Source organism: Sminthopsis crassicaudata, chromosome 3 (assembly GCF_048593235.1).
Source record: "Sminthopsis crassicaudata isolate SCR6 chromosome 3, ASM4859323v1, whole genome shotgun sequence".
Classification (NCBI taxonomy): domain Eukaryota; kingdom Metazoa; phylum Chordata; class Mammalia; order Dasyuromorphia; family Dasyuridae; genus Sminthopsis; species Sminthopsis crassicaudata.
This window is the reverse complement of record NC_133619.1, coordinates 567443244-567731601: the sequence shown is the minus strand read 5'-3', so window position 1 is coordinate 567731601 and position 288358 is coordinate 567443244. Positions and strand designations below refer to the sequence as shown.

The 288358-nt window shown below is 34.8% G+C and overlaps 1 long non-coding RNA gene across 1 annotated transcript; it reads right to left on the bottom strand.

The window, feature by feature from the left end:
• Positions 1-62997: 62997 nt before the first annotated feature.
• LOC141559823 (uncharacterized) lies at positions 62998-213302 on the bottom strand. Its single transcript, XR_012487575.1, has 5 exons — positions 213211-213302; positions 212027-212120; positions 102081-102244; positions 96332-96439; positions 62998-63121 (listed from the first exon to the last, which is right to left on the bottom strand). It is a non-coding gene; the product is annotated as an uncharacterized LOC141559823 (long non-coding RNA).
• Between the last annotated feature and the right edge of the window lie 75056 nt (positions 213303-288358).

Below are 288358 nucleotides of genomic sequence, written 5' to 3'. Positions count from 1 at the left end.
AGTCTTCTTGGCTGATCTCCTTGCTTTATTGCCAGAATTTCTATAAATTTGGGAGCCAGTGATTTCTTACAGTTCTGCTTACCATTGTCAAAAGGCATCTATCAATAGGTCATCTGAGCCTGCCGTTGAGCTACACGTAAGTCTAATAGACCCCATTCCTGCCCTTTTACAATCTAGTACATTGGCCTGCAAGAAAATACCACCATTACAAAAGAATCAACAAATAGGGAGAGGGTGTGGCTATTTTCCCTACTGAACTTCCAAAAAACAGAATGTGAAATCTCTGTAACCAGTTTCCTAGATAAATGTTTCATTTCTAAGACAGATAAGAAATTGATTCAAATTTATAAGCATAAGAAGTATTATTTAATTGATAAAATGGTCAAAGGGTATGAATAGACATTTTTCTAAGGAAGAAACCCAATCTATGAAAAATTTCTCCAAATCACTAATAATAAGAGAATTGTGAATTAAAGCAATTCATGTTTTACCTCACACTATCAAATTCCTTAAAAAAAAAAAAATGATGAATGTTGGAGCAATAGTTGGAGCACATTAATGTACTCTCTGTAGAATTCATCACAGCCATTACAGAGAAAAATTTGGAAAAACCTCTTTAAAGTTATTAATCTTTTTGATCTAGTGATAAGATTACTAGGTTGGTTCAATTCAATGCAATAAAAATTTGTTATACTACATGCCGGTTATTAGATGAAACATTCCACTGCCCTGATCTACCACCTTTCTGCCAAGGTGTGGAAGGTATACCTCATTATCAATCTTAAGTTGTCAGGGGTTGCTAACTGCTTTGATCAGAGTTATGAAGTATTTCTATGTAATTCTGTGCTATCATGTTCATCTTATGAAATGTGGTCCTGATTCTTCTTATGTTGTAGTAATGGTTGCAACTCCTGAAGTGTCAAGTGGGCAGATAGGGCTGTCAATCACTTTTATGTCTCCTGACATTTTTGTGGCCCAGGTGAACCATTCCTACAAGGGTGTGGCCATTCCTTTGGCCCTTCCTCTCTGAAAATATTTTTTCCCCTTGAATCAGACCCAAAAATAAATGGCAGCTACCAGTTTCAATGCCAGGCCATCTTGTTATCTGGCTGTAAACTCACCCAGGAGAAAAGGAGAAGAAAGCAAACATTTATTAAGTGCCTGCTATGTGCCAGGCACTGTGCTAAGCCATTTACAAATATTATCTCATTTTTATCCTCACAATAACCCTGTGAGGTAAGTGCTATTTTTATCTCCATTTTACAATTGAGGAAGCTGAGGCAGAAATAGCCCGGGGTCACAGCTAGCAAGTGACTGAGGCCAAATCTAAACTCAGATCCTTCTAATCCCAAACCCAGTGCTACTTACTTCACAACCTAATTGCCTAGAGAAATACTGGTAAAAATAATACTCTCTGCCCTGAGAAGTTGCAAATTTGAATGAATAGCCTCATTCTTTAGCTGCTCTGAGCACCAAGTCAGAGATCACACTTTGGCAAAATAAAGTTTCAAATTTTTCTCTCTTCCTTCCTGTCCATTCCCACTTATTTCTCTCTGCTGTGTTTGAATATTATTAACACACACAGTTTAGCAATGAGAGTGGTTTACAGTTTTCTCACATTTTGCTGACTCGGTAAACAAAGTAGATATTCAAACAAAGAACAGTAAGATTATTTTTAAGGAAAGAAAATAAAGCCTCCTATGACCCAGGGAAACATCAAATTCACAAATATGGAGTGTCAGGAGAAAAAGAGAAATGGTGAAGACACTGGATTTACCCACAAACCTTATCAGATTTCATCTCTGAAAAATCCACTCCACATGCTCCTTGCCTGATCTGTTCACATGGCTCATGTTCAGGAGTTTGGTAGATGATCTCATGATCAAATGCTTTCTACTTCTGCATCCTCCTTTATTTCTCTTCTTCCCACAGGAGCAAAAGTGGGAGAGGTGGTCCTAAGAGCCACATCAGTCCCATGGACCCAAGATTATGTCAAAATTTCCTGGTCATCAAGGAGAATGCCATGAGATTATTGTTTGAAATCACCAAGTATCCTGATCTGAGGTTCTAATCTCCTTGGTGACACCTGGAGGAGAGATGGTCAAAGCTTCACTACCCATGTTTCATTTATACAAATTTTTTTGAGTTTCTCTAGCTTCTTCATCTTTATCATTTTTTAGAGCGTAATAATATTCCCTCAAATTGATACATAATCATTTGTAGGGTTATTCTTCAACTGATGAATGAGAATTGGTATCTGATTCTATGTTACTATTTTTAAAAGTGCTACTAAAAATATGTTTGCACACAGGGTGTCCCAAAAGTCTTTGTTCAGTTTTAAGTGTTAAAACTTTTAGGATACTGTTTTTGTGCTCCTTGGAGACTCTACCTCAATTGTATCCTTTGGCTATATAATTTCACAGCTTTGGGGGTATAATTTAAATTTGTTTTCTAAAAGAGTTGGACCACTCACAGGACTTCCTATCTTTCTTCCCATAATTCCTCAAACAATCATTGTTCCATCTTTTTTTTTTCATTTTTGCCAATTTGATGAGTCTGAGGTTGAAACAATAAGAGTTGTTCTCATTTCATTCCTTTTTCCCATTACAATTTCCCAAGCTTCTAGTTTCCACTCAGCCCAAAACATGACATATGGCAGCCTTCAAAATATTTTCTTCCTTTTTAATATTCTTAAAAGCTAAACATTTCAATATACCAAGAAGACAAATATTGCGTATGAAACTGGGTATTTCTTCAAAATATTTATCATATTTGCCACTTTTCTTTTGTTGTTTTTCTATCTATTCTCACCCTCCAAACCAATAATCATCACTCTCCCAATCAGTCATTGATTGTACCTTGTGCCTTCCAAGGATGTAATCATTTTCCTCATTCCATCTCCTATATCACCTAAATGTCTTCTCCTAAATCACCTCTTCAATCTCACCTATATTAGGAAACTATTTCCAATTATTCCCACTTGACCTTTGCCTCTCATCAGCAGAATCCCTTCTCTCCTCTTGGTTTCAACAATTTCTGTACAAATCTGTACGTATTTATATTAATGATAAGCTTATTTATTTTGTTTCTTTTGTTAGACTATACTTCTTGGGAATACAGAAATTTATGATCTTTCATACTTATCTAATTTCAAACATAGAATAATGCACTCTAGGTGTTTACCTTCACTTGATTCATTGTGTTATTTGATTCTGTTTTTTAATATTAGCAGTGTTTGAATTGATACAATTCTCACTCATTTAAAAATATTTTTTAAAGATTAAATTAAACCTCACTTTTACTATCTATACAATGAGAGGTTGGACAAGATGGCCTCTAGGAGTCCTCACAATTCTACATCTTAATGACTATTGAAAGTAAAAAAAGATTTCAGTCCTAGTTAGCTATAGTCTCCACCTGGAACTTCATCTAGTGTGAAGTTCCTTACTTATCCTTATCATTCCTCCTCTGCTTGGGACTAGTGACATCAGGAGGGTCAAGTCTGCAAAATTATTAATTAATAATATAATTGTTGTTATTATTAACAACAAAAAGTCATGCTTACGTGGGGTGGAACCTTCTCACCTTGGTGGTCTTAGCTATGGTCCCAGCCTTTTTTCCATTGATGAATTTCTCCTAGAATCACCATTTTGGGAAGGGGCTCAGGCTGGCTAAATTCCATTCTCCTCTTGCCTCTGCTTCTGAATTTCTGAATTCCATCACCGTTCCCTGTGTACTTTGCCACCCTCATCCCTCCACCTTGTTACATTTTGTATATTGTCCTCTCCAGCTAGAACCTAAGTTCCTCGAAGGTAGGGAGACGACCTTTCTTTTTTATTGTGTCCATGTCCCAGGCCAGGACCAATGCCTGATACTGGAAGAGGCAACATCCCCAAGACTGACACAGACTGAGGACCACCAGTGCCTTCTGATTGTCAACCGCTAATGGCCCGTTAGGACTTGTGGCTGAAACTCTGATGCTGCTCTCACTGAATAGCAAATAGAATAGTTTTGTGGCTCCCAGCTGGTCTCAATGTGTTTGATAGACATATTGTCTCTGTCAGGCTCTGACTAGCCTCTCGCTTACTTTTCCAAGCTACATGCTGGCCATCTCAGGTTGAATCTGCTAGGACATAGTGACCAGAGAATCTCCCTGACGAAGGCACTTTGATATATCTAGCGATACAAACAAAGCTTGGAAGAGAGGGCTGGCCTAGGATGGTAACTTTTCTTTTGACCCTTATCTTTGGACTTAGATTAACACCTCCTAAATATCTCACTTAAGGTTAGACATTTCCAAGATCCTCTCTGACAACATGCAAGTGAATTTGGATAAGAAAAAAACAGGAGACATTCTCTGTTAATTCTCATACTACCTCTGTTCCCCACATTCCTGACTTTATTATGCCTACATGTCAGCAGGTAAGCCTGGCTCCTCATAGAAGTACAAAATGAATACTAGAAGAGCAGTAAAGGGTGATTTGGTCTGTTTCCCTCAGTTTGTAAGTCCTGGAGAGAAAAAGGAATTTCCCTAGGGTCACATGACAACAAGTGGCAGGTGTTGGGATTTTGAAGCCAGGCCCTCTCTCCAAAATGGTCTTTCCACTGCATCACAACTGCTTTGATGTTCAATTTGGGCTAGAGATAGACCCATGCTACCCTCATCAAGGACCACCTCTCAGGTAGAACTATTCCTATCTAATTCCTAAAGGTGAGCATCCTCCATGTTTCTAGCAAAGAATACATCATGACACGATGTGCCAATTTTCTTCCTTCCTTTCTTCCTTCCTCCCTTCCTTCCTTCCTGTCTTTCCTTCCTTCCTTCTTTCCTTCCTTCCTTCCTTCCTTCCTTCCTTCCTTCCTTCCTTCCTTCCTTCCTTCCTTTCTTTTCTTCCTTCCTTTCTTTTCTTCCTTCCTTCCTTCCTTCCTTCATTTCTTTCTTTCTTTCTTTTCTTCTTTCTTTCTTTCTTTTCTTCTTCTTTCTTTCTTTCTTCTTTCTTTCTCCCTCCCTCCCTCCCTCCCTTTCTTTCTTTCTTTCTTTCTTTCTTTCTTTCTTTCTTTCTTTCTTTCTTTCTTTCTTTCTTTCTTTCTTTCTTTCCTTCCTTCCTTCCTTCCTTCCTTCCTTCCTTCCTTCCTTCCTTCCTTCCTTCCTTCCTTCCTTTCTTTCTTTCTTTCTTTCTTTCTTTCTTTCTTTCTTTCTTTTCTTTCTTTCTTTCTTTCTTTCTTTCTTTCTTTCTTTCTTTCTTTCTTGTTTTTTTATTTCAAATCAACACTTGTAATTAATAAAAATGCTAATAGAAGAAGAGCTAAGCTGTCACTTTTTACTTTACAAGTTTATCTAAATAGCAGCAAAACTTTTTTTGTGTGTGTGTGAAGTTTCAACAGTTTCCCAAATGTACTCACTGCAGAAATTTCATTGCTTTTTTTTTTTTTTCCAGCAGCAGTTTTTTGGGACTGATTTTTATTTTCTTTTCACAGGAAAAAAGTGTGTGTGTGTGTGTGTGTGTGTGTGTGTGTGTGTGTGTGTGTGTGTGTGTAACATAAGAAGAGAGAGGGAGTGAAAGAGACAGATAGGCAGAGGAACAAAAGTGAGAGACAGAGAGAAAGGAAAACAGAAAAAGAAAGATAAAGTGACCCACAGATACAGAGACAGGTAAAAAGACACAGGGCAAACAGAGAGAGAGAGAGAGAGAGAGAGAGAGAGAGAGAGAGAGAGAGAGAGAGAGAGAGAGAGAGAGAGAGAGAGAGAGAGAGAGAGTATCTTTAGGGACTTGGATGGTGGCAGATGACATAAAGCCAGCATTTTTTTTCCAGAGAAATTTAGACATTTTCTCAATAAAGGTCATATTGGGCCTTGGTTTTCATGAAAAATAGAGAAATGATATAAAACTCCATAATGTTTCCTTTCCTTTCCTTTCTTTCTTTTCTCTTCCTTTCTCTTTCTTCCCTTTCTCTTTCCTTTATTCTTCCTCCCTTTCCCTTTCTTTTTCTTCTTCCTTCCTTCCTTCCTTCCTTCCTCCTCCCTCCCTTCTTCCCTCCCTTTCTCCCGCATCTCTCTTTCTTTCTTTTCTTCTCTTTCTTAAAAGAAAACATTCTCTTTGCCAGCAGTGCAAATGTTTTTGCACTGTACAGCTCCCAAACGCCCTTTGATGGCTGCCAGTTTTTGTTTCTTCCTTTTTTTTTTTTTTTTTTTTTTTTTTTCATAATTAAAAGATACCTTTTAAAATGAACTAGCTGGTTTTCAGTTGGGCAGCAGTTTCAATATCCTCCCTACATCTGGAAGTTTTCCTATGCTTTAGCAAGGCAGTAATTCCTTCAGGAACTTCATTTTAGTCCTGAAACTTTGAAAAGCCACTCTCTACAAGGACTGTTTTGTATCTTTATTTCAGTTCTATTATTCTCCAAAATTCTAATGGAATACTGATTGGCAATATGCCTGGTCATCGTCAGACAATCAGTCCACATCTGAGAGCTTTATTGGACTCATGTTAATGAAATTAAATCTCACCTTCATAATGAAAAGTATGTAGACCAGCTAAACTGAACAAGCTACAAATAAATAGAATAAAGCAAACACTGGTCTATGGTACAACTATTGTTTTTGTAGCAGAGAAATCTGCAGGAAGACACAAAAATTTCATTGTTTTCACATGTTTTCATTTGCACTCCATCAAGATTTTTAATAAAAGTGCTCTGCCTTACATACATTTATTACATTACATACATTTATTTAACTGGACGATTTTTTTTGTATGACCCAGCAGGATACTAGCATTTGAATCCACTAATCTTTTGACTTGGAAATTCAATTTTAAACTTTTATTTAAAAAACTTCAAAAGCATCTATCACTTTAGACAAAAGGAAGCTAATACTACTACTACTCTGAAGCTTTATGAATTATTACTTTCTAATCAAGGGTATCAGTCTTCTTTACAGGAATGGGATAATCCTTTTCACAAATGATACATCATCATCCAAGTTCAGCTTATTTAATATTGGCAAAGGAAAAGGGGGAGGGGGGAAGAATAGGGAGAAAAAAAGGAAAAAAATACAGGCAAAACATGGAAATTCAGAAGGAAAAAAAAGACAAGAAGGCAGAAAGAAAAGGAAAGAAGGAAGGAAAAAAATTAACTGAAATTCACTTAAATAAAATCCGATCAAAACTTTATGCTTGAGAAATTCTGAACTTTCGGTGTCTGGAAAAGAAAGGTTATAGTATCTTTATATTGTTAATGAACTTTTTCTCTTCTTACACAAGTTTGTCACCAATAAACTTGGCTTAAAAACTTTAATTTGGCCCTTATGAATGCTGAAGATCTCATCCCAATTCACACTCACACAGATGACTCAGACTAGAGCAAGACAAGCTAAACTTCCCTCTCAGAGTTCTGGGGAACCCCTGAGGGGTTGGAGGTGCTTTCTGTAATTTTTTTGGCTCTGAATCCTGTTCCATTGTGTTTTCCCTACTACATTAATCATCAGTGACCAATTAATACTAATTATCTTTTGAAAAGGATATCTAATGCAAAAATGGAGCAAGAGCAGACAAATAGTTCTCACAGATATATGCAAACATGCGTATGTTCACATTATTCCCTCTACTTTTTTGGTTCCTTGACCTAGACACTCCAGGCATTTTTTCAGGCTGTTCCCTGACCTAAAATGTTCTCCTCCTCCACTCTGACCACTGACTTCCTTTATGTTCCAGTTAAAATACCACCTTTTACAGGAAGCTTTCCCTAACCCCACTTAATTCCAGTGTTAATTCCCTCTGTTAATTATCTCCTATTTATCCAGTAGGTAACTTGCTTATCATGTATTTTTTTGCATGTTGTTTCTTCATTCAATTATAAGCTCCATGAGGCAGGGATTGCCTTTTTGTCTCTTGTTGTATGCCCAATGCCTAGCAGAGTGCCTGGTACATAGTAGGTGCTTGATAAATATTGATTGATTGAACTTCATTTTTAAAGATGCTGTAGCTTTCTCTTGGCTATCTTTGATCTGTTCTGGATCAAACATGATGTGTCCCCAAATGATGGTAAGCACCAAAAGTTGGGGTTCAGTCTGTGAAGAATTCACAATAGCCATTCTCTTTGGCAAAAGGTAGATTTAGTTAAGGAATAAATAGATTACAATAATCACCAGGAATGGTAAATATGAAATAGAATGGGAGAGCATATGAAAGACAAGTTCCTCAGTGGAACTCATAATTTCCCAGTAAAAAAGGAGATGTTGGGGCAGGCTTAATACTGAAAGGGACTCAGCACCTTAAAAGAGTTAGTTGTGAGGAAGAAAAGTGGGATTGGGAAACATAGTGTAGTTAGGGGGAAGGGAGAGGGAAAAGACCCCCCCCCCCAAGGTAGAAGACTGACCCAAAGGAAGGCAGCCACCATGGGATGGCCCATAAGTAGATTTTATAGGGAAAATTTAACCTCAGGGACATGACTGGGATTTCTGCCAGGGCCTAGCAAGGTAAGACTGCTGGAGAGCTCTACAGAGGGTGGGTCTCAGGAGTGTGACATAACTTGAATTTCAGTCTGGACCACCTCCCCAAAGAGTGGGACCCTGGAGCTAAAAGTAATCTCTCTCCGAACCTTTTGCCTGCTTGCCTCAGGGATCAGTTCTTTAGTTTCTCATCAAGCAGATCATTTAGGATTTCACTTCTCACTCTCTAAGCTGACCACAAAAGCCAGGGTGGATTCTAGTTCCCAGAACTCCAGCGGTTTTTGGTTCTGACCTTTGGAAACTCACGAGGTCATTAGTTTTTCTAAGATTCCTTTGCTTAAAAGCAAGAAAGAACAAACAGAAAGCCAGAGGCCCGTGTTAATGGGCCACATGTTAGGGCCTCTCCCCTTCCAGCATTGTCTCCCTCCCTGGAACAGCAGCCAGCAGGAAAGACCCAGAAACCTGTTTTGGCTCTTAAGACCTTTAGAACTTCCCTAATTCCATCTCAGCGGTCATCAAACAACCCATCTCTCCACCATGTGCTTAGCTGACCACAACCAGCTCTAGCATTCGGCCCATGCTCCAAATGAGGGAGTAGGGCCCTTCCATTGCATGTCAACATGCATCTTGGAAGCAGCCTCTTCCACATGGGGATTGCATCAGCTGAGCACACTGCTCCCCTTCCCCCACTGTGTTACACAAAAAATGCTGAAACAGCTGTAAAACAGTAAGTGAGTCACTGAGACTGGGAGAGATGACATGGGGTTGTTTCCTGAACTTTCGACTTTTTTTTTGTTTGTTTGTTTTGTTTTGTTTTGTTTTGTTTTTTATCCTTTTCATTTCAATTTCCATACATAGAACTAGTAGTATCTACTAATCTTATAATTAAACTCTAAGCTGTTGAAAACTTGGGGAAGCATGCAAAGCTGAACAGCAAAGCAGGTGTTTAAAAAAGAAGAAAAAAATCCTTGAATTTTTATTCCCTTCTCATTTTTAATGAAGCAAGATTGTAAGAATTACTGAGTAGAAACAAAAGACAATCCCCGTTTTTCAGAACGAAAGGCTTTTATTCTTCTAACTGTCGAATTTTGAGGAAGGATGAATCTTAGAATAACACATAAGATAAATTTTAGTCAAAGACCAAAATCAACAGCTGGATAAAAGATGAATTTCTAATAAGAAATCGATAGAATATGAGTGTTGGCTAACAGTATATTAATTCAGACCCTAACTAATTTGTAATTTGCATTACAGGCCCTGGTCTAAGAAATACTAAACAATTCAGATGCTAATTGGGCAAACTGCTCTGTCAGCACAGCAGAAGGTATTGTATGTATTTGAATTCAATTCACTTCAATTAAAAAAAAAAAAACATTTCTTAAGCTGCAAGTCACTCTACTAGATGCTGGGGATTCAAGGGTAAATGGCTGTAAAGCAGGCTTGTATTCTAGGAGTTTACAATCTCCTGCCAGGCATAAAACATTTACACAAATAAATGTAATGCAAGGCAACATATGCTAAGTGAAAATGCAGCTCTGAGACAAGCATTGGGAGACTTTTGAAGAGAAAAAAATCACTTTCATTAAGAAAAAAAAGTCAGTTAAAAAATTAAATATATATACTTTATAATTCAGCTTGTTAATTAATTCAGATTGCCTTGCTTTTGTATGAATTAGTGAGATTTTATTCAATTTTGGGAGATAGGATTTGGGGCTAGTAGAGATCTTTGAGGTTATCTAATTCAAATCCCTCATTTGACAGATGAGAGAAACTGAGATCCAGAGAATGGTGCTTTCCAAGATCTTACAGCTAGTAAGTAGCAGAGCTGACATTCAAAACCAGTTGTTCTCACTACAAAACCAGGTCTCATGCCCAATAATTATAGCTTTCCCTTCTACATAGCGATTGCCACAAGTTAGCATAAGAAATTAAATGAGAATTTGAGGGGGAGTTTTGTGGAAACTGCAGATGACACACAAAAGTAAGCAGATCACAAAGAAAAAGTTTAGAAACTCCGAAATGTAGGAAATATATGTATAGTATTGTATAATACCAACCCACATTTTAGAATAAGTTATTATAAACATCCCACAAAAGTAAAAGAAAAAATTCAGACTTCTCTAGTACAAAGAAAGGGCCAAAATTTTTTCATGTGGATTTTTTTGGGGCAGACAACTTGTCCCTAATTATAACTGATTAATCACTGTGCTGAAGTTAGAAGATCTCTTTGGGATTGACTGTAGAGTTACAGGGTTAGAAGAGATCACCTCCTGGTGAGGAAGTTGTGAGGGCTCCCAGAGATTACAATGAATGACTCCAGGAAAGACAGTCTAACTATTTTAGTTTGAAATCTATCTAAAATATATTGCCATATGCCTGCCTTCTTAGAATGGATCAAATTTAATTTACTATTTTCTAAGCAACTTAGGATCACCATTATCAATTTTTATTATCACTTATTAATTATTGCATTTAACTGAAATACAGTGTTGCTCTCAAGGGCTGTCAGAGTTTCTCCCTTTAGTAAATGGTCCCAGACATGTTTGATGTGTAAATACTTATTTTATTTTAATATATATTTTTTCACTCCTCACTTCAATGTTAGTTTTTCACCAGTCACTTTTTACTCATATAACAATGTCTACTTATAGTAGCCCCTTTTTCTGATTCCCTCCCCCATCTTTCCTAATTTGTTCATTCTTATCTGCTATGGACTAGGAAACCAGTTTTGTTAGAATTGTGTCTAAAGTAAGAGTAAGTCAGCTCTCAGGGAGGGTCTAATGCTCTCCTAGAGTAAATTCATGAGCTTTAGTCTATATACTTAATGTTATTTATTGTAACTGCTCAGAGGTCTTTGCTCACTTCCTGGTTCTTGGCTGTGTTTCAAGACATTGAGGTTACCCTATAATTATACAATTTTAAAGTTAGAAGGAGCCTTCTAAATCTTCTCATTTTTGTAGATGTAGAAACTGAGATCCTGGGAAGTTATACAATTTTCCTAAGGTGAGACAGACAATATAAATAACGTGGCAACTAGATGGTATAGTAGATAAGAGTATTGGGCCTGGAGTCAGAAAATCTGAGTTTAAATTTGACTTCTGATACTTAGGAGCTGGGTATACCTCTTAACTTTTGTTTTTCTCAGTTTTCTCATCTGTAAAATGGGAATAACACAATTTCAGGATCACATGGAATTCTAATTGTAAAGTGCTTAACACATACTATATAAATGTCAACTATTATTCTCATTATTACATGACTGAGGGAGAAGTCCTCCTCTGGTTCTCTAATTCCAGAGCTAAGGATCTTGCCACTACATCATACTGTCACTACTTAAACACAAGAGACCTCCTCCAGTCATCCCCCATCCTCACACCGGGGCTACTGAGATTTCTTCCTTCTGTTCTGATTTTATTGTATTTATCTACTCAAAACCAAAACAAAACAAAATGGAAAAAAAACCTTTAAATAATTGCTATCCAGCTTTAATCACTGAATGAATGATGCTTCAGTCAAACTGAGACCTTCAAAAGGCCAAGGTCTCCCATTGCATCCAGGGCCATCTCCAGTCATCCTGATCTATACACTGGGCCCAGATGGCTCTGGAGGGGAAAGTGAGGCCCTCCCTCACCTAAATCTGCCTCACTTGCATGTCAGGGTACCACCTCCCTGATGTCCTGGTCCTCTTCCAGAATGAAGGACAAAGAATCACACCTCATATTTAACTAAATATTTACACATATTCTGTCCCTCTAGAACTGAATCACATAATAAAAAGTTTGTTGATTGATTTATATATTAATATATTAGAAAATCTCTTAGGTATACCAACATACTCCTTAAATTCTCTAAAAAATGCAATATTTTATATGCATATTTTATATTTAACATGTATTGGACTTCCTGACTTCTGGAGGAGGAGGTAGGGGGAAGGAGGGGAAAATATGGAACAGAAGGTTTTGCAAGGGTCAGTGTTGAAAAATTACCCATGCATATGTTTTCTAAATAAAAAACTATAATAATAAAAAAGGAAAAAAAAAGAATGCAATATTTAAGGGACAGAGTTCTAAATTTGTATTGTTATTGGGTAGTTGTGTCTGACTCCTTATAATGCCATTTGGGTTTTATTGGCAGAGATACTAGAGTGGTTTGCCATTTCCTTTTACAATCCATTTTACAGATGAGGAAACTGAGGTAAACAGGTTTAAGTGACTTGCCCAGGATCATAAAACTACTACGTGTCTGAGGCTAGATTTGAATTCAGCTCTTCCTGTCTCTAGGCCTGGCTACTAGTGCTATCCAGTTGCCAGACATCTGAAAACAAATAGAGAAGGGAGGCAGAATACCATGTGTAGAGAACAAATAGATCAATTTAAGAGTTCATAAGTCAGAAAAAATGTGTAATCAGCCAGGTTATAAAAGGATTTATATCCCAAAGATAGTAGTTTTTGTTTTATCCTGTATGTAATGGGAGCCATTGAAACTTCTGGAGCAAGGAAATGAATATGATCAGACTTGCATCTAAAAATACCATAGCTCATTCTTGGATGATAAATACAAAACCTTTTGTCAAATCTATTCAACTGATCTTTTTAACTTGATAGGAATTAGAAAACTTTCAAAATCCAGGTTTATCTCCATGACATTATGAGACATTTGAGGAAGACATTAGTGGCTTATTTGTACGTGCAAACAGAGATTAGAGGTGATGGCAGTGCTCATAGAGGTAGCTATCAACTAACATTTTCATTAATTAGGAATCAGCAAATTATTTGATTTAATTAATAAAATGGCAAGACTAAGCAATGGATCTATAGAAAATTTAAACATTCATATCAGCCAAAGGCTCACAAGCTTTAGAAAAATGTTCTCTGGCTCAATTGCTAGATTTTTTTTTTAAAATGGAATATGTTGATTATGGTGTTGTTTGAAAAGTCTAAAATGGGCAACTAAAAGGATTCCTGAGACATTCTCTAGACATAGCCCCAACCCTGACACAGGTGATAACTCATCTATAATTTAGAAAATGACCAGTTTCAGACATTTACCTAAATAAATCTTCTGTTAGCCTCAGTTTCCTCAACTGTAAAATGGGAATAGATAATAAGCACCTACCTCCCAGGGTTATTGTGAGGATCAAGCAAGAATTTATAAAATGCTTAGAGTCCTGCTCTAAGCTTAGTTCTCTCGGCTGAAAAATTAATCACCCTGTTGCCAACTAGATGACCATACTTTCTAAATGTAGCCATCTTAATTCTAGAACAATAATGATTTTATTCAGTGCTGAACCTATACTTTTTTGAGTTTATTAGGATTTTCTAAAGCTTATCCAGTGCTATCACTTTGGAAAGCACAAGATTATCAGGACAGCATCCAAACAGAACTTTGTAATTTCTTTATGGATAACATTTTATTTTGTTGTTAAAAATTTGGACTTTGATGGTTTATGAAAAACACACAAAAGTCTGTTGTGATCAGAGTAGAAATAGATATCCACTAGCCTGTGGAATTTTGAAGGATGTTAGGAAACTGGAAAGACCTCAACTCATGATTTATAGAAAAGGTGACCTGGTCCAACTTATATGTGATTTGCTAGTCACACAGCAGGGGGAGCCCATGTTTATATCAAGCATGGAAGATGTGACAAATTCCAAATTGTCTCTAACTTAACAAATTTAGAGACTCAAACCCAGCCCAAACCTTCCGTTGCTACAGTTCACTTATTATGGTATAAACATAACTTCCTGTCTTAAAAGAAAAAAAAAAAAAAAGAATATAAAAATGACCAAGAGCTTTCTTTTGCATCAAATAATTCTTTTTTAAAACATTTTAATTGATTAAGTGTAAATGAATCTGAAGTACACAGACACAAATTCTTATTCTCTGGGTTAATTTAATTTTAGTTTATTTATTTTTAATACACATTGCTTTATGAATCATGTTGGGAAAGAAAAATCAGAGCAAAAGGGAAAAACTGTGTGAGAGAGAGAAAAAAAAGAAGTGAACATAGCACATGTTGGTCTCTGGGTCAAATTTAAAATAAAAGCAAAGAATTTAGATAAAAGTTCCTTTTGCATTTCATTAAAGTCAAGATGTTTGAAAAGGAGAAAGCATTTGATGAATTGAAATACATTTTGGATCCGAATCAACGTCCAGTATAGTACAATATTCTCACTTTTGAACACTTCCAAGCTAAAGTCATAATTCTGTTTGGTTGGAAACCATCTTTGCTTTGTCCACAACTGGCAGATAACTATTGACTTTACCGACTCCCAGCCCCTTTGCTAATCTAGTTCCAGTAGCTTCCTCCGCAGGATTACGCCTTGTATTTGGCCCAACTACAAGTTGCAATGACAAGTCCAGACAAGCAAGAAAGGGATAATGAACAGGCAGTTGGGGGCAGGCAAAGGAAGAAGGCTCTTTGTTAAAATAAGCAAAAGTTTCATAACTTCTCCATTCTGCTTCAGGGTATAATAGAAAGCCTGGTTTTCTGATGTTCATCATCTTTGTATGCATTTGTAACATTTATGATGACTGCAGTAAAGGGCTCGCTAAACTAGCAAATTTTGAAAAATTATCATTTCTCTCTGCCCATTTGATTGGTACCCAGAATGAGAACTCAGTCTAGCACTTAGTAACAAAAATGTCTAGGGATGAGTAGCTACTAAAAATCAAAATCGGGACTCAAAATCTTTGGAGAAGGGAACAGATTGCTGAAAATCATAAACTGCCCAAGAAGAATTTGGGTATAGTCCTTTGGGTTGGAGTTGTAGGGAAAAGTTTTTTATTTTCTTTTTTTTGTCCTTTAAGATAATGTTTGCCTACTTTCTTTTCCTGATACTGTTTTCTCTAGTTCTGCATACATAGTTTAGGTTCCTTTACTATTCTGTTTAAATACTGGTGTAAATAAATCTATCTGAGGTTTAATGTTACCCTGCTGGACTGTTGCCTGTAAATATAGGGCATGAAAAGGGATAAGTTGCTTAACTCTATCCCCCCCTTGAGATGAGCTACATTAAAAAGATACACCCTGGAACTCTGGTCTGCCCTGAGGTTGTTCAAAAATGGGGAGTGAGTAGTATTGTAGTGTTGGAGAGAAACTCCCCATTTTCATTCGAGGTAGATAATATCCAGATTTATTAATGTTCACAGCCTATAATTCATATTTGTCAAGGGTTCCCTATTCACTTGCTTAACAATCATTCTTTGTACAAAAAAAAAAAAAAAAAAAAAAAAAAAAAAGGAGCGCTGGATTAGTTTGGTACTTAACAAATAGACATGGACTTTTAATTAAAGTTGCCAGAAGTCTGAACTGAGTCCACATCAAGAAAATTACCAACCCTGGAAAAAACCTTTTCCTGATTGTGGATCTCAGTTTCTTACACCTCCTCCTCTCGAACAGAAAAGATCCACTCTTTTCCTTAAACTTTGGTCTTGATTCAAATGTCTCAGAATGCCAAGAATTGGAATCAGAGAAATTGGGTACAAATTGTAGGTATATAAATATGGACGCATATACACATGCATGTGCATGTATGTTTGCTATATGTATATGTGCATGCTATATACATATACCTATTCCATATAATATACATATATAAAATTAATAAGTAAAGATATTCCTATTTGTCTCCTATTCTTGCATGTGCGTTATATTGTATGTATGTATATAATATGTGTATATGTTGTATACATATATGCACAAATATTCCAATTATTCTAGTTTTCTTGATGTGTGTGTACTTATATAATTTTGGGCAAGTTTCTTCAGTTTCTTCTGTAAAATTTTAGTTGATCATTAGATCCCTTACAATCTTAAGTCCCCTGTGTCTCTTAATCTAAATTCCCATGATGGAGCTCTTATCCTTTTTTTGTTTGCTATGGACCTTTTTTGCAGCCTACTTACTGAAGCCTGTGGATCTCTTCTCAAAATAATGTTTTTCAAATGCATACAGTCAATTATATAGGATTATAAAGAAAATCAATTACATTGAAATACAATTGTCAAAATATATATTTTTTTAAATTCATGGGTTCTAGATTAAGAATTCCTGTTTATGACTGATGGTCCCAAATAGTCTTGTTACATTTCCTGATTCCTAGATTGAATTTATTCTAGGATAATTTATCCCTGTAGAGCTGAATTTTTAGAATTGTATTAACAGCTTTTTCATCCTAATAAGGTTGTGCTTCCTATTTTTACAAAAATAGGATCACCTCTTCTCCGTGAAATATACAAACACGCATGCACATACGTATAGTCTCTATCTAGCCCTCAATTTATTTAATTCTCATTTCTCTTTGAAGTGAACAGCTGAATCTAATTATTCAAAGGCACTTTTTCCTCTTCACACAAGTAAAGAGCAACCCATCCTCCAGTTTGTTGCTGTCCGTTCAGTTGGTCGTGTTTATGTCTGATTCTTTGTGACCCCTTTTGGGTTTTCTTGGCAGAGATATTGGGAGTGCTTTGTCATTTCTTTCTTCAGCTCATTATACAGCTGAGGAAATTGAGGCATACAGGAGGAAGTGATTTACCCAGAGTCATACACTTAGTAAGTGACTGAGGTTAAATTTGAGTTCAGATCTTGACCTCTATCCACTGTATCAACCATCCTTTAATTCATTTTGTCTTTCAGTCATTTCAGATATTTTTATGACCCACGGTGAGGGTTTTCTTGCCAAAGATAATGGAGGAGTTTGCCATTTCCTTTCCTGGCTCATTTTGCAGGTGAATAACAAACGGGGTTAAGTGACTTGTCCAGGATCACACTGCTAGTATCTGAGACTGGATTTGAACTCAGCAGAATAGGCCCAGTGCTCTATCTATTGCTCCACTTAGCTTTCCAGATCCCTCTTATGCTAGTCTATTATTTGCTTCAATAACACTTTTAAAAAATTGTATTGGTATCATTTATTCTTACCTACCCTTCATTTCCCAACATATTCCTAAGGCGGTGGTCCTATAGTTAAGATTCAGACTTGGTTGAATTTCTAATCCTTCCTCATGCTCTTATCAACTAGTTATATGAATATGAGCAAATTTCCTAACTTTTCTGAAGCTTAGTTACCTTATTTGTAGGGAAAAAAATCCTAATAGCACCCATCTAATTGGGTGCTCTTAAAGATCAAAGAAACGAATCATTTATGTGAACCTTAAATCATCATGTACCTGATAGTATCACCAAAGAATAAAACCTTTATAATTAAGAATAAAAAAAATAGCAAAACTTATCAAAAATTGGCCAGGTCTAAAATTCTATGCAATGTTCAATACCCATAATTTCCCACTTCAGTAGACAAGGGAAAAATTCATATCTCTTTTCACTGAGGACAATATAAGTCATTAAATTCCATAGCATTCATTTTTTGTAGCATTCAATTTTGATTTCATGTTTTCTGCTTGCTATGATGTTCCCTTGGAGGGGAAAGGTCATTAAGTCTCTCCCCTCTATTCCAATATTTTCCCCTTTAGAATATTGATGAGTAAACAGAATTAGTAGCCAGAAGACAAGAATTTAGGGTTCCCACTGAATCAGTAACTCTTTTATTAAGTTGCTTTTTAGGAGCAGCTAGGTAGTACAGTGGATAGAGCACTAGCCCTGAAGTCAGGAGGACCTGAATTCAAATCTAATCTCAGATGCTTAATACTTCCTAGCTGTGTAACCCTCTATTGCCTCAGAAAAATAAATAATTGCTTTTTATTTTCAAAATCCATCAAAAATAGTTTTCAATATTCACCTTTGTAAAATCTTGTGTTCCAAAATAGTTTCCCTTCCTTCCCCCAAACTTCCCTCCTCTATACAAAAAGCAATATAGGTTCAACATGTGCAATTCTTCTAAACATATTTCCACATTTATCATGCTGCACCAAAAAAAAAAAAAAATCCAGATCAAAAAGAGAAAAAAATGAGAGAAAAAAGCAAGTAAGCAAACAACAACAATAAAAAAGGTGAAAATATTATTTTGTGATCCACATTTAGTCCCCACAGTTCTCTTTCTGGATGCAGATGGCTCTCTCCATCAAAAGCCTATTGGAAATTGCTTGAATCACTTCATTGCTGAATAGAGCCAAATCCATCACAGATGACCATCATATATTCTTGTTGTTACCGTGTACAATGTTCTCTTGGTTACTTCACTTAGCATCAGTTCCAGGCCTCTCTGAAATCATCCTGCTGATCATTTCTTATAGAATAATTATACTCCATAACATTCATATATTATAATTTTTTCAGCCATTCTCCAATTGATGAGCATCCACTTACTTTCCAGTTCCTTGTCACTACAAAAAGGGCTGCTACAAGAATTTTTGCACATGTGGGTCCCTTTCCTTCCTTTAAGATCTCTTTGGGATACAGGCCCAGTAGAAACACTGCTTGATCAGAGGATGCATATTTTGATAGCCCTTTGGCCATAGTTCCAAATTGCTCCCCTTTGACACCGCTACCCATTGATAAGAACTTCATCACTTCACACCTGGACTATTTGCAATATCCTGGTTGTTCCTCCTTCTGCCTGAAGCTTCTCCCCACTCCAGACCATCTCCCACTTAGCTGTCAATTTATCTTCCTAACATTCATATCTAATCCTATCACCCCTCTATTAGACAAACTCCATTGGTTCCCTACAACCTCCAGGATCAAATATAAAATCGTCTGGCATTGAAAGCTCTTCATAACCTTCCCTCAGACTCACCTTTCCAGTCAGTCTTCCAATACCTCACTCTCTTGCTCTTTATCATACAGAAAATTCCATCTCCTGACTCCTTCTGACTCTCCCAGGACTGGATTGTTCTGTCTCCTATTTCTATCTCTTAGTTGCCCTGGCTTCCTTCAAGTCCAGGCTAAATTCTCTTCTTTTGCCAGGAGCCTTTCCAGTCCTCCTTAATCTAGATCTTCCCTCTGAGATGACGCCCTATAGTCTGTACCTATCTTATTCATACATAGTTGTTTGCATGTAGAATCCTCCATTAAACTGTGAATTCTTGGACGAACTGTCCTATGCCTTTCTTACTATCCCCATTGCTTTACTCAGTATCTGGCACATAATAGGGGCTTAATAAATATTAGTTGACTGACTAATTGACAATGATGGAAGTATTTTATCATTCAAAATTCAAGAATTCTTCAGGGTTGAGTACCCAAGTACACATGCTCCACTGAGATCAGGAAGGAAAATTTATTATTGAAAATACCATTTTCTGGTTTTGCCTATTAAGTGATATTTCTTGATGTCACAGTGAATCAGCTCTGTTGTTTTCTAGGTGCTCTGCTTTCCTTCAATTCAGTCTGCTTGGTCTTCCTGGACCTTACTGAATGATGGGAGGCACAGACAATGGGGCATGCTAAACAAAATGCAACTGTGAGGACGAGAGAGAAAGAATGAAAATAGAGAGAATAAAATAACAACCACCAGAGTCATCATAAGGGTTTTTAGGTAAATCTTTCCCATTCTTATGCCAGTGTTTTGTTTTGTTTTTTTCAATCAAAATTTGAGGAGATATTCAGAAGGAGAGATTTCCTACCATATACTCAAATGGAGTCATGAGTCTCAATCACCTTTTTCCCCACTTCTCCTCCAGTATCTGCCACCCTGTGACTAGGTTGGTTAATAGCATTTTTGGGTAAATACTATACATTACAGGAAAATTGGTAAATGAATGAAAAGATCTAGTAGTGTCCTTTAGCAAGTTTCTAATCCCAGGAAAGGGACAATAAAAATGCACAGCTTTTTTCTCCTTTCTCACTCAGCTCCAACTTGCCTTGTCACTTCAGAATTTAGAGGTAGGTTCTCTGTAGGTGGCCATGGTGACAATGAAATCAGAAACCACCATTGGCACTGCTTGATCTTGAGGCAAATGGGCTTTGAGGGCTGGGCACATTCCCAATAAGAACAGGGGTGAAACAAGGACACCCACTATTATTCAACATTGTACTAGAAATGTTGTCTTTAGCAATAAGAAAAGAAAAAGAAATTAAAAGGATTAGAAGAGGCAATAAGAAAATAAAACTATCACTCTTTGCCGATAATATAATGATATGCTTAGAGAAAAATCATCCAAAAACCTACTGAAACAACAGTTTTAGCAAAGTTGCAGGATATAAAATAAACTCACAAATTCTATATATTATTGAGAAGGTCCATCAGCAGGAGATAGAAAGAGAAATTCCATTTAAAGTTACTGTAGACAAAATAAAATATTTGGGGGTCTACCTGCCAAGACAAACCCAAGAATTATATGAACACAATTATAATACACTTCTCACACAAATAAAGTCGGATCTTAACAATTGGAGAAATATCAATTGCTTATGGGTAGGCTGAGCTAATATAATAAAAATGACAATTCTGCCTAAATTGGGTCTACTTGTTCAGTGCCATAACAATCAAAATTATTCCAGAAAATTATTTTATAGAGCTAGAAAAAATAATAACAAAATTCATCTGGGAGAACAAATGATGGAGAATATCAAGGATATTAATGAAAAAAAATACAAAGGATGGTGGCTTAGCAGTACCAGACCTAAAAATATATTATAAACCAGCAATCATCAAAAACATTTGGTACCAGCAAAGAAATAGAGTGGTGGATCAGGAGAATAGATTAGATATACAATATCTACATAATAATCAAGGCTTATTGTAATCAAAGCCCAAACGACAGCTTCTGGAATAAGAACTCACTATTTGACAAAGATAGCTGGGAAAACTGGAAAATAATATGTGAGAAACTAGGTATAGACCTATATCTCACACCCCATACCAAAATCAGGTCAAAATAGATATATGATTTGGGCATAAAGGATGATGCCAAATTTGGAGAGCAAGGGATAATTTATCTATCGGATCTTTGGAGAAGGGAGGAATTTATGACCAAAGAAAAGCTAGAAAACATTATGAAAGGCATATTATGAAATGGACAACTTTGATTACATTAAATTAAAAAAATTTTATACAAACAAAACAAAGAAACAAGATGAAAAAGGAAATAGAAAACTGGGAAAAAATCTTTACAGCCAGTGTTTTGATAAAGGTCTCATTTCTACCATATATAAAGAACTATGTCAAATTTATTTTTATTTTTTATTATTTTTTTCTTTCTTTTTTATTTTTTATTAATTTTATAATTATAACATTTTTTTGACCATACATATGCATAGGTAATTTTTTACAACATTATCCCTTGTACTCCCTTCTGTTCTGAATTTTTCCCCTCCTTCCCTCCACCCCCTTCCCTAGATGGTAGGCATTCCCATACATATTAAATATGTTATAGTATATCCTAGGTACAATATATATGTGCAGAACCGAATTTTGTTGTTGTTGTTGTTGCAAAGGAAGAATTGGATTCGGAAGGTAAAAATAACCTGGAGAAAAACAAAGAATGCTAACAGTTTACACTCATTTCCCAATGTTCCTTCTCTGGGTGTAGCTGATTCTGTCCATCAATGATCAATTGAAATTGGATTTGCTCTTCTCTATGTTGAAGATATCCACTTCCATCAGAATACATCCTCATATAGTATCATTGTTGAAGTGTATAGTGATCTCCTAGTTCTGCTCATTTCACTCAGCATCAGTTGATGTAAGTCTCTCCAAGCCTCTCTGTATTCCTCCTGTTGGTCATTTCTTACAGAACAACAATATTCCATAACATTCATATACCATAATTTATCCAACCATTCTCCAAATGATGGGCATCCATTCATTTTCCAGTTTCTAGCCACTACTATGTCAAATTTATAAGAATACAAGTCATTCTCCAATTGATAAATGGTCAAAGGATATGAACAGATAATTTTCAGATGACAGAATTAAAGTCATCTATACTTATATGAAAAAAACACTCTAAATCACTATTGATTAGAGAAATTCAAAAGAACAACTCTGAGGTACCATCTTACACCTTTCATATTGGCTACAATGACAGGAAAAGATCATGATAAATGTTGGGATGTGGGAAAACTGGGACACTAATGCATTGTTGATGGAGTTATGAAATTATCCAATCATTCTGGAGAGCAATCTAAAACTATGACAAAGTACTACAAAACTGTGTATATCCTTTGACCCAGCAGCACTATTACTTAATCTCAAGGAAATTAAGAAGAAGGGAAAAGGACCCACATGTGCAAAAATATTTGTAGCAGTTCTTTTTGTGGTAGCAAAGAAATGGAAAATAAATAGATGCCCATCAAATGAGGAATGGCTGAACAAGTTTTGATATATGAAAGTAATGGAATATTATTGTTCTTATAAAAATTTTTGAACAAACTGAGTTTAGAAAGGCCTAGAAATATTTAGACAAACTAACGATGAGTGAAACAAGTAGACCCAGGAATACATTGTACACAAAACCAGCAAGAATGTGCAATAATCAGCTGTGAAAGACTTGGTTCTTCTTAGGGGTTCAGTGATCCAAAGTAAAACCAACAGACTTTGGATACAAAATGCCATCTGCATCCAGAAAAAGGAGACTGAATGTAAATCAGCACATGCTATGTACACTTATTTTTTTTCTGTTTTTCTATCTCTCCCATGGTTTTTCTTTTTTGCTCTGATTTTTCTTTCCCAACATGATTCATAAAGCAATGTATATTAAAACAAACCAACAAATGAATGAATGAATGAACAAATAAAAGGATGAATGAATAAATAAATAAATGGGCTTTGGTGATAATAAGTAAGGAGTGTAATTTTGTGGCTTCTCTACTGGCATTCCCACAAGATTGCAGACATGGTGCAGTCATTTGCCACCTGGCTTTTCCATGAACAAAACTATCTCTCAGCTCCAGGCATTTTCTCTAATTGTCCCGTCATGTCTGAAATGATCTTCTTCTTCAATTCTGTCTTCTGACTTTCCTGAAGTTTATAAGTTTCAACTAAAATCTCATCTTTTACAAGAAGCCTTTCCCAATCCTCTTAATTCCTTTTTAATTATTTATAAATTTATCTGGTATATAGTTTGCTTTCTATGTATTTTCATGTTTTCTTCCTACTTTAGATTGTAAGCTCCTTGAAGTCAGGGACTGAGTTTTTGACATTTTGTGTATCCCTAGTGCTTAACACAGTGCCTGGCATATAGTAGTCACTTAATAAAATTTTATTGATTGATATGATCTCATCAGAAATCATCCCTGCTAAAGACATTCTTTGACAAATCCTGTCTAATGAAAGAATAGAAAAGAATTCCATTGCTGATTTTTTGTAAAATGTATGGAAGAAACCTGAGTGAGATGCTAATCCCAGGCCACCCAGTGAAAAGTAGAGATCAACGACTTTGGAAGACAGGGGACGATGGGAATTTATCATTTTTATGCATTTAATTACATGAAACAGCGCGAGCATTTTGGATCAACCAAAACACTTACCTGGAATGGACGCTGAGTGAGGGAGGATAGGGGTCAGTGCTATAACATAAAGCTGAGCTGGAATAGTGAACTCTTCTGTATTCCTGTGGCTAGCCCATGGTGTGCTGGGACCCTTTCTACTTTCATTTGTTTTTGTAAGCACAGGAAAGGCAGGCAATGCATAGTCATTTGAAAGCATGCAATCAACAGGGCAGTACATCATCTGATGACAGAAACAAAGAAGAATAAATCCACTCCAAGCCAACAGAAGCAGAGAAAGTTGTGCATCAGGTGGGTTTCAAGCAGATCTCCCAGCATAGAAGGGAAGAGAAAGGTTGATTATTAGGGAGCAGGATGATGAAGGCTGTTTGAAAAGCTTTTCACAGAAATAGAAACCAGAGAAAGGTGGCTTTTGGCCAGTTTAATGAAACAGATGCTCTCTGCCAGCTGCAATTTTCATAAGCTTTTTGAACCAAGTTTGTTCCATAAAAGAAACATTTGCAATCATTGTAGGATCTAAAACTGTAATCTATGTTTCTGCAAATAGGTGGTAAATTAGAGCAAGCTATATTCATGGTCAACATATGCCATATTTTTTAAAAAAGTTTTGTTCTGTTCCCAAAGCTTACTGCAGCCAATGATACTCTCACTGACAAATGACATTTCCAGCACTGAGGACACTGCAGAAATTCCCTATCTCCTTTTGCTCCCTTTTTGGTCCTTCTCACTAATCTTTCTCCCTCTTTTCTTTTTCTTCCTTCCTCTCTCCTGTTTTCCTCTTCCTTTTCTCCCGCCTCTCTCCTGTTATCTCCCTCTTTTTTTCTCTTTCTTTGTTTCTTCTTCTCTTCCTCCTTTCTTCCTTTTCTTTATATCTTTTCCACCTCTTTCTCCCTTCTTATTTTTCCCCACTCCCTTCTCTTCTTTTTGCTTTTACTCCTCTCTTTGCCCATTCTTCCTCCTCTACTCTCCTCCCTCCAAATGTATACATCATTCTCTTTCTTCCTCTTTATTTTTCCCAGTCTCTTCTTCCTCCTCTCTTCTCTGTCTCTCTCTGTCTGTCTTTCTCTCTGCCTCTCTCTCCTTTTCCAATTCTCTCTGTCTCTTTCTCTATCTCTATCTCTGTTTCTCTCTCTTTCCCTCTCTCTCCTCTATCAGTCACACGCACACACACACACACACACACACACACACACACACACACACACACAGAGTACTTGCATACACACCAGCTGTCTGTCATTATAGTACTGGATAACTTTAACCTGACCTCCAGAACTTTTTTGGAGATAATGTCTAATTTTACTACTAAGTCTGGCTAATTCTCTAGAGAGCTATGCCAGAGGGAAAAAATGGGTTATCAGTAGCAGAACCCTATTCTACAGTTACCACTGCACATTACTGAGAGGTTAGGACATATTTCTGTAAATATAGTAATTGCTAAATCTAATGGTGTGTTACTGCACAGACTTTCTTACCAGCTGTAACTTTCTATTTGTATGACCATGTTATTACTGGCTTCTACTTTATTTTAGGGACATTAACCTGCTGCTGGTGCCTTACTAGTAACCTTTTGTACTATGCCCAGTATAAAAACTCCACAGTAAAAGAGTCTTTTGTTAGTCTTCATTTTTAATACTTAAAAAAAAAAAATTCTCTCTTTTTTCTTCCCTTGTCCTCCCCTCTCCTCTCTTCTTCCCTGTTAGGGCTAACCAAAAGTTTTAGCTTTCCCTTAAGAGCTCTATTACCACAGGGACTCACTGAGAATATGGCAAGGTCATATTATCTTAAAACATTTTGCTGTGAGAAAAAGCCTCCTGCGGCTTAGTTCTAGCTCCACCAAGTCACAGATTCGGGTCTGTGGAAACAGCCACTAAGACAAGAGGCTGCTCTTAAATTGTGAACTAGGGTTCCAACAACCAGCCTCAAATTTTACTAGATCCTTGTGGGTTGGAAAGAGTATGAAGCACTAAGCACGCCACCTAATCCCACCAAGAGCAAGGACATGGAGCATCCCATCAGGAGGCAATGGAAAGAGATCCTAGATTTGGGATATCAACTTCCTCTCACTCACATCAGCCTTTTTAGTTTTTTTTTTTTTTTGCTTAAGAAAACAAAACATCCTCCAAACTACCAATAATTTTGAACACAACTTTACCCTATTTTTGATTATTTGTCTATATAAAAGAAAGGGAGGGCAGAACACTTCCAGGTCCAATATACATATTTGGTTCTGGGTCCTCTGCCCAATACCAACAGTCTCTACCACACTTAGTTGGTTCAGTCCCTGAATGAACTTGTTGTCAGCTTTGAGTGGAATACATTCAATCAGATATGTATATGGGTTGTTGTGGTAGTTGGTGGTGTCTTTGTGCATTTTCATTTATCCCTTCACTCAGAAATGTTAAAAAGAAGGGCCTAAGGGGAAGCAAAAGATGGTTTTGTGAAGTTCTATGAGATTATTTCTTTGGAATTTGTGGGTTCTCTAACATTAGAGACCATTAAAAGTAGACCAGTTGTGTAAATGAGTCCAGGAATGTAGAGAAAGAGCTGCTATTCAAACACAGTCCAAATTTTATATCCCCTGACATCTTTCAGCTCTAAAGTTTTGTAGTCTCTCAGTTTCCAGAAAAAGCTTCTTCTTTTTTTTTTTTTTATTTTGGATACTTGCACTGAGCTGCGTTTGAGGAGAAAAACAAAGAAAGATATTATCATCTTTCTTTATCATATTAAACAAAGAAACCACTGCACAAAGCAAAAAAGTAATAGAACCTAAATCATCTAGCCCCTCAAATGAAGAGCTAAAAACAGAACTTTGACCTTTTCATATCTGTCCAGGGGAATAGGTACAATGGGATCTCTTATTGTTCAGGTCTCAGCTAAAATCTCACCTTTGGCAAAAAATCTTAACCTTAACTGTCTCTCAACCTTAACCTCAACCTCCCTTAATGCTAATGTGTTCCCTTTATTATTATTTCTCATTTATCCTGTAGGTATAGAATACTTTTACATCTGCTCCCTTATTTGATTCTCAGCTTTTTGAGAGCAAGAACTATCTTTGTCTTTCTTTGTATCCTGTTTTTAGCACAGTGTCTAGTATTTAGTAGGGAATTAATAAGTATTGTTCAATTAACTTTTTTTAAAAGGTAACAATTACTTTTGGAAGTAGCAAAAGCAGTAACAAGAGTGACAACAGCATTTCTTCCAGGGATGAAATAAGCAATTTAGCTCGTAGAATTGATTTGAACTGAATTCAATACAAACCATTTATATTTGTCTTCATTGTTATTATTGAGATTAAAATTATTTGGATATCTTCTTCCCAAATTGTTTATCTTTACATAACTTCTACAGAATTAGAGAGATTAGCTTTCACTGGTAGCAAAACAAAGGTTCCTTTGACAAAAAAAAAAAAAAAAAAAAAAAAAAAAAATGTTTTCATCTGGGAAGGTGACTCAATGCTGGAAGGAACTTTGGGGGAAAGATTACTAAAAGAAATAGTAGAATATTCCTCCTCCCATTAAGATATTTTAAAATAATATAAAATTCTGTACACAAGGATTATATCATTCTTTATATTTGTATCTCCAACACCTACCAGAGTAACTCAATGACATACCGCACATCCTTAAAAATGTTGGCTGATTTATGGATTGATTTCCTTTTTTTCATACAGGCTGAATAAACAAGAAATAGTTTAGTGAGTAGAGCACTTGACTTGGAATGAGGGAAAAACTGGGTTTATAATCCACCTCAGACACTTCCTAACTGGATGTTCAGGGGCAAATCACCTAATCTACCTAGTTCCCAATATTCTCATTTTCTAGATTCTCTAGATTTTCTATTCTCATCTAGAAAATGAGGAGATTGGGCTCAAAAATCTCTCAAGTCACCTCTGGTTCTTCATGTGATCCTGTAGGAGAAATACCTCAGGTTTATATTCTGAGCGTCTCTCTTAGGTTTTTGTTAGGCTGTGAAGCAATAAGCCAAATTGATTTGGTTCAATTCACTACTTGTATGGAAGGCATTGTACAAGATGCTGGGGTTACCAAGGCAAAAATGAAACCTTCCCTGCCCTCCAGGTGTTTCTATTCTATTCTATTTAACTACAATATGCACATATGAATATGTACAAAGTAATTTCTGGAGAAAACGCTAATAATTAGAAAGAAAGGGATGAAAAAAGTAAATGTTTCTGAGCTGAGCTTTGAAGGAAGCCAGATTCTAAGAAATTGAGGTGAGGAGGCTTCATTCCAGATGCCAGGAACAGCTTGGACTAAGATACTGAGATGAGAACGCTCAGTTCAGAGAACAGCTCAGAGGCCAGTTTGAATGGAATGCAGAATATATGAAAGGGAGTATTATGAAATAAACCTGGAATGATAGATAAGATCCAGGTTTCATAGAGCTTGAAATATCAATCTAAGAAATTTGAATTATAAGTTTAGGGCAGTAGAGCATCAGGGAGGAACTATTAGTATTGGAAATCCCATTTTACAGAGGAAAAAACTGAGGATGATATAGTTAATGAGTGTCAAAATCAGGATTTAGACCCAGATTTTATGATTCTAAGGCCATGGCTTTTATTAAAAGAGAACAAAAAGTACAGTCTATAATCCCCTTTGCCTGTATCTAATCTTTCTGATTTTGAAAAAAAGCCTATAAATTCCATCTTTTGGGTTAAAAACCATATATTAAGAGAAGTATACTTTCTATAAAAGATAAAAAGAAAAGAAAAGAAATACAGTGTGGCTATAACCTATGATGTTCTCCTGGGCATTAAAGGGTATCATCTCATTTTTTATTTACCTTTCTCAAAGGGCACCAGATATTCAAAACTGTGTACCTGAAAAAAGTGTCCCTTGCTCTTCCCATTATCTCACAGAATTATAATAAGGTTTCTATGGGAAGCTGTAGTTTCCAAACAAATTAGGTCCATCTCCTGAAGTGATTGCTGAACCTGCAAGGCCTTTCTGTTGTTAGTTCCAGAATAATTGATGCCTGATTTGTAATAGGAGCTTCATGTTGAATTGGATTGGTACTAGAGGCAAATGCCTCTTCTAACCATTTTGTAATAGTGTCAAATTCAAATAGAAATAGGATTAATCAACTGTCCTACTGGTGAACATTGACTTAGAAAGCCACATATTAACATTATCTATGTTCTAGTTAATTTTTGAATTTGGTAAAAATCTTTGAACAGTATTATTTAATGACCAAAAAGGGCTTTCAATGATTTTACTCCTAAGGTTGTCCAAAGAATGACATTCTGGTACACATATGAGACTTTATATGTGATCTCACAAGAAAAGTTTAATAGAAACAGATGATTATGGTGACCCAAGGTGGCTAAATAAAAAGGCATCCTATATTAATCCATTTATCTGAGAAAAAGCCATCTAGAAAGTATCAATTCAACTTGTTAAAATTAAATTTTTTTAAATTTAAAAAAGATCAGAAATTTGTAAAAAATAAATTGCAATATGTAAAATTAGAAATGCTATCTTTATAAGGTTGTAGTATTTATAATTTTAAAGTTATTAAATCTTAAAACTCCACTAAGTTTAAAACTTAAAACTTGAGATACACAGAATTTGTAATACTTTAAAAGTTAGGGGAAGGTTTAAAAGGCAGTCAGGAGGTGCCTAGATTTGAATTCTTACTCAGGCATTTACCAGCTATGACCAAGTTATTTAATCTCTCTGAGGCTCAGTCTTTTCATTTGTAAAATGGAGGATGATAATACTATCCTACCTTACAAAGTTTTTATTAAGGAAAATCTTTTGTAAGTCTTAAAAATATGAGGTATGTCAAGGAGTATCCAGAATACATTATACATAGAGAATTGATCTTGGAGTTAGCAAAACCTGCATATAAGTCCTACCTTTGACATCTTTGTTGTGGGATCTTGGGCAAATCCCTTAACCTCTCCATGTCTCAGCCATCATTTCAAAACTGTAAGTTACAGAAGATGATCCATATTCATTGATGAATTTAGGTATTCTCAAGGATGATGATTTCACCCCTGATCTCAGCAGAAAACAAACCAAGAAAAAATAATATTATCTATCCAATTTAATATTAACAAGTCGACATGCATTTATTAAGTGCTTACTATTTACCAGGTACTTTGATAAGCACTAAGAATAAAAAGAAAGGCAATAAATAGCAGTCCCTGCCCTCAAAGAGTTTACAATCTAATGGGAAAGACAACATACACTAACAAATAAGATACATGTAGGAAAAATTATGATCCTTAAAGCTAAGTGGGGAAAAAAAAACACTTTAGCTTTTATTATACATTTAGTTTTTTTTTTTTTTTAATAAGAACAGAAAACTATATATCTTTTTTTGTTTGCCTGCTTTTTCCTTTTTTAAATTTATTTATTTATTTATTGGGTTTTTTTCTTTTCTTTTTTTTTTTTGGTAGGGCAATAAGGATTAAGTGATTTACTGAGGGTCACTCAGCTAGTAAGTGTCAAGTGAATGAGGCTGAATTTGAACTCAGATCCTCCTCACTCTAGGATCTGTGTTCTATCCACTGCACCTTACCTAGCATGGTCAAGCTGCCTCTATGTATTGTTTGTTATTGTCTTTTATTTTTGTTTCAGAAACTCTGCATAATGTAGAGTCAGACATGTAAAATTCCCAGTCCTACATGTCACTAGCTATATGATAAAGTTATAAATCACTTAACCTCAGCTTCAGTTTCACTCTCTATACAGTGGTGATTATAATAGCACTTTTTTCCCAAAGTCATTGAGATAATTAAATGAGAGAAGATAAAGTATCCCAAAAGTCTTAGGTTGGTTAAAATGCCCTAAGACTCTTGGAACATCTTGTATAGAGTATACCATTTACAAATCTTATAGCACTATTTAAATGTTAGCTATTCTTTAAAAATCAAAAGTTGAGCTAGACTAGGTAATATTTTTTGAGTTTGCATGGGAGAAGGTAAACAGGCATAAGAGAAATAAAAATCTGTTGAGATATAAGCTTCCATAATTATTCTTCTAAATTCATTCTTTAGCCCATGGCACAGAAAGGGAATAATATAGCTACACATTATGAAATGATGGTCAACATGTCTCTAATGCACCATATACTGATTACTATCTGCTAACAATGAAGTGTTAATGTAAAAGGAGTAATTCTGTAAATGTTTTATGCCTTATTAAGGAAATGATTCAAGCCCAGGAAATGTGTGGGTTAAATGCCTTGCTTTTGTAAACATGGGTTACTGTGGAGGAAAAAAAAAGAAAAAGAAAAAAAAAAAAAAAGATTTTAGACATTATGTGGAAAAAATGCAGTAAAAAGCGCTGAATTAGCCCATTCCATCCCATTGAATTGTTCAGTAATTATGGTCATCCCTAGGCCTAAAAAACTAAAGCATATGATGAAAACCCAATCTAAAGATATCAACTTAGATGTCACTGAATAAAACTGCATATCAGATTTTAAAAGCATTTATAAGATTGAGAACCAAAAAGAAAAAGATATGGCAAGGAGGAAGACAGTAAGGTTTTTGCTATTATCTAGTACATTTAGGCTTCCACTGAATATTACAAAGCTAAACCTATTTCATTTGCAACACTGGGATTTAGCACACACCCCCTCTCATTTGGGGTTTACCCCCTTCACCCATGCCCAAAGAATGAGTCACATTCCAAATTTATTGACATTTGCTCCTACAGAGCAGCAACTTTAACCCCCCTGGCAATGACTCTACCCTACTTTCCTTATCTCTCCTCTCCCCTTTACTACCTGCCTTCTTCATTTCTTTTTCTTTTTTTTCTCCTTATCTTTTTCCTCCTCTTCTTCCCTCTCCTTCTCCTTCCCAGTTTGTCTCGCTGTGTCTCTCTCTCTTTCTGTCTCTCTCTTGGTCTCTCTTTGTCCCTGTCTCTCTCTCATTCTCTCTCTTTCTCTGTGTCTCTGTCTCTTTTTTTTCTGCCTCTTCTCCCTCTTCATTCTTTTTTCCTCTGCCTCCTTTTCTCTCTTTCCCTTTCCTCTCTTTTCTTTCTTCTTTCTGCTTTTCCCTCTCTGACACTTTAGTTGAGTTTTTGTTATTTTTCAAGCAGAAGTTGTAGAGTTTTTGTCATTCTCCCAGACCAAGCTTAGAAAACTTGGACATACATGCTAGCTCACACGTGCGCACACAGCAGACATACGCAACACAAATGTCCCCTTCTCTGTAGTTTTTAAAGCAGCTACTTTAGCCAAGTTTTTTTTTTTCTAAATTTAAAAATAATAACATGGTTTCTAACTATAAAATGCTTCCCTCTTCCCCCCTCCCCCTCCCCTAGTCCCCCTGGGGCTGTTACAGGCCTGGTCTGTAAATTAAGTGGAGTCATTTGGAGCCCTCAGTTAGCTTTTAGTCAAACATTAGTGGCAATGTTTACCCTTGAGTAATCTTCAGTTGTGCCTTAATTTAATGCTGGTCAGCATTTTTTTTTTTTTTTTAACAGATTCAGCCAATGTTTGGTACGTGCCCCTCTTTGTTCCATTTCCTCCTTTTTCCCCCCACTCTATCCTAAACCAAGTTTTGATATTTAACCAAATTAATCAGAATGCAGTCCTTTTAATATTTTTATGCTCTCCTAATTCACTTTGATCTTTTCTCAAGGAAAAAAGTTTGCTTCATGTGGTAATCTAGCTACAAGGACTCAGTCTTTCATTTCCCCGACTGCCCCTGGCCCTCCAACCCCCATCCTTACTTCAAAGGGTTCTGGCTACAATTTGTTTTCATTTTTGTTTGCTGCTGAGATCCCAGTTGTCTGTGAACACTGGAAGATGGATCCTATCTTCCAATTCACATTTGAAGAAGCCTCCTGGGCCTTCTTTTCTCCACACTACACCCCAAGAAAATCTATGGAAGACCAATTTGAAAGGGGTGGCTAGTCAAAAGCTAAAAGCAAGGATACATCACATTACAATCCATAGGCAGCCTTATGTCCTTTGGATCTCCCTTCTCAGCTCTCTCTAAAGAGAAATAAATAGAAATCTGGCTATTTAATTGTGCTCTGGGGTGACTTGGCTTGCCACCTTCCCATGTTAGATCTTCCTTTCCTATAGAGCCCATCCCCTAAATCTTACTTTCAGCCAACAAATTCCAAATGGAGAAGGGATCATAAGATTTAGAAGTAGAAAGGACTTTTGAGAAATTCTAGTCCAACTAGATTCATATTTTTCAGAAGAGAAACTAGGGCTCTGAAAAACGATTAACCATAATTTGCCCATGTCCATGCTGGTATATGTGGAAGTGGGGGAATTTAATCTCAAAATAAAAATAAAAGGCCTTCCTCCTTCTAGGCTTTGGGGTTTCAAAAAGACACCTAAAATGCAGAAGTGGGGGCATTTGCACACAAGTCAAGCCTGGACTGGAAAGAATAACAGAATGCCTGCAGTTAAGAAATAATCACGTTAGAAGATGAGTTTTTGAATATTTCAAAGTAAAAGTCCCTCCTCCTCCTGGGCTTTGGGGTTTCAAAAAGACCTCTAAGATTCTTGACAAGAAGACACCTTTAACATATTTTGGGGCACTATTCATGCAAAAGAGGGGAAGGTTACAGCAATCTCACACCTGTTCTGATAGACCCCATTATGAGAAAATATTCTTGGGCAATATGCATGATGTTCCCCAACTTTCCCTTTCTCTCTTTTTAAATCAACATTTCTCGGACTGAACAGTTTTGTTTCGCTGTCTAGTGTAGTTCAGTTTCAAAGGGAAAAAAAAAAGGTCTAGGAATTCTCTTTGAGCAATAAATAAATAAATAAATAAATATAACTAAGAATTTGAAGTTGTCCCCTACCATGCAACCCAAAGAACATTGAGAAATGATTTATTAACAACGAATTGGAGAGATTCAGAGATTCCTCTTTTTTTTTTTTTTTTTGTAAAGTTCTCATTTCCAAAGCTCAATCTCTGAAAGTTGAGCTGACTTTATCCTCTTTTAGAGATCACCTAATCTTAACAAGGAATTTCTAATCTAAGGTGAATTCCACTCAATCAAGCTTGAGTGGAGGTAGATCCTTTGCCCTAAATTGCTCAAGACTGAGGGTGGTCTGGGTATAGGAGATAGTCACTCTGTCCAAGAGTGGCATGATATCTCTCTTAGTACCTCATTGTATTATTCATTCGCTCCTTAATTATTAACCAATCAGAGTTGGTTGCCACTCTCAGGAACACCCCTCTTCAGAGAATGTATAAACCACAAGCCCACTACTATAATTGTCTTTGTTATTCAAGAATGCCCCTTCCCTCTTTTTATTAAAATGCTGCCATTATCAATAAAATGACTAATTATCCAGAAATTATATCTTTTGAACTTTTTAAACATGGCAACATTATAATGTGACCAATGTGAATAAACAGCAAGAGAAAAATAATAAAGCCGGAAGCTCTGATGATTTAGGTTTCAGTCAAACTAAAACCAAAATATCACTTCTCATTGTACACTACAGAAGTTCTTGTATCAGAAAGAATATATTCTGTTATTGAGTTTTTGTTGTTGTTGTTTGTTTTGGGGCTGGTTCTCCCTATCTCTCCCAGGCTGGAAGTGCAATGGTCATTCTAAGATTTGATCCCTTTATTGATAGGCAAGGAAACTGACAAGATTCGTTTCAAATTTGAATCAGTTCACTTTTTAGCAAGGTGAGCCCCTTGATCCTCAGAGGTAAGTATGGAGACCCATTCATGTTGGCTTTCCTGCAGCTCAGAACTTAGAAGATCAATGGACCCACTAGCTTCAGCCTTCTCAGCATCAGACTGCAGTCTTCATCCACCTCTCCCAAACTACCATCGGGTTTTTATTTTAAGCAGGGTTAAGTGAGTAAGGAACTTTTAGTTACTAATTCAACCTAAGGGAACCTAGTGGACAATCAGCTCTCAGGAAACAAAGCACAAGCTTTTTCTTTTGGGGGGTCAGGACAGAATTCCCTAAAAAGAAGCTTATATTTTGAGGATGTGACTAGAAAGGTGTATTTTTTGTGCCTCAGGAAGAATCACAAAACAGCAGACACAGAAAGGATGGTGGACTATGTGGTTCTGGAACCCACAGATGTCTTTCACTGAATCAAAATAAAAGAAGACTCTGAGGCTCTCAGCTTGGTGACCCAGAAACCAGAGACCCAGAAATGACAGAGCCAGCTGCATGTTTGAGGACGAGATTTTGCTGGCCTTTACTCCTGGATGTACACAGCTTATTTAAGCTCTTTCAAAGGTAAACAAGACCTACAACTTTCCGGGCAGATAAAGCTTAATTATGTTCATTATTGGATAAGGGTTTTCCTCACTGGCAAAGAAAGCAGCCTGGGTCCCTCCCTCCTGAGGAGGGGGGGCTTCTAAACCAATTCTTTTGTAAAAAATTCTGCTCCAGGATTTACTGCGTCACTTATTATTTTCTTGTCTACTCTTACCAGGGTCTGGTAAGAATAATTAAGACCTGTATGCAGTACATTGACTTTTCAAATAATATTGGAGAGAGAGAGAGAGAAAGAGAGAGAGTGGTGTGTGTGTGTGTGTGTGTGTGTGTGTGTGTGTGTGTGTGTGTGTGTGTGTGTATGAATGAACTGAAGAGAAAGATCTTCTCTTTACTGTACTGGCTATAAAAGCCTTGTTCCAGTCCTAAAGATATAAAGCAGGGAGCAGGGGATCCCTTAGAAACAAAAAGCTATCTATTCATCTGAGGGCAATAGTCTAATTCTTTCATTAACTTCTTTTCTTCCAACTTCCCTCCCCAGACTTTACTCGTTCTTTAGTTTTTCAATTATTTTTCATGCAATTGCCTTAGATCTCTGTTCCCTGAATATTCATTGTTAAGTTGTTCAGCTGTGTGTGTGTTTGTGTGTGTGTGTGTGTGTGTGTGTGTGTGTGTGTGTGTTGAGCATCCAGAGATCTGAAAGGGAGAGCACAAAATGAATATATAATAGAAACTTTTCTTTATAAAAAAATCTGTCATTGGTTTGTGGCTTCATGTATCATTATCAACTAACGGTTCTCTCTTCAGGAGAGAGTCTGCTCAAATGCTGTGACAATTGCTCAAGATTCTCAGAGGATAATTCTAAAAAAGAAAAAGAAACCAAATATAAGAAAATACACACAGACCCATTTCTTTTCTATTAGGTAATTCTTTCCAATTTGTAGACACATTTTCTTCCTTTCTCTCTGCTACGACTTAGTACATTTGTGCCTGTGTTTTGGAGTGGGAAATGACAGAAGTGTTCTCCTGGGCAGTATTCTGCTTCTAACCACCCCTAAGCCCAGGGCCATCTTTAGCTCCTGATGCCTGTCTGAGACCCTGCACAAGTCACCCTAAAATAAAACACCCCTGGATCCAGCAGTCATTCACACCAATTCACAAAGGAGGAACTTTGGAAGCATTTCCAAAAAATACAGGCATACGAAGTTAAGGCTGCAAGGCAGCCCAGCTCAGAAATTTTCCCCATAATCAGGGTTTACCTCAGCCCTGTTTATTCTGTAAACTCTGGCTTCTCAGCAGAAACAGCTCATCACACTACACCCATATTATACAGGCACCCAGAAAACCTCCCCCACCACCACAAAAAAAAAAAAAAAAAAAAAGAAAAAGGAAAAGGGAAAAAATGCATATAGTGCAGCCCCAATAATTTGGTGAGTAAGCCATTTGCAAGAAGAATTGTAAGATTTTTTCCATCACTTTCCAGGATCTAGAGATTTGAAAGTGCTTGCTACTCAACTCTCTATATATACATCTATACATATATACATTCATATATGCAAATGTGTATATAATTAGAAAATAAAGACTTCTCTAAAAAAATTGTGATCCAGAGATAGGTAATTGAACCCCTTTGAAATACAGCATGCAATACTTCATGCCCAATTAACATGCAAGGGACATTCACTAACAGTGACCATGGTTCATAGGGTTTCCTTGGCAGAATTACCCACCTATCAGTGACTGTTTCAAAAATATGTACCATCAAGAATTACATGACAAAGCATATTAAAAAAACAGACTAGTAATCTTTAAAAGAATTGAGAAAAGTAGGCCTAAGAATAAGAGTTATTTTTAAAGCTGAAGTGGCTAAAACTATGAAACTCATATTAAAGATGACATCTTGGGATATGCATTATAGGTCATACATAAGCTAATTAGTGAAATAATTCTGTGAAAATATTTGTTATAATATAAAAGAGATCTAGAATGAAAAAAAGTAACTTGCCACCCATGTGGCTGTGGGAAAATCATTTCACCTTGTCTAGCCTCAGTTTCCTTGTTTGTAAAATGAGAGGATTGGACGAGATGGTCACTAAAATCCCTTCTGGTTCGGGACCTAGATTCCTGTGAGCATATGAATTCCATGGAAGATCAATCTCCAAAAAGGAATGAATAAGTAAATGAAATCAAAGCAGAGTATCAGTAAGGAGGTTTTTGGTTTTCAGCAACATTTCTCAGTGGAAGCTAAGAAAATATAGACAACTAGAAAAAAATAGACCATGTAGAACATGAGTGAATTGTTTACGTTAGAATTGTTTCAATATAATTGAACATTTTTAAGCATCTACTATGTACAAAGCACTCACTGTGGCAATAGCAGGGAGAGATATGAAGTTGAATTAGATAGAATCCCTGTAATATGAAGCTAATGATTGCATGGGGTCAAAAATTATATAAAATAGCTATAATTATGAATGTATACATATATATATATACATATGAACACACACATATGTGTGTATATATCTATATATCCTCTGACAGTTCTTCCCTAGACATGGAGCCAAAAAAAAAAAAAAAAAAAGACAATAGTGATTTTTTTTGGGGGGGAGGGAGAATGAGTCCATTTTTTTTTTTTTGTGGGACTAAGAAATCCTTGATATATTAAAAACTTCAGGATGAGTATTTGCCTATTACAAAATATGCTTTTTATCAATGAGTCATTTCAGTTGTATCCAACTCTCTGTGATCCAATTTGGGATTTTCTTGGTAAAAGTACTGGAGTGGTTTCTCCATTTTCTTCTCCAACTCATTTTGCAAATGAGGAGTCTGAGGGAAACAAGTTTAAGTGACTTGCCCAGAGTCTCATAGCTAGTAAGTATCTGAGGCTGAATTTGAATTTAAGTCCTCCAAAAAATAAAATCAGAGACGATCTATTGTGCCAGCTAGCTGCCCACAAAATATCCAGTTCTCTCTCAAATCAACTCACCCTTCAACTGCCTTTCCCCCAAAAAGGGCTATCAGAATATCTGTGCCTATCTTGAAAGAAAAAATGGATTTATCTGTGCTCTAATCCTAATATGTTCTTTATTGCTTTTTACACTTTCCCTATGCATATCAGAACCACCAAGGCATGAATTCTCAGTAATTTGGATTATTTACCTTTAGCACTTTCCTCCAAATTTAGAGGAATTATGTAAATATAGTGTTTTATTGAAATTTAGCTGTCTCTGCTAATAATCTGTAAATATTCTTCCTGGAAGCTGTAGAACCAAACTTGCTAAAAGTCCAATTACTATAACTTTGAAACATTTCCTTGAGACCTCCTCAGTCTGTGGGGTCTAAACAACACATAACTATCTTCTAATGGAGAGAAGAAAATATGTCATTGTTATTTTATTATTTATCTAATTATCAGCATACTTGATAGTTGAGTACCATTGAAATCTTCATACCTTACTTACCAAAAGTGATATCATTATTGTGACCCTTCTTAGATAGTTGGATTTAGAAATCCAATCGTTTATACTCAACAAGAAAAATGAGTGTTTATTTCTTACCCCAACCTTATTATGTTTCATTATTGGCACGGGGTTTTCCAAAAGATAATCAAAACAATGGGATAGAATTCTAAATATTAATGGGGAAAAGATAACCACATGAACCCTCCTTATGGCCTTAAAAGTATAGAATTCAAATCACTAGCACTGATGTACATACAAAGGATGGAAGAAATCCCATGAAAGTTAGATCAAAAAATATTATTTTTAATTAAGACAGCTTGCTCTCTCACCATGCTGAGAGTTGGGTTCTATTTTGACTTCCAATATGTCCCAAATGTAATGACTCCGAAGGTCCTAACCCAGACTGTAATGGACATCTGTCCATAGCACAGAAACCACAAGACAATTTAGCAGACTTGGCTGACTTGTTGAAAAGGGGCCCACTCCTATAAAAAATCAGCAGGAGTGCAGGGATGAGGTGCATTGGCAAGAACTCTGTGTGAAAGATTTCACAGCTCACCAGGGCTATCTGCCCTTTGTTTTTATAAGTACTTGGATGCTGTTTCCCTTTTCTTTCTGTTCCCCTTTTGCCTCTCAAACAACTAAGAGGTGAAACAGAGATTTGATACCAGTTTTCCCAATGGCTGTATTTGTATCTCTTATCTAGATTTCTTTTGAATAATGATTTCAGACACTGGACTCAAGATACCATTGGGTATCTTTTAGGAAGCATACAGCAATAAACAATTGTTAATAATAATAATAATAATAATAATAGCTAACATTTACATAATGCTTACTGTGCCTGGTAATATATTTTAAATGTCATAATTATTATTCCACTTATTCTTTATAACAACCCTGAGATATAGGTACATCTGTATAACCTGAGCTTTCTAACTCTCTATTATTATCTTATTTTATAGATGAGGAAGCTGAAGCAGACTTGCCCCGAATCTCACAAGTAGTTAAGTATCTGATGCCAGATTTGATCTATTTCTGACTCCAGATTCAGCACTCTATCCACTGTAGAAAGTTCAAAATTGTCCTTTCTTTTTGGAGGGGGACACCATTACTTTTTTTTTTTTTTTAAGTGAATTAGTCATAACTGTCTCTGTATTCCAAAGGCTCACTCATATATGGGAGCCCTCATTTAAGACACTGCCACACACATGTACAAAATATTTTATTTCCCCATAAACTTGATTAATTTTCTCAACCATGCGTTTATGTCTCTCCTTTTTTATTCTTGGACCAATAGAAATCTTCTCTGATTTTTTCATAATGGAAGGACATGATGCCATGGAATGCTGATTAAAATGGAACATTAAAATCCAAATGGCATTTTAAAACTTGAATTTTTAATATAGTCAGAGAAAATTTTTGTCTGTCCCAAAAATTTTGGACACTGTCCTTCAATACTTTACCTTATGACAGGCTATTCTCACAGAGAGAATCAAAATAACTTAGCATCTGGTCATTATTTTGTCAGCACCATAGGAAAAAAAATGAGAAAATTCATTATTCTGCCTAGAAATTTAACTATTGTCCTGTATGGGAGTAATCAAATCATGTGGAAGAGTAAAAGAAAAGAAAATTAATTGGACTTCCACTAAGTAGATCTGGATTCAGTTCTACTTGAGATACTCCATGGTTGTAAAATTGTGAAGAAGTCACTTAAACTTCTATGATCCTCACTTTCTTCATCTTTAAAATGGAATGCTTTCAAGTGCTATATGAGTTTCTATTATTAACTCCAAAATTAATTAAAAAAAAAAACTGTCTATTCAAGACAAAATCCAGACTGCTGCATGTTTCTATGACTTTGGCTATTAAAAGAGTTTCTGAATTCCTTCTCTTTGTATTGTAGTGGGGGAATCAGACAAATGGAATACTAAATACACTCTTAAATGAACTCAATGTGTTGATCATTTTTCTCTTTATTTAGGGTATCTTGGGAGGATTTAGAGATGTAAAAGAAAAAAAAATTACTCAAATGGGGCTGAGGAAGATTATTTCTAATTACTATTTATTTTTAAAACATTTTTATTGATTTTATTTTTAATTTATGGGATAAAACAAGTATTTCCACAACAGATTACAATAAAAAGATGATTGTACATGAAACAGCAAATCTGTTATGTACAACTTGCTATTTCTTTTAAACGTGTAATAAAATTCTCATGTAAATTTATTTCTTTCCCTTTTCCCCAACCTTAGCTCTCTTTTTGTGTAAAATCTTTGTCCAGCAAAAAGTGTAACCATACATCCCCCAAGTGATGCATATATACTATATACACAGTCTGCAGTTATTTTATTATTTTTTCTCAATAGTATTTTGCTTTTCCAAATACATGTAAAAAGTTTTCAATATTTATTTTTATAATGTTTGGGATTACAAATTTTTTCCTCTCTCTCCCTCTCTTTTCTTTCCCCTCCCCAAGACAGTAAGCAATCTGATATAGATTATACATGCACAATCCTTTTAAATATATTTCCATCTTTGTCATAAGAAAAATCAAACCAAAATGGAAAAACCAAGAAAAAGAAAAAGCAAACAAACATACAAATAAAAGGTGAAAATAGGATGCTTCAATCCATATTCAGGCTCTATGGCTCTCTCTCTACATGCAGATGGCATTTTCTATCCCAAGTCTATTGGAATTATCTTAAATCACCACATTCTTGGAAAAAGTCAAGTCCATCACAGTTGATCATCACATAATTTTGCTCTTACTGTGAACAATGTTTTCCTGTCTCTATGTACTTCATTCAGCATCAGTTTATGTAAGTCTTTCCAGACTTTTCTGAAATCAGCCTGCTTATCATTTCTTATAGAACAATAACATTCATATATCATAATTTATTCAGCCATACCTCCACTTATGGGCGTCCCCTCAATTTCCAATTCTTTGCCACCACAAAAAAAAACAAAACAAAACAAAAAAAAGACCTGCTACAAATATTTTTGCACATGTGGGTCCTTTCCCTCTTTTATAATTTTTTTCAAATTCAGACTCAGTAGAGACACTGCTGGATCAAAAGGTATGCACAATCTTATAGCCATTTGGGGATGGTTCCAAATTGTTCTCCAGAGTGATTGGATCACTTCACAACTCTACCAATAGCACATTAGTGTTTATGAGTATGGTTCTTTTGGGTTTCCAGATAAACACACTTCCCCTGATGGATCTTAAAAAGCGAGTGACACATCTTACCCTTGCCATCTCAGCTCCCTCAAGACAAATGCTGATTACACAAAAGATAATCATGAATCCCTATTAAACTCTTTACCAAAGTAAGCAGTAAATAGGAATACAAAGAGTTATATAGATTAAATGAAAGGAAAAGGAATTAGATAAATATAAAAATATATACACACATGTATGCATATTTGTATGTGCATGCATACATATAGGAATAACATACAGTGGCACTATGCTAAGTGTGTTAAATAATAATCTATATAATTGAGTGCTTCAATGGAGAATAAGATAAGATCTCAACTGACCCAATGAGAGGGGATGTATTCAACAAATGGAATCCTCTCTTAACTACATATAGGATTGTGGGCAGTAGAATCAAGGGATATATTGGGCAGTAGTTTTCCCACATGTTTACTATGGCTCCGGGGAATTTTCCCATTTACCAAGAATTTACCTTCTCTTTCATCTCTATCCTTCTTGAACTCCTCCACTTTTCTGACTTACTGCTCTCTAAGCTGAGGTATTAACCACACTCATGCAGTTTCTCAGCTCCTAAGCCCTCTGCTTATGAAATGTTTAACATGGCGGGGGGTGGGGGGGGTGGGGGGGGGGGAGATATTCTGATGTTCCTTATGAAACAAGCTAGGGGAAGATTCTGTGTGTATCTGTGAGGAGGTGTGTGTGTATTGTGCAAATATACAACACCTAGTGAATGTTACACACTTAATAATGCTTATTAAATTGAATTTATGTATATATACACATGCCTATAATGCATATATATAGATATACTCATATGTATATGTATATATACATATGTATGTTCTATATTTGTATGTATGTGTGTGTGTGTGTGTGTGTGTGTGTGTGTGTGTGTGGTGATTCCAATATGTGACAATATCCATATGGAATAGTACTTCCTATTCCCCTAGTCCTGCTGTACTATGTCCACTCAGCCCTTTGCAAATGTCTTTCCTTCTTAGGTACAGTTGCTCATCAGTTCAAAGGTGACAGCAAATAATTTCCTAGAAATAGAGTTGGTGTTTATTTTATATGCACATAAAATATATAAAGAAGGAGAGGGGGAGGAAGAAAACTGAATATATAGAGCAATTTCAGACTAAATTATGAGACTTCCATTCTGGGCTAGTTACCTCTACTCCTTTCTACTGTGCTATTTAAAAAGTTCAAGCGACATTATTTCTGAGTAATTGGTAATTTTATTAATATATGAGTATCTTAATAAAAAAAGATGAGCAACATTCTCCAATATCAAAGACAATCATGGCATCAGGTTTACTACTTAGTATGTCCTTGAAATAGGATGTGTTTCTGAGATGGCAATAAACTCTGATTGGTTAACAATTAATGTAAATGAATATTATAATATGGGGCTGGATCTATTCTAATGAACTTTGATTATGTCATTCACTTCTAATTTGCCCAGACTTGGGCAATTTATTCAAAGAATTTATTCCTGCTCAAGCCTGACTAAAAAGGTTGGATGGGAGTCTGACCAAGATTAAGCAGTCAATTCAAGCTCAATTTAAATAAAGTACTTGGGAAATACTAAACTTTGAAATGAAGATTTTTGAAAAAGGGGGAACTCTGAATGTTCCTAAATATGCGTATCACGATTTTTTTGGAAGCAAGGCCATGAGACCCCAATCCGTATCAGACCTCCAGGGGCTGGCCATCTCTGAGGGTCCTAGGCCAAAACAAGTTTTCTTTGCCACCAAAATATAAAGTTAATTTTAAAAAAATATCTTCCCCACTATTATTTTCTTTAAATATTAGTTTGCATCCTTTGGGATAGCAAATAATAATAATGAGAAAATGTACAAAACCACACAAAATACTAAAACAGAAAAAATGGGTGGAGAGAGCTCACGCCCCTGTGGGACTGTCTTAAAACAACTCCCAATTCAGCTTTTAAAAATAAAGCAAATGTTTAAAGTAGCCCGAAGTGAAACTTAAATGTTTAAATCTGCCTAGCTGCCTCTGAAGCCTGGTGACTGGGGTGGGGTTGTGTGAAGTGGGGGTGGGGAAACAGGAGGAAGCAGCTCTTTGTCTCTATAGCTTGGCTGCTAGAAAGACTTCCTCTGCCAACCATCGGAGGGAAGGGCTGCTTTTTCCTAACCCACTGCCGGACTCAGGAGTTCTCTCAAAGGGTCAGATCTTAATTCAGACTCCTGCTTTACCTTGAAAATAGGGAGAGATTCTTTAGTGACTTGAATTTGAAAGCAGCTGAGATGCCTGCTAAGTGAAACAATGAATAAAGGGTGGGAGTTTGAATCAGAAAGCCCTGAGTTCCAATTCAGCCTTAGACACTAGTTGTATAAATCAAATTACTTAATCTCGTCTACCTCCTTTTCCTCAATAGTAAAATGGTGATTATAATATCACCTACCTCCTTGGTTGCTGTGAGGATTAAATGAGATAATATGATGTTTTAATTAATTATAATTAAATGAGACAATAACGTGCCAAAGTCTGGCATCTTATAGGTGCTTAATAAATGTTTGCTTCCTTCTCTGCTGCAGGAAGAACAGTAAGAGATAATCTGGTGTATTATAAATGATTAGCATTGTGTAACATAAAGTTATGACTAATCCATATATGACACACAGTAATATCTGATTTAAAATCTACCCCACCCCGTTCTCCCAGGGAGACTGCAATTTCCACCTTTGTGTAGAGGAGGACTAGGCTGGCAGCACCCCCAGCCTATTGGGGGGAGGGCAGACAGGATCCAGGAGAGCTGAGCAATCTCTCCTTCTGTCTTCTATTTCCAAGAGGCATATCAGGCTAGAATTATATCTCCCCACCACACTTCAAATAGTCTATAATCTAGGGACATAATAGGGGCTTAGGGGGGAAAAGCCACTTTCCTTATTACTCTCAAATAGAGAGTAACAGTTAATTTACTCTGACCAGCTTAGCTTCCTCCCACTGACAATGGCAAGAGAAACAAGTCTTCAGTAGCTAGAATATTGCTTTATTAATGTAAACTGTAAACAGAAATCAGAAAAGTCATACAGATTAGACTAATGAATAAATATATATATATATGAGCTCTTTAGAACAGTTTCATGGAAAAGTCTGTTTTAAGCTGTCTCTAGGGCTGCAGGTGCTTGAATACAAAGGACATATTAGGCTAGCTTCTCCGTGGGTCTTAGGATCCAAGGAGATTGCCTAGTTGCCATTTAGAAATCTGCCTTTACCTCTCATTCTTGAACTTCTCTTGAAATGTCTGCTCCTTATGACAATCTACTCAGTCAATATATCAACAGTCTCTCAGTCAAGAGGAGTCACATCTCCTCTATCATATAGGTGCAGCATCTATCATATACATGCAGCATCATAGGGCTATTTTTCAGGAAAATCTCCCCGGAGTTGGGTTGGATTTGATGGAAAATGAGTGAAGAAAGCTAAAGGCAACTTAAAGTAAGTTATTTGGTAGGAGGTGAAAGTAAAACCAAAGAAGAGGAACAGGTCATTGGAAATATTTATTTTGTGACTAATACTGGAATTTTACCTGATTGCACATATATAACCTATATGAGCTTGCTTACTGACTCAGGACCAGTAGGAGGAAAAGGAAGGAGAAAATTTAGACTTCAAAACTTAAAAAAAGAAAAATAATAATGATTAAAAATTTGTTTTTACACATAATTGGGAGATAATCAAATGTTATATTTTTTTTAAAAGGAAATATTTATTTTGATAAGTTGGAACATTTCTTTCATGAGTCATTTGATAAGTAGCTTTAGAAGTCACTGAAAGGAAATGGTCCATCAATCTTTGCTCTAAACAATCAACAAGAGCCCCTGAACAGACTCAGTAAAAAAAAAAGCCCCAGCTATATCAATCTCATAAATGCTTAGAGATGAGCCTGATGCACTGGGACCAGATTGTTGTTCTTTCAAATTCAGAAAATTAGCATAAGAAAGTCTCTTTTATTGAATCTTCTATTCATTTAACTCCCAAGGAAAGTAATATAACACAATAGAGACTTAGGATTTGGAATATCTAGATCTGCAACTTATTATTCTAGTTGGAGCACAATTCATCAACCAGTTTTTTAACTTCCACAGCTGCTGGATGATATGATGTCAATAGAAGACGCACAAAACTCCCAAACCAAAGGAAGTTCACAGGTGGCTTAAGATTCAGAGGTTACCAAAAAACTCACTATTCACTTTTGTTTAACTAAATCAAATATTTTTATAGACAAGAAGAAATTGTAGAGAATACTTAGTTTCAAAGTTTGTCTACCATGAGACCTTCAAAGTATTCACAAATTTAGTGAGCAGGAAGTGATGATCCTGGGATTCAGTGCCTGACAAAACATTCTTCCAATCTAAATTGATATTGTCTCAATTTTCCCACTCTGCTTGAATCCTTCACTCAACACTGATGCTGAGTAGGTGCACTAAAATCCTTGTCTTGGGACCTAGTTACCTTGTTAGAGGATCAAAGATTGTCATTCTCTATCTGCAGGCAATTCTCAAACTCAGAAAGGATCAATGTTTTTAACACTGAGAGTTATTACTATGATGGTATTTAACCTGTGCCTATAGGTACTATTGATAGTTCTAAACAGTATGTCAGAATTTTACAGTAGAATAGCCAATCAGGCTATTCTATTATAGTGAACAAAATAATGTTCACTTTATTGATCAATTAAAAAAATAAACAGGTCTAACAAATAGATTCAGACTCATTCAAACCACTTGAATGGTATATTTAAATAAAAAGAGAGAAAAGGGAGGAGGAATGAGAAAGATAGGGGAAGAAAGGAGGGAAAAACAGAAATGATGGGAGAGTAAAAAAGAAGAGAAAGGATAGCTTTTTATGGCATTGTTGTTTGTCTTGTTTTTGACATTATGGATGACATTTTGACCTGTGCATTAATTGGATTTAAATGAGGCAGAGTTGCATAGAAACCAGGCTCAATCTTGATTCCTGAGTCATGGAAGTCCAATGGTAGAACAAAAGTTGAGATTACTGGTGATGACCTAGGGAGTAGTGGATGGCCTTGGTGTCTTCATTGTCTGACCAAGTTCTAATTGCTCTAGAATGCCTGTTTCAACTACCTTCAATGGTCACTGGAACAATTGTTCTCATCCACCCATTCCACCAAGGAAAGTCTTCACATGCTTCTAGCTATATAAAATAATTTTTGGCAGTTTGATTTGTATGGCATTGAATAAGAAAACTGATTTAGGTAAAATTGTTACATTTATTATATTAGCTCAACCTACCCATGAACAATGATATTTTTCCAATTGTTTAGATCTGACTTTATTTGTATGGGAAATATTTTGTAATTGTATTCATATAGTTCCTGGGTCTTGTCAAGTAGACAACCAAATATTTTATTTTGTCTACAGTTATTTTAAATGGAATTTCTCTTTCTATCTATTTTCCAGGTCAGTTGTTTTCTATTGAGATATTTCACTTTTTCTATGAAATGTCTCATTGGAAAAACAACTAACCTGGAAATAGATCCAGGAAAGACATTTTAAAAATTATTACTCTACCTGAAAATCATAATAAAAAAGAAACAGCCTGGACATTATCTTTTAAGAAATTATCAAGGAAAAATTTTCCTGATCTTCTAGAATTAGAGGGTAAAATAGAAATTGAAAGAATCCACCAATCACCTCCTGAAAGAGATCCCAAAATAAAAACTCCCAGGAATATTATACCAAATTCTAGAACTCCTAGGTCAAGGAGAAAATATTGTAAGCATCCAGAAAGAAACTATTCAAGTAAAGTGGAGCCATAGTCAGGAGAGCACAAGATTTACCAGCTTCTACATTAAAGGGCCAAAGAATTTAAATTTTAATATTCTGGAGAGCAATGGAATCACCCACTCAGCAAAATTGATAATAATCCTTCAGAGGAAAGGTGGTCATTCAATGAAATAGAGGATTTTCAAGCATTCATAATGAAAAAACCAGAGCTGAATAAAAAAAAAAATTGATCTTCAAATACAGGACTCTAGAGAAGTGTAAGGAGATAATGAGGAAAGAAATATCCTCAGGGACTTAATAAGATTTATCTATGTGCATTCCTACATGGGAGGATAGTACTTGTAATTCATTAGAATGTTCTCATTATCATAGCAGTTAGAAGGAGTATATAGCCAGAGGACATGGCTGTAAGTTGAATATGAAGAGGTAATACCTTTTTTTTAAATGATGAAATTAAGGAGTGAGAGAGGAATGTACTGAGAGAAAGGGAAATGGAGAAGTGGAATGATACAAATTATCTGTTATAAAAAAGAGGCAAGAAAAAGCTTTTACAATAGAGGGTAAGGGAGAAAGAAAAGTGATTGAGTAAACTTTACTCTCATCAGAATTGGCTCAAATTTAAAATGACATACATATTCAATGGGGTAGAGAAATCTCTCTTACCCTGCAGATAAATAGGAAAGGAATAGGATATGAGAAAGAGGGAGGGTAATAAAACAGAGCATATTGGGGGAAGGAGTGGTCAGTAGCAAAACACTTTTGATGAAGGACAGGGTGAAAAGAAAGAGTTAATAAATGGAGGGAAATACAATTAGCAATAGCAATTGTAAAAAAAAAAAAAATCAAAGCAAGGAATATTATTGTTCTCTGGGAAATAATGAGCAGGATGCTCTTAGGGAAAAACCAACCAACCAAACAAACAAAACAAAACCTGACAAGTCCTCCATGAACAAAGTGAAATATACTGTATACAAAGTAATAACAATATTCTGGGATGACCAGTTGTAAATGACTTTGTTATTCTCAGTAGTACAATCATTCACAACTACTCTGAAGGACTTATGATGAAAACTCCTATCCATACCCAGAGAAGGAAATGATTGTGTCTAAATACACATTGAAACATTCTTTATTACTTTATCTCTCTTTCTTTTTAACTTAATTTCTCTTGAAGTTTTTATTTTCTTTAGAATGGGAAATATATGTTTTCTTTCACAACTTGACTTTCATGGAAATGTTTTGTATAATTTCATAGGTTGTTTCTTAATTGTGAGTGGGGATAAGGGAGAGAACCCAAACCTCAAAAATCTTAAAAACAAATGTAAAAAATTGTTTGAATGTAAGTGGAGTAAAATGTTTTATATATATATATATATATATATATATATATATATATATATATATATATATATATATATATGTGTGTGTGTGTGTGTGTGTGTGTGTATAATTAAAGAACTGCTTTGGTTATACCCCATAGGTTGGGATATATTGAATGAATGAAATTATTGTCATTTTCATGGATAAAAAATTAATTGTTTCTATGATTTGTTGTTCAACCCACTCATTCTTTAAAATTAGATTATTTAATTTCCAATTGGTTTGTAGTCTATCTCTGCATGGTCTTTAATTGAATATAATTTTTATTGTGTTGTGATCTGAAGTTAAGGATATGAAAGGCTTTAAAAGCCAAGCAGAGAATTTTATTTTATCCTTGAAATAATAAGTAATCACTGGAGCTTTTTAATAGAAGGGAATGATGTGGTCAGAAATACATTTTAGGAAGATAGCTTTGACAGTTGAGAAAATGATGAACTAGAGAGGGGAGAAACTTGAAGCAGGGAGACTAATCAACTAGCTGTTGTGATAACTCAAGAATGAAGTAATTAAAACCTGAACTATGTTGGTAGCAATGTCAAAAGAGAGAAGGAGAAATACATGAGAGATTCTATGAAGGCAAAATTGACAGGTCTTGGTAGTAGATTGGATATGGGACAGATAGACAAACAGACAGAAATAGAGACAGAGCCAGAGAGAGCCAGAGAGAGTGAAAGAGGGAGAGAGAGAAGAAGAAGAAGAAGAAGAAGAAGAAGAAGAAGAAGAAGAAGAAGAAGAAGAAGAAGAAGAAGAAGAAGAAGAAGAAGAAGAAGAAGAAGAAGAACAAGAACAAGAAGAAGAACAAGAAGAAGAACAAGAACAAGAACAAGAACAAGAACAAGAAGAACAAGAAGAACAAGAAGAACAAGAAGAACAAGAAGAACAAGAACAAGAAGAACAAGAAGAAGAACAAGAAGAAGAAGAACAAGAAGAAGAACAAGAAGAAGAACAAGAACAAGAAGAACAAGAACAAGAAGAAGAAGAAGAAGAAGAAGAAGAAGAACAAGAACAAGAACAAGAAGAAGAACAAGAAGAAGAAAAAGAACAAGAAGAACAAGAACAAAAAGAGGAGAAAGAGAAGGAGAAGAAGGAGGAAAAGAAGGAGAAGAAAGAGAAGAAGGAGGAGGAGGAGAAAGAGGAGGAGAAGGAGAAAGAGGAGGAGAAGACAAGAAAAAGGATGAAGAAGAGAGGGAAAATGAGAGGGAAAGAGGAAAGGAGGGAAAGAAAGAAAAGATTTGTGCATAAAACCTGGATTGTTTGATTAATGTGGAGGAAAAGGGCATCCATGACAAAATAGGAAAGTAAGGAATAGGAGAAGATTTTGAGAAAAAGATATTAAGTGAAGTTTTGAACAAGCTGAGTTTAAGATGTCTATGGAATATCCAGTTTCAGATTCCCAAGACTGTTGGATATGAAAGACTAAAGGTAAGAGATCAAAAGAAGAGGTTAGAATTGAATAAAAAAAAACAAAAAAAACCTAAGAATTATCTACATAGAGATAATAATTGAATCCATAGATGTTAATGAGACGACCAAGTGAGAGAGTAGAGAGGGCAAAGGAAAAAACACTCCAAGAGAGATAGTCTATAGGAACATATAAAGTCAACAAGCATTACCTAGATGAAAATCCAGCAAAAGAGACTGAGTATAGGTGGTTTAGGAGAGTAAGAGGAAAGGAAGTAGAGATATCAACTGTTCTGAAAGAGTTTTAGCCATGAAAGGGAGGAAATTAGATGATAGTAGTAATCAAATGAAAATTTGTTAAGAATGGAAGAGACATGGATGTTTTAGGCACAGAACACGAGGAGAGATTGAAGATTAGTGAGATAGTGGAGATAACAGATAAGACAATTTATTAGACAAAATGGAATTGTATCTAGGGTGTTTGCAAAGAGATCTACTTTGGCAAGGAGAGGAGCTACTCCATGTAAGATGGGAGAAAGGAGGCAATAGTGGGGAAAGACAAATGAATGTTCTAAGATAAGGAGAGAGAAAGAAGAGACAGTTCTCTTCGAATGGTCTAGATTCTTTCACTGAAGAATGAAGCAAAAGTTCGCTGCAGAAAACACAGGGAAGAAAGTAAATATTGCATTTTCTTAAATGACCCAACAAAAGCTCATGAAACTATGTCTGTTGAATGCCAACACTGATTCCAAAAGAGTAATGCCAGGAGAAATCAGAGGCAAATTCCACAATGGAAAAATTGTCCCTGATAGTATTTATAGTCTTTTTTTCTGACCCCTGAATGAAGTCAAACTGTGTGTGTGTGTGTGTGTGTGTGTGTGTGTGTGTGTGTGTGTGTGTGTGTATCCGTGACTGTGTCTGTATCTGTGTGTATAAAACTGATATTGGTATTTTTCGTTCTGTTTTACTTTCTATTTTTAATTTATTTTTTGTTATATTTTAAATTCCTTCTTCTCTTCCTACTTCCCACTAGAGAAGGTATATGTATGAGTGTGTTGTGTATGTATATATATATATATATATATATACATGCCATAGAACACATATTTCTATTTCTCAGCTTTTCCATGTATGTAGATAGCATATTCCTTCATAGGTCCTTTGTAGATTTGAGTATTTATAATGCTCAGAATAACTTAAATCATTCCCAGTAATTCTTTGAACATTATTGCTGTTACTCTATACAATGTTCTCTTTGGGTTTGCTCATTTCAATTCTTCATTATTTCATACAAGTCTTTCCAAGGTTTTCCTAAATCAACCAGATGATTATTTCTTGCAGCAGAGCAGTACTCCATCACAATCATACCACAATTTGTTCAGCCATTCTCCAATTGATGGGCATCCCCTTCGATTTCTAGTTCCTTGACATCACAAGGAGAATTGCTTTAAACAGTTTAGAACACATAAGTTCTTTTTCTTTTTTTCCTGGTCACCTTGGTTTTTTCTTTCTATTTTAAAATATTCCTGTGATTGAAATTCCAATGCCTCTCTTGGGAGACTCCAGTCTAACTCCCTTAAAGCTAAGATGTTTTTCCTTAAATCTAAATGAACTATGACTTACTGCAATTTACACTCTTTTCCCTTCCATTCAGACCACTGGCAAATGGAAAAAAAAAAAAACTCATCAGAATTTTAATGAGTAAAAAATAATTGAATAGTTAGAGGTCATCTTAGTTTTTCCAATCTAATCTGTTAGTTCCTTGAATCTTTCCTCATGAGAGACTCATTTCCTATTCCTTTATTTATTGGTTTTGTTCTCTATATCCCTAATAGTTTCTTACATTTATTTCTTTTGAACATGGTCTAGTGTGTGAATTCAAAGCAACATTTTATAGTAGGAAATAAGCAACACTTAGAAGAGGAAGACCTGAATTCCAATCCTGAATCTGCCACTCCCAAATTCTATAATCATGAGTAAGTCAATTAACTTCTTCAAGCCTCAATTTCTTCCAATAGAAATTGAACATAATAATATTTGTACTACCAATTCAAAGGACTACTGTGAGGAAAACACTAGGATCCCATAAAAATCATAAAAATTTGAATTAATATTCTTATAATAGGAGAAGTTGAAGATATGGTTGGTCATTTTATTGAGACATTTTTTGAGAAGCAGCAAGAAATAGTAGAAAGAATGCTGAACCCAGAATCTGAAAATTAAATAGTGGAATTTTAGAACTTAAAGCTCCCTTGTGGTAAAGTAAGCTGAACAAAGACAACTAGAAAATTCTAATGCAGCCATTTGAAGTGAAGAGGCAGGAATCAGGGAAAAGAGAATTTCAAAGTCCAATTAATGGAGAGCCTGGATATCAGTCCAAAGGGTTTGCCTTTTGTTCAAGGGCCAATAGAGTTTAAGAATCCAAAATAAAAAAGTAAACATCTGAGGAAGGAAATGATATTAAGAATATTAAGAAAGTGATCTTGGAAATTGTGTGTGTGTGTGTACATATACATATGCATATGCAGAGAGAGAGACAGAGACAGAGAGAGCTGTTTCTTTTGTTTCTTTCTGCTGAAGACTGGAAGGCTGTTTAGATTACTGTAGTAATGCAGATATGAGATATCAAAGACCTAGACTAGGATAGTGGCTATGAAGGGGAAGGTTCAAAGTCAGAGATCACACAAAGGAAGAATGGTCAGGATTTGATGAACTGATGTTGGAGACTCAGGAAAAATATTCATAGATAACTCCAAGGTTTGGGGAATGGACTGAGACACTGACATCAAACGGATAGCTGGAATGAGAAACTAAAAAATATTCTTTACAAAATGCAGAGAACATACTCTTCTAATGGACACCAAGTAGGGGACCTTAGTGAAATTCCCAGGATCATGTTAGTTTTATAAAAAAGGATAATGCATGATTACTTCCCTTTTGGTCTACTAGGACTCCTACGATTTTGTCTTAACATTTGTTATTAAGCCCAGCTAGTTTCTCTTTCATATGTTTCTTCAGAAGGTAGATTGGTTTTTGAAACTAAGTGAATTATCATGTTTTAATGGGCCATTTCTTCTGTTTTACAAGTTTGCTTTGAAGTTTATTTCTGTCTTTGGAGGCATTTTTAGCCTTACTTAATTTATTGTCAATTGCATATGTATGGGGCATACTTGAAATTCCATTTTGGAAGGTAATAATGCTTGGATGTTGCAACATATCTGTGTACAAAATGGATGGTAGAGTTTGGGAATGTTCAATTTTGTCTTTGTTCCTCTACTACCTTACCTAGTACAATGTTTGGTTTAAAGTGGGCTTTTAATTTTTTTGCTTATTTTTATTTTTTGTTATTCCCCAGTAGATGTGTATTTGAAGATGAAGTTCAAGGCTATGATTAAACTAACTGCAAAATGGTTACAATATAAAAGACTGTATCACTGATAATAATGAGAAAAAAATGTGAATCCATAGTAATTGATGTTTTACTTCACTCATAACTAATAGGCAAAGATGACAAAAGCTGGAAATGCTCAATGTTTGAGAAACTATGGAAAGAGAAGCATCCTAACATAACTCATGGTAGAGCTGTGAAATGCTCCAACAATTATTGTAGAAAGTGGTTTGGAATTATGCCAGGAAATTGACTAAACTGTCCCTATCATTTTATCTGGATCTCATTCTAGATATATACCTCTAAAGAAGTCAGAAATAGAAAAAAAAAAAAAAGATATGATATTTAAGATAATAATTGTAGTAGCTCACTTCGTAGACTTACAAAACTGGAAACAAAATGTATGCCCACTGAAAAGCAGACAGCTAAAGAATCTAGATGGTAAAACAGATAGAGTGCTTAGCACAGCACATGGCATATAGTAGGTGCTATATAAAGATTTGCCATTATTAATATAATATTGCATTGAATGAAGCAAAAAAGACATAAAGAAAACAGGCATGAGAAGATATGCAAACTGAAAGAAAAAATGAAGCAAACAGGACTGGGGGACATAAAGACAATAGTAATAGCATTTATATAGCATTTTAAACTTTGCAAAGCATTTTACAAATATTAACTCATTTTATCCTTGCAACAACTTTTTATAATCCCACTTTATAGATGAAGAATTTGAAGCAGAAAGGTTAGTGACATGCTCAGAGTCTTACAATTAGAAAATATCTGAAGTCACATGGAGATGGAGTAATCCATGGTCCACTGAACATGATTAATGTGCATTTTTTCTGAATTGATTTTTACTTTCTTTTTATTCCTTATGATAAGAAAGGAAATTCTAGTGGAAAGAGTAAAGAAGGATTACATTGGGGAATGAAGGGAGGGGCATAAAAACAATAAGTAGCAATGCATTTTTTGAAAGAAGTACTTTTTGAGTGAATGGATGACTCTCATTGCTCACTCCATGAGTACATATTACAACTTAGTCACATTTCCTCATGCATAGTTCTTGTCCTCATATCAAGACAGGTATCCTTCAGAGAACATCCCATTCCCCACCCCCTTCCCCAGCTTTCCTGCCAAATGCTCAAATTTTTTCCTCTGGTTGTTTTTGTACCTTGAAATTTTGTCTTTTATTGTTCTTCCTACACAACCAGCTTACCTCCTTTCCCTTTGTCATAATAACGTTGCTCATATTTGCATCTACCCACATAAGCCTTTTGGCATTTGGGTCACCTAAAATTTGTGTGCCATTGTAACAACAGTGTTCCTAAGAGTAATCCTCTTTGTCCCAGAATTGGCAATAGACTTCTAGATGTGGTCTCTCTCCATTTAATTATACATCCATAATCAGAAACATTGTTTGTCATAAAATTATAACTTTCTAAAATATTGACCTGGTTATTCTATGAAAACTCAGACACTTAGAGGAATCTGCTAATCTTATCAAAGTGGATGTTTCCTCTATCAATACAGATTGTGACCCAGTCATATCTGCCAATCTTGGGTGACCATAATCAATTTCCTACCCTAATTATAAGGACAGGTCATCTGTTGAATATGGTATGGTGCTGTGCTAGACATATTGTGAGCTTCTCAAGGGCAGGGACTGAATCCTTACACTTTGTATCCTTAGTATTTAGTACACTGCTTAGCATCTAGCATGTATTTGCTAACTGCTTATGGATTAAAGCTTTCTTGATTTCCTCTTGACATTGTGAAGATACCACAAAAGCACATAGTCTATTTATTTTTCAATCTCACCATGTATTCAGCCCATCTTCTTTCATGTTCACACATTTCTTTGATACTTTATTTCTTCTTCATTTGTCTTTATTTGTTATGTGTTGTGACCTGTTCACACTCTCCATTGTTTCATTGTCCTTGGAAAAAGACTCATTTTTAATTCTTCAGGGCCTGATATATTAAAAAGCTCCAGTAATATACCACTACAAATAAAATATTGGTATGAAAACATACATATGATGAATTGAAATATATGGATGATGGAATCATATGAGTGTTTTAGGGGTTACAACAGGAAAGCTTTAAGTGACCTGTTATGTAACATGAGACACAATAGACAAAAATCCAGAAAACATCATTAAAAACATTGCATCCATGTGCTAGAACGGGAGTCTGGTATGTATCAGCATGATATCACATTATGATGCAGACTAAAGGTATGCAAAATAAAGATAATGTCAGTCTACTAATAGATGTGAAATCTAAAACTTGTACAGTTGTTACATTCTTCTTCTGGATCACTTTCATCAGCAATGAACATCAACAGCTGATGGAACACCCTCTTCCTCATCATTATTTGTATGTTAGTGATTCATCACATGCTTGAGCTGGATGGAATTATTGATTCCTAGCCAGTATGATCTTCATATCTCAGCATTCAATAGGTCCTCTACTTAATAAGAAGTGGCAAGATCAGAGATGAGTAATATGGTTCTGGAGAATAACGCCACTGGAATAAGAAACAACCTCAAATTTGCTTGAGTTATTTGGCTTCAGCTGATAAAAATCACGGGCTTCAGAATACTTGGTGCCAATTGCAGTGTTATTCACCCGGTCCTTCATGGGTTACATAAACCCTTCAAGGGAAGTGAGAGTAATTTATGTGCCCCCAACATTGACTGAGCCTCACAATATTCTACATAGAAGTCAGAGCTTAGAAGGAACCTCAGAAATCTTTGACTCCAACCTGTCCTTAAACAGGAAGCCCTATTCTACAACTTTCTGAGCAAGTGATCGTCCAGCCTCTGCTCAAAGATTTTCAATGAGCAAAAGAAATTAGGAAGAATATATAAGCATCATGTTTCCTCTCAGTCACTATCACCAACTCTTCTGCTGGCACATTTTATTGATATTTCTCCATCCTTACCATCATTCTCTAATTTAAATGACAATGTATTATAAAGTGCTTAATACAATGTTAGGGACAAAGTAAGCATTATATATCTAATAGTCATTATCAGCATAGTTATTATAATCATTATCATAGTCATCATCATCCCATTCATACCTACCCCCCATGTCTTGTCTTTGCCATTATAAATAGGATCATAAATCATGATCATAAATATGATGCTTCTTTACAACAGGAAGAGAGTCCTTCTTAGAACTGAATCACTCCTATTAGCTGTCTTTATCCTTCCCCAGCTATCAGGCATAAGGAAGAGAAAAGCCCTAGGCCAGAAGCTTGGGTCCAAGAAAGCTGTTTAATGCTAAAAATAAGAGGGAAAAACTTTCTCTTTTAGTAATTACATAATATAGATCCTTAGTGATCAATTAAAATATTTACTCAATATTGTCATTAAATCTCTATAGATATTTTGTTTTAATCACAAGTTACCTTTATCCTAGTTCCAGCCTATTTTAAAACTAATTGTTGCAGTTTGTGTTAAGAAGACCATTTTGCAAATGGAACTTAAAAAGAATGAAGAGCAAATAAGTTCCAAAGAGATGTTTAGGGTCAGTTGACTTGATTCATTAGTTGAACAAGAATAAATTTAAAAGCAAATATTTAATTTTTGCATTTATAATCCAACATAATTATCCAACTCTTTGAAGTATAGAAATGCAAAAGAAATTAATAGATGACAATGTTCCAAGAATACATATATGTGATTGGTACATGCATATACATGCAATGCACATATGAACACACACATAAATACATACAGACACTGGTGAGAATTTTCAGCTAACTGGCAAGAATGCATTTATAATTTAGCTTCTCTCCAGTTCTCTTCCAGTTTTGGCAGCTTGGCTAGATCCTCAATGGTGATAAAAATACAGAAAGGCATACACAATCATCCATTCATTTCTTCATCTGAATATCCCTAATGTGATATAATACATCTCCTGTCATCAACCTTGAAGTCAATCTCACCCAAAGTAAAAAGTGCTTGTAATTCTAGCTATTTGCTGTTTTTTCTCTTACATTAACTTCAACTTTGATCAGCTAACTAATAAATATTACAGCAAAGATTTACTAACTTCTGGTTTATTGTCTAAGCTTATTAGGGTACACTGTTACTGTTGCTATTTCTGTGAGAGTCTGGCATCATTTTTATAAAGAAATATTACTCAAATATCTATTAAACAAGAAAGTTAAATTAGATGATGTGTAAGGACATCTTTCAATGCTAAAATTCTACAGCACTATACCCATAAATTTATTATACTTAAAATATATGGGAAGAAATCGGAAGCAAGGAAAAAAAAGGAAAGCAAGGAGGAAGAGGAGAAAGAAGAAGATGAATATGAAGGAGGAAGAGGAAGAAAACAAAAGGAAAAAGAGAAAAAAGAAAAGAGAAGGAGGAGGGTAAGGAGCAGGGAAAGAGAAGGAAGAGGAAGAGACTTGAAGACGGGCAAAAGGCAGAAAAAAAGAGGAAGAGGACAAACTGTAATATGTTGAGATATAACTCACTTTTTTTTTAATCCCTCATCATTATCACATGGTTTGCTTTTAATCTTAGCAATTCATTCAGTCCTTCATTCATTCAAGTCCTAATTAAGAGCCTTCTATGTGCCAGGATCTTTGTTACATCTATAGCTACAAAGACAAAAATTAAAATAGTTTCTCAAGGAATTTACAGCTTATATTCTGTTGGACCTTGAAGTTATATACTCTCTTAGAAATGAAGTATGCTTTTATGCCATGCTGTTAAATGGACAATATAATACATACAAATATACACACTCAAGTATACACTCTGGGAGTACTAGTGATGGCTCTAATCTCACAGCCAATAAGAATGCAAAATAGTTCTACTTGGTTACAAAATGCTTAACTATTAATGTGAATTCCCCTTTCTACGTTATACCATAGCTTAAATTATTACCAAGTTTTTTTCTTATCATATCCAATTTTTCTATTTTCTTCTGAAATTTAATCTTTAGATGAAAAAAAATGCAGAATATCCCAGCAAATTACACTAAGACTTTTGGGACAACTTGCATTCCATTGCTTCAAGAGACTTCATCTCCCAAGTGTGGATCTATGTCCAAATAGTGAAGCTTGCATTTCTGCTATGCCTTAGCAGAGGGCTTTCTTACCTGGTATCCTTGAACATCATGGAAAAACATTTTGGAGATTGTGTTTCATTATAATTAGTGTCCTTTGTAATATGATGTATTTTGTTTTATACATAGAAAAACATTATTCTGAGATGGAGACATTGGGGTTCATCAGACTGCCAAATAAGTCCAAGAGACTAAGTCTTTTGAGCTTAGAGAAATATCAGTGACCAGTGTCCTCCAATATTTACTTGTTCTATGCCAATGTGTCAACACAGAGCCTCGATTTCCTCTTAAGTCTATTTCTGCATCCATTCATACAATGGGGTTAGTACTACTAATACTGATCCCTCAGTGTTGCTGTGAAACTTATTTAAAAGAATGTTTGTAGAGTGCTTTGCAAACTTTAAAGAGTTATATAAATAAATGTCAGTTGCTATTACTCTAAGAATGCAGAATTGGCCAGCTTCATAGAATGTCTGTTGCTTAAAGGTTTTTTTTTTTCCTTTTTTTTTTTTTCGTTTTTTTTTCTTTTCTAATTTTGTGTCCTATCCTTTCACTTTAACTATTCTGTGTCTTCCTGGTCTTAGATCTGCTTTTCTGGAGTCACATACTTCCCCTGATCTTTTCCTGAATAATTAAGATTGTTTTACTTTTGTGTGTTGGGAATGTTAGGAGGTCCATTGCCTCTTGTAGTCAGGATGTCACTGTGGATAAGCAATGGCTAAGAAATAATCTTTGTATTTATTGAACCTCTGGTAAGTGCACACTGGTGTGGATAGGAGGGAGTTGTCCAGTGTTCTAAAGTAAAGGCTGTTTTGATATTCATATCCTTGGTTTTCAATTCCAATAAACCAAATGTATTTTAACTTCAAGGTAGGATGAGGGGATGGAGCAGGAAGATGGGGGTGAGAGAGAGAGACAACATGACTCTTCTACCACCACACCAAATCCCAGGGGACAGTACTCACATCCTGTACAAGACTGGGTTTCCATTACTCTTGACCTGTCTACGAAGCAATATCTCAACTATAGTCCCCCTTTGCTCTATACATAATGAAGAGAGATGATGCTTTGCATCTGAGAGCTGTTTTCTGAATCTATCTTAGAAAAGAGAAAACAAATAGCCAGTTCAGTGGCTGAATTTCATCAGGACATGTCCAGATGACAGAGACCCACAGCCAATTCTAGGCTGCCAAAAAGTCAATAGGCTATAAATTGTATGGAGTTTCTACTGGGGAAGAAGAAGAGTCTTAAGCCCTTGAAACAAATGACTATAGTGGCTAAGCTTTCAAACATGCTTCTGGTGGGTCTGAAGAGAGGTGCCAGCTGGCTCTCTCCTCATTAGTAATAAAATCAATGATTCTATGAAGAGCTCTTTGACTAATGTTTATAGCTCTAAGTCTGCAGATGAAACATCAGATTTGAGGTCTTCAATAAGCAATGTAACTGTGACTTCAGGAGAAAAGAACAGGGACCACTCTGTCCATGATTCAGGCATCACAAGTATTCATGAAGACTCAAAAATGAGTTTGCAAGGGACTTGGAGAACAGGGAACAATTGCATTTAGTGAATGAATAGAGAAGTACTCCCCTGCATGACCTCTCATCTCTCCTCCATTCTACAATTCCCAAAAGATAATGTTCTAAAATCCAGCCACTGTTCCAGCCCCATTCTCCAGGCTTTGGTACATACCTTCTTTGTTTTATCTCTAACCTTTTTAGTGATAGGATCATTAACTCCAAAAGGGATCTAAGTAATAATCAAATGCAACTTTCTCATTTTGCAGATGAGGAAACTGAAGCCCATAGAGGAAGCATCCTGCTAAAGATCCCTTGAGTAATAAAATGATATTTGTACCCAGAAACCTTGACTCTAAAATAATATTTGAACCCAGAAACCTTGACTTCAAACCATGCTCTTTCCATGGCTCTATACTATATATTTTTTCACTGCACTAAAGGGCATGAGAACATGCGTCTAAGGTAAATTCATAGAATACCTTCCTGGATCAATCAGTAAGCACCTACTATATTCCAAATACTCTGCCAGGCATTAGGGATAGAAATAAAATAATGACACAGTTCCCATTCTAGCAATTTGAGAATTTTTAGCTTTTTGTTGATATTTTAAGATAAAAATAGAAGTTCTGAAATCATCTAGCTCCTTATCAGAAGGCAGAGTAGCAAATGATTCTTTACAGAAGCAAACTGACAACCCAACCAAATGTACCCATAGTCATCATGGCCTTTGCGCCCTTAAACACACAGCACTGCCAATTATTCCATGGCCCCAGAGACACGGTCAAGATAGATGCCTTGCTTTGCTTTATTACTCCACACTGGTATTCCACTCCAAAATGTACATGATGAGATGCAATAATAGAATCTGAAATTTCTTGGCACTGCCTTCCCATGTACTAAATCCTTGATAACAGATTAGCACTCCAGAGTATGTGAGTAAATATAATGACTTTTATTCCCAACCCCCATTCAACAAACCAAGGCCTGGAAAATCTATAAATGTGCTATTTCAGCTGTTTTAAGCAGCTTATCATGATTTTCTGAAAGTCTGGCCTCAAGACGTTGTATTCCCCTTCTTAATAACATTTAATGCTACCATTATGTAATTGAATCCATTTTGTCTGTGTAGTGGGAATATCATTAAACTGTAATTCATTTCACTGTCTTCTAGTTTTCAAGACCCTTTGGTTCCAGTATGGAATGATTTGAGCTTCAAGTAAAGAGTTATCCTAATCCCTAATCCTTCTACCACCTTACTGGCTCAGGCTGGATTTTTCCATATGATGCAGTTATCAGTTTCTTTTTCAGCAGGTTTCCCTCCATCTTATTTTGTATCATATATCTTCAGATAATATGATGGGTGATTCTGATTTTCTGAATCGCAACTTTAAGGCCAGAGAAATTTTGGAAATGTAATCATCTTAGGAGATGGCACTTTTTGCATCTGTTGCCCCCTCAACATTAAGTGTCTGGCTTTTTGCCATCCAACTTACAAGTAGCCATATTATTATTGAAAACACATGTTCATTAGTGAGGCTGGCACCAGCTCAATAACCACTGTCCGAGGCTAACATTATATTCCATTATATTCCAGACAATGGGACAGTGTAGGATACAGTTTGGGCATGAGAACAAATAGTATCCTTTGACAAAATCTGAATCTTAAACCGTTAGAAATGTGATCCATGTTCTATCTGTGCATGTGCCTGCCCGGTTGCTTCAGGGAGAGACGTGTTTTGAAAGAAAGTCATATCATCTCAGCTTATCTTTTTCCTTTCTTTTTTAAAATTTTATTTCATTCTTTCCATTGCTTACAAAGACAACAGGAGTCCATTCTATTGGCTCCTTTTTGCTAAGCTAATCACTTCATCCCTGGGGATTCATGCAAGAGTATTTCACTTAATATAAAGGACTGACTCATAATCATTGCTTTCAATTAAGAATGTCCTAAGAGGATTCTGGGAATAGTGTTTCTTTCCCTTGGAAGAGAGAAAAATAAGGTGGGGGAAGGGAATAGGAATGAGGGTAAAGAATAGGCGGGAATGAAAGAAAAGGGAATGAGCAGAAGATGAAAAAGTGGGAACAGAATAAGAGATAACATAGACAGAGAGGAGAGTTAATGAAGAGTGGAGGTGGAAGAGGAGGAGGAAAAGAAGAAAGAAAGGAGGAGAAGGAAAATGAGGAGAAGTAGAAAGAGGATAATCAAGAAGAGGAGAAGAAAGAGAAGAAGAAAAAGGAGAAGGAGAAGGAAGAAGAGGGAAAAGAGAAGAAACATGAGAAGGAGAAAGGAAAGGAGACAAGAAATAAAAATATCAACTCTCTTTCCCCCAAAAAAAAATTCAACTCAAATTGCACCAACAGAGTTTCATTTATTTCTTGCATCTTGATCATTTTCTCTTTTGCTCTATGGTAGTCCTATAATAGGGAGGCATGTAGGCATTTCTCTAAGCATATTAGTTTTGTGGATTTAAAAAAAAATTAAATCTAATACCTATTGAAGTCTTTTCTTGTTTATACCTGATAAGCACATAACAGAAATTTTCTAAGTCAGAAAATTATACCATGGAAAACTGATTGAAGTATCTTAATCTTTGTCTTGCTGCTACAAATAGAAACAAGTGAAGTTTGGTTACAATTTCTTATGTTCAGGTATTAGAAACCTCCTAGATATAGTATTGTAGTAGTATTCAGTCATATCCAAGTCTTCATGATCCCATATAGGTCTTCTTTGGCAAAGATACTGGAGTGGTTTACCATTTCCTTCTCCAGATCATTTTGCAGATGAGAAAACTGAGGCAAACAGGATTAAGTGACTTGTCCAGGGACACAGTCTGGGGATGAATTTTAGTCAAGTTTCCACAGAAGTAGATTCATTCTATATAAATATGAACAAATAGCAACAATCATCAGTCAGACAGAAACAAACAAGGAAATTTTGTTACTATCTTGTTAAACTTAATATATGCTTTTTTAAATAAACAAGATGTAACATAGATTCATTGTGTCATATACAACCAATTTTTTGGGGGGTGTTACTATTATATTGTGATGATTGTTAACAGTAATTTTAAAAGATGGAGGAAGAAAAATAATTTAAAATGTTAGCCAGTTGATAACATTAACATAGTGGATATTCACTATGTTTGAGTGATTCTACTATGTCTAATAACAAGCAGTAGCTTGAGCTTACTACTGGAGTTAAGAAGATGCTGAATCTAACTCAGAAAGTCATTGTACAAATTCTCACTTTTTCTTATGTGTACCTTTTTTTATTATTATTAAATTGTTTCAGTCATGTCCAACTCTTCATGACCCCATTCTTGGCAGTGATATTGGAATGATTTGCCATTTCCTTCCCAGCTCATTTCACAGATGAGTAACTGAGGCAAACCACGTTAAGTGACTCGTTCAGGATCACATAGCAGTAAGTGTCTGAAGTTAAATTTGAATTCGCTTCCTCCTGACTCCAGGTAAGGCTCTCTATCCACTGCACGACCACAATAGGTCTTTTCAGAACACTAAACTAATAGATAATTATTTTTTTCTTTTTTCACTTGAACAATAAGGAATGGTTAGAGATTCACTATTTTTTTTCACTATCTTGTTAAACTTAATACATACGTTTTTCAAGATGTAACAAAGCTTTATTGTGTCATGTACAATCTTTTTTTTGCGGAGCGTTATTTTTATATTTTGATTAGAGATTCAGTGAAGAACTCAATTTCATTTGGAAAAAATCACAGGAATCCAGTTGTACCACAGGAAGATAGTGAACCAGTCTTCTTTTTTCTGAGCAGGGGAAGAGTTAACTCTGACAAATGATGTGCTAAATTTAGAGTCATTTTTGCATGTGGTTACACGTCTAGTTTGAACTAGTCTGCCAAAAACTCATTTTGCTTATGACCCTTTACAACTAGCAGAGAAAGAGGTTCATTGTTTTCTTTGTGTTAGCAAGATTAAGAACACAGTCTCTGCAACTGAAAAGGCAAGCAATGCAAAGATTATCTAGGGCCTCAAATGAAGGGTTTTTTTTAGTTGTAGGGGAAAAACTTGTGTTAGCTTTACTTCCACAATACTTATCTTCAAAACACTCTTGAAAAAGTAATGTCTCTTTCAGTAGAAGCAATGTAAGATTAAAGGTTGTAAACAAAATTTTACAACATCCTTTCCAATTCCACCTCTTCCATTAATTTGTAGTGTGACCCCAGGCAAGTTGATCTTCACTAATCTGTGCCTCAGTTTCTTGATCTGCATAATGGAGGTTGGGGGAATTATAACTCCCATAATTACATAGTATAAAGATATCTAGGTGGTATAATGGACAATGTTCTGGATCTAGAATGAAGAAGACCTGAATTTCAAATTTGCTCTCAAATACCTACAAAGTATGACTTCTGAGTCTCAACCTCTGTCTGCCTTACTTTATCAAGAGTAAAATGAAAATAATAGCAGCAGTTATCTTTCAGAACTACTGCAAGGATCAAATGAGATACTATTTGTAAAGTAGGTGCTTAACACATCCTTCCTTCCTTCCTCCATGATTACCCCTTTGCCCCAAGGTTCTCTGACTTTGAAACAGAGTAAAGGTATTTCCCTAGAATCTTAGGTCTAGAGCTGGAAGGAAACCTCAAAATCTTGACAAATAAAGAAAGTGAAGTTCAAAAACATTGAATTATTTCCTTAAGATTACACAAGGCAGCATATATCAGAATCACAACCCAGGTCTTCTACCTACAAAGACAGTGTTCTTTCCACTACTATATTGTGTCTTTAGCTATCTGCTTTTCCTTTGAAATCTAGGAATGTATGTATGGTATAAGGAGTTAGTTCTTGCTTCATATTTCTAGATAAATGATATGCTCTTCAGATCTAAGAAGTAAAATGAAGCATTCTTGCTTGATACATATCTTTAAAATTGCACCATGGGACCAAGTAAATAGACTAGTTCTGATATTCCAACCAAACTTAGCTTTAATAGGATACTGACAATTTATGTTTTGCTTTGCTTTGAAGAGTGTATGTGTTTCTATGTATGTGTGTGTGTTTGGGATTTGTATATGTATTTTCCAAAAGACTATTGAGTATCAAATAGCTCTTACAAACCAACATTTTAATGTGTTAAGTGTAAATGAATCAGAAACATATGAATTAAATTTCCTTTAATAGACACGTGGGCTTAAAAATTAAGGGCAAAAGTACTTGGCAAAATGTGGTTATCAACTTAAAATGTGTTTTAAAGAAGAGTTCCAGGAGTGTAATATACCCAGATTGTAACCATGTTTAATTGAGCCTTTGTTAAAGGTCTTCTATACCCAAAAGAAAAGGTATGGAGGAAGGAGTGCACCCAAGCTTTAAAGAATTGTCTTTTTAAATAATAAAACTTCTTTTCTTTTATATAAGATACATCTATTGTAATGTAATAATGATATCAATATACAGAATTTACTATATATGAGACACTGTGTTAAGCACTTTATAATTATCTTATTGACCCTCACAAAGTGCTGGGAGGTAAAGTGCTATGATTATCCCCATTTTACAAATAAGGACACTGAGGCAAACAGAGGTTAAGTGACTTGTCCGGTGTTAAACATCTGGGGACTGTATGAGACTGAATTTGGACTCAGGTCTTCTTGATTCCAAGTCCAGGTTTCTATCCACTATACCACCTAGTAAAGAAAAAATATAGATAATGAAAATATTAGTAAAATATGCTTTGCACAACACCTTCAGGGCTTATGTAAATTTTAAAAATTTCTTCTTTGAGGATTCCTACCATGGAGCTATATATTCCAAGAATGGATGGTTAATAATTCTTCATGAATTTGAATCCTTCCCCTTCCTTTTCATGTATTCCCTTAAAGTGCTTCTACTTCTCTCTGATTACCCTCCCTCACATATATTATCTGAGGATAGTAACATTGTTCTGAGTACCACTTAGTATAAGCCATTGAGATATTGTTTGTGTGATTTCCTATTCTGCTCCAGAAAATGTCTCTTCTCTTTTATACAAAAGAAATAAATGGATAGTGAAAACACCTTCCATTCTCTTCTAGAATATAAGCTTCTTTAGAATGGGACTCTAGAATGTTTATCTTTGGAACTTTAGCATGCAACAAAGCATCAAACACTTATTTAATAAAAGCTTGTACTACATGTATATAACAGCGCATGGAGTGTGGGAAATATGTGTATACTCAGCCATGTTCTGTGTATATCTAGGAAGTAATGGCATGGTATCACAGGATAGGATATGGTGTAGCTCATTTTGGTGTGGTGTCGTATTGATATAATGGCAAGTTCAAAGATAGAGGTGGCATTTCCAAAAGATCTCAGCAAGTGAAAGCACTCGGAAACAACATTTGCTAGGCTCTTCTTTCTGGGAGATCCATTAGCAATTGGCCCAAATTTCTGCTCATTTAGGAATTGTCTGTCTCACTATGCCATAGTTTTAGGTCTTGGAATGACAGCCCATTTGGGGGCTATTCTTAAAGAGCTCATACTCAACATTTAGATATTCAACATAGGTCATTCTTTTTGTCTTATCTGAGTATAAATGTAATAACAAATCACTTTGGATGACAAGAAATAAAGTTTGATAAACACCTAACTTGAGTGCCTAGAGCATAGAATAGCCCATAATTGATTTATTAAAGAAAAAGAAAAATACCTTACTATGTTATTCATGTAGGTACTTCTCTAAAAACAAACAGAAAGAACAGCAATTCCTTTCCATAATAATTTAATAATTTCCTTTGTTATTGCCAATACAATCCATCACACATTTATTAACTGCCTACTATGTGCAAAGCACTATGCTGCATAGTGGGGATATAAAGACAAAGCAAATAGTATTTGCCTCAAAGAATTTTACATTCTACAACCAATAGTCATGTGTATTTGTGTCTCTCGTTATACACATACACATCCATGTTTAAATATATACAGCTACATAGTTACTGGGGCCCTAATTATACTGAGCATATCACTTCTTGTCAGGGCAGTTTACTTCTAAAATGAGGAGACTAAATCAGCTCATTTATAGGGTCTTTTTCAACTTAAAAGTCCTATGAACATAGTAAACTCAATGTTCAGATAAATTCTGATGAGGTCAAAGTCATGGTTTACTTTTCTACAGAGTTAAGACATGGTTGTGTATATGAGGGAAATGCTGCTCAGAGGTAGAAAGACATGTAATGCCCTGAAAATGAAACCCAAAATTTCTTTGAAAACAACTCTCCCATTACTCTATTTTTCACTGTTAGAAAAGACCACAAGTCATTTTAGGGCATAAGAAGAAGAAGAATCAGCAGGCAGTGTAAGCCTTTTGCTTTCATTTTTCTGACAAGAATTTTGCAGTGATAATGTTGTAAATTTTCAGCACATGACAAAACCCAGTAAGCCACAAATTAAAAGCAAACCTTCTCTCTAGAAGCCTCAAGACATGGGGCCCTCTAACAACCAGACATCTAAAAGATATGCATGTGTTGTTGCCAGGACGGTCAGGTCAGGGTGTTCTCTGAAAGGAACGTACATGGATTTGTTGGTCACTGGTTCAATCCAGGGTTACTCCAAGAAGACGACAAGGTCTTAGAAAATACTAAAGTTCCAGGGCTTTTTTTGTTCAAGCTATAAAGGCCCCTGCAAGCAACTGGAAAGAATCTGATTTGGACAAGAGACTTATCTTCAGAGAAATTATTATCTCATATTTCAAAGTTGAACTTCTCTGTTCCAGCGTACAAGATGACAGTGTAAGATTGTATCAAATATCAAATATTCATCATCCTAAATCCTTGATGGATCAATGAACATGAGCTGCTGGATAGAGCTATTTATTAGGCAAAGCATAGTCATTCAATAGGTATCACAGCCTTTTGAACTGGAAGGAACCTTAGAAATTATGAAACATCAAGATAAAGAAACAGGGCCATGAGAAGTCTGTCTTCTTTTCATTCATCTTTTCAAAGAACAGAGGAAGGATACTGATAAAATCAGGGTTATGTTTATTTTAAAATACATATTTCATAGCAATGCCCCATAAATATAAAAGGTATATGCATAAAAATTGAATATATCCTGTCCTATTTGACTTCTCTATAACATGAGTATGTGTTTGTGTTTTTGTGTGTATTAGTGTGTATACACTAATGGTGAATGGTCATTGCTATATCTTTAAAGACTCCCAAGAGCAGACACAATTGGTAATTGACTTTTTTTCTTACCTCTTTACCTTGCTTTTCATGATACTTAGTACAGTAATAAACCAAAGCAAAAAGATTCAACTGATGAAACAATTCACATGTAGTAAGTGTAAGAACATTGTCTTAAGGGCTGAGTTACATAGAAAAAAAATTAGTTCCTGCCCTTGAGGAGCTTATATTTTTATGGGATTAGCAAAATACATATATACAAGATATATTTAGACTAGATATTTAGATATTAGATATTTAGACTAAGGCAACCTTAGAGGAGAAAGCACTAACAAATGTCAGTAGCAGAAAAGACCTCCTGACAGAGATATTGCTTAGACAGAGTGTTAAAGGAAGACAGAGCTTCTGGAGTAGAGGTTAGAAGGAAGAGGATTCCAAGTATGTGCAGCTAATACAGGGGTTTAGGATCAGAAGATGGAGGTCTCCCATGAAGAAGAACCACTGCAACTTCTGTTTTGCCTAGTTTCAATTGCCCAACAAGATGTCACTTTCAGAATAAAGTCATCACTTCTTTTTTTTCCCTTAGATTAAAAAAAAAAAAAATTAACACACATTGCTTTATGAATCACTTTGGGAGAAAAAAAATCAAAGCAAAAAGGGGAAAAAAAAAACACAAAAAAGAAGTGAACATATCATATGTTGATTTACATTCAGTCTCCTTAGTTCTTTTTCTGGATGCAGATGACATTTTTTTATCCAAAGTCTACTGGTATTGCTTTGAATTTCTCATTAAAAAGAGTCAAATCTTTCATAGTTGATCATCACACATACCTCCTGTTGTTGTGTACAATGTATTCCGGGTTCTGCTGGTTTCATTCAATATCAGTTCATGTAAATCTTTCCAGGCCTTTTGTGATTGTATCACAAACTCATATCTTCCAAATCCACTACCTTGTTACCTTGAATGATAATACTTCCTTTATCTACCTCCCTTCTCTGATTTGAAGACTAGATGGTGATGACAGAGCACCTAACTCCTTCCAATGTCTTCCTTTATAGAAAATAGATATTCAACTTCCAATTCACTCCACTTTGCACTTGCTGTTCTATGTGGTTTCAGCACCACAAAAAACAAGTTTCCAGGTACTTTCTAGTATTTCCTCTCTTCCACTTTCCTGCCTCCTTTTGTGTTTTATCTTCCTGATTAAATTGTAAACTCCTTCAGGACAGAGACTGTATTTCTCTTTAACAATTAAATCTATAGCACTTAATATAGTGCCTGGCATACAATATTAAATGAAATAATTCAATTAAAAAAACATTTATGAAGTTCCTACTATGTACCAGGCACTGTGCTAAGAACTGAGGCTACAAAAAGAGACAAAAGACAATTGTTTAGCTTACAATCTACTGGGGTAGAAAATATGGAAATACACATATACATACACAGATATCAAGGTGTTGTTTGTCTTTCATTTTTGAAGACCAATGACATCACAGAATAATGTTTTGAGTTGCATAAAGTCAATTTTTCTCTTCCAGAATCATCAAATTCCAGTGGCAAGATTAAAATCAAAATAATGACCTTGGGGTCTTCCATGCCTGGCCAAGCTCTAAATGCCCCACAGTCCCTGTTTCTACCATATTCATGGCCATTTAAACAGAAGAGTTTATATATTAATCCTTTGAGGCAGGCATTTTATTGAGTTGTGGGGAGGAGTTGAGATAAGGTCAGATATACCTAGGCTGTCATAAGATCACTTGGTATAGATTGGAGCAGAAAGAGACATTGTAGAGACCATTATTCTACTTGTATTACTCTATTTGTAGAGACCAAGTAGAAGGTTATTGCAATAGGCCAGATAAGAGGTCATAAATGAGTACTTGGACAAAGCTGGTGGCTTAGGAGACAAAGAGACATAGGTGAAAAACAGAGAGAAAGAAATGTTAAGAATTAGCAGCTAATTAGATAATATGGAATGAGCAGGAAGGGGAAGTTGAAGATGATACCAGAAATACATACATGACTGAAAGGATAATGGTCCCCTCAATAGTAATCGGGAAGTTTGGAAGAGGAATTTTTTGGGAGTGGGGATGGATAATGAGTTTAGCTGTTGAGTATTGTATTCCAATAGTAAATCTAATTTGAAATATCCAAAAGGCAATTCATAATGCAGTACTTGTGAAGCTCAGAAGAGAAACTTTATATTGTTCATTTGTGTCAAACTCTTTATGACTCCACAGGCCATACTGTCCATGGTATTTTCATGACAGAGATAGTGGAAGGTCTAACATTTCCTTCTACAGCTTATTCTATAGATGAGGTAAATGGCTAAATGACTTGCCCATAGTCACATGGCTAGTAAATATCAGACTTATACTCAAGAAGATGACTCTTCCTAACTCCAGGCCCAGAATTCTATTTACTGAGCCATCTATTTGCCTCCAAGAAGAAGGATTAGATAAATAGATCAGGAAATTATCTACATGGAGATAATAATGAACTCATTGGAGTTAATGAGATTATTAAGTGAAAGAGTAGAAAGAGGAGTTTATGACAGAGCCTTGGGGAATGCTCTTAGTAAGCACAACATTGTTGAATAGTCCAGGAATAAAGGAGACTGATGAATGGTCAGAAGATAGGATAAGAATCAAAAGAGAGCAGTACCACAAAAAGGCCAAGAAAAGAATAAGTGCAGAAAAGATCAGTGGTCAAATATTTTCAGGATGTCAAAGAAGATTAAGACTAAGGAAAGATCATCAGATTTGGGAATCTAAAAATAACTGGTAATTTGGAAAGCAGTTTCAGTCCAATGATAAGGTTATAAACCAGATTACAGAAAAAGAAAGTGAGAAGGGAGGAGGTGGAGACACTAAGAATAAATATCTTTTTGAATGAATTTAGCTAAGAAAGGGAGGGGAGACATTAGACAACAGGCAATGGTCCTTTTGGAGCTATAAAGGTTTTTTTGTTTATTTGTTTGGTTAAGTTTAGGATTGTATAGATTTAGATGTATTCATAGGCAATAGCTTGGGAGAGGTTATGCAGACATTCTGATTAGCAATACCTATTGTGTATCAACTCTTCTCACTGTTGAGTAGATTTAATTGCATACATGAGCATAAAGCATTTCAGCTTGCTGACTGGAGGACAGCACAATAAAGTTAGAAGCCAAACTTAAGATATATAGCACAAATCTGGATTTAGTTTGACACATGAAAATGGATGAACAGAAAAATCAAGGTATGCCAAACTTTACTCATTATTCTAGGTCTGGAAACCATGGATCACAGACATGCTTGTGTTTCCCAAATGTGTCAGTGTCTAAAAAAAAAAAAAAATTAGAAAAGATAAAAGGATTGTCTTAGTGACCAGATCATCAACAGCTGCATGCCATAAACATCTCCACAAAAAAGTAAAGGGAAAGGTTAAAGAAATTCAATTTAAACAAACAAAAAAAGCTTTCTCTTATTTATTTTGATACTTCACAAGAAAATGGATGAAGCATAACTATGGTATAATAGGATGAATAATGTTACTTCCCAATTAGTGCAAATAATGAATCTAATGAAGTGGTGCATTATTTGAATTTTTGGCAAATTTCCATTGGACTGAAACCAATTATCACCTATTACAAAATTATAACTTTCAATAGGGCAAATTTGTATATTAGGGGATTTATTACTCACACTAATTGGAATGTAGTCATATTAGTTTTAGAGTCAGAATATCAGTGCTTGAATTTTATCTGTTATTTCCTGTGTGATCAAGTCATTGAATTTATATGGACCCTAAATTCTCATCTATAAAATTAGGAGATTGGACTAGATGGATGCAAAGGCCCCTTTCACTTGCCATTCCTGTAACTTGCCAGACCATGTCATCCATCAATGATCATTAATTCCTTTTATGTATTAGTTTTTGCCTTTTAGAATAGAAGCTCCTTGAGGGCAGGGAATATTTTGCTTTTTTTATTTGTATCCTCAACTCTTATTATGATGTCTAGCACACAGTGAGCACTTAATAAAAGCTTTTTAATTAAATTGCTTGGAAAAGGAAATAAACATTTATAAAGTACCTACTATGTGGTGGGCTCTATGCTAATTTCTTTAAAAATAATTATGCATTAGATCTTCCCAACTGTTCATTCATTTTTGAATTCTCATCTTTAATGTGAGAATACTAGACAAGATGATAGCAAAGGTCCTTTCTAGTCCTAAAAAAGTTTGCTATCTATGATTCTAGATACCTAAAGTATTAGAACTAAGGATAAAATCTAAGCTTTTGAAGGAAAGAATATCAAGTTATTGGGAAATCAAAGTGAATCATTCTCCCCTAAGTGACCTCCCAACCCTGTTTCACATTCTAATTTGCCCAAATGGATTAAGAACTAATGTAAGTATGGGACCTGATTAGCATGACTTCTGGAATGTAATCAAGCTTTGTATATCCCTGTAACTCAAAACATTCAGATTGACATGGGTCACTTTACTTTTAAAAAATATTATTTTTCCTAATTTCATCCTATTACAATCTCATTTTTTAATTGCAGATTGTGAATAGACATCATTTGCATAACCTAATATTGAGTGATCAATTCCCTTCTCTCTCTACAAAGCTCTTTTGTAAGGAATAGAAGCTTGCTTTCAGACTTCTATTCCTGGTCTTCCTTTCTTAAACCATGGTCTACTTCCATATTAATGATAATAGCAAATGCTTAAGTAGCCCTTTGAAGTTTCAAAACATTTTACATATATGATCTCATTTGGTGCTAGATGTTGAACCATGTTTAGGGTAATAGTGTTATATCTCTAGTACTAGAAGGAACTTCAAAGGCTATTTATCCAATCTTATAATTTTGCAGATAAAGAAATGGAGCTTGAGAGAGGCTAAGTGGCTCTGATTTGAACCCAGGTCCTGTGATTAAAATGAGTATTGTTTTCACTATACCATTCTGTCTCCCTCCAAATAAACGTAGATGCATGTTCTGCAAAAGCAAAAGTACATTTCCACTTCCACTTACAAGTCACTATACTATGTGCCAAATTTAATTTAGTAATGTCTTTTTGGTTCTATAGCCCAAGAATTAGAGAAAAAAGAATGAAAAATTCATTTGTCCATATCCCAACAAGTAAAGAAAAATTTTATATGAAAATAGCCTCCAATACTTTGCCTGAGCTTAACTGCATGATCTTTGGCAAGAGATTTAACTTCTCTGAGCCTCAGTTTTTTTCATCTACAAAATGAGAGGTCTGGACTAGATGACCATTAAGGTCTCTCCCAGTTCCAAATTTGTAATTTTATGATCTTATTACTCAAATGATAGGAATATAACTACTTCCTTTGGATTTTTCTATTGGATAAGGTCCCTTACTGTTCATCAATGGGTATTTTCTCTTAGTCTGTATTATCCTCTGCCTATTTTCTCATAAAAATTCTGTGTTCTACATGGTTGATGACCCTAATTAGTCTTCACACTCTATGATGTTTTTCAAATACCATCTGAAGATGTAAAGCTTTCTACCACACTGAGAAAAACTAAATCTTTAAAAATTATTCTTGTACAACAATCTCTCCAGTTAGATACAGGAGTTCTGTTATAGAAATCAGAAGTTTTTCAGTTATTCTCTTGGTCCACTAATGAGAGTTTAAGAGCTTTGCTACAAATTATTTCACTCTTGCCAACTAAATCCAAGCTAAAAATCTGGACCTCGAAGCAAAACTTCCCAAAGGTCTCCTTATGATAATACCTTGTACTTTGAGGGCATTTACATGCATTAGCATCTGTCTTTTCTTAATTGAAGATTATACATGTTGCATCCTTTCATGTTCTATCTCTTTTCCAGAATTTCTGCAAGGCAAGGGCTTCCTGGGTGGCATTCCTGCCTAAGTATCCAATAGTTTGAATTCTAAATAATGCTCTTCAGTCAGATGCTCTCCCTCTCCTCCCCAAAATTTGCATTTTTCCTTAGTTCTAATTACTGTTAAAATTATTTCCCCTCAGGCTATTAACTGAAAATAATACTTCTCTTTTGCTTCTTGTTAAAATCTTTGAAAAGTTCAGGAAAAAGTAGTTAGAAACTGAATCAAATAGTGAACAGAGTAGATTCACCTTCCTGGCTTTTGATATATAGCAGCTTAGCACAGAATCACAATAATTTTACAAATTCATGTCATGGCACAGTGGATAGAATTCTGGACCTGGGATCAGGAAATCCAACATTCAAATTCAGCTGCAGATACTTATTAGCTTTGTGACTGGGCAAATTATTTGACTTCTGTTTGCCTCAGTTACTCCATCTTTAAAATAGGGTTAATAATAGTATCTACTTCCCAAAATTGTCATAAGGATAAAATGAAATACTATTTGGAATGTGCTTAGGGCAGTGTGTGGCATATAGTCAGTAGTATATAAATGTTAGCTAATTTTATTATTACTATTATCCAAGAATTTTATTTCTGAAAATGCAAAAAAGTAAAAACATACCCTTTTAAAAAAGAAAATAATACTAATAAATTTCCAGGTGTTTCTAAGGATTTCCAATGTACTTAGTTTTTTTCCCCATTTATTCTGATATATTACATCAATTAGATATGCATTTGGACAATAAATAATTTCACCCAGGCATGACCTATAAATCTTTCAATGGAGACCGAGAAGACTGATCAATATTGCCCCATGTATCTTCATGCACAATAAAGCATGAAGATACACTGGAAAGATCCATGGATTTAGAGTAAAAAATCTGATTCCAAATCCTGCCTTTGCCTTATGATGTCTCTGGAATTAGAGATGGACTAGAGAGGATACTTGGTCAGTTTTTCCTGCCCAGTTCAATTTCTTCACTTAGAAACAAATGATTCTTCACTTGAATGATTATGTGACAACCCAAGAGTCCTCACAAGGGAAAAGCAAAGGAGACATTTGCACAAGACTAATGTATCCAAAGGAGACTCATTAAAGGATATTCTTTGGAGCCAGCTGGAGATGGAAGCAGTAAACTACAGGCCTCCAAATGTGCAGAGTATAGTGATAATGTGGCAATTCTACAGATTGTGGTGGTGAGGCAGCTCCAAAAATAGCTTTCTAAATAGAAAGATAAGCTTTTTCTTTTTGTACTTTTAAAAAGTTCATCCCTGAGCAAAAGTTCTTTATCTTGTTTGTACGAATGACTCTTTTGGAGATCTGGTGAAGTTTATGGATCATGATCAGAATTGCAAAAGAAACCAATTATGTTAAAAAAAATAAAAAGCTTTCAAAACATTTTTAGAAATATCTATATAGACATCCTGAAATCTATCCAAAGCTATGTATATAATTTGGTATCTGTGGGCTCCAGTTGAAATCCCTGACTCAGAATGAGAAAGAATAGCACATTTCTTTACAAAATCCTAAAATGCAAAACCATATCTTCATATAAATGATAAAAAAGAGGCATAGAACTATTCTCCAGAGGTCAAACACGTCATAGAAGTCAGAGTTCTGCTGGCCTTGTCACAGGAGTACATGAAGGACTTTGGAAAGGCTCTTAAGTCATAGGCAAAAGCATAGTAAACAAGGAATTACTCAGAAGAAATGGTATGAAGAAAATCATTAGAAGTCAACATTTGACCAAACATTTGACCAAAAGAGATGAGACAGTAATGTGGTCAGATTAAGGAATGACCACTATGTGACTAAGGGAGTCTGTGTGCTCCATTGGTATTTTGGAAGGGGCAAGAGAATTTGAAAAAGATTCTCAGCACGAATAGACTCCCTTTAGAGAAATTTATGGGAGAATGGGAGGACACAGAAAAGTCATGCATGATGAGTAAGCACAGGAAGATTGTGACCTGCATCATTAGAGGGAATGTTCACGTTTCTGAGATCACAGAGATCATTTTATATCTTTTGGATTCCCTAATAAATGCTTTGGAAAGTCAAAAGTGAGCCTTTATTTTACTTTCAGACAGAAATCTAGATAAGAGTTACAAAATTGAAAGATAATCTTGAATTTACATTAAATATTTTTGTCAGGAGTACTTTGTGAAAAATAAAATTTATTGTCCTCATTTTGCAGATGATGAAGTTTGCAACATTTTAATTTCTGGTTCATGATTATAAAATTATTGTCATTTCTTAAAAAATAATAGTATTTCATAATAATCATATGTCATAATGTTAGGATTACTAGGTGAGAACTATGGTGAACTAGGTGATTTATGTTTCAAGATCATGACTGTCCTATGTTCTAAATCAAAAGAAAGGGGGAGATGTTAGGATTACTAGGTGAGAACTCAGGTTGTCTGGATAGTGACAAGGTGAGAATTCAGGTTGGACAATTACAAGGTGAGAACTCAGGTTGACTTGATAGAAGGAGCAAGCTCATTGGCTGAAGTGGTTCTTCCCAGAAGCCCTTACATTATCCCACGCCCATTCTCTGGGAGAATAAAAGAGAGGACACCCGGCGTGGGATAATGCAAGGGCTTCTGGGAGGAACCACTTCAGCCAATGAGCTTGCTCCTTCTATCAAGTCAACCTGAGTTCTCACCTTGTAATTGTCCAACCTGAATTCTCACCTTGTCACTATCCAGACAACCTGAGTTCTCACCTAGTAATCCTAACATCATAATTTATTCAGCCATTCTCCAATTGATGGGCATCTATTCAGTTTCCAGTATCTTGCCACCACAAAAAGGGCTGCCACAAACATTTTTGCACATGAGGGCCCCTTTCCCTTCTTTAAGATCTCTTTGGGATATATTCCCAGTAGAAACACTCCTGGATCAAAGGGTATGCACAGTTTGATAACTTTTTGAGCATAGTCCCAAATTGCTCTCCAGAATGGTTGGATCCATTCACAGTTCCACCAATAATGTATCAGTATTCTAGGTTTTCCATATCCCCTCCAACATTGGTCATTATCTTTTCCTATCATCTTAGCCAATCTGACAGATGTGTAGTGATATCTTGGAGTTGTCTTAATTTGCATTTCTCTGATCAATAGTGATTTGGAGCACATTTTTACATGACTACAAATAGTTTCAATTTCTTCATCTAAAAATTGTTCATTTCCTTTGACCATTTATCAATTGGAGAATGGCTTGAACTATTATAAATTTGAGTCAATTCTCTCTATATTTTAGAAATGAGGCCTTTATCAGAACCTTTGAATGTAAAAATGTTTTCCCAGTTTATTGCTTCCCTCCTAATTCCTTTTCTAATGCATTAGCTTTGTTTATACAAAACCTTTTTAATTTAATATAATCAAAATTATCTATTTTGTGATCAATAATGATCTCTAGTTCTTCTTTGATCACAAATTCCTTCCTCCTTCCTGAGAGGTAAACTATCCTTATGTTCTTCTAATTTGTTTATAATAGCATTCTTTATGTCTAGATCATGAACTGATTTTGACTTTATCTTGGTATAAGGTGTTAGATGTGGGTCAATGCCTACTTTCTGACATACTAGTTTCCAATTTTCCCAGCAGTGTTAGGATTCTTATAAGGTGCTAAGTCACTGGAATGGATATAATTATCTAATTTAGCATGGTACTTAACAATTCTCTAGTTCAGTAATGTACTTACTAGAATTCCATGAGATTCACACCTTTAAGAGAGCATACTTTTGGGGCAGCTAGGTAGTGCAGTGGATAGAGCACCAGCCTTGAATTCAGGAGGACCGGAATTCAAATCTGGTCTCAGACACTTAACACTTCCTAGCTGTGTGACCCTGGGCAAGTCACTTAACTCCATCCTCAGGAAAAAAAAAAGAGAGAGAGAGAGAGAGAGAGAGAGAGAGAGAGAGAGAGAGAGAGAGAGAGAGAGAGAGAGAGATCATACTTTTAAGGAGCTCCCACAAGCCCAGGAGTACCCATTAGTATATAAGGACTTATGAGTATTCTCTGGGAGAATATAGAGAGTCAGGATTCCAGTCAAGGGGAGCATTTCAGGGAAGCTCTAGGAGATTCAGAGCCAGGATTCAGTGGATTCGCAAATCCAGAAGATTTACACTTCTAAAGGAAAAGACTGCTCATGGACTTCTGGGAGATTCAGAACTAGGATTAACTTCTGGGAGATTCACAAGGCAGAAACCCACAATCCCATACTCTTAGAGGCAGAGTCTGATTCATTCCAAATTCCACTATTGTGCTGGCTGGAGATACTCAGGACAAGAGCTTTCGAGAACCAAAGAGAGAGAGAGAGGCCTCTAAGAAAGCTAACTGAGCCCCAAGTGAAGGAGACAAGGCTTGAAGGAGAAAATAAAGGATCTGGAAAAAGACAGTAAAGAATTTTAACTCCTGGCTGCATTTTGGGATTATTGAACTGAACTGAAACTCAGACTGCCTCCAAGAGCTCCCCAAGAAACCTGCCCCAAAGAGAACAATCATGATTTAGAGAAAAAGAACATTACACAGTTTTTGTCAAATAGTGAATTCTTATCCCCAAAGCTGGGGTCTTTGGGTTTGTCAAAAATGAGATTGCTATAGTCATTGACTATTTTGTTCTTGAATCCAACCTATTCCACTAACCAACTGATCTATTTCTTAGCCAGTACCAAATGGTTTTGTTGAACGCTGCTTTATAATATAGTTTTAGATCTGGTACAGCTAGGCCACCTTCATTTACTTTTCATTAGTTCCCTTGAAATCTTGACCTTTTGTTCTTCTAGATGAATTTTATTGTTATTTTTTCCAAGTCATTAAAGTAATTTCTTGGGAATTTGATTGGCATAGTACTAAATAAATAGATTAGTTTAGGGAGTATTGTCATCTTTATTATATTCGCTCAACCTATCCAAGAACACTTAATATTTTTTCAGTTGCTTAGATCTGACTTTATTTGTGTAGAAAGCATTTTGTAGTTATGCTCATATAGTTCCTGAACTTCCCTTGGCAGATAGATTCTCAAATATTTCATCCTTTTTGACAGTTATTTTAAATGAAATTTCTCTTTTTATCTCTAACAGTTGATTTTATTAGTGATGTATAAGAATGATGATGATTTATATGGATTTATTTTGTATCCTACAACTTTGCTGAAGTTGTGGACTACTTCCAATAGTTTTTTTAGTTGATTCTCTAGGGTTCTCTAAGTATACCATGTCATCTACAAAAAGTGATAATTTGGTTTCCTCACTACCTACACTAATTTCTTTATTTTATTTTTATTCTCTTATTACCAAAGCTAGCATTTCTAAAACAACATTGAATAATAATGATGATAGTGGATAACCTTGTTTCACACTTGATCTTATTGGGAATGGTTCCAATTTATCCCTATTACATATGATGCTTGCTGATGGTTTTAAATGGATGCTACTAACTTAAAAAAAAAAAGTCCATTTATTCTTATACTCTCTAGTGGGTGTTGAATTTTATCAAATGCCTTTTCTGCATCTAATGATAATCATTTTTTTTGTTAATTTGGTTATTAATATAGTCAATTATGTTAATAGTTTTCCTATTATTGAACCAACCCTGAATTCCTGGTTGGTTGTGGTATATTATCCTGGGGATGATTATCTGTAATCTCTTTGCTAATATTTTATTTAAGATTTTGCATCAATATTGATTAGGGAGATTGGTCTTTCATTTTCTTTCTCTGTTTTCATCCTACCTGGTTTAGGTATCAGTACCATGTCTGTGTCATAAAAGGAATTTGGTAGGAGTCCTTAATTCCCTAATTTTTTCAAATAGTTTATAATTTGGGTATTGGGGTTAATTGTTGTTTAAATGTTTTCCAGAGTTCACATGTAAATCCATCTGGTCCTGGGCAGTCATACACTTTCTTACTAAAAACGTGCTCTAAGATAGAAATTAGGGGATATGATCTCAGGTGGGTAGCAGCTTTGCCTAGAGTAGTCAAGAAGCAAAAACAGGTTTAAAAAAAAAATAACCCACCAACTCAGGCCAAATGGAGTGGACATTGACTTTGGGGGGATCTATTTGTTCCTCTGCTAAGAGAAATCTATCACCCTCCTTTAGCATTGTCTATTGGTACTTTAGTGTGAATTAATTTAATCAAATGACTAGATACTTGTGAATAACATAGCACAATACCTGATATATAGTAGGTATTTAATAAATGTAAGCTAACTGAAATAATATGCTTTTTTTGAAAGAGAGGGTGAGGATTTTTTTTTTTTTTTTTTAAGAGGAAGTAAGGTTGAAGTTAAGGAGAATATGAGGAGGAGGAGGAGGAGGAAGAGGAGGTGGTGATATCTACCATCGTAGGGCAATCTGTTAGTGTCAACCATCCTCCTCCCCTTTATTCCTAACTCTACATTTTTATTATGGATGTTTACAGATCTCAGGAAACTCTAAGATCTTTCCATCTATAAACCTAAATTTATAAAGGCACATACTCTTCCACACACACTCCCCTATGGATAGCACATATGTGGCATATTAAAATGTATATCACATTAGAAGCATTAATCACTATACAGATCAATTCAGAGATTCTTTAGAGGACTCCTGTGGCCCATCATTTGTCTATGAACCACAATCCAATAGAGGACCAATATACTGTTCTAAGTATCTAACATAAATGCTAAACTACAATTTAAACTTGTTTCCTCTGCTTCTATCACTTAACTAAATAGAGAACAGATGGCTTAATAACTCTTTAGCTGTTGTCTTTGAAAACTATGATTATTACCCTATCCTTTTTTTTTGGGGGGGGGAGTCTACATCTCCTTAGTATAGGGAATTCCCAGAATGAAAATGCCCTATTTTCAACTTATAATCTTAGAAAACTGCCATCTTCACAAGTAGTATGCATCTAGACCTGAATCCAGCCAGGTCTTTCTAACTCCAATGCTGTAGTTAATACTGCCTCCCTTCCTACTCTTACTACAAACCATTATTTAACTTTTTTTCACATATTTAATTTTGAACTACATTAATTAGGTTTATTCTTCTCTTCTGAAAAATTTCCCAACTTTTTCCATTAACCTTCTTCTCTCCCTCCTTTTTTTTTCCTTCTGCATATTAACATTTACCTAGAATTTAATTTACTTCCTACAGATGTGAAGAATGCATAAAATTTGTTTTTCTATACACAGACAATAAAATCCTTATTGGCCTAAGGCAAAATATAGTGACAACAGAAAATTTTCAATAAACATTAGAATGAAAAAAAGAATATTGGTGTATTTAACCAGACAAAACAAACTATAGGCAATAATGTTTTATAAAATTAGTTCATAATAACATAGTTCAACATAACATTTTAGAACCAAAAATCAAAGTCTACCTCACTGGGTAGTTCTTACATTGCTGTGTGAACTCTATGAAATTCTTTAGTATGAACCATTAAATCTTAATTTATAAAACATTACTAAATATTCATGTGTCTTAATGGGCTATTGGTAATATTAACTAGTATCTAGATTATTTCATATATACATGTGTATATAACACAAACATATACATATAAATATGTATGTTTGTATGTATACACATACATAGTATGTGATATCCTTTATGTCAAAATCTTAGGTTACTTCATGTAGCCAGTCATGATTCTCTTGGTTTGAACACCTGTGTGGGTCCCTACATTGCCTACACATTGCACTGCATTGCCTCCAAGTTCTTCTTTGCCTATTTATTGTCAGCACTGTTCCTTTTGTCCCTTAGCCACATATTGTTTTGACTTCTCAACTAGATTATAAAACCCTGGAGGGTGGGGGACCAAGAGCACAATGAATAAACAAGAATTTCTTAACTGCCTACTACTTGCCAAGCACTATATTAGATGCCAAGGCAAAAGGGACACAATTTTGCCTCAAAGAGCCTATATTTAATGGAGACATGTACATATATAGAGTTATAAAAGATACAAGATATATAAGCTACCCTTAGAGGAGAAGCAAAATATTTTGTATCACATAGTAAACACTTTTATTACAAAGTGTTTAAAAGTTATTCAAATGAAACAATCTACTTGTTGATATCCTTTTGAAATATGATAGTTTCTGACCTCTGAGAGTAATTCTCTTAAAATGATCATGCTTATCTACTGATATTCTTCTGCTTTCCTTTAGTTTTCAAATCTACAGTGTTTTATGAGAAAGGAATGAGTGAAAAAAGAGAGCATTAGAATGGCTCTCAGATGGGAGAGGATGTATATTTCTAGTTATTGGGGCATAGGGGAAAGAGAAATATAAAGGAGGGCCCAGCAGTAATCTCATATACTTCAAGTACATTTTTAATTAATAAATTTTTGTTAACTAGTCTAAAATTTTCATCATACATAAATAGCATTTGTTGCTTTGGAGAAATAAGTTCTAAGTTCCAATAGACTGACTTTCAAATTGGGAACTATTTGCATACTGTATTGCATTCCCCATTGCATTTCAAGATGTCAGACAAAATGCTTGCATTCTTCCTAGCAGACAAAGATGATATTGTTAATGCCAACTATTTATTTCAGTGAGAGGCAGTATTGCATAGTGGATAAAAGACTAGCAATAAGGACAGAAAGATTTGGATTCGAGTCCTGATTCCAACATTCAAGCTGTTTAGTCATCGACAAATTATGTAACTTTTCAAGTCACACACAAAACAGTAATACTACAAATTATAAACATTGCTGACCTGAGTTGCTGATCTAGAGTGACTTTCCACAGAGGAGTACCCCCCTCCCCAGATGGAAATATTATTCTGATATCCTCCAAATGTATCTCAATATATACTGATGAACCATACCAGTCAGTTAACAAACTAGTTGAGCAGCTGATGTACAAAAGAAAAAAAAAATAATAATTTTTCTTGTACTACTTTACAAGTCAATAGCAATTCCTGCTTTCTAGTCCCATGGTCTAAGTTATGCTCCCTTCCCACTTAACTATCTAAAATGCATGTGTTACCCAAGAGATAATTTGGGCCTTATCTCATGTCATCTGAAACTTTGGGTGAATAAATTTATCTTCTATTTCACTGGCAATAAAATTGAAATGCAAGAGTCAAGTAAGCAATCTGATTAACTACCAAAAAACAAAAGCAAAGTGAGCTGATCTGGAACACCAAGAGCTATTTCCTCTTCCAACATAGCTCTGAGAAATTGGGCCCCTTCTCTGTTCACTGTTTGTTTCCCAAATCATGCCATCAGACTTAGTGATGAAAAAGGCAGCCAAATCCCAAATTGAAGTCTTCTGCTGGAAGAGTGCATGGGTAAAAAGATGATTCAGAAAGAGAATTTTTCACACAGAAGTTCAAGCTAATTTATTTTCATCTGAAAGGTATTATTTGCTATTTGGACTCTTTTTGTCCTTCCCTCTCCTTCCTCGAACTGTCTCCCTCCCCATCATCCCTCTCCCCATCCTCCACTTTTTTATTAAAAGAAAATAAATCCCTATCTGCATTTAATCACACAACTAGCATGAAAATGAACTCAATGAATAAAAATGTCAGGAGAGTTAAATGATAGGATTCCTGCTTAGCCAAGTTTTCTGTCTAAAATTAGACTGCCTTTCTGGATTTACTGCTGTTATTAAGTGAATGTCCTTTTCACAATAAAGCAGGGCTTCTTGGATTTAGACAGTGTTGTGAGGCATAGGATAAAGTACTCTGTGATGTATGACTTTGATTGACTCGAGGGGCCTTACCGTTTCGATGCCGGGGTCTGTTCTTTGTTCACCAGATGAAGACTAGAGGCTATAATACAGAGCTTGGGACCAGAGCTTGGAGAGGGATGTGTGTAAAGATGTAGAGTACCTTGTTTCTGCCATGCTAACATGATGAATTACAGTGCATTAAGGAAGTGTTGACACATGTGGGAATAGGCTCTTGACAAGCTTGCCAGTAATTAAGGCGCATTGTATGTAAAATCACTACCAAAAAAAGTTGGAGCCTTGTTCTTTGTTAGGAGGACTTTTTGCCAAAGAGCCTTTGATGGAAAATACTCATATCTTCAGAATCTTTGTGGTTCACACAGTGATGAGGGCAATAAGGAGAGAGGTTGGCTTTTATTAAAACTCAGTGTTCCTACAGTTTGAAAGGTACAATAATGATTTTTATGCCACAGAAAGAAACAATGCACTGACTACTAAATCACCTGAACTTTATCAGTCTTATAATAGGGACTCATGAGCGGTTGCGCCACCATTTGTATTGACTTTTGGAGACTAAAGCAAAAAGGATCTCTTCTCCTATGTCTTCCCAAAATTTTTGTGCTCCCTCCCTCCTCCTCTTCTTCCTCTTCTTCTTTTTCCTCTTCATCCTCTTCCTTCTTCTCCTCCTTCTCTGTCTCTGTTTGTCTGTCTGCTCTGTGTCTCTCTTTGTCTCTGTCTCTGTCTCTCTTTTTGTCTCTGTCTCTCTGTGTCTGTCTCTCTTTCTGCTTCTCTCTGTCTTTGTGTCTTTCTCTGTTTCTCTCTGATTCCTCTCTATCTCTCTCTCTTATCTCTCTGTCTCTGTCTGTCTGTCTCTTTGTCTGTCTGTTTGTGTGTGTGTGTGTGTGTGTCTCAATTTTCCCTACTAGATGTAAAATAGATACTGCCTGATTATGCATCAGGGTTTTCTGCCTTGTCAGATTTCTTCAAGAGCACAGGCTTCCAAATTGCCATTCCATTATGATCCCTCTTCCAGATAATAGCTGAAAGAATCTGGAATGGACCAAGATTATGAGGCACAACCCAAACTTTAGGAATGAGCCACCTTCAGCAGTGGTCCAGGCATACAAATGGTCTTTACAATATTGTTCCCCTACCCCTTCTCAGGCCTCAATACTTGGCTGCAGGCCAAGGCAAAGCAAGACATGGACCTTAGTTACCTTTCCATCTGTCCAACAAGAGTTGGGGAGTTTGTAATTTGGAAGGGCTAGATTGTCTGCAATCTGGCATTTTGTTTTAAAGACAGAAATGAAACTGAATTAACCATCAGTCCAGGAATAATGAAAATTCTAGGAATTGTCCATTACTAGAGACTGTGTGGAACCTCTCATTCCCATAAGACATGTTGAAATGGGGAGCTCATGCAAATCACTTCAACATGCTTGATAGTTTAAGCCGAACAGCCGTCATCCACAAATCTTATCTTACTAGTTTCCCCATCTGTAAAATGAGGAAGTTGGACTGTATTCTGTGTTGGAAATTATTGAAGGCTAGTCATGTGGGAGAAAGATGACATTCTATTTAAGCCCTGAGGAAACTAAGTTTCAGGGAAAGTCTTTTCTGCCCAATATTTTAAAAAGCCTTTTTAAAAATTAGGATTGTCAAAAAATAAATAGAATGGTTCACAAAATAATGGGTCTCCCTAAAATGAAAGCTGTAAAAACAGAGACAGAGAGAAACTTGTCAACAAAGTCAAAGGCAGGAGACATACTTTAAAAACAGGGTTAATTAAATGGCCTCAAAAATTTTTTCTTCATTTCTGTGAATCTTTTAATTTTTTTTTTTTTGTTGTTCACCCAGATGATTTCATTAGTATGAGTCTACTCTGTAAGAGCACTCTTTCTGTTGATATAAAATGACAGCAACTGGTCTATAACTTATAGTCTTAGAGATCTGCATTAAACATTAAAAGGTTTACTTTTCTGGGGTGACAGAGTTAGTCCATATCAGAAAGAAGACTTGAAGATAGATCTTCCCAACTCTAAGACCAATCTTTGATTCTCTAGGCCACACTCTTTATTCAAAACTAACAGAAATAGAAATGATAATTTCTAGAGAAAGCAGTAGAATTTGGAATCAAACAAAATATATTCAAGAAGGATCTTTTTTGGTTCCTCAAGGAAAGACTCCATGATACCTTGGTGTCATGGCCATTACCTATTCTCAGCAAGTAATTCTTTTTTGAAACCATTCCTTTCATCTGCTGAGAAAATCCAGAGTATCTCAGATTTAGTCTAAAGAGAGTATTGAAGCCTTGTTGTAATAACCATGAGAATGTCAGTTTCTTTCCCTCCAATGACTCCCATGTTTGGATTTCCACAGTGGTACTTTGGCTGTTGAAAAGACCAACCCAAAGTGCTCAGCTGTCACCATGTTTACAAACTATTCTCAGGTAGTTTGACATTCCTAGCTACTTTCTTCATTTTCTTTCTCTAGTACTGTCTTCTTAACAGATACACATTTGAAACACTGTTTTTTAATAGTAATACTGTCAACTGATTTACTCCCAACACTCTACTATGTCCAATAAGGAATCTTACTTGTATCACAATTCATTTATATAGTCATTCAGGGACAACCCTGCCTATACTCAATGTGGAACAGACCATGCAAACACATAAATTCTACACATGTTTCTACTATAAACAATTGGCTTCACAATTAGATCCAATTACCTTTCACGTCCAAGTATTCAATCACCTTGGTTGTAAGATGTTCGCTAAATTTGATTTTTTATTTTTATTTTTGCCTCCTTGGCAATTTTATAGTGCTTCTAACTGCTGGCTCTAAGGAACCCATGAATAGCTTCCAAAGTTGTAAAAAAGAGGTAGGAGTCTTTATGGATGACTCAATGAAGATGTCTGCTTACTACCCAGTGGCAATCAAAAAAAAAAAAAAATACTAGAAAGTTAGAATATATTCAAATGGAAATCAAGAAAAATGTAGGCGGCGTTATAATACCATTTCATAAATCAATAATATCTTAACTTTAAGAACTATTCATTTGGGATTCCAAAGAAAATATTTCAAGAAGATATTCCAAGGAGAGTAATAAAAAGGAATAGGCAAGTTGGGGGGGGGGGCAGGGTACTTACATGAGAAATTGCAAAGTTTTAACTTCCATTTGAAAAGAAAAAGTATAAGAGTAGACAGAGAAGTATAAAATGATCCTAACGGGAGCCTGATAAACATTGCTTTAATGAATGAACACAAGATTTAATTAAATCCCCTTAGATGAGGTTTGTGTTTGTATGTTCAATCATTCTCAATCACATCCAAATCTTTGTGATCCCATTTGGGGTTTTCTTGGCAAAGACACTGGAGTGATTTGCCATTTCATTCTCCAGCTCATTTTATGGATGAAGAACTGAGGCAAAACAGGAGTAAATGACTTACCTAGAGTAATACAGGCAAGAAGTGTCTAAGATCATATGAACTCCACCTAGCTGCCCCTAGATGAAGTTTATACTGTCACAACTGCATACATAATTTGAGGATAATTTATGTAAAGTACTTTGTAAATCTTAAAATGCTATATAAATGCTAACTATTGTTATTGTCATTATTATTTTAAAACCTAAGAAAAAAGTTAGAGATTTTTGTCTCATTTTGAATTATCTTCAATTATGTTCATTATTTTAATCAATTGTATAATTGTTTAGCATAGACCTCATTTTATGGATTTATATATTTTATTCAAATACATAATCTCTGCCATCTCCATATTTGAGAACATAATTCTATTTTATTAAACAGAAAAATGAATGAATTTTTAATGAAATAAATCTTTATTAAATGGCATTTACTAATCAACCTCTGGATTTTCAACAATTGAGAAAAAAAATTCATTCACACTTCTTTTTCATTTCTATAAAAATTAGAAGAGAGCCCACTTTCTAAACCCAGACTAAAAGGTTATCAAATATTTTATCAGAAATGAAATAATATCAGCTCAACTTAGATAAAAAAGGTACAAACTTAGGTAGCTACGCGGTGCAGTAGACAGAATGCTGAGTGGGGGTCAAGAAAATGAGTTGAAATCTGGCCTCAGACACTTAATTCTTTATCTCCCTATCCCTGTACCATGCCTACAGATGCAGGTATAAGAGGAGAGAGAAGAGATTTCCCTCTCAAAAATCTGTACTCTTCAAGGATTACTTATTTCCCAACTGCAAAATCACTTAACCCTGTTTGCCTCAGTTTTCTCAACTATAAAATGATCTGAAGAAGGAAATGTCAAACAACTCTAGTATCTTTATGGAGAAACCCTAAATTAGGTTACAAAGAGTCAGACACAACTTCAATTATGTGATTGAACAACAAGTTTCCTTGTAGCAACATTGTGAAGTAGATTGTGTTAATATTACTCCCCACCCCTCTTTTTTTTTTTTTAATCTAGAGCTATTATTTTATAGAGTTTCCAGTGAGAAAATTTATTCACTAGCTTAGATTGGTACCTTCACTATGGTTTGCTTTTAGTTTTAAAGATTTGCTCAAAATACTGAGAGAGAAGTGAAATGGCCAAAAATCCATGTAACACAGAGGTGAAACTGAAACTAGCTACCAATCTTTTATTTATCATCATTTTATAGGTGAGAAAATCAAGTTAGAGAGGTTCAGGGACAGGAATATAACTTACAAGTCTTCCTACCCAGGTTCAAAACTAGGTTTCTGAGTTCCATGCCCAACACTTCACCATACATGTGAAATTCTAACCACAGGGTTCAGCACAAAGATTTGCTGTAAAAAACTGAGTCCTGTGGCAATTCTCATTTGTGTTAATAATGCTTTTCTAGCAGAGTCCTCTATCTTTCTCTATGTCCTATTCCTCCCACCCCCCCAAGTTCAGTCACTATTCCAAAATAACCCATTTCCTGACCCTCTTCCTCACTTTGTTCTCTTAGACCATGGGGATAATTCTAGCAGTTGGAACTGACCACAGCCAGTAACCATTGGCAAGTTTTCCAGGGAAGCTATAGTTACCAAACACACTATCCAGAGGCATGGGCTATTGAAATAGAAATTTCTTACTGTAGTAATTAATCTATGGACAGTACTACTTTTCACAGATAATGTTTGACATTTTTTTCCTGAAAGCAACATCTGTAGTGTGGGTATTCTAAGAGAAAACAGTAGATAGATAAAGAGTGCCAAGTTATATGTGGAATGTGACAACCCAAGTCCTAGTTTCTGCCACAATGCTTACAAGATATGGGAGCTTGGGCAAGTCCCTTAATCATTTTAAAGCTGTTTATGGTCATTGTAGTAGAGAAGAAAGATCATGGGCTTGGGAGTCTAGAAACAAGGCTTGAAACCTGAATGTACCATTGGTCCAAATAACCTTGAACAACTCACTTCCACCCTTAGCTTATTTATTTTTATAATGAAGTACAATGCAGGGGACTTATTGACTACCTCCACCTCAAATACATTAGAATTGTACTATTCCAGCAGTTTGTTTAGTGTTTGGAAGAATCAACATAGAAACAGATGGGGATAGGAAAGGGGAGAGTGAAGGGAATAAATATTTATATAGCATCTACTATGTGCTGGGCTCTGCATTAAGTACTCTTTAAAAAAAAATATTATCTCATTTGATCTTCACAAAAAGCAAGGTAAGTGCTGTTATTATTCCCATTTTTAAAGTTGAGGAAACAGGAACAAGAAATTAAGTGATTTGCCCAGGTTAACACAGCTAGCAAATGTCTGAGACTGAATTTGAACTCAGGACTGGCATTTTATTTACTATACTCTCTCAGGTACAGAAAGAGAGACAGAGACAGAAAGATAGAATCATAAACAGAGAGAAAGAGAGACAGAGTCAGAGACAAAGACATAGAGAAGAGAGAGAAGAGAACAAGAAAGGTCTTTCCCGGGTGTGGGAAGAGAACATTTTGCAGGTGACCTTTACAATGTTTTGCTTGTGGGCCCAGGACTGAAAGTTATCCCAACTCAGCAGTAGTTAACACTTGTCATATTTTGGCATTAATGATGTTTTTAAGAATCCAGAAGGAGAAAAGCTAAAAATTCAACTAAACTCACTTAAAATATGTCTGTCTCCTCAGAGACACTCTTGGGGTCAATTGTCTACTAGGGTTACCCTCTTTGCTGTCCAACCTTCTCCTATCTGGCTTGCTCCATGCTTGTATCTAACCTTCTGATCCTAACTTCCTCCTTCAAATTAGCTTTAGCATTCTCAGCACTTTTCATACACTCTGACCTCTGACTTGTCAAGAACTACATTTCTCATCAGATTCCTCCTATACTGATCCATGTTCATGGTTTGTAGAAAAAATTGTATATTTGACATTCAAACAAAAACACCAAAGCTGGGGTTTCAATCTTATCTTTGATGCTTCTAAGACTCTCTGGCAATTAAAAACTGAAAATGAAAGTTCACAGATTTTAAAAACTATATTAGCTACTCCTATAGTGTAAAGGAGCAACTGAGCGAGAGCGCTTGGATAATGAAGCACGTGAGACTAATTGCCAATTGGACAGTTCCCTATTAACTTGTTTGAAGGTTGACCCTCCCCAGCTGTTCTGTGCTGATTTGATTGGTGGGACAAAGAGGGAGAAGTGACATGTGTGGGAGGAGGAATTGAGACGCAGACGCTGAGTCAGTCTCTCTGGGTCGTTTGAGGGACGAAGGTGTGTGTGAGGTTGCTAGGCCTAAGCCCCTGACCTTGACCGTAAAAGATCAAAAATAAAGACTTTTAGTGATCCTGACTCCAGCTGATTTCTGGGAAGACAGAGTTCCAGCACTATAGTGCTCTAGTCTCCATGATGCTGATTCTATAATCCCAAATGATACTCATATAGTCATATCACTTGCCTTCATCTTGGTGAGTTCCTTCACCTTTGAGTATCTCTGTAGTCTCATCTCTAAAATAGAGATTGAAATAGATGCCCAGTAAGATCCTTTCCAGATGTGATACTCTTTTCCTCCTTTTATTTATTTATTTTTAACATTCATTAAAAAGATTTTTTTTTTTTTGAGTTCCAAATTCTCTCCCTCCCTGCCAACCCTCTCCACCCATTCAGAGGAAAACAATATGATATCAATTATAAATGTGAAGACATGCAAAACATATTTCCATATTTATTTCCATATTAACCATGCTGAAAAAAATAAAAAGCAAGAAACATAAAAACATAAAAAAAAAAATCTTACAGAGTTCATCAAATTTCTCTCTAGAGGTGGAAAACATTTTCTATCTCGAGTTCTTTGGAATTGTCTTAGATCTTCGCATTGATAAGCATAGCTAAGTTTTTCACATTTGATGTTCACTACAATATTATTGTTAGGTAGGAGGTACCCCACTGAGAACAAGAAAACATTCCTTTCACCTTCCCCACTCCTTCTTTCCCTTCCTCCCTCCCTTTCTCCCTCTATCTTTCCTTCCCTTCCTCCTTCTCTCCTCTCCCTCTCTTCCTTCCTTCCTTCCTTCCTTCCTTCCTTCCTTCCTTCCTTCCTTTCTTCCTTCCTTCCTTCCTTCCTTTCTTTCTCCCTCCATATCTTAGGGTTCACACCCTAAATTTCTTTCTTAAGCACAATGCCTTGAACCCAAATCACTCTGGCTCTCATTGATTAGCCAATAAGAAGTCCCAGGCCCAGCTCCACTTGGTCATTATTTGGGCCTTGATTGGCTCAGAGTAAATGTAAATAGCAACCAACTATTGTTTTGACCAGAAATCATGAAGGTCTTTCCCTCTCAGATTGATTCCTTAAAACAAAACAAAACAAAACAAAACAAAACAAAACAAAAAAAAACAAAAAACAAAAAAACAAAAACCCTAGGTAAAAAAGCTATTTTTTGATTTGCTTATCTTTTACCTAGTCATAATCACTGAATGGGCAACTTAAAGACCTTAGCTTTAAAAAAGATCAAGGTCTGGGGCAGAGCCAAGATGGCAGAGTAAGGGTAGGGATGCACTAAACTTTCTCCCCAAACACTACAAATTCTTTTAAATGACTCTAAACAATTTTTAGAGCATCAGAACATGCAAAAAGATGGAGTGGAACAATTTTCCAGTCAAAGACAACTTAAAAAGTCAGAAGAAAAAGTTGGTAGCAATAGGATAGGAATCCAGCAAGCTGTCCTGGTGCAGTCTACACCAGCACAGGCTCAGCATGGGTGCCAGAAATGGATCTTGGGGTTTCATAATCAGAGATAATAGTGGTGATTTCCACACCTCCCAGCCCAGATATGAATTGGAAGATCAGCAGGAAAGGTTTGTCTCAAGCAGCTTAAGGAGGCTTTGAAGATCAGACAGTAACAGCTTTTAGAAGCCTCAACCCAAAAGAGGTCTCTTTACTAGCATTGAGGAAAGATTTTATTTCTTTAGCACACTAGAACTTACAGTCACAGTAAAAGGGAACTTCCTCATAATTTCAGAGTAGAAAAGAGGGCTTGTGGTCAGGTCCCTAGAAGGATTTCTGAAAACAGTTGCACAAAATCCCTGAAACTTAGGACCCTCCACCCTGGAAATAGAGTTCTACTTTAACAAAGAGGTTGGAGAAATAAGTAAACAACAGAAAGAGATCCTGACCATAGAAAGCTACTACAGTAACAAGAGAGATCAAAACACATACTCAGGAAAAAAATTAATATCAAAGCCCTTACATTCAAAGTATACAAGAAAAATAACAATTGGTCTCAGGCCATGGAAAAGATTAAAATGAATTTTGAAAATCAAGTAAAAGAGATAGAGGAAAAATTGGGAGTAGAAACAAGAGTTTTGCAAAGAGAAATTAAAAAAAAAAAAAAAAACCCTAACAAGAATGCCTTAAAAAGCAAAATTGGCCAAATGGGAAAGGAGATACAAAAGCTCACTGAGGAAAATAATTCCTTGACAATTTAATTGAGTAAATGGAAGGTAATGACTTTATTAGAAATTAAGAAACAATAAAACAAAATCAAAAGAGTAAAAAAATAGAAAACAATGTAAAATATTTCACTGGAAAATCAACTAACCTGGAAAATAGATCCAGGAGAGATCATTTTAAAATTATAGGTTTAATTTGAAAACCATGATTAAAAAAGAGCTTTAACATCATCTTACAAGAAATTGTCAAGGAAAACTTTCTTAATATTCTAGAACCAGATGGTAAAATAGAAATTGAAAGAATCCACTGATCAACTTCTGAAAACTATCCCCAAAGGAAAACTTCCAGAAATATTATAATCAAATTTCAGAACTCCCATAAGAAAGAGAAAATATTGTAAGCATTCAGAAAGAAACAATTCATATATAGCAGAGCCACAGTCAGGATAACACAAAATTTATTAGCTTCTACATTAAAGGATCAGAGGGATTAGAATATGCTATTCTGAAGAGCAATGAAGCTAGATATAACCAAGAATCACTTACCCAGAAAAACTGAGTATAATCCTTCAGGAGAAAAGGTTAGTATTAAAAAAACAAAACAAAACAAAAAAAAAAACAAAAACCAGAGAACTTTCACGTATTCATGCTAAAAAGTCCAGAGTTGATTAAAATTTTGATTTTCAAATATAGGAATCAGGAGAAGCATAAGAAGGTAATCAGGAAAGGCTTATCTTAAGGGACTTAATAAGATTTATCTATTTACATCCCTACATGAGAAGATGATGCTTATAACTCATTAGAACCTTCTCATTATTAGAGCAGTGAAGAGTATATAGAGACAGAGAGCAAATGTATGAGTTGAATATGAAGGGATAATGTCAAAAGATATAAAAGTGATAGATGAAAGAGGAATAGGAAAGGGAGAGGTAGAATGGCAAAAATTATTTGCCATAAAAGGGGCAAGAAAAAAGCTTTTACAGTGAAAGGAAAGAGGGGGAGGAGAGAGATGAACCTTACTCTCATCAGAATTGGCTCAAAGAGAAAATAACATTACACACTCAATATGGACATAGAAATATATCTCATTTTGCAGGAAAGTTGGAGAGGAAGGGAATATGAGAAGAAGGGAGAGTGATAGAAGAGAGGGCATATTAGGGGAGGAGATAGTCATTAAGAAAACATTTTTGAGGAGGGTCAGGGTGAAAGAAGAGAGAGAAAAGAACAAACGAGAGTGAGGGGAAATATGGTTAGCAATAGTAATGTGAAAATCATTTTGAAGCAAGTTTCTCTAATGCAGGCCTCATTTCTCAAATGTATGAGGAACTGAGTCAAATTTATAAAAACAATAAAAAGTAAGTGCAGTTCCCAACTGATAAATGATCAAAAGATTTGAACTATGCCCAGAAGGATATAAAATCCTGATATCCTTTGACTTAACAATACTACTACTAGGAACAAATCCAAAACGAGACTGTTTTTTTTTTTTTTTTAAGACCCATATGTACAAAAATATTTACACCAGTTCTTTTCTCAGGTTAAAGAATTGAAAATTTAGGGGGGGGCACATCAATTGAGGAATGGCTGAATAAATTGTAGTATGTAATTATGATGGAATATTATTGTTCTATGGGAAATAATGATCAGACTCCTTTCAGGAAAAACCTGAAAAGTCCTTCATGAATTCAAAAAGTGAAATGTACTGTGTAAAACGAAATGTTCTGAGATGAACAGCTGTATTTGACTTTGCTATACTCAGCAAAACACCTATCCACACCTGCTCTGAAAGATTAATGATGAAAAATCCTGTTGATAATCAAAGAAAGAAATTGTTATGTCCAAATACAGATTGAAGCATGCTCTTTTTTTTTTTTTTAACTTTATTTTTCTTGTGGGTTTTTTTGGGGGGAAAGGGAAGAAAGCTCACAACATAACTTTTATGGAAATGTTTTGCATGACTTCTAAATGAGGGTGGGGGTAGAGAGAAAGGTAGAGAATCTGGGATTCAAAGTTTTTAAAACAATTGTAATTTTTTTACATGTAACGGGATAATAAAAGTATTAAATTTTAAAAAACTAAAATAAAAGGTCAAGGTCTCCCACTGCATTCAGGACCATCTCTAGTCATCCTGGTCTATATCTAGTCAATAGACCTGGATGGTTCTGGAGGAGAAAGTAAGGCTGGTGACTTTTCACAGCCTTCACTCACTCAAATCTAATTCACTTGGATGTCATGGTATCACTTTCTTAATGTCATGTTCATCTTAAAGAAGAAAACAAACCACAATAACTGTGTACAACTGGGCCAACATCAGTTATCTTCACCTATGTCTTTTACTGATTGAGAAATATTGCTGCAATGCATCATAGTTGATAAAGAAAGGAAATCAAAGAGAAATAAATCTCCTCTCCCCATATCCACATGTGCATCCTTCTTCCACAAGTGACTCCCTTCTGGACCTTCTATGGTTATAATCAGTAGGGTTCTCTTGGCATCTGAATTGAGATCCTAGAATTGGAAGCCTGTTTATTAACTATTTTTATTTTTTTTTATTAACTATGTGTGTGACTGACCTTTGACCAGCCAACGTAAGTTGTCTTCTAATTATGTCCAGGAAATCCTGACACTTTAAAGAAAGGATAGATGGAACCTTTCTTTGCACTTTATTGAAGACATGAACATCTTATTGCCTCTTATTACCTGCTCCTTACTTTCAAAAGAGATTAACCTAACTATTTAAACTAGAGAAATATGGATGAATGATGAGTACTGCTTAGGTCATAGTATACAGTTTGCCAATCCAGTGAATTCATTGGATTATATATCTATGTCTCTCTATATAGATATATAGATATATAGAGAGACATAGATATAGATATAATCTTGAGTAGATGATGACATGAATTCCAAGTTCACTAGAAGGAAATACGTTTATATAGCATTTAAGAAATTACATAGTACTTTCAAGGTCCCCAAGCGATTGAATATCACAAAAATCAGTCTTTTTAACATTATTCTCCCAGTAATGATCATATAACTGTGAATCATGGAGCACCACAAGGACAGAAAAAAATCAAGATTGAAAAACCTGTTAAACCATTTAAAGGAAAGAGAGAATAAATAGACAAGGATGGGCAAAAGTTGAAGGTAGCACAGACCTGCATCAGAACCACATAGAGGGGAAATAGTCTCTGTGCTTGAGGGAAAGGAGACAGGAATATCTCCTACCACTGGTACTTGCCCTCTGGAATTGACTCTGGGCAGCAATCTGGGTTAGACTATCACATGTCCAATACTAAAATGCTAATAAAAGTATATATATGTTTTTAAAAAAAACATTTTTTCCTAATAAATAAATTGTCAAAGGATATTTTGTTGTTGTTTAGCCATTTTTTAGTTGTGTCCATTTGGGATTTTCTTGGCAAAGATATTGGAGTACTTTACTATTTCCTTCTCTAGTTCATTTTACAGTTGAAAAACTGAGGCAAATATGGTTAAGTGACTTACCCAGAATCACAAAGACAGGAAGTGTCTGAGGCTGAATTTGAACTCATGAAGATGAGTCTTTCTGATTCCAAACCTTGTCTTCTATCCACTTTGTACTACTTAGCTGCCCTGCCAAAAGATATTTTAAAAATCTAAGAACTATAATTTGTTAACAACCACATGAAAGTCTTTCAAATCAGGAATAATGAGAAAATATAAATCAAAGTAGTTTTAATATTTTGCTACAGACTCATAAAATTGACAGAATGGCAAAAGATGTATATGGTTGATGAGGGAAGGGCAATGGGAAAACAGGCCCATCAAAATACTCTTGCTACAAACTGTGAATTGGTCTAATCATTCTGGAAAGTAAATTTAAATTATTCTTTAAAAAATATTAAAAATTTCAAATCTTTTGATCCAGAGAATGATAGGTGTATGCCTCCAAAAAAGTCTGTAATAAAAAGAAGTCCCATATATACTAAAATATTCATAGCGACAAATTTTGTAGTTACAAAAAAAAAAAAAAAACCTATAAATATCTACAAATCAGGGTATGTTTAACTCAATTATGATAGGTAAATGTATGTGACATTAATGTCATGACAATAAATATGAAAAATAAGATGATCATAAACCCAGAAAAATATACGAAATGACTAAAATTTGGGGGTACTTCTTAATGTGTAAGTAATTAGCTTCACCAAAGACTTTAAATTTCCCAAATAACCCAATAAAACAAAGTGCAAAGCACTTAGTAGTTAATATATTAAATATATATATAAATTATATATAAGTATATCATATATATCAACATGAAATATATTTATATTAATATATTAGACAATACATTAACAAATATTAAATTCATTCATGTGAAAAAGAGAATATCTTAAAGAAGTGAAAAAACAAAAATATCAAAAAGTGTTATAACAACACTTTTGGTGCTAGGAAAAAACTGGAAAAGAAATGTGGCCTGTAATTATAAAGGAATATTGTTTTGCTATAAGAAATACAAATAAGGATATTTGGGAGCCAAGATGGTGGAGAGGACACACACTTCATTCTGAGCTCTCTTCTACCCTCACACTGATTACCAAATTCAGCCTCTAAAATAGTGCTTGACTGGCAGAATCCACGAATATTAGGAGTATTACAAATTACCAGCTGAAGATAACTTGGAAAATCATCAGAAAATCTATCTTGAGTGGGCAGGAGGAGGCCAGTGGAGGCAGGAAAGCAGAACATGGAGGCTAGCCCACACTGAGCGTACCAGAAGCAGAGTGCAGTCTCCCTGGGTGGAGAATTTGCAGGAAGGACTCTACCACAAGTTGACTGCTCTGCTTTGTTTGCAAAGCAGTAGATCAGCAGAGAAGTTACACAAAAGCCAAAGGTAAAGTGAACCCCAAACACCAGAGTTTAACAGGACCTGGCCACACCCACACAGCACCAGGAATGACTCAACACAAGCACAATGTAGCTGTGCCACAGCCCCATTCTGCAGCATGGGGCTCTGCCCAGAGCAATCACACTTCCACAGAGTGGGGCTTTACCCAGGGGAATCACACTTCCAGCACAGTGGGGCTCTTCCCAAGGCAGTGGTAATTCTGCAACACAGTCACTTCTCACAACCTGTTCATAGGACAGCTACTGTCCATCTGTCTCTATTGTGCAGAGGAAGCTGGAAACCTTGCCCTGAAGATAGACCCCAAGGACTTTTTAAAAAATGAGTAGGAGCAGCTAGGTTTTGCAATGGATAGAGAACTAGCCCTGAAGTCAGGAGGACCTGAGTTCAAATCTAACCTCAGACACTTAACACTTCCTAGCTGTGTGAGCCTGGGCAAGTCACTTAACCCCAATTGCCTCAGCAAAAAAAAAAAAAAAAAAAAAAAAAAAAAAAAAAAGTAAAAAAGCAAAGCGAGCTCTAACTATAGATAGCTTCTATATAGAAAGAGAGCATGAGACTAATAGCAGACAGTCTTCACACAAACCCCCAAAGGGGGACATAGCCTGGGGTCCCCATCACACAAGGCACTCCTAGAAGAAATTATAAAAGATCTTAAAAGAGAGCTAGAAGGAAAATGGATAAAGAGAAGCTTGCAAGAGAGTATGGGAAAAGTATATAACTCATTAAAATAAAGATTTGGTAAAGTGGAAAAAGAAAACAGCTTCCTGAAATGTGAATTGTAAAAGGTAAATAATTCCCAGGGAAACAGAATTTGTGAATTGGGAAAGATAAAGAACTCCCAGGAAAGTAGGATTAGTGAATCAGAAAAAGAAAGTGACTCATTAAAAAAAAAATAGTGAAATGGAAAAAAAATTCCATAGAGCAAAACAACTCATTTAAAAACCCACTTGGTCATATACAAAAAGTAAAAAACATTAGTGAAAAAAAATAACTAATTAAAAATCAAAACTGAACAAATAGAAAGGAATAATTCATTGAGACATCAAGATTCAATCAAGGAAAACAAGAAAAAAGAAAGAAAGAAAAAATAGACAAAAAGAAGTTAAATATCTATGTGGAAAAACAAAAGATCTAGAAAATAGATCTAGGAGAGATAATCTGAGGATTATTGGACTTCTTCAAAATTATGATGAAAAAAAAGAGCCTAGACACTATTTTACAAGAAATCATCAAAGAGAACTGCACAGATGTAATAGAGTCAGAAGGTAAAATAGGCATTGAAAGAATTCATTGAACACCTTGTGAAAGAGACCACAAAATAAAAACTCCAAGGAATATTGTGGCTAAATTTCTCAATATTAGACTAAGGAAAAAATATAAACAGCCAGAAAAAACAATTCAAATACTGAGGAGCCACAATACAGATCACTCAGGATCTAGCAGCTTCCAAAGGGCCTGGAATCTGATATTTCAAAAAGCCAAATAACTTGGAATATAGCCAAGAATAAACTATCCAGCTAAGCCGAGTATATTCTTCCAGGGAAGAAGATGGGACATTCAATGAAACAGGTGAATTCCATTTGTTTCTAAGGAAAAAACCAGAAATAAACAAAAAATTATTGACCTCCAACCATAGGACTCAAGAGAAGTAGAAAAAGGTAAAAAGAATTCTTGAGAACTGTATTTGTTATGGATATACATAAAGAATACATATATAATTTGATTTTACTGTTATAAAATACAAAGGGAAGTAGAAGTGGAAAGGGGATTGTATCAGAAAAAGGGAAAAGGGGGAAATTACATCCCACGAAGAGGCAAAGGAAACCTATCATATCTGAGGGACTTTAGAGAGGAGGAAGAACATTGTGTGAATCTTACTCTCATCAGATTTGGCTCAAAGAGAAAATATTAGACATATTTGGAATACAGAGAAATTTCTCTCACCTCATTAAAAAGTGGGAGAGGAAAAAGGAAAAGAAAAAGAGTATGCTAAATAGAAGGGAATACAGAAAAAGTAAGGGAAAGGTATAAGAAAGGGGAGGGACTCAAAGGAGGTGGGAGAGATTTTAAAGAGGGAGAGCTAGCTGCGTGAGGCAAGTGGTGCCCATAAATTTAATACTGGGGTGGAGGGTAAGGGGGGAAAGAAAAAGAAAAGTATAATCTGGGGATAATAAGATGGAAGGAAATACAGAATTAGTAGTGTTAATCATAAATGTGAATGGGATGAACTCTCCTATAAAGCAGAGGCGGGTAGCAGACTGGATCAAAAGCCAGAATCCAACAATATGTTGTTTACAGGAAACACATTTAAAACAGGGTGATACATACAGAGTAAAGGTAAAAGGCTGTAGCAGAATCTATTATTCTACAGGTAAAGTCAAAAAAGCAGGGGTAGCCATCTTTATCTCAGATCAAGCAAAAGCAAAAATTGATCTAATTAAAACAGATAAGGAAGGAAACTGTATCTTGCTAAAGGATAGCATAGACAATGAAGCAATATCAATCTAAACATATAAGCACCAAGTGGTATAGTATCTAAATTCGTAAAGGAGAAGCTAAGAGAGTTTCAAGAAGAAACAGCAAAACTATAGTAGTGGGAGATCTCAACCTTGCATTCTCAGAATTAGTTAAACCAAACCACAAAACAAATAAGAAAGAAGTTAAAGAGGTAAATAGAATATTAGAAAAGTTAGGTATGAAAGATCTTTGGAGAAAACTGAATAGAGACAGAAAGGAGTATACTTTCTTCTCAGGAGTTAATGGAATCTATACAGAAATTGACCATATGTTAGGAAACAAAGATCTCAAAATTAAATGCAGAAAGGCAGAAATAGTAAATGCATTCTTTTCAGATCACAATACAATAAAAACTACATTCAACAAAAAGCTAGGGGTAAACAGACCAAAAAGTTATTGGAAATTAAATAATCTCATCCTAAAGAATGAATGGGTGAAACAGCAAATCATAGACACAATAAGTATTTTCACCCAAGAGAACGACAACAATGACACAACATGCCAATAGAGAAAGTGAAGGTCAATGAATTGGGCTTGCAATTTAAAAAGCTAAAAAAAGACCAAATTAAATCCGCCAATCAATTACTAAACTTGAAATTCTAAATTTTTTTGTAATTTTTTAAAATTAATTTTTATAATTATAACGTTTTCTTTGACAGTACATATGCATAGGTAATTTTTTTTTTTACAACAATATCCCTTGTACTCCCTTCTGTTCCGAATTTTTCCCCTCTTCCCTCCACCCCCTCCCCTAGATGGCAGGCATTCCCATGCATATTAAATATCTTATAGTATATCCTAGGTACAATATATATGTGCAGAACTGAATTTTGTTGTTGTTGTTGTTGCAAAGGAAGGATTATATTCAGAAGGTAAAAATAATCTGGGAAGAAAAACAAAACAAAACAACAACAACAACAAAAAAAACAATACTCACAGTTTACACTCATTTCCCAGTCTTCCTTTCCTAGATGTAGCTGATTCTGTCCATCATTGATCAATTGGAATTGGATTAGTTCTTCTCTATGTTGAAGATATCCACTTCCATCAGAATACATCCTCATACAGTATCATTGTTGAAGTGTATAATGATCCCCTGATTCTGCTCACTTCACTCAGCATCACTTGATGTAAGTCTCTCCAAGCCTCTCTGTATTCCTCTTGTTGGTCATTTCTTACAGAACAATAATATTCCATAACATTCATATACCATAGTTTACCCAACCATTCTCCAATTGATGGACATCCATTCATTTTCCAGTTTCTAGCCACTATGAAAAGGGCTGCCACAAACATTTTGGTACATACAGGGCCGTTTCCCTTTTTTAATATTTCCTTGGAATATAAGCCCAGTAGTAGCACTGCTGGGTCAAAAGGTATGCACATTTTGATAACTTTTGGGGCATAATTCCAGATTGCTCTCCAGAATGGTTGGATTCTTTCACAACTCCATCAACAATGCATCAGTGTCCCAGTTTTCCCACAGCCCCTCCAACATTCATCGTTATTTGTTCCTGTCATCTTAGCCAATCTGACAGGTGTGTAATGATATCTCAGAGTTGTCTTAATTTGCATTTCTCTGATCAATAGTGATTTGGAACATTCTTTCATATGAGTGGAAATACTTTTAATTTCATCATCTGAAAATTGTCTGTTCATATCCTTTGACCATTTATCAATTGGAGAATGGCTTGATTTCTTATAAATTAAAGTTAATTCTCTGTATATTTTGGAGATGAGGCCTCCCCACTCTGGTCTGAGCTGTGTGAGCTGTCTGTCTGGATCTGGCTGCCTGCCCTCAATCTGTGCCCAGTCTGTTTGACCCTCCCCCAAGCAAACACAGACCTTCTCTGGTGAATTTCAAGGATGTCTTCTGTTGGTGATTATTTGTGGGTTTCTTTTCTGGTCAAGCATTAACTCCGAGGCTTGTCATGAAGTAAGTCCTGAGAGAAAACACAGAGCTCAAACAGCTGACTGCCTCCACACCATCTTGGATGGAAGTTGAAATTCTAAAATTAAAAGGAGAAATTATTAAAATTGAAAGTAAAAAAAAAACCTATTGAATTAATAAATAAAACTAAGAGTTTGTGGTTTTATGAAAAAACCCCAACAAAATAGATAAACCTTTGGTAAATTTGATTAGAAAGAGGAAAGAGGAAAATCAAATTGTTAGTTTTAAAAAGGAAGAACTTTCCACCAATGAAGAGGAAATTAGAGCAATAATTAGAAGTTACTTTGTCCAACTTTATGCCAATAAATTTGATAACATAAGTGAAATGGATAACTACCTTCAAACATATAGGCTGCCCAGATTAACAGAGGAGGAAGTAAATTGCTTAAATATTCCTATTTTAGTAAAAGAAATAAAATAAGCTTTTAATCAACTCCTAAGAAGAAATCCCCATGACCAGATGGATTTACATGTAAATTCTACCAAACATTTAAAGAACAATTAGCTCCAATGCTATATAAACTGTTTGAAAAAATAGGAATTGAAGGAGTCAAATCAAATTCTTTTTATTACACAGACATGATACTGATACATAAACCAGGTAGGCTGAAAACAGAGAAAGAAAATTATAGACCAATCTCCCTAATGAAAAAAATTGCAAAAATCTTAAATAAAATATTAGCAAAAATATTACTGAAACTCATACCCAGGATAATACACCACAACCAAGTAGGATTTATACCAGGAATAACCCTGACAAAAACCATATGATCATCTCAATTGATACAGAAAAAGCATTTGATAAAATCCAACATCCATTCCTATTAAAAACACCTGAGAGTATAGGAATAAATGGATTTTTCCTTAAAATAGTCAGTAGCATCTATTTAAAACCATCAGTAAGCATCATATGTAATGGGGATAAACTGGAACTATTCCCAGTAAGATTAGGAGTGAAACAAGGTTCTCCACTATCACCATTAATATTCAATATTGTATTAGAAATGCTAGCTTTGGCAATAAGAGTTGAGAAAGAGATTAAAGGAATTAGAGAAGATAATGAGGAAACCAAATTATCACTCTTTGCTAATGATATGATGGTATACTTAGAGAACCCCAGAGATTCTACTTACAAGCTATTAGAAATAATCCACAACTTTAGCAAAGTTGCAGGATCCAAAATAATCCCACATAAATCATCAGCATTCTTATATATCACTAAGAAAATCCAACAGTTAGAGATAAAAAGAGAAATTCCATTTAAAGTAATTGCTGATAGTATAAAACATTTGGGAATCTATCTGCCAAGGGAAAGTCAGGAATTATATGAGCAAAACTACAAAACACTTTCCACACAAATAAAGTCAGATCTAAACAATTGAAAAAATATTAAGTGCTCTTGGATAGATTGAATGAATATAATAAAGATGACAATACTATCTAAACTAATCTATTTATTTAGTACTATACCAATCAGACTCCCCAAAAAATATTTTAATGATCTAGAAAAAATAACAACAAAATTTATCTGGAAGAACAAAAGGTCAAGATTTTCAAGGGAACTAATAAAAACAATCAAATGAAGATGGCCTAGCTGTACCAGATCTAAAACTATATTATGAAGCAGCATTCAACAAAACCATTTGGTATTGGCTAAGAAATAGACTAGTTGATTGGTGGAAAAGTTAGGTTCACAGGACAAAATAGTCAATAACTTTAACAACCTAATGTTTGACAAACCCAAAGACCCCAGCTTTTGGAATAAGAATGCACTGTTTGACAAAAAACTGCTGGGAAATTTGGAAATGAGTATGGCAGAAGCTAGGCATTGACCCACACTTAACACCATACACCAAGATAAGGTCAAAATGGGTTCATGATCTAGGCATAAAGAATGAGATTATAAATAAATTAGAAGAACATAGGATAGTTTACCTCTCAGACCTGTGGAGGAGGAAGGAATTTGTGACCAAAGGAGAACTAGAGATCATTATTGATCACAAAATAGAAAATTTTGATTGTATTAAATTAAAAAGCTTTTGTATAAACAAAACTAATGCAGACAAGATTAGAAGGGAAGCAATAAACTGGGATTTTTACAGTTAAAGGTTCTGATAAGGGCCTCATTTCCAAAGTATAAGAAGAATTGACTCATATTTATAAGAAATCAAGCCATTCTCCAATTGATAAATGGTCAAAGGATATGAATAGACAATTTTCAGATGAAGAAATTGAAACTATTTCTAGCCATATGAAAAGATGCTCCAAATCATTATTAATCAGAGAAATACAAATCAAGACAACTCTGAGATACTACTATACACCTCTCAGAGTGGCTGGGATGACAGGAAAAGATAATGCAGAACACTGGAGGGGATGTGGGAAAACTGCTACACTGATACATTGATGGTGGAATTGTGAATACATACAGACCTTCTGGAGAATGATTTGGAGTTATACTCAAAAAGTTAAGAAACTGTGCATACCCTTTCATCCAGCAGTGTTACTACTGGGCTTATCTCTTTAAGAAGTGAAAGGGACCTGTATGTGCAAGAATGTTTATGGCAGCCCTCTTTGCAGTGGCCAGAAACTGGAAACTGAATGGATATTGAAGAATGACTGAGCAATGTGGTATGTGAATATTATGGAATATTATTACTCTGTAAGAAATGACCAGAAGGATCATTTCAGAAAGGCTTGGAGAGACTTACATGAACTGATGCTGACTAAAATGAGCAGGACCAGGAAATCATTATATACTTCAACAACAATACTATATGATGATCAATTTTGATGGATGTGACCCTCTTCAACAATGAGATGAACCAAATCCATTCTAATGGAGCAGTAATGAATTGAACCAGCTACACTCAGTGAAAGAACTCTGGGCAATGACTATGAACAATTATATAGAATTACCAATCCCTCTATTTTTGTCCACCTGCATTTCTGATTTCCTCGTAGTCTAATTGTACACTGTTTCAAAGTCATATTCTTTTGTACAGCAAATAACTATATAACTGTATAACTAGGATCCTTCTTAGAAAATAGCTGCTACCTTACCTGAAGCTGGGAAACAATTTCTTCTTCTCTAAGAAATAATGTAATGGGACTGGAGCCATATTTAGGGAATAAAAGATTATCTCATGGTACCATGGTATTATTTTATGAACAAATTTCAGATGCTATTAAATCTAACCAAAAAACAATGCCAAGAGTAATAGGACATGAGTAGCAAGGCAATGTGGAGTCAGTTAGTTATACAACAAATGATGAAAGAGAAAAAACAGAAACAGTTCTTTTCCAGAAGATTCCCTATGTTACAATTTTACTGTTTATAACTGACAAGTGACCATAAATTTAGAATCTATTCTCATGACTATGCAGTAGTTCTCAAATCTTTTCATTTTAGGACCTTTTTTGCAGTCTCAAAAATCACTGAAGGTCCCAAAGAGATTTTTGTTTTTGCTTTTGTCAGTGATATCCACGAGTCAGCTGGCAAATTTAACAATAGGCTCCCTAAAAAAAAAGAAAAGCTACACATGACATAACCTTTTACAGAGTCTGCATTATTAATATCTTCATCATTTTCTGAAGTCCAGACAATAAACAAAGCAGTAAGTCAAGCCTTGATTTGGAGTGTTTGCTGATTTCTGAACTGTCAGTGCAAAAATTGAATATTTATCAATTAACTCTTGGAAATTGATTTGACTTGTCTCTAGTATACCTTGGCTATATTTGTCGACATTTAGTTTATAAGAAATTAAAAGAGATAATTTTATTCATTTAAAAATAAAAACAAAAAACCCTAACATTTTCCTAAACAATACTTTTTATTATAACCATTCCTAAAATAAAAAATTTGATCAGAAGATTGTTATTGTTTTACAAGTTCTTGCAAAATTTTAATGTCTGATTTATTAGAAGGCAACTGGATTCTTATATTTGCTTATGGATTGTTGAGATATATTGGTTTGAACAGCATGAAAAAAATCTGACCTCAGATAGTTGAAAAAGGAAAGAATATCATAAGAATTAAATAATGTTTTAGTTTCATAAAAATAGACTCTATCTTGGGGATCTGTAGGTGTCTATAGATCATACTTTGAGAATCACTGGTCTGACGTATTCTTTTGAGGGTGTATTATTTTGTATGAATCTTCATTGAGTTTTATGTTTCCCCCCATAGTTATCTTGTAATTTGGAGGAGGTTTTGTCTGAGTTATTCATTGTCATCAGTGAATTTTATTACTTTTCATTCCCATAAATCAATTATATTGAAGAGGTCTAGTCCAAGACTCTCCCTTAGGGAATCATATTAAATTTTTTGTTTGTTACTTTTCACTAGAATTAGTTCCTAGTCTTACTGTTTTGCCCTTAAGTAATCTATTTTTAATCCACAATACCTTATTCCTGAAACTGCTAGATATACACATAAAACATCTTTTCCCTAAAACTTTTCAAAATGTGATTGTTATAGCTTTCTTCTGTTAGTTATAAACTTGAGAGTACAAGCAAGACTACCAACAGCAGGAAATAACAGTAATTTTAATTGGCAAATTATAAGGACTTAATAAATGCTTATTGACTGGTTGATTTACAGAATGCATAGAGCCAGATTATCAAGGGGAAAAATTGAATTATTCCTATTCTATCCTAAAGGGAATAGGCAGCCACTGAAGACTTTTGAACAAGAGCCATGAATATGGTAAGAGCCTTGCTTATAGTTTATTATTTTGGTATCTGTATGAAGGATGGGTCAGAGGAAAAAGGAGCCAGAAGAACAATTAGGAATTTGTTACAATGGTCCAGATAAGAGATGATGAGGGTCTGAAATAGAGCATTGGCTTTGTAAGGAAGACAAGCAGACAGATTAGACAAGTATTATGGAGATAAAAATTGACAAGGCTTGAAAATTAATTGGACATGATGAGGAGAGGAGAGAGGAAATAATAAAGGAGAATCCTGAAGGAATGAATTAGAGAAACTATGAAGATGTGTCTCCTTCCACAGAAGACAGATAGTTCCTTAAGAAAAGGAAAAAAAAAAAGATTAGGAACAATATGTAAATGAAATCAATTTGGAATATGTTGAGCTTATATTGACAGTTATTGGACTATTGGACAGTTAGGTGATTATATTCATCAGTCAAATGATGATGTAGAACAAGAGTTAAAGAGAAAGATTTAAGGGTCTTCTGTATGGTGATGATTATTAACCCCCCCCAAAAAAACTGATGAAATCATCAAGAAGAAAGAAGGGGAAAAAGAGAAGAGAGGAGATCTAACAAAGCCTTAGGACACATCCAACATTTAGGGGACAAGAAATGGATAATGATCCAGTAAAGAAAATTGAGAAGGACTGAGATACCTCCTTGTCTTAGAGACAGAATTCTCTCTTCCAGATGGCTCAAGACTCCATTTACCACTTCTGTCTGTACAATTTTGAGCTGTTCATTTAGTTTCTTGACCCCATCTTCCTCTTATAAAATGTGTGTAATAATACTTTTACTAAGGAATAATAATACTTTATGGGGGGTGTTATGAGGATTGAATGAGATCATTATGTGAAAGCACTTTTTAACCTTGTGTTTAAAAAAAATGTGTAAGGTATTACTATTGATGAGTATGCGATAAAAGTTTTCTAAATTTATAAGAATCAATTAAACCATGTAATATAGTAACTAACAACCTCAATTTGATTTTATTTTTAATAAATTGGTCCTCAAGAGACTGCTTCCATAGGGCAGGGCAAGGGATGAAGTTGTGGGACTGGAAGGAAATACAGGACCACTGGGAGAGGAGTTGGGCTGTGAGCCAGAGAGGGTCCTAAAAAGGGGACTGAAGGGTCAGAGAGAGGCCACTGGAGGACTAGGGGTGGGAGGGAAGAGGGAGATAGATATATGAACAAGAATTAGAAGCACTAAGAAATCTTGTATAAATACAGCCCATTCTGAGTTCTAGAAGTACTTATTTAAAAAAAAAAAAAGTGTTTTCAGGGTTTTCAGAGAGGATTAATACCTCTGGTGTGCGGGTTTTCTGAGTCCTTTTTAGGGCTGCTTGTCCATCTTGGTGTCCATCTAGCATTCAGCTCTCACTTGGAGCTCTAAGAAGTGGTAGCATGCACCCTGGCCATGTCTCAGTAAAACCATCATTGGTAGATAGGCTAAACTGAGGTGACTGTAACTGATATGCGTCAAACCCATTGGTGAATTCAAAACCCAACATGTGAAAACTTCACCTAGAGGGATGAGAACAATTTGTTCCAATGATGACAGAATGGCCAAAACAGGCATTGTGGAACACAGAGCTTGGCCAGATTCTGAAAATATCAAATCATCCACTGAATCCTGGGCTACTGCCACTTGGTTGTCTTACTCCTGGACCTTGATAACTCTGGAAGAGAGAGTGAAGCTTATGGCTTTGTGCAACTCTGCTTCACTTAAATTCAATTCTCACAGAAGTCAATACATCACCTTATGCTGTCACTGAGCCTTCTTGAAAACAAAGAACAATCAAGAAAAACTTGTAAAGAAGGGGTGACCATGCTGTTTTACTGAGGGGATTCTCATTTAGCCACAGCTAGGAATATTGGATTCTGAAGTCTATTCTAACTATTCCAAATCCATTTCTCATCTGCAAAATGAGGAGACTGAAACAGATTACCTCTAAAGCCATGGCTACAGGAGATTTCATTTGGTATAGGGATCTTCTAGATAAAAACTCCCTCTAAACCAATGTCATTCAACACTTTTTCTAAACATATAGTCATAAAGAATGGGGCCCACTGAATGAAAGTTTAAATAATTATACAAACTCACACAACCAGTATGTATCAGAAGTAAGGTAAATTATATATCTTCCTGGCATCAAGACTTACTCAAAATTATGGCTTTATTTTTTCCTAAAAAAATGTATTATATATAAAAACTACATAAATTGAATAGTTCTAGCACCTATAATCTTATGAAATATTCCAAGTATTAACATGTCATTGGAAACTTTCATTGTGGCATACTGGGTCTGTATATCAAAGAAATCATTGAAGTTGGGAAAAGACCCACATGTGCAAAAATGTTTGTAGCAGCTCTTTTTGTGGTGATAAAGAATTGGAAAATTAGTAGATGCCCCTCAGTTGGGGAATGATTGATTAAGTTATGGCATTTGAAAATAATGGAATATTATTGTTTTTTTTAAAATGGTGAACAGGCAGATTTTAGAAAGATCTGAAAAGATTTATATGAACTGAAGCTTAATGAAGGAAGCAGAACCAAGAAAACATTATACACAGCAACAGCAGGATTGTGTGATGATCATCTATGATAAACTTTGTTCTCAGAAGTTCAGTGATCCAAGACAATAACTTTGGCCAGAAAATCCATTTGTATCCAGAGGGGGAATTATGAAGACTGTAAATCAAAACATTATTTTCATCTTTTTTTTCTTTTATTTTTTTCTCTCCCTACATGATTCTTGTGGAAATATGTAAAAAATAAATGAGCACATATACTAAAAAGGTTGATATACATATAAGTGGAGAAGATAAAAATAATAAATATTTTTTAAAATAAAATAAAATTTTATTGTGGCAGATTAGAGATTCTGGGTTCTTGAAAGTTGAATCAGCAAGATGTCAGCTCTCACAAAGTCTCCTAAGATAGGGAGGCTTTGACTAAAAGCCTGATTATGGAATGTGTCTGTTTAGCTGTCTTAGTTCAGAAATGCCCCTTCTAAGAAGCTTAGCCACCTATTGGTCATTTTGGGGATGTTTAGAAGACAGAATCGCCTAACTTTTCTGATCCTCTGCTTTCTCATCTGTAAAACAGAGATAATAATGCCTGCACCATCTACCTTTCAGTTATTTTTTGCAAAATGTTTTGCTAATCTTAAAGAATTGTGAAAGTGTCAACTATAACTAAGATATAGAGGGAATGCTTCTACATCAGTAGAAGGAATAGAATAGCCACATGGAGAAAATCATGAATACATTGAAGTATTAAGATAATCACACAGTATATGAGAGTCAAAAATTGTCAGCAAAAGAACTGACATCATAAGCATATGCAATCCATTTATTCTAGTCATATAGTGTAAGCAACGTTGATATTGCTCATTGTCACCCCAAAACATTGTACACTGATTGTACTTACTCAAGCAAAGAGCTGAAAACAATGTACCACCTGTGCCATAGTCCAATGATTTCCCACACATAAAAATAACCCAAGAGTTTAAAAGCTTCCTTTCTGCTACTGGTATTCAGACTATTACTCTAAAAACTTTTTTAATTGTTGCCCTCTCCCCCAAATATCTGTCTCTGTTCAAAATGTGTGTACTGAGGTGCTGTCCATCTGACTACATTTCATAGTTTCCTTAAACAACTCTCAGTGTTCATCCCCTGGTTTTTCTCATATGAATAGTTACTTTGAGTTCTTAAATTAATTTCCATATATATCTGTGAATCATACTTTAGAATCATTGGATGATTAGTTTGGAGATGGAATGGTATTTTTAAATGTCCTTATCAAGCTCTGTCATTTCTACAAATGAGAAAATTATCTTAGAGAGATTAAGTGATTTGCCTAAGATCAGGGATAATAGGTACAGAACCAAAGTTTGAACTCAGCTTTAGTATTAAAAAATTTAAGTGTTTGTGGTACTAGGGGCCAGGAGCTGGTTGACAGATTCACCTGTTCAACTTTTATCTTTTGGGATATTCTTCTATATATTCACCAAGTAGGCTTCTGATCTGTGCTTTAGTAGCTCTAGAAATGGGACAATGTGATACAATGCAGAGTTCTAGATTTGGAATTCAGAGGTTCTAATAATCAAATTTTGGCTCTACACTTGCTATGTGTGTGGCCTTGGACATAGGACATAGAACTTCTCTGGGCCTAAGTATCTTCCAATCAAAAAAAGTGGGGATTAGACTAAATAAATTCCAATTCTAAATCTATGATTCCATGAATTGTTTCCAAGAATATAGAGAAAAAATAACAATGTTAAAGTCTTTCTGGACTAATAGCCATCAATCCATCCCTGATGTTGATTTTTTAAACACTTTATCTAAAGATACAAAAGATTTTAGAAATCATTTAGTCCAACAGATATTGATAAAGAAACTGAGACACAGAGTCACTAGCCTGTGATTATACAGTTGGTGAATAGTAGAGATGAGAATAGAAATATGTTCTATAACTTCAAAACTAATGCTAGTTTGTAGAATTCAAATGGCCTCAGTTATTTTTATTAACCAATTTTTCTGTTCTCACAATAAAAGCAAAACAGCTGGAGATCTTCAGCCAGATGTGGAGATGGCAATTTGGTAGAGAGGGGAATTCAAGCTTTTAGTAGAGAATTAGGCAAGGTGACCTTAGGGATTCCTTCAGTTCTGAAGGAAGATATTGGGCCTGAAGATAATGACCCAAAGATATTGAAAATGTTTGTATTCTTGCTAATGGCCAGTGGGTATGTGTCCAAAGAAGATCTATGGCTTTAGAAATGTTAACATCGTTAAATAGAAATGTTCCCTCCAGGGTGAGTTTCTGCTTTCGAAGCTCTAGGGGTTGAATATATGAGTCACCCTGTAGGATACCATTCCAACTGGTAGGAAACGGCTTTTCCTTCAAATAAATTTCACTTTCAGAGAAGGCTTTAAAGCACATTACCGATAGGGCCATGAAATGTTTGGCTCCATGTAAATCCTTCTACAGCCAAAGGAAGCATCCTGATGGACCAAAAAACTTTCCTCAAGTCCAGGAAATTCTTAGCCATAGTGGCTGAGGAGTGATCTGGTGGAAAGACTTCTTCATTCCCTTTTTCACAAGGTCCTTTTAAGAGAACATGTAATAATGGGAATTAATCAGCTAGAACCAAACTGTGAACTGAGTTCCTCAGCATAGCAGGGAGTCTATTCGCCTTTCCCATATGTCACTACAGCCGCTCATCCTTCACAGCTTTCCCTAATGGGTTTTCCTTAAGTCTTTTTTTGCCTCCTTGTTTCATGGAATAAAGAAATAATACCTATTGGCCTCAGTGCTACCAGATGTTTTAAAGGGAAATACTGTTTAGCTGGTATCCAAAATGTCTCTCTTTCCTTCTCTCTCCCTGTCTCTCCCATTCCTAATGGTAGCTATAGACTTTTGAAAAAGAAATCATAAAGGATGAGATATACTCAAATGCTTTGTTTTAGAGAGGAAAAAAATGTGATCCACAACTGGGAAAGGAACAATCAATCTCCATTGCATAGAGCAATAGAAAGAGACTGAGGCCTAGTATAAAATGTGGAAAGGTGAAACTAGTATCCAATATGTACATAGTTGCTTAAATATTTGAAAAATATTTGGGCTTCAAAACAATCATAGGACATATTATTATCCTCTTTTTACAGATAAGGAAACTGGGGCTTAGTGACTTGTCCTTGTTCACATAGTGAGGAAGTGTTAGAATCAGCATTTAAACCCAAATATTTCCTAATTCTAAGACTTACTCTTGCTACTACACGACGCTCACAAGTGCTAGTGCATAGAAGTTTAGAAGTCAAATTCTTCTGAACTGCTCTTTTGAAGAGATCATAGGTAAGTGATAAAAGAAACAAGAAATTAAAGATATTGAGCTAAAATTTCTTTTTCTGAGACTTTTTAAAAAATTGTTCACCCGGTGGGTATTCCTCCCAGGCCCTCAAGCCCATGAACCAAAACTGGAAAAAAAATTGTCCTTATTGTTCAGCTTAATATTTATTTAATCCCATTCTTTCATTCCACGTGGACTTCATTCTTATGATAAGATTAGTTTTCTTGGGAATTCAAGTCCCTTCTAGTTCATTCTTAAAAAGCAAGTAGATTTTCTCTTTTCATTTTTTTGGTTGGACATATGTGGCAAGGTTTATTGATTCACCAATGGTTCATACATTAGTCCATGAATTACGAGAAATATATGATATTTTGGGGGCAGTTGCATAGTGGATAGAGTGTCAAGCTTATAATCAGGAAGTCCAAATCTGGCTTCAGACACTTACTTGCTACATAACCCTGGGCAAGTCACTTAATTCTATTTGCCTCAATTTCTTCATCTGTGAAATGAGATGAAGGCGGAAAATAACAAGCCATTTTTATATCTTTGCCAAGAAAACCCCGAATGTGGTTCATGAAGAGTTGAGCAAGACTGAACAAGAAAAATGTAGTATTGTGGTTAGCACTGCCACTGTGGACATGGCTCCAATATTATGAACCTTACTCATATATGACATGTAAAATTTATCTATAGTGATTTCTTGAGACTTTTTCCCAAAGAGTGGACAGAAGATGAAATGGGAAAAATGAGATTAAAGAATCATGTAAGTCCTTTATATCTAAGGCTGGTAAGATCAAAACAGAATTAATTGTAGGTTCATATCATATGGAATTCACAAAGAACTTAACATAAAAGAAAGAGCAGGAACTAGAAAAGAGAATTTGGGGATTCAAAAAAAACTATTACAAAAAAAAAAACCCAACAACAACAACAACAAAAAAATAATAATCCTTGTAAAGTTGCCTATTCTTTGGAAGTTGCCTATTCACCTTTGTTGTTGTTTGCTTGTTTTGTTTTTTTTTCCTTTCTTTTTTTTAAATTTTTCCTTTTTTAATCTAATTTTTCTTGTATAGCATGACGAATAACAAAATAAATTTAGAAGAACTGCATATGTTTTATCTATATTGGATTGTTTACTGTCTTGGGGGAAAGGGATAAAGAAGGAGAAAAATTTGGAACACAAGGTTTTGCAAAGGCTAATGTTGAAAATTGTATTTATATGTGTTTGGAAAAATAAAATACTATTAAAATTTTTAAAGGAGGATTTCTTCTTTAATTGAAAGTTTGCATACCTTTCAGTAATCTGAGTTTTAGTATCATGATGCTTTCCATGCTGTATCTAGCTTTCTATTAGAAATTAAGCCAATTGAGTCCAAGGATATTTCTATGCTTTATTTTTGTAGCCACAGGGCCTAGTAATTCAATTATACAAATATATGTTAGCTTAAATCAACTTTCAGATGGCATAGTGATAAAAACACTAGCTCTAGAACAAAGTTCTGGAATTCACATCATATTTCTGACAAAATTTGGATGATCTTTAACAAGTTATTTAACCATCTCTCAGCTTCAATTTACCCCTCTGAAAAGTAAAAGGATTAAGCAAGGTGGCTTGTGAAGTCCCTTCCAATTCTAAACCTATAATTTTTTCTAGTGACTAACATGCCCATCAAGTAAGCTATTCCTAAATGGATGTTTAACACAGCAGGAGATATCATTAAGTCTTGCCTTTCTCTCCTTTCAGAAAATTTAGAGCATCTGAAGTTCTAAAAGTGACTCTCTGTTGAATTACTCCCTCCATAGACTTCTTTCCTGGATATGAGGAGGCCATTGGCTATTAAATCAGTAGGAATTGAAGTAACATCAGGATCTTGGTCACTGATTGCCTCAGAAGAACATGGGTCAGGGCAAGGTATTAACTGAAGGAAGTAGCCATTGTGTTACCACTGTTGATGTCATTGATTAGACATTTCTGAGGAAACCAAATTATTGCTGATCTGATCTAAGTCCTTGTTGTAGAGCCTTTTGTTAAGGTTCATATGTGAGGACACAGAAAACTCATATATGGTACCATTTATTTAGTGCTCTGATCCCAAGACAGCTGACTATGGGGTACCACCACTCAGTTATCTTTGCTGGGCATGGGAATAAATAGGCATATAGAACTGATTTTTCATGGTTTTCTTTACTATTTTCATAGCACATGCTTCCATTTAGCTAAAAAAAAATGTTGTGATTTTTTAATTAAATTTCCCTTGAAATACACATGGGTTTAAATTAAGGGGGGGAAGTACTGAGAGAAAGTGTAAAGGTTTAGCAAGAAAGACTTGAAAATAAATCTCTACAGGTCTTGAGATTTGGGTTAATGCCTGCTAATGCAACTAAGTTTTCTCTTCCCTAGGTCAGCCTCAGTTTGGATCAAGTTTAGGCCAAAGGTTTGGATGAGATCTAATTTTATCTGAATTGCATGGAAATTCCATAGATTCTTACAGTTGTAAGGAATTTTAGATTATTTCCATCTATTACTACTTGGTACAAAGTCTGTTCTCTGAGGCCATGCAATAAGAAATCTAATCTTGCTTCCACATGATCATCCTTCCAGTAGCTGAAGACCACAATTATGTTACCATCCACCTTTTCCAATGTTCTCTTCTTCAAACTAAACAACTTTCCTTCTATTAATTAGTTTTATTGTGGCATAGTTTTTTGTTTTTTGTTTTTGTTTTTTTTTGTTTGTTTTTTAATCATCTTATCAACATAGTCATCTTCCTGTACTTGTGCTGCTCTCTTCTGGTGGTTCCCAAAACAGTCCAATATTTCAGGTATGGTGTGAACAGAATGGAATCCAGATATTATCACCTCTAGGACTATAATCAAGTATCCTTGTATCTGGCCTAAATTCTACTTCTAGGCATAGGTCGGGTTAGTAGAGCACCTTGTGTGCAGGAAGGAATCAGAAACTGATTTAGGTCAATACAAACCCAAGTCACTATTCATCTTGGGTATCCTTTGGAATGGCATAATAACGTCCTCATGTTAAAAGCAGCATAACATTATGTGGTAGAGAAAAAAATCATAGCCTTCCCTAGTCCGGTGCAGTTTTGCTAGGAGAGGAGGAAGTCCATGTGTCCACAGCATGTCCCTGAACCCTTGACCTGCCACCCCTTTGAAAAAAAGAGAGACATGGCAATGGGAGAAGATGGGTCTCTGAAGAGAAGCATACCACAGCAATGGAACCTTGGAGTTGAAAGGTAACAACCAAGGGGAGCAAGAGTTATCACAATATATGGTGCCATATAACATACAAGATACAGGAGAAGTCAAGTCAAGATAGTATGCATTGATCTATCAAGATAGTATGCATTGATCTAGCTCTTACTATATGCCAGGAACTTTGCTAAGTAATGAGGATACAAATGCTTGAAGAAAAATAGTTTCTGCCATCATGGAGTTTACATTGTAATGGAGAAAGATAATATATAAAATATAAACTGGGAGAAGGGTAGTAGTAGGGGATAAGTAGTGCAAAGACCATGGTACAAAAGTTCAGAGATTCAGATATAGAATCCAAAGAAAAATAACAAGGTTCAATTCCCATTGTAGAGAAAAAGCACTCCCTTCAGCTCCCTGTTGGTGCTCTGGTGAAACACTCTACCACCTTATCATCGTTATGATCATCTGACTCATAAATTTGCATAGAGTTATATAGTTAACATGATGATTGTCTCATTAAAAACTCTCCAAATTAAGTAGATGAGAATACTGACACTCAGAAAAGGTCTGACTTGCTTAAAGTCACACAGATTATAAAACACTAGAATCAAGACCTGAACTCAGTTCTTCTGATTCCATATCCAATACTCAGCCCATATACAAACTATCTCTTCACATTATATTTTTATCAATGCATTTAATTACTTATTAATTAAATAATAATTAATTCATTTTTATTAATTTAACTTAATATCACCAGACTTTTATTGTTAGGTTATTATGTATGTATATGTGTGTGTATATTTATATATATTGTATACAATATGTATGAATGTACATATATAGTTATACACACTCACAAATATATACACACACATATATTCTATAAAAACCTCTACATTTCTTCACAAATATGTGTTGAACTGTCTATCCCCATCCAGTATTTATGCAGTTTGTTTTTCATTTAAAAATAAGAATTTCTATTTATTTGTATTGAATTTAATTTTGAATTGAATTAACTCTTTGTTCAGGTCTGTCAAGAGCCAACAAAATTCTATTCCCCAATCAACCAGCTATCCCTCCAAAATTGGCATCATATGCAAATATGATAAGCCTATCAACTATTTTCATTCAATCCATTAATAAAACTTTTGATCACATAAGGAAAAAGCACAGAGCTAATAGCACACTTAATTAATGCTATTGGCCAACTATCTTTGAATCCATTTAATTGTATTATCATTGGACTCATATTGTTCCATTTGTTCCATTTTGTCTACAAGTATATTGTGAGATTTTCTCCTAACAGATGAATTCTAGATGAATCTTCTCCTTTTTGGAAATGGGAACATTTTGCCCATCCCAGAAACCAAAGGACCTTGCTTTTCTTTATGATTCTCAAAAAAAAAAAAAAAATCACTGACATTGAGTTTACAATTTACTTTCCTAGTATATAATTTATCTCAGCCAATAGCATCATAACAGAGATGAAAGAAAGGAGCACTGGTAGCCATGTGGATAGGGAAGACCAACTTCCACAGAAGTGGGGGGGGGGAAATTTGGCTAAACATTTCCAGTGATTTGGTGACCAGCAGTTTTGCTTAGACATTGACAAACTTGTTTTTCATCTTAATTCTATCACTGAAAGTCTCTCAGACTGAATTAGACTTTGGCTTTCTCTTGGGTCTTCCTCCATTCCTTTTGAGAGAATTATACCTTTTGTAACTTCCTGTGAATTACAAGTAGTTTGTGTATAGTAAATACTAGCAAAGTATCTCTGCTGGCATTGCCCAGACAAGTATTTTCCTTTAATTCTAACAGTTTTCTCTTAATTAGTGAAGCAAATTATCTTTACTCATTAATAATAGCTTCTAATAATTATTTCCAGTCTTTATGTAGACTTTATAGTTTGTAAAGCCTTTACAAATTTTACATTTCATTCTTACAATAATCTTGTGAGGCATATGCTATTATTATGCCTGTTTTACAGTTTAGAAAACTGAGGCAAACAAAAGTTAAATGACTAGTATACAGCTAGTAAGTGTCTGAAGCAAAATTTGAACTCTAGGTATAACTCTCTATCCATCAGAAATAGCTGCCTTATTATTTCTAATGAGATCAATTAAAAATGTCCAGACATAAGTTAATACTAGACTTTTAAAATCATTATTTTCAATATTTGCTAAGCTAAAACTTTGTTTTCCTTTTTATTGAAAATAAAAGTTTTTCATTTTTTTCATCCCTAAAGCACTTTAAAAATAGAAATTAATCAAAAAATAAAATTAGAGGCAAATGTAGATGTAAATGGATATGTAGATAATTACTTCCAGAATAATGAGTGGTCAAAGAACAAATCAAAGGAAAACAACTGACTATATAAAAGGGTGAGATAGCAATGAGACTTCATATAAAGACTATAACTGAAATGGTATTCTGAAGAAAAATGCAAATCTTCTATGTGACCCTATATGAGATAGTATGTGGACAAACTGAAAAGAAATAAAAGTAAAGACATTAAATCTGATGACCATCATTTATAGAGGATTTTTTAATAGAAGTAGTCAACACAATTAAAACAGATGGAGTCTAGTGATAACCTCAGTTAGAAAATATTTCATTTCTTTACCAGATGCAGAGAGAGGATAACCAAAAGAAATATGAGTTTATAGGACTGCTTCATTAGCAAAACATTATGAGAATGGATTGTGACAAATAATAGGTATCAGTAAAGGAAATGACAAAGAGAAACTTGCAAAATGCTGGAGGGGAAAACAATAAAAACTGAGTTCAGGGGTTTCCTTTATTAAGGATTTACAGGGGAAAATATAGGCAAGATTCAGATAGAAAAAGAAAACTTGGAGGGTTTTGTAATCCATACCAGAGGAGGGACACAGTAAAATCACAGATCCATAGAAGTATGGAGGAGTAGGCATTAATCTCCAAAACCTTGGGATTATAAACATATACTACTTCTAATCATATGAAAAAACTGTCAGATTCTCTTAAGAGCATAAAACCAATGCCAACACAAAATACACAAAGTGCATTCTATTCCAACAAGATTAGTTAAACCTGACCCTTGTGTATGACTATTTCCATAGCAATGTAATGGGGATCATTTACTATAGATTGCAAATGACATCCCTCAAAGCAATGAGTGAAGAAGTATTCTAAATAACTAAATCAATAAATTAGGAAAATTATCAATGACATGGGAGATTACAGAATTCTTGGCGCTCTGTTATGGATCTATCATCACAAGAATCTGCTGGTTCTAATCATACTTTTTAATGCCGTCATGCTATTTTTAATGAAGTTGAGACTGGGGTAAATTACAAGACCATGGGAGGAACAGTATCACTCAAAAGGAACCCTAATGACAAAAGTAAAATATTTAAGAGTGACTCAGTGGAAGTGTCAGGACAGGAACATATGGTAATGCTGGAAATGCAGATCTCAAGTGGGTAGCAAGATAGGGGTTCCTATGGACTTAATAAATGTTTTATCCAAGGGATCAGATATTTTTAAGAAGGATTTTAAAAGCAGAATTCTTGGTAATACCCTGTTAGAAACATTGTTTTTAGCAAATATATATAAATTCCATGTAGAAAGGTCAAATAAATACTTGCATATTCAAGTTTTTTTCAGGAAAGTAAAAAAAAATGTAGGTGAATAAACTGATATGGGGACTTGATTAAACAAATTTTTAGGGAAAAAGAAGAAAGAAAAGAAGAGAGGAGAATAGAAAAGAAAAAAGAAAAGGGAGGCATTTAGGTGTGAGCAGAGGAGTCTGTAAAGAAATTATGACATGATTTTTTAATGGTGTACTGTGTTTCACATGTCTCTTAAGAGAGGGCAAAAAAACCAAAATATGCATTCCCTTAAATAAAAATCTTTGTTGTTGTTACAAGAAATGGCTAATAGGAGGAGGGAGAAGTGTAGACTATGTTAAAAATAAAAGTTGTCAATGAAACTTATTTTTCTTCCTTTTTCATACAGGTTAAATTATTAGATGAACTTTATATGGATTTTTAAAATATAATTTTACTATTAAGAACTATATTTAATATTAAACGCCATTGTACATGCTTTGCTATATAATGATTCAGAAATATTTAACCATATGATTTGGTTTATTTAAACTATATTTAACCACCAAAAGAAAAACTAACAAGTTATCACTGAATTATTTGCCATCAATTCCCAGAGAAAGTCTATGTAAATTCAATTAAACAAACATTTATTGGGTACTAATTATGTATCAGTTAATATGTTATTTGCCAGTGACAGCAAATATTACAATGTCAGTAGAATTTCAATTCAATCTTAATCAACCAGCATTTAAGTGCCAATGAAAGTAAGGCATGTGTAAAACACAAATCCCCTATACCTTCTACATCTAAATATGATACAATGAGAACTTATATTTATAATAATGTTCCTAAGACTTTACAAATCCTCAGATGATTTCTGAATGAAATCACAGATTAGTAGTAACAAAATAAAATAAAACAAAGGGAATAAAGAAATAAAAACCTACTGCTGTTATTATTTTTAAAAAAATGATTGGGTGACAGCAGTGTTACTTCTGGGCTTATATCCCAAAGATAGTTTAAAGAAGGGAAAGAGACCTATATGTTCAAGAATGTTTGTGGCAGCTCTCTTTGTAGTGGCCAGAAACTGGAATGCCCATCAATTGGAGAATGGCTGAATAAGTTGTGGTATATAAATATTATGGAATATTATTGTTCTGTAAGAAATAGCCAACAGGATGATGTCAGAAAGGCCTAGAGAGACTTACATGAACTGATGCTGAGTGAAATGAGTAGGACCAGGAGATCGTTGTATACTTCAACAACAATACTATATGATGATCAACTTTGATGGATGTGACCCTCTTCAACAATGAGATGAACCAGATCAGTTTCAATAGAGCAGTAATGAACTGAACCAGTTACACCCAGCGGGAGAACTCTGGAAGATGACTATGAACCACTACATGGAATTGCCAATCCCTCTAATTTTGTCACCTGCATTTCTGATTTCCTTCACAGGCTAATTGTATACAACTTCAAAGTCTGCTTCTTTTAGTACAGCAAAATAACTTTTTGGACATGTATACATATGTTGTATTTAATTTATACTTTAACATATTTATGTTATATAAATTATATATGTTATATATTGGTTATAACCAATTTTATATTGGTCAACCTGGCATCTAGGGGAGGAGGGAGGGAGGAGGAGGGGGAAAATTGAAACAAAAAATTTGGCAATTGTCAATGCTGTAAAATTATCCATGTATATATCTGGTAAATAAAAAGCTATAATAATAAAAAAATTATTGGGTGAAACAGCAAATTAAAGACACAATTAATATTTTCACTCAAGATAATGACAATGATGAAACATCATACCAAAATTTGTGGGATGCAGCCAAAGCAGTAATAAGGACTTATTTGAATAAAAAAGAGGCTTACTTGAGTAAAATAGAGAAAGAGAAGATCAATGAATTGGACTTGCAACTTAAAAAGTTAGAAAAATAGCAAATCAAAAACCCCCAATCAAATACTAAACTTGAAATTCTAAAATTAAAAGGAGAAATTAATAATATTGAGAGTAAAAAAAAACTATTGAATTAATAAATAAAACTAAGAGTTGGCTTTATGAAAAAACCAATAAAATAGATAAACCTTTGGTACATATGATTAGAAAAAAGGAAGAAGAAAATCAAATTGTCTTTAAAAAGTCTTAAAAATGAAAAGAAAGAACTTTCTACCAACGAAGAGGAAATTAGAACAATAATGAGTTAGGTTATATAAATTTGATAACCTAAGTAAAATGGATGACTACCTCCAAAAATATAGGCTTCCCAGATTAACAGAGGAGGAAGTAAATTGCTTAAATAGTCCTATTTCAGACAAAGAAATAGAACAAGCTACTAATCAACTCCCTAAGAAAAAAATTCCCAGGAACAGATGGATTTACATGTGAATTCTACCAAACATTTAAAAAACAATTAATCCCAATGCTATATAAACTGTTTGAAAAAAAATAGAGAATGAAGAAGTCATACCAAATTCCTTTTATGACCCAGACATGGTACTGATACCTAAACCAGGTAGGTTGGAAACAGAGAAGGAAAATTACAGACCAATCTCCCTAATGAATATTGATGCTAAAATCTAAAATAAAATATCAGGAAAAAGACTACAGAAAATCATCCCCAGGATAATTACACCATGGCCAAGTAGGATTTATACCAGGAATGCAAGGCTGGTTCAATATTAGGAAAACTAATAGTATAATTGATCATATCAATAACCAAATTAACAAAAAACATGATAATTTCAATAAATGCAGAAAAAAACATTTGATAAAATCGAACATCCATTCTTATTAAAAACATTTGAGAATATAGGAATAAATGGACTTTTCCTTAAAATAATTGGTAACATCTATTTAAAACCATCAGTAAGCATCATATATAATAGGGATAAACTCGAACCATTCCCAATAAGATCAGGAGTGAAACAAGGTTCCCCACAATCACAATTAACATTCAATATTGTATTAGAAATGCTAGCTTCGGCAATAAGAGTTGAGAAAGAGCTTAAAGGAATTAGAGTAGGGAGTGAGGAAACCAAATTATCACTCTTTGCTGATGATATAAAGGTATACTTAGAGAACCCCAGAGATTCTACTAAAAAGCTATAAGAAATAATCCATATCTTTAGCAAAATTGCAGGACACAAAATAAACACACATAAATCATCAGCATTCTTATATATCACTAACAAAATCCATCAGTTAGGGTTACAAAGAGAAATTCCATTTAAAGTAACTACCAATAGTATAAAATATTTGGGAATCTATCTGCCAAGGGAAAATCAGGAACTATATGAGCAAAACTAAAAAATACTTTCCACAAAAATAGTCAAGTCTAACCAATTGGAAAAATATTAAATGCTCTTGGATAGGGCGAGCAAATATAATAAAGATGGCAATACTACCTAGACTAATCTATTTATTCAGCGCTATACCAGACTCCCAAAAAACTATTTTAATGATCTAAAAAACTTATCAATAAAGTTCACATAAAAAAACAAAAGGTCAAGAATTTCAAGGGAACTAATGGGGAAAAAAATTAAATGAAGGTGGCCTAGCTGTACCAGATCTAAAATTATATTATAAAGCAGTGGTTACCAAAATCATTTGGTATTGGCTAAGAAATAGATTAATTGCTCAGTGGAATAGGTTAGGTTCAAAGGATAAAATAGTTAATAACTTTAATAATCTAGTGTTTGACAAACCCAAAGACCCCAGATTTTTGAATAAGAATTCACTGTTTACAAAAACTGCTGGGAAAATTGGAAATTAGTATGGCAGAAACTAGACATGGACCCACACCTAGCACTGTACACAAAGATAAGGTCAAAATGGGTCCATGACCTAGGCATAAAGAATGAGATTATATTATAAATAAATTAGAAGAACATAGAATAGTTTACCTCTCAGACCTGTGGAAGAGGAAGGAATTTATGACCAAAGAAGAACTAGAGATCATTATTAATCACAAAATAGAAAATTTTGATTGTATCAAATTGAAAAGTTTTTGTACAAACAAAACGAATGCAGACAAGATTAGAAGGGAAGCAATAAACTGGGAAAATGTTTTTTACAGTCAAAGGTTCTTATAAAGACCTTATTTCCAAAATATATAGAGAATTGACTCTAATTTATAAGAAATCACACCATTCTACAATTGATAAATGGTCAAAGGATAGGAACAGACAATTCTTAGACAAAGAAATTGAAACTATTTCTAGCTATATGAAGCCAAGTCATAATTAATCAGAGAAATACAAATTAAGACAACTCTGAGATACCACTACCCACCTGTCAGGTTGGTTAGAATGACAAGGAAAGATAATGCTGAATGTTGGAGGGAATGTGGGAAAACTGAGATACTGATACATTGTTGGTGGAATTGTGAATACATCCAGCCATTCTGCAGAGGAATTTGGAACTATGCTCAAAAAGTTATTAAACTGTGCATATCCTTTGATCCAACAGCATTACTAGTGGGCTTATATACCAAAGATATCTTAATGAATGGAAAGGGACCTGTATGTACAAGAATGTTTGTGGCTACCCTCTTTGTAGTGGTCAGAAACTGGAAACTGAGTGGATGCCCATCAATTGGAGAATGGCTGAATAAATTGTGGTATATATAAATGTTATGGAATATTATTGTTCTGTAAGAAATGACCAGCAGGATGACTTCAGAAAGGCTTGGAGAGACTTACATGAACTGATTCTGAGTGAAATGAGCAGGACCAGGCAATCATTATATACTTCAACAACAATACTATATGATGATCAACTTTGATGGATGTGACCCTCTTCAACAATGAGATGAACCAAATAAGTTCCAATAGAGCAGTAATGAATTGAATCAGCTACACCTAGCGAAAGAACTCTGGGAAATGAGTATGAACCACTACAAAGAATTCCCAATCCCTCTATTTTTGTCTGCCTGCATTTTTGATTTCCTTCAGAGGTTAATTGTACACTATTTCAAAGTCCAATTCTTTTTGTACAGCAAAATAACTGTATGGACATGTATACATATACTTTAACATATTGTATTTAACATATACTTCAATATATTTAACATATATCGGTCAACCTGCCATTTGGAGGAAGGGGTGAAGGGAAGGAGGGGAAAAATTGGAACAAAAAGTTTTGCAATTGTCAATGCTGAAAAATTACCCATGCATATAATTTGTAAGTAAAAAGCTGTAATAAAAAAAGGGGGGGAAAGTCACAATATTGTAATTTCAAGAACAAAACTAATTCTCCAACTGATTGTTGGTACACAGAATTCCTTTATCAGGATAACTAGTGATAAGGTTCAAAATTTAAATGCCTAAAAAAATCAAGGTAAAACAATTCATTTGCATAAAAGGGATCATTTTATCACCCCCAACTGCAAAGGAGGATATCAACTTCTGTATGGGGGTAACTAAAAATTGCAATAAATAGATTATCAAATTCAAATCCTTACTTGCTATGTGACCTTGCGCAAATTATTTATCCTCAGCCTTAGTTTCCTCATTTGTAAAATGACAACAAAATTATTGTAAGGATCAAGTGACATAACATGTAAAATACTTTGCAATCCTTAAGATAATATGTAAATTCTAGATATTATTACTGGCTATTAATATTATTAGCTATTAAGGAGAAAAATTTTCAGAAGGCCACTGTTCTAAGCACTAGAGACAACCACAACCACAGAATCATAGAAGAGGATGACCTCAGAAGCAGGACAATCCCAAAACATAGTTCTTTGTTGAAAAGAAAACTTTTCTTCAGAAGTCTTCAAACTTTGGCTTCTTCCCTTTTTTTCTGATTATCTCCACTACTGCTTAGAACTGTGCTTGATATATAGTAGGCATATAAGTGTTTATTAAATTGAATTTTTCCAACTTTCTATCTACCATTCTTTCTTTCAGATATCTAGTGACCTTCTGATAATTGTTCTCCTTCACTAATGAAAAACAAGAAGAATCTTGTTATTAATCAATTAATGACTATTAAATAAAATCATATTATACAGACCTATAAGTCTTTATTAATGAACACATTGATTTTTATTATTAATGACAACAATGAAACAACATCCTGAAATTTTGGGGATGCAACCATAGTAGTTATTAGGGGAAAATTTATATCTCTAAACATTTTCATTAACAAAAAAAGGAGAAAGAACAAATCAGTAAACTTATATTGTAACTAAAAGTACTAGAAAATTAACAAATTTTAAAATTCTAATTAAACATCTAAATGCAGTCCTATAAATCAAAGTAGAAGTTAACAAAATTGAAAACAAAAATTATCAAAATAATAAATTAAACAATCTGTTTTAATAATAATAAGCAATTAACTAATTTGATTCTTAAGAAGCAAAAAGAAAACCAAATTATCAATGTAAAAAATAAAAAGGAGTATTCAAAATAAGTGAAGGAAAAATAAAAGATTTTATTAGAAATAATCTTACTCAACTATATTTTGATAAAACTAACAATGCAAATGAAATAAATTAATATTTGCAAAAATATGAAAAACCTAAAACAACAAAACAAGAAATAGAAAATTTAAGCAACCAATTTTAGAGGAATAAATTAAGACATAAATTAACTTTCAAAGAAAAAAATTCCAAGCCCAGAAAGCTTCACAACTGAATTTTATTAAATATTCAAAGAACATTTAATTTCACAATCACACTAGATATTTTTTTTAGATTGCAGAAGAAGAGAACTCAGCAAACCCCTATTATACCACACTTGTGATCTAGATAAAGAAAAAAAAAATCAATGAGAATTAAAACAGAAAGCAAAAACTATATATCAGTGTCATTAATAAATATCAATGCAAAATTATTATGTACAGTATCAACCAAGAGACAAAAACAACATCTCAGAAGGATTATATATTACAGTCAAACTGAATAATGACAGGAGAGCAGGAATTAGGGTATTAGGAATATTAGGAAAACCAAAAACATAAGTGACCTAATTAATAAAACAAAAACAAAATGAATAATTTCAGAAAAATTTATTGACAAAATACAATTCCATTTTGGTTAAAAAATAAAAATAGGAGGGGCAGCTAGGTGGTGCAGTGGTAAGAGCACCAGCCCTGAAGTCAGGAGGACCTAAGTTCAAATCTGGCCTCAGACATTTTACACTTCTGCTGTGTGACCCTGGGCAAATCACTTAACCTCAATTGCCTCAGCAAATAATAATAATAATAATAGGACTATAAAAGCAAATAGAACTTTTCTTAAAAATATAACTATATAAAATAAAACACTAGCATTATATAAAATAGAGATAAATAAGAATTCTTTCCAATAAATTCTGGAGTAAAATAAGGATGTCAATTGTCAAATACTTATATTTGACAAAATGTTATAAATGTTGAGTATAGCAATAAGAGAAAGAAGAAAAAATGAAGGAATAAACATAAATAAGATAAAATTATTAATTATTAATTTTTACAGACGATGATGGTGTATTTAGAGAACCCTAAAGAATCAGCCTAAAATTAATTGAAACAATGGCTTCAGCAAGCTTGTACCTTATAAAATCCACCCATTTCTAGATAACTTTTTAAAAATCCATAATGAGTACCAAAAAAAAGAAATTCCATTTTAAAATAATTACAAAATGTGTAAAATATATGAGAGTGTACCTACCAAAATACAGAAAGAATTATATTAATATAACTGCAAATTACAGTTAATAGAATCAAAAAGAAACAAATAATTGGAGAAATATAAATTACTCATATTAGAATGAATCAGTATAATAAAAATAACAATGCTACCTAAATTAATATATTTATTCAATGCCATATAAATCAAACTTCCAAAGGATTTCTTTATAGTACTAGAATAAATAATAATGAAATTTATGTAAAGAAGGTCAAGAATCCAAAGAAAAATAATAAAAAGAAGTAGGAAGAGAGGCAGCCTAGGAGTGTCAAATCCTGAAGTAATGAATAAATCAGAAATTTACAAAACAATTAGGTCAAGGATATGAGAAACTGATCAATGAACAAATTGGGCACAAAACACACAAAAAACAATGTATGTAATAGCCTAGTGTTCTGTAAACACAAAATCCCCAGCTACTAATGAAAAGGCTCACTATTTGACAAAAATGACAAGGAAAATTGAATGGCACTATTGAGGGAAATAGATTTAGAGTAACACCTCATAAATTATACCAAGATAAGCTCCAAATGAATTCATGACCTAGACATAAAAAGTCACATCATAAACAAATTAGAGAAGTGAAAGTGGGGGATTTCCGATCAAATCTATGGCAAGAAAAAAAATTCCTAGATAAATAAAGGATAGAAAGGACGAAAGATGGATAATTTTGCTTACATAAAATTGAATAGTTTTTATATAAAAATCTAATAAAGCTAAAATTAAAAGGGAACCAAGTAATTGCAGAAAACATCTTGGTAGTAAATTTCTCTGATAAAGATCTTATTTTCAAGACAAATAGGGCATAGATTCAAATTTAAACAAATTAGAATCATTTCTCAATTGATAAAAAGTGTAAGGATATGAACAGATAATTCTCAAGAGAAGAAACCCATCTATCCATAACTATGTGGGAAAATATTTCCAAATCAATAGTAATTAGAAAAATGTAAATTAAAGTAATTCTAAGATTCAACATCATGCTTATCATATTAGCAAATATAACTCAAAAGGTCAATGATAAAAAAAGGAAGAGAAAACAGACACAAACATATATTCTCGGGGGATTTATACTTGTATACACCCACTCTGGAAAGGAATTTGGAATTATACACAAAAATTACTAAAGTATACATACCTTTTGATCAAGCTCTACCATCACTAGGTCTAAAAATCCTCAAAACTAAAGGAATTGCCCATCAATGGAATAATTTATGATATTAAATATGATGGAATTTTATAGTGCTATAAGAATAGAGGACATAGATTATTTGAAAGGGACATGGAAAGATTTATATAAACATATGAACTTATATGAACAATAAAAAAGTAGAACAAGAAGAATTATATTATAATATCAATGTTCTAAAAATGAACAATTTTGAAGATTCATAAACTGATGGAAAATGAAATGGAAAGAATGAGGAGACTCATTTAATAACTATCAAATAAAGACAAATAATTTTGAAAATTTTTAAGTCAGAATTATGATCAATATAAGGCCATCTATGAATAGAGGACTAATAATGAAACATATTATCTGACTTTTGATATATTTTGATATATTTAGGATGGAGAATTAAACATGTATATTATATCTATATCTAAATATATATTTGGAGGGAAAAAAGGGAGGGAAGGAAGAAAAGGAGAGACAGAAAGTGAAAATATAGCATTGAGGGAATTTGTTGTATTTAATTGAATATTAATTATAGGGCATTTAGCATTCATATCACAGTGGACAGAGCAATCATGAGTCAGTAAGATCTTAATTCAAATTCTGTCTCAGACATTTACTAGATGTGTGACCCTGGGCAAGTAACTTAATCCTCTTTGCCTCAGTTTCCTCATTTACAAAATGAGCTGGAGAAGGAAATGACAAACCATTCTAGTTTCCCTGCCAAGAAAATCCCTAATGAGATCACAAAGAGTCAAACACAACTGAAATGACTGGACAGCAACAATAACAAAACATTAGTTACAAGTATGATATAACTTCTTCAATAGTATGAGAGGCAGGAGAGAAAAAATAGATTTCTGTTCCTTTTTACAAAATATAGAGGTTGAAGAATGTGTGATAAAGATGTGTAATGTTACGTGTATATTCAGATGAGGTTTCTGTATCGTTAGGTTTGCTCTTAAGTATTTTACTATGTTATAAGAGATCTGTAAATGTGTGTGAAGACAAAATATGGCAATAAACAAGTCTTTAAGGTGAAAGAAATGGGGAATTATTTGGGGGCAGAGACAAGATGTCAGAGTAAAATCAGGAAGCTACTCAAGCGTTCCCACTTTCTCTAGAAAACCACATAAAACCAAGCCTCCGAAAAGAGTCTAGAATTACAGAGCTTACAAAGAGATGGAATAGAACAATTTTTTTCAATTCAAGATAGATTGGAAGAGCTTCGGAAAGACTAGATTCATTGGGGCAAAAGGGGTACACACCCCATCTAAGATAGTATATAGGAAATACAGTGGTAGGGTCTTAATCACAGCAGAGCAGAAACCATGACTCTCCTTTGGTCCTTGATCAGTAGCAGAGCAGACCAGTAGGGAAGCCTTCAATCCCAGCACAGAAGACAAGTGGCCAGTCTGGAAATTCAGGCAACAACAGGCAGGACTAGGTCAGGCTTTTCTCTGCTGTGAGCAGGGAATACAAATACAAGGAGCTCTGTGCTCAAAGCCAAAGCTCAGTGTCCCTTGTGCCCCAGAAGCAGAGCTCAACCTTAAAAGCCACAAAATAGAAAAAAAAAAAAAAAGAAAGAAAGAAAATTAGCAAGAAACAGAAGTGACAGGGAAGAACCAAACATGAACTCATAAGAGGACAACATGCCCACATATACAGCCTCAAAGAGGGATGTGAATTGGTCTCAAGAGCCTTCTTGAAAGACCTCATAAAGGATTTTAAAAATCAAATAAGAGAGGTACAAAAAAATTGAAAAAGAAGGAAGAGGTTTGCAAGAGAGCCAACAACTTGGAAAAGAATACAGTTCCTTAATTAAAAATACAATTAGTCAAATGCAAAAAATAAAAAAAAATCCACTGAAGAAATAAATTCCTTAAAAAAATAAAATTGGTCAAATGCAAAACAACCCCTGAAGAAAACAACTCCTTTAAAAGTAGAATTAATCGACTGGAAACAGAGATAAAAAACTAACTGAAAAAAAAAATTAGACATTAAAAACTAGAATGGGGCAAATGGAAGCTAGTGACACTTTGAGACATTAAAAATCAATCAAACAAATTAAAAAGAATAAAAAAATAATAGCAAATGTAAAATGCCTCATTAGAAAAACAAATGACAATTTAAAAATCATTGGACTACCTGAAAGCCATGACCAAAAACAGAGCCGGGATAGCATTCTACAGGAAAGCATCATGGAAAACTGCCTAATATATTATAACAAGAGGGCAAAATAGTCATTGAAAGAATCAACTGATTACACCCACAAAGAGATCCCACAAAGAAAACTCCAAGAAATGTTGCAAAACTCCAGGATATAAGCTCAAGGAAAAAATACTACAGATTGCCAGTTTTTTCTCAATTTAAATGTTGGGGAGCTATAGTCAGAATTACGCAGGATCTGGTAGCTTCCATAATAAAGGATTAGAAGGTCTGGAACACTCTATTCCAGAAGACAAAGGACCTTGGATTATAACCAAGAAACTACCTAGCAAGACTGACTGAGCACCATTTCTGGGGAGGAAATGGACCTTCAAAAAAAAAGAAATGGAATTTATTTGATCAGGAATATGGATATATTTTATTTCAGTGAATCATTCTTGTAAATTCTTAAATTACCTATTAAATCATTTTAATATGCATAAAATGTTTTTATACTCATAAAGCCTTTGTATTTTAGGACATTTATTAAGAACAGATAGGAAGAATGAAAAATAACAAAATGAAGATTTCTATTTTTAAAAATCTTGAATTTGCATGTTTTCCTAAAAATTTTTTATAAATAACATCTGATTGCTATTTCTGATATTTCTGGAGTATGAAAGCCGTGAAAATTTAATAGTGAAAATTGTATAAGTGGGATCTGATTCTTATCATAAAACTTAAAGATCATAAATATAGAAAACATCTAATTCAACCTCTTCATTTTAAAGATAAAAATCAGATCCAATGATATTTCCCATTGTCCCCCATGGAATGAATCCAGGATTAGAATGCCAATTCCTCTTTCTCCAAACGTAACCCACTCTTTGCTGTACTAAGGATGCTACCACCAAAGAGAGAGTGTCTCAATCTTTGAGAGTAAGGATTGTCATTTTATTATTTTTGTATTTCCAATACCTAACAGGGTGCCTGACACATAAGAAGTCATATAGGCACTAACTAAATGCTTGCTAATTGATTATTTAATTACTTTGACAGAGGGAAGAAGCAGAATCTGTGTCCAATCACTAAAAACAGGATATTCATCAGCACCAACAGTAATCTCTCCCCTTCTTGTAGGAGCCCACACTGTTTCATGCACCATCTCAAACCCCTTTACCCCAGGCAATGGATTGTTGTCCTGCTTATAAGGACACCCATTCAGTTAAATCCTGAGTTTCAAAGATTTTTGAAAGAGTCCTCTCCCTCATTATTTATTTCCAAGTATACAGAACTTCTTGCAAAGGGGCCCTTCTTGTTAAGGCAAAAAAAAAAAAAAAAAAAAAAAAAAAAAAAAAAAAGGCAGCCCCTTGTTAAGTCCAAAGCTACTTACACATTGTCTGGTTAATTTTTATTGCTCTTGTTTTGAGTATGAGGGAGGCTTGGCATTTGCTTTAAGTATTTTTCTGATATATACAGACAAGAAAATTGTGTGCCAATGAAAAGGAAACTGGAGCTTACCCTTTCATACATAAACATTTAAAGAGAATGTTTGCCAGTTTTTCAAAGGCCATGTTAATGCTTACATTGGAATCGAGGATCCTAGCTAGGCTTAATGATATAGTGTCTTGAATTTCTGAATGTCATTATCATCAACAAACATTTACTGTATGAGTTTCTGCTACACCCCTGATAAGTAGATGCTGTGTTAGGGCTTGGGAGAAGCAAGAAAAAGTCAGTTATTATCTCTGTTTGTGAAGGACTTTTAATTAACAAATTCATTTGTTCACTCATTTATTTTTTCACTTATTTAGATTTACATATTTGGGCAGATAGAACATTGCATTTAATTGAATTAATTGCAATTCAATTAATGTACTTAATTCAATTTTTGAGTACCTACTGGAGGTAGAGAACTATTCCAAGCATTGAGGGAGCTGAAGAAATTGAGATAACACTAAATCACCGCCTTAGGATTCTCTGCCACAGCAGAATCTAACACATTCGCAAACAACTTTAATACAAACCAACATAGGAGAAGTACATATATTGCTACTTATAGTCTGAAGGGATGGGGGGAAGGGAGGTACCAGGGATGAGGATCTGAGGCAAATAGTATTAAGTCACTTGCCCCTGGTCACAAAGGTAGTAAATGTCTAAGGCTGGAAATGAAATCAGGAAGATGGATTTTCCTAACTCCAGGTCCAGCACTTTATCCACTGCATCACTATATTATAGCTAACCTCCATACCTTGTCATTAACTGCTCTACCTAAGTTTGAACCATATTCTCTCCTCATTACTACCCTTGGAACCTGTTCAGGAGGATGCTGGAGCCAATTCAAACCACTGATTGTTAAAATTTTAGTATGAACATTTATAACTTAGAAAATCAGGAAACATTACAGCCAGTACTTGATTGCCTAGACTTAAGAAAGTAATAGAAAAATTAATGCAGATTAAAATCCATATGTTTTATACATACATATAAAATTACATTATATGTGATCATACATAATGTAACACATGATATATTCTACATATGTATATATATATATATATGTATATATATATATATATAATATATATATATATATATATACACTATATATTCTACACTCCTTTCCCAGCTTCCCCAGTTACTTCATGCTGCCTTATACTTCCTTCAGATCTTAGCTTTGGCTGAAGTAGTATCTCCTCTGTTAATCTTTCCTGATTCTCCACATATCTTCCCTGTGTTCTCAAATGAACTTGCAATTATTTGTCTGTATAGAATATCCAAGTTCTGCAAAGTTCATAACTGTTTTGTTTTTGTCTTTGTATCAGCAGTGCCTAGAACATAATAAAGATCTAATAAATTTTATTTAAACACCACATTCCAATTGCCTTGCATTTATCTTTTATATTGTTTGACTATATTTATACAGATTTAAATATTTTCTAATGAAGAGAAGTTTCCTTGAGGGTATGGACAATGTTATCCTTTGTATTCCCACTGTCAGGAACTTAGTAAGTGCTTAACACATTTTAATTGATTGATTAATTTTGCATTAATAAAGTGCTTGAAATATAGTAGTAGCTCAATCAGTTCTGTTGTTTGTGTAATTAACATTCTACTCTCAGCTTCAGAAAATATTAAGCTACCTCTTTTGCTAGACTATGATGCTATATATTGAGAACTTTGTGTTTTTTTTTTTTTTTTTGTAATTTGCTCAATGAGAGATAATAGGAAGGATAGATTAATGACGTGTTTGTTACTTAGAAAACAAAAATGATCAGCTCATTTTTAAAAAGTTTTAAAAAAACAAGCTCCTTCATGGGAAAAATAAGAAGATGGAAGACTTCAAGATCTCAGGCCTTCTCCCTTCTGGTGGTGGATTGATTTTCAGTGTGCACTTGAAGTTGTTTATTCAGGAGAATCTCTAGAACCTTATTACCTTATTTCTGTGGTGAATTAAAATTTTCTCATCCAGTAAAATAGAGAATTTGCTCTGTGTCCTAAGAGAGAGAAGGATAGGCTCTCTCTGAAAGGCTTTTTAATACTATCTTTTTTTTTTTCTTTTTGTTTAAGAATGCCTGAGCTAGGCTTTTAGCAGAATTACTAGTGTTAGCATTAAAGTTAACAAAACTTCTATACAGACAATTATGCTTGAAACTTAAAATGGCCCTCTAAGGGTCATTATCACTTTCACAGATGAAGAAACTGAGTTAAGAGAAGTTGTGACATATTAGTCATGCAACTCATGTCTTAGAAGAGCACAATTTCAAAGCTTGTTGGATTATATTAGCAAGTAGGAAGAAAGGGTCAGCAGGAATAGTCTGGTCACAAACCTAGAGGTAGAGGAAGGATGGCCTCCTTGATGTTGGTCAAGCCAGATTGACTTCATATGAAAACCATGGGTGTTACTCTACATATCTGCCCATACCAGGCAGGTTCAGTGGTTTTTTAAGACTTGATAAACGTTTTATTTCATAAAGTGGAACCTACATTCCTATTACATATACCTGCCCTAGATCTATGATGTCTAAACGTTCATAGGTGTATGATGCTCATTAAAAACTGGCAGAGCATTCTCAAGCTGCTAGCTACACCTGCTACTAGTCCATCTACCAAGCATCCCGAGGTACTGAATAACATTTCTAAGGTATTCTCTTCCAGAGACAGGGCAGCAGAGTGGCCTTGGAGTTAGGTAAACCTGTAATTGAGTCCTGCTTCTCATGCATATTGAATTATGATCCTAGGCAATAGTGAAGGGATTTTTAAAATCACTTCACAATGTGTTGAGTTAGGATCTCCATTAGGATGGAAGCACAGGTGTAGATTCTGTCACCCCACAAAAATATCAGAAGGTAGAAGTCTTTATAATGATGAATTAAAAAGTTAGAGAGATGTGTAGATTAAATACTTCTTCTTGAATTTCATGAAGAAGATGGATGAAGGGATACTGCAACAAGTATTTGGAGAAATACCTGCTTATGAATGATAATGAAATATCAAAAGAGAAATCATGAACATTTATAGCACCTGCAACAAACTAGTTTCTATGATAGGCCTCTATTATAAAGTATTACCCTGAAGAACTATGTATGCATATCTATAGCTATTGATATTTAGCTATTTTAAATATATATGTACATATCTTCCCTTTTTGAACCAATTCAGATGAGAGTAAGATTCAAGGATTTCCTATTCCTCCCCCTTTTTCCCATATGCTTATTTTTTCTCTGAGACAACTTCCCCCATACTTCTCCCTTCTCTCAGTACTTTACTCCTTCTGTCCCTTCCATTTTTCTTTTGAGGTCTTCCCAATATAACAGATTAACATCATGCCCTTTGCTGAAGTAGATTCCTTCTAACTGTCCTAATAATAATAAAAATTTTAGGAGATTACATATATTATTTTTCAATTTGGAAATGTAAATAATTTAACCTTATGAAATATTTTATGATTTCTCATTCATATTTACCTTTATATGTTTCTTGTAAATCATGTTTGAATGTCAAATTTTCTATTCAGCCCTGGTCTTTTCAAGATAAATGTTTGAAAATCTTCTACTTCATTAAGTATACATTTTCCTCTTGTAGAATTATATTCAATTTTTCTGGGTAAGTTATTTTTATTACAATATACCTCTTTTGTCTCTAGTAATACCATATTCTGAACCTTGCATATTTTTATACTTATAGTAGTTATAGCTGTGCAATCCTGCCTACATCTTAGGATATTTCAGTTGATTCTTTATGGCTGTTTGAAGTACTTTCTCCTTAATCTGAGAGCTCCAGAATTGGGCTATACTATTTCTGAAAGTTTCTATTTTGGCATCTCTTTCTGAGGTTATCAGCATTATCTTTCAATTTCTCTTTTGTCCTTTGGTTCTAAAATATATGGACACTTTCTCCTTCATAATTTCTTGTCATAGAATTTCTATGCTCTTTTTTTGACTGTGACTTTCACTTAGTCAAATAATTCTTTTAAATTGGTTTAACACATTGTTTTATGAATCAAGTTTGGAGAGAAAAATCAAAGCAAAAGGGAAAAACCACAAGAGAGATTTAAAAAAAAAAAACAGATAAAAGAAGTGAACAAAGCATGTGCTGATTTACATTCAATCTCCTTTGTTCTTTTTCTGAATGGCATTTTCTGTCCAAAGTCTTTTGGGATTGCTTTGAATCACTGAACCACTGAGAAGAACTAGATCTTTCACAGCTGATGATAGCATATTCTTGTTGTTACTGTGTACAATGTATTAGTGGTTCTACTTGTTTCACTCAGCATCATTTCATGTAAATCTTTCCATGGCTTTCTAAAATCATCTTGTTCATCATTTTTTTAGAACAATAATATTCCATTACCTTCATAAACCACAACTTGTTTTGCCATTCCCCAATTGATGGGCATCTACTCATTTTCCAATTCTTTGATACCACAAAAAGAGCTACTGCAAGCATTTTTTACACATGTGAGTCCTTTTTCACCCATTATGAGATGCTTGGGATACAGACCCAATAATGTCACTGCTGGGTCAAAGAATATGGACAGTTTGATAGTCCTTTGAGCAAAGTTTTAGATTGCTTTCCAGAATGGTTGGATCATTTCACAACTCTACCAACAATACATTAGTATACCAGTTTTCCCACATCCCTCTCCAACATTTATCATTATCTTTTCCTGTCATTGTAAGCCAATATTAAAGGGTTCTCATAGTTGTTTTAATTTGAATTTCTCTAATCAATAATGATTTAGAGCATTTTTTTCATATAACTATAGATTGCTTTAATTTTGTCATCTGAAAATTGTTTGTATCCTTTTACCATTGATCAATTGGGGAATGACTTGCATTATTATAAACTTGACAGAACTAGCTCTTCATATATTTTAAAAATGAGACTTTTCTTAGAAATATTGGCTGCAAAGATTTTTTCCCTTTTTACTTTGTACTTTCCTTTTAATCTTGTTTCTCTTGGTTTTATTTGTGCAAAACCTTTTTAATTTAACGTAATCAAAGTTGTCCATTTTATCTTTCATAATGTTCTCTAGTTCTTTTTTGGTCATAAATTCTTCCCTTCTCCAAAGATCTGATAGGTAAAGTATCCCTTGTTCTTCTAATTTGTTTATGAAATTATCATAGTCAAATAATTCTTAAATTTCTCTTCTCATTCTATTTTCCTGGTTGGATTTTTGTCCTATATATATTGGCATTTTTTTATTCTTTTGACTTGGTTTTCTTTTTTTGTCATGTTTCATATAATCATTGACATCTACTAGATCAACTGTAACTTTTAAATATTTTTTTCTTCAGTGATTTTATGCTTATTTTACTATTTGGCTAATTCTGATTTTTAAGGAATTTCTTTTTTCATTATTTTTCTGTGCCTCATACCATGCTATTAATTTTTTTCCTATTTTTCTTGTATTACTCTCCCTTTCCTCCAATTTTTCCTCTCCCACTCTTATTTAATTTTCAAAAAGAAATCTTTTTGCTATTAAAAAAATCTTTCTTTAGCTCTAAGAATTCTTGTTGAGCTTGTGCTTAATTTGCATTTTTCTTTGAGGCTTTGCTCAAAGCAGCTTTCAAATCATTACCTTCTGAGTTTGTCCTGAGTTTCCCTGTGACCATAGTAATTTTTATGCTCAGGGTTTTTTAAATTAATTGTTCATTTTTCCAGAGTATATCTTTGACATTGTTAGAATTGCATTGTACTTATATCTGATAGCAGGAGTGGGAGAAATGTGGGAGACAGATAGTAACTAAGCTTAAGACTTTTATGTCCCAATGTTTTCACAGTTAGGTCTAAGGCTCTGTAAGTTTTCAGTGCTTCCAAGATGAGGTGATTCAGGGAGAAGTCTGGTCACTGCCTTCTTCCTCTGTACTCTGCACCCTTGTAACACAACTGCCCCATTTGCTCTGAAATTACAACCCAGAATGGAATAATGAGCAATAGAGTTAACAAATGGTTCTTGATCCTGCACCTAATACTGGCACAGGAATTCCTTTTATCGACCAGAAGTTCAATCCTCTTACCATCTCTGGGCATTGAGTGTTCCTGATACTGATGCTGTTGCCACCACTACGAGTAACTCCAAGATCCACAACTAGTGTCAATTCTACCTAAGAATAGTGTCTTCAGAGTTCTCTTCAGGTCCTCTTAAACTGTCCTGGGCTGAAAAAAATGATTAATTGTTGTTATGTCACTTAGAATTCAACTTGAATTGCTTTTTAAAAAATTTTTAGAAGGCAGTATTAGGAGAGTTTGAAAAAATAATTACTTTACTCCACCATCTTGCCTCTCACTGAAAGTAATTTTTGTAATTTTTGTTTAAAGAGTGCCTGGCATAAAGTAGGTGCATTATAAATTCTTATTCTCTCCCCTTCCTTTTCCTATCCCAAGCTACAATAGATCACATATGTTTCTTTGGACTAGCAAGGATTCATGTATGTTTTTACAGCATAGCTTGAGGTGGTATATGAGTATGGGAAATGGGATGGAGTCTGGGGAATCCTGCATGTACAACAGCAGCCTGTTGTCCAAGATGCTTTGTGTTCAGGGATTGATATGAGTCCATAAACATTGAGCTGAATTCATAAAATGAAAGTAGAACTCCCTTTACACATGTTTTTAGATATTTCTTTTTAAGATTTTAGAACAGGGAAGCCCCATAAACAGACTTAACAAGATATACTGAGGTAAGGACCAAAATTGAGAGAGGAGTAGTGTCATTTTCTCCCCACTGGAATATTTCTAATGTGTTTCCTCTTTAAAAGTAAAAGTAAAAGCAAAAACAAAAAATATTCTGTTTTGTTCTTATTTCAACTTTAGAAGAGAACATGACAAATTTATTTCACTATCTTTAAAGCTAGAATCTCTTTGCATTTAAGCCATCCCATAGTTATTTTCTTCCTAAATTAGAAAAACTGCTACTCACCTATTTTTAGACTTTCTGGTGACTTCTCTGGGAAACTGTTGATGAATGTAGAAGAAGAGGCAGAGCACAGTAGGCAGATACCTGAGAATTAGAGGTGGAGCCAAAAATATTGCCTATAACCACAGTCATACAATACCTGGGGAAACCACCCCATTGACTTCATACCTGGAAATGTTCACTGGTAAAACCACAAAGGGGAACTCATGCAATGGACCCAAATGGCATTTTCCATGCTAGTGGATCTATTGGGAAATTGCAGCCCAGATTCCAACTCTTGAGGATGTTGTGACTAATGTTGATTACAGCTCCATGTTTTCCAAAATATCCTGGCTAGCCTGTTTCATGATAGTTTAACAAAAAACAAACAAACAAAAAATGTCTGGGAATAAAGTGGGTGGCCATTTACAGAGGAAAGCTGTACAAATTGTAGCATATGAATGAGATAAAATATCAATGCGCCAAAAGAAACAATGATGTTGAGAATTCAGAGAAACCCAAGAAGATCTGACTGAAAGAGAGGTAGGAGCAGGACCAAGAGAACAATATTTACACTAACAATACTAATATAAATGAAGGGAACATTAGAAGAAAACTGAATAATAATAATTAGCGAGCATTTATATAGTACTTAAAGTTTGCAAAACAAATTTACAAATGTCTCATTCACAACATCTGAGGAAACTAAGGCAGACAGAGGTAAAGTGACTTGCCCAGGATCACAAAACTATTATCTGAGCTTGAATTTGAGCTCAGGTCTTCTTGATTCCAGGTGCGTTACTCTATTCACTGCATCACCAAACCTAGATGATTAAAATTCATCTCCTTTCTTCCAATAAAAAGATGGGGAACAATAAGTACATCATGTTGCATATATAAGAGCAAAAGTTTTGTACTTTAGGTTTGTTTAATGGCTTTTCTTTGTTGGATGAAGGGACTAATAGTAGTGGAGGGAGTTATATATCTAAAAATAAATGGAATGTCTAAATAAAAGAAATAAAACTTTTAAAAATAATGACAAAAATAAAAATAGTAATAAATGACATGATTCATGACAATTCTCCAAAATACAAAAATCTATAGTCATGAACTCTGTACAGGTTTGTCAGGTAATAAGGTAAGCTCCTTGCTTTTTCATCCCTTATAACTACATCCTCAGTGCCTGTACCTAGCATGCAGTAGGTTCTCATAAAGAATTGATTGATAGATTAGCAGAATATGGCTTGCTCCTCCACATAGATCCACAGGATACACCACTTTGCCTTGTTGAGGTGAAAGAGGAGCACTAGGTTCTTTAATTGTATATTAGGGTTTTAGTTCTTCAAGGGTTGTTATTTTCAGAAATCATTCATAAACTGTTCATAAACTATAATAATTACAGCAGGCAGAACTGAATTTGAGCTTAGACATCATTTGGTATTATCCTCTTATTTTTACAGATGAAGAAATAGAGTTCAGAGTAGTTTCCCAATCTTACTAAAGTCACACAGATAGTCACATAGCCAGCATCTGAACCCAAGTTCTTTGATAATAAATCCAGTGATCTTTTCAACATATGATAGCTGTGAGTTATCTTCACCTATTCTGAAACAGTAGTCCAACAGACCCACTAATTCATAAGACCTAAAGAAATTTTAATTAGAAAAGCCTTTAGAAATCATCTAGCCATGTTGAAACTGTCTGGACAAAGGTTGTTTAAAGATGCTTAACTAAACAATCTCAGAGGCTGGAGACAGCATGGATTAAAAAACTTGGTGAGCTCCAGCTCATATCATTCTATGCCAACAAGACAGGATGGGCTTGTTTCATTATCTTGATAATAGGGACTGAATGAACTTGATTAAAATCCATATCATAAATACTAGTAATTATTATTATCTCTGTCTCTGTCTCTCAATTTTTTTTCTTCCCCCTCCCTCCCTTCCAGCCTTCCAAATAATTCTTATTCCTCAATTCATTTGTGCCCTTCTCCCCAAATCACTTCCTCTTTATTTTGGATTTATCCTGTATTTATTTCTCTTGAATGTTTCATAGCCCCCTAGTAGAATGTGAACTCACTGAAGGCAAGACTTGTGTTATTTTCATATTTTACTGTCATTACCAAGCACATGATAGGAATGTGTCAATTTCTGACACATAGCATTTAATGAATATATAATGAGTTTTTTATTTTAAAATAATCATCTAGCTATTTTGCAGATAAGAAAATTGAGGTTTAGAGAAAAGTGGTCTTCCAGTGATCATTCAATCATCACTATCCATGAAATCAATTGGTATAAAGTAGTCTTAGCCCTGGAAATGTACTAGTACTACCTGGATCATTGAGCATTTTTTTTCTTTCTTTGTTTTAGTGAATCATAAAGTTGGGTGAAACATCCTGAGCAGGCTTAACCTACAGACCAAAAAAACTACCCATAATCATATTCAGACACTGCCCCTTAGTAAGGACCATACAATGTTGGCTCTCCTTCCTAAAATCAGAGGCACATAGACTTTTAGAATCATTGGCCAAAATACTACTTAGGGCAGATGAAAATTTTTTTGCTAAACAACTTTTTATGCTTTATTCCCCCAATCTGGCCTCCTCAGAAAAATATGCTCATTATCCAATTGATAAAACTCATCCCAAATGCACACACTTTAGATCCAAATAGGCTCCTGTAACCACATTAGTCAATCCACATTAATCCATTACTTAATGCATTACTCAGATCTCAGTAACAGGCAGCATGTGACCACGAGTCAAGTTCTGTTCTGCATGGATGAAAATAATAATACTGAAAAAACCTGCACCTGTGAGACAAGATTCACTAGTTTGAAAACTGCTGACTCTTTCTGTGTTTTCTAATGTGTAATTAAAAACGCATGTTGTGTGTTTTATTTTTCTAGCACACAGTATCTTTGTGCTGGTGATCACAATTTCAACAATCACCACCTAATCAGACTTTACTCTAATCAAAAATGAGTCACTGACTTTTTTTTTAAACTTTACTCCCTTCATGTTTTATTTCACAAAAGCTAGAGATAATGCATAAACTTATCACTATGGAAACATAAAGTTAGAGAGAGAGGGCATGGCTGTTCATTGGAAGAGTGACACAGTGGCAAAAAAAAAAAAAAAAAAAAAAAGAAAAAGAAAGATGTATGGTGTAATTATTTTAAAGGAAAATCATGTCCTGAATGTCCGAGGTTGAGTCAGCCACTTCTTCTCCACCCCCCCCCCCCAAAAAAAGTTGTTTCTGATGCAAATGGTTTGAATTAGTGCCATGGTTATTTATAACAATTGTCCCGTTAGAGATCTTACTTGCTATTCATCAAGAAAATGTCCCATAGGATTAAAGGAGCCCAAAGAAAACAAATTTTAAAATAAATGAAATGTCCTTTTGGGTGGGAAGCTGCTATATTTGTATTCAGCACCAGGACTGTAGGACTGAATACTCAAAGCACAAGAGCACTGGGACACAGATCCTGAAACTGACATTGCAAAAGGCCAGCGGACACATGTGCACCAGCTGAAGTGCCCACAAATGCATCAGTGTCTTGTTAAGTTCATGAGCCACGTAGCATGTAGGAAAAAGTGACTTAGGGTGGACTACTTTAGCTCTTTTAAGTCATTAGGAGTTCAGTATAGTAAAATACTCCCTGAATATAAATTTGTAGAGAAAACAGTACAAGAAATTTGGGTGTTAAAAAACATTTGTTTAAGTTATTTTGTTTTTACAATCCCCTTCATTCCCAAATATCTCCTCCCCTCACTCAATCCAAAGAAACATCCCTTATAATAAAGAATGAAAAAGAAAGGGAAAATCGATTTAGCAAAACCAGTTAATGAAGGGATCTTTCCTGACAGCATATTCAATGTTCCATGTTAGATATTTATCTTTGTTGTAAGTAATCATTGAAAAACATTATCTTGGTGATAAAAAGAATTGCTTGATGTACGACAAAATATATGTAATAATACCTTTATTTTTGGTATCAAATAATTGGAAACAAAGTAGATATCCATCAATTAGAGAATGTCTGAACAAGCTGTGGCACATGAATATATTATAACATTGTTGTAATATGAGAAACAATTATAATAAGAATATAATGAATTTAGAGAAGCATTGGAAGACTTCATGTGGATAGATGATTCATAGTGGTAACCACAAAGTGAAAGAAAAACAGTTCCACTCAAACAGAATGCTTTAAAATTATAATTATCAATCTTAGTTCCAAAGAAGGGAGAAACAAGGTTCACTTGTGAACACTTCATACAATGTCAGATATTTTCAATGTGTTGATCAGTTTTTCTGAGTTGCTTTATCTTTTGTTTCATTCTATATTACAAAGGATTACATGGATATAGAAAAGAGGCAGAGTGGTATAGAAAACTAAACTGAAAAATGTAAGTTATATAAAGATAAAAGGGATCAACAAAATTTTATTTTAGAAATCTTCCCTCATTTTATGTTATAGCATACATAATAATTTATATAATATATGTGTGTGTGTGTGTATAGCTCGGTATAATGATATTATCTTCCTATCTAAGGAAAGAGGTAAAATTACAATTTAAATTTTAACATATATGCATGTATCTATAAGCGCACACACACATATATATGTAAATTTATTTTATTATTTATAAATTTATTATATATAATGCTATTTATATACCATATGCTTAGACATTACCTTCCTACCAAAAAAGCGAATCACTTTATTGTCTATAGTCCTCTTGTCTACATCATTGTGATGACAATTAGAGAATCATATTGAATGGGGAAGTGGAAAGAAAAGTACCTGGTATATGATGTGGATAGAAGAATCCTTTTAAGGAAATAAGCATACCTAGGAAATATTGTTAGTTTGGTTTCAGACCAACACAATAAAGCAAATACCACAATAAAATGAGTCACATGAATTTTTATTTCCTAGTGTATATAAAATATATTTTTTCACTATACTGTAGTCTATTAAATATATAATATTATATCTAAAAATGTACATACCTTAATTGAAAAATACTTTATTGCTAAAAAATGCTAACCATCATCTAAGCCTTTAGCAAGGCATAATCTTTTTGCTGGTGATATTGATTATCTGCTGACTGAGCAGAGTAGTGGTTGCTGAAAGTTGGGGTGATTATGGTAATTTCTTGAAATAATAAAAGAATGAATTTTCCACATTTATTGACTTCTTTCACTAGAACACTTAGAGGCTACTATAGGGTGATTAATTGGCCTAATTTCAATATTGTTGTGTCTCATGGAATAGGGAAGCCAGAGGAGAGGGAGAAAGACAGGGAATTACTGATATTAGAGCAGTCAAAAAACACAAGATATTCATCAATTAAGTTCACATTTTTATATGGGAGTGTGGGTGGAACCCCAAAAAAATTACAATAGTAATATCAAAGATATTACTAAATCACTATAAAATATTTAAAATAGTGAAAAAGTTTAAAATATAGCAAGAATTACTAAAATGAAACAGAGAGATACAATATGAGTACATGCTATTAAAAAAGGCTGCCTACTATGCCCAATTATGACCTCACAGTCACAGAGATGTTCAGTGATAAAGCTAGGACCCAACCCAGGCCTCTTGACTCCAAAGTCACTGCTTGAAGTGAGTTCTTGGACCATATTTTACAATATATTATCTGTTGGGATGTTATCACAGTATTGAGAGTTTAGGAAACTTGTTTTCCTAGAGGAAACTTGGGTCCTCTCCTGAACACAGAATATAAATATTAGAAAAGAAGCAAAACATTATCAAACAAAGGAAAAATTTGAAACAATTACTTAATAACCTCCCTCAATGGGACCAACAAGCTATATACCAATGTATTCCACATCAACAAACTTTGTTAATCTGAATTATGGATTATAGATTATTTAATATGGGAAAGAACCTCAACATCAGCCAGTTCAACTTGCTTATTTTATAATTGAGGCCCAGAGAATTCAAGTGCTTTGCCCAAGATCCACTACAATATCTACTACAATTTAATTTGAACTAGGCCTAGTATTCTCAGTTTCATTCTCTGTGCCATGCTAAAATTTCAGCTTCCTTCTTTATTTACCAATTAACAAAATGTGTTGAAACTCAAACTTAAATATATATATATGTATATATATACATATATATATATGCTATGTTCCATAAGCTGTTTAAACTAATTCAAAAAACATTTTTTAAAAAATCAGTTGTTTTGGTGTCATGTAGCCACAGCATGGAACTACAGAAGAACTCTTCGCTTTAATTGTTTATAAAGTAGCCACATAAAAATAATCTTTAAAGCAAAGGGAATGCTAATATTTATATCTATCTAAGGGAAAATAATAACAGTTTGTGATTTCCCCCACACACACATGTACCCCAAGGGCATACATTTTGAAAGGAGGATTTTATTTCATAACATAAATTGTTTTCTATATAGCCCCAAAGAAATGATTTATTAATAGTGAGCTATAGAAAAAGAGGCCCATAATTAGCAGCTTGGGCAGAGTCAGACATAAACATACATTTTGTTTATGAAACATGTCAGTGTGAAATGAAAATCACATCTTCCTGAATGTCACAACAGGGTCAAAATGCAAAGGAAAAGGACATCTTTTTAAGACTAAGATTTCAGAGTGAGACCAAAGTCAAATGTAACACACACATACATATGCACACATATATACATATATGTACCCACATGCACATACTCTTTCCTAACATATTTTTCTGATTTCTTTATCATCAACATCTTTGTAATTATTATTTCAACTTCTTAAGCAAATCCAATTTTCACATTCTATAACATTCTAGATGTTGACCAAAACACATGATAGTCTTCTCATATTGAGATGTGTTTTCTCATCATTTGAATTGACAACCACATTTAATGAATTTATGATTTATATTATTGAATTAGTGCATGTAGAATCCCTCTGGTCCATGAGATAGTTGGCTATGCCTTGAGAGCCCTAAATCTTCATTTATTTTAGCTCTTCTCTCCTAGTTCCATTTACTAACAGCTGTTCTTACAGTTTGGTCTCTCAGGACAATAGTAGTATCAATGATCCCAAGGCTGACTGATATTGATCAGTGACTGACTACTCCATTGTTCAGAATTCATCACTCTGTTTTCAATTATTCATTTATTCACTAAGCATTTGTTAAACCCTGTTATATATCAAGCATTGTGCTAAACATTAGCGATAGAAAGGCTAAAGTGTTTTATGATTCCTTCCACTCATTTTGCTCATTGTATTCTTTAATGTACTGCCAGATTTGGGGCAGCTAGCTGGAATAGTCAATAGAGTTGTGTTTGGAATAAGGAACACACCTCAGATATGTACTAGTTGTGTGACCCTGAACAAGTCACTTAATCCAGTTTGCCTCAGTTTCCTCATCTATAAAATGAGCTAGAGAAAGAAATGGCAAACTATTCCAATTCTTTGCCAAGAAAAATCCCAAATGGGATCATGAAGAGTCACGATTGAAATAACCGAACAACCAGCATCAGATTCAGATTCATACCACAATGTTAATTCATTTTAGTATTGATCCTCAAATTAAGAGCTATTTTTGCTTATGACTACTTATAGCAATAGTTGAGATAACCATCAACATCAAGCAGATTTTTCTTTTCTGGTGGCCTTGATGCCACATTGGACATTCTTTATCTGACTTCAACTGTAAATCAGACATTGTATCATAGCATTTGAAAGGAATGAGGATGTTTAATCTTAAAAACAGAGGACAGTCTTGGAACATAATGGTTTTTATGTTCAAATACTGAAGGATTGTCGTTTTAGCTCTCTGAATTATTGGTAGATGTACAAAGTTTTGACTCAGTGAGAAAGCTGGGAAAAACTAGAAATTTTGAGTGAAATAGGTTTCCTGGTAACATAGTGCATGTAGCATCCTTAGAGAGAGCCAGGAAGACCAAAACTGGGTTCCATATATCAGGGATATTGAGAATTTTTTATGTGCAAAGTAAGGTTGGACTAAATCTCTCAGGATTTCCAGGTCTAGATTTCTAAAAGGCTATAATTATTTTTTCCACTTCCATTTTTCATATATAAACACAGATAAGATGAAGTAGATCAGTACCACACAAGTCTTTTTCCTTCTAAAACTGCTCTGGTAATTGAGTCCTTTGTAAATTTTCTAGTGAAAGCTAAATATTTCCCCAAGTTTCAACAGTGGTAACTTGATCAGATTTGCTGATATTTTTTTAAATTATAGCTTTTAATTGACAGAACATTTGCATGGGTAATTTTTTTACAACATTGTCCCTTGTACTCACTTCTGTTCCAACTTTTCCCTTCCTTCCTTCCACCTAGATGGCGGGCAGTCTTATACATGTTAAACATATTAAAGTATATCCTGGACACAATATATGTGTGCAGATCCGTACAGTTCTCTTGTTGCACAAGAAGAACTGGATTCAGAAGGTAAAAATAACCAGGGAAGAAAAACAAAAGTGAAAGTAGTCCACATTCATTTCCCAGTGTTCCTTCTCTGGATGTAGCTGATTCTGTCCATCATTGATCAATTACATCTGAATTAGATCTTCTCTTTGTTGAAGCTATCCACTTCCAGCTGATTAATTTATTAAGAACATACTATGGCTCCATTTTGCAATGGAGAACAATAAAAATTATAGATATAAATGAGTCTTCTTCCACCAATGAATGTTAGTTGACACAAATAATGAAAGTAAATTTGGGAAAATTATAATAAATATCAACTCCTTCAAAAGCTTACAATTCACTATCTTTAATCACTTTTCCTTTTTCTACCACATAAAATAATTCTTCATTTTATTACCTATTAATAAAAAGGACCAAGTCTAAAATGAAATCTAAGATGAAATTTAATAGGGCCAAATATAATATATTAAGCATAAGTTCAAAAATCAATTGTAAAATAATAAAATCAAGACAGGAAAACCAAGCCAAATGGCTGTTGCTTTCTGGATATCTATTAATGGTCAATGTGAATTGGCAGAGTGATATGGCAAAATCAAGATATAGTGTCCAGGATGAGAGATAATTATTTCAAGGTAATTGGTCCTGATCAGAACATAACTGAAGCATGAGGTTCTATCTTGGGCACCACATTATCCAAACATCATTGAGAAGCTGAAGAGCATTCCAAGAGTGCAATCCATTAATGAAGGAGTTTTAGATTATGCCATGTTAGGATTGTTTGGAACAACTAGGACATTTAACTAACATAAAATAACTGTTAAGGAGTATAAGGGGTTATAGGACAGCTTTATTTAAGTATTTGAACAGGTGGAATATAAAAAGAAGTATTAGACTTTTCTTGCTTAGCCACTGGGGACAAAACAGGGAGCAAAAATTTAGGCTTAATATAAACCTTTCTAATTTATGCTTAATGAAAATCATCTTAACAACAAAAAATAAAATGAGTTCCCTCAGAAGATACTACATTCCTCTTTATAAAAAGTTTTCAGGAATGTTTGACCATTTATTAGTATTATTATAGAAAACATTCTTAAAGAAGTATGGTTTGGATTAGTTGGCCTTCAAACTCTATAATTTTATGATTCTATAAAAACCTGAAAAATGATTTTGGTGTGTACAAAAAGATTTATTGGTTGTTTAATTTTTTAAATTTAAAATTAAATTTTATTTTATTAATTTTTACATTTTTAAAAATTAAAAAATAACTACCTGTAATACTTCTGATGAAATACAATATTGTAATAATAGCTCACTTGTACATAGAGTTTCAAAGTTTGCAAAGCACTTTATAGGCAACATTTTATGAGTTATAGATCTCTTGTGAAGAGAGTCTTATCACTTCCATTTTACAGATGAGACAGATAAGGCCTAAAGAAATTAAGTGGTGGGGATCAGCCATTTCTTAAGTCCAAGATAACATTTGAACTCAATTCTTCCTCACTCCAAACCCATGGCTTTGACCTCATTGACTTATGTTATGAATATACCACACCACTTAATTTTTCTCCTTTAGTGGGACTTGCAAAACTTGGATTCCATTGATATAGCTGTCCAGCTCATTGCAAAAAGAATTTCAGAAGACACAAACAAGCAATGCAATTTTGTTCCCATTTCTGTTAAATTTAATATGCACTTAGAAAAAATAGTGCATAATAGTTTAATTTCACATAAAACTCACTTTTTCATCCTCTAAATATTGAACCATCCTTTACTTAATGTTTGTTAAATTCATAATAAAAGAATTTTTTTTTAAATTATGGTCACCTCCACTTCAGAGCTCACCAAAAAAAAATCCATCTTATTTTACACACATGACAATCACTATTTTGAAAGTAGAATAATATCAAAAAATAGCCAGGGTTTTCTCTTCCTGATTTCCTGTCTTCAGTCATCTTGCATGATCCTAGCTTAGAGCTGGGTCATTCTGTGTTGTGACTTCCTTTAAGATCTAAGTCTTTTACATTTCCTAAGTTTGGAAAAGACTCCTTTCCATCCTTTCTCAGATGATGACAAAGATGTAGTAGATGAATAAAGCAGGGCTGCTGTTTCTGGCGTGCGCACTTCCTTATCCACAGGAACCCCCAGCCAGCTTCCTTAGCAATACACAGGTGTCCAGGATACTAACTCACTCCACCTTTCAGTGGTACTGGGCCCATTGCCCAGCCATACACAGTTGAATGTGGACAACATGAGTAGACAAAGCTTGCCTATTTTACTTAAGTTCAAATTACAGTTCTTTCTAGACTACAAAGTTCTTTCTTCAGAAACAACTTCGTGAAGTAGGAAGTATAGTTATTATCTCCTCTTTTACATGTGAGGAAATTCAGCTCTGAGAAAAACAAGCGACTTTTCCAGTAGCCACACAACTAGCAAGAGCAAAACAGTTCTGAATACAAATGTCCTGGGTTTTAAGTGCCATAAGGACCCTGTCTCTGTAGATCTTTAAAAAGAAGAGTTAGAGCATGTTGTATAGGAGATCACATAAACTCTCACCAACCTGTTTTAAAAGTCTGATTCTTACCACAAGTATTCTAAATAACTGAGCCTTTTGCCTTCTGTCTCCCTAAATCCACATAGGTTTTCTTTCTCCTTTTCTACATTTTCTGATTTCACCCTTCTCCTTGCCTTCAGGCAATTGAGGAAAATTAAAGGGAAATTGTGAGCACCTGTTACTGCCTGGATTCACTTCCTCTTCTCCCCTTTCCCGATACCCCCTCCCCATTTCCTTCTCTCCATGCAGTTACTTAAAGGAGATCTATTCATTTCATGAACAACTCTCGGAAACTACAGCCCTGTATCAGCTGAGTAATAACCATTTGGAACTTCACACCGCTTAGGGGAGGGAATCCTGACATTCTCTTCAGCAATAAAACACCTTTGTGCTCACAAATCAACCTGGGGGATCCCCTAAAGGATTCATTTTCTAATATAAGTGCTGTCATCAATTCCCCTGTTCCAGATGGTATCACCAGGTTATGAATTTTCCATGTTCATACGATCAAAGATTGAGAGTAAGAAGAAACCAAGAGACAGGAGAGATCATCCAATTCTCTTTCTCTCATTTAACAAAAGAGAAAATTTAGAGTAAGAAAAATTAAATGAGTTACCCAGTGCGGCAAAGGTAGTAAATCATTCCATCTTCTATGCCTTTGCTCAGAGTACCCATCCCATCTTTTCCTGCCTTTCTATCTAAATCCTGCCCCTCTTTCATATAACATCACACTTCTACCAGGCATCCTTTCCCAATTAGTTTGACCTACACTGATTTCTCCTTTTCTTCTCTGAATCATTAGAGCATTTCTAAGCTCAAACATTTGGGCAACCATTCAAATAACATTTTGGATTGTTTCATTCTATGTTTGTCTTGTCTACACAGCATCCTAAACCAGTAGTGTAAAATTCCAATAGAAAGGGGGGGGGGAACAGTAGGGAGAGACACTAATTGGTACATAGAGATCTCTGAGGGCTGCATATTGACTTAATTTTAAAATGTAATGTTATCTACCTCATGTTGTTTTTTGGACTACACTGTTTATTAATATTTATTTCATATATTTATTTATTTGATTAATTTTGTTGAATGTTTCCCAATTAGATTTTAATCTGGTTTGGGTCCTTCTATCCAGGCAGCATGTTTGACTCTGTCTTAAATCACTCTTGTGAGGTCAGAGCCTAACACATTTTTATTGTTTTTCAGTTCTCTTTCAATCATATAGGATCCTTTATGATCCCATTTGAAGTCTTCTTGGCAAAGATACAGAAGTGATTTGCCATTTCCTTCTCTAGCTCATTTTTATAGAGGGGGAAACTGAGGCAAACAGAGGCAAATGAATTGCCCAGGATCACACAGCTTGTAAGTATCTGTGGCCAAGTTTGAACTCTATTCATGTGCCACCTATCCGACCCACCTGGCATATAGTAGGTGTTTAATAATTACTAGTTAACTCAGTGGTTGAAGGACATAGCATGTAGTCAGTAATATTTGTTAAATCAAATAAGATTAATAAACAGCTAAGAAATGAATTTTCTTGCAAGATGAGTCACACTAAGTACTTTTTTTTTCTTTTAGCATTAAAGCTCTGTGTGCAACTAGGATTTAAATGGAAAATGAGGTAACCTATCATAGCAAATCAGCATGTGAAATAAGCCTCACATTTGCCAAGTTGGGTATTTAGGAACACATAAGAAGACAACAGCAGAACTCCTCCTAACACATCTGTGGACAGTTTCTTTTGGTCTCTAAGAGATCCTATAATATTTCAGGTTACTTCTGCTTATTTTATTAACTGAGCCTGGATTCAGTACAACTAGATATTAAATTTGAAAATTGAATTCAATTTAAATATACTATCAAAACAAATCCTTGCATTCTCCTCCTTGATTATGTAATACAACTGTTAGGGATCTGCAAAACTAAACAATAAGGCCCATTACTACCACAGAGCTTTGTGGACAGGGTCTGACCTTGAGGATATGAACAAAAACAGAGGCTTATTTGTCCCTTGTTTAATTCAGATCTTTTGTACAACCGATGGAAAGAAGGAGAAATATCCTTGACTTTTAGGATGCCTCTAATTTTCTATCATCAGAGAGCAGGGAAAAAAACCCCAGAAACCCTCTCCTTCTCACATAATGGGCTTCATTGAAAAATAGACACTTCTTTCTGTTTGCTTAAGCAGGAGAGCTAGAATACAGACCAGCCCAGTGAATTCTAAACTTAGTTCACATCTGGTCCAAAAACCACAATCAATTTATTGCTGCATCTGAGACATTTTCAGTGTCTGTCATATAATATATTTTCACACGTTTCTAACAAGACATTTTCTTGGACCCCAAAATAGACAGGTATATCTGTCAGTTCAATTTCATGCAAACGAAACAGAAGAATTTTGGCACGGTGTAGCACACTGTCTTTGGAGCAGTGTGACCATCATGTGAAGAGGCGGCTATTTCAGGATGCCAAAAGCTCAGCAATTTCTTACAAAGACTGGAATTACTGACTGCCCAGCACAACAAATAATACATTTATATAGATGTACATCTGTATATACATATGTGATCATCTGTCATATGCACAGAGATAAAGATCTTGCTTCCAATCTGTGATTAAACTTAGAAAACTCCAAGTGTGGGAATTCTCTTAATTAATGGACAATTCACTGTCACAGTTAGTAGAGAGCTACATGGGGACACAGTTTCAGTGACCTGCCCAGAGCTATGCCAAAGGCACAACTTTGGACTGGCCTGTCTCCAGAGTTGGTGCGATTCTGATATCTTCACAAAGAAGCTGGACAATCATATATTGAGTATGTTATATATCTATTCCTTTGGTTTATTGGTTGAACTTAAAGCCTACTGAGATCAATCAGTCAATTAGCATTTATTAAATGATATATTCCCTTCCAACTCTCAAATCTGTAAAATTCTGTGGAACTGGAACTTGAATCCAAGTTTTTCCAACACCAAGCCTGGCCCTCAATCCTTTCTACTACCTGCCTCCCAAATCTCCTTTTCCTGATCAAGCCATTCTCCATTCCCATACCATGTGTGCATATCTTTTCTTTCTCTCCACTTCAGTAGAAATGTTATTGCATTTACTTGAAAGGGATATACCATGTTCTCCTTAAGGCCATCTCTCTCTGTCCCAGTCACACAATATTTGTACTCCTTGTTAAATGGAGTCTTTTGATCCCTGTGGCCCTTTAAACAGAGCTTTATTAAAAGTTTTATTAAAAATTAAAATGCAATAGAAAGAACATTAAAATGCTTAAAAGCTCTACATTTTCACCCAAGCCCCTCACGGGGCATTCACAGAGAGAGCCACAAAGGTATCGGATAACCAGGGAGTACCACAGTCTAATAAACAGGCGTGCCAAAATGGCCCTATATTGGCCCCAATGCAACAGTTTACCACCTCACTTCTGGCTACATAAACTGCCTTTAAGCACTTTCTCCTTCAAAAACCCTAGGGTTCCTTTAAGAGCCCTGCATCAGCATACACTTTGAAATGACTCACCCTCCCTACAGCCCTGCTCCTTCCTCTTTTCTTCTCCCAGTCCAAGCTTTTCTTTTCTGATAACATGATCTAAAGGTTATCTATTTCAGGGTGATAGCCAATATTACCCATTTTCTTGGGAGGTCACTGACAGACCATCCACTCAATTCTACACTGCAAGGGCAAGACAGAGAAGCCATGGAATATAAACCACCTTAAAGCTAAACTGGGCCCATAGGACAAAGACAGAAGTCTGAACAGTAATGCATTCCAGTGGGTTCCATTATTATAACAATCAAAAGCAGCTGAACACATGGCCAGTCCAACTGATGATAGGAGACATATTCAGCAATTTATCTTGAAAAAGATCTGGGAGCTTCACGAAACTGCAATCTCAATCTGCCTCAGCATAGGGAGGGAGGGAGGGAGGGAGGAAGAGAGGGAGAAAGGCAGGAAGGGATGGAGGGAAGTCTCAAGGAGAGGCGTTTATCTTTCAGAAATAGGGAGACGGAAACCCCATTCTTCCTGGCCCTTGCCACACTATGTCTAGGATGTTGTGTGAGTTTGAGGCACCCTATTTAAGAAAAGTGAATTCTTTTCCACGGACTATTAGGGGACAAATTAGTTTGTGATGTTCCTAGTTATCTAGGAAATCTCCAGTCTCACTTGAAGATGCCCCCTAAACGGCTGAAGGAACACATAAAGCTTATAAAATGCTTTATAAAATGTGACTTTGATAGTATCTTAATTTTTAATTAACACAAAAGTTATTTTAAAAACTAATTATTATTAAGTAGGAAAATACCCAGAGGAAGACAAAATAGGAAAAGGATGAAGAAAGTTAGATAGAGAACAAATGACTTACCTAGGGTCACAGAGTTATGGATGAACTTGATCTCACCCCAAATTAAAAGAGGAACACAGAGATAGCTGTTAGCTAGCTAAAGAGAAGACCACGTAGTTGAGAGCTGAATAAACACTTTTAAATGTTAGTAAGGTTTGGAGGCTGAAGAACACATTACTACCAAAGATTTAGTGCTAATCGGTTTTATTTCAGTAGGATAAGAAGTAAAATCCAATATTTATTCAACCAAAAATTAAAATAAAATAAAACTGCTTTGTATGCAATTACTGCCCTTTATGTAAAAGGAAAATGTGTTTAAAGGAAGGTTGGGGTGAGGGGGAAGGCCCTAATCCTAGATGAATGCCATTTAAAGGGCCAGCCAGCCCGCAGGGTAATGGGGAATTTCCCCAGTGGTCTGTGAAGTAATCTGCCCTTTGTGTGCTTTTCCAGGGCAGGGATGGTGCTCCTGGAAATTGTGCCTGGCATGGTGGGGAATCCATCCAGTTTTCAGGGTGGAAGTTGCCAGATCCTCCCTGGGTAAATAGAAGAACCAAAGAGGAGGAGGAATGAAGCAGAGGTGTGCTTATTGTCAGTGGCTCTTTCAGCCCCCAAGGCTCAGTATTTCTAGACATGGTAGACTAGAAGGGAGTCCATCTATGGCTTGGTTTGGGGTGGAGGGACAAAAGGAGGCTATCCTTAATTTAAACTAGCCAAAAATTCACAAAACTGCTCATTCCTCCAGGATTCCTAAAGGAAGGTGTAAGAGACTAAAGGCAACTTAAATAACTCAAGACAAGGTGGTAAATGGTTTCCCAGGGACTATATAGGACAAATTAATTTCTGTTGTCCCTCAGCTATCTGGGAAATTTGGCAGTCTCTCTTGAGAATTCCACCAAAAGTGTTGGAGAAATGCATAAAGCTTATAAAATACTTTCTATGATTTCTATGGCATTCTAATTTTTAATTAAGGTTTTCAATAATATTGTGGCTAAAAGACTATGGTGTTTAAAAGATAATATTTTTATAATCCCAAAGTATTTGTGTAATATATGTGTGTCTACAAAGTTTTACAAAAATGCATGTTAAAAAAATAAACTATTTGGGAAAATAATAAACTATTAAAAAAGAAAAAATATGCATATAGAGACATACATATATGTATGTGTGTGTATTATATGTATATACAATTGCATAAACCCCTGGGCTCTAGTGAAAATCAAGAGAATTTTACATATACTATGCTTTAATTCCATTTACTATTCTGCCCCCTTAATGTCACTAAGGGCTAACACATTCTAATACTTTGCCCTAGCTTTGTTTCATTTCCAGTTTTTTTTTTCTTTGTAAGTTTTAAAATGAAAGTAATACAGTAGTACTTTCCAGCATACATGCCTGCTGAAAATGTGCTTAGCCCAGCTGATGTCGATTAGTCAGCTATCTGATTTCTGAAAAACATACCCGTAGGCCCAAGCATGTTAACTTCCTGTAGGATGGTGGGGCTTTGAGAAATCCTATTGGCTCAGCTGAGGCAGAAATGCTGTGATAGAGACTATTAGCAAGAGTGTAAGGGACAACTCCCTAAACACCCCAAAATAAAACTCACACCCACAAAATAGCTACAGCTGCACAATAAAATAGTCACCCCTTATATTCAGCCAAGCTATTTTTATATAAATGCTAGGTACCCTAGAATAGTAAATAAAGGGTGTGAGGAAGATTTAAAGTTCAATTGGGTACTGGCTCCCCTCTGAATGAGCCATAATTTAGTATGGAAAAAATTGTAAAGATGAGCCCAATATATAATCATTAATAAATAAAATAATTATTCATAACACAATAATGAAGTAATTGGTACATAGTATAAGATCATAAAAACTGAACAGATTTCTGATTATTTTTAACAGTGAACTTACAATGAGGAAATTTCCTCCACCAATTTGCACCTAATCAGCAATTTGTCTTAGGAAAATATCTGGGATCACTGAGAGGTTATATATCTTGCCTAGCTAGGGTCATAGAGCCAATAAATGTCCAAAATGGGACTTTAATCCCACTCCTCTTGACTGCAAAGGCAACTCATTATCCATTATATAATACTGACATTCATATAAAATAAAGTCATACATCATGTAGCACAAAATTTCATAGAATAATGCATTAGGGAGTCCAAAGTAAAATCAATGTGCAGTTCAGTAGTATGAGTAATAATTCATCTAGAAAGAATGTTGAATGCAGAATCAAAGGATCTAGGTGTAAATCCTCCTCTTCCATTCTTACCTATGCAGTCTTGGGATCTCAGTAGGATTCTCTTTCCTCATCTATAAAAGATGAGATTCCTTTCTAATAATTATAAGATTTAATGGGGAAAATATAATTAGAGTCCTCCCTTATTAGAGGAGAAGGATCTATATGAGAAAGAGGATATCATTTTAATGAAGGCACAAAGGAAATAAAGAAAATATTAAGTTTATGAAAAGATGGAGCTAACTTGGTGATTCAGAAGGCAGCCAAAGGCTTAGTGGATAGAACACTGGGTTTGAAGTCAAGAAGACCTGAGTTCAAATCCAGCCTCCCGTATTTCCTAATTGTTCGAATCTAGGAAAATTAACTTTTGATTGCCTGACAAAATAGATCCTCTAGAGAAAAGAAGAGAAAAGAAGAGAAAAGAAAAGAAAAGAAAAGAAAAGAAAAGAAAAGAAAAGAAAAGAAAAGAAAAGAGAAGAGAAGAGAAGAAAAAAAAGAAAAGAAAAGAAAAGAAAAGAGAAGAGAAGAAAAAAAGAAAAGAAAAGAAAAGAAAAGAAAAGAAAAGAAAAGAAAAGAAAAAGGCAAACCACTGTAGTATCTTTGCCAAGAAAATCCCAAATGGGGTCAAGAAGAGTAGGACATGATTGAAACAACTGAAAAACAAAATTACAAAATAAAAGCAGACTATAGTAGAAAAGTTATACTGGGTAATATAGAGGAATACGTTGAAAAATAGGAAGGGTAAGGAATTAAAATGAAAGACCTTAAATGGCACAAGGAGTTAAAAATTAGGTACATCATTCATTCACTTGTTCATTCATTGTTGTTCTTTGCACTTGAAAAGTCCCAAAATGACATCATTATATTGAAGTCAAACTACAGTGCATCTGATTGTGGCTAACTAAACCAATATGACTTTGGAAGGAACTACCCAGATCAGGCACAAAGAGTCCATGTGAATATTTGGGATGGAGACATTTCAAAATTGTATCTAACATTTCTTTTGAGCTATTATAATTCTGCTTTGCTTATAGAGTACAGCACCTTCGCTAAAGTTCTTCAGTGAGACCTTAAGAAATTCTGCCCTTGTATCATTTCTTCTGACATACATGTGAGTGCTTACTTACATGTACTTACATGTGAGTTATTCACAAAATAATCTTTTAGGCAAATATACAATTGGCATTCAAACAATTTTCAAAGCTGTGTTCTCATCCTTGGTTTTAGGAAGCAAAAGAAATATACTACTTTGTTAGATAATGAATTCTTTGGACCTTGTATGTTTCATTTGGAGTAAGTACAAGGAGATTTGCAAGAATGTCAAGTTTCTCTTCCTCAAAAAGAACAAAGTAAATTCAAGGCATTTTCTTAATAGCTATTACTAAGTTTATACCAGGTCAGAAATTTCTGAAATCTATACATGAAATACCTGAATTTTTTAGCTTCTTGAAAAATATGTTGATTGCAATTTTTAAACCCCATCCCTGGTTAGAAATTTAAGTTTTCATCTGGACAGCATCTCCCCTGAATTTCAAACTTGACTACTAATCACTCACAAAGACTATGGTATTGTGGTGGTTAAACTGGGGGGCAAGTCAGTAGCTGAGGGATTGCCCTGGATGTGGACATCAAGAATTCCACCTTTTCAGAGCTATTAATAAAGAACATCCTGATTGTTTCATTGAATATTTCATTGCATAATAACACATGGTGAGCATCACTGTGGACTATGCTACTTAGGACAGGACTACTTTTCTGCAGCACCTTTGCTGCCTTCTTCACCAAGACTTTATCTACATGCCCACCATTTCATCCTATATGGATTACACTGCGAGGCATCCATCAATGAAGATGGTTCTTCCCAGATGTCCCTTGACGACTTTTCCATGTTCCAGAGTATTCCCAATGAGACAGTTTTTTTTTACCTGAGGGAAACTGTGGCTACTGGGAAAGCTTTAGAATTAGTTGCCAACACGAAGGGCATCTGTTTCATAAGGACCAGCCATCCAGAGAATGGAATCATTTGCAACAACAATGAAAACATCCAGGTGGTCCTGAAGAGCAAGGATGACCAAGCGCCTGTGATTGACACTGGAGTGAACCTCCAAGAAGCCTTGGCAGCTGCAGAGCAACTGAAGAAAGAAAATACCAATATTCAGGTGCTTTATCCCTTTACAATTAAGACTCTGGATAAGAAAACTATCCTTGAAAGTACTTATGCAACCCATGGTCTATGTGACTGTGGAGGATCATTACTATGAAGGTAGCATAGAAGAGGCTGTGGCTACTGCTGTAATGGGTGAATCTGACATCAACATCACTCACTTGGAGGTGCCCACCTTCCAGAGAAAAGGCAAGCCTGCAGAGCTGCTGAAGATATTTGGCATTGACAAGGATGCCATTTTTCAAGCTATCAGGGAGGTGGTGTCTCAAGTCTAAGATATCTGCTGGTGATTCCAAACCAAAACAAGGATAGGGAAAAGAAAGAAACATTCCTATAACTTTAAATACACCGAGTAACTTTTGTTCCTACAATCAATTGAAAATAATAAAACTGTTTTGAGAAATAAAAGAAAATAAATTTGAGTTTTCCTCAAAAGCCTGACTTGAAGAGAGGAACTGAAATCATAAAGATGTAAGAATATTTAAGTCTAGTACAGTATATGCTATTTCTGATCCAACTCTCCCCACAATCCCATTATGTTTTGGTTCTCTCTCCTTCTTACAGTTCCTTTGAATTTGCTTATCTGTCTCCCTGCTGTAGGGAATCCCTTTCAAAAGAATAGAAATAGCCTTTGGGGTCAGCTCCCATTCAACAAGAAAATTCTCATGTTTTCTTCTCACCTGAGTCATAAATACTAAAGACAATGTCTTCACCTGTCTTAATTCTGTCAGTCCTCTTCATATAGGCTAGAAGCATTCAGGGACAGACATCCCTGATATGAACTTGCAGATGTGGCTAGCAAGATGACTAAGGAGGAGGTGAAGGGGTTGGTGTATTGTCCAGGGTATCCCTTGGGTTTCTGTCAGATCAGGACAGCATGTAGCATGAAATCCTAGGGAATTGCAATCAGGTACTTTGTCTTCAAACTCAGCAATGATTTAGAAGCTCAAATCAAAAATATGATCATTTTCAGGGTCCTCTCCCCACTCCTACACATATGCAGACAAAAATTTCAGTCCAAATCTTACCATATAGCAAGCCTAAACCAGAAAATACTAGGGTTTTTTGTTTTTTTCCTGATTCTTTTGAGCTTTCACAAAATAGAAGTTCCAGATTGTGTAATCTTTCAAATAAGCCAAAGACAATTGTTTCTGCTTTAAGGGTCTATCTGATGTTTCCATTTGGGTTCTTTGGTTTCTAGTAACTACAGAAAACCATCAGGACTAGGGGTCTGAGTTTCTCTCTTTCCTGCTGCTATTCACTCAATAGAGCAGATGGCATCAATCTAAGTAACTGAATTGAGTTACTGTGTTCTGCTATTCTTGATCCAATTCTCCCCACAATCCCATCATGTGTTGGTTCTCTCCCCTTCTTATAATTCCTTTGAATTTTCTTATCTGTCTCCATGCTGTAGGAAACCTCATCCAACAGAAGAGAAATTCTTTGAGAACAAAGGTTCATTTCATTTTTATTCCATCTTCTAAGGACATAACACATAGTAGGTTTTAGTAGATATTCTTTAAATTGAATTGTGTGATTGAATTCCTACTCCCTCAAACCCTGTGGGAAGTGATCATTTCAGGCTGAAATTTTCCATGCTAGATCTCAGCTGAATGGAAACTCGTTTGCCTTGAAAGGTGGAGTTACAATCCATTCCCTATTTTGGAAGAGTTGGCAGGAAGCAACAAACAGTCTCTTTTCTGCCCTAAGAGAAATTGTTGCTTTATTTTTTTTTTTTTTCAAAAAACGACTAAACATTGAAAGTTTAAACTTCATTTAGCACAACGTAGAATAAGAGTGGAACCACCTGTTTTGCCTATGGTCACAACACTTACTTTGAAGCTTATTTTGTATAGGGAGGGGGAGGAGGAAGGGAAGGGAAGGGAAGGGAGGGGAGGCAAAAGGGGTGGATTGTTTTGTTTTCACCTTTTTGAGATCTACTACCTAACAACTAAAACTCTGAGTTCTTCAGATTTTCTCTACTGATGTATTCTAGTCACTTTGCTTCTTTTTGTCCTTATTTGTATCTCTTTGAAACCATCTTCACTAATCCAACTAATCATATTTGCTAATGATAAATTTAGTTTTATTTGAGGCTAAATACTGTCCTAGCAGAGAAAGAAAATGAGATTTGGAGGGGAGGGTGAGGAAGAGACAGAGAAAAAAAAAAAAGGAGAAATATGGCTCTCGTTCATAAGTGGCTATTGAATTTTAAGTCATGTAATGAGACAATAAACTGAGTTTTTCATCAGTTGGTTGCAAAATGATGAATTTTTTAGCCACAGTAATTTGTAAAGATTTCTTGTCTTCATATCCTTAGCACTTAGCACAGTACACAGTAGGAAATGCTTAATAAAATTTGATGAGTACAATTTTTATGATTTCTGTCCCTGTCAATAAAATGTGTAAATATGTGTATGTATATATGTTTTCATGTATGTATACATATATACATATATACACACATCTACATACATAGTTAGGTGGCTCAGTGGATAAGGTGCTGGGCCAAGAGTCAGGAAGACACATCGTTTTAAATTCAAATCTGGCTTTAAACAGATTAGTTGCATGGCCTACAGCAAGACACTTAATTTTGTTTGCCTCAGTTTCCTCATCTGTAAAAATGAGTTGGAGAAAGAAATGGCAAACTATTCCATTTTCTTTGCCAAGAAAACCTCAAATGAGGTAATGAAAAGCTGCACACGACTGAAATGACTGAATAGCATACATAAATATTTTATACAAGGACATATTAGAGGCTATGAAGTTAGATTCAAGTGGGGTAAGAACATGACTATCAACCAATTTACCAGGTTAGGGTTTGGGAATCACAGGAAAAACAATGAAAACATTAGCAAGTCTACAGAGCAACAATAGTATAAAGGAGTTTTGTTTTAAGGATTTCTAAGTCATCTCTTTCAAAGTCCCCTTGTCCACTCTTAGCTAACAGGCCTCAGCTGGCAATAACACATATATGGAAACATCTGAATAGCTGGCATTTTTAGACCAAAGCTCCAGGGGATTGGGTGTGTTTTGTTTTTTGTTTCATAACTGGACTTTTTTTTTTAATTTCATAGATGTAGCCCAATTAACATGCACTCTAAATGTTTCATACTGCTAACATGCTAGGAAAGCAAATAAAGAAATGGCCTAGAGCCCCCTTTTTCTCTTGGCCTTAAAAGCCTGGTCTCAGAGAGTAAGGGAGCTGGCTATAAAAAAAAGTGCAGATATAGCAATAACAAAAGTATCCTGAAAGCCAACTTCTTTTTTCCTAGGTAGTTTCCTAAAAGAATATTAATATTATGTTGACCGAACTAAAATAATGAGTATTCACCCACATAGAAGCCTGTCCAGTTATAGTTGTCAATATTGACATTGTCTATTAGAACTCCATTTCCTCCTAGGAGTTAATTATGGACTTAATTATGTGCCTTTCACACACACACACACACACACTCTCAACCTGCACCAGAATTAACCAGAAAGGGAACGATCGATGGACCATGTCCTTAGAGTGAAAAGGTGGCTTAAAAAAAACAAAAAGTGGATCTTCTCAATTCCACAAGTTGTCCCTTAAAAGAAAAGTCTCACAGATGCAAATGGTGATCCTCAACTGCAGACATAATCCTCAAATACAGAAGATACAGTTTTGCTTTCCACTCTGGGAAGATGGCAGGAAGTGCTCAGGAACTGACTATAAAAACTTCAATAACAGAAAGCCTGACTAGACTTATATGGAAAATACTAGGGAGATACACACATATAGAATTTTCTTTTCTTATGGTAGATAAGGTCAGAAGCAATATTGAAGGTTTTTTCCAGCCCCCTGAAAGAGACTATCACTATACTGTTCTCTGTCTTTGTTTCTCCTTCTCTCTGTTTTTGTCTCTATCTTTCTATCTCTATTCCTCTTTCTCCTCACTTCCTCATTCCCTCTTTCCTTTTTTTTTCTCTACTTTATTTGGGGCTACTAGCCCATAAAGCTAGCCCATGACATTTCCTTTTGGCTCAGGAAACCCAATGGAGTCCTAAGATAGATACTAATTTATCATTATCTAATTCCATCTGCTTTTCAGGTGTATGCCTAAATCATTCAAGTTATATTTAGCCCCTTTAAAGATGAGAAAACAGAAGCTTAAAAACATTCAGCAATTTGTCCATAAATCAGAGGCAGGAACTGAACCCTTATAATTTCAGTCTTAGAATTATTTCTGCTATACTATATCCTCCCTTACAATCACTAAGCCATCTTTACCCACAAGTTCCACAATTTCTGGAAGCTTTCCCACAACAGAAAGCTTTTTTCAATTAGTTTTTTGTTGTGCCTGACTCAGTCAAACTCAGAGTATACCTTAGATTTAGCCATCTCTACAGAGACAATAAGTCATATTGGTGAATATGATTAATCTTGAATAAAATTATGGATTTTGTCTTCTGTGTTCCAGAATCCACCATTCTCCCAATTTGCTAGGCTCAAAGTTGTCACTGATTATTTCCTCTCTCTCTTCTTACCCAGCTAATCATCTGACAAATCACACTTTATGTTCCAGTGCCCTTTCTGCCACTTACAATAAAAAAACCAAAATGATAGAGATGATGATGATAGCTAACAATTACATAGCACTTTAAGTTTCTTAAAATGTTTTACATATATTATTTAATTTAATCCTCACAACAATCTTGTACAATGAGTAATTTATTATCCCCATTTATAAAATGGGAAAACTGATATTGACAGATGAAGTGATTGGTAACTCAAACACCAACCTACAGTTTCTCCCACCTTCTTCTCTGCCTGTTAAAATAATTACTGGAGGTTCCTAAAAGTCCAACCATTTACAATCAATTAAAGCATCCTGGAAGCTCTCGAGACTTTATTTGCCCTTTTTTAAGCACTCCAGGAAGGCTCCAAAATCCTTGGATACACACCTTTGAGGCAAATTTATTGGAGGACATGAAGGTCAAGTCACCAGGATGAACAAGCAAAGATGGTTATAATATGCATTGTTGAAAGTATTACTAACATCCAAGAATTCACAGAATCTCTCAAGCCTCAGAAGATGTATTTAAACATTTCCCAAATTATGTTGTGGTGATTTATAAAAATAAATCCTCTGGCAGATTCTGTAAACTCTTGGAGGAGGCTGTCTTGTTTTAAATTCTGTACACCTAACATGGTGCCTGTATGAATATAGATGCTTAATAAATATTTGGGAGAAGTGAATTGAATGGAAATTGCCACATCTGGCAAGAAAAGCAGGCAGGACCAAAGAGGGGACTTGCTGAGTATGAGTAAATTCCCTTTTGTATAATTATTCCCTCTTCTCATGCTTATAATTACAACTATCTTGTTGTCTTTCTTAATTAAAATTTACAGTAAAGAGTAAACCTGGGAATTCATCAGAGATAAGTATGGGACTTGGGGGAGAGAAGTAGATGTTTCTTGTCTAATTAAAACAACTGTTTCACCAAAAAATTACAAAGATTCACAGGACTTTGTTCTAATGGGTTAGCTCCTGAAGAAATGTACTTGTTAACATTCTTCAGGAGTGGGAGTGCTGGGTGTGTGCTTCTTCTGTAATGGGTTTTGTTTTCATTGCCTTTTTAGAAAGCATCACTTCACATGGTATAGCTTGTTGATTATGGGGATGCAGAGATCCAGATGAATCACAGAAGTAGGCAGAATGCACAAATATAAATTCTCCACAGGGTGTCTTTCTCCCACGCTAACCTTTCTCATATGACTTTTTTTTTAATCTTCCAGCATCCCTTTCCCAATTACCTCATCTGAGTCCCAAAGTACAATGAATATGCTCAGGAGCTTACTATAAAATAAAAAGCATACACACAAAAGTGTGTGCTAGGCAGAATTGGCACTATCATTTCTTCAGTTTCTAGTTTGTAGAAACATCCTCCTAAGGTTATTCTCTTTTAATAATTCATTGAAATGGATATCACAGAAGTTTATATAAAGGTTGAAAATCTCTTTGTGACCAAAAGAAATCTTAATGGCTGCCATTACTGAGATTGGATAGCTGTCTGTGCACTTTCTACCAAATTGTTGCCATTTTTTACATTAGTTATCTCCTTCCTTTCAGTCATCATAGTACTCCCTCATTCCTCCACTTATGCCTTTAATTCCATCTATTAATGTCCTTGTTCCTATCTTCATGCTGCTCTAGGATCTTCACAAATTATTTTTTCTCTACTTCTCTTCTTATATCTATTTCAATGTCTCCCTATTTTTCTGTGTCCATCTCTGTGTGTGTGTGTGTGTGTGTGTGTGTGTGAACATCTCTCTGTCTTCTGTCTCTTTGTATCCATCTTTGATCTTCAGTCTCCCACTCTCTGTACCTGGACTCAGAAAAGGAAGGAGTTTGAACCCTGTCTCCAACTTACTAGCTAGCTGTGAAACCACATAATTTCCCTGAGCCTCAATTCCTTCGTCTATAAAAGAGAGAACCTATCTCACAGGGTTGTTAGAGGATCAAATGAAATAGTATAGTAAAGTGCTTTATATATCTTAGAGTGTTATATATGTGTATGTGTGTGTTATATAAACATCAGCTATTATTACTGGCTCCTTCCCCCTATCCATAAACATACTCATGTCTCCCCTATCCTAAAAATATTTTCCTTTGACTCTGCCAATCCTTCTTATAGCTTTCCTCCCCTGAAGTGCTAAATTTCTAGGAAAAAGAACTTATAGATAGTGAACTGAAAAGTATCTCAGAGGTCATCTAATCCAACCCATAACAACTAAGCCAGAATTCTAACTACAATATTCCTAGCAAGTCTTTTCTTCAATTTTTCTTAAAGAACTTCATTAACTGGGAAGCTACTATCTCCTGAGAGAGCCTCTTACTATTTGGATGGCCCTAATTGTGGGTGCAGTGGATAGAACTTCCTAAGGCCAAAAAGAGTAAGTCTTATTCTCTACCACACAACAGTTTTTAAAATACTTGAAGGCAAAGAAAGATGTCTTCATTTTTTCAGGAAAATAGCCATACTTCAACCAATACTTCTCTGCCTTGATCTTCAGTCCCCTCATTCTACTTATTCTCCTCCTTTGTCAGGTCTCTTGTTTGCTGTCCCTTATGAAAGAAATGCTCCCTCACCTTTCTGCCTCCTAGCTACCCTGACTTCCTTCAAGTCCTATGTAAAATCTCACTTTCTACATGAAATCTTTCCTGATCCCTCCTAATTCTAATGCTTTCTTTCTGCTGAGTGTTTCCAGTTTATCCTGTACATAGCTTGTTTGCACATAATTATTTGTATGTTGTCTCATCAAGAACAAGGTGTTTTTCACCTTTCTTTATATCCCTAATAATGAGTAGAGTACCTGATAGCTGACAGATTTTTAAAGAATGTTGTTTACTGATTGATTGTCTGAATGACAATTTGCCAGATGTTCCAATCTGTGAGATGTTATAAAACCAAAGTAAAGGATTTAACCTTTTCCTTAATACTAAATGTTATGCTTTGCATAATGCAATCTGAGATCTTAATGGTATTTTCCTTCTTTGAATGCAGTCTTACACTTTAAGGCCTTCTTTTGACATTGCAACCCCACAAAACCTACAAATCGTTTTTCCATGTGAACTTATATTTAATCATATCTCATCAATCCCTTACTTGTATAGTGAATTATTTGAACTTAAATACTCTATTAAAATGTCCTCCAAAAAAATATTGCATTACCTTTTGGGCTGGTATATCACACTGTTGATTCATTGAGTTTGTAAATTGTTTGATTTAATTCAATTAACATTGTAAGTGCCTACTATGTTCCAATATGCTAAAACTCCCAGATCTTTTTCAAACCAACTACTATCCAGCCATGATTTCCTCCATCTCGACCCTGTCACAATGATTTTAACCCATCTGTAAAATTTTGTACTTATTCTTTTAATTTTTTTCTTATAAGACCCAGCTCAAGATTTTATTAGATGTTGCCTCTGTCATATAACACATTAGTAGTCACTCCTGGTTTTGCATAATCTACATATTTGACAAGAGTGTTAACTATATCATTTTCTTTATCATTGATAAAAATGTTAAGTTACACAAAGTCAGAGATAGTTCCTTGGGATACCCCATTAGGAAACTCGTTCCAAACTGTTATTGCATAGTCCTTGGTTGTTTGTTTGTTTGTTTGTTTTTTGTACAACAATACAAATAATTCAGAATTCTCATAATTGGGTTATTATCTAATTTATATTTCTCTACTTTCCCCTAAAATAATATGAGATATTTTATCAAAGGCTTTTCAAGTTGAGGGTAGTTGTTTATCATACAACCTAACAATCTCAAAAGAAGAAAATAAATATCTATCAAATCTATAATAATTACATGAGATTGCAAGTATTGAACAGCAAGAGATCTTAGAAGAATCTAGCATAACCCCTTCATAGAGGAAAAAACTGAAACCTGAGTAAGTTACTTAAATAAATTAACTAACTAATTAATTTAACAGTAAGTTAAGTAACTTACTCAACAAAGGTAGCAAGCATCAGGACCAAAATCTGAACCCATTTCTTTTGTGTGTGTATGATTCCACAGTTTGTGTTCTTTTCACTAAAGCATGCTGCCTCAACAAGACAAAAAGCTAGAAACAACATACAAGGCAAGTCTTGTGGAGTAATATACTGAAATATGTAAATCTTTTATTTAGTATCCCTACCCTTAAATCTATCCCATGTATCTAATATAGCCAAAGAAATAAACTTCAAAGGTGTTTCAGGACCCAGCTGAGCTGGCCTTTGCCTGATCACATCTTGATGACGGCTTACTCCAAACCCCTACACCACACAAGATTCAGAAAAACACTGATTCTATCCAATTATGTGATAGAAATGTACTACAGCCAGAATAGGAATAGAAGACACATGAAACTGTTACAGGGCTTCAATGCCAAATGGAAGGGAGATTAGAAAGCCAAGAGGAAGAGATAGAAAGAGAAATTCCATTTAAAATAGCTATATAAAGTATAAGACATTTGACCGTCAACATGCCAAGGTACACATAGGAACTATATGAACGCAACTATAAAACACTTTACATAAATAAAGACATCTTTAAAACTAGAGAAATATGAACTGATCATGTCAAGCAAGTATAATAAAAATGACAATCCTGTCTAAATTATTTTATTTATTCAGTTCCATACCAATCAAACTATCAAAGGATTACTTTATAAAGCTTGGTGGGGGGGCGGGGAACAAAAACAAAATTCAATGAGAAGAACAAAAGGTCAAGAATATCAAGGGAATTAATGAAAAAAAGATGGAAGAAAAAATGTCTACCAATACCAGATCTCAAACTATTCCAAAAAGCAATGCCATCAAAATAATTTGGAAAAGAAGTTCAAGTCACCAATAGGCACATGAAAAAAAAAGTTCTAACTCAGAGGTATAAAACTCACAGATAAATAAAACAGGAATGGGATTAAAATTTAATTGTGAAATGTTTAGCAAAATAAATAAAAATACAATACAAAATAATGTCAATTGGTGATTTTCTAAGTGAACATATCACCACAGAGATACCTTTCTATTTGAGTTTGACGTTATTGTTCTAAATCACTAATAATTATGTAATGTCTGCAGGCTTAGCATGAGTTCATACAAATCTTCCCAGGTTTCTCTGAAATGGTCCCTGGCCTCATTCTTAGAGCACAATGGTATTCCATCATATTCAGTACCATAACTTGTTCAGCCACGTCTATAAATAATTTTTGTGCAAAGGTTCTTTTGAACATAGGTCCTTTTTCTCTTACTCTGATCTCTTTGGAGTATAGACATTGTTTTCTAGAATAGCTAAGCCAGTTCATGGCTGCACCAATAATATTTTAATATACCTCTTTCCTCACTGTCCTTCTCACATTTTCCATTGCCCTTTTTGTCAATTGACAATATGATAGTTGCAAGGTGGAACCCCAGAGTTGTTTTAATCCACTCTAATGTAATTAGCAATTTAGAATTTTTCCACATGGCCTTTGATAGCTTGGATTTCTTCCTTTAAAAACTACCTATTCCTAGACTTTTTATCATTTGGAGAATGGTATAATTTTGGAGAATTGGTACAATTGGAGAATTGTATAAATTTGAATTAGTTCCTTATTTATACAGATGAGTTCTATCAACCATTTACAAAATAGCTCAATAACTAGGCCACAAATATTTCTTTCAATGATTGAAAAGAAATGATCCTATTAAGTCCTTTACATGGCATATATATGGTCCTAATATCTCTCCCTTGTGAAAGGTTTCTTGATGGAAATTGGGAGTGAATTTGCACATTATGATACTAGTTTTTTTGAGAAAGAATTATAATTTCCTGGACAATATCCAACACATGAGAGGGTATGTAGGAATATCCACAAGCAACTAGAATTCAAATGGTATAAGAAGATGAACAACCAGAGAAAAGATAGCATAGCCTTAGAAATAAAGATCTTTTAATGATAAGAGCAAGAGTTAATATAGCCTCATAGTCTGGGACACAAACTGATTCCTACCATATCAACACATTTCTTTCAGGAACTGATACAGTTAGTCCTCACCATTTGTAATCCCTATTCGAAGTATTCATATTATTAGTAATTTTCACTTTCACATTGACAACCACACACATTTGCACTTATGCATAATAGAGGAAAAAAATGGAAGGTATAATGTATGCATGTTAATGAAGAGGCTGGTATTCTCGTAGACATTTCACAGGTCTTATTCAGTGAATAAGCAGTTACTGTTTTAACTGTTATACAGTTATAAAGAGCTGTCTATGCATTTGCTACATATTTTTATTGTTTTTAAAATTCAAGTTTTGTATTGCACTTATACCCCCCAAAGTGTAGTGCAAGTCATTTGCAAACTAAGTCCAAAAATGCAAAGACACTGGTGCAGCTTATAGAGAAAATAAAAATGTTAGATGAAAATCATGGCAGAATGTCTGCAGCCACTGCAGCACTTTGATGCTAACAAATTGAAGATTCATTATATTCCCATAAAGGAGGAAAGTATTTCAAGCTGTTGTGTCCTTTATGATCTCTAACTCCATCCATCTGCAGGGGAGGGCAGCTTGGGGGAGATGATATTGAGACCTCTCCAGTCTTGGCATCTTCCTGCAATAGCAACCAAAGTCTCAACAATCTTTCTCTTTGTTTTCAAGAATAGCAAAGGTAGGGAAGTTTATAGTACTATAGCATACATTACAATGCCTTTACAATGCCATCTGATAATGAAAGATTCAGGTTTAAAAATGATTTATTTTAAGAATTTTATTTACCATATGATATTTACAGTCCTGTACATTTTAAGTATTATGAATAGTGAATATTGTCTCAAATAATTTTTTGATTAAAATGTTAGAACAAAAGGTTATAGAATTCTAGGGAATTCTTATTGAGAAATATGTTTTGCATGTTACCAATTTTATTTTGTGAACTCTATTTTATGGGTTATTTCATGGTTGCTTTGTGGGGAAAAGTGAGTTTATGGGGATTAATGTTTTTTATAGAGAATTATATGTAGAAAAGTATAGTTTTAGCAGTCTTTAATGTACCTGTTTCCTCACAGTTCCTCCACATTTTCTATTTCCCTTTTTATCACCTGACAATATGATGGTTGCAAGGTGAAACCCCAGAGTTGTTTTAATTTCGATTTAATCTAATTAGTGATTTAAAGCATTTTTCCCATAACTATAGATAACTTGGATTTCTTCCTTTAAAAACTACCTATTCATATCCTTAGACTTTTTATCATTTGGAAAATAGCTCTTTAGTGATATAAATTTTAATTAGTTCCTTATGTATACAGATGAGTTCTATCAACCATTTACAAAATAGTTAATATCTAGGCCACAAACATTTTTTTCAATGACTGAAAATAAATGATCATATTAAACTCCTTACATAGAATAAATATGGTCTAATACAGTATTACAGTTTTTGGTGGTCACAAGAACTTAATGCCCTGTTTCCCATAGGGTCAATGTATCAATAACCATATTTTTTTAAATTTCCATGCCAGTTCCTAGGAATACTTTTCCCTTGAGAGTTGAGGGTTAACTATATGTCTGGGTAGGCAATCAAAAAACATGGAGAATGGGATGAAATCTACAAGGTAAATTACATTGAAATGATGTGTAAGTGGAAGTTTAAATTTGGCACTTTGGCAACTTAACCATCACAGAAGATACAAAAGAGAATTTTTTAAAATGAATTAAGGATATAGGGCATGAATCAAAAAATATGGTTGAGACTATAAAGGAAGAGAAATGATGGGTGTAGAGCAAAGGAAAATAGCTTCAACAAAAAAAATTACTTTTAAAAAGCAGTTGAAGTGGAGAGAAAGGATTTTGAACCATTTACTTAATGGTGAAGTGGGAACAGAAAAGTCAGAAGAGGAAGATAAATAAAATAAATGAAATGAAATGAAAAAAATAATTAATAATTTAAATAATTTCAAAAAACTTGGAATATAAAATATAAAACAAGATTGGGGAAAGGAATCTGTGGAAAGAACAACATCACAGTAACATAAACAAACCTAATTGCAAGAATGGCATAATGACTTAAAGGAGGAATGGAATAAAGGTCCATAAGTAATATAGAAAATATGTCTTACAATTATTTTAAATATGAATGGATTTGATATTCCAACAAAATAAAGGAGTGAAAAAATAAATAAGAAAACATAATCCAATAATAATCTATATGCCAGAAACACATGTAAAAAGAAAAGGTTTATATAAAATGGAAATGAGAGTCAAGAAAAAATGTCAGGTGATTTAAAAAAAAAAAAGACGCTATTTGAAAAAGTTCAAAAATTCACAATGGTAAAAGAGATAAAAAAGGAGAAACTGTATTATGCTTAATGAAATCATAGAGGATGAACTGATTTGACTACCAAATATGCATACACCAAATGATATAGCATCCAAATTCATAAAGAGAAAGATAACAGAATGACCAAAAGAAACACAATAACTATAGTAAACGTCAATGTTTCTTTCTCAAAGATGTACAAATATCAGAAAGATTTAAAAAGGAAAATATATAACTGAACAAACTATCAGAGTATAGAATTAATGTTCATAATAGGAACATTAAAAACATATCTCTTTACATAAATATAATGTTTACAAAAATAGAGTGTTTTAGGGCACAGAGAAAGTTTAAATAAGTGAAGCAAACACTAAATATATCCTTTATATACCATAACATATTACAAATAATACAGTGAATATAAGTCAAAGTTACAGGCCAAAATGCAGACTTAATAATGGAATCTTGAATAATGAGTATATAAAAAAGCAAATTATAGAAATAATATTTAAAAAATATTAATGTTGGAATATTAAGGCAAAATATCTGAAATGCAATCAAAGTAGTCCTCGTAAGGAAACAAATATTTCTGAAGACAGACATAAACAAAATAGAAAAAAGTATTAATAAGTTAAAAGTGAAATTTTTAAGACTAAAAAGGATATATTTAAACAATAACAAAATAGAAACAAAATCTTGAAAAATTTAAGAGAAATAAATAATATAATAACAAAAAGACTGCTAGAAAAAAGGATATTGGAGAAATGTTTTTTGCTAATGACACAAACTAGCTGGCATTACCCAAATAACAAAAATGCCTATGCTACTTAAATTATTTTACAATTTAGCATTAACCAGATCAAATGCCAAAGAAAATACTTTAGAGAATGAGGGGAAAAAGAGAAAGCATTTATTAAGTTCCAGTCACTGTGTTAAGTGATTTATAAATATTATTTCATTTGATCTAAAATAACAACTCTGTGAGATTAGTATTGTTATCCCCATTTTATGACTAAATAAAATTGAGGTGGACAGAAGTGAAGTGACTTGCTCAGGATCACATAGCTAGGGAATTTATGATTTAAAAGAATAACAATATATCAAAAAACAAAAAAGTTTAGAATGTCTAATTTTTTAAAAGTATGAATTAAGAGAAGATAGCACTTTCAAATCTCAAGCTAGATTATCAAACAGTAATCATCAAAACTATTTTATATTAAAAGAGTCAAACATTTGATACTAGTTGTTTAGTCGTTTTCAGTCATGTCTGACTTTTCGTGACCCTGTTTGGCATTTTCTTGGCAAAGATACTGAAATTATTTGCCATTTCCTTCTCCAGTTCATTTTACAGATAAGGAAACTGGGGCAAATAGGGCTGAGCAATTTGCCCATAATCATACATCTAGTAAGTATCTGAGGCCATATTTGAACTAAAAAAAAAGCCAAATTTGAACCCCAAAATAAGCTTGATTTTACACCCAGCATTCTAGCCATTGCACCAACCTTTGATACTAGTCATTATTAGTTATGTGATTCAGGGCAAGTCACTTAACCCTGTTTACCTCAGCTTCCTCCACTAGAAAATAAGAATAATAACAGCACCTATCTTTCAAGAGATGAGACCTGGAAAAATAAGGTTTTGATTTCTGTATTTTGACTATAGAATGACAAACATATTTTGAAAACATATATCTGATTAATATATTTTTCCACTTTTCCCTGATGTTTAGTTTCTTATATGACAATATTTGCTCTGGGGAAAAAATAGTAGATTTTTATCCAGATAGTAAAATTTAGGAGCTCATGTGAAAAGCTGAATTTGAGGGATTCTTTGATCTGAATAATTGAGAAGGATATGGAAAGAACTTATATCAAAAATCCAGTAGAAGCAACAATGCCATCAGAAGGAGAAACACAAAGTAGCATGTGTCAGGTAAACCAAGTCACTTCAATACCTAATCCTTTAACACCATATCTCCTTAGAATCCAGTAGAGAAAATCTAATGCCATGTGCCTAAGAGCCCTGGAAATAGTCTCATTCCCAGGCCATTGACCCTCTTTTCAGTATGACTCTATAACTGTCATCCAAAGGAATTACCAAGCAGTTATCTCTACAGGTAAGGAAATTATCTACTGAAGACTAGGAAAACAAAGCTCTTTCACCAAAATTCTTGGTCCTGAATATGGATTTATCAATGAAAATGACATTATGGATGTCTGCTTTGTCATTATATTCTAATGTCCATTGGACCTTTCCATCTATCCTACTGATGAATCCTTCTATGTGTGTTATTTAACCATTTGGACCAATATTAGGTCTTTTAAACCTAACTTTTCTATCTGCCTTCCTACTATAGAAAGCTTTTAATAAATGTTTTTATGTTTATTCATTTATTCATATGGCCACCTAAAATGTTTGTTATCAATATGTAAATTCAGCTTGGCATGGCAAACATTTTTTTGAAATTAATTATTTGCTTATTGATATATTGTCATGAGTCAGGCTAAACTATTATCAGATAGACAATGATATTGTCTTGCTTATGTACTTTTTTATTCAAACAGATTTAGGAGGAAACCCCAAAAATTCTGAAAAATCCTTAAAGGAGAAAACCTCCTTGGACTCTGCCTCAGGGAGGGGACTCCAACCTAAGCACAAACAGTTACATCTTTGTTATCTGGCTCAGTCCCCAAAACTCATTAAATTCAATTCTAATTCTAATCCTGGCTGAAACCCAGACAGGAACCAACCTGGGACTTCACCCACAGCCTCCTTTACCTAAATCTCTCATTATAAAAGAGCCAAGCTGAGCCCTCTCTTTGCAGAGGTTCTAAACATGGCAGCCTTACACCTGGCATGCCAAAGGATCTCTGTCCACTGGAACCCTGGTTTTGGTGCCCTTTTATCTCTACCTTCAACTTTACTAACTAGACTTTACTTCTAAACCCCATAATAAACCTCTTTTATCAATCTAGGTTTTCAGGTCTGTAAATTCCTTTACAGGAGACTCTTGCACCACTACTAAACCTCATTTAATTCTGTATCTTTGCGCCGAATCCAAAGGGATTGCAGGGGAGGTCTATTTGACTCCCTGTACCCTGAACCTGCCACTAAACCTCAATTAAACCTTAATTTTATTTAGGTACCCCCAATTCTAAGCCTCATCAAGATGAGGCTTCCTATATGCATAGTTAACTAAGTAAAACAAAATAATTTGTAAAAATACAGTAAGATTCTTTATTCAACTGAGTTTTTCCTAAAATATAATATTAAGGTAGTTGAATGTTAACCATAACCATTACTAATTATTTTCTAAATGATATGAAATTTAGAGCAAATTTTAAAACAAAAGTAAGCATTTAGGCTTATCTTTGTCCCTGAGAATCAAACAAAAAGATGATGATTAAGCCAAATTGGGCCAAACCTGAACCTAGGACTTTTGAAATTACTGTTATTTTTTACACTTAATATGTATTAATTTCAATAATATACCTTATATAAGGACATATATAGCATACTATGAAGGAATTCTATCTTCCTTCACTAAGAGCTAGCTGCTGGAGCATAAACTATAACTATAGCAATGGAGGTAACCATTCTATCTTAAATTTACAGTAGATAAGGAGAAAAAAGTTAGTTATTCTCTGACATTGGAGAGGTTTGGAGAGAATGGATTTCAAGGGGTTTATTAAAAAGATATATAGAACCCCAAGAATTCACTATTAGACACAAGTGGGATCTCAAAATGTTTTCAAAGAGAAGCATATGCACTAGCCTGAGGTCTCCTCCCATCAACAATCACAAAGCCCTGGAAACTTGACCAGCTTAGGTCCTATCTCTAAATCTTTCCAAGCTCAAATTTTACCCATTGAAAAGACACTTGAATGAAACTCTGAGCTCCCAGATATATGAAGTATCAGATATTTCTCCTCCCCAGAAAGAGTACTATCAGAACTGAGTGTGGTTCACAACATAACATTTTCACTCTTTTTGTTATTGTTGCTCATATTTTATATTCTTTTTCATTTTTTCTGTCTGATTTGATTTTTCCTGTGCAGCAAAATAATTGTACAAATATGTATGCATATATTTATGGATTTAACAAAAATTTCTACCATGTTTAACATATTTTGGACTTACTTGCCATATAGGGGAGAGGGTGGATGGGAGGGGATTGGAATACAATGCTTTGCAAGGGTTAATGTCACAGAATTATTCATGCATATGTTGTGAAAAATAAAAATCTTTAATAATTTTTAAAAACCCTTTCTTGATCCTCTTTAATCTCAGTGCTTTCCTTCTGTAATAACCCCCATTTTTTCCCAATATATACTTTGTTTATATATTATTATTGTTTTTCAGTTATCTCCAACTCTTTGAGACCCCATGAGTTTTTCTTGTAGAGATCCTGGAGTGGTTTGCCATTTCCTTCTCCAGTAAATTAAGGCAAATAGAGATTAAAGGACTTGCCCAGTATCACACAAATAGCAAGTCTATGAGATCACATTTGAATTCAAGTCTTCTTGACTCCATACTCAGTGGTCTATACAGTGAGCCACTTAGTGACCTTGTTTATTCATAGTTATTTATATAGTCTTTCCTCATTAGATTGTGAGCTCTTTGAGAGCAGGGACTATATTTTGCCTTTATCCAACGTAAACTTCTTAGCTTCTCAGGGCTCCAGGCAATTCTCAAGAGACAATAATAATTTTTCAAAAGGAAAATAATATCAAAGTTCATGTAGAAGAACAAAAGATCAAGAATAACAAAGGAATCAATGAAAAAATATGTAAAAGAAGGGGGCCTAAGGGCTCCAGATCTTGAGTTTCAGGGAGTTTGCTGATCTGAAGCAGAGGAAGGATTATCCATACTGAGAGATTCTCCATACTTAGAAAACAATGATTCTAGATCAACCCCAAAATCTCTAACTCTATATTATGCTTTTAAGTTTGCATCTTATGTAGCTATTAAACCAAACATGTTTTTGTCAGTTTGATTTGCTGATTATCTAATTGATTAATATCTGTTCTAGAGAGATTAGAGATAGAAGTATAATTTGTAATAAAATAAAGTACAAGCTAATTAAAATGCACAACATTTTCCAAATTTTGTAAGGGTCCTGAAGTTGGGACAGAAGTCCCAATGATTGATAATGATTGATACCTCATTCTTGCTCCAATAAGCCTAATTCATCCTAATTTGATACTTTATAAAAGTAAATTTAAATTTCGGATGGCAGTCAATATATAAGAAAGCTATAGGATCTAAAGACAATTAATTATAGACTGAAAATTTGAAGTCAAAAAAGACAGACTCTAAAATGGAAGTTCATATTATTCAACATAGAATAAACAGGCATTCCAGATTACAAACAGGTAAATGGGGTTAGTTTGTATAAACCAACAGAACTTTAATCACCCCTGGATGGGCCTAATAAATCAAAATCCTGTTCCTACAAAGCTGGGGATCTTGAGACTAAAGTGATTCCAAGCAAGGTTCAATAGTCCCATGAGGGACTGTCAGTCAGTCAATCAGTCTTCTCCCTTTCCTTTACCAAGTTTCTCTCTCTGACTCTCGTGAGGCAGTGAGGTAACACAGTGCATAGAGCATTTTGTAAATTGTCTTTTTATTTTCAAAACATACACATGGATGATTTTTTAACATTAACTCTTGTAAAATCTTGTGTTCCCAATTCTCCCTATTCCTTCCAATCTCTCCCCAAATGGCAAGTAATCCAATATATGTTAAACATGGTAGAAATATATGTTAAATCCGATATATGCATAGATATTTATACAATTATCTTGCTGTACAAGAAAAATCAAATCAAATAGGAAAAAATTAAAAAGAAAATAAAATGCAAGCAAACAACAACAAAAAGAGTGAAAATTCTATGTTGTGAACCATACTCAGTTCCTATAGTCCTCTCTCTGGATATAGATGGGTCTCTTCACCACAAAACCATCGGAACTGGTATGAATCACTTCACTGTTGAAAAGAGCCATGTTCATCAGAACTGATCATCATATAATCTTCTTATTATTATGTACAATGATCTCTTGATTTCATTAAGAATCAGTTCATGTAAGTCTCTCCAGGCCTTTCTGAAATCATCCTGCTGATCATTTCTTACAGAACAATAATATTCCATAACATTCATATATCATAACTTATTAAGTCATTTTCCAACTGATGGGCATCCATTCAGTTGTGGATAGAATTTTGAGCTTGAACTCATCTTAGTTAAAATTCTGTCTCTGATCTCTAACAAGTCTTTTAATATGTTCTAGTTTCTACAACTGTAAAATAAGGATAATAATACCACCTATCTCCCAGAGTAGTTGTAAGAATCAAATGAGATGTTTGTGCATCTTAGTGCAGGACGTTGTATATAATAGACCTTTGGGAATTGCTTATTTCCTTTCTTTTCCCAATTCCTCCTTCCCCAAACATACCATCTCAACTGCAACACTAATGTACATTCCAATTTATATGAATATTTTCTGAGTTGCATTGAAAGACACAGCAAGCTAAGATATTCACACATAGGGCCATTTTTTCATGTATATTGCATTTGCATAATCCACATGCTGTCTGGGCACTCCAAAGCTAACTTTCCATCAAATTCTTTGTAAAAAATTAGAATGCCAAAGAATTGGACTTCTCAAACACATGTCCCCTCTTAAATGCATATTTTGAACTCTCATTTTGATTACTATTGTCTCCTTAACTTTCAACTCTTGTATAATAAATCACTGAAAATCTGGAGGAACTGCACACCTACATTGGAGCAGGAACAATGGAAATCCTGGGTTGCCAAACCTGAATGTCAGAACATCAGGATATCATGTGAAACAGCTAGGGACAGCCCTCCTGGTTCATGAACATGAATGGAAAGCTTCATTAAACATTCTGCCTTTGCTCACCACAATTGATATTTCAATGGAGGGATAAACATGGTAACAACTTCTCTTTGCTGAACCTGCTCATAATGTCTCTGGCATCTTGCAAATGTATGTTCTAACACTGACAACATGAACATCTCCTGGCTCCCATGTTATACAACCTCCCCCCACCCCGCAGAAAATAGCAAAAAAAAAAAAAAAGAAAAAAGAAAAAGAAAAAAAAACAATCAAGGAGAATTCATTCTATTACTATTCCTTCTCTAAGACAACTAACTTCTCCAGCAATAGACAAGCAGGTTTTGTTTGGTTTTTTTTTTGTTTGTTTTGTTTTTTGAGGGTGGTTTCTGGAGGCTTTCTCTTATACAGGTTACAAGTACAGTTTCTACTCATCAATCTTATCCCCCTATTGATAAATATAGGAAGTTTTAACCTATTCTAATTTTTTATTAAAGCTTTTGATTTATAAAGCATATGCATGGGTAATTTTTCCAACACTGACCCTTGCATATTTTCCCCTTCTTCCCCCACCACCTCTCCTAGCTGGAAGGTAGTTCAATGCAGGTTAAATATGTTGAAATACATGTTAGATACAATATATGTATACATATTTATATTGTTATCTTGCTGAACAAGAAAAATCAGATCAAGAAGGAAGAAAAAGAAAAACTGAAAAAGAAAACAAAATGTAAGCAAATAAAAACAGAGAGAGTGTTGTATTTGACACTCTATTTCCATGGTTCTCTCTCTCTCTCTGCGTAGATGGCTCTCTTCATCACTGCACAAGTGGAATTAGTTTGAATCATCTCAATGTTGAAGAGAGCCATATCGGTCAGAATTGATTGTCATATAGTTTTGTTGTTGCCGTGTATAACAATGTCCTGGTTCTGCTCATTTCACTCATGTAGGTCTCTCCAAACCTCTCTGAAATCATTGTTCTGGTCGTTATATTCCATAACATTCATATACCATAATTTATTCAGCCATTCTCCAATTGATGGGCATCTACTCAGTTTCCATTTTCTTGCCACTACAAAGAGGGCTGCCATAAACATTCTTGAACATATGGGTTCCTTTCCCTCCTTTAAGAACCCTTTGCGATAATCCCAACAGAAATACTGCTGGATCAAAGGGTATGCATGTTGGAAACAAAATATGTAACTTCTTGTAACTTCTCTTCTTGTGAGAGGATGATGGTGATGAAGGAAATAGAGAGGCAGTTACTGTTCTCTGATCTCCCCACTGAGAGACCATTGGATTGTCTGACCTCTCTCCTCTTCCTTCTGCCTCCAATTTATTTTTCCAGTCCACAAGCAACACCTGTGTCAGTAAAGGCTGCTTTGCAACTTCTTCAGATGTTCATAGCTGTGGAGGCCCTCAGAGAATTGACTGCCCTTTACAATGCACTTAGGAATGGTCCTTAACGTTGCACAGTTTGATAAGTTTTTGAGCATAGTTCCAAATTGCTCTCCAGAATGATTGGATCTGTTCATAGTTCTACCATCAATGTATCAGTGTCCCAGTTTTCCCACATCCCCTCCAACATTCATCATTATCTTTTCTTGTCATTTTAGCCAATCTGACAGGTGTGTAGTGGTATCTCACTTAATGTGCATTTCTCCTTTCAATAGTGATTTGGAGCACCTTTTCATGTGGCTACAAATAGCTTCAATTTCTTCATCTGAAAATTGTTCATATTCTTTGACCATTTATCAAGTGGAGAATGGCTTAAACTATTATGAGTTTAAGTCAATTCTTTATATATTTTAAAAATGAGGCCTTTATCAAATCCTTTGGATATGAAAATGTTTTCCCAGTTTGATTGCTTCCCTTCTAATCTTGTCTGCATTAGTTTTGTTTATGCAAAAACTTTAAAACTTAGTCAAAATTATCTAGTTCTTCTTTGGTCACAAATTCTTCCTTCTTCAAGAATCTGAGAGGTAATCTATCCTATGTTCTTCTAATTTGCTTTTATGTATCATTCTTTTATGTCTAGATCATGAACCCATTTTGACCTTATCTTGATATAAGGTTGTAGGTGTGGGTCTATGCCTACTTTCTGCCATACTAGTTTCAAATTTTTTGTCAAATAGTGAATTCTTATCCCAAAAGCTGGGGCCTTTTTCATTTGCCAAGTACTAAATTGTGATATTTATTGGGTATTGTATTCTGTGAACCTAACCTATTTTGCTGATCAACTTCTCTATTTTTTTAATCAGTACCAAATGGTTTTGATTACCACTGGTACAGCTAGGCCACCTTCATTTGCTTTTCTCTTCATTAATTCCTTTGAAATTATTGACCTTTTGTTCTTCCAAATGAATTTTGTTGTTATTTTTTCCTAGTTCAGTAAAATAGTTTCTTGGGAGCTTGATTGGTATAACATTAAATAAATAGATTAGTTTAGGGAGTATTGTCATCTTTATTATATTTGCTTGACCTATCCATGAGCACTTGATATTTTTCCAGTTGCTTAGATCTGACTTTGTGTGGAAAGTGTTTTGTAGTTTTGCTTATATAGTTCCTGACTTTCCCTTGGCAGATAAATTCCCAAATATTTTATATTATCAACAGTTATTTTAAATGGAATTTATCTTTGTATCTTTTGCTGTTGGATTTTGTTAGTGATGTATAAGAATGCTGATGATTTATGGGGATTTATTTTGTATCCTGCAACTTTGCTAAAGTTGTGGTTTATTTCTAATAATTTTAATGTCAGGATCATAAATTTTAAGCTGAAGGGAATCTTACAAACGAATATAGTCCAATTCCTTAAATTTTCAAATGAGATAACTGAGATCTAAAGAGGGAAAATTACTTGCCCAAAGTTATACAAGTAGCAAAGACAGGATGCAAATTTGACATGAGATCCAGCATTCATCCCAATGAACTGTTCTACCTTTAGAAGGCCTTTTTTTTTCTTTGAATTTTGGTCTGTTTTATAAGGCAAAGCAACATTCAACCTATATCTGATCTAGCTCAAATATTAGTCCTTCTATGGAAATTTAAATCATCCACTCCTGAAAGGACATTTATTTTTTGCATGTCCATCTGCAAAAAGTGAAGGAAGGTGGCCTAGCTGTACTAGATCACAAACTGTATTACACAGTGGTCATCATCAAAACAATTTGGTACCAGCTGAGAAATATGTTGTGGACCAGTGAAATAGATTGGGAACATATTACATGTTAAGTAATAATCATGGTAATCTAGTGCTTGAGGAACCCAAAGATCTAAGTCTTTGGGATAAGAAATTCACCATTTGACAAAAATGGGAAAATTGGAAAGCAGTTTGGCAGAAACTAAATAGGTCAACACCTTACACTATATACCAAGATAAAGCCAAAATGATTTAGATATAAAGGATGATATCATAAATAAATTAAGGGAACATGGAAAATTTTTACCTATCATATCTATGGATAAGGGAAGAGTTTATGAACAAAATAAAAATTAGAGAGAATCATGGCAAGTAAAATAGATAATTTTGATTACATTAAATTAAAAGGGTTTTTGCACAACAAAATAAATCTGTTGAAATTAAAAGGAAAATTAAAAACTGGAAAAACATTTATAGCAGCTTTCCCTGAAAATACTTCATTTCTCAATACATAGGGAACTGAATCAAATGTATAAAAAATAAGATCCACTCTTCAGTTAATTAATAGTCAAAGAATATGAACAGGAAGTTTTCAGAAGAAGAAACCAAAGCTATCTGAAGTCATATGAAATATGATCTGAGTCACTATTTAATAAATAAATACAAATTAAAAGAACTTTGAGTACAATTTCCTACCTATCAAATTAGCTAAAATGACAAAAAATTAAATGTAAAATGCTGAGAGGACATGTGAAAACAAAGAAACATTAACGTACCACATTGATAGAGTTGTGACCTAGACCAGTTAGTCTAGAGAAAAGTTTTAAATGGTACCCAAAAAACTATAAAATTATACATACCCTTTGACCTAGCAATACAACCATGAATCCAAAGAGATCAAAGAAAAAGGAGAAAAATTATATGTAAAAATATTTATAGCAGTTCTTTTTGCAAGGCAAAGAACTAGAAATTGAGGAAATTACATCAATTGAGGAATGACTGAATAAATTGTGTTATATGATTGTGATAGAAAATGTGTGTTTTAAGAAATAATGAAGGGAATGGTTTCAAAAAAACCTCAGAAGACATGAATTGTACAGAATGATGTGAGCAGAACCAGAAGATCATTGTACAAAAATAACAATAATATTATAATGACTGTGAAAGACAGTTACTCTGATCAATTCAATGATCCAAGATAATTCCAAAAGATTCATGATGGAAAATTCTATCCACCACCAGAGACAAAACTGATAAACTCAGTTGCAAATCAAAGCATAATTTTTCACTTTTTTGCCTTGCTCTTTTTTTGGCAATATGACTAATATGGAAATGTTTTACACAACTTCACATGAATAATTGATATCATGTTCCTTGCCTTATAAATGAGTGTGGGAGGACCTAGAAAAAGAAAGAAAATTTGGAAATTAAATTTCTTTAATGTTTTAAAAAATAACAAATGTTTTTAAAAAAGAAGAAATCAAATCAAGAGGCATAAGAAGGAAAGAATCAAAGAAAGAAATAACCCAGGAGATGCTTTCTGAAAATCTGAGAGTACTTATATTATATTATTATATGAACTGATACAAAGAGTAAAGTGAGCAAAACTAGGAAAACAATCTACATAGTAAGAGCAATATTGTAAAGATAACCAACCATGAAAGACTCAGTAACTCTGATCAATATAGTGATCCATCACAATTACAAAGGTATCATGATATATACTTCCAGATAGAGAACTGATAATCTCAAGAGTATAAATTTTTCTCTTTATTTTCTTTGCTTTTTTTTTCAGAATGTGGCTACTAGTGAATTATATTTTGCATGATTTTAAATGTATAATGGATATAGTATTTCTTGCCTTCTCAGTTATTAGGATAGGGCAAGTGAATAGAGATTTTAAAAAAAGAACTTGGAACTACAAATAAAAATGAAACAATATTTTTTAAAATATGTTTTAAAATCAATGTCTCGAAACATTATTCTTTAAAGTTCTAGAAGAAATTATAAAACCATGGTGCTATTTCAGGTGAAGGAAAGAGAGTACTATATATTTTTAAAAAATAAAGTGTCATTGCTCTTGAAATGCATTTTATGTATTGTCATTGTCAAGAATATATAAATGTAATGGTTTGTCCCATTCTAATGGACTTCACTATGAAGAAATGTTGTTCCTTCTGTATTCTGCCAAGATGTAGTCAAATATCTTCTTCAATATCATCATCACTATTAGTGTCATTATCAAGAAAGATTATGTAGTGAGATGGTATTTTCATGAAGCATCCCTATACATTAAAATGACTTGGCATTGCACAACAAAAATTATATTAGACATAGACTTCTCCTCTAATGGTTTGTGATTTAAAACAGATGATATTGTCTTGGCCAAATCAACATTATTTAACTGAAATTATTCTCTCCAAAGTTACTACTAATCTCTAAATGGCCAGATCTAACGGAATTTTTTCATTCTTCATTCTCCTTGACCTCTCTAGCCATTGACACTATTGATGATCCTCTTCTTCATCTTTCCTTCTCTCTGTGTTTTCATAATCCAGCTTTCTCCTGGTTCTCCTCCTACCTATTTGACCACTCCTCTATCTTATTTGCTGGATCTTCAGCCAAATCATGTTCATTATCAGTGGTGGTTTCCCAAGGCTCTGTCTTATAGTTCTGTCCACTCTTTTTCTTCCTCTATATCATTTTAATTGGTGATGTCATCAGCTCAAATTATTGAATTATCATTACTGTGCTTATGATTCTCAAGTTTACTTATCCATTCTCACATTTCTTATGACCACAAGTCTTGTATTTCCAACTGTCTATTTATTGGACATCTAAAAGTGAATGTCCCATGGACATTTGAAACTCAACATGTCTAAATCTGATCTCATTATTTCCCCCCTCCATATTTTCCCCTCATCCTAACTTCTCTATTACTATTAAAGTATACCACCAGACTCCCAGTCACCTAGGCTCAAAACTTATGAGTTGTACTTAACTCTTTACTATCTCTCACCATCCCACACTCTATATCCAATCTTTTGTCAATACCTGTTGATTCTACCTCCATAATATCTCTTGCATATGCCCCCTTCTCTCCTCTGACATTGCCATCACTGCAGTGCAGGTTCAATTTTGGACTACTATAGTAGCCTATTGGTGGGTCTCCCAGATTCCCATCTCTCTCCACTCCAGTCTATCCACTATTCAAGTGTCAAAATGATCTTCCTAAAGTTTTGTTCTAACCATGTAATCCCCCCCAACCAGTTAACTTTACTGGCTCCCTTTTACCTCCACGAGCAAACATAAAATTCCATTCAAAGCCTCTCCCTACTGTTTTAGTGTTTCCACATCTTATGCCATCTCCCCATTCCTAACACACACACTACTCTTTGATCTAGTGACATTGGCTTCTTTAATGTTCCTGAAACAAGATATTCTATCTCCTTAGTGCAGACACTTTTTAGCTTACTTCCTGGATTCCCTTGAGTCCAAGTTAAAACCCTATATCCTACAGGAAATGTTTCACAATCCTCCTTAATTCTAGTATCTTCCTTTTGTTAATTATTTCCAATGTTTGTGCATAGTTGTTTGCATTTTGTCTCCTCCATAGCCTGAAAACTCCTTGGGAGCAAAATTCATCTTAGACCTTTCTTTGTTTCCTCAATGCTGAGCATAGTACTGGGCCCATAGTAGATGCATAGTAATTGTTCACTGATTGAGTGATTAAGTACCTAAGTGTCAGGCACTGTGCTGAGCACTAGGGGTGCAAAGAAAAAGCAAAAACAGCCTCTGCTCTCAAGGAGCTTCAATTTTAATAGGGAAAGATATATGCACATATATCAATACAAATTATAATAAACAAATATGCATAAAAACATTGGATATTTGCATTATTTGGGCAAATTGGAATAAAAGCAAGCAACCTTGATAATCTACTTAAAGAGTTATCAGTTTCTTGAAATTTTATTTATTTTAAAGTTTTTCCCTGAATTTAGACACAGAAACACTGAACTCAACATCCCTGCAATTTTCAGGCAGGCTACTTTCTATTCATGTGATTTGGGGCAAGTTCTCAAGACTTCAGTTTGTCTCATCTATAAATTAAAATCTCTAAATATCTTTGTGGTTTCTTCTAACTATACCTCTTTGGGGGATTGGGGTAGAGAGGTGAGTAGAATCTGGACCTGTGGTTTTATTAGGGTAAGGAAATCCTGGTGGAGGATGGAATGTCAATCCATAAACTTTATGCAATTTGTTCCAGAGTTGCCTGGTGACTAAGAAACCAAATGTGATTAGCCCAAGGTGATACAATGAGTATGTTTTGGGACAGGCATTGATCTCAGACTTTGATGCCTCTAAGACAGGTTCTTATCCATGCTATCATTATGTGTCTAATGATCTTTTAGCAGCATAATATGAATCACTTAATATCAAACTGACTAGTGAGAATAGAAATAACAAGAAAATTCTCCACACTGAGTAAATTTCAAGACCACCTTTTCCCAATTTTTTCTACCCAAATACTTTTGAACAAACTATGAGAAAACAGCTCCACACAGCAACTTCAACAAGAGGAAAAATAAAATAAGATTGACCAAGTTTCCAGTTGCTTAGGAATACACTTTGAGTAGCCTTATGTAGCCTTGAGCAAATACTTTCTCCTCTTTGCATTTCTGTTCCTTCATCTGAAAAATGAGATCATTGGAATAGATGACTTTAGGTACCTTCTACTTCTAATAATCAATTTTCTTAGTATATGGGAGGCCCTTACTTAAAGCACATATATGAGTCTGACCACACTGGCAATGACTGAGAAGTTATTAAGTACATGAGGTTTTAGGATTGAACCAACAATGGCCTGTGCTCATTCCTTGTTGGATTAAAATACTTAGGAATATTTGCCTTATAATAGCACTACCTCCATAGAACAGCTACATCTATCAATCAAAGATGAGAAATAGTTTAGGAATGAAAGCTAACTAATACATTGTTGATAAAATTATGAACTGGATTCAACCATTCTGAAGCACAATTTGGAACTGTTCCCAAAGGGTTATAAAATTGTGCATAGCCTTTGAATAAGAAACATCATTGCAAGATCTGTATCCCAAAGAGCTTAAACAAAAGGAAATAGGCTTATTTCTATAAAAATATTTCTAACAGTTCTTTTTGTGGTGTCAAAGATTCAGAATTTGAGGGGATACTCATCAATTGGATAATGGTTAAACAAGTTGTAGTGTATGACTACAACAAGTACTTATATGCTATATAAATGACATACCATTATGCATACATATTTAAACATTTAAACATAAACACATACATATACATGTGGGTGTTTAAATGAGAGGGTGATTTCAAAAAACATGGAAAGCCATAAGAATTGATACAAAGTAGAGTAAGCAAAACCAGAAAAATATTGTACAGAGTAACAGCAATATTATAAGATGATCCCCTGTGAATGATTTAGCTATTTTAGCAATACAATAAACTAAGACAATTCCAAAAGATTCATGATTTTTAAAAATACTATTTACCTCCATGGAAGCAAATGATGGGATCTGAATACAGATCAAGGCTTATTTTTTAAAAAAAACTTTATTTTTCTTAATGTTTTTTTGGGGGGAGGGCGTGTATTTTCTTTAACAACATGACTAACATGGAAATTTTTTTTCATAACTGCACATATATAACCTGTATCAAATTGTTTGTTTTCCCAATAAGGGGAGAGGGAAACAACTTTAGAATTCAAAATTTAAAAAAAAATCAAAAGTTAAAATTATTGTTACAGACAATCAGGAGAAAAAAGATAAAAAAGAAATAAAAGCTAAGTAGGTCACATATTGTGGCTTGGTTCTTTTTTGTTTATAATTGTACACGTTAATAATATCACCAGCATCACTTTCAAATAAGAAAGACAGACATTCAGACAGACATGTGCACATACATACAATTCTTCTACTTTACCATCCAAAATCACACAACTTGTTGAGTCACTTGACCCAATCATTTATTAACTGTGTGATTCTGGGCAAGTCTCCTAACCTCGCTCAATACTCTTAACTGCAAAATGGGGATGTTGATAGCACCCACTTCCCAGAGAGGCGTGAAAATCATACAAGATAATATACAAGCAGCACTTTGCAAACCTTAACATGCAATAGAAATGTTAGCCATAAGCTATTATAATTATTATTAATCATTCAACAAACACTTATTAATTACCTGCTATGCACCAGACTCCATGCTAAATGTAAGGACAAAACATGCACTGAACTCATGAGTTTACATTTTAATGGGAAAAACATAAATGTATAAGAAAGATACATACAAGATTGCTATCAGAGTAATGGAGAAAGGCTGTTTGCCAACAGGTTATAGAGTCTTAAGTGCCAGAGTTAGCAGCCTGAACTTTATTTGGTAGGTAATGGGGAAGAATGACATAAATCTATAGAATAGGCTTAATCTGGCAGCAATGGATTGGAAGGAGAAGGGAATCGAGGCAAGGATGCATATCAGGAAGGTTCTTCAACAATTAAGGTATGAGGCCTGTCACTAGGAAATCAGGTAACAAGTCTTTTCAACTTTCTGACCTTTGTTCTTAAATTATCAAATGAAGGATTGGACTAGAGCTCTACACTCTTCTCTGAGTGAATTTCAAAAATTTTAGTCCTTCATCATTTCCAAGACCTTTTCCCACAGCATGGTTCCTAATGTCCCTAAAGGAAATAATTGGACAGAAGGAGAAAATAGTTAGGAGAACAGTCAAAACTTTCTATGCTCTTCCCTTCTCTCCAGCTGCTCCTTCATCGCCATCTCCCCAGGAGCCCTCAACGCCACCACCACCTCCCAACACCTGGGTTTTTTTTTTTCTTCTCCCTCTTCATTCACAATCTGTCAACTAAATCTAAATAGGGACTAGAAAGAAGGTTAGGGTCAAATTTTCATGACCCACCGAAAACTACCTCCTGGCTAAAAAGAAGCCTAAAATGAGGAGACTGGCCTGGCTCCAAGTCTCCCTTTGCACGTCTTGGCCAGACTTGATTGCTCCTTGATTACTGAACAATCCTAGAAAAAGGACGAGTTATAGCAGGAAGTGGTAGTCACTGCACCACTAACTTCACAGCAGTAGAAACAAGCACTGAAAAAGGGCTTTATAAATGACTCCCTAGACAAGGCAGAAGAAATACAATTCAGTTTTGCTAGTTCAAAATACTCTAAGGCAGTAAGTCATTCTCACCAAATGGAGCTGACATATCAGGCCTCTCTCCAACTCAATGCAGTTCATGACTCATTTATTATACCCATTATATTATTGCATGCCTACTACATGAAAAGCCTTCAATAGTTTGTGGCTAAAGACATAGATAACTAGTTGGTTTTCAGTCTAGGAAGAGTGGCAAATGCATACAAATAGGTCAATTACAAATTTACATGGAAATGTGTAGGAGTGAAAAATGCTTTGAGATCCAATGAAGAAGATATCACCTTCAATTGAAAGCCTCAGAGAAGGCAACATGAAAGAATTTGAGTATAGCCTCAAAAATGTTGGTTAGGATTGGGGGGAAACCTTACTGATATTGAGCGTTCTTTGAACAATGGAATCCATGGAACATATCTGGGGATGGCAAATAGTGCATACATACAATGCTACATGGTTATGTGAAGAGGTAGGGTAATGGAGAAAGGCTGTTTGCCAACAGGTTATAGAGTCTTAAGTGCCAGAGTTAGCAGCCTGAACTTTATTTGGTAGGTAATAGGGAAGAATGACATAAATCTATAGAATAGGCTTAATCTGGCAGCAGTGGATTGGAAGGAGAAGGGAATCGAGGCAAGGATGCATATCAGGAAGGTTCTTCAACAATTAAGGCATGAGGCCCTGATTTAATTTCACCATTAACCTGTCAAATAATATAAGACATTTGATATAGTGATATAGGGAGGAACAACTGCCCTAGGAAGACCTGAAACCAGAAGAAATGGAATTCTGTCCCAAGAGAATTAAAAAATGGCCTAAATCACCATGAATGGACCTACAATGAAGACCCAAATAGGCAGATGAAAGAAACTTCACTGGAACCTCTTGAATTCAAGATGATATATTATAAGAGTTGCCATGTTTTAGTCATCCTGCATCCTCCCTAGGAGTATCAATTAAAATTCAGGCTCTGGAGTATTGAACAATTCTGGAGTTTTAACTGCTTCAAATTTAAAAAGTAAATAAGTGTTAGGACAAAGAACTAATAAAAAGAATTTTTAAAATACAATTCTAATCCCAAAAATAATTAAGTTGCATCCTAAGAATAAACATGACTGATGCCCTATCTTTGTTTCTATTCTATCCTCTTTCCAAAATGCATTCCCTCTTCACCCGATCCAGTCTTTTCCCTGTTGAAATCCTACCCATTCTTCAAGGCCCCCCTCAAATACCATCTCTTCCAGGGAACTATCCCCTGCTTCTGTTAGTCAGAAATTATTTCTTTTTCCTTAGCACTCTAGTAGCACTTTGCAGCATTCTTATGTCTTACAGTGAATTTTTTCAAATTGTTATTTTTGTATTTTAATTTCCCTTCTTATAGTTTTGAAGGCAGGAACTATTAGAGATTTGGTTGCTATTGAGTTTTTTTGTTTTGTTTTGTTTTGTTTTTTACTTTTTTTGTATACCTAGAAGCACAGTACCTGATTTTTAGTAGACATTTAATAAATGCTTGTCAACTGAGTTACTGATTTGTTGCCAGCTTCTGTCCCATCTGCAAAAGAAGACCCAGAAGCTACAGTGATTAGTTAGATGGAAAGGGAGATACATGGAGGAAGGGAAGAGGCAGTAATGTGAAGAGTATTGTCCAAGCTATATACTGAAAGATGATCAAAATGCATTGCTAGGTTTTACCTTTGAATTGACATTGGTCTAGCATAATTTTTGGCACATAGTAAATAATGATTTTTTTTTTTTGGAGGCTGGGGCTAAGTGACTTGTTCAGGGTCACACAGCTAGGAAGTGTTAAGTGTCTGAGACCAGATTTGAACTTGGGTCCTCCTGAATACAAGGCTGGTGCTCTATCCATTGTGCCACCTAGCTGCCCCCATAAATAGTGAATTAATGTATAGGGGAAGATGGAAGGAAAGGAAGGGAAGGGAAGGGAAAGGGGGGAAGGGGAAGGGCAGTGAGGGCAGGGGAGGGAAGGAAAAAGGGAAGGAGGAAAACTCGAGTTCACTAGAGAGCCAGAGAGAAATAAGGAAAGGAAAGTCAGGGCAGTGATCCAAGTGTTGGTAAGGATGGCATAGAGAACATCACTGTAGAGGAAGCCCCAAACCTTCAGTCAATGATTTATCTCATGTAAAATTTCCAGTCAAGCTAACCTCTTTTTGTGGAGCCAGCTTGCCACTGTGCATGTAGTCCTTCCAGCATAGGAGATGTTCAGTCAAGGTTAGTTGATTCTAATGCATGCTCAGTCCTGTTTTGGCTCTTTTTATACCAAAACTGTGTAACCCTTAAGAGCATGGATTCTATCAACTTTATGTTCACTCTTGACCTCGTTAGCATCTTCTTGGGGTGTATAGTCTTTCTGTAAAAGTACATCACCACTGAGAGCCATGCCCAGAACTGCAGCCACAAATACATAGGCAGCCAGACCAATTACAGTTCTCCGAAGTGAAGACCTTAAGTCAGTCAGACTGGATCTGGCTGGCAGGCTCCCAGCTGGGACCTCAAAGTGACTCTTTCTAGTTTCCAAAAGCCACTTCTGAGTCAGAGAATGGGAAAAGAATTTGGTCATTAACGTAATCCTATACTCTTTGCCCCCATAACAACAAGTCCACCAGAGAAGCCTTGCACAGAAGTGACACATTCCTTAGCAACAACACATCATCTAGAAGGAAACGAGTCACTCAGAGCTCCCACTTGGCTGCTGTGGTCTTCCCAATGATAACTTGTCTCCTAAGAGTACTCATTATCTCCTGACCACCATGTAGACCTGGAGACAGTTGCTACAATGGTTTAGTAGCAACTGTGTTGGTCTCCAGCATCCTTGACCCAGGAATAGCTTATGTTCACCAGCCCATACATCCTATTTCCAGTCTTTTACAGAGTGGTATTATGATGCCATCTCAGTACTTTCTAGTGGTGGGAAAGGCATGGGATTGGAAGACCTTTCCTGTGAATTAATTCTGGTTCATTCTTTCTAGCTAGTTGCGTTACTTTTGAGGATGTCATCCCTTCTGCTGAGTAATGGAGTCTTAACTAGAAGCAACATTGTGTAATGATTGGGAGTGCACAAATCTGGATTCAAAACTAATTTTGATATGCACTGGTTATGTGATTATGAGCAGATCACTTAACCTCTTGGTCTGCTCTTTTGTAAAATGAGATGTATTGCCAAATTAAAAAAAAAAGCAGTACATAATAAGTTCATTGCTTCATTTGAGATCCTTTTAATGCTTTGCATATCAAAATATTTGTGTTTGTTGATGATTGTTACATCATACAAGAATACATATGGTGCAATGAAGCATAAGGCATCTATGGGCATTCAAAAAACTCATTACTATAATGAGATACAAAGCATAGAACCATCAAGTAGGGAATTGGGATTCTATCTGAGAATCTGACAGCAAGGAGAGGGGAATAAATGCTTACCTAAAGACTGAAAGTCCCAGCCTACCAATTAGATAATCTCCATGGTAAAAGATTTTTACTGGTTTATACAAACTACACTTCATTTGTTGCCTAGAGGGGTCATTGCCTAATTCACAATTAAGTTTATAATAGCATTTTTTTTTAAAGAGCAAAACTTTCTTTTCAAAAATTCTATTTTTTTCTTATTTTTTTATTTAGTTCAATTAAATAAAAAGAAAGAAAATTGAGCTAAATAGAGCATGGGATAATAGATATGTGTTCAAATTCTGCCTCTGATATTTACCAGTTATGGAACTGGACAAATCATTTCAACTCTTTAAGCCTCATTTTTTTAATCTGTAAAATGGGAATACTGTAAAACTGGCATAGGGTTGTAGCAAGGTCCAAATGAAGCAGTTAGATGGTAGACTGGATAAATTTCTGGACCTGAAGGCAGGAAACTCAAAGTTAAAATCTGACCTCCTACACTTATTAGTTGTGTGAGCCTGCAGATTTTACCTAACCTTTGTCTCATTTACCTCATATGTAAAATGAGGACATAAAATCACATCTTTTTCAAGGATGTTATAAAGATGAAAATGAAATAACATTTGTAAGATGCTCTACAAATCTTAAAGCAATATGTAAATAATAGTTAAGTGAGAAAAAATGGATATAAAATATAACATTACAGATTTTTAGATGATTTTCAAAGTTTCTTCCAGCTTAGCTATTATAAATCTGAGCTATTTTGATACATTATTGGGTTCACACCTAAAATGTAGCATCAGTTCCCTTAATGACTGACAGTTATAGGTTAATTATCACTGTATGATTTCCCAGCACCAATGTACCTAAATGGTGTATCACAGAAATACTAAAACAGTCTCAGCCCTTCTCATCCTCTCAGTTTGCCTTCACTAATATCCTTCACTACCATAAAATCTTCACTTTTATCAGACAGCACTGGTGTCTGTATAATTTGAGCCAAGTAAGCTACATATCAAAAATTAAGCTTAGAAAGAGCTGCCATTTCCCTAAACATAATTTAAAAACAATAGATAAATACTTTTAAAAATATAGATATAGATATAAAAACCTTCCCTCAAAATGTACCACTCAAAAACTCATTATAACAATCACATCTATTAATGAAGATAAGATAGAAAAATACTTTCATAGAATTTAAAGGCATTTTTTGTTTGTTTTTTCTTCTGATTTCTTTATATAACACAAGAGAGGAAGGAAGAGCAGTTTTTTCATTTTCAAGAGCAAATTTGGGTGAATTTTGTTTACAGATTCTTTTTGATAGATTATACTCTGTACCCAAATTACAATGGTATGAAGCATGATAATATTCTAATGATTATTTTGAATCTATTACAGTCAGGGACTGTTTCTTTATTGTCTTTTTGTCCCCAGAATTTATCTTAGGTACTAAGATATAAAGTAAATGTCTAATAAAAAGCTTACTGAATATTATTTAACTGTCTTATCCTCAGTAAAATGAAACAAAGGCTGAAATTATTTTATCTAATAGAAGCCTTGTATAAGATGATTGTTTATATAGTAATCACTCCTATAATTTCAAAATTGAGTTCACAAAGAATCTTTTTAAAAGACTTTCCCTGACAGTTAATAAAAATCATACATATTAATCCTGATATTAAGTCATAGGGTCCTTCAGATAGGGGGTCATAGAAATCAACCAGTTTGTCTTTCTGCTTGATAACTCAATTTCTACCATGATGTCTTGATAAGAGATCTTCTAGCTTTTTCTTGAATCCCTCCAGTGACAAGGATCTTGTTACCCCATGAAATGGATTATTTATTTTTCAACATCTCCCATTTTCAGACCTTGTATTGAATCAATATCAACCTCTTTATAACATTGCACCCTTTGGTTCTAGTGTTGCCCTCTCAAGATAAACAAAGTATAATTGTCTTTTCCATACAACTGCTATTCAAATAGTTTCCCTCCCACCCATGATAAACATCCTCATTTCCTTCCATTGATCCCCCATGAGATGATTTCCTAGGAACTTTTCCTTTGAATGTTTTTCCAGTTTCTCAGTATCACTCTGAAAAGAAGAATCTCAGAAGTGAACAGACTTCCAAATGGAATAGAGATAGGATGGGGAGAGTGGTGATGGTGGGGGAACAAGCATTTATTATACACTTACTATATGTCAGGTGGGGCAACTAGATGGTGCAGTAGATAGAGTACCAGGTTTGGAGTCCAGAGGATTCATCTTCCTGAGTTCAAATCTAACCTCAGACACTTTCTAACTATGTGATTCTGGGCAAGTCACTTATCCCTGTTTGATTCAGTTTCTTCATCAGTAAATGATAAGGAAATGGCCAACTGCTCCAGTATTTTTGCGGGAAAAAAAAGTCACAGAGAGGCAGATATGACTGAAAAACATTTGCATTTCTGTCATGTATTGTGCTAAGCTCTTTACAAATATCTCATTTTAGTTCAGTAGGAATATTACCCATGATATTTTGGATACCATTTTTCTGTTAAGCAAAAAGATGTTGGATTTTTTTGGCAACAACATCACATATACTTATATTAACTAATTTTGAGCTTTGTTGCTGTTCATTTATTCAGTCACATCTATCTCTTTGTGACCCTGTAGACCAAAGTGCATGGCAATACAATCCATAGGTTTTCCTTGGCAAAGATACTGGACTGGTTTGCCATTTTCTTCTTTAATCAATAAAGAAAAACAAATAAAATAAATTTTAAAAAAAGAAAAAGAAAAACAGGGGTTAAGTGACTTGTACAACATTTCATAATTAGTGAGTATCTGAGAACATAACTCAAATTTTCCTGACAGCAGGTCTAGTGTTCTATCTGCTGAGTTACTTGGATGCCTCCATTTTGAGTCTTTCAGTTCATTAAAAAACAAAAAACAAAAAACAAAACCAATCTTTTTTGTGTGAACTGATGTCTGACCATGTCCCCCCTCCTATCTTAGACCTGTGCAGTTAGTTATGGGTTACCTAAGTACGGGATTTAATTCCTTATGTTTCATCTTAGTAGAATCAGCTCTCTAGTTCTGTTTTGATCTTTTCAAGCTGCTATTCTGTCATACAATGTATTAAGCAAAACACCCAGCATTATGTTATGTGCAAATTTGACAAGAATGCCATCTATACCTCCTAAAAAATGAAGAAAAGAATAAGAATGATATCATTAAGTTTACTATATGCCAAACATTTTTTTCTTTCCTTTTTAATCCTTCCTAATAAAAGATGACTCACCAGATAGGGGATAAAGAGGGAAATATTTTTAAAACAATAGTTTACAAAAACAAAACACATCAATAAAAATTTAAAGGAATATTACTTTTCAAGTTATTGGTAAGAATGTCAAACAAAGAAATGGTAAAGACATAGCCCTACCTCAGATCACTTGAGATCTCTCAATATGTTTGAATACTAAAATATTGATTAATCAATAATTTAAAGCAATGGTATTGAACTCAAGTAGAAAAGGATCCCTGTTGACCCCACATGTTGAACTAGAAAATCACAAATAATACCATCTATATAGTATTATATTTTTTATTTATTTTATAAACTATTTTCCAATTACATTTAAACTGGTTCCTAGTACTGGGGAGTTCTGCTGCTCTTTGGAGCCACTGATCTTGAGTTTAGAACTGAACACAGCTTTCCAATTAGAATGAAGATGGGAGAACGATGATAATGAAGGAAACAAGTATTTATTATACACTTACTTTCATTTACTATATGCCATTTACTATATGGAGCTTTGGAGAATACAATTATTTAAGCAGTAACAAATACATCTAAATGTGCTATCAACCCATCTCCATATCACCACATCTCCATATTTCCCATCAGATATGATAAAATACTTTGTCAAATTATTTACTTTTTATGTCTTTTCTTTCCTCATTAGAATGTACATTTCTTTAGCACAAAAATTGTCTGTCTTGCTTGTATGTATTTGTATCTACAATGTTAATGTAATCCTTGGCACATAGTAGTACTAATAAATATTTTGTCATTCATTGGTAAAAGTCAGATATTCTCAGTGTAGAGTATTTGTGTGATCTCTATCAGAAATAGATCAAAGGTTATTCTGGCATGATTTCTTTTTAAGGAACTTATGATACCTTCAAGTGATTACCATTCCCCTTTCAAAGTACTAAGAATGATGTCTTATAACTTCAACCTCCTTTGTTCAGCCTCTTATGGAACAACATTTATTCCAAAATTCAAATAGGAGAGAGACAGAGAGAAAGAAAGAGTGTTTTTAATCCACAGTTGGGTTCATTGGCCTGAAAAAATCCAAACACTTAAGATTCACTCAGGTTATAAAAATATTTCATAATAAAAAGCCACAGACATATGTTTCTATCATTATAAGTCATTACTGTGTAATTTGCAGCATTTGTCCCATATGTATTTATTCATTGAATAGGGCCACAGGTGTTTGGCCCCAGCCTCAAGTATCAGAAAGGTGATATGAGCTGTAGCTGTCTTTAAACACAGTACAGAAATGAACGATTATATGAATCCTAAGCAACCATGTAATACCAAGCTGCAGACATGCTTTGGGGTTATGCTCTTAATTTACTTGCTACTAATGAGCTCCTTGAGCATGTGGGTCTTTCATTTCCCAGTGGAAACAATCTTCTGAGGCTCAAGTTTAATTTACTGGTATTGTTGCTGCTGTTGCTGCCACTATTTCTTTAAGACTGATTGGTACAGATGAAATTGTTTTCATTTCTAAAAGGTCCATTTTTTTTTGAACCAGGGATACTACTTGTCAGGTATATATCCCAAGGAAGCCAAAGATAAAGGAAAATGTCCCACATATACAAAAAAAATTCATAATAGCCAGCACAGTCCCAATCCCTCCCCCCAACCCCCAGGCCTTTTTAAGGAAACAAAGTGAATATTTATCAACTGATATGAGAAAATTTTAAAATGTGAGCTCTTTGCAGGCAGAAACATGTTTTTGTCATTGTTGATAATTTTTCCTTTCTTTGTATTCCCAATGTTTAGCACAATGTCTGTAGTGCACATAGTAAGTCCTTAGTAAATGCATATTGATTGACTATAATTGAGGATGTAATGGTATATACGAATATAAAGAATTCAGAAAAGCTTAGGAACATTTCTATGAACTGATAGAAAATGAAATTAACAAAACCAGAAAACACCATACACAATGACTACAATACTGTAGGTAACAACGAAACAAATAACAGAAACCCTCAACACTGGGTAATTATATCAACCAAGTTTTTTTTTTCCCCTAAAGAAAAAATGAGATTTACTTCCACCACCTTTTTTGGCCAGAAGTAGAAAACCGTGAGGGTGGAACATTGAAAATTCTATTAGGCTTAGTTAATGCATAAGTTAGTTTTGCTGACCTGCCTTGACCTTTCCTTTTTCTCTTTTATTCTTTGTTACAAGGGATGACTTTTCAGGGAGGAGAGATGAGGAAAGACTACATTTGAAATGAGAGTTATTTTAAAGCAGAAGATAAAAGACATTGTTTTTTTTTTTTTTTAAATGAGTTTAGCTCCCTACTACTCATTAGCCAATTAAATGATGGAAGCAAACCTTAAAAATACTTTACCTCCTCAAAAAAAAATTACAATGGTATTAAAAAGAAAAACATCTTTGAAATATTTTTAAATACCAATCAAAGCAATGACTAGCCAGCCATGGTTCCAGAGAACTGGTGATGAAGTATATTAGCCACTTCTGGACAGTAATATAATGGATACAAGATCTAGAGACAAACACTTATAATATAACCCATTGTATGGATTCATCTTTCTTGATTCTATTGATTTTTGGTTTTTTATTTTATTTATTTTATTTTGAACTAATAAATAAAACAAGTATATATAACATAATAGAAGAGAGGAAAAAAGATAATTGCTCATGCAACTATAAACCTACAACTTGATATTCCTTTTAAACATATAACAAAGTTATGTGAATTTCTTTTTCTCCTTTTTCTTCTCTCCCTCTTCCTCCTAGAACTGGTTACCATTAGACATAAATACATATATTTGAAAAATAAATCTATACATACTTCTATCAGTTTTTTTCTGGATGCAAATAGCATTTTCATTTATACGTCCCTTGTGCTTAATCTAGGTATTTATAATAGTCAAAATAACTTAGTCACTCAAAGTTGTTCTTAAAATAATATTGCTGTTACTATATGCAACATTTTCTTGGTTCTGCTCATTATTTCATGCAAAACTATCCACATTTTCTAAGATCATCAAGTGCATCATTTCTTATAATACAGTAGTATTTTTATCACAACCATATACCACAACTTGTTCAGTCATTCCCTAATTAACAGGAATTCCTGAAATGTCTAGTCCTTTGTCACCACAAAGAGAGCCACTATAAACATTTTACAACAGTTCTTTTCATTCTCCTCTAATCATCTTTGGAAATAGATATAGCAATGATATTGGTCAAAGGGTATAAGTAATTTAATAATTCTTTAGTAAAATTCAAGATGGCCCTCCAGAATAGTTGAATCAGTTCAGAGTTCCACCAACAGTGAATTACTGTCCCAAATTTTCCAGATTCCCTTGCAACATTTGTCATGTTCCCCTCCTATCATTTTAGCTAATCTGACAGGTGTAAAATTATATCTCAAGATTGTTTATATTTGTATTTGTATTTTTCTAATCAATAAATCAATAACAAGTTAGAACATTTTTCATATGACTATAATTAATTTGAGTTATTTACTTAATATTTAAATACTTAGTTAAATTCTATTAATTTGTTACAAAGGTTTTTTTTTTTCTTTCAGCCTATAATATGGGAAGAGGATTAGCAATAGTGAGGTTAAAAAAAAAAAAGACCACAGAAATTCACAGAAGATAACAGAAAGTAGTTTAGAAGGAAGCATATACATATAGGATAGTTTTTAAAGTAATGTGTGGAATTTGTTATATACTTTTTATAAGAAAAAATCAAGAAACATGAAATAGAAATTTGTGCTTTCATTGTGTGTGTTTTCTACAAGGTATATAGAATGCCCTTTTTTGTTTTTTAGGTCTGAATTTTTTTTTTTTTTAGAAAATAGGATATGGAAGAGGAGAGGAATCAATGAGACTGGGAAAATCATGAGTCTTAGAAAGGAAAAGAGGCACCTTTCTATGAGAAAATCTGTAGAAATTGAGCCTATTCCTATGACAAAGAAGCCAATAACAAGACCAAGACCACAATAAGGAAGAGCAATTAAAAGAAGCATGTCCTGATTTACAGTACTTCTTAGTGATTTATTGACTTAATCAAGAAGTTATCAAATAATGAGGGAGGTTTCAAATACCTAGTACTCTGTACTTCAATCTATGATCTCATCAAGCTGAATACTCTGAAACTGTCTTAATGACAACTGCAGAGCATGGATACAAATTGCAACTTGTGCTCTGTAACTCTTCTCTATGCACTTATCTAAATCATCCAAAGAAAGTCCACCCAATGTGCAGGATGTTTTTTTTTTTTTTCAGTTTCTTGCTAATAGCATGGATACCAATTGAACTCATAAATTGTCCATTTATTATCCTTCATTCTTGATACATGACCAACCCACCTCATTTTCTAGTTGTAGAGCATTTTGTACATTTTGTGCTACTTCTGCTGCCCAATTCTTCATGGGCCATTGAATCATCATAGGACCATAAATCTCAAGCTGGAAGAATTGTCCTGACTATTTATAGGCTTGAGTTTGAGTCCTTTATACTTTCTCGTCAAGTTAAATAAAGCCTGTCCTATATCTGATATTTTGTTAGGCTAAGTGCTTAGGTAAGTACTTAGCTAAAAGCTGAGGGTTCTTTCCTTTTCTTGTGAAAACCTGAACATAAGCCAAATTTTTATGTTAGCAAAGAAAAAATAGGGTAGGGGGAAAGTGTGCCAAATTCTGACATTCTAAGTATGAACTTTACATGAGCCAGAGTAGAATCAATGAAAAACCTCCAAGATTAAACCCAAACTATATTAGTCCAGAGCTACAATTTTAATTAGCATATAGCATTGTGGGAAATGGGTTTTTTAATTGGCAAAAGAACAGATATTGACATAATTTCCTCAGAAAATCTAAAAAAAGTAAAGCAAAAAGCATAGCATGGAGGCCAAAAGAGGCTGCCTCAGCCAAAAAATGCTTGATCCCCTTGACAGAGAAATATGACAAACCAAGGCACCATCAGTTTAAATATATATATTCATTTGTAAAATTTTATGAAGGTGAATTATGGAAAATTACTAATATTGTTATCTCATTAAATATTAAGAAATAGAGTGGGAAAGGGGTGGATGGGGAAGTGAGACCAAGTTCATAAAAAGTCCAATTTAGCTTTATCATACTAAACACTTTAGGATGAAATTGGGTGAAGAACACCAGACAAAAGAAGGAAAAGATCTGCCAAGAAAACACAACAAACTATTCTCCCTATTATTGAAGTGAAGCTATCACACATAGACACCAACATCAAAGTCCCTGCTGTTCTTATTGTATGAAAAAATAGAAATGGTACTGAAAAAAATTAAAGACAAGGAGAGCATGTGGTTGGACAAGATCAAATAAACAAAGAGCATATCTATACTAGAGGTTATATAATTTTGAAGAGATGGAGGGACAGACAAAGAGAGAGACAGAGACAGAGAAAGAAAGACACAAAGAGATAGAGAGACAGAGACCGAGAAAGGAAAAGGGAGAGAGAATATAGAATTAGAATATAGGGGAAAATCAGAGAGGGGCAAGGAGATATGCAATAAGAAGGGGAAACAGAGATAAGGATTAGGAAGGAGATATACAATGGATCATCTATGTTGGGTGACTACTTGGTTTATATTTTCATGTCAATTCGGCATGATACTGGTTCAGTCATTCCACCAATCCAACTCAAATCACAATTCTTCAGCTTAGCCTGCTGATTCTGAGATTCCTGGTCATTAAAACTCTTTTAGCTTAGAATATGGTCTTACTCAGCAAGGACATACAATAATGAGAAACAAGATATTTGTAGTTTTTTTCTTCTATTTTTCATTCCCCTTTCCTTCCTTCCTTTTTATTTTTTAAAGCAAAGCAAAGAAGCAAGCACCTTTTCCCCACACATGATCAAACAGTTGAAGAATTTAAAAAACTTTCCTGGGTCTACATCAGGTCAGAATTGACCACACATTATCAATTTTAAGAGAAAACCCTTGAAGTTTATAATCATAATATGGAGAGCAACCCACAGCATCAATAAAGTAATAGGACTAGAAGGGAAGAAACCAAAAGAAAGTCTCAGGCTGAGAGTTGCTCCTGTTTGTTGCTACCATTGCTGGTGCTATTGTTGTTTATGTCTTTGTATGAGGACTTTTTGTTGGTTTGTTGGTGGGTTTTGGTGTACGAAGATGTATTTACATTTTTCTGTATCTTTTTCATGCCACACACAGTTTAGTGAATTTTAGCAATTTGTCTTAAGGATTTTTAATGTATTCCCCCCCCCCAATCCACCCCCTGCCCCTGCAACGGACAGGAAGGCAATGGAAAGAGACTATGTATTCCAGAGTCAGGAGACATTTAGGGTTAGAATCTGTAGTCAGTAGGGTTATCCCACCTCTGACTCTGACGACCTAGATTTTCTTGGGAAAGTCTTTGGGTACCTGTGAAGGTCTCAGGTTCCTAATCCGCAAAATGATGGGCTTCATTGTTTTTGACCTATGAACCTATGAATGATAACCTAATTTCCTTCTCTACTTCTCCTCCAATTCACCCATCTCCTATTTTGTGATGTTACATTTACTTTCTAGATCTTATACTCTAACCTCTATACTCAAGGAAAAGCCTTAAATAACAAAATTGTTTTCTATGATCCAGGAAATAGTCAAAGAGCTTGAGTGAGACTGGGACCTCTTGAAATATTTTGCCATCTGTGGTTAGGAGTGTCTACACAATAATTACTCATGCTGGCCTCTAGTCATTCAATAACTTAGCATAGACTGAAATCCTGGTCAATCTGTGGTCTCCATCCTAAGCAAGTGAGTCATTTCAGAGGACATTGCCTTTTGTAAGCCATTATTTGATATGTAGAAGAAACCATAACCATTATTTACTCTAACATAGGCTTCTGAATGCCCCAAAGCCAAACCTAATTAGTGCTCAATAATAGACTCAATAAACTAAAGCCTATTTCTCTGGTTTATCATAACAAGTAAAGGAAGGACCATTAGAGTCTAATTTGTAAATGCTTTATTTGATGGTACCAAATGGAAAGTATTTAATTTTGTTTATCTTATAGAAGGCCAGGCACATTGTTCTAAAGTCATATTAAATGACATCTGTTGCTGTTTATCGATTTTTTTCCTATTGGCTGAAGCTCTTTGAATATTACAGCCTCAAATCTTAAATGTGGCTATTGAAATTCAGAAAGGGTCATGCTGAAAAGAAGAAGCTAAGATATTCTTTGTATCAGAGGAAAAGAAGTCATGGGTTAAAGAAGGCTAATTAAATCCCTTGTCAAAAAAAAACCAATAAGAAAAATGATTCTATAGGATAAAGATACAATTTGTTATATTCTTAAAGTAAATGGTGATGGTAGAGTGCCAAACCTGTAGTCAGAGAGAGCTGAGTTCAAATGTGACTTCAGATATTTACTAGCTGTGTGACCCTGGCCAAGTCATTTAACCCAGTTTGTCTTGGTTTCCTCATCTGTAAAATGAGCTGGAGAAGGAAATGGTAACCCACTTCCAAAACCTCTGTCAAGAAAACCCCAAATGGGTACATGAAGATTCAGGCATGACTGAAAGCAATTACAAACTACTAAGTTAAACAGGGAACACTTTACCCTTACAAAATAATTGAAAGCTCAAACTCCATAGCTAGAATATTTGGAATCCTTCAGTTACTTTACCTTTTAGAAAGTATGGGGGGATATATTTTATTCCTATGCTATATTAAACATCATTCTTATGCTTACTTAAGCATAAATTAAACATCATTTAATTTTCAAAAATAAGCATTAAGGTCCTACTAATTAGTGCTTCACATATATGCTCCCATTTGATTCTTACAACAACCCTAAGAAATAGCTGCTATTATTGTCCCCCTTTCTACATAGAGGTAATACCTCTAATCATCTTGTAGTATAAAGAGCAGCAAATTTGGAGTTCAAGAGATATGGGTTTTCAACTTAGTTTGATTGTTCAACTTATGAAGAAACAAAAAACATTTACTATGATCTTACTGTGTTCAAAACACTAGGGTTGTAATATAATTAGAAAAAGGGAACCAAGAGGCTTTCTGTTACCAAGGAACTTACCCTCTAATTTGGAGAGATAATACATTAAAACAGATTTAGTTGTTAGGGTATGTGGAAAGGCCTCAAAGTCATAAGGCGCCATGATAAACCAAATAGCAAAGAAGAGGAGACAAGCAGAAAAAAAAAGGAAAAAGGAACTGACCCAGTAACAGGTCTTCCCAGTACTCATAGAGTATGGGCAGCCTGGGGATCATAACTGTATGAGCTTAGCTACTTTCTTTGCCTCAATTTCCTCACATGTAAAATGAGTATCTTGGGTAATGTGATCTTTAAAGTCCCAATTTAACATTCTAAGACTACTTCAAGACACCGGAGTATGTCAGAAAGACAGTTTCAAATGCTGCTTCAGACACTTTTAGTGTGATCTTGGATAAACCATTTAACTTTTTTAGGTTTCAGTTTCCTCATGTATAGAAGGAAGGTATTAGATGAAATAGACTCTAATATCTCTCCTTCTCAGAGTTATGAGAATCAAAAGGTAACATATATATATATAATGTTCTGCAAACTTTAAAGAATTGTGTGAATTAAGTGAATTGGATTATTTGTTATCTAAGGGGGAAGGGAGGGGAAAAATTAGAATACAAGGTTTAACAAAGGTGGATGTTGAAAACTATGTGTATATTTTGAAAATATAAAGCTAAAAAAATATAAATCTATGAGTCAGTCTACTATAATTTTTCCTGACCCTTTTATTTTTGCTGAGACAATTGGAATTAAGTGACTTGCCCAAGGTCACATAGCTAGGAAGTATTAAGGCAGATTTGAACTCAGGTCCTCCTGACTTCAGGGCTGGTACTCTAGACACTGCACCAAATAGCTACCCCTCCTGACCATTTTTAGAAGCAAAATATATTAAGGTAAAGGAACATTTTGTGGCATCATACTTTTAGATTTTTACTACTGTTTTCATATGAGGTTATTTTAAGTGTGCACCTTGGAATTCAGGTTTCTATTGCAATGGGGGTCTTTGGGGCCAGCCTCAAACATGTGGGTAGCATAGCAGCAAGTGGGAGCCTCACTTTTCCTTTCTCAGACTAGGCAAACAATTGGTAGCAGCTTCAGGTTCCTGCTAGCTTAATCTCCATTTAAATATTTGCCATTTTATCTTTGTTTGGGTCAGCTTCTTTGACTTAATTAGCCAGGGATTTATATCTTCTGGTGAGGAGAATAGAAATAGTGAAGAAATAGGCTTAAATAAACTTTTAACCTACAGATGAATCTAATTGGCTTCACTCCACATGTCTCATGCTGTGCTAGCACATCTAACTTTCAGCTAATCTACCTGGTCCTTGACAATTCTTGGGGAGTTTTTGTTGTTTGCTTGCCTGCATCTGAGAGGATAGGAGAGAGCAGAGAGTGGGTTAATTAGTGTCCTCTGTTTTTTTAAAAGGACCAAAATGATATCACTATATTAGAGTACAGTTACAATGTGTCCGACTGTGACTCATCAGACCAATAAGAGCTTGGAATACTCTGCCACAGATTGGACGCAAATAGTCCACGTGAATATTTGGGGTAGCTTCCCTAATTTTGTGCATTTTGCACTTCCTTTGGGCTAATTCAATTCTGCTCTGCTAATAGAGCACAGCACCTTCTCTGATGAGGGCATGCCATGCTGGGTGGTCTTGGGCCAGTCACCAATAGAGTGAAACAGGACTATGTAGTTGCTCCCATGCTTTTTAGTGTGATGTTTTCAACCATGTTTTCATATGCTTTCAATGCAAACATGGAATCAAAGTCAACTACTGCCCTGATGATAAACTCTTCAAAATAAAAAGGAATCAAGCCAAAACTAAAGGTGAGGGAGTGTCAATGCATGAGGTTTTTTTTTGTTTTTTTGTTTGTTTGCAGATGATTGTATACTCAATGCAGCCTCTGAAGCAGGGATGCAACAGAGTATGGATAAATTCTCAACTGCTTGTGCTAATTTTGGCCTAATAATTAACACCAAGAAAACACAGGTTCTCCATCAGCCAGCACCATACCATCCATATGTGGAACCATCAATTATAGTAAATGATGAAGTTTTGAATGCTGTGGATAAGTGCACTTCCCTTGGCAGTATACTTTCCAGAGAATCCACATTGATAATTAAATTGACATATGCATTTCCAAAACTAGAGTAATATTTGGGAGGCTCTGAAGGAAAGCATGAGGGAGGAAAAGTATTAGACTTACTACCAAATTGAAAGTCTATAGAGCCATTGTGCTAACCTCATTATTGTATTGTTGTATGTAGAGAGTGGGTAGCAGAGAATGAACATCCAGACCTGTGATTTCATCAGTTTAGAGATCTACAGGTAAGAACATTCTCCTAATAATACAAATCCATAACTGGCCTGCAATTAAGGGAATTACTCTGAGAATTGAGAAGTTAGGACTTGCCCAAGTTTATAGCCAGTATGTGTCAATATTGAAACTTGGACCTAGGGGCAGCTAGGTAGTGCAGTGGAGAGAGCACCAGCCCTGAAGTCAGGAGGACCTGAGTTCAAATCTGGTCTCAGACACTTAATATTTCCTAGTTGTGTGACCCTTGGCAAGTCACTTAACCCCAATTGCCTCAGCATTAAAAAGAAAGAAAGAAACTTAGACCTAGATTTTCTTTGACCATATCTTTTATCTACTAATAGCAGTGGGCCTAGAGTCAAGAATAACTCAGTTCAAATGCAAACTCAGATCCTTAATACCTATATGCCTGGGCAAGTCACTTAACCTCAGTTTCCTCATCTGTAAAATAGGGATAATAGTAGTATCTACCTCCCAAGGTTGTTATGAGGATCTAATGAGAAAATAATTATAAAGTGCTTAGCTCGGTGCCTGGCACATAATAAATGCTATAGAAATGTTAACTATTATTTATTATTATTAAGTGAGAATATAATGAGTTTGGGGCATTGGCCCAGTGCCTAGGAGTAGGGCATTCATTTAATGACCTGGCATGGGAAGAGAGCCCTGTAATTGTTAGTCTTAGTCAAGTGAGCCCATGTTGCACTGACCCCTGAGAACAGAAGTCACCTCTGCTTGCTTACCAAGGCTTCTTCTGGAAACACTTTGGTGAAATAGAAAGGCCCCCTGGCAGGGGGCTGCTCCTGCCATACCTGTTTAACAAGTAATGACTGCCTGTCAGGGCTGCTGGCCAACCAACTCTCACAAATGCTGGATCCACCTGAGAATTCTCCTTTAAATATGAAACAGCTGCATTTAAATATGTGCTGACGGTTCATGAGGCCCTGTGCTATACATATCCCAAGCCTACTAAATTCTTCTCCCACTATTCACTTTTATAGTACCTTTCCTTGCCTCCTTCCTTCCAGGGAGTTTGAAAAGATGGAAGCTGGGTTTGGGATGTAAAAGGAAACATAGTCAGAAGCATTCTCCATTTTGGAAGAATTCCTGCCTTGAAGACTAGAGATTAGAGAGAAAGAGTGATAGATAAATGGAAAGAGAAGAAGAGCAGGTAGACAGATGGACAGATAGACAAACAGACAAATAAACAGATGAGCAGAAAAGATATATAGATAGATCAACAGGCAGGCAGGCAGACAGACAGAGAGATAGATAGACAGACATGGATAGATCAATAGGCAGATAGAGAGATGGAGAGATAGAATCAAAAAGCAAATGGATCAATAGGCATAAAGATAGAGAGATAAAGAGATAGATAAACAGACAGATACACAGATAGATAGACAATAGATGGGGAGTGATGAGTAGATATAGAGAGATAGAGATAGCTCATTTATTAAGTATGTATCAGGCACTGATACCAAATTACCAACTATTAAGAGTGTATGTTCAAAGGCTCCCAGCCAAAAAGATCCCTTTCTTATGGGAAAACTTAGGACAGATTCCTCCTCAAATAAGGTGTCCCTTTGTAGCATTTGGAATGTACTGTTTAAAATACTTAAAAGTCAATATAGAAAATGTATTTCATATGTGCACGGAATAGCATTATTTTTAGATACACTCTATTGATAGGCAACCAATTGGCATAGTGGATAGATTGTTGCACTTGAAGTCAAGAAGACCTAAGTTTAAACCCTGCCTAAGACATTTTGTAACCATGTGATGTGGGACAAGTCAATGAATTTCTCTGAGACAAAGTTTCCTCATTTGTAAAATAGAGATAGTTAAAGCACCTATCTATCCAATGGTTGTAAGCATCCAATAATGGTTTATGTAAAGTGGATTGTGAGCTTTGCAGAACTTGTAATTGTTACCGATTATAGTGAATAGCTAAAAGGCTCAGAAGATAGAGCACTGCAATAAGGAAGACTCATTATAAATTCAACTGCAGTCTCAGACACTTATTAGTCACTTAACCCTGTTTGCCTCAATTCCTCATCTCTAAAATGAGCTAAAGAAGGAAATGGCAAAGCACTCCAATATCTTTGCCAAGAAAACCCCAAACGGAGCCACGAAGAGTCAGCCAGGATAGAAACAACTAAACAGCAGCAGTACAGAGGGAAGAGGGCTAGATATTGAAATAGAAGACCTGGGTTCAAATGCTTATTCTACTATGCCTGAGTGAGTGACCTGGGAGGACCCTGGTCGTCGTCGTCATCATCATCATCATCATCATCATCATCATCATCATCATCATCATCATCATCATCATTCTATAGATTACTGTATGCCAGGCAATGTTAAGTGGATTACAATTATTATCTTATTTGAACTTCATAACCACCCTGGGAATTAAGTACTATTACCAAAAGTTGAATGACTTGTTTAGGGTAATACAATGTCTGAGGTAAAATTTGAATTCAGTTCTTCTAATTCAATATCCAGCACTCTTTACTATGGTGCCACCAAGTTTCTAAGTGATATGGTGGCTAGAACACAAAAAGGAGCTTCCAAGAAGGGGAAAAGAGAGAGGTCACAAAAGAGTATACATAATTTAAATGATGTTATTTTTTTAAAAGGATAAAATAATTTTATGCAGAAAATACAGCTGGATTTGAATTCAGAAGATCAGAGTTTAGGTCTTGCCTTGTTATTTGCCTATTTAAGCAACATGACATTGGTCAAATCTTTTGGGGGTCTCAATATTCTTATCTGGGGAACATTGTCTTATTGTCTTTAAGATTCTTTCTTCTAGCCCTAAAATCTCATGCCCTCATGTTATTATTGTCAAATTCAGTATCCTCTTCCTCTCCTCTATATTCTCCATTGCATTTCTATAGCACTTGAAAATTGCCAGCAACCCCTGAAGGATGTCTTAGTACACCTATGCCTCTACCCTGAGGTTCTCTTTTTGAATGGCGGCAACCAGAGCTTTCATATAAGAAAGCCTCCCTAGCTAGTCATCCCTTCATCCCTTACTGGACTATAATCCAGACTTGCTTGACTGTATGCTGATTTTGAATTAATCTCCTCCCAATTTTTCCATTTCAGCTTTTTTTTTTTTTTTATGTATTGTCTACCCCATTAAAATGAAAGTTCCTTGAGGACAGGAAATGTTTTTTTTTTTTTCTTTTCTCTTATAGCACTCAGTGACTAACACATAATAAGTGCTTGTTAGCTGACTGCTTATGACTTGCTGTTAGGAAATTTTTCTTTACATGAAGTCCCAATGATTTTGCTTTGAAACTTATACCCATTGATAAGAACTCACTATTTGACAAAAACTGCTGGGAAAATTGGAAACTAGTATGGCAAAAACTAGGCATTGACCCACACCTAATACCATATATCAAGATAAGGTCAAAATAGGTTCATGATTTAAATATAGAGTGATATTTATAAGCAAATTAGAAGAACAAATGATAGTTTACCTCTAAGATCTTCTTTTGTAACCAAGGAAGAACTAGAACTCATTATTGAACATCAAATAGATAATTAAAAACTTTAAAAGTTTTTGCACAAACAAAACTAATATAGACAAGATTAGAAGGGAAGCAGTAAATTGAAAAACATTTTTACATTTAAGGGTTCTGATAAAGGCCTCATTTCTAAGATATATAGAAAATAGACTCAAATTTTTAATTCAGGCCATTCTTCAATTGATAAATGGTAAAAGGATATGAACAATTTTCAGATGAAGAAATTAAAACTATTTCTAGTCATATGAAAAGGTACTCTAAATCACTATTGATCAGAGAAATGCAAATTAAGACAACTCCAAGATACTATTATATACCTCTCAGATTGGCTAAGATGAAAGGAAAAGATGACAAATGTTGGAAGGGATGTGGGAAAACTGGGACACTGATACATTGTTGGTGAATTGTGAATGGATCCAGACATTCTGAAGAGCAATTTAGAACTATACTCAAAAAGTTATAAAATTGTGTATACCCTTTGATCTAGCAGTGTTTCTACTAAGTTTGTATCCCAAAGAGATCTTAAAGGAGGAAAAGGGACCCATATGTGCAAAAATGTTTGTGGAAGCCCTTTTTATAGTGGCAAGAAACTAGAAACTGAGTGGATGCCCATTAGTTGGAAAATGGCTGAATAAGTTGTGGTATATGAATAGAATATTATTGTTCTGTAAGAAATGACCAGCAGGATGAATACAGAGAGGCTTGGAGAGACTTACATGAACTGATGCTGAGTGAAATGAGCAAGACCAGGAAATCATTGTATCTGGCAATAAGAAGATTATATAATGATCAATTCTGATGGATATGACTCTCTCCAGCAATGAGATGTTTGAGGCCAGTTCATGATGAAGAGAGCTATCTACACCCAGAGAGAAGACTATAGGAACTGAGTGTGGATCATAATATAGCATTTTCACTCTTTTTGTGGTTGTTTGCTTGCATTTTGTTTTCTTTATTATTTTATTTTCCTTTTTGATCTGATCTTTCTTGTGCTGCAAGATTGTTATAAAAATATATATACATATATTGGATTTAACATATATTTTTAACATGTGTAACATATATTGGATTACTCACCATCTAGAGGAAAGAGTGGGGGAAGAAGGGGAACTTTTAGAACACAAGATTTTGCTGTGCATACCCTTTGACTCAGCAGTGTTGCTACTGGGTTTGTATCCCAAAGAGATCTTAAAGAAGGGAAAGGAACTTGTATGTGTAAGAATGTTTGTGGCAGCCCTCTTTGTGGTGGCCAGAAACTGGAAACTATGTAGATGCCCATCAATTGGAGAATGGCTGGATAAATTGTGGTATATGAATATTATTGAATATTATTGTTTTGTAAGAAATGACCAACAGGATGATTTCAGAAAGGCCTGGAGAGACTTACATGAACTGATGTTGAGTGAAATGAGCAGGACCAGGAGATCGTTGTATACTTCAACAACAATACTGTATGATGATCAATTCTGATTGACGTGGGCTTCTCCAACAATGAGATGAACCAAATCAGTTCCAATAAAGCAGAAATGAACTGAACCAGCTACACCCAGCGAAAGAATTCTGGGAGATGACTATGAACCACTACATGGAATTTCCAATCCCTCTAATTTTGTCCACCTGCATTTTGGATTTCCTTTACAGGCTAAATGTACACTATTTCAAAGTCTGATTCTTTTTGTTCAGCAAAACAACTGTTTGGTCCTATATACATATATTGTACTTAATTTATACTCTAACATATTTATCATGTATTGATTGACCTGCCATCTGGAGGGGAAGGGAAAAATTGAAACAAAAGTTTTGGCAATTGTCAATGTTGTAAAATTACCCATGCAAATATCTGGTAAATAAAAACTATTATTATTAAAAAAAAAAAAAAAAGAACACAAGGTTTGGTAAAAGTCAGTGTTGAAAAATTATCCATGCATATTTTTGAAAATAAAAAGCTTTAAAAATAAAAAAATAAAATTAAAAAGGGTGAATGTTGAAAATTATCCATGTATATATTTTGAAGATAAAGAGCTTTAATTAATTAAGAATGAAATTGTGAATATTTGGGAATACTTTTTTGATTAAATAAGTTATGTGTAGAATAAACATTGTTTAGTTAAAATAAATGTATATTTTTTTAAAAGAAATTTATACCCATTATTCATAATTAAGATTAAAAAATATTCTCAACCATGAACTTCTTTTCATATGCTTGTTCTTAGGTAGTGATTTTATCCTCAAGGAACTGCCACAGAATAAATGAAAACAGTTGTAATATAATGCTGCTTAAATATAAACAATAAAATTATTTTATTTGTGTTTTTTTAATCAGATATAGGAGATAATCTTGGGCTTTAATGTTTATTTTTTGTTTTTTGGATTTGTATTTATATTAATCATATATTTAATAAAGAAATGTTACATTTCTATGAAAAAAACAACAACCAAAAACATCAGTCTCCACAACCCCACATATCACATAAAAGAGCTCTATTGAAAGATTATTTTCTTGTACCTCATTCATAGTACATGAGCACATTTCTGCCATGGTGTCTTATCAGCCATGGTGATTCATTACCCTTTGCCCCCCTTCTCTCTCCCAGCATCTGGATGGTGTGTCACTTGCTTACATAAACATTTATAGACCATGTTTTTAGAGGTCCGCACTTCTCCCTAAATGTCCCTCCATTCCTTACCAGGCAGCTGGGCCAAGTTATTCAAATTACCAGGGATTATTTCCTGAAACATCTGGAAAAGGGAATCATACAGTAATTCTTTCAGGGCAGACACCTGCAAGCAGAGCAAAAGAGATAGATTTCTAGCTTCTGCTACTCCATAGTAATATGGTGAAATGAGCACAACTAAGATAATTAATATAACAATATTCAAAAGAAAAATAATTTTTAAAGACTTGAGGATGCTGATCAATGCCATGACCAACTAGAACCCTAAAGGACAATGATAACTGCCTCAAGACAGAGCAACGACAGACTTAAAATGCAGAATAAAACATATGTTTTAAACACAAATAATATGGGGACTTATTTTACTTGATTATGTATATTTCTTGTAAGGCCTTTGTTTTTCTAACATATAAGAGTGGAGGAAGGTGGAAGTGGAAACACAAGGGAGTATAGAGTTGGAATAGCAACCAAAAAAAGAAAGGAAAAAAAAATATATATATATATAAAACCAAAGAAGAGAAACAAGAAAAGCCAAAAAGAAATATAAGCAAGCAGGATAACTTTGAAAACCAGATTGAACTTATTATTTACTTAAAAAAAGAAAAGTGAGCTGTTCCATGTCCATGTTTTATGTCCAATCTTCTTTTTCTGTTTTGCTATATATTTGGAAATTCCCATTTAAGGTGTTCCTTAAATTCAAAGTAAAAGTAAAATTTTAAGAAATAAAAACTAATGTGAAGTTTTTCCTAATTACAAAACAGTAATTGATAACAACTAGTCACAGCCTTTTTATTAAGAAAACAATATTTTTAGGTTCAGAATGAATTTATCTTTAAATATCATTTATTTTGTTTTGGTTTTTTATTACCCTTTAGGATCATAAGTAATAGAAACTCAATAAGTTTCCAAAAGATCTTATTGAAACCCTCCTTCAAGTACTAGGTTCAATAGCAGTAAGAAACATTAGGAATAATTGGTCCTCAGAATACAAAATAAAATGCCAACTTCTTAACCTACCATTCAAAACCCTAGTTTCAAAAGACCTTTCTACCTTTATTGTTAAACAAATTCAATAGTCCAACCAAACCACATTTATGACTTGACCTCACTCTGCCCTCTCCTACCACTATCTAATTGTAAATGCAATCCCTCATGCCTATAACAGACTCCCCCACCCCTTCACAAAGGTCACTTACCCTGAGGAGTGAAACCCTGAGTGACCTGCTTGATCCAGACCCATGGTAGATCAAAAGCAGCCAAGAGGAGTAGTCATCCATCAGGTATGCCTGCTTTGGAAATGAATTTGGTAGAAATGAATGCTTAGTACCAAGTATTAAAACTCACTCTTTCAATGACCAAAGGACCTAAGAAAGACTGTGGTTCTTGGAGATGTGGTAGAAATGATGCTTGGGCTTCTGTGTGTATGTATGTCTGTATGTATGTATATAAATATATATATATATATGATAGAGTATATTATATATTTATACATATTATATGGTGTATTTTCCTTTAGAAAAACTAATTGAATTGGTTGTTAATTACTGGTGGCTACCAATAGAGGAAATGTTATCAGACTCTCAAGCTGATAATGAAAGTAGATACTTGAAAATTTCCAGAATAACCCTAGAATCCTGAGAGAAAGACATAGAATGATTCTGGGAAGTAAGCCCAGATAGTTCTTGCTATATATACATACATAAACACACGCTTTTGTACATATGCATACATAGATATACATGCATGGTATTGTTACATACATATATGCAGGAGGGAGAGAAAAGAGAAAAAGAGGGAGGACAGAGAAGGGAAAGAAAAGAGAGGGGGAGAAGAAAGGGGAGAGGGAGAAGGAAAAAAGAAAGAAAAAGAGAGAGAGGAGAGAAACTGAAAATGGTATTAGATTAGCTCTTAGTCATTTTTGTGTCATGGACTCATTTGTCAGTCTGATAAAGACTTATGGGCATTTCTCAGAATGATGTTCTTAAATGCTTAAAATAAAATACATAGAAATACAAGGAAAACTATATTGAAATACAGTTTTAGAAAAAAAAATTAAGTCAAGTTCATAGACTCAAGGCTAAGAATATCTGGTTTAGATAATCTTTGAGGTCACTTTCAATTCTAAATCTTTTTTTTTTTCTTTTTCTCTATATCTTGTAATAATAGACACTTGGTAAATGTTTGTTTCATTTGGATTTGTTGGATATTGCCTGGCAGTCAGCTACAGGCTTGCTCTGACTGGAGAGTAGGTATATGAGCCTTCCAGGCCTTTTTGTATAAGCTATTAATGAGTCATCCCTAGCTCCAATCCAGCAGGCTGCCTCCATTGTCCTGATCTTAAGGGTGGAGCCCTGGGTGATCTCCCCAATCTGCCCTACCCAGGAGATGACTCTTCCTTCCTGAAGCAGGAACGAGCCTGATCCCAGTAGAGAATATGGAATGGAGAGAAACAACCAACAGGTTACCTTCCCTCTGTCCTTCAAAGGAGGTGGTGTTTGGGCCTTCCCAAGGTCAGAGGGGAATGGAGCTCCCTATGAATAGGGCTGTGTTTTCCTTTGCAGACCTCATTGTTAGTGCAAGTTTCCACACTGAAGTAAATTCCTCAGTCTACCAAAGGCAAAATCCCCCGTGATTGCTCATCCCTGAGATTTCCAGTTTGCAGATGCCAGGAACTGAACCAGACAAAAATGACAAAAATGATTTATGTCAAATTTACAAGAAAGAGATTCCGGACAAGCCACCCAGTCTGATGCAGACATTGTCCGCCTTTCTTTTTGGAATGAAAGAGCAAAGACAGATACTCCTCTAGAGGAGGAAAAAAGGCAGAAAATTCTCACTCTAAGTACAGAGAGAACAATGCAAGCAGGGAGAAAACATGGGATCATTATTGTTTTACAATGATGTCATTTCCCAATACAATTCCTCCCAATAGAACCATGTGTGCTTACAAAGAAATAGAATTAGAAAGTTTGATGGTACATGACTAGTTGCCCACTTTCAATCTATTCTCTACCAAGAAGAGGGAGATAGGTTTCATTGGGAGTCATGACACTGACCTGTTTTTAGATGTTTTTAGTATCTTTTTCTTATGATTTATTGTGGTTGTTTTGTATACCCTTTTCATGGTTTTTCTTGTTTTATCCTGAATCAGATAATATAAGTCTGTATGTATTTATTCAGGAGGTAAAAATGTAGCCAGAGGCTATGGAGAGAGTATTAGAACTGGAAGCAGGAAAACTTGAGTTCAGTCTTACTTGCTAGCTATGTGATTCTGGGCAAGTCACCTAACTTCTCACTGCTTTAGTTTCCTCATTTGTAAAAGAGGGAATAAGAATAAGAACACCTCCTTCCAGAGCTGTTGTGAGGATAAAACTAAAAGATACTTTATGAAGTATTTTATAAACCTTAAAACCCTATATAAATGCTAGTTATTAGTTATTATTATTCACAAGTTTCTGAATTTATTCATATTTGAAATGTGAGATTTTCCATTTTCTTATACTGCCTTTAAATGTCCCCATTCAAAAAGAAGGAAAAATTTCTAAGCAAATCTGTCTCCAGACCAACTAAGTACTTCATCCTAAAATGACCCCAAATATAATATTTATACCCAATAAAGGATCTAACAGCTAATTCCCAAACATACAAAAATATCTGTAGTAGCTCTTTATGTGGTGGAAAAAATTATAAATTGAAGGTATGTACATTAGTTATGGAATGACTGAAAAATTTGTGGCATAGGGTTGTAATGGAATACTTTTGTGCTATAAGACATGACAAGCAGGATATTTTCAGAAAAACTTGGGAAATTTTATATGAACTGATGCAAAATGAATTGAGTAGAACCAGAAGACTATTGGACATAGTAATAGTAATATTGTGTGATGATCAGCATTCTCAGAAGCACAATGATTCACAATGAAGCACAATGACAATTCTAAAGGACTTAAAATTAAAAATGCTACTTACCTCCAGATAAAGAACTAATGGAATCTGGATTGATTACACATGTATAATTTGTATTAAATTGCTTGACTTCTCAAAGGGGAGAGGGGGGAAAAGAGAGAAATTGAAACTAAATTTTTTGAAAACATTTTTATATATAAATAGAAAAAAATTATCAAAAAAAATATTTCAAAACAAAAAGCCAATGCTCTCTATTCTCCTAAAACAAGTCCATTAAGAAGAACCCAAAAAAAGAAGCAGTGGAAAATATTAAAATTCTAGAATAGAGTATGACTGCAGTTACTTCATTCTTATTCCATGAACATAATTGTCAAAGTTGGCATGATTCCTGATGTGTAATTTTACTTGTGGTCATAAGATCTCAGGATCCTAGATTTAGACCTAGAAGAGAGCATAAAGTTCACCTAAGCCTGACTCCTTCACTTTATGAATTAGAAAAATGAAGTGGTCCAGAGAGATAAAGTCCCACAGGTAAATAGCAGGACTGGCATATTTTATTTCATAGAACTCTATTTCATTAGCTCTCCAATCCAGAAAACTTGGCCCTTTAGCTATTCTTCACATATGACCTTACATCTCCTATCTTTATCCAAGAAGTCCTCCATGTCTGGATTCAATTCCCTTTTCCCTCACTTCACAGAATTTCTAGTCTCTTTCAAATTCCAATTCAGGTATTGTATTTTACATAAGGCCTTCTCTGACTCCCCAATTATGAACTCTCACTCCATTAAATGAAATGGTTTTGTATCAGTTTGTCTATGCTTGTGTTTGTTTAACATATGTACCAGAAAAAGCTGAGATTCTTGTACTTTTTTCTAATTGAATGGAGAGAGATTATTAGAGGAAGGAAGAGAAAGTATTGGAAGTAAAATCCATGTCATGGAAGATTATTGAGAACTTTCATTTTTACTGCATCTTAAAAGCTTTTTTATGCTACTTCTTGCCCATGAAACAACATCCAAATGAACTTGGCAAACCATTCTCCCTCACTGAAGCTCAGTTTCTTCAGCTGTAAAATAAAGCCAATTGAACTTCATAATTTCTAAGATGTTTGGGATCCAGTGTTCGTCCTATGATTTATATTTCTATGAGCAGCTCTTCTGAACAGCAAAGAATGGGGCTTCAAATGAGTTTATGAAAGCATTTCCCTTATCCTTCCCTTTGTTGGCTTCACTAGAAATATGGCAGGAGGGAGAGGAAAAGTCCTTGGCTCACTTTAAACTGGAGAAAGTATCTATTTCTACCCTGAGCAGATATAATTGGTAACAGGAGAAGGAGGAGGAGGAGGAAGAGAGAGAGAGAAGAGGAGGAGAAGGAAGAGGGGGAGGGGAGGAGGAGGAGGAATAGAAGAAAAGAGAGGAGGAGGAGGAGGAGGAAAAGGAAGAGGAAGAAGATGAGGAGGAAGATGAGGAGAAGGAAATTAAAGGAGGGGGAGGAGGAGGAGAAGGAGGAGAAAAAGAAGAAGAAAGAGAAGAAGAAGAAGAAGAAGAAGAAGAAGAAGAAGAAGAAGAAGAAGAAACATTTGCAAGTCATCCAAAGACTGTTTCCTTCCTCAGCAAGAGAGAACAACAAAATTTATTTGTGAAGAGGAAGAAAAAAAGAATATAATTCCAGAGCACCTGTAGTCCATTGGTGAGTTGTCTAAGCTTAATCAAGGATAAATTTATAATGACCCTTTGGCAATTACCTAAACACTTTCACTGTTCTTTCTCTGACCTCACCTCACCCCAGAATCTGGTTAAGGTTGAATAACTCAATTCACTCTTTTCTGTTTCCCTCAAGGGGAAAAGAAGATCAATAATAGCAGAGGCATTTTATTGTCTCATTAGAACGCCAATCTCCCACTTCACAGTGCAGTCGGCACTGCTTAAAACTTTCCTGACACATTACTTTAAAGCTCAATGCTCTGTGTCAGTTATGTCCTTCAGAAGTCACTGTTCAATGCCAAGAGTTATTAGTCAGACTAAGAAATATATTCTCAGCATCCTAGAAATAGCAGAAGAAGGCTTTTATCTTTGAACATACTGCTCTCTTCTCTTTCCATCCTTTTCTTGGTTACTTCAGGGCAAGGATTGTTTCATTTAGGACTTCATACTACCCAGTGCTAAGTACAGTACCTGGCAGATAGAAACACTTATTAAATGTTTGTTGATTGAATGTCTGGTTGGCTGACATCAAAACAACTCAAATAAAAGTCTAAGAAGCTCATCTTAGAATCCTTTAGTTGAGGGAGGGAATTAGGGAGAGGGGTTGGAAATGCAGATTTCCATTTTTCTATTACACAAGAATTACAATGCCCAAGGGACCCCCTTGGTGGCATCCTGGGCACCAGTACAATCATCAAGTTAGGGACTAAGAGTAAAATCTGACAAAATTAAAGGAAGAGAAAAGAAATGTGTTGGCCAAAAGGGTGTGGTAAAAAGTCTACCCTGGTCTAAATATGCACTCAATGACCTCAAAACAATTCTTTGGGGGAAGTGATTAAAGCTGCATCTTTTTCCACCTTTTTATTTTTCCAAATTGCTTGGAAGGAAATGGAAAGGAAATGGTCCAAGAAGGCAACTTCTTTTTCTATTTCTTCCTGAATTTAAATTTTTGCCTAAAACATAGACTCAAAGAAATAGTTGCACGATCTTAGATTTAGGCAGCCACTATCTTTAAGCAGATTGTTCCAAATATTAGACTGATGCATTTAATTGTATTGAACTCCCAGGCAAAGCTGACAAGGGAAGCAAGTGAGAGGGGAAGCAATTAGAAATAAGGTGTTCCAGCTGCAGTTGAAACATATTTCCAAAGTATTTTATTTGTACTTGATGGAGAAATTAATGTTTTGGGTTTTTTTTTTCAGTTTTGAGTCTGATACAAGCACATTCCATTCCTGAATTCAGGTCAGCTGTGCCAGTGAGTGACCTAATGTCCACTGGGTAATGGGCTATTGGAGGTACACAGGTTATACATAAGAAAGGTTACAATCCATGAAAGCAAATTCTCTGTCCTTATATCATTTGGAATGGTCAGTAATTCAGGGAGTAATCGTTCTGAAACAAACTCACATGAATTCACCTTCAGAAGATTAGAAGCTGATGTCATCAGGAGGGTGAAGTCATCAATGATGACTTAAGCTAATGAGATAATGCCAGGACAAGGCAGCAGGGTGTGCAGGCCCAGAGCTTAACTCCTTCACTACAATGAATAAAGCTAGAAATAATTCTTTTACTCCCTTGCTCACATTTTTAAGAGCCACATCAAAACAATAAAGTCACTTTGCAATAGAGCATCCCACTGCTTTGGTATGCAGGCTTCATGAGAGAGAAGTTGTGAAAATAGCAGGCTCTCCTCACCAAAGAAACCTAGCACTGAGCTCTGACTTCAGAGTGTCACTCAACCTGCCATTGCCCTCAACTCCCAGCAAAGGATTCTGATTAAGAAATCTTTGAGGAAGCCAGCTCTCCCTCAGCACCCTAAAGGTGAAGAGCGCTCTTGGAGTCCCTCTTCCATCACACCTCAAAACATAGGTCCAAAACAAAATGCTTCCATTGCTGAAAACTTCCTTTGTGATTTATTCTTATAACTTTGATGTCAGCAACATTCTTAACCCTCACACTTCCTATTAAGTGGGTCACCAAAAAATATGGGTTCATTGTTCAAGTTCCCCATCTGATGATTTAGTTTCTCCCTTAGAAACTGGGAACTTCACCTGCCATGAGTCTCAAAAGAGATTCTCTACTTGTTTCTCAGTCCCCAAGATTCCTCTGTGACATGTAGGTGATGAAATTCATATTGCCAGGGTCCATTTCCTAAAGCTTCTACAGAAAATCAGGGGAATCTAGTGCCTAGTATTGTCTCAAGCCAGAGAAAAAAATTTGCAATATCCCCATATACCATAATATTTCCTATCAAATAACATTTGTATTCGTTCTTTCAAAACTCTCTCCAAACTGAGACCATCTCACCTTTCTGACCTTGTCTCAATTAGCTCCCTTCCACCTGTGCTATAACCAAAATTGGCTAACCATCTTTAATATTCAAATTATACTCTCTCATTTCACAGCAGACTCTGTTCCCTGTGTTTGAAGTATTCTCTCCCTACCTCTGTAATTCCTAACTATTGAAATCCTACCCAATCTTTAATACTCAGGTTAAATGCCAGCTTCTTTATAATTTCTTAACAGATCCTTCCAGTCAGCAAAGTTTTTCAAATTTATAAATGACACGAAGGTGAGAAGGATAGATAATATATTGGATAAGATAATAAGGACACAAAAATATCTTGAAAATCTAGAATGACATGGCAGAAACTAGGCATGGACCCACATTTAACACCACATACTAAGATAAGATCAAAATGGGTCCAAGATTTAGGCATAAAGAACAAAATCATAAATAAATTAGAGGAACATAGGATAGTTTACCTCTCAGACTTGTGGAGGAGGAAGGAATTTGTGTCCAAAGGAGAACTAGAGACCATTATTGATCACAAAATAGAAAATTTTGATTACATCAAATTAAAAAGTTTCTGCACAAACAAAACTAATGCAAACAAGATTAGAAGGGAAATAACAAATTGGGAAAACATTTTTACAGTTAAAGGTTCTGATAAAGACCTCATCTCCAAAATATACAGAGAATTGACTTTAATTTATAAGAAATCAAGCCATTCTCCAATTGATAAATGGCCAAAGGATATGAACAGACAATTTTCAGATGATTAAATTAAAACTATTTCCACTCATATAAAAGAGTGTTCCAAATCACTATTGATCAGAGAAATGCAAATTAAGACAACTCTGAGATATCATTACACACCTGTCAGATTGGCTAAGATGACAGGAACAATTAACGATGAATGTTGGAGGGACTGTGGGAAAACTGGGACACTGATGCATTGTTGATGGAGTTGTGAAAGAATCCAACCATTCTGGAGAGCAATCTGGAACTATGCCCAAAAAGTTATCAAAATGTGCATACCCTTTGACCCAGCAGTGCTACTACTGGGCTTATATCCCAAGGAAATACTAAAGAAGGGAAAGGCACCTATATGTGCCAAAATGTTTGTGGCAGCCCTTTTTGTAGCGGCTAGAAACTAGAAAATGAATGGATGTCCATCAATTGGAGAATTGTTAGGTAAATTATGGTATATTATTGTTATGGAATATTATTGTTCTGTAAGAAATGACCAACAGGATGAATACAGAGAGGCTTGGAGAGACTTACATCAACTGATGCTAAGTGAAACGAGCAGAACTAGGAGATCATTATACACTTCAACAAAGAGGATGTATTCTGATGGAAGTGGATATCTTCAACATAGAGAAGAGCTAATCCAATTCCAATTGATCAATGATGGCAGAATGAGTTACATCCAGAAAAGGAACACTGGGAAATGAGTGTAAACTGTGAGGATTTTTTTTTTATTTTTCTTCCCAGATTATTTTTACCTTCCAAATACAATTCTTCCTTTGCAACAACAGCAACAACAAAATTCAGTTCTGCACTTATATATTGTACCTAGGATATACTATGAGATATTTAATATGTATGGGAATGCCTGCCATCTAGGGGAGGGGGTGGAGGGAAGGAGGGGAAAAATTCGGAACAGAAGGGAGTACAAGGGATAATGTTAAAAAAAAAATTACCTGTGTATATGTACTGTCAAAAAAAGTTATAATTATAAAAATTAATAAAAAAATTTAAAAAAAGAAAATCTAGAATGACATACGAAATCTTACCAACTAATCAATCAACTAGTAAATATTTTAAGTGTTTTCTATGTGGCAATATGCTAGGCACTTGAGATACAAAAATAAACATGCAATAACATGTCCCTTCAAGGGCCTTCCATTCTACTGGGGTTGATAACATGTATAGCAATGTACCTGTATACACACACATATACATATATATACATATATATATATAAACATGTGTATATAAATATTGACAAAATAGAATACATACATATGTACATGTATATTACATATCATATGTATAAATAACACATATGCATATACCATACGTTCATAAGTATGTACACCTATATACCATCCACATGTATACATGTGTGTACATGTGTTTTACATGTATGTATAGTATTGTGTAATATTGTATGCATGCATGTGTATGTGAGTATACCCCAGTTTCCTCATATGTAAATGGAGATAATAGAGTTATTGCAAATATCCAATGATATAATATTTGTAAAGGGCATAGAACATTAAGCATTATATAAATGCTAGGTATTATGATTGGGATTATAACTTAGTACAGTACCTAGCACACAGTAGATATTTAATGAATGCTTGTTTATTGGCCAACTGATATGATAGTGTTCTGCACACAATGAGCCTTATAATCAATGGGTTTTTTTTCCCTTCCTCCTATGCATAATAAATATTTTTAAAAGTTAAAATGAAGTTGAAAATGTTGGTTTTCAATCTACATTCTGTCCTCTGAAGTATGTTTGGTCTTTTGGAAAGTAATTGACTGAGTTTCTCTTTTATATAAAAATCATAACATGCATTTTTATAGTTCATTTCAGCTTACAAAGAACTTTCACATCCATTATCTCATCTGCTGAGCAATCCAGGGCATCTCTCAGCTGAGCTCAGGGTGAGTCAGTAGGCAGCAGTTTTCTGTTTCAGCTCTTATGTAACTACTTACTTCAGTTAGTAAACAGTCAAAGAATATTTTTTCAACATTATTTTTTTTATTTTGAATTCCAAATTTTCTCTCTCTTTTAGCATCTCCCTCTTCCCATTGAGAAGACAAGTAATATGATATCCATTATACACAAGAAGTCATGTAAAATATTTCCATATTAATCAATTTTTTTAAAAAATCAAGAAAAATAAAGTGGAAAAAATATGCTTTAGTTTGCACTCAGAGTTCATTAACTCTCTTTGGAGGTGGATGGCATTTTTCTTCAGGAATCCTTATTATCTTGAATCATTGGGTTAATTAGAGTAGATAACTCTTGTATAGTTCATCATGCTGTTATTATGTACAATGTCCTCCTGGTTCTGCTCAATTCACTTTGTATCCGTTCATGTAAATCTTCCAAGGTTTTTTTGAAACCATCCTGCTCATCATTTCTTGTAGCAAAGTGTTCCATCACAAACATATACCACAATTTGTTCAGTCATTCCCCCATGGATATCAAATATATTTGTTAATCATTTATTATGTGGTAGGTACTGTACTAAGCATTGAGGTTACAAAGACAAAAACAAAATAAACTGTCAAGAAGTTCACATTCAAGTAGGGAAGACAACATGGAGACAATTATGTACATATAAGATATAGAGAGATAGATCATCATGAATTTGGAAATAGCTCTCCCTATCAGGTTCCCTTCCCTTCTTGTGAACTGGGTCCTAGCAATAAGCTCTAGAGACCTTGCTCCTATTTTTTTCCGTATCACACTGCATATGTAATGGGGCAGCAAACTGTTGTTGCTGATTTTATCAATTATTCTATTAACATTTTCAGAATTTTCAGAATGTCATCTTAGGCCCCGGAAAAGGCTCTTCTGTCTGTCTCTCTTGGTTCAGGAACTTAAGATAAAAAGCTATCTTGGTGAGTTTCATTTCTACATCAAATCAGACTCATTTCCTGTGCACCTGTGTTTTGAATCTTCAATGAGTGAGAAACTGAACCTATGCTTTTATTAAGCCCCACATTCAACTGCATTTGCTGGATATCCTAGCAGGAAGAGAAGGAGACAGTCCACTGATAAAATCTAATTTGTTGTAATTTCTGTCTGCTTTTATCTCACAGAGCTACAGCCTATCTTGACTTAATGAAATGCTAACTCTACTTAAACAAGTATCATCAGTAAAACAAAGAGCAATTGCATGATCAGTCCAACAGCAGAAGAGCCAAGTGTACAGAATGCTGAACTTGAAGACAGAAATTCCTGGGCTCAAATGCAGACTCTGACACTTACTAGCTGTGTGTCCTTAGACAAGTCTCTGAGGTTCCAATTCCTGAGCTATAAAATAAGGTGATTGAAAAAGATCACCCCTAAACTCATAGTTCTAGGGCATATGATGAAAAGCTTATGTCTCATCCATTAACTTGGGCCAATGTGTCAAAGAGAAGACACAACCACCAATTAAAGTTTGGGGGGACTTTGGTGTAGGGGAGGGAATCAAAGTAAAATGACTTGCCCAGAATCACATAGCTAGTAAGTATTTTGCATTCAGGTCCTCCTGAATGTTCCATTCAGTGTGCCACCTACCTTTCCAACAAATAAAGTTTAATTATTTTAATGAAGTGAAATTTTCACTTCGGCCCTTCAAGTGTCCATAATTTTTTTGGTCTGCACTCTCCAATACTACTATTCTCCACCCTCCTATGCCTTTTTTAAATGGTTGATTGTTTTACTTAAAAGTGTGACCAATTTCTCCCCAAAATCTTTTTTTTTTTTTCTGGTTTGTTTTTTTCCCAAACATGGAAGCATGGTAATGCAAAAGGAGTATGAGATTAGAAATTAAAAGACCTATGTCTGAATTCCAGTAGCTCTATCATTTACTACCTTACATGCCCTTCAGGAAGTCATTTAGCCTCTGAATTTCACTTTTCTTATTTATAAAATTTAAATATTAGAATCTATGATACTAATATCTCTTCTTACTCTAAATCCTTTAACATAGAAACTCATCTAACCCAGGATTTTAGATAGTCAAGTTCTTAATGTTCCTTGATTTAGCACTTTCTCTTTTGAGTTATAGTGAATAGTGTGTACAGGACTTTTAAAAAAGACATCTGTATTAGAATCCCAGGTCTTTCAGTTGCTACTTATGAGACTTCCAACAAATTAATTTTTCTCTTCTAGACCCATTTCCTTTTTAAATTATTTTATAAAATGGAAAGATTAGATTATGTGATCTCTAAGAATCCTTCTAGTTCTAAATCCTAAGAGACAGTGTTTTCCAAATGTGCCACCTGAAGTCAGAAGATCGTAGGAAACACCTGCTAATGTAGCTTGAAGGCGAATCTATAAGCCTATGATCTATTATGACAAATTTGTTTCTCATCCCCTCATCCAAGGAGGATGTGGAAAAAGAGGACATTGAACCACCAATTAATTTTTATTCTTCTAATGTATTGACTTTTTCATTTCAGCTCTTTAAGGGTCTATGATTTCCCAAATAGGCACTCTACTACTGTTTTCAGCCCCTCCAAGTAGCTGCACTACTCCATCTCAAAACTGGGGTAATGCAGTAATGGCAATGAAAGATTTTTTGAAGCCAAGGTTTTTATTTTCACTCTCTCTTAAAAGCTTCTCTTAAAACTATGTCAAGATGCAATATTAAAAGGCATGTGGCTTGGTTATCTCAGATATCATATTGGATGACCTCATAAGCCTGTCATGATGTGTTAGAGGCTGTTAGGTGCTGGTTGGAAAACAGATCACTTATCTGTCCCTGTTAGAGGTGCAGCTACACTCCCAACCTATCCCACATGGGAAATAAAAAGTCAAGTGGAAAAGTAGCTATTAGAACCAGATACAGACTTGAACCAACTACCTCCCTACCTTACCTGTTTTATGAAAGAAAAGAACTAAAAGAAGAAATGAACCAAGAAGAAAGTAAATGATCCTTTGTTTTCAGAACTGTGTATTAGATAAAATTCTTTAAATCTTTCTCTATGAGTTACACACATACACATACACACACACACACACACACACACACACACACACACACACACACCCCTGAATCTATGTCTTAAAAAGACTTAAAGCAGCTTCTATCACTCCTATGCACAGATGAAGAGTTGAAAAGGACCTTAAAGATCTGGCACAGTACCTGATATACAGCAGACAATTAATAAATATTCACATTTTGGGTTCACCCCTTAATTTGACTGAAGCAGAAATTTTTTTCACAATCAAATAATAGCTTTATTAATGTCATTGTATTCTTTATATAACTTTGAATGTGTACAGAAAAATTTTCTAAGCTTTTCAATAACAAGATAATTTAGAATAAGACAGTATAGCATTTATACTGAACATTCTTTAACTTACAATTAAAAGTAATTATAATTACTTTAATTATTAAAGGGTAGCAATCAAGCATTGCAAAACATATATTTTGTCTTCATATCCAGTCCTATGTATGATAAGAACCAGACAAACTGGTTCTTCTGGAGATGTGCCCTATGTTAAATACATTATTTAGTAGTAGTCTGGGGAAACCTTTGGACTCTTTCTCATAAGAATATGCTTAAATGCATAAAATAAAAAGCATATTATTACCAAGGAAACCAGTTATGTTAAATATATCTATTAAATATATATGTATACATATGCATACATACACATATATATGTATTTTATGTGTAACATAAAACATATATACATATATGTGTATACTTAAAATCTTTTAAAAATCCTAGGTTAAGCTTCTCTGATCTAGTCAAACTTCATTTAAGATCAGAATTTATTATTAATTTTACCTGTGGTTTGTTTTTTTTTTTTTTCATTCATTCTTTCATTTGTTATGCTGATCCATGATATATCAAAACTATGATGGGGAAAGTCTCAATGTGGAAGGAATAACTAAATGTATATGCATTGAAGGAAGCTCATAATCTGAATACTCTGTATTTTTTTAGAGGTAAAGATCTGAAGAACACTTTAACCTAGGGTAGTGAGAAATCCATCTTACACATTTGAGAATGTCCCACTGACTCTTAAAAGGTAAGGACCAAAACTTCAAATCATAATGATTACTAGCTACATGGGACATGGCAGTGGACAAATCACTTAGCCTCTCAATACACCCCTTCATCTGTGGAACAAGTAATTATATTGAGAATCATTATAAGTAGTTTTCACACCAAAAGTTCCCCTCTAACTCATGAAATCATAGATCGAATCTAGGGCTTCCTAAACTTTTTCCACTCACAACCCCTTTTTGCCTGAGAAATTTTTATGTAATCCTGGGTACATAAGTATATAAGATAGGTATTCAAATCAAACATTTATTGATAATAAATCATAATTTCTCAGTCCTACATTCAATTACAAGTTATTGTATGGAATCATGTCCCACAGTTTAAGAAGCTGGAATCTAAACAACAACAAAAAACCTCATGCACTTAATTCAACTATTTACATCTTAAAACAATGAAGGGAATTCTTTTTCATTTGGCCTAAAATTTAGGTTATTTTTCATAAATATATGTAATGTATTGTATTGTAATTGTATGTAAATGTATGTAATGTAATTGTATTGTAAATACAAAATCTGCAAGAGCAAGGAAGAACCTTAAAGACTTGAACATGCGGTCAAGGGCAAGGCTCTCTCCTCAAACTGCCTTGTTGGGATTATGCTTTATGTACCTGTTAAGAGATGAAGAAAAAAATAAAAGGCAAGCAAGACATCACTGAAGTGAGCAGCCCTCATTATCAAGAAGGGACAGATAGGCTTTACAGAAAGAAAGAAAAACCCCAGCCCCAGATTATGTGGGGCCTGAAATGAGGCATAATGGAGCAGCAAATATTGAAAGAGCAGCAGATCCAAGAGGGCAAAGGCATTATTGAGCCTGGCTCAGAGGAGTTCAAAGAGGATTAATGAGATGAGAAAATCATCAGACAAAACTTCGCAACAATGCCCAATCTATTAGATTGGAAAAGTGTCTCCCTGAGGGAAGTGAGGGAACCAGCTATCCTTTGAATCATTTATAACAAGAATGGAGAAAGAATGAAAACATGTATTAACTAAGCAGTCCCCTTCCCACCCGGGGTCTGGGGGTGTGGCAGGAGGGCAGGCGGACTGATATGTGAGATAGCCTAATGAGCTAATTCAATCCCTGCCTCCCTGGCTGAGGCAAATCCCTGTATAAGTTTAGCATGGGCTGGAAACCAACCTCCTCCCCTCCCCTCTCCCTCCTTCCTCCCCTCCCATTCCTCATCCTCCTCCCCTCCCAGGCCTTATTAGAGATAGTAGGCACTATATAAATCCGTGATTAACTCACTTTTCATCTGAGTTTTTTCTCTTCAGTAAATTATCACCTTATCAACCAGAGTTGCGATTTATAGGCATGATAGAAAAATAAATCTGGTGTATGGGCCTGGCCATGTTAAATTTGGCATGCATTTGACAAGTGCTTCTCAGGCAAAATTGGGTTTCCTCCTGTTACACAAGCCTGGCCTTTGGTTTGGGGCACTTTCCTGGGCTGCCCTCTTGAATCTTCATTTTTCTAGAATGGGGGAAATAAACCTGGCAGAGAAGAGTTTACTTTCTGTTATCTGATATTTCATCCCGGGTTCACTTTCCCTGGCCTTGTCCACCGAAGTCTAGGCAGACTTGTTTTTAGAAACTCAAGGAAGCTCATCTGCTAATCTGTCAGCAAGCCATAGGTCAGTCCTGTCTACTCTAAATTGGTTTTGCTATGTCACTGGCACCAAATGTTTGATGCAGATGTTCCCACAGCTTGAGAAGTCAACCTTGATGGAAACAGCTTTGTTGGATTTGCTTAAGGAAAATATTTATGCAACTTAATCAAGAAAAGCCAATACAGTTTTATTTTAAAATAATTAATGATGTCCTTTGTCCTAATATTATCTGATTCCTGGTTCCCTCCAGTCTATCAGATGGCCCCTCTTTTGATTTACTGAAAATCTGGTTCTCATTGCCTTCCCAAAGCTACTGAGGTCATTGGAAGTATATGGCCACGATTTAGGGGTTTGCAAGAAAAATTGACAGGTTAGGAGCTTGATTTATAATTTCATTGATATAGAGAGTAACTGCATTAGAAAACATCCTTTACTAATGTAAGTTGGTATCTAAGGGAGCTCTGTATCTATTATGTTATCACTCATTTGTAAAATGGGAGGATAAACTTTTCATTCTTTCCATTTCTCCCATCTAGCACTTAGTACAGTGTTTGGCACATAGTATGAGTTAAATAAATGCTTATTGACAGACTAACTGACATCCTATGATTCCACAAAACGTTTTAACAGGTCAGGACTGACAATATGGGTCAGTGAAAAAGGCATTAGATTTATACTCAAAGGATCTGAATTCAATTCCTACTCTTGTATATCGTATATGTACCTGACAAGTTGCTCTATCTCTCTGGGTCTCAGTTGATTAATTTAGATTTTTATTTCACAAAAATAAAGGCCAGACTGACACTCCATCTGGTTTCCAGTAGTAGTTCCAGTGATTGATTTTACAAGAGAAGTTGCAGAACTGGAGATTTGAAAGTTCCTATTAGTCTTTGTAATAAGATTAAAGAATTATTTTCTTATCTCATAGAATGAGCATGTGTGAATGGACTGAGATTTATGTAATTGGGGGGAATACTCACATCACTAAAATCACAGATTTCAATCCTCACTGGAGGATTGATTATATTTTAACAAATGGAAACAGATTTATATATGTCTATTATATGAGCTTATTTCTTCTGAACTTCCCAATCTTTCCTTATTAGATTATGAATCACCAGAGGTCAGGAAGAGAGTTTATAAAACTCCTATAATTATTTTAATTTATTCATTTGTTGGATAATAAGATCATCAAAAGAGAGCTGGAAGGCTCCTACAAGACCATCTAGACAAACCTTGCATTTTATTGATGAGAAACTGAGGCCCAGCTGAGTGAAAGCACTTGCCTTCTTGAGGAAGGAAAATGATGTCATATGAACAATTCTATACTGCATCATCTGGTCAGATTAGTAACTAGAGTTCTACTATAGAAATATATACCATGATGATTAACTGTTCCAGAAGTTGCTTTTTAGACTGAATCAGAGGCTGGATTCCAGTGGACTGGTCAGGCTATGTAAAGTACAATCCACCTAACAGCTTCCTACCTTATAGGATCATAGATTTAGAGAGCAAGAGGGAACCTTGGTAGTCAACTAGTGCAGTCACAAATAACAAACTGAGTCCACAAAAAGTGCCTTAAGTTGCCCAAAATTTGCCACAAGAACTAATATTTATTTTTTTTTTATCAATTTTTAATGTTACTGGCATCCAAAAAGACTTGTGACAAATACCTCTAACTAGAAAGAAAGGATCACATATAAATTGTTGACTCTGAACATTATAAATGACTAGCTCATGAATAAAGGTTATTAGATTAAGGACTTAATATATTAAAACGAGTATCACATTCATTCTGCCAGGTGGAAAATTTTGTTTTCAATAATATCAACAATGGATTGCAAAAGTTCGGTGCTCAAGCTTAAGGCACCTAAAATCAGCAAGATTCCAGGGCCTTTCCTTTTTATGGAAAGAAGGGTGGATTAACTACTGAACTCTCAATAACAACAAATGAAGCCTTAGGAAGGCTTCACTTAGAATAAGGTTTTGCTAGACTCCAACTTTCCTACTCCTAGGACTGCCTCTATTGTGCATTTGCTACAATTCTTTTTTTTTTAATAATTTTTTATTATATATTTTTTATTATATTATCCCTTGTATTCATTTTTCCAAATTATCCCCCCCTCCCTCTACTCCCTCCCCCCCGATGACAGGCAATCCCATACATTTTACATGTGAAGAACTAATATTTAAACCCATGTCTGCTGAATCTAAATGGAACATTCTTTCCATTGTTAAACAAGGATGTTCAAACATGAGGAAACTCATATGCTGAGTATTATTTTCCTTTTTTGTATATTATTTAAAATTTTTATTTTCCCCCAGTTACATATAAACAATTTTAAACATTTGTTTTTAAAGCTTTAAGTTCCATATTCTCTCCCTTTCTCTCTTGCTCCCTCCACCATATTGAGGAGTCACATGTAGTTATGCAAAACATTTCCATAAAATCATGTTATAAAAAAAAAACTTAGATTTCCCCCTAAAAAAAAAAAAAACTCAAGAAAAAAATGTTTAAAAGAAAAAGATGTTTCACTCTATATTTAGACATAATTAGTTTTTTCTCTGGGTATGGAAAGCATTTTTTTTAAAGTTCTTTAGAGTAGTCATAGATCATTGTATTGCTGCTATTACTTTATACACAGTACATTTCATTTTACTTAAGTTCATGGTGAACTTTCCAGATTTTTATGAGAGCATCCTCATCTTTTCCCATAGAAATATTATGTTCTTTTATAATCACATACCACAATTTATTCAGCCATTTCCCAATTGATGGGCATCTACTCGTTACCAATTTTTTGCCTTGAAAGCTGTTATAAATATTTTTCTACATATGGGTCCTTTTCCTATATTTTTGTCTCTTTTAGGATACATGATACATTAGTGGTATTGTTAGGTCAAAGGGCATTCCTGATTTAGCCCTTTGTGCATAATTCCAAATTCCTCTACAAAATGGCTGTCAATTCACAATTCTACCAACAATTTCATTAATGTCTCATTTTTCCTACATTCCATTCAATAGTTGTCATTTTCCTTTTCTGGTCCATTAGTTAATCATATAGGTTTAAGGCAGTACCTCAGAATTGTTTTAATTTACATTTCTCCAATCAATAGTAAATTAGAGACTATTTTTCCTCTATGGCTACAAATAGCATAATTAATTCATCTGAAAACTGTTCACATCTTTTGATCATTTAGTAATTGGAAAATGGCTCTTATTTTTTAAATTTTACTCTGTTCTCTATACATTTGAGAAATAAGGCCCTTATTAGAGAAACTTACATCAAAATCCTTTTCACAATTAGTATTGCTAACTGTATTTTCTTGTTTGTTCTGTTTCCAAGAGTAAAGTTCAGATGTCTCTAGCAGATGGAAGAATAACAAATTAATAAGTTATCTTTCCAGTTATAGCTGTCTCTAAACCTGCTTGCTTAAGTTTTTGTCTTTCTAATTAATAAATTAAAAGTTTGGAGTGCTTGTTTTGATATGTTTTGCATGAGGTTTGCTTTTTGTTTTGCTTCGATTTACATTTCAGACTTGTGTTTGAGGGTTTTTTTTTTATTTTACAAGAAAGCAAAACTGAACAAATATTTTCTCATGGTAATAGCTCTGATATGTGTAAAAATTCTACCTTGTATCTTGTCTCAAAGAGCCTTGATGCTTATCTTCCAGTTGTTCAGCATCTCAAATGTTTTTGTCACAAAGTCTTATTATCTTTGGTAACTCAAGTATCTGAACAATCTGCAAAACAAAGATAAACTATTATCTCTTTTCTGAACAAGGATTACCCATTGAGATTCAGAACATTGTGAGGTGTGGCTGCCAGATGCCACATGAGTAAAAGGGTAAGATTTGAAGCAAAAAAATAAATAAATAAATTAGAGAATAACAGGTGGTTTTGATGGATGACTTGGTGATAAGATGTCTGCTTGCTCTAATCACTTCAACCATACCAATCTCCCACCAAGCAATGAGGAGCACATGAACAGAAAGAGACTCAGAAGGAAATGAGAAACAGAGATTTGGTTCCTGAAACTACAAGGGTAGTCAAGAGCCAGCATGCTCCCAACTGAGATGAGCTTTGAATCTGAAAATATTTCAAATAGATGGGGATAAAATAATTGGACTCCTGGATATTTTCATAATCTATATTTCCAAATAACTAAACACATCTACAGTATATAGCCTGAGCAAAACTTATCAAGATGGAAAAATTCACTCAACCATCCAGATGTTTCAGCTACAAGACATCAAGCATTCAGATAGTTGGAAACATCTGGATGATTGACTGACTTTTTCACTTTTCATTTGAATGTTTGGCATCACGTCGACACTGCCTCACAGCAATCCAGCCACAAAATACATCCAACAGCAGCCCGCCTGAGTCTTTTTTTCCATTGCATTAAACCTGTTCCACAGTTGTCTCAAGAATGATAGTGGGCAGCAGGGAACATCTGGGTTAAATTAGCATTTAGAGGTGAAACAACACTAAGGAAACTGAGTTCTTAAACTCATAAACCTACATGTAGCTCTCTATTTGTGAAAGTGCTCTGGTTTTGGTTACCAGTTAATTTTCATGAGGAACAAATGCCCTTTTAGATGTGTCTTACAGTTTGGAGAAACTGAGTCACAAAATAGCAAAGATTTTATGTAACTTGTGGTCCTATAATAAGACATTGGCAGAGCTGGGATTAATCCTCAGAATTCTGTATATTCGGGCTTGGGCCTCTCACTAGAAAGAGCTAAGGTGTAACATAAAGGATTTAACAATATCCCCCAAAATCTATCTGGATATAAACCATTTATTTTAGAGGAACTCTGGGAGATCTAATATAACCATGGGTTACTTGTTATCTACCAGAGCTTCTTAAACTATGGGCTGCAATCCCATATGGAGTCACATAACTGAATGTGAGGGTTGTGAAATTATGATTTATCATCACTAAATGTTTGGTTTCTGTACCTATTTTATATACTTATATACCTGAAGTGTCTAGAGTGGGAAAAGTTTAAGAAGCTCTAATCTAAAGGAGTCTCAAGAAGCTGGTTGAGTCATTCTGAGAGACTGAGTGCACTTTGGAATCACCTTCAAATGCATTAGATTGAGACAGACTCCTAGTCATAGCTTAGTTGAGATGGAAAGCTTTGAAAAAGCTTCAGAGTTCTTGAAAATGCAAAAATCAGGTCTCATTTCCTTATCTGTAAAGTGAAGGGGTTTCAACTCTCAATCTAAGATACTATCATATCGTTCCTTTAATTCAAGAATGAAAAACTTCTTTTCTACCCCCAAATCATAACCAGAAATTTTTACCTTGGACAAAGAACAGGGCAAGCAGGCATCTGTTGTATAGAGAACAGTCTGATCAGGGGTGCATTCATATTGAGAATGGGGGTGGTCATTTATCAAAGATCCTGGCCTCTCCCACCATGGATTTGAGGGAAGAAGGGGAACCTTGCTTTAAAAAAATAGATAGATAGATATCCTAGCAATTGGACCTTAAGCATGATAGGCAAGATAATGGTGTATAAGTATAAGTATAGGCCACAGTATAAGTATAGGCCAGGAGAGAAGCCTAAGGCCATGATACAGTATCAGGAATCTTACCCTGCCTGGAAGCATGTCCTTCCCCATGTTATTGCCCTTGGGCAAAGCCCTACTCTCCCCTTCTTGGTTATGGTTCTGCCATACTGTTCACATTCTCAGGCTCCCAGATCTTCTCCAAAAGGTCCAATCTGACCCTATCTGAACTCCCATTGCCAGGGCTCAGTTGTAATTGAATTGATTCTAGAGAAGAAAAAATGGACAGTAGTGAGGAGCTAATAAACACATCTCCCTACTTTCTCTTCTCTTTTGATCCATATACTTATATATCTCTGGTGTGTTCAACACTCACAAAAGAGTAAAAAAGAAAACATCATTATGGAGAAATGTTCCAAGTTCAAATATAGCCTCTTTATCATAACACCCATGAAGGAGCTTTTTCTGACATAAAGATATTTATTCACTGAGATCAACTCTATTTCTCTGAAGAGGGATCTCCATGCTTTTGAGATTAGGAAGAACAAAAGGAAATTCTTGTGTTTGAAGATATCATTCTGATGAATATGTGTAGACAAGAAAAGAGTACTTCAAACTCAGTACATGGAGGAATGAAGGTCACCAATATTCCACTTGTAGTTGCCATGTTCTAAATGTTTTTAAAAGAAGGAAGGAAATAAAGTAAAGAAACAGAGAAATAAAAAATAAGAAAAGAAGAGAAGAAGGGAAGAAAGAGAGAGAGAGGAAGGAAGGGAGGGAGGAAGGAAGGAAGGAAGGGAGGGAGGAAGGGAGGAAGAGAAAGAGAGAAAGAGAGAAAGAGAGAAAGAGAGAAAGAAAGAAAGAAAGAAGAAAGAAAGAAAGAAAGAAAGAAAGAAAGAAAGAAAGAAAGAAAGAAAGAAAGAAAGAAAGAAAGAAAGAAAGAAAGAAAGAAAGAAAGAAAGAAAGAAAGAAAGAAAGAAAGAGAGAAAGAAAGAAAGAAAGAAAGAAAGAAAAAGAAAGAAAGAGAGAGAGAGAGAGAGAGAGAAAGAAAGAGAGAGAGAAAGAAAGAGAAGAAAAGAAAGGAAAGAAAGAATCTGTGTATATCTCAAGCCAGGATCAAAGCAGAAGGGAGGAAGAATCTAGAATAGTATTCAGCAGAATATGAAAGGTGAACCCCATAGGAATCAGTCTCATGCTTTTTTGGTGCCCAGTAAAACAAGGAAACAAGGGTCAGGAGAAGTCTACACACTTTCCAGCACATTTCTAGGATACCAGTGTTTTCTCGTGCCATGGTTTTCAGCAACTTTCACTAAATTCTTGATTGGTCTCAAGCCCAGTTTATTTCTGGTTAAACACTTGCCAGTAAGGCTCTACCACAGTTGTTTGAAGTCATTTGGACTAGATCTTTGAATGAACTCCAGGAGAAAGAAGAATGCCATGTTCCTATCCCCATAGAGATGTGATACAGGGATCAAAAGATCCAGCTATATGAATATCATAGCCATGAAATGCACTGATTCTTTCACTTATAATATTTATATAGAACCTGAGTCAATGAAAAAAGATCTTTCCCTAAAGCCCCACTTGAAAATCATTTAGGTATCAGAGAAGATGCTCACAAGAATTCTCCTTATAGGATGACAAGATTCACATGAAAGACTTCTATAAAATATGTCCCACCCTACTAGGAGACTAACCCCACAAGTCACTATACATCACAAAGAGATGGAATAATGTAGGTGCACACACATGTGCTGGAAGTGGGAAGAAAAGGCTGGTCTTCTAATCAGAAGACCTTGGCTTAAGTACCAGCTTTGTCATTCACCATTTCTGTCACCTTGTGAAAATTACTTTATTTCTGATTCGGTTGGACTCGATTGGGCTTCTTAAACTTTTTCCACTAGAGACCTTTTTTTGGCCAGAGAAATTTTTATGTTACCCTGGGTACATAGGCATATAAAAAAAGGTTTACAAATCAAACATTTACTGATAATAAATCAGTGAATCCCCATTCAGTTATGAGAATCCTTACAAGGTCGTGACTCACAGTTTAAGAAGCTTTGGACTAGACAATGGTCTAATTCTATCATATGTGATGCTTATAATCACATCCCAGCCAGATCTCCAAAAACTTGGCCTCTTCCATCAGTCAGATTGTACCGTGCCAGACACTACCTGAGCAGTTTCCAAGAACTACTCTGGCAGTTTCCTTCCTTGCCTTCATTTCCCAGAGGCCTGCTCTTTCTAGTCCCCTTTAGAACCCTTATTCATTGCAACAGGCAAAGCAGTAAAGTATGATGTTCCCATACCTGCTTTGCCCAGGAATCTCAAATAGTTTTGAGATAGTTTTCAATTCCTTTTCATTCAATAAGCAATTATTAATTACCCATTGGATGCAAGGAACTGGAAGGTACACAAAATACAAGTGGAGTCAAAACCACTCCACCCCATTTTGGTCTAAACATCTTTAACTGAGCACACATCTCAATCAATTATAGTGTTGCACTAAGTTAGAACAGTCCTGAAATTAGAATGCTATTGTACAACAATCATATCCAGATAAGTGAAGAAACTTAGCTATGTTTCAAGGACCATCTATAAAATACTAAGCAGGGATGGGGAGAGGTGTAGAGAAGATAGTTATTAGAGAAACTAAAGTCAAATGTGCCTTTCCAGCATACTCTTGAGGAGTAAAGATAGACCTGAGTTGTAGTAGGGAAGAGAAATATCAAGAAAAGTCCTTGACTAAATAGGTATCTCAAAGCAGAAGACCAGGCACAGAAATTTGTCTCTTCCCCAACATTCTTTCTTTGTGCCTCTCTCTCCACAGATACTACAATTTTACATCAACCACTAAGAAGCCAGGTGTTAACTACAAGTAGGGATAAATGTAAAGACTGGCAGGGCCTAAAGATTAAGAACTTTCCTGAGGGCTCAAAGCAATTGTGATTGAGCTCATAAATTTTTGCATAAAATAAAATTCCTAAAACTGAAAAAGAGAGAATTAGATGAATGTTAGGAGATGAGTAAACACAAGATTATTGGGAAAGAAAGATTCTCAAAAGATGTGGAGAAGGTGGTTAAAAAAAACAAACCAAAAAACATGTGATTCATTAAGCCGTAAAAAGGCTCAAAGAGTGATGAGTCAAAAACAGAAAAGAAAAAAAAAAAGACTATAGACAGAAGCTCTGCCCTAAAAAGATTTTAATAGCATGCTAACTCAACAAAAAGAAAAATATTAAAATATCTATATACATCTGTATGCCTCTGTATATAGGTGATTACATACATAGTCATATACAAATGGGCATATATATATATATATGTATATATATATATATATATATATATATATATATATATATATATGTTTGTGTGATCAGGTGTATATTTATATATACATACTTTGCACAGATGTGTGAATGTATATACAAATGTGTATACAACTGCATATATAAACATCTATGTGAATATTTATATACATGTTTATGTATATAAACAAATTATCTACATGTGCATATATGTTTATACACATATATGCCTATATACTGAGAGATATATATTATCTATATATATATATCCACATATATACTTAGGCAGGTAGGTGGTGTGGTGGATAGTACCTGAAATCAGGAACACTTATCTTGCTGAATACAAATCTAGCCTCAGGCACTTATTAGCTATATAATTCTGGGTGAGTCACTTAACCCTATTTGCCTCAGTTTCTTCATCTATAAAATGAACTGTAAAATTCTAATATCTTTGCCCAAAAAAATCCCAAATAGGGTCACGAATCAGACATGACTGAAATGCTTGAATAACAATACATATAATATAGATGTACACATATGTATAAATGCATATTTATTCTCTCAGACCCACTTATATGTTCCATGGCACAAGCCATTCCCAGCATTCCTGCAAAACAAGGTCCATTGGATCTACTCTCATCAGGACAGAGGGCACAGTCATCACAGTCCTCAAATAAAAGAATCTTGGTCTTTTGTTGTCTTTTTATGGGCTTAGGTTAGCACTGAAGATTACTTTTTATTACTTTGGCAGCTCAGCTGAAGATGGATTGGAGAGAGAAGAGACTTGAAGCTGGGAATGCAATCAGGAGATTATTGCCATAATCCAAATGAGAAGTGATGAGGATCTGAGCTGGGCCCATGGTTATGCAAATAGTGAGAAGGGAATGAAATCATGAAAACATCACTTTTTAAAAAAAAAACCCTCTGTGTCATGTCCCATTTAGCATAGGCTAGAACTTGGCTAGGGGCAAGCACGGTACTATTAGGACAGGAAAATTGAACATCACCTTCAAAATTGGATGGATGTCAAGGACAGAAGCTATGAAGCTTGGGACAAAAGAGCTAGGTCACACCAGAAGCCAAGGTCCGAGAGCATGGAGTGAACTTCAGGCCTCAGACAGTAATATTGAAGTGGGTCAAGTGAAGAGAGCTCAGAAGCCCAGTGTTTATACATAGGCAGGAGCTAGGAGGGAAAGGTAGAGAAAGAGCTTTCTATTTTCTTGGAATTTCTCTCAGTCCATGAACAGGGGAGTACAGATGGTGGTATCAGCTTACTTAGGGCAGAAAGCATCTCAGTCTGTAGAGCCTATGGCCCTTGATAAATTCCTTCTATTAGAACCCAGTCCTTCTATTCTGCCTTCTGCTGGTTGCTCTTAAGCTGCTGTTCTTTCTAGCTCTCTCTCCACTTCCACACCCTAAAAATCACCAGCAAAGATTCTGAGGTAGTAGCACCCATTTATATGCTCCTTAGGCCTGGGCTTCTTAAACTTTTTCCACTTGTGATCTTTTTTCATCCAAGAAATTTTATGCAACCCCAGGTATATAGGCAAATCTAACATTTACTGATGATAAAATCATAAAGAAATTTATTTGAAAACAATTCTTTGGTATCCATATAATTTCACCATTTATAAAGTTGAAAGCAAATGTTCATGCTAATAATATGGATATGTTTGTTTTTACATAAAGAATTACATTTTATTAGAATATTTGATACTGCAGAATGTAGAGAATTCAGAAAACTTTTTTTTTTCCCCTGGGGCAATTAAGGTTAAGTAACTTGCCCAGGGTGACACAGCTAGCAAGAATTAAGTATCTGAGACCAGAGTTGAACTCAGGTCCTCTTGACTTTAGGGCTGGTGCTCCATCCACTGTGCCACCTAGCTGCCCCATTTAGAAAACTTTCAATTTTTGCCAGATAAAGTTTTTGGTGACCCCACATTCAGTTACCATGAGATCCATAGTTTTGCTTTAAGGGATGCTCAAGCTTCTCATACAATAGTATTAATTACAGTAGTATTAATTGCTTTGAAATTTAATAATGAATCCTGTTCACATTCAGTTGTGATTGATCCTACTCACAGGTATCCTCACTTTTAAAAAGGATGGGATAGTCAATAATGTAAGGGCCCTTTAAATGGGCGGACACAGTGCATCGGGAGATTGAGGCCCAGAAATAATTTCTGTGGATATTAGGACTGCCCTTGGGCGGGATCCTGGCCATATTGAGATAGCTTCGTAATGGGTGACTCTCTCGCTGATTGGCTGTGTGTGTGACCTCACAGGCCCTATGTAAGCCCACTGCAGGCAGCAACCGCTCTCTTTAACCTGGTGCTCTTCACTCTGGCTCCCTAGCCTGGGTGGCCAAGCCAAGATGGGTAGCCAAAAGAGGTAAGGGTTTTGGTAGTGAACACATGGGTCTTCTGACCAGGTGTTCACTCGGGAACCAACAAGTCAGGGCATCAGTTAGGGCATTATGTGAGTAGGTATAATAAAGGCTTTTAAGATTACACGTGATTGTTCTTGAGTGCGCTACCGGTTATTAAGCTATAGATTCAAGAGATTGTGGCCAGAGACCTTAGAAGGCCTCAGAGGAGGCGAGCCGGGTAGAGCTCACACTGCAAAGGACAGTGGTCAAAGGTACTCTGGTGGGTCTAGGACAGACTTGTAATTGTAACTGCCAGGAGAGCACGTTACAAATAAAATCCCACCTTTAACAAAAGGTTTTTTTTAAATTATTATGTATTAGAGGTAAACTACAAACAGGGACTCTATGCATGAGGAAACATAGAATTAGACCTTGGTACACAAATTAAGGAGAAATAAAAATTTAATTTTGTTAACTACTTTAGTTTTAACAGATATATATTCAGTCTACTCCCATCAGTGATTTGAGTATTGGGCTCTGTAGCTAAGGAGATTTGAGTTCAAATGTAGCTTCAGACATTTTGTAGCTGTGTAACTCTTGTCTTACTTCAATTTCCTCATCTATAAAACAGGGATCATAATAGTATCTATCTAGCAGAATTTTTGTCAATATCAGATGAGATGATGACTTTAAAGTTTTTAGTATAGTGTCTAGAACTTAATAACATAAACACTGGCTATTTTATTTTTATTATTGCATTCTTTTCTAAATGAAACAGCAAATATACCGCAAAGGATATCAGAATTCCTATGCATATATCAGGTCATCCCAACAGAATTATAGTCATTGTATAGGACTGGATTTAGGACTAAAAGGGCACCAATGTATCACCTAGCCCATATTAACAAATAAGTACCTAAGACCCAATATAGTTAAGTGATTTCTCAAAGTGGTAAGTTGTAGCACTAGAATTAGAACTAAGGTTCTCTGATTCCAAATTCAGGATTATTTTTCCTTTGTGTCAAAAAAAAAAAAAAAAAGTTCATACACAAGGAATCATCTACCAAGAATTTTATTTTCCCTTTATATTCTAAGAAAGCTTGAAAGCCTACTACAGATAGATTGGTAGCAAATTCATGAATTATCATTTTATTTATACATATACCCAAATATGCTTATTTAAGTTATTTGTTTCCATTTATTAATAAATTAAAGATTTGGCTTGGGTTGCTTATTTACTCTTTTAGTTTTCTTTGTGCATTTCAGATGTATGTTTGAATATTAGACTATTAGCAAACTTACATAAAAATCTTTCTTATAGCAACAACTCTAACAAAGACAAAATTCCTAATAAAATAATTAATTGGCCATGGAAATAGTTGTGTACACAAAAGCACAATTCATAAACTTGACAATTTTTCAATATTCACTAGGATATTATCTATTTCTAAGAGGACTTTCCATATATGCTTGAAAAAAATTCACTTCAACTCACACTCATTCATTTTGAAATATTCCTTCTAAACTCTGTATTCTTGCTTCTCTACCTTTCTTTCAAGACTCCCTTCAAATTTCTTCTTCTTCTTTCCCTTCTCCTTTCTCCAGTGCCTTCCCTAGATCACCTTCCATTTGTAACAAATGTATCTTGAATATTAATAGTTATTTGCATGTTGCCTTCCTTGTTACAAAGTGTTTTTGACTTTCTTTTGGCACAATGACTGGCACATAGAGCTTAAAAAATACACTCTTGTTGACTGACTGAACAGGATGTCATGAATCCATAAATTGTCTCCTGTCATATTCTCATATTCCTTCAGTCTTTTCTTTCCTGTTCCTAGAGAATGAAGCCCATTATGTGCTAAAAGTTTGAAAAAGAGTACGAGATATAGGATCTGAGCACAGTGCCACATTCCAGAAGTCAACAGAGTAAATGGTGGCACCATCCAGAGATCAAAGACAGGAATTCCTCATCTAATCAGAAAGATACTGGATCTAAGGGCTAAGCTTAAAGGAGAAAAAAAAACCCACAGGAAAAAAAAAAAAACATGTTCTGGCCCAAAGCCAAAAAGCCCACAGAACACATCAGAAGAAGCCATGCAGCACTTATAGCACTTATAATAACAATTTGCTTCAAACAAAGAATTAACCCTGAATCCTTTCCCTTGTCTCCACTGTACATGCAAACATAGCTGAGTCTTCCATCGTTCTATCTTGTTAAATATTTGGCTTCTAAGCAATGGCCTAAAGAAAAGGCATTTATATTGAGAGTTCTTTTGCCCAGTCTCAAAGGAAGCAGAACAAGACTCATTAAATCTGGATTCATTCTATCCAGTCTTTACACAAGTCCATGGAGTGCTGAGCCTAGAGTCAGAAAAAACTAGTTCTCAGACATTTATTAGCTATGTGACCCTGGGCAAGTCACTTTATGTCAGTTAACTCATCTGTAAAATGGGGATAATAATAGTACCTACCTCCAAGAGTTGTAAGGATCAAATGAAATAATAATTGTAAAGTGATTAGCAAGTCCTATATAATTTTAGCTATTATGATGATGATGATGATGATGATGAATATTATTATTAAGTTCCTGCTCTGTCATTTTCATTGTCAGCATTTCCAGATCAATTTCTTGGATGAATCAGTCAATTAAAATCTCTCTAAGCTCCTTTTATGGACCACAACATTTCTTATTGCTGCTACCTGTTCATTTTAGCTGAGTATCATTAGACATATCATGAGAGTGTAGCTAACAAGTACTCTGAGACTGCATGATCCTGGGTGAATCAGACAGGTTTAACCATGACCACTTTAGACTGGACACGTTAGAAAATCAAATTTGCATTTTTAGAATCCAGGGGGTATTCTGCTAACTTTGAATAACAGGTGAGAACCACACATTTGGAAAATCTGATTTATTCCCAAAACAAATATTAATTTTTACTTCCTCTTCTTATGCCTTGACCCCAACCAACTATTTCTCCCAAATTCGTTCCATTTTATATTTTTGTGTCATCTACCCTCTGCTTCCATGTCAGAATATAAAATGATTACTCAGAAATGCTGACCAGTTTTAACCAGTTTATATTTGAAAATACTTGGAAAATAAAAATAACTTATCCTAAGGAAGTTTCATTTGCAAACTTATCATTGTCTTTTAAAAAAGGGATTTTCAAAGTGGTATATAGTACTCTATATTTAAGTTTACTAGCAAATAATTCTAGATGACAAGATGTTAAATTTCCAACTAAGGTCTTTCTCTCTATAAAATATGTACACATACACACAGAGTCTTAATTGAAAAATAGAAAAAGTCTTTTCCATTCTAATTTTCTAAGGAAAACTTGTAAATTTTTAACATCATAACAAGTAAATTCTTACAATTAGAAGAAATTAATTTTAAATCTAGTTTTCTGTTCTATGAATTCTGCCAACCAAGCTTTTTTTACTCAAAAAAAGACACAACTTTTTATGGGCTTGGTGACCTCAACTAGAGATTCCAATGACAAATGTAATGGTAAGCATCTGAAGAGTGATTATGGGCTTTGCTTTCTGAATCTGCCTGAGAGAAGCCATGTCTTTATCCTACAACTATCATGACAGAGGTCAAAGGCCTTTCATCTAATATTTAAAGTTGAAAAATTCCAAATAATCCAAGAAAATGTTCTAATGGCTTCAGACAGCTCTTTCCTTTATTTATGATGCAAGGAGTGATAAAGTGGAGACTCTGTGTGTAGCGTGATATGCTCCACACTAGAAAGACACAACTAATGACTGGAGGTCTGGAATGTTGGGGCTTCCTGCAGAGGTCACTTGGTCCAATCTTCTTTTGACAGGGTTAAGCTGCTTGAAGATTCCTTAGATAAGATTGTAGAGGAGACAGAGAAGAAGGCAGAACTTAGTCCAATTCTACTGCCTCAAGACAAAAATGATAGGAAACAGCAAGCAGGAGAGAAAAAAATAAGGAACTTTTGAAATACAGGTATCAAGACATGGAAACAAAAAGACCATTCTTTAACTTTCCTACATTTTTTCGTTTGATTCAGGGATCAAAGAAGCTTTATCAAGAAATGATGATAATCTTAGAAAATTTCAGGGTAGGAAGGAACTTCCAAGATAATCAACCTGAAATATGGTATCTCAGGAAGAACAGACTTTAGACACCATCTAGTCTAGTCCCCTCATTGTACAGATGAGGAAAGTGAGGGCAATAGAGATCATATGACTCAATCAGAGTCAAAAGGTTTTAAGTGGTAAATCTGGGATTTGAACCCAGGTTCTCTGGCTCCATTTCCAGCACTCTGGCTACTTCATCAGTAACCTCTCAAAGTAAAGTGATTTGAATACCTTAAAAGAGAATACTACTACAAGTAATATCATCTATCTATTACTGCCCCCCCCAAAAAAAAAGCTAAAATTAAAGTAATTGGAGTTAGATAGACCACTGTTTATCTAGAGAGGAGAATACAAGGTTCAGTTTAAGTTCATATGCAAATCAGAAAAGAGAATCACAGAATCTCAGAGTTGGAAGAGATAATGAAGACCATCTAGTCAAACTCCTACCTAAAACAGGAATCTATTCTAAAACTTCTCCTTTAGATTGTAAGTTCCTTGGGGACAGGCACTGTCTGTTACTTCTTTTTCTAAGTCCAGAACTTGACACAGTGTATGGCACCTATTTGACACTTAATAAATGTTAAATCAAGTTTTCTGTTCTATGAATTCTGCCAGCTTTTTTACTCAAAAAAAGATACAATTTTTCATGGGCTTGGCAACTTCACCCAGAGAATTGATTTATTGGTAGTTCAAGTAGTAATCCAACTTTTACTTAAAGATCTCAACTACTGAGAACTCACTACTCCCCAAAATAATCCATTCTACTTCACTGTTGAAGAATTTATTAGCCAAGTGAATAAACCAAATTGGCTGGTATAGTAGATAGGCTTAGAATCAGGAAGACTCATCTACATGAGTTCAAATCTGGCTTTAGATACTTACCAACTGCGTGACTCTGAGCAAATTACTTAACTCTGTGTGCCTCAATTTCCTCATCTGGAGGAGGACATGGCAAACTATTCCAATAGATTTGTTAAGGAAACACCAAAAGGGTTCACAGAGAGTCAGACATGACTGAAAAATAGCACAACCTCCTTGTAACTTCCAGTGGAATAAAAGTTACTTGAAACAAGCTGTTATTATTATTATTATTATTATTATTATTATTATTATTATTATTCTTTGGTTTTGCATGCCCACAGTGATTTCTGCATAGCATGAGGCTTAACAAACATTTCTCAAATTGAAATTCTTGATACACAAATGTAGCTCCCATCTTCAACCCAGTTTCAAAAAAGAAACTAATTTAGTTTTAAATTTCCATTATGGATGAATGCTCTATATGTTTTTAACATATTTTTCATTTTTATTTTTTGTTCTTTTTTGTTCTATTTTCATTATTCTATGTTAAGTAAGATGCATATGTGCTACAGTAAATATAAAAATGTAAAAAAAAAAAAAAAACTGCACCAATCCAAAAGAATTCATGTTCAAGTCTCCAATCTGCCAACCCAAGAAATTTGTAGATTTGGCCAAATAACAAAATTTCTTTGGTCCTGAATTGTTCAATCTGTAAAATAAAACTAAAAATTCCTTATCTACTTAAAGTCAGAAGACTAGATAGATGATTGTGTAGGATCACAGACTTCTAGAATTTCAGAAATGAAAGCTATATGAGATCCAAAAGTTTATTTGACCTCTTTATTGTATAATCTTAAGACACTCAGAGAATTCCCAGAGAAAATCTTACATGTATGGATCTACTATACACTGTGCTGAGCAGCCTAATTCTAAATCATGATGCTTCATTCCCTTTTCTAAGAAAAGCATTGATAAGCTTGAAAGCTTCCAAAGCAAAGCTTTAAGGTGAGTGAGACAACTTGAAATCATGACATGCATTGGTGAGGAGAAAACTTAAGATAAAGTAAGGCATAAGGAATGTTTTAAGTATTTCTCACATGGAAAGATTTTGACTAACCTGGCTGCTTGATCCTGGGCACCTTCTTTAACCTCTCAGTGCTTTATGTCAAAAGTTTCAACACAAATTGGGAAATATTCAACAAAAATGAATAAAAATATAATAGGGCATAAATAATATAAATACATGGGTAGAGAATAAATAATATAAATACATGGGTAGAGAATGAAGTTAATTAAGATAGTCAAGTGTTAAGTCTAGGCTACCTCCCTGGAGGGCTCAGAATCAGCCAGAGTCAGGATAAATTAAAGTGCTTGGTCTTTAAGGGGATAAATGAAGGACAGACAAACTGCCACAAGGCTCTTGGATTCTCCAGTCCAAAGTCACCAACTTCTCTACTCTTCTTCCTGCTACAAAGTGAGTCTCTGGCATCCCACCCTCTAATCCTTGCCTACAATTATCTTAACATCAAACATTGAGCCAGCATCAACTGTGAGAAGAGCCATTTTTCCAAACATATCCTAATAGAGTCATTGTCTTATATTGAATAGGTAATTAGCCTTAACTACTCGGTTGTCTGATTCAAGCATACATTTTTCAGAGTTTCAGAGTTTATTTATAGTCAAGTCCCTTAATCACCTTGTAGGAAGAGAGAATATAGATGTGCACAAATATAATGAGTATGTTGAAAAAGTACCAAATGTCTTGAGTGTTCTGAAGAAGGTAGGCAAGGCTGGAAGATGGGATAAGGATAGATTAAGATGGTGGCAATAGAGATAAAGAGGAAAGTATTGAAAAGAGTGTTCATAGAGAAAGAATCTCTAGGTCTTAGAAATAGATTAGTTAGGAAGAATTGAGAAAAGAAAAAATCAAAGATTGACAGCTGGGGGAAATGGTGTCATGATTAATAAGGAAGGTAGGGGAAAATGCTGATTTCAATGGAAATATGATGAGTTTGATTTTGGACAAAGAATCATAAGATACTAAAGCCAGAAATGATCTTAGACATATTGACTTTGAGACTGAGATATTAGCAAGACATTTGGAAATGTAGATTTGAAACACAGATGAAAAGATGGGGAAATAATAGATTTAGGAGTTATCTGAGCTGAGGTATTATTTAAAGTGATGGGAAATGGATGAGAAAACTCTGAGGGCAGAAAAAGAAGAATTTAAATTTAGGAGGTAAATAGAAGATGAGGAGGTAATGAAGAAGGCAAAGAGGTAGGCAATAGGATCAAACCACAAAGTCAAGAAAGATGATAAAGAGGAAAAGACAAAGATTGTAGCAATTGGGACATAGTGAACAGTATTTATCATTGGGGACAGAAACCATATTTTGTAATGACTTAAGAAGCAAATGATAAAAAAGTGGAGGCATCCAATATAGTCTATTCATGGCAAAGAAGGGGAAGAGTACATAGATTTAAAGAATAGCAGGGTTGAGGAAAAGTTGTTTTCTTCTTTAGAAATCCTAGTTTGAGTATAGCTATATTGAAGATTGAAAAGATGAACTAACAGATCCCAATGATCCTTTATGTCTCTATGATTTGGTAATGGAAAGAAGCATCTAGACAGAGCACAGTCTGTCATATGGATCAAAATAATATTGCCATCTGTAATGAAAGTACTTAGTCACCAAGGCAGCAGGAAGCTTATCTCACTTATCTCATAACTAACATGACTCCTCAAAGCTAAGCTGGTCTAGTGGCTAGAATCTAATAGCATCATAAATAATACATGACACAAATGCTAAAAACATATCAGAGCACTGACATTTCACCATATTGCATTGATGCTATTTGACATTGAAAGCTGGAAGAGGGAGTGGAAATATACAAAAATAAGAGAAACGTAGTCATTATGTATGTTTGTTCAGAAAATGTTTGCAATAAGAATTCCCTCCAATGTATTCAGATGATCCTAAACCCTCTGAGACTCTATCAAAAGATGACCTATTTTCTCCTCATGGTATGATAATCAGATTAATGTCAGCATTTCCCCAAACATGGCTTTCCCCTAAAAAAGCTACTTAGTTGTTTTCAGTAATGTCTAATTCTTTGTGATCCCTTTTGAGGTTTTCTTAGAAAAGATAGTAAAGTGGTTAGCCATTTTCTTCACCAGCTCCTTTTAAAGATAAGGAAACTGAGGCAAACAGTGTTAAGTGACTTGTCCAGGGTCACACAGATAATATTTTGTCTGGATTTGAATTCAGGTCTTCCTGATTACAGATCTAGCTCTCTATCCACTGTACTACTTAGCTGCCCCCTCCAAAGGGATATTACCCAGTGTATATGTCTACATGGATTATTGTACTGTATGTAAAAGCCAATACTTTTTTCTTCATGTAGTATCCCCAAAGTAAAGAGAAAACAAAGATGGAGAATTTTCCTTGTAGCCAAGAAAAAGTCCTGTGATATCCCTGTACCCCCATAATGTCTACATATCTACTTAGATGAAGTTATCTATCACTTTAGACCTTGGTACCACATCTCCTACCTTAAATCTTTATATAGATCACTACCAAATTCAGATATTTGGCATTTTACATTGCTGACTGCAACCTCTCTCTTGAAAAATCATTCTTAGCTTCCAATCACTTCTCCCTCTGGACTCTAATCCAATCTCTGTGTTTTACCTCCTTAACTAGACTTACTTCCTCCCATTATCTAAATATTTATGTTCTCCAAAGTTCTGTCCCTTGGCCTCGTTTTCTCTTTATACCTTCTCACTCCAAATCCACTGAAGATTCAATCTCTTTTTCCAGTTCTACTCTCCCAACTTTTAATTGCTTACTGGGCATCTCCATCTGGAAATCACACTGACTCTTTTAAAAGGACAAAAGGCAAAGAAAAAAAGGGCACCTTCTTCTATTTCTTCCCAACCTCCAAATTTCTCTTCTTCCTATATTCCCTATCTATGTTAATATCCCTAGTAAACATCGTGGTCACCCAGGCTTACCTTTGTCTCTCTCTCTCTCAACTTCCATATCCAATCAGTTTGCCAAATCAAGTTCTTTGAATTCAAAATATTTTTCACATCTCTCCCTTCCTATTTAGTCTTATCGATGCTGTCTGAATTCAAAAACTAAACACACCAAACCTATGCCTGCCTGTTTTTAATTCAATCTCTTTTGATTTTACAGATGTTGAATTCCTGGCTAAAGGCAACAAATAGGAAGTAGTATAATCAGGATTCAAAGACATAGCCTCAGACCCCAAGTTACATTTTCACTATATTTTATATCATTCTGTGTGTCCCATTTATTTGTCTTGCACACAGTAGGTGCTTAGCATTTGCACATGAGGATAATGATCTTGATATTTATATACACAGAAGTACTTGTCTAATATTTCCCAATTATGGTCCTATTGAGTGGACCATCTTGTTAGTTTCTTGAGTCTTTTCTCTCCCAATTTGAATCTCTTTACACCCATTAAGAACCCACTATTTGGTATTCTCTTTTTTTTCTTCTTTCATTTCTTTCTGCCTTTTTTTGTGGCAATGAGGATTAAGTAACTTGCCCAACTAATAAGTGTCTGAAGCCAGATTTGAACTTAGTTCTATCTAACTCGAGGGCTGGTGCCCCATCCACTGTGCCATTTTACTACTCCAGATAACACTATTTGTTGATCAAGTGGCAGAGTTTTGTTTTGTTTTTTTACACTAAGTATCCTGAGGAAGAAAAAGCAGAAAGCTGTTTCAGCACTGACCTAAAACTTGAAAATAGCCATGCAACAAAGGGAAAGTCTGATTCAGATTGATAATGCTTTCTCCAGTCCCATTCCGTTTCTTCTTTCCTTTCTCTTTTCTCATTTTGGCACTTTCCAGATTCAATTCCATACTCCAAAAATTAAAGCCAGCAATTTGAGCCTGGATAGGGGCAGGCAGCTTTGAGTTAGCAAGGAGAGACGTTCACTCATGAATCCATGGCACGGCAATCCAGAGCAGCTCCAAGTTCTGAAGCCAACTCCTCCAACCCTCCTCTGAAAGGTCATAACCCTGTACAAGATCTTCCTCAAGTTGAGGAACTGGCTTTATTCTATGGGCTTCATTTTTCAGGTTATAATTTGTCTTTCTTTCCACTAAATCCCACCTTCTCCAAGTAACCTTCATGCCAATTATTCTTAATTTATTCGGTATCTGTTTTATTTGTACATAGTTGTTTGCATGTTGTCTCCTCCATCAGATTGTAAGCCCCTTGAGTAAAAGGACTGACTTTTACTTTTGCATCTCTAGTACTTAGCACAGTGCTTGGCACAAAGTTGAAGATTAATAAAGGTTTATTGACTAACTTTAAACCCTGCTTTAGACAAATGTCATTTCAGTAAGGTTGATGTCCTTATTGGACAGTCTCAGAGCATTCATCAAAGTAGATGTGAGAGTGGGCGCGGGAAAAAATATTCTGGAATATCTTCATGTACACTCATCGACTATTTGGCAACAACTCTCTATTCATTACTCAGCCAATATTCATGTTAAACCTCTTATCTTCTCCCTGAGATTAATATGTATCCCAGGGTGAGGGGTGATAGCAACTTGGGGAACAGGAGAAAAATAATAGATCTCAGATGATGATCACCATGTTTTTCTCCTTTTTTAAATTTGAGAAAGTCACAAAAGATGACATAAAGGTGACAAAATCTGTATGTGGTCATACTGGATTGAAAAATGATGGATTCTATAACACAATTTAATAAAATGTTTCATGAAGCAGCTATGGTATTGTCATTAAGACTTAGCCCTGGGAAATGTATGCATGATTTAATTCTTCCTCAGCCAATTATACCCATTTTATAGTCATATGCTGAATATCTTTCCCAGGTAGAAAGAAATATTTAAAGTGACATCTCTAAAGAATCATTGCTTAGCAGGGTTTATATTAAGTTTTCTAACTATTTTCTGAGTACTCTTACCCATGATATGATGAAAAGCTATGGTGAAAAAACATGTTAACCTAAGAGTAAGCAAGCATATTCTGTTCCTCAGACTCTAAGTTATAAAATGAGGTTAATAGTAATATAGTTCAGGATCCTCTGGTCTATCATTCAACCTGTCATATTTAATTCTCAGTATTGTTGTGGAGATGAAATGAGATAGGAGAGAGGAGAATGCTTCAAGAATTTAAATATATATGCCATTATTATCATGAGCTATCCCAGTGGCTACCCCAATGAATCTTGATGGCTGTTGCCTCTTGGGCATCACATGCTCCATAACTGTGCCTTGATGTCTCCTCCATTTGCAAAAGTCCTTTTAGTTATAAACAGTCATTTTAGACTTTCAGCAATTCAATCTGCTGCTCTCTAATCTTTTTCACAATCTTACTATAAAGTCTGCTTTTATGGAGCCAGTTGGCTCTCAAATTAATTTTCCTTTTACTACAAATTGCATGACTGTAATCTCTGTCTAAAAATAGCAGCCAACTTTGTTAACATTTCACAGTGAGTAGCTGAATGGAGCTCTAGCCATTTTACTGGGAATCTCTGTGCATATGGGTGTGTGTATGTGCACGCTATCCCCACTTCATTAAGCTTTTTCCCTCATACTCTGGGGTACTGGCTATCACTTTTTTGTTAAGAAATTTCTCACTCAAGCTACGTTACTAATAACCATATTATGAATTTTTTTCAAAGACTAGGCCAGGCTCAATAGATTCCTGGTAGATTCTCTTTCTAGCATCTATGAAGACTCAGAGAAACGAGAAATGAAAGTTCCAGAAAAGTTAAGTGACTTGTTCATCATCACACAGCCAGTATTAGAGTATTCACAACCAGTGAAATTCAATACCAGTTTTTTTCCATCCATGTCCATAACTTTTCATATATCACACTAAGATCACACCAAATTCCTAAAGAAATTAAAATCAACCCTCTTGTGTTCTTTAAGAAAGAAGCCAATAGACTGTTCTACAACCAACCAGTAAAGAGAATATTACATGAAATTATTAATATAATGCTTATAATAGGCTTCAAGAAATGAGATTAGTGCTATGTACATTAAGAATAGTCCATAAATGCCTTTTTGAAAAGTTTGATCTGTAAGCAATTGTTCTTGGTCCTTTATATCTTTCTGGGGGTACAAGGTATGTCTTTTTAAATTGTATCTCAAAAGAAATGAAATAACTTTTTCAAGCTCACAACCTGGTAAGTTTGTGCGGGATAATGTTCTATTCTCAACTCAGACTTCACTGCCCATGTCTCCATTTTGCATCCGATATGAGACAATAGTATTCTTAGAAGAGATGGAGTAAAAGTTAATGTTTCCATCAATTTGTTTTTCAATTTCTATTAGCAATTAGTTCATAAGGTCTCTTGATAAATATAAAAGTGCCAGCATAGTTTTTAAAGTTGCTTCCAGCATAATAGAGTTCTTCAGTGTATTCTCTGTACCATTTCTAAAGATTTAAGTTTTCTACTTAACTTTAAGAGTTGAGGCAAAAATATGCACATAGCACATTATGCATATTTTTGCCTCAATTCTTAAAGTTAAGTTAAAAGAAATGTACTTATTCTGACTCTGTTAGAAATAAATACTGGGCACCTTTCTTTCTATGAAGTATTGGCAAAGGTCTTTTTGTATGTAGACTAGACTAATTAAAGAGCTTAAAGATGTGGATTAATCCCCCAAAAATATTGACCCACACAGTCTCACAAAAGCAGAATAATTCTTCACCAATAGATGATAGCTAATAGTAGCTTCATTAGTGGAGGCCAGCAGAGATGAAATGTAACTAGTTGACCACAGCTATAGAGGGAAGAATAGAAACTGCAAATGGAGTTGATATTTCAGCAAGGGAATTTAAAAAATTAAAACCAAGGATTCAATTAATTAGTGGGGGGCAGAGCTGTAGGAGATAATCCAGCTACAACCATATCCATTGTCACCCTGGAGCATCAATTTTATATATATATATTTTTCCCCTCCTTTCTCCTACCCCTTCCCCTAGATGGCAGGTAGTCAAATATATGTTAAATATGTTAAAATATATGTTAAATTCAATGTATATATACATATTTATATAATTATCCTGCTGCACAAGAAAAATCAGATCAAGAAGGAAAAAATGAAGAAAGAAAACAAAATGCAAGCAAACAACAAAAGAAAGGTGAAAATGCTATTTTGTGGTCCACACTCAGTTCCCACAGTCCTCTCTCTGGGTGTAGATGACTCTTCATCATCGTTGAACAATTAGAACTGGTTTGAATCACCTCACTGCTGAAGAGAGCCACATCCATCATAACTGATCCTTTTATAGTCTTCTTATTGCCATGTATAATGATCTCCTGATTATGCTTATTTCACTTAGCATCATTCATGTAAGTTTCTCCAGGCCTCTCTGAAATCATCCTACTGGTCATTTCTAACAGAACGTAAACATTCGTACACCATAATTTTTCAGCCATTCTCCAATTGAAGGGTTTCCAGTTTCTTTCCACTACAAAAAGGGCTGCCACAAACATTTTTCCACATATGGATCCCTTTCCCTCCTTTAAGATCTCTTTGGGATATAAGCCCAGTAGAAACACTTCTGGTTCACAGTTTGATAACTTTTTGAGCATAATTCCAAATTGTGGAGCATCAGTTTTCAAGGGAATATTCTCTCATCTTTTGACAAACATTTACAGCAGATTTTGCTTCATTTATTGGAGGTGAAAGGAGATACTGAGTATGGTTCTACCATTTAAGTTTCCTTTCCTATTGACTTTGTTATGGTGTCTCAATTAAATATTTTGCTATTTGGTTTATGATACAGTAGATAGAGTGCCAAACCTAAAGTCTGCAAGACTCATCATTATGAGTTCAAATCTGGCCTCAGGCAATTGTTAACTGTCATTTAATCTTGTTTGCCTCAGTTTCTTCATCTATAAAATAAGCCACAGAAGGAAATGGCAAACTTTTAGTCTTTGCCAAGAAACTCCAAATGGAGTCACAAAGTTAGACATGCTTGAAAGAGGAGGAGGAGGAGAGAGGACAAAGAGGAGTGGAAGGAGGTGGAGGAGAAAGAGGAAGAGGGAGAGGAGGAGGAGGGGAAAGAGGAGGAGGAGAAGAAAAAAAAGGAAGAAGAAGAAGAAGGAAGGAAGAAAGAAGGAAGGAAGGAAGGAAAAGAACAAATGATGCTAGTCATTATTATCTTATAACAATTTGGGAGATAGGTACTGTTGTTAACCCCATTTTATGAATAAGTAAAGTGAGGTAAACACAGGTCCAGTGATTTGCTAATAGCTAGTAAGTTTAAGGCTGGATTTCTAATTAGGTGTTTCTTATTCCAGGCCTAGCATTCTATCTACCTCAGTTTCAGTCAGACAGTATTTGTTTTATTGTGATTGCTTCAAACCACCCTCCCTCCCATCTTTAATCAGGAGATAACGAAGGACCCCCCCCATGTGAAGTTTAATCTTACTATACAGATCTATAAAATTGTTTTATCTATAGGGAATATATGAGCATATAGATTTATATATTTTCCAAAACTCAGGAGTAGTGAGAGAGGAACCTCTGATAATCTAAAGCAGAAATTGGGAAATTAAATTTAATAATATTTAAGGGACATTTTATTTTTTATAATAATAGGTTTTTATTTTTCAAAATACATGCCAAGATAGTTTTCAACATTGACCTTTGCAAAATCTTGTGTTTCAAATTTTTCCCTCCCTTGCCCCCACTCCTCCCTTAGAAAGCAAGTAATATGCTACACAAGAAAAATCAGATCAAAAGGAAAAAAATAAGAAAGAATAAAACAAGCAAGCAAACAACAACAAGGTGAAAATGCTATGTTGTGATCCATATTCAGTTTTCCTAGTTCTCTCTCTGGATGCAGATGGCTCTCTCCATCATAAGTCTATTGGAATAGACCCAAATCACCTTATTGCTGAGAAGAGCCAAGTCCATCACAGTTGATTATCACATAATCTTGCTGTTGCCATCTACTATGTTCTCTTGGTTCTATTCACTTTATTTAGCATCAGTTCATGTAAGTCTCTCCAGGCCTTTCTGAAATCATCCTGCTGATCGTTTCTTAGAGAACAATAATATTCCTTTATATTCATATACCACAACTTATTCATACATTCTCCAACAGATGGCTACCCCCTCACTTCATAAAGGACTGTTACAAACGTTTTTGCATGTGTAGGTCCTTTTCCCTTTTTTATTATTTCTTTAGGATACAGATATAATAGAGACACTGCTAGATCAAAGGGTATGTACAGTTTGATAGTCCTTTGGATATAATTCCAAATTGCTCTGAAGAATAGTAGGGTCAGTTCACAACTCCACCAATAATGTATTAGTGTCCCAGTTTTCCAACATACCTTCTAAAACTTATTATTATCTTTTCCTGTTATTTTAGCCAATCTTAGAGGTTTGAAGTAGTACCTCAAAGTTAACTTAATTTGCATTTCTTTAATCAATACTGATTTAAAGTATTTCTTCATATAACTAGAAATGGCTTTCATTTCTTCATCTGAAATTGTCTGTTCATATCCTTGGACCATTTATCAATTGGGGAATGGCTTGTATTCTTACAAATCTGAGTCAATTTTCCATATATTTTTTAGAAATGAGATCTTTATCAAAAACTTTGAATGTAAATTCCTCCCCCCCCCCAGTTTTCTGCTTTCTTTAAGGGATATTTTAAACTATAAATCGATGTACTTATATCTATGTCTATGCTTTAATGGCTATGTACTTTAACTAATGGAGTTTCTCAGATCTTTACTGAGAATCTGTTCATTCTTACCTTATTCACAGTTCTACTTTTTTGAGGCAATCAAGGTTAAGGAACTTGCTCAGTGTTATACAGCAAGTAAATGTCTGAGGCCACATTTCAACTCAAATTCTTGGGACTCCAGGGCTCTATCTACTGCACTACTCAACTGCCCCATACACAATTCTATCAAGCTTGGTTGGTTTTGCAAAATAGATTAGAAGCAGTAAATTTGATTGGAATGTATTGAAGAATGCATGAAAGGAGTTTTACTAGAAGAGACAATTAGGACAGCGATAAAAAGTGAACAAAACCAACCAAGTAAGTTGTGATGAAACCATTTAGTGTAAGAAATAAAAATTCTCTATATATCTCAATAAACACAGAGGACATTTGAATTAAGAACAGTGATAATAAAAATGATGGCAACACCTAATTATAAAAAATATTTTAATTACATGGATATCCTGTGTTTGAGAAGGCAAGGAAATGGCCAATGCATTGTAGGAAGACTTGCATCCAAGTTTTGGCACTTAAAAACATAAGCATAATCACTCTTTCTCCAATGTTCCTCTGTATATGAGGCATCACTATATAGGATCCTCTTCTTCTATGGCTCCTTCCAGAATCAAATACATAATATTCTGTTTGATCTTTACAACCTGACTCGTGTCTAATTTCCAACCTTTTATTTTACTTTCTCTCCTTATACTCTACTATTCAATTATATTGGTCTAATTGTTTTTCTTTAATTGACTACCCTTGGTTCTTCCAGTGCTCTCCCTCGCCTTCTGATTTCTTTTAGAATTCTTGATCCCTTCCAATTCCCTCATCTCCCACTCCCTCTCTCCATTCATAGGACTTTTGCAGCTTTGGTATCTTGGACAGAATGCTGGTTCTAGAATCAGAAAGACACAAGTTCAAATTTAACCCCAGACACTTATTAGCTGTGTGAACCCTAAGACACTTAACTTCTGTTTGCCTCAGTTTCCTCATCTGTAAAATGGGTATGATAATAGTACCTACTTCCTAGGATAGTTGTGAAGATCAAATGAAACAATATTTGTAAATCACTCTTCACAAAGTCTGACAAATAAGAATAATTATTATACAACTGTTAGCTATTGTTATTACCACTGTATATAGTTCTTATGTACCATACTTATTTGCATATTATCTCTTACAATTCTTGAAGTTAGGGAGCCTGTTTTTACATTTCTTTGTATTCCCAAAAACATGAAAGACAGAAGAATGAGGTTCTAGAGCTGACCCTACCAATGATTTCGTATTACTCTAACCTTGGTGAGACTTTTGAAAGGAAAGTATATTTCTGTTTTCCTAAGGGGAAGCAATGTGAATTCTCCTAAATTGATACATTTCCCCCTTCCTTGAGTGGTATTATACATACAAATTATTTTGTGGGAATATTGTAAGATTATTTTACATGGAATAGCCATACACCTAGATTACCTTTAAAAAAAACAGAAACATTTCCTCCAATCATTTCTATTTGAGAGTTATTCTTCTGTGTATGTGTATATCTTTGTGTGTGTGTGTGCTTATCTGAGTATTTGTTCTTACTCTTACCCTTTAATGTAAATTCCTTGAGGGCTGAGATTACTTTTTAAAATTTTTCTCATATCACTTGCATTTCTGCATATATCCCTCCTTTATCTCCTATATATCAAATCATTCTTATTGCCACAAATAAAAAGGAAGTGAAATAAAAGTAGTTCCACAAAATTAATCAACACCTTAACTGAGTCGAATAGTACATGTAATGTTCTACATCCATAGTCTAACACCTCTACAGAGAAAAGAGAAAGAGTGCATTTTAAGTATTTCTGTTAATTTCCAAAACAACTTGAATATCAGACCTTAATCAGAGATTTTTTGATGCAAGTATGTCCTCCTAATCAATAGCTTCTTTTCTTGTCCTGACTATATTGATTTTATTCATATAAAAGCTTTTAATTTCATATAATCATAGTTATCTAATCTTTCTTTCATGACTGCTCCTATCCCTAAAGGTACCTCATATAATTCTATTCTAATTTTTTTAATGGTCTGACCTTTAATATTCAGATCACATGTTCAATTTAAGGTAATCGTGATATATGGTATAAGATGTTGATCTAAACTTAATTTCTGCCAAACTTCTTTCCAGCTTTTACAAGGATTATTTTCAATAATGTCTTGGTATCCCCAGAGTCCCATACAATGTCTGGCTCATATGAAGCACTTTCAAAAAAGCCTGTTGAATTTAATTGAAATTGAACATATTAGTTTCATGACATTTTAAGCCCTATGATCATAGATTTAAAGTTGGAAGGGACCTTAGGGATAAACTGAGTCCAAATACTTTGTTTTCCTTAAGGAAAACTGAGACTCAGATATTAAATGGTTTGTTTGGTGTCATAAAGCTGGTAAGTACCTAAAACAGTAATTCAGACCAAGATCTTCCTGACTCCAAACCCAAATCTACATGGACTCAATAATGCTGTCTCTCAAAGTAATTTAATCTCATTGAACCTTAGTTTCTACATATTTAAAATGGAAAAAAAAAAAAAAAAACATGTACACAAACTTCTTCAAAGAGTAATAGCTAAGCAGATTGTTATGCTTAAAGGATTTATAGATACAAATTATTATTTAAAATACATTGTTTAATTATATAATGATCAATTCTGATGGATGTGACTCTTATCAACAGCGATGTGATTCAGAACAGTTCCAATGATCTTGTGATGGAGAGAGCCATCTGCACCCAGAGAAAATACTGTGGGGACTGAGTGTGGATCACTACCTAGTATTTTCACTTTATTTGTTGCTGTTTGCTTGCATTTTGTTTTCTTTCTTATCCATTTCTTTTTTGATCTGATTTTTCTTGTGCAACATGATAATTGTAGAAATATGTATAGTAGAATTTCACATGTTCAACATATATTGGATTACTTATAGTCTAAGGGAAAAGAAGGGAACAAATTTGGAACACAAAGTTTTGTATATATATATATATATGTATATATATGTGTATGATATATTTTAATTAAAGTTTTTTTCATATATGTTTTGAAAAAAGCTTTAATTAAAATATATCTTTTAATCAAGTCTTATTCAAAATAACTAATATGGAAATGTTATACATGATTGCACATGTAGAAATTATATCAAATTGCTTACCATCTCAGGGAGGACAGAGGGAAGCACTTATTTTAACTTTTTAAAATTTGTTCTAATTTGTAATTGGAGGAAAATAAAATGTTATATTAAAATATATACAATCTGAATTTGATGACTCAATTGTAAGTTGAATCACACCTTACAATTTTCTCACAACTTAATTTAAGCCCTAATTTCACAAGCTAATTTCTTTCTTTTTCTGTTTTATTGTGAATCTAACAATCATCAGCAAGCACAAACATTCCAATATACAAAGAACAAAAAAGAGTATTATATGTGAAATCTTGAATGTTGTTTGAAGTTTATTTTAAATATCTATAAAATTGAACAAAAAGTGTACTAATTATATCCCCTTCTGAACTTCTTTTTTTTCAGTATATTTTTATATTTAATTGATACTTCCCCTTCTCCCTCCCCCCAAATTTCTTGAAAGGAACCAGAGTACCGCATAGCTTCCACTTTAGCTCCAATTTCAGGAGAAAGGGGAAGGGAGGCAAGGACAAGGCAAATAGAGCTCTGGGTCTGGAATCAGGAAGATCTGAGTTTAAACTGAGCTTTAGACACTAACTGTGTGACCCTGGGCAAGTCACCTAATCCTGTTTCCCTCAGTTATTTCATCTATAAAATAAACAAAAGGAAACATCAAACCAATCTAGTATCTTTGCCATGAAAACCCCAAACGGGGTCAGAAATAGCAGACATAAATGACTGAACAATAACAATAGCAGCAAAATATATAAGAATTTATCCTCTTCCTCCCAATCCTGCCCCTGTTATTATTTATCCTGCCAAAGTCCATAAATTTAAATTAAAACATTTAACCTTTTGGAGCCTCTTTTGAATAAGTAAAAATCAAGGCCATAATTAGCTAATGCTGATGAAATCCAATGAAAGTGTTAAATGTTATACATTATTGCTTTATTTGGGAATTCCTATATTTTTAAAAATGGTTGTTTCAAGTCATTAGTTCTAAGCATACCACTCTTTGCCTATGTTATACATGCACACACATACACAAAGTCCTTTAAAAAAAAGATATATATATATATATATATATATATATATATATATATATATTTTTTTTTTAAACATCAATTAAGTGTATGTGAAGTTCAAAGTTTTTCAGTGGCATATTTTTGGCTGCCTGAGATGGTGAGCATTGGCCAGGACTGTGTTTAATATGGAGACTATATCCCACATGCTTTAGTCTGCAAACTATCCATCTGCAAGGTAGATTTTATACTTAATACATAATGTTAGTCTTGGACTCTTTTCAGCTTTGGTCCGTAAAAGCCATCTGAACACCCTTGAACAGATTTCCTCAAGAGGGAAGAACTGAGAGGCCAAAGCACTTGGAAAGGAACCTCAATACTCTTTGGCTCTACCAGTCTGACACCTAATAGGGTTGACTCAGCCCTTCATCCAGCTGAGCGTGTTAAACTGTCAATGTGCCGCCCTACCCACCAATCTTCAGTATTTAGCTTTTGAGGTGGCAACACATTTGCTGAGGTTCTGCAGTGACTTCAAAAATTAGTTCTGGCCAAAGAAAGGAGTTGACCAAGCCATCCTGGCCAATTTTCGGACTCTTTGAACACTTCAAAACTCAGCTGTTTTAGATACTGCAGGGCATAGACAAGGTGTATTTTTTTTTGACCAGGATATAATGTAAACTGATACTTCCAATATATATATACTTGACTCAATATTACAGAATATAATGGTATCTATCAAATAGGTACCAAAGCTCAGAAATCACCGATGTCACCTCCCAGGACTTTTTCACAACCAGAATTTAAAAGGAGATAAGATATACTCCAGTCTGAATTCTACTATTACTTTTAACCCCAAAATGAACACTCCTAATTTGAGAAATTACTCCAAAGAGCAGTGTACTCATAAATTATTTTTTTCCAGGGGGCGGGGCCAAGATGGTGGAGAAGATACACACAAATTTGTAAGCTCCCTTTTCCCTCAATACCAACTAGTTAAATCAGCCTCAAAAATAACGCTGGACAGATAAAAACCACAAGGAATAGAAGCACAACTTACCAGCTGAAGAGAATCTGGAATTTCAACAGAAAAGGTGGGTTCTGAAGGGAGGAAAAAAAGATCAGCACAGACAGGATTGGGTGCTAGCACACTGTGCCAAACAGGCTGGGAAGAACTCTGGGATCAGAGAAGCCACTGAGATAGAGGAATCTGGCACAGGCTGATACCTCTATTCTGCTTATAAAATAGCAGATCAGAAGAGAAATCAAGCCACTTTAAAATATAAAGCCAGATCCTAGAACCACCCCAATCCAGAAGTGACCTAACACCAATCTCAGCATGGCTGTGCAGCCGTCTTCTGATGTCCGGGACTTTTCCGTGGGGCAGTACCCTGAACAGTAGGGGACAAAGCCCAAGGCAGCCTCTAATCCACATAATGCGGGGCTCAGCCTGAGGCAGTGGAATTCTAGCAGTAGTGAAACTCCAAAAGCATAGGAACTCCCAGAGCAACAGAACCTCCACAGCAGGGACTGTGGTTTCTGGGCAGACACTTCTGGTTTGAGCTCAAGGGCTTTTCCCATCAGATGCTAATATCCAAGGCTCCATGGAAGGCTTTGGCTGGGGTTTGTGACGCTTTCATTTGTTCAACCTTAAACCTCAGGGCAGTCGCTAGGCCACACAGCGGGATTCCTCACTGGGCACTACTTGCAGTGCAGCCGTGCTAACCACCTCTGAGACATTTCCAGAGAGGGAGGAGGGGACCTCTCTCCCAGAGCTCACTCTTAGCCCAGTCACAGGATTGCTGCATCCATTGGATCTAGGAGGAAGCTGATAAATAAATTTCTTACCCAAGGGCAGACCCCCCCACAGAGTGTTAACAATGAGTAAGAAGCTGAAGAGAATGAATGACACCTTCTATACAGAGAAGAGCAGGTATCCAACCCCAAGGAAGCTAACAGCAGAGAGTCTCCAGATAACACCCTAAATAGGAATGATACCTGCCCCCCATCACATAACTCTCTCCTAGAAGAGACTATTAAAAAGCTAAGAAATTTTGAAGAAAAATGGGGAAAGGAAAGAGAAGCTATGATAGAGAACAACAACATCCTGAAATTTGAGTTGGAAAAAATAAAGAATTCACAGAAGGTGCAGGGAAAAAAAATTTGTGAATTAGAAAAGGTTAAAAAAAATCACAGGAAAGTAGGATTTCTGAATTGGAAAAGATAAAAAATTCCCAAGAAAGTAGAATTTGTGATTTTGAAAAAGAAAATAACTCACTAAAAAAAAAATAGCAAAATGGAAAAAAATTCAACAGAGCAAAATAATTCATTTAAAAACTCAATTGGATATATACAAAAAGAACTAAAAATGTGAATGAAGAAAATAACTCATTAAAAATCAGGACTGAACAAATAGAAATGAATGATTCATTGAGAAACCAAGAATCAGTCAAACAAAACAAAACAAAAAAAATGAAAAGCTGAAGAATAATATCAAATATTTACTGGGAAAATCTATAGATTTGGAAAATAGATCTGGGAGAGATAATCTGAGGATCACTGGACTTCCCAAAAATTATGATGAAAAAAAGAGCTTAGATTCTATTTTACAGGAAATCATCAAAGAGAACTGTCCAGAGATAATACAAACAGAAGGGAAAATAGGCATTGAAAGAATTCATCAAACACCTTCTGAAAAAGACCCTAAAAAAAAAAATCTCCATGGAACATGGTGGCTAAGCTGGTCTACCAAACAAAGGAAAAAATATTGCAAGCAGCTAGGAAAAAACAATTCAAATATCAAGGTGCTACAATAAGGGTCACTCAAGTACTGGCTGCCTCCACATTAAAGGATCAAAGGGCCTGGAACCTGATATTCATAAAGGCAAAAGAACAAGGATTGCAACCAAGAATAAACTACCCAGCTAAGTTTAGTATTTTCTTCCATGGAAGAAGATTGTCATTTAATGAAACAGAGGAATTCTATTTGTTTCTAAGAAAAAAAACAGACTTAAACAAAAAATTTGATCTACATCCACAAGACTCAAGAGAAGCAGAAAAAGGTAAAAAGAGCTCTTTGAAACTGTAACTCTGTTGTGGATATACAGAAAGTCCACATGGATAATTTGATTTTACTGATATAACATAAAAAAAGGGAAGTAGTAAAGGGAAGGGGATAGTATCAGATAAAGGGAAAGGAGAGATTAAAAAGAGGGAAACTACATCCCAGGAAGAGGCATAGAAAATCTACCACATCTGAGGGAATTTAGAGAGGGTGAGAAACATTGTGTGAATCTTACTCTCATCATAGTAGGCTCAAAGAGTAAATAATTGACACATTTGTTTTTTCAGAGAATTCTCTCTCACCTCATTATAAGGGGGGAGAGGAAAAGGAAAAAGGAAAAGGGGAATAAGGGAAGGGTACAAGAAAGGGGAGGGACTTAAAAGGAGGGGGGAGGGATACTAAAAAGGGAGGGCTGTATCACAAGTGGGTTCATAGATTAAATACTGGAGAAGGAGTTCAGAGGGGACAAGGGGGAAAAAAGCATAATCAGGGGATAATATGATGGCAGGAAATACAGAATTAGTAATTTTAACTGTAAATGTTAATGGGATGAACTCTCCCATTAAATGAAGGTGGATAGCAGACTGGATCAAAAGTCAGAACCCTACAATATGTTGTTTACAGGAAACACACTTAAAGCAGGAAGATACATACAGAATAAAGGTAAAAGATTGGAGCTGAATCTATTATGCTTCAGGTGAAGCCAAAAAAGCAAGGGTAGCCATCCTTATTCTCAGATCAAGCAAAAGCAGAAATTGATCTAATTAAAAGAAATAAGGAAGGAAACTATATCCTGCTAAAAGGTAGCATAGACAATGAAGCCATATCAATACTAAGCATATATGCACCAAGTGGTATAGCATCTAACTTCCTAAAGGAAAAGTTAAGAGAGTTGCAAGAAGAAATAGACAGCAAAACTATAATAGTGGGAGATCTCAACCTTGCACTCTCAAAATTAGATAAATCAAACCACAAAACAAATAAAGAAATTAAAGAGGTAAATAGAACATTAGAAAAACTAGGTATGATAGATCTTTGGAGAAAACTAAATGGTGATAGAAAAGAGTATACTTTCTTCTCAGCAGTTCATGGAACCTATACAAAAATTGGCCATATATTGGGACATAAAGATCTCAAAATTAAATGCAGGAAGGCAGAAATAGTAAATGCCTTCTTCTCGGATCACAATGCAATAAAAACTACATTCAATATGAAGTTAGGGGTAAATAGGCCAAAAAGTAATTGGAAACTAAATAATCTCATCTTAAAGAATGACTGGATCAAACAGCAAATTATAGAAACAATAATTTCACCCAAGATAATGACAATGATGAGACATCATACCAAAATTTGTGAGATGCAGCTAAAGTGATAATAAGGGGAAATTTTATATCTTTAGAGGCTTATTTGAATAAAATAGAGAAAGAGAAGATTAATGATTTGGGCCTGAAACTTAAAAAGCTAGAAAAAGACCAAATTTAAAAACCCCAACCAAAAACTAAACTTGCAATTCTAAAATTAAAAGGAGAAATCAATAATATTGAAAGTAAAAAAAAAAAAACTATTGAATTAATAAATAAAACCAAAATTTGTGAGATGCAGCTAAAGTGGTAATAAGGGGAAATTTTATATCTTTAGAGGTTTATTTGAATAAAATAGAGAAAGAGAAGATTAATGATTTGGGCCTGAAACTTAAAAAGCTAGAAAAAAAACAAATTAAAAACCCCCAACCAAAAACTAAACTTGCAATTCTAAAATTAAAATGAGAAATCAATAATATTGAAAGTAAAAAAAAAAAAAAACTATTGAATTAATAAATAAAACCAAGAGTTGGTTTTATGAAAAAGCCAATAAAATAGATAAACCTTTGGTAAATCTGATCAGAAAAAGGAAAGAGGAAAATCAAATTGTTAGTCGTAAAAATGAAAAGGGGGATCTTTCCACCAATGAAGAGGAAATTAGAGAAATAAAAAGGAGTTACTTTGCCCAACTTTATGCCAATAAATTTGATAACTTAAGTGAAATGGATGACTACCTCCAAAAATATAGGCTTCCTAGATTAACAGAAGAGGAGGTAAACTGCTTAAATAGTCCCATTTCAGAAAAAGAAATAGAACAAGCTATGAACTCCCCAGGAAAAAATCCCCAGGACCAGATGGATTTACCTGTGAATTCTACCAAACATTTAAAGAACAATTAGCCACAATGTTATATAAACTATTTGAAAAAAATAGGGGATGAAGGAGTCCTTCCAAACTCCTTTTATGACACAGACATTGTAGATTGAAAACTGAGAAAGAAAACTATAGACCAATCTCTTTAAGGAATACTGATGCTAAAATCTTAAATAATATTTAAAATCTTAAATATTAGCTAAAAGACTTCAGAAAAACATCCCTAAGATGTTAATACTCTATGATCAAGTAGAATTTATACCAGGAATGCAGGGCTGGTTTAATATTAGGAAAACTATTAGTATAATTGACCATATTAATAATCAAATTAATAAAAACCATATGATCATCTCAATAGATGCAGAAAAAACCATTTGATAAAATACAACATCCGTTCCTACTAAAAACACTTGAGAGTATAGGAATAAATGGACTATTCCTTAGAGTCATCAGGAGCATATATTTACGACTGTCAGTAAGCATAATATGTAATGGAGATAAGCTGGAACCTTTCCCAGTAAGATCAGGAGTGAAACAAGGTTGCCCACTATCACCATTACTATTCAATATTGTATTAGAAATGCTAGCCTTGGCAATGAGTCTAGAAAGAGATTAAAGGAATAAGAGTAGGTAATGAGGAAATCAGATGATATGATGGTATACTTAGAGAACCCCAGAGATTCTAATAAAAAGTTATTAGAAATAATTCACAACTTTAGCAAAGTTTCTGGATACAAAATAAATCCACATAAATCCTCAGTATTTTTATACATCACCAACAAAATGCAACAGCAGCAAGAGATACAAAGAGAAATACTATTCAAAACAAATGTCGAGAGTATAAAATATTTGGGAATCCATCTACCAAAGAAAAGTCAGGAATTATATAAGCAAAATTACAAAACACTTGCAACAAAAATAAAGTCAGATTTAAATAATTGGAAAGACATTCAGTGCTCTTGGATAGGCCGAGCGAATATAATAAAGATGATAATACTCCCCAAACTAATCTATTTATTTAGTGCTATACCAATCAGACTCCCAAGAAACTATTTTAATGACTTAGAAAAAAATAACAACAAAATTCATATGGAAGAATAAAAGGTCGAGAATTTCAAGGAAATTAATGAAAAAAAAGTCAGATGAAGGTAATCTAGCTGTACCTGATCTAAAGCTATATTATAAAGCAGCAGTCACCAAAACCATTTGGTTTTGGCTAAGAAATAGACTAGTCGATCAGTGGAACAGATTAGGTACACAGGACAAAATAGGGTACAACTATAGCAATCTAGAGTTTGACAAAACCAAAGATACCAACATTTGGGAATAAGAATTCATTATTTGAAAAAAACTGTTGGGAAAACTGGAAATTAGTATGGTAGAAATTAGTTATGGACCCACAATTAACACCATATACCAAGATCAGATCAAAATGGGTCCATGATTTAGACATAAAGAATGAGATCATAAATAGATTAGAGGAACAGAGGATAGTCTACCTCTCAGACCTGTGGAGGAGGAAGAAATTTATGACCAGAGGAGAACTAGACATCATTATTGATCACAAAATAGAAGATTTTGATTACGTCAAATTAAAACGCTTTTGTACAAAATGCAAAGAAGATTAGAAGGGAAAAAACAAATTGGGAAAATATTTTTACAGTTAAAGGTTCTGATAAAGGCCTCATTTTCAAAATATATAGAGAACTAATTTATAAGAAATCAAACCATTCTCCAGTTGATAAATTGTCAAAGTATATGAACAGACAATTTTCAGATGATGAAATTGAAACTATTTCCACTCATATGAAAGAGTGTTCCAAATCACTACTGATCAGAGAAATGCAAATTAAGACAACTCTGAGATACCACTACACACCTGTCAGATTGGCTAAGATGACAGGAACAAATGATGATAAATGTTGGAGGGGATGTGGGAAAACTGGGACACTAATGCATTATTGGTGGAATTGTGAAAGAATCCAATCATTCTGGAGAGCAATTTGGAACTATGCCCAAAAAGTTATCAAACTGTGCATGGCCTTTGATCCAGCAATGCTACTACTGGGCTTATATCCCAAGGAAATACTAAAGAAGGGAAAGGTACCCGTATGTGCCAAAATGTTTGTGGCAGCCATTTTTGTAGTGGCCAGAAACTGGAAAATGAATGGATTCCCATCAATTGGAGAATGGTTGGGTAAATTATGGTACATGAATGTTATGAAATATTATTGCTCTGAAAGAAATGACCAGCAGGATGAATACAGAGAGGTTTGGAAAGATTTATATGAACTGATGCTGAGTGAAATGAGCAGAATCAGATCACTATATACTTCAACAACAATACTGTATGAAGATATATTCTGATGGAAGTGGAAATCTTCAACATAAAGAAGATCCAGTTGATCAATAATGGACAGAAACAGCTACACCCAGAGAAGGAAATCCTGGGAATTGAATGTAAACTATTAACACTACTGTCTTTCTACCCAGGTTACTTATACCTTCAGAATCCAATCTTAATGTGCAACAAGAAATTTAGATTTACACACATATATTATATTTATGTTATACTGTAATACATTTAATATGTATGGGATTGCCTGTCATCTAGGGGAGGCAGTAGAGGGAGGGAGGAGAAAATTTGGAAAAATGAATACAAGGGATAATGTTATAAAAAAAATTACTCATGCATACGTACTGTCAAAAAAATTATAATTATAAAATTAATTTTAAAATGTAAAAAAATTTATTTCTGTCCATATTTAAAACTTAATAGCATTTTTTTCCAGTGACATGTAAAAATAGTTTTAAACATTCATCTTTGTAAGATTTTGATCTCCAAAATTTTCTCCCTGTATCTTCCCTTCCCCCAAGGCAGCAAACAATCTGATATAAAATATTCATGTACAATCATGTTAAACATATTCCTCCACATTAGTCATGCTGTGAAAGAAGACTCAGAACAAAAAGGAAAACCATGAGAAATGGAAAAAACAAACCAAAAGCTGAAAATAATACACTTCAATCTGCATTCAGCGGCAGTTCTTTCTCTAAATGGGATCAGCATTTTCCATCATGAGTCCCTTGGAATTATTTTGGATCATTGCATTGTTGAGAATAACTGAGTCTATCATAGTTGATCATCTCACAATGTTGCTGTTACTGTATACAATATTCTTCTGGTTCTGTTTACTTCATTCAACATCATTTCATATAAGTCTTTCTAGGTTTTTCTGAAATCTGCCTATACATAATTTCTCATAGAACAGTAGTATCCCATTACATTCACTGACCACAACTTATTCAGTCACTGCCCAATTAATGGGCATTCCCTTAATTTCCAATTGCCAAAAAGAGCTGCTATAAATACTTTTGTACTATGCGTCCTTTTGTCTTTTTATTTCTTTGGGATAAAGACCTACTAGTGGTATTGCTGGATCAAAAAGGTATACACAATTTTATGGCCCTTTGGGCATAGTTTCAAATTGTTCTCCAGAATGGTTGGATCAGTTCACAACTCCATCAACAACGCATTAGTGTTTCAATTTTCCCACAACTTCTTTAGCATTTATCATTTTCCTTTTTTCTGTCATATTAGGGAATCTGAGAAGTAAAAGGACTAGTAAATGCTTAAAAACTAAACTTCAGGGGAAAACATTCTTACATACTTTTCAGCTTTATCTGTATTATTAACATTCTCTTCATCACTTTCTTAAGTCTTAATATTTCTCCATTACTATCTGAAATCTATTTATTGTAACATAATACAATCAAGGTCTAACTTGCCAATTTCTGAAGTAAAAATGCTTATTCTGTCAATTTGACAACAAGCACCAGAACAGCCATGCTCCCAAATCATTTAAAAAGTATGAGATATTTGTGAAATGTATTTCCTAAAATGTTCTGAGAAGTGTGCCTCTCTAATTAAAACATTTCCTCATTTTTAATTGTATAACAAGGAGAATTTTCGCATACAGTAAATTTCAACAAGTCGACAAACAAACATTTATTAAGTATGAGGTATATGCAAAGCATAATTCTAATTAATGGGGATTCCAACTCAGAAAAACCAAGTTATTGCTTTTTAGAAGTTTACATTCTACTAGACAAGAAATATAAAGTATAGTCAGATAATGACAACATAAGATAATTTCAGGAGGAAGAAAACATTTACTTGGAGAAACAGAGAAGGTTTCCTAGAAGAATTAGCATAAGAGTGAGACTTAATGAAAGTCTAGGATTCTGGGAGGAATGGAGGGTAGCTTGTATGTACACATAGATAGAAGGTTAGGAGCAGGGAAAAGTTTCTAGGCCATTTAAACCTATTAAGGGGAGAAATGTGAAATAAAGCTGGAAGGATAAATTAGAACCCAATTTTGGAAGAGCTTGAATGCCAATCCAAGAAGTTCATATTTTATCCTAGAAGCAAGAGAATTGTTAAAGATTTTTGATCAGGGCAATACCTTAGTCAGTCCTATGTTTTAAGATTATTTTGATAGCTGTGTGTGACAGATCTGGAAAGGGAGAGACTGGAAGAACACAAACAATTAGGAAGTCGATATAGTAGTCCACAGAGGAGATGATAAAGGCCTGAATTAGGACAAGAGTCATGTGTATAGAGATAAAGGAACAGATGAGAGAGATGCTGGGGAAGCAGGATCAATAAGATTGAGTATTAATTGATTTGAGAGAGATGAAAAAGTCCCGGATGACTGAGCATATAGAAATTCATTTTCATTGGAAATTTAATAAAATAATTAGTTTACTGAGAGAAAAAGGAAATTCAAATGTAGCAAGTGCCTCCTATGTGCTTTACACTATATTAAACACTTTACAAATAGCATTTCATTTGGTAGGTGCTATTATTGTCCCCATTATATAGTTGAGGAAATTGACATTTGAATTCAGATCTTTCTAACTCCACTCTTAGCTCTCATTTCATTGTGCCATCTATCTACCTTTTAATCATTATTATTAAGCATATTTAACATAGATAACACTAAGCACTAAGGCACCAGGATTATGACAACAAATATGAAATAATTTCTGTGGTCAAGGAAATTAGAAATTATGGTGATAAAGAAGGGATACAGCCTAAATAATTCCAACATTTATAGGAAGATGCCAAGAGTCCCCTACATGTCTAGCAATAGCTTAGCTCTACACTCAGATGATAAGAAGATAGAAAGGACTCACCACACACCTTTTTTTATGGGAGAGTTTACTTCTCTCCTTGGGCATTACTTCTTCTCCAGCCATTCTCTAAGTGGCTTTCCTGTCCAATCAACCCTGGGAAAAATGTGTAGAAACCCAATCTTAATGCCAGTCTAGCCGTTGCAATAGCCATTGCGACTAACTCAATTGCCTAGAGGAAACCCAGTAAAAGTATTCCTTCTATCCTGAGCAGTTGTAAAAACAAATCAATAAATCTCTTTCATGACTCTGAGCCACCAGCCATAGATAATTCATTGGCAAAATACAATTCTTTCTTCTTTTGGGTCTTCTCTAATTGCCCCTTTGCACTATATTCAAATGATAACATAGCCTAGCAATGCTGGTGGTTAACAGCTTTACTATATTTTGCTTGTTTGAGACAATTTTAGCTTGTTTAAATAATAAAGATTATACAAAGTTTTAAGGAGAAAATATACTTCACACTTCAGAGGAAGATTTTAGTCTTCAGAGAAAGGAGAGTGAAGGAAAAAGGGAAAAGAAATTAAAAAATCACAACAAAGATATACAATGAGAGTAGAGAAGGAGTTATTCAGAAATTCAACATTAGACTGTATATGCCTTTTGTTCATTTTACCTCAGCTTTAGATCTAAAGCTGACAACTTCATGGACAAAAATCTCTGTGTAATTTCTAAGGAAGAGCATAAGTGATTTTACCTCTCTAAGATTCTCAGAACTTATTTTTCAAATAATACTTTTGGATGGGAGAGGCAGATATACAAGTCACATTAAACTACTCCAACAAGGTCAAGCATGAAAGGAGAAGGAGCCTGGGATACCTTAGCTCAATCAAGAAGCATTCATTTCCGGCATCCTGGTCTCCTTGGCAATATCTGCAATATGCATGACCATGAAAAATTGACACATCATTTATATACATGGAAACAGACTATTGTGGTCTTCTACTGTGGTCTTACTAGTCATAGGATTTTGATCATTATCCTACTGTTTTTCCCAATTTCTTTTTTGCTAACAAATTGGATTGGACTGGATTGGTTTGGATCGGATTGGATTGGATTCATTGGAAAGGACCCTAATGTTACGAAAGATGGAAGAACAAAAGGAAAAGAAAAGAGCAGTAGATGAGATTGACAGATAGTGTCATGGAAATAGTGAATATGAACTTCAACAGACTTCTAGAGATAGTAGAGAATAGAAATACTTGGCATATAATAGTCATGAGTAGTTGGAAGTGACTAGTTGATTGAACAACAGCAACAATAACATAAGAGATGGTTCACTGGGTGATGTGGGAAGGAGAGATATATTTGGAGATAGATATGACATAAAAACAAAATGCATCAATTTAAAAAGTGAGACAAAAGAGATGGAGGCAGATGAGAAACAAAAGGTCATCTGAGATCCCCAGTGCCATTCTGGGTCTACAATAGACTTTCTGAAGATGAATTTTCCTCTGGGATCATTTTATTCCAAGAAGGAAAATTTAAGCTGAGTTATTTTAGGTTATAACTTCATTTCCAGCAATCTGGCTTGGATTAAGAAACAACTTTGTTCGTGTTACTATGCTGTTCCACATAAACTCTAGTGAAGAATTCAGAGCGTTCATGAAAACAGTGCCAGACAAACCACTTCTTGCCTCAATTCTATATACAGTATTGGAACAGTGCCTCTTCCAGGTCCTTGATTAGTCCAAGGAAGAAGAAGGAAGGTCATGGGGTGCAGAGGAATGAGCACCAGGGTAATCCTAGAACTTGGATCTAAATCCTATTTCCAGGATCACAATTCTCACTTCACTCCTAGATTTATGACATTGTCAGTACCTTTTATTCCTAAAACATCTCCATCTGATTGGCAAGTGCCTCATAGAATCTCTATTTCAATGAGGATGCCCAGCCACGTCATCATTCCTTTCAAAGCTTTACTCCTGACTCTCTTGACTGTCTCTACCACATCCCTATACTGTATACCTTCATCTACCCATCACCCTTTTCAAATCTCTTTTATGTATTGTCTTTCCCCATTAAAATAAGGTCACTGAGGGCAGAGATTGTTTTATTTATATATATTTTCCCAGCATTTAGCATGGTTCTTGGCATATAGTAAGCACAATAAAAGCTTCATGAATTGGCTTAATTTATCTGTCAGCCTTACCATCTCTAAGACTCCTCAGCCAATTGTTTCATAGCTATGAAGTTTCTTCCAATGGCAAATCCAAGATGCATTGAATATTACATGATCCTCTAGAAAAAGATAGTCACTTCTAGACAGTATATTCTTCATTCTTCCATCTAGAGATAGAAATAGGCCAGGAGTAGAAGAATGTAAAGGTCAATATATGGAGTCCTTTTTCATATTTTAATGAAATTTAAAATATTCTCAATCATAGTTTCAAAAATAGAACTCATGTCTTATGCTCATTATGATCTCTGTTACAAGTTAAGAACGTCCATTTCTATGATTTCAGAAAAGCCTAGAAAGACTTACATGAACTGATGCTAAGTGAAATGAGCAGAAACAAGAGAACACTGTACATAGCAACAACAAGATTATATGACAATTAACTATGATGGACTTGGCTCTTTTCAACATTGAGGGGATTGAAGATAATTCCAATAGACGTGATGGAAAGAACCAACTACATCCAGAGAGTGAGAACTGTGAAGAATGAATTATTATCAAAACACAGTATTTTCACCTTTTTGGTGTACTTGTTTGTTGCTTGTATTTTTTCTCTTTTTTCTTGTATTTTTCCCCTTTTGATCTGATTTTTCTTGCACAACACAACGAATATGGAAATATGTTAGTAAGAATTGCACATGTTTTAATGTATAGTGGATTACTTGCTATCTTTGGAAGGGGAAAGGTAAAGGGAGGAAGAATTTTGGACACAGTCTTACAAAAAAAGAATGTTGAAAATTATCTTTATATATATTTGAAAAAACAAAAAGCTATTTAAAAAAAAGAATTTCCATTTCTGGAGCAGTTTGGAGTTTTTAAATGCTTTACATATATTATGTCATTTGATTCTCAATAAAAATGAAATAGATAATCAATCCATCAACAAACATGTATAGAAATAATGATGTGAAGTAATCATTCAAGTAATTTTTTTTGTTTCAAAATGATTTCACATCCATTTTCATATTTAATTCTCATAATAATCCAAATGTGGGCAGCACATATATCATGGGGGAAAAGATAGGGAATTAGAAAAAGAAACCTAGAAAGATTGACAACTAGAATGAGTTTTGAAAGAAGAGAAGGATTCTAAAAGCTGGTGATGAAGAGAGGCTACATTCTAGGTGTGGATGATGTATCATACAAATATCATTTCAGGTTCAGAGAACATCTAGTTGTTCAGCTTGACTGGAATCTAAAGTATATGAAAATAAAGCTGGAAAGATGGTCTAAAACTAGATTATGGAAATCCTTAGATTCTAGGCTGAGTCTTTAGGAAGCCACTGAAGGTTTCTAAACAGGGAGTGACAAGATCAGAACCATTATCTTGGCAGTTGTCACGAGAATGGATCAGGGAGGAGAAAGGCTAGAGATTATGAAATAAATTAGAAGACAATAATAAATCATGTATGTGGAGTAGGAAAAATATGTATAGGGAAACTTGATCTTATATTCCTCCTTAATTTAAACCCAAGCTAAATTACTTACACAGGGAGGCTCTAAAGGAAAACAGTACAGGTTAAAAGGCAAAGAGCTAAAAATCATAAATTTTCATCTAAAAAGGCCAATTGCAAGATTATAATTCTTCAGCTGCTCTCTCCAGCACAGCTATCCTAAATGAGCCAGCTGTGCTGTACTATTTACTTATGTAGGATTAGAAATAAATGATCTTATAAAACTCACAGGCCCTTACAATAGGAAACTGTCTTGTGCATGCTTGGTAAAGAATTAGGCCTGGCCTCTTTATTGACTTGCCTTTAAATAGCCATCCTTCATGATTGAGACCTTGGTGCACTTTGCTAAGAAATGTCTCTTCTGTGGGGTTGACTGGGGATAAAGGAACTTCCTTCAATCATGTTTGATTTCCTTTTTTGGTGGTTATGTCTTTTTATCCTTCCCAATTCCCTTCCTTCCTCACTCTTTCTGGGTTCTAGTTGGTTTTCTGGGTTTTTAATTTGGAGTTCAGATTGTGGTGGGGCTTTGTCTTGCTTTACTTTTGCATCTGTAGCTTGGTATAGTTTTGCCAGGCTGTCTCACTCCTGGTTGCCTGCCATTGAGATCATTTGGCTCTTTGCTCTGAGAAGTTTTTCCAGTACCAACAATATGGCCCTGCCAGCTGTGGCTTGACAGGCAGAGGATAGAGAGAGGAGGCCGCTGTCTGAGCCTTCCCTGCTCCACCCTCCCAGCTGGCAACTGGTGGAGGATGATTGCTTTTGAGCAGCAGAATGTGGCTGAGTTTTGAATCTAAGGAGATGACTCTGATAACTTCATGTAAAGTTGCAAAGGAACTTTCCCTAAAGTGCTGCTAATTGATGTGTGTGTTTAATATGACTAAGATTATGAGAATTTATTCATAATTATAAAATAACCCCCACCAAAGTACCAAATATAGAATCTAAAGTTGAGTGTAAATTGTCTGTATGAAAAAAACTCTGAGAAAGACTTCCAAAATCTTCCCAGAATTTCATATGAAATATTTAAGCCAATATAAGCCATCATATTCAAACACAAATTTTTTGACTGACTCAGGGCCCAAAATAGACATTTATTTTTGCACCTGGGATAGAAATATTTGGGAGAGGGAGGCAGCAGGAGCTGAGAGTCAGTTGGACCACAAGTAGAACAGCAACAATTTCCCAGAGAGTTTTACCCAAGACCACATTGAGATTGGTATTGTAATGTCATTCTCTCAGAAAAGAGATCTGCAACATAGGAGATGTAGTGAGTTAGTAGGCTCAGGAGTACTATAGGAAGTAAGAATATGGCCCCATATTGGTGCTCCAGAATAATTGCCCTACCTTAGAATATAACTCTGAATTAACTCTTGTGTCAGGCACTAGTCTGAATATGAAAGAAGAATAGAATATCCGATAATTCCTTTTACAAAAAGAACTAATTGATCAATCAAGAATCTTTCACTAAGCACCTACATTATGCCAGGCCCTATTCTAGGTTATAAGTATACAAAATCAGAAAATAAAATAATCCTGGGTATAAAGGGGAATCAAAAAAACTTCTAAAGAAAACATTACATGATGCCTTCAATTTTCACCAACTGTTAAACCCAATGGTCAAGTATCCCTTTTTTAACTGGAAAAGTAATGGAGAAGAAGAAAATAGCCTACACAAATCCACCATATTAGAGACAGTATAATAAGAATTGCAGTAGAAGCAACCAGAAAATCAAAGGAAATAAACTCCAAGAAGATAGAAATGAATCCTGTCAATGTCTATATTCAAAGACACAAAATGTGGACAACAAGCAACATGAACTAGAGATTTAAATTGAAAGAGGCAAATATGACTTTGTACCTATGATTAAGATCTAGAAAGCTGAGAACAGTGCTTGAAATATGACTTTGGAAAAGTTTACTTTATCCCAAGGAAATTGTATAGGCAAAAAGAGGAATGGGAAGGAGTAATATTACATATTAAGAGGATCTGTTCACATCAGGAAATCCAGAAACCAGAGGAGAGTAGCTTGGGAGGATATCATTTGAGTGGAAACTAATAAAAAACAGAAGCATAATATAGTGCTAGGTGACTTCAGTTATCTGTAGAAATGCTGAAATTCTTTCTTCCCGAAGCAAAGCAGCTAATGCTTTACTGATCATTCAATCCTTCAAAAGGAAGAAAAACCAGTCAGGAGAATTTCTACTAGAGCAGAAAAAACCAATTCCACCTCCACATGATGGTCATTTAAATATTCAAAATAAATTATCATGCTTTGCTTCCCTTCCCTATCTTCTCTAAATTTATCATCATCCAAGTTTTTGTCATGATCTACTGATTTCACTTTTGCAACAACTCTCAAACATTTCCCTTTCTCTCCTCTGACATTGTCACCATTCTAGTGCAGGTCCCCATTACCTCACACCTGGATGATTGCAATAACTTGATGATGGTTTAGCTGCCTTAAGTCTCTCCCCATTCTAGTTCATTCTCCAGTCAGCCATTAAGATGATTTTCCTAAAACATATGTTCACCCAAATGATCTCCTTAACTCAATAAGTTTCAGTGGCTTCCCATTACTTCCAGAAGCAAATACTAAGTGTTCTGTTTGGCATGGAAAACACTTAATAACTTAGACCCTTCTTACCTTTCCAATCTTTTAAAATCTATTTCCCAAAATATACTCTTCAATGACACTGGCCTCCTAGCTAGTCTACAAACAAGACACACTATCTCTCAGCTCTGGGCATTTTCTCTGGCTGTCCCTCATATCTTGAGTGCTATCTTCCTAAACTATTGACCTCCCTGGCTTCCTTTAAGTTCCAACTAAAATCTCTCTATTATCTTCTAGGAAACCTTTTCTAACTGCTTAATTCCAATACTCTCTTTCTTTAAATTATTTCCTATTTTTTCTATGTATAGCTTGCTTTGTATGTATTTGTTTCCATGTTTTCTCCCCCATTAGATTGTAAGCTCCTTATTATCCCAAGCTCTTCATAGAGTGCCTAGTACATCATTGGCATTTGGTAAATGTTTTCTGATTGATTGATTAAACATCCCTTTCTATCTCAACAAGAAGCAGGACCTTCTCTAATATAACTCCTAGATTTTAGATCAGATTTCAAAGGGCTAAAAAAAAAAGAATAGAGAGGTTCACATAGAATAAAATTCCAAAATCAGCTCAAAAGACATAGGTGGTTCTAAAGAAAAAGATTCTGAAGGCACAAAGAAAAACATTTCAAATGAGAAGGAAAACATGAACAATGAGTAAGCATAAGAAACTCAATAATCAATTTAGATTCTATAAAAATTCATACACAAAATGAATGGTGATGAAGATTGGACACAAAATGAAAATAATGTCAGGGGTCTTAAAACCCAAAAAAGTCAAGGCTGCTGAGAAAAATTAGGGACTAAAAGGATTTGTAGGTTTTTAAGCTATACATGGTAAAGGCAGAAGATCAAAGAAAGTTCTTTTGCTTGGAGTGGACAGAACACAATAAGCAATAATGGAGAAATTAATTTTTGCTTTTGTTTTTCTCTTCCAAGAAAAGCAATATGATATAGTGGAAAGTGTTCTGCATTTGCAGTCAGAGGATATAGTTTCAAAAGCTGACTCTGCCATTTACTAGCTCTAAGACTTTGAGCAAGTCCCTTTGCTTCTGTAAGCTTCAGTTTATTCATCTGTTTTTAAAAAGGAATTAGACTAAATGATCTCTACATTTCGGTTCATCTCTAGACTTAAGATCCTATAATCTTTGGACTAGAAAAGACAGTACCAAAATGACTAATAAAAAGCTGAAAGATAATAGGAAGAGAGAATGCTAAATAAACTTCCATCCCATTGGAAGGGATAGACCACATTGGGAGTATTGTGTTTTATTCTTGGTTTTACATGTTAGCTAAGTCATCAATAAACTAGAAACATCCCAAAGAGGACAACCAGATCATAATATAAAAAGAATCTGTTGAAGGAACTGTAGGTGTTTAGCCTAAAAAAGAGAAGATTTAGGGAAGAAAATCATGATAAAATCATGATTTAAAAGATTTGAATCATTTTCATGGGGAAGTGGAATATGTTTCTTCTGCTTTATCCCAAAGGGCAAAACTTAAAATAATGTATGAAAGTTGTGCAAAACTAAATTTAGGACTGGAAGCAAGGAAAACCTTCTTAATGATTACTTAGAGATATCTAAAAGTAGATGAACTCCCTAAGAAAATACTCTGTCACCTTTAGTAGAGAACTTCTAGCAAAGATTAAATTAAAAATTAAAAGATTAAAGTAGCAGTTTTTTGATCATTTATGAGTTGAACCACACAACCTTTCCAGTGTTTTTGAAGCTGAAGATCCAGGAAGATTTTTCCCAAATCAAAAATAAGACTATAAGAAAACTAGTTTCAATCTTTCTTTTGCTAAGGTGTCTAATGGCAACGAGTCATTGTCATCCTAAAAAGCCATTAGTGAAACAAACTTCTATACATTAAACATACTTTCCCATCACATTTCAGAAATCAGCAAGTCTTTTAACATTATTTTAAGGAGAAATTAGAATTTTCTATTTAAGCATTATACAGAAAAGTCTTAGATGATGAATGCAAATAGAGAGAAAAATGGATGTCAGGTCAAAAGATCTAAATTCAAATCCTAGCTTTTTTTCTGCCTCTGGAATCATGAACAGGTCCCTTCTCTATTTTGGATTTCAGTTTGCTCATCTGAAGGGTTTGAATTGAATCAGGGCCATGCATCCCTTGGGCAGGTTGGGTAAGCCTATGGAATCCTTTTCAGAATAATGTTTTTAAAGTATGAAATATGTAGGAAGGAAATATGTAGGAAATGCAATTATATTGAAATATAGTCATGATAATATGGAGGAGATGGGAAGCGCAGGAAATGCAAGTTAAGAATTCCTGAAGTAAATGATCATTAAGCATAGTATAGTGGTCTAGTGGATAGAAGTGTAGACAGGAAGTTGTTACTGTTTACAGTCATTGCCTGTGCATGCAGGCATATCTGACTCTTCATGATCCTATTTGAGGTTTCTTGGCTCAAATACTAGAGTAGTTTGCCATTTCCTTCTCTAGTGCATTTTACAAATGAGAAAACTAAGGCAAACAGGATTAAGTGACTTGCCTAGGGTCACATAGAATGTCTGAGGTTACATTTCAACTCAGGTCTTCCTGATTCCAGGCCAGAAGTTCTATCAATTGTACAACCCAGCTACCCTTTACAGACAAAAAAAAAACTTGGTTGCATATCCCACCTCAGGTACTTACTAGCTGCATGGCCCTGAATAAGTTACTTCACTTATTTGTGCTTAGTAAAATGAGCTAGTTGGATGGCACAGCTCAAAATCTATAATCTTATGACTTCACAATGCTGACTTCAAATTATGGGGCTAACTTCCATGTTACAAGCAAATCAAATAACATATCTACTATTTATGCAGTGAGGATAAATATTTCAGGAGAAAGCATCCAATGGGAGCAATACCTGGAAATTCCAGTACCCAGGGCAAGATTACCAGAGGTAAAACCCAACACATTGAGCTTTACTTTATTTCCCTTGACATCACAGGAACACTCCAAATGGTACACAAGGTATACATCAAATATCTGCCACTTTTAGCAGTTGAGCAACCCATCATCTTTTCTCTATCATGTATTTCTTTGATGATAGTTTTTATACCCCTTGTGCAAAATTCCTTATTTATGATGCAGTGTTGCTTGTTCATGCCTGCCCAGCCTTTCACTTGACCTTGGAGTAACCCTATCTCCAATTCTTCAGACACTGAAGTGTTCTATGACTCAGGGCCTGGAATAATATTGGTTTTTTAAAGATGGAGTTTTATATCAGGGAGAACCTCAAACTCCTTAAGGAGAACTTTCCAATTTCTCAAAGGCAATTCTATCCCTCACTCATCTGCCTGCTCAGTGCTGGAAAATTTATTATCCATACATGCACATAGGCAGTTTCTGTCTTATACATGTATGCATGTGTGTATGTGTATGTATATATATTTATCTTAATATAAATACAGATGTGTATATATATATATGTGTATACATATATACACATAAATGTATTCATACACACACATACACACACACACACACACACACACACACACACACACATAAATTGATAGTCGAGCTCTATAGCAGGAGTGGGGAACCTTTTTTTCTGCCAAGGGCCATTTGGATATTTTTAACGTCATTTGCCAACCATACAAAATTATCTACAGAAAGAACTCAAGCAGTGGGAAGTTGTTGTCACCTGTGATTGCCTTAGCAAGGCCAGACCAAATGACTTTGTCGGCTCATGGACTGGGCGTTCTCCACCCACACCCCACCCCGGCTATATAGAGTGCTATGAAATTTTATTGTTCTAGAAAAGTATTGAACAACCATGCAAAACAGTGGTTAAAGTTCTGGGTTTGGAATCAGGAAGACTTACCTTCATAAGTTCAACTTCAGCCAAAGACACTATAGTCACCAAGCCCTGTTTACTTCACACAAATATGTAAAATGAGCTGGAGAAGGAAATGGCAAAACAGTCCAGTATCTTTGCCAAGAAAACCCCAAATGCAGTCACAGAGTCCAACTTGACTAAAGAACAACAACTATACGAAGTATTGTCCCAAATCTCAATTTATTCTGTTGCCAGTTAGAGTACATCTTTCTAACTGATCAACTGCATTACTGGCTTTAGCAATTTTTTTCAACAACTTTTTCTCAGAGGGTTTTTCCCCATCTCTATTCTCACTCTCCATGGAAGTCCCTTCTCTGTAAGATAAATAACCATTATGAGTTCATGGGTACTAACTTATCATCTTTGACTCTAAATTATAGTTCAGTGTTCTTTATGTCCTTTCCTTGTATTATAAACAGATCTTGTCCCAGAGCCTTATCTGAACCCTTAAGCACTTATAAATCAAGATTACTGTCACAGTTGTTTACACCGTATTACTTATTTCAAGACTTTTCTTTCCAAATTAAAATAGCATTACACTAATATTTCAAGCTGATGTTCACCTTGAAGGGAAATGGGAGGTGCTTCAGGTAAAAACCAAGCACAATAAACCATTTATAACCAGGATATGTAACTCCATAGCTATAAGGATTTTTCATGTTCTTTGATTCCAATGACATAAAGTTGTTTCATAGCTTGTTGTTAATCTCACAAATCCTTTAACTGTGACAATATAATCTGTGGTTTAAAAATTGATTTCACAATGACATTAAAATTTCAAAGGTGGCCAAGTACGGGGCACTACCAAAGAGCCCAAAGAGAAATAACTTTAATAAATTTTGGTCTCCATGGAAGTTCTAAACCTGTCTTTGCTAGTCTAAAATGGATTTTAAATTGGTTTGTAATTTTAAAAATTAATAAATATTAGTTCTCCTTAAAATGAGATCCTATTTACAACATGGTAGTAAGGAAAATATATGTATCAGATGAGCAAGTTTCTACAGAAATCTTCTCTGAGGTCCCTGCTTAATCCAAAATGAGTTCCCCTACCATGCCAGCCAGCCTGCCTCACCATCCTCTAGAAAAGAGATTGGGCAATTATGGATTACCTTTTTTGCTTAAGAACTTGTAGTAAAAGACCTTTCTCTCTAAAGAAGGTGAATGGAGGGAAGTAACAGAGATGGGAGCCGGAATAATTCGTATGTAAACTGTTAAATATAGGATTTTAAGTAGTTGAGATTTATTTGTGTTTTTAGTAGAGAAAACTATTTATGGGGTCTGTTTTGAAGACAAAAGTGTGTATTGTGTGCCATGAAGAAGATATTATAAGGAAATAAAATTGGATCTTATTTGGAAGAGAACAAGAACGAGATTGAGACCAAGTAGTACAATGAAGAAAAAAGAGATGGACAGATAGAAACTGTTAAAGAAGAGGAAGAGACAATGAAAATGTGAAAAGGCAGCAGTGTGACAAATCCAAGGTAAAGGAATGACAGTCCAGAAGCTAGTCATAGTTCAGAGAGAAGTCATAAGAAGAGAGAATTTCTTAAATCCTAAAAGTCAGAGATAATTAGTTGAATGAAAAAGGTAGCTATAATATCAAAAAAGTTGAAAAAATTGAAGGAAAACAATAGAAAATGAAAGAAGGGAGAAGACTGTTTTAAATGTGATTTAAAAACCAGAAATGTCAATGTTAAGTTTCAATACTTTTAACTTTATAAACAAAGTAAACCAGAACGTATAATATTCCTCAGCTATCCATAGATTAAACCCTAAATCTCTTCCTTAAACCTTAAAAAGCAAAGTGTAGTTATTCCCCAATCTATTTGTGTATTTTTACTATAGTAGAGAAAAATAGTGGAACATTAAACAACTAAAGCAGCGAGAGAAAGTAGGAAGTCAATGTTTTTGTTAGGAAAAATGCCGCTTATTTTTACCCATATATGGTAGCAGTGTACAAAGAATTGCATGCAATCCAATGGGCAATGAGATGAAAATACCACTTAGCAATGATACTATTTTGTCACTCCCCCAAATGTATTTTCCTTAAGAAGTAGCCATGTACCCAGCCATGTATCCAAAGACTGGTGCATTGATACTGTGTGTTCCATTTCTAGTAAATGAAACCAAAAATTTAATGTCATGGTCCAATCATCCAAAATATCTGTTAATCTATCCAAGAGAATAAAGCATGCTTCCACTTCCTCAGAGTCTAAAAGAAAGAAGAAATTTAAAATTTGGTTCCTTTCATTTGTTAGATCTTTATGAGAATCTGTGTTTGCAAACAAGGAACCTAGCACAGTCTTAATAAATAATTGTTGGGTAAATGAAATAATTAATAAATTGGGAAAATTCCAGATATATTTGTTATAGATTGATATTTATGAACTTGTAGTATATACATGTATACACACACATAAACACACATACACACACATATATATACACACATATATATGTATATAAAGAGATCTATCCATAGATAGATATGTATGTACATAAAGATTTATATATATACATACACATGTATAGATTTATATGTATACCTATATAGTAGTATATAGGTGTATGGATATAATTCCTGCTGTATGCCAAGTACTGTGTTGAGCACATAGAGAGAGGATCCAGTTGAAGAAGATGGGAATGGCAAGAAAGAGAAGTAACAATAATAAATATGAGTAGGATCAATCCAAATTTTGTACATTAATATGGTATGTTTCTAGGACTTAACAATGCTGCATAGAAGAAAAATAAGGAACAGTAAATCGAAGTCGTAGATTCCTTTTTTTTAGTGTGGTTTAGATCACAAGATAAGGCTATCTGGTATATTTATGTACATATATGTATGTGTGTGTTTGTGTCTATGTATATAGGCAACAGGGTAAGCCAGAATCCAAAGAGGTCAAGAGGGAGAGAAATGTTAGGTGCTAGGAGAAGAAGAAGAAATCCCAACAATTCTGCAATCAATTGCCCCAGGATTTGCAACATCTTTATACCAAGCTCTCCCTATAACTTATGCCACCACTCTCTTTACTAGGGCAAGTGGTGGGCACAAAGAATGCTAAATAAGATGGGGTTTTTTGTATAACATAGCAAGGTGTTGCTTAGGTGCATCTGACTGGTTTTTCTACTTCAGATGTTACAGTCTGGTAAGTACAAGGTCGAAAGAAGCATTGTACCATAGATTGGGAGAAAGGAACTTAGAGACCATCTAGACCAGACCCTTCATTTTACACATGAGGAAACTGAAATTTAGAAAGGTTTGTCAGTACAGCCAGGTGGCACAATTGATAGAACACTGGTACCAAAGTCAGGAGGACCTGAGTTCCATTGCAGCCCCAAACACTTACTAGTTAGGTGACCTTTGACAAGTCACTTAACCCTGGGAAGGAAAGAAAAAAGGAAAGAAGAAAGAAAGGATGGAAGGAAGGAAGGGAGGAAGGGAGGAAGAGAAGAAGGGAGAAAGGGAGGGAGGGAGGGAGCGAGCAAGGGTAGTTTATGTAGGATCATTCAGGTATTTGAAATTTTGTCTTCCTTACTCTAAGTCTAGTAAGCACTATGCCCCTCTAGTTCTGGAAACCGAGAGATGGAAGTATCTGTGATTAATCCCAGCAAGGATGATTCTAAGTCCAAAAAAAGAAAAGAGGTATCAGTTAGAAGAAGTGGAAGAAGAAGTGGATTGTTCTACAACAAAGACTATTGTATGCCGAGAAAACCCCCCCAAAAAAAAAGTAATTTTTTTGGACCACAACATAGTCTAAAATTTTTTCAATGGTCAGATAATTATGAACTTTATTGCAATCTGAAGTCTGCAGTAACTTCCTCCTTATATAGTATAACCAAGACTACATATTATAATGAAAAGAGAACTAGAATTGAATTCCTAACACTTGATTTGAAATGTCAGCTCTGACACTTACTACATGGTGATTCTGGAAAAGTCTCTTTCCTACTTTGAAACTCAGGTTCCTCATTTATAAAATGAAGAAGTTGGACTTGATTATTCTTAAAGTCTTTCCAGCCATAAATCCTATCTTGATTGATTTACTGGATATTGTGTTAAAGTTAAGTCCTTTGCACAAATAAACGTCCTACATATTTCCCTGGAGTGACAAGGGAAGGCTCTAGTTAGTTGATTTGTAATGATAAACAAATTATATACCATCAATTCTTGATTATCTGCACTCAAGAAGGGGCACAGTGAAATAGACAATTAAAAAAGCAAAACCATATGGCTTTGGAATGCATTCCATGAGGTTTTCCAGCCGACTGAATGATTAATTCCAAGATTAGTCTACATTCCCTGAGTATATACCAGCTGGGAAGTAGCATGGGTCATCACCATTAGCAACAGATATTTATTAAGTAGGGGATTTACTGGGTGCTGGGGGATTCAAAGATGTGTAAATCATTATACCTGTTCTTAATGGGCTCACCAACCACCTGGAGAAATAGAGTATATACATAAAAAATTATTTGGAAGAAGATGGAGAATTATAACTGAAGCTAAATAATAATGTTAATAATAATACGTGACATTTATATAGTATTTTAAGATTTGCAAAACATTTACAAATACAAAGTCATATGATCTTCAGAAGAACTTTGGGAGGTAGATGTTATTATTGGCCCCATTTTCCAGATGAGGAAACTGGGGCAGACAGAAGTTAAAGAACTTGTCAAAGGTCACAGAGCAAATATGTGTCTTGAGGAGAGATTCAAACTTCATGGTCTAGCATTATAGCTTGAAAGAAGGATGCACTCAAAACCCTCAGAGAAGAGGAAGAAAGTAGAATACAGAGCAGGGGGATTGAAGAGGAATTATATGTGAACAAAAAGAGAGAGGAGGAGCCACACTGGTTTGTTCAGAGAACATTCAAATAAGCCAATTTGGCAAAACTGAGGGGTTCATAGAGAAAAAGATTGGGAAATGAGATTTGAAAGGTATCTAGCTTTAAAGTCAGAAGACTAAGTGCCATAAACTTTATAAGTTTCAGGGAATAGGGTTAGATGGTAATGGAGCTAATGTATAGAAAGAATTAAGATGATTTATAATATAGGGGCTAAATTAGAGAGTATAGAGAATGGAAGCAAAGAGATTAGTGAGACCTGTCCATTCCACAAATCTTTGCAATATCTTCAACTTCCACCTCTTCACAAAGTCTACTCTTCCAAGGCCATCAATGGTTTCTTTGTCAAGTCCAATCCCTTATTTTACATACCCTTTGACCTCCTTGGTGGACTTGATACAAATAATTTAATAACTCTTCCTTGAAATTTATATATTTTATATACAATAACAGCAAAATTGTTCTAAGAATAATCATGTACAGCCAAGATATGATGAGTACTATAAATAAACATATTAACTATAAATGAACTATGATGGAAGATATTATAACTTCCAGAGAAAGAACTGATAAGTAAAAATATACAAAGTAGGGTTTTACATATATTTATAAATCTGTGTTTAATGGTGGCCTTCTCTAGTGCAAAGTAAGGAGAGAAAGAAGAAAACAGTTTGGAACTTGAGATGTAACAAAAATAGATTAATTATAAAAATGAAAATTATTTATACACATATACATGTATCTGTATATGTACTTATTCATTTATTTATTTTTAAATTTAACAAAAATCAACAAATATTAACATTTCCATATACAAAGAAGATAAGAAAAAGAGGATTGGATATGAAATTGTAAATTTCCATTATTAAAGTTTGCAATATTTTCAAGCATAGATTAAATTTAACCCTATAGAATTATCAGTATCCTGCTTGTCTATCCCCTTCCAAATTTCCTTGTACTTTCTTCTGTGTATTTTTTTAATGTTTAATTGTTGTTCTTTTTTTTCTTTTCTTCTTTTTTTTTTAACTTCACTATCAACACCAGTTTATTTCCTCCTTCCCACATAAATGCCCTCCCTTATAATAAAAATCTGTGGTACAGCAAAACAAATTCACATACTGGTCATATCTGAAAATGTTTATCTCCTACAATCTTTCATTTCTTTGTCTAGAAATAGGAAGCATAATTTATCATCAGTCATTTAATAATTTTTTTCTGATTTTACTCCATTTTATAGCAGTTCAGGCAAATCTTTTCAGGTTTCTTTGCTTCTATCTCCCAGAGGCCCAATGCAGATGCTCTTCTGTGTCTCTCTCCTTAGTCAATACCCAGTTGAAAGTTGATTATATCAGTTACTACAGCTCTAAGACAGCCATGTTAACTGGTGAAGATAGCTATGGCCTCGTCTCCTACAAAGGACCCATAACAAAAAAAAAAAAAAAAAGAAAAGAAAAAAAAGAACCAGTACTGGGCTGCCTCTGCCTCCTCTTGTAGCTCTGAATATTCCCAAGTAGTACTGCCAAGCCTTATTTTCCTGGTCAGCAATCTGTTAGGAGATAATGTTCTTTCCCACTATAATTCTGACAAGTCATGGAAGGTATCACACTGCTTTCAGGCTCTATTATGAACATTCATCCTAGTTTTATGCCTCCTTGATGTGCCATCTTTCAGAGTTCTCACCAAGGTCTATAGATTTCAAATCTTATTTACTGAAAGATAAATAAATTCTGATTTCCCTAGTGGTTCCAAAACCAGAACCTGCCCATAAGTTTCAAGCCCTGTTTATCAATATTGGATCAAGCTTCAGGTCTTGCCTAATGTGTCCCCATCAGCACTCCCACAAATTTTTCAGATTCTGTTTATTGGTACTCAGAGCAGCTTTCATTTCAATTGGTATATCTGTAATCTCAGTATTGGCAGGTTTCTATCTGTCTTCTGCAGTCATGAACTGGATGAAGGAGATTTCTTTTAGGCCTCATTGATCATTGTTCTATCTGGCTCACTTTCTTTCCAATAAAATCCACATACAATTTAAAATGCTTTTTAAGACTCTGTTGCTTTTTTTTTTCCCCTGCGGCAATTGAGGTGAAGGTGAATTGCCCAGGGTCACACAACTAGGAAGTATTAAATGCCTGAGACTAGATTTGAACTCAGATCTTCCTGACTTCAGGGCTGGTGCTTTATCCACTGTGCCACCTAGCTGCCCCCAAAAAATCTCTTGCTTTAACTGCTTAGCAATGATAAGCTTGAACATACTCCTAGAGTCTAATTGGAAAAACAGAGAGACTAAAATGTTTCGGGTTTTTTTATCGATACATTTTTTAATATCACTGTCATTTCCCATTATCTACCCAAAAATAAAATCTTTCCTCAAATCAAAGAAATATAGCTAAACAAAACAAATGGTTCTGATGAGGTATGCCTTACTATACAACTGAAACCTACTACTTCTCTACAAAGAGAAAGGAGGAAGGTTTTGTCATTCATCCTCTGGAGTAGAAATGAAGCTTGTCTCCTTTCCTATCCACACCATTGACAGCTTCATTCTTTTATCATCCTTGCCTCATTGTATTCTTCTTAATCTCTTTTGTTTCTTCTCCCAGTCTTTATCCTAGGGTACAATCAACATGGTGTAGAGGCCAAGCCCATGGTGAGCATTTACCTGAGACAGGGTTTATTCCCTGGCACTTGTTCCAAAGCCTCAAACTAGCTTGCTCACAACCCTACATCATTACAACATACAATAGTACTGTGCAAAAGAAAACCACAACAAAAAACAATAACCTTCAAAATCCAAACCCACTTCAAAGTGATGTAGTTCTTCAGATAGAGCCAAAAATACCAAGGTACCTTATATGACTAAGATGTAGCCTTCAATGGCAAGTTAAGAGAAGATTTGGATAATAAAGGGAAAGGGGGCCTTAAGGGTAGAGAGGAGATAGATGAAGAGAGAATTTCTCCAGTGTCCCAATTCTTTAAAAATGTAAGGGAGAGTTCTAGTCAAAACATACCCACTCAAATCCTTTTTTAGTCTCCACAGCTGCAACAATATGATATAATCCCACAAAATTCTGGGCCCATTTACCATAACCTTTCCAAGAAGAAGTGGCCTATCTATCAGGGCCATGCTTTTTTAACATTCTTCTGGCCCCACATCCTGGGACCTTACCCCACCCCCACAGGATGGGAGGATTCTTAAAGGTTTTCCATTGAGAATTGAGAAGAAACTCCTGATGAGATGTCCCTCTCCATATCTGTCTCCTCCCTCTGCAGAGCTCTAAGCCCTGCATCCTAGAATTCATCTTTTAGGTTTTTTTTAACTAAAGGATTAGAGTTAGAACCCAAGAGTTAAAAGGATTCATAGATATTGATTCCAATTACCCCATTTGCAAATAAGGAAAATAAGTCTGAAAAGAGCAAAGTGATTTACCCAGAACTACAGAGTTAAGAATAACAACAATAACAGCTATCATAAAAATCACACTTTAAGGTTTATAAAACATTTAATATGTACTATCTCATTGAAGCATCACAGTAACTCTGAAAGGGAGGTAGGATAAATATTGTAGTACCCATTAGGCAGATAAAATTCA